The sequence below is a fragment of the Strigops habroptila genome, chromosome 4, assembly GCF_004027225.2.
Source record: "Strigops habroptila isolate Jane chromosome 4, bStrHab1.2.pri, whole genome shotgun sequence".
Lineage (NCBI taxonomy): Eukaryota > Metazoa > Chordata > Aves > Psittaciformes > Psittacidae > Strigops > Strigops habroptila.
In genome coordinates, this window is record NC_046358.1 from 6,570,435 (window position 1) to 6,819,595 (window position 249,161).

Genomic DNA, 249,161 nt, shown 5'->3' on the forward strand with positions numbered 1-249,161 from the left:
TGTTTTTCCTCCTTTCCATGGCCTTGCCAATGGTGGAAAACAGCACTGCACTCAGCCCCACGGCTGCTAATGTGAGAACAGAGCTGATATTTCTGCAGGGTGCTTGCAGGTGGATTTATCTGTGCAAGAGCACATCATTAGCACATCTTCCCAACTTGCCGGGTATTGAGGAGGTCATGCTGCAGAGCATCACTGTTATGTCATTAAATGTAATCATAGAAATGCCATGTCCTGAGCTAGTACTATTCAAAGTGAACTGGAACAACTGCCTGTGTAACATCCATGCCCAGCACCATTCTCCAGTACTTATTTCAAGCCATTTGGCACATTTTTTGGTCCAAATTCAGTTTTGTATAGGAGTAACCAATCCCATTAAGGTGGCTGACACACATGTGTAGTGCACAAATGTGTCAACAGGTCTTCAGAATTCTCTGAGAAGGCCTTGGCAAAGGATGGAAGGGGTCCCTGTACATTTGGGGCAGCTCTGAATCCCTCTCAAAGGGTCTTGAGAAGTGCTCAGATCCCTCCTGCTCCCCTGGGTCACACATCTTGGACCTAACAAAACCAGCAGCTGTGGGTTTCACACTGCATTGGGGCCACCACGCCGGTACTCCACATTCAAAATAGGGTGCAGCAAACCCAACAATTGTCATCAGCAGTGTCAGGGAACACACCACTGTTCCCCATCACACAGGCCAGCGTGTCACTGCCTGTGATCATTTCTGATTGCCCACTCGAGCTAGGGCTTGCTGCTGGTGTGCTCTTTGGGCTGGTACCCCTCGCTGTGGCTTTCTACTGGGCCACCCCATTCCTGGTCCTCTGGACATGGACGAGGAGGCCACAGCTGACCACAGCCATCAAACACAACCCTTTATAGGGGCTAACAAGGGGCATAGCACTCCAAGCACAGCCTGCACACCCATGGGAGCTGCAGAAACACCTTCATCCCTCACTGTCAGCCTGCTGCAATGAAGAGCACGGATGAATCATCAGGACAAGTGCTACTACAGCCCAAGTGCAAATCAGGGAAGATTGGACCTTTGGCAAATAATAGCTCTCTGCTCAAGTGTGCTGCTCTTCTGTATTCAACTGTGGCTTCATGTGCTAACCCTGTTGCAGGGGATGCATGGCAGAAAGGGTCACATTGCCACCCCTTAGGCTCCTGCACATGTGCCTCTGCCATCCGGCTGCAACTCGGTCCCCCCCGATGGACAGCAAAGGAGTGGCTAGTGTTCAAACTGGCCCTGAAAAATGTTATATCCCATTAATCACTATGTATCTCAGTGTCACTACATTGCTTATCTACTAGAAAACAGAACTTGGCTAGAAAAGCCTGATGCCAGGTTACCCCATGCCTGTTGTTCTCCCTGCAGCCTCTCAGCTTTCTCCCCTCATGGGTCTCTGTGAAGGGCAAATGTCAGCAAATCCCTGCTCCCACAGTCATTATCTGCAGGGAGGAAAAAAACTGTCAGCAGATTTCTGATCAGGGTGGCTTAGGTGGACTTTGCCTGGGCTCCCCTCAGCCGGACAGGGATGAAAAGGAATCCCACAGAGCTTTCTCCTTGCTGCTGAGTGCCCCGTAGAGTCATCTTGGGCCTTACACTGCAGAGGGACTCTAACTTTGCAGCCAACCTCAAAAATACTTACAAGAGTTCATCGCTGCTTTGATGAACTCCAGCTTTTTGGCAAGATTTTGTTGTTTCTCTGCAACTGAGAAATGTCAGAGTGAATGCTTACAGTGCCGTGCTGATGCAGAAGGATTCATTGCCCCAGAGTCCCTCCTGAGCAAGGTAAAACCAAGATGCAACTCTCCCTCCATGCGTCAAATGCTGACTGCTTCAGTCAAGATCCAGGGAATCCTCTAAAGCATGAATGATGCTTCACATTGCGTAGATGTCTTCCAGGCTGAACCAGCTCCCCTGGCCAAGCCTCTCCTCCTCTCCCCATAATGGGCTGCCCTCACCACAGCTCTTGGTCACCTGGAGCATCATCCCTATGGCATGGGCTGGGAAGGGAGGATAGCAGAGCAGATTGCGCTGGGTGGTGATGCCTCCCAGCCCAACAGGAAGAGGAGGATTCCCAAGCTTCCAGCTGCCAACCCCACATAACAGAGCCAGGCATTAAACAAAACAGAAACTCATAAAAGTGATTTTAGAAATAAGAAGGGCACAACAAGTTATTAAAATCTGCACTTAGCTGGGTGTGGGGCTTACTGAGTATTTTCCTGGCTTTCCGTCAGGCTATGGGATTGCCCCAGACATCAGGGCAGGGTGTATGACAAGGAGAGACAACGATCAATTTTTAATATTGCATATTTAAGCAGGCTTGGGCTCCAATCCATCATATCCCCCAGCTTCCCCGAAAATTAATCTTCAATAGCTTATCGAGAACTTCAGAAAATTAATATCCGAGCATTTCACCTTAGGGGAACAGCACTTGCTCTGGCTGAATATGCATGTGAGAGCGAAAGAGCGAGGGATGAGCTGTCTCCCTGCAAAACTGCAGGTTCAAAAGCTGGTTTTAGCAGAGCCACCCACCACCTCCACAGAGTTCCACCTCTGTGGGCACTGCAGGAAAAGCTGATGGGAAAGAGCTTCTTGGGGGCCATTTCAGAGAGACACGAGACCCTGTGGTCCCTCTTCCTTTATGGCCTCACTCCCACTGAGGAAGGGATGCAGGGTGATGGGCAAAAATACACAGCCATTCCCAGGCAATTCAGGACACTTCACCTTTCTGCTTCCTACCCAGGCCCAAAAATGATTGAATCTGCCCTTAGTTTCAGCCCAGGGAAGCATGAAGAGGAACAGGAACAGATTGTTTGCCTGTTATCTGGATCCAAGGACCTGAACATCTGCACTCTCACTCCCAAATTCAGCAGGGGAGAAAGGCTCCTGCTGTGAACCTGTGGGGCATGGCAGCATCCAAGCTCCATGGACCTGCTGGAGGAGGACAGTGGGAAGCCAACAAGGGAGTGTAGGCTGTCAGTCAGGCACAGCTCACGTCCCCAGAGGACTATACTGCTTGACTGCGTGCCTTTCAGGAACAACTTGTTCATGAGCAAATAGCTTTTACAGCCACAAAGGTCAGAATCCCCCATGGGCTGGCAGCAAGCCCTGGCAAGTCACCAGCAGACATGGCCAGCATCCCCCATCTGAGCTAATGCAGATCGCTTGCAAAGGGATAACGCATCCCTGAAGAAGGTTTTAAGCTGCAGAGTTCTCACCAGGCACCCTCAAGTAACTCTCAGTAGCATGAATGTGTATCTGCACCACCAGGGTCGACATTTCCAACCCCTGGAAATACAAATACAAACACATGTGTGTAAAAGTACCAGTGGGGAAGGGCTGGAGGGATGGATGTGTTTCCAGTTAACCACAGGGAGGAGGACCCAGCCCAGGGGGCTGTGCTCTGCTCTAGCCCCAGGATGGGTGTCCTGCCTGCTAGCAAGGATGACAGCAGTGGGGTTGGAGCACAGCACAGCACGGCTGGTTTCTGTTTGCTCTACAGGAAGGAAGCAAAGGACCACTCCTACCAGAGAAAAGCTCTGTCTGGAAACTGGCTTTTATCACTTGGCCAGAGGAAACCCAGACACACGACAAGGGCTCAGTGACTGGCATCTCCTCTCCTCCATGTATATCCAGTATTGACCCTGGGGCCACAGCTCGCAGTGTCCATGAGTCGGAGAGGTTGAGCATGGCAAGTCAACCCTCTAAGAGATTTTGTACCATAAACGCGCCTCCCTTTCCATCAGATCTCACTTTGAGTTATATAAACCCAATTCGCTCCCAGCTATCCCCTTACCACTGCTGTCAGGGTGCTTGCCCATGCACCAGCCTCCTACCAAAAGCCAGGGCACAAGAAAGAGCTGCTCTGCTCCCCCTTTCCCCACCGTGCCCATCACAGCTGCCCCTTTCCAAAGTAGAATAAGGCTTGAAAAACTGGTGTCTAGCTTGTGTTTCCAGATGGATCACCTTGCAACTGCCTGGTAAATGTGAATGGAAGCTGGATCCCCCTTCCCTGCTTGCTCCTAGCGTCTGGGCAGCTGAAAGTCTCAGCTGGAGGAGAAGAAGGAGAGGTAGGAGGAAGCCACACATGAGAAAGGGGGTATTTTAGTACCAGGTCTGTGCTGGGCAAGAATGGGTGAAGCAACAGGGGCAGATGAAAGGCTGGGCACTGGGGGAATGCCCCAAGCCATTTCTCAGAAGCTCTTACCAGCTTCCCCATTAAACAGGCTCTGTAGCAATAGGATTAAAGGGTCAGCAGGATGGGACCACATCCGAGACTGGATTATCTGGAAGAGAATTAAATGGAGATTATCTCCAGCCTAGCACGCACTGCCAGCGCCAGGTCACTGTGCTTGTTAAATCTCCCTCTCCAGCAGCCCCCTTCCCTGCTGGCAGCCCAGGTCCCCCATCATCACAAGGATTGGATTTAAAGCTCCTCCATGTCTCTCTGCTTGGCCCAATATGGGGGACCCAAGGGGCTACAAGCTCATCTGCAGCTCCCTACATCAGAGCAGGGCTGGAAGGATCTGTTATTAATAATTAAGCACCCACAGAGTGTAAGCAGAGGAGGGCTGCAGCACCCCATGGGACCTGGGGCATCCCAGGAGTGTGTGATGAAGCACACCCTGGGGGATGCCAGTGCCAAGCACGTGGCCAGTGAGCCGTGCAGTGGGGGAGTATGGGGAGAGCTGCATGGGGATGGGGTGCCCTGGGGACACAGATGCAGGGTTGGAATATGGGGAGGCTTTTCTAGGGCTGCAGGTGCATGGCCAAGCCTGGGAATGGCTGGGAGAGGGGTCTGTCACCTGGCCCCATGGGGAATGTGCCCCAGGTAGCAGAGCAAGCTGTCCAGCCAGATGCAGACTCTCCTATCCCACTGTGTTTCTTGGCTTTTTCCTCCCATTTACCAAGAGGATATTGCGTCTCCTCAAGGAGATGCATCCAGCTGCCCCACTCTCCATGGATAGACTGGCTGTGAGCTGCCTGCACCTCGCTCCAGCAGCTCCCTAAAGGAATGATTACATATCTCCATAAAGAGGGCACTTCTGATATGTTCATCTTCCTCAGAACCTCCTGACTGCACTCTACAAGCACTAATTAATTAAGCCATAGACCTGGAGCTGCAGTGGGATCCACGTCTGCCCGCTACAGCAGGGAAACCTAGATGGGGTTATAGCAGGAAGGGTTTGACTACAGGGTAAATCACGACTAAATCCCAGAACAGACTCTGGGTTCCTGCAGCTCGGTTGCAGTACGGGGGTACTCCCAAATGGGGAAATTAAAACCTTGCCTGGCAACAAGAAATTATAGAAGGTAACAAGGAAAAAAAAATAAGCCAAAATGGATTTTTGGAAAGCAGATAGCTAAAGGTGTGAAAACAAAAAAGCAACGAGAAGAAAACCTTCCCCCCCAAAAAAACCCAGAGTTGGTAGCAAATGTTACGCTGACAATAAAAATTAAGCCTCCGGGGTAATTTGGGGAATTACAGATCAGTAAATTGCACATCTGTGTGCACCAAATTGATTGGAATGATAATTAAAACCAGAACATCTCATAATACAGCCCCGTGTGCATGTCTCAGAAGAAAACCATGTCTCACTCATCTTCCACATTTCTTTGAACGTACCTGTCCAGCGGTGGATGCAGAACAATGAAGTGGTGATTTGTTTAGAGTTCCTTTGACAGAAGATTGCCCAGACAGCTGCTAAAAAAGCTTATTATCCATGGGGCAGGAGGCACTGTCTTTTGCTGCATGGGAAACTGGCAAGGAGCACCAAAACAGAGAGCTTAAGTGGGATTTTTAATGGCAAAAGATTAGCAGCAGTGAAGTTGGGACGCGTGGTAGGCTTCCTGCTGCACAAGGGTGTTATTAATGGTCTGGATGAAGGAGTGGAGGCAGGAGACAGGAGCAAACACAAACTTCTTCAGGTGATTCATGAGTACAGGAGACAGCAAAGAGCTTCAGAGAGTCCCAAAGGTGCTCCATGAATGGGTACCACAGTGCCAAATTGTATCGATGCTGATAAATGCAAAGAAATGCACTTTACAACATAAAACTTGCAGGCTTTATGTTGTACCATTCCCTGAGGAGGCTGGGGCTGTCCCAGAAACAGCCCAGGTGACTCTCCCTGTTGAAGGCACAGCAGCAGCCAGGGAAGCCTCAATGCAACTGAGATGGGTCAGGAAATGTGTGGCAAGTAGTGCAGAGAGAGGCATGAGGCCACAGGGATGGGCACAGCAGGGCTGTGAGGGGGCCACCGAGAGGAGTGGGGAGCCTGAGGAATGGGGAGGCACAAGACAGACTTACAAAATAACAAGTGGCAGAGAGGAGATGGGAAAACCCAGTTTTCCCTGTCGCCAAGCAGGAGAGCAGGAGGCTGGGAAGTAAATGCAGAGACAAGGCAGGAAAATGCCACATCACCTAATGCAAGATTAAATGATGGTGTTTTTTCTCCAGGAAATAGCTGTTTGACACCAGCTACTCCGTGAGATTCAGAGCTGGATTAGATGAATGCACAGATATCATGAAACCCAGACCATTGCTACTACTAGCAACATTTTGTGATGGGGATGGGAAACCTTGTGCTTGGGGCTGTGGCTACCACATCTCTGCCAGGCTCCCAGAGGACCATGTCATCCCATGGCTGCTCTGCCAGCCTCACTTCTTACCCTGCCCCAGTCACTGCTGGGGCCTCTGCATCAACCCAGAGGCAGGGAGACAGCTCCTACCCAGCCAGACCTTGCCAGCAAGAGCTGATATTGCTCTGCAAATGGGATGATGATCCAGGAGGGTGGCACAAGGAAAGCCCTCGGGAACAGAAACTCTCCTCCTTGGCATCCTGAACCTGCAACCTCTTGACAGTCTTTAGGCCTGTCTGTTGCCCAGAGAAGCTGTGGCTGCCCCATCCCTGGCAGTGTCCAAGGCCAGGTTGGACACAGCTTGGAGCAACCTGGTCTAGTGGAAGGTGTCCCTGCCTGTGGCAGAGGGTTGGAACTGCATGATCTTTAAGGTCCCTTCCAACCCAAACCATTCTATGGTTGTATGATTCTCAACACAGAGAAACCCATAGCAGGGGAACTGCCTCAAACCTGGCCAACATCACCCCATCCACAGTATCCTACCTCTGTCCAAGTGACAGAAAGTACCTGCCAGCACTCCTGGCAGTGCCAGCCATGCCAAGCCCCATATTCTGCACCAGGAATATCTTCCATCTGCACTGGGAAGAAACCTCCCCACGTGAGAGGGCAGGCAGCTGCTTCAGCCCTCATGCACATCAAAAAGGCTTTGTAGAACAGGACAAAACCTTCAAGAGGAGACAGAATAGGAAGCAGAAAGCCTTAAGGAAATGCTGATTCGGAGGCTCCTGGTGCTGCTCCAGCCTGTTGGCTCACTGCAGCCCTGGCACCCCAACCGTGCCAGCAGCTCCTCAGCGAGACCTGCTCTTCTCCTGGTCATTGTCTCCCTCCAAACCCCCATCTCTGTTCACAGACATGGAGTTTCTCAATGCCAGCAAACAAAGCCCGCATTAAGCAAGTGAACCCTGCAGTTGCCCTGCTGCAGGTGAAATCCAGGCTCACAGAAGGGCTTACAGTGGTGAGAAGCCATCAGCCCTGGCACCTTCCCCCTCTCCTTGGGAAAGGTTGAAAGGCTCCTGGCATTTGTCTTTGGCTCTTACCAGCCACAGAATTATTTCCCACTGCACAAGCAGTTTTGACTTCCCTCTTTCCCACAAGCCTGGTGACACTAGTCCCATGGCTCGCCTTGCCAAACACAGTATGTGACACTGTAGGAGTATATTTCCGGGTTATTACACTGGGAGTATACTCCACCAGCCTCCCAGTGCTGCTTTCACATTCATTTTTAATGAAAGGAAGAAAGAGTCCACTTGTACCCCAGGAACACGGCCCTCATACATCTGTGCCTGTATCTTTGAAAGAGGAGAAACTTCCCCTCCACTCCCTTCCCAACTTCTCTCTCCTAGATCCATCATCATTAGCAACTATAAACGTCAGAGCTGCAGCCATTAGGCTGCTATTCCTAGATAAATAATGCTTTTCATATTTAATTTACAAGTGGTTGCAGAGCCTCATTGGGGTGCACAGGGTTAATTAAGAGCTGAATTAGATGGAAATGCTTCTCCCTGAGGAAACTCAATTAAACTCTTCTGGCAAAAAAACAAGGATGGCCAGGATTTCTCCCCAAAGAGCACTTCTTCACCAGCCATCCCCAGCACTGTGTCCCCTCTGCCTGGGGAATGAGCCTCTTCTCTCACCTGATGCCATGCAGATGCGTGCCAATGCTGTCCATGGGCACAACTGACTGCCCCTGACCCCCATGGGAAAGGAAATGGGGCATGAAAGCAGTGGAGGTAGGTAACAGACAATGATGGGGACAGGACTAAGGAGCACACAGCACTTGCGTTGGACACGTACTGTAACAGCTCCTCCTTTTCAGTTTGAATATTGAGAGTCCTTGGCATGCCAGTGATGCTCATGGTTAATCCTCCTGCTGCACAAACAAGTTGCCAAATGCTCCTCGGAAAAGTGATCTCCAAAACAGGAGGTGCACCAAGACCTTGCTATGAAAGTGAAGGAAGCCCCCGGCCTCCTCCTCCTCCCAGACATCTGCTCCACAAAGCAACTCATGCTGTGAATCACAAACTACCACAGGCCCCATGTGAGCTGTACATCCTTCCTGTGGTGGTATACGGGCAGCAGCTCCTTTCCTTCCCAAGTAAAAGAGCTGTGGACAGAGGAGCATTGCTGAAGAAACAAAACAAATACAAGAAAGCCTTTAGAGGAGGAAGTGAGATCTTCTGGGATGACAGGAAAGTTTGTTTACATGGACTTTTTGCTCTGACCCCAGCCAAATGAGGAAGGCAGTGCATCAGGGAGCACATATCTGCCTTGCCAGACAGGATGAAAATGCTGAATATCAAGTGTTTGATGTCCATACACAACACCTTGTAAAGACTTGTCAATCCAAGAAAGCGTTTGGTGGTACCAAACAACAGCTCTTCAAACTCACACCCATTTAATCCCACTTTTACTCTTCTGCGTGTGTCCTTTCAACAGCCAAATCCAAGAGGCAAATGGTCTGGTGACATCCCCGTGCCACCTTACCCTGAGTGGTTTCAGCTTCAAGGAGGTGGAGGACTGGTAGCAGGAATTTCCCTTAGCAATAGATGCTTGATCCTAGGGATCTGTGTGTCACATAGCTCCTTCTCTGGCTCCATCCCTGCACGACACTGGCTGGAGCCCCACCTGAAAGTGATTCAGCTTCAACTCTCACAGCACAAGGAAGATGAGCATCATGTCATCCTTTCATCAGCCCCAGTGTTTGATGTGATTTCCTGCTGTGTTCACTTGGCACTTGAACATTCAGGCCTATCCATTTAATCTTAATTTTGCCCTTAATTTGATCATTGTGTTGTTCCACCTCTAACTGGCTTAGAGGAATCTCATAGGAAGTTTGCCCTGCAACGTGCTTGACAAGCATACCTTTGCTTGGTTGGCCTTTGTATAACATTTGCGAGGCAGAACACAGAAATCAGGTTATTCTGTTGATCGGCAGCATGGATAATGAACTTGGGGGGCACGCATGCCTCTGGTAATGGGCTCTGCTACCAAACCAGGGCTCCTATACCCCACAAAGCCTGTTTCATCCTTCCCCTGGCCATGTCTGCTGCTGAGCCAGGCAGTTCAGAGAATGCATGTATTTCTGTTCAGATATGGTTATATTCTCCAAAAGCATTTCCAAGTGAGGCTGCACAGGGAGGAAGAGAGACAGGTATTTGCTACACCTCTACCAATTCATTTTCTGCCCTTGGTCTTTCGGCTTTTCTGCTGTTCAGCTGCACGCAGCCTGGAAAGCATATCTCTGTCTGACATGCTGTAACTGGGAGGATGACAGAGGAGAACAATGAGCCTCTAGAAAGTCTTTCAGCCCCTTCCCCCAGAGGCTGCAAATCCTCATCTCCTTGAGGCCACCAAGGTGAGGTTATCCACATAAACCTGTGCAGAAGCAAGAGAAGTTGCGAGAAAGGGGGAGCAGAGCAGAAGAAATCCTGGACATCACATTCCTCATCCCAGGACTTTGCAAAGCCCACAGAGACTTCCCCCAGCTCTGCAGCAGGGAAGCCAAGTGCCTCCCAGACCAGTCCTACCTGCACCTGCCTGCTCATACTCTCTGGCTGCAGGTAAGTGGATGGGTTAACACTTACTTGGTACTTACCCAAAACAAGCCTCCTGCTGACAAAAAGCCCAAGAGCCTGGCAAGGATGGGCTCCCAGTAAGCGTGCCATGGCTAGAACTGCAGGGAGAGCCAAGGATGCCAACATGCCGTCTCCCCATCGCTTGGGAAGTTTTCATATTTAATTAAAAGTTAAGGAAAGAAAGAGTGCATGTGTAGGAGTAAACCATCACCCGGGTAGCCGATTTCCCCCATGCAGGAGACAGAAGTGAAGGAACATTTAATCCTGCTGGCTGAGCATGGCAAATGGAGATCTACAGGGACTTCTCTGTGCAAATGCCGTATGGTGACAAACAGCCTGGGTAACAGGATAAGCTTTATCTGAACAATCAGCCGCTTCAGTGCAGCCTCCCAGGGCCACTGGCACCGGCCAGCAAGGGGTCGCCTGGGGACAACTCCTCTCTGGCAAGAGAGGCAAGAAAAGGAGCTGCTGCAGCAGCCTCGAATGTTACTGGATTTGGGCAATTTAGCCCCAAACCCTCACTGAGCACCCTCTTTGCCTAGAAACTGCCCTGTTGCACATCCCCCATTGGCAAAACCCTTCTGCTCGCTGCTTTGGAGCGGGAGGGTTGGGCTTCATACACCTAACAGGGCTTTCAGCCACCAGCATTATCCCTGCCTGCGACCTGCCTGCCTTCCGAGAGCTCTTGCGAGCGCGGGGATATTAATGATGCTGCCTTTTGATATGCAAACAGAGCGCTCATTATGCCTCTCGCCCCACATCCTCTGAGCTGTTAATTAAAGAGTGTGCAGCAGGCAGAAAATTATCATCGTCGCCTGCAAAATAAACCAACAATGCTCGGATGGCTGCACCACCCCCCCCCCAAAGCACACACTGCAAGCCCTGGCAGCGACAGGATGGATGGGTGCACAGTGCCCAGTGCTTGGGCAGGTGAGTCCTAAAGCTCCCATGCAGCCACAACCTGCAGCCAGGCCATGGTTGGAACTGGTCAGGTTGAGGGCAGCTGTGTCATAGTATCATAGAATGGTTTGGGTTGGAAAGGACCTTAAGATCATCTAGTTCCAATGCCCCTGCATTGGGCGTGTGAGAAAAATGCACAGCTCCCAGGCTGCAAAGGTACCAGTGCCACCAGGCAGAGAACCTCTTTGCCTAACCTCTTCATAGATCTAGGGGAACAGGACAGATCAAACCAGGGAAGGATAGCTTTCCGCTTCCCCAGCCCCTGCCTGGATGCTCACCACTGGAAGCAGAGATGGAAACAGGTAATTTTAGTGCTGACCTTCACGGTGCCTCTGCTTCTTGGGGTAAAGGGAGACCTGGATCCACCACAGTACTTTGCAGGAAGAGGGCAGCAGTGACCAGGAACCCTGGAGAGCTGCTGCTGCAACCAATGAGCAAGGTTAATGGGGCTGATGGGGAAAACAAGCTGTGCTTTGGTCTTGATGAGCCTTTTGTGGGGAGAGGAGCAAGGTAATGGGAGCCAGGTGGGGAAGGATGCCCTGGTTGCTCACAGGAATGCGACTCCTGCACTATAGCTGCCCTGCTGAAGGAAGGGGCCCATCCCCAAACTGCTTCTCCCCCTACTCCAGGATCTTGCCTTGCAAACAACCAGCAGCTTTTGGGGGCTCTGAATCCAGCCCTTGCAGAGAGAAGCAAGTGCCTGAAGCAATCATGACAAATCAAAGGGAAGGGTGGGAGTTGGAGCCCAATATTTCCTTCTGCTCTGACTAAACGAGAAGTCAAGTTAACCTGTTAGTGAGCAGAGCCTGCCCCGACCCACTTTCCACCTTAGGGGGATTCGTGTCTAATCCAAGAGCCATAGGTGCTCCCAGGGGCTGCCTCTCACCACTTTGCTGGACCAAAACCTCAGCTCTAACTCTCCAGATGAGAATGATGCTTGAAACTCCAGGTCCCAGCACATGGCTTCCCTCCCTTATCTAATGGTGGAGGACAGCATTTTGTTCTTGGGTGGGTTTGGGCACACTCTGGGGGTCTCCTGTCCTTCCATAGATCCCCTATGGCTGAGAAGGGAGCTGCTTGAAGACATAGCACAGCCCTTTAGCTAGAAGGACGCGTTATTTTTTTCTCCTGCTATTTTTTAGGATACAGCCCGCATTTGTCTCTGCTGTTGGGAAACAGGGATTACTGCAGAAATGAGTCTCTCCCACTCACTCCTCTGACGGAGCTGGTTAGAAATGACAGGAACAGCAGGTGCCCTGTGGACAGTAATGGACTCACTGTCTGCCTTTGCACAGGACGAGCACTGACTGATTTGTAACCCTGCAGGAAAGGGAGAGCTCGCAGGCTCAGGAGCTGCCTGATGCTTTGGGGAGAGGCTGCTCCTTTGCGCTTTTTTTGCCCATCAAAATAAAAGCAACCCCCTACTCATGCTGTAAGCACTATGCACAACTAAAGGTGTGCTGCATGGGAGCAAACACCACCTCTCCCTGGCCTCCCAGGACAGGCTTTAACTGAGAAGGAGATTTGGGTCCCCACCTCTTCCCTCTTTCTCTGTCCTCTTTCCAAGCTGATGGTACACAGGGAGAGGGCTCCTCCATGGCAGAATATTGCTCTCTAGAACTGGAGATAGGGACGACGGAGCAGCTCAGTGCTGCGGAGCAGAGCCTGGCTCCCTGTGTCTCCCACATTGCCAGCGAGAAGACGCTGGGAGCAGGACCTAAGCATCCCCTTGGATATTCCTACTGCTCCCAAGTGTTGCTGTATCCAGGTGCCATCATCCTTGCAGGGAGTTTGGAGGCACAGACACGGGGTCTGTGCAGAGAGGTAACGTGTCATGCTCTCCTCCGGGATTTCCTCCTGCCTTCACCAGCGATGGTGCTGGATGGTGCTGGAGCTAACCTGGTAATGACAAATGTGGCAGTGACCCACCCAGGAGTGGAGACCATGGCAGCCTATTTCCCTGGGGCAGTGGACACAGCTCTGTGGTATTTCTTCTTCTTCCACCCCCTCCTGCCCCTCAGGACAGGGACAACATGAGACATGCAAAAGGCAACTTAACCCAAACAACTCTGCTTCTCCACCTCCTTCCACCCCACAACCATGTCTTTGCCCCACACCTCCAGCCTCCCAGGCCCTTGCTGCAATGCCGAGAGTCCATTCTGCACGGCTCCAGTGACCACGGGCTGCCCCTGCCCTTCAGCCTCCCTCCCGCTCCTCCCACAAGTGGCACCATCTGTCTCCTCATCTCCAGACTCGCCCTGCCATCCATCACCGGCTGCCTGAACACATTATCCTTCACTTCTCCACACAGCAGTCAAAGGAAGCAGCTGGGACAAAGCAGTTACTCTGCTGAATCCCAGACGTGTTTGCACCTTGGGCTCTGCAGGGCTGGAGCTTTGCTGATTCAAACTCTTCAAAGGCTGACAAGGTCTGCAGAGCTGCCTGGCACCCTGGGCACCACCTGCGACCATTGGGATGGAAGCTGGGACAGTCTGAATAGCACCATGCTGGACCAGAGGCAGCTAAATCCATCCTCGTTGCCATGTCCTGGCTGGCTGCAGTATGGGTTATAAGCTGCTGAGAGGGAGTGTGGTGCCCTGTCTTTGCCCGAGGGCAGCGGGGAGGCTGGCAGTGCCCAGCAGCCCAGCACGGGGGCACAAGCATGCAGGAGAGGATGGGGTTGGGTTTTGCCCAATGCTCGAGTGGTTTCGCCTGGAACCATAAAGTTCCTGAGGCTGAAGCCTATTCCTTACTCTGGGATTCTCTTGAGTTTCTGTTCCACTCTTGGACTGTTACCATTCCTTGCGGCAGGGGCTTTGCCTGCAGCATCCCTGCAGCCCCAGGGGCACGAGGGCTCAGCCTGTCTGCACTTTCAGTGGTGCTCCCTGCAAACCCTGCCCAGGGCAAAGCTTTATCCTGCAGCAAGACTTGCGCTGGAGCTGCCCTTCCAAGCCCCACTCACCAAGCCCTCCTTCCCTCTGCCAGATCGCCCAGAGCAGCTCTAGCCCTGCTGCTCCCCTGTATTGATGCATGTGTTCTCTTGGGGGAGAAGTGGGCAAATACGTGCTCTTCTGCCAAAAGTATGGCAAAGAAATACTTCCAACAGCCTTTGCTCTGACTGATGCAGCATAAAAATGACAGCAGGGAAATCCCAATACTTCCACCTCCGAGATTTGCACAGTAACACCTCCTGTGCCAGCGCTGTGGCAGGGATGTGCCTGTGGGGGAAGAGGTGGCATTGCTATTTCAGAGCCCCGAAGGATTTGACCCACACTGACCTGGTATCATAAACATGTTAATTAGGGGGAAAAAAGAGATTCTGGAAGGCAAAGAAGAATCACAGCTTCTTGTGGTATATTATGTACTCAGAAAAACAATCTGATAAATATATGGTTTAATGTGAGTTAGTGATAATAGATGCTGCAAATTTAAATGACTCACCGCACACTCAGTACAGGGCTATGCAAAATACAAGTTACTTTGGGTTAGTATATAGTTAGCGTAATGCACCACTTAGTTTGTCTTGAATTACTGCATTTCTGCATGCTAATATTAAATATGCACCTACATGCTGACTGTGTAGATATTCAGATGCCAATGCTGATCTAGAGCTGTAAATGGCCCTAAGCAGTGTTTTTGGAGAAGCACCCGATGACCAGAGGGCTAAGTGGTGGTCAGGCCCTGCAGACTCCTGTTTGTGGGTTCTGCTGTTTTGGAAGAACAGGGAAGGATGAACAGTTTTGGCTCTCAGAGATGCAGGGAATGCTCCATCCCTGTTCAAGGCCAGGTTGGACGGGGCTTGGAGCAACCTGGTCTAGTGGAAGGGGTCCCTGCCTGTGGCAGGGGGTTGGAACTGGACGATCTTAAGGTCCTGGGGTGACTTGACACCGTCCATCAAAACAGAAGGCTATCACCTGCTCGTCACAGTTGAATGGAGTCACGAGTGCAGCTCTGCCACTCTCATGGCACATCCCGAGGGATCGGTTCCCCCATGTTCCCTTGGAGCAGCTCCCTTCTGGGGACAGACCTCCCAGCTCCTGCTTGCTCAGTCAGCATGTCCTGGCTGTCGCTTAGCTCTGAGGTGCCAGTGAGTCACCAGCATTACATGAAGAGTGGAATCCTCTAGAGATGTCACCCAGCCCTTGGTCCTTGCTGCTGCTCGCTCTGCACCAGCCTGGGGAGAGGCTATGCCATGTGCACCCCCCGTGGCACACAGCTCCCTGGCAGCTTGATTCCCCCAGGAGTTTTATCCAGGCTGATGTGAAAGCTTTCCACTTCCTTCCCAGGGACCATTCTGCAGCCTCACACCAGGGATTACCAGGCAGCTTCCCACACACCTTCACCCCTTTCTCTCCAGCTCCATCACTCTCATCCCTCTGCCCCTGGGTATTTGCACCCTGTCTCCATCTATCCAAACCCGATGTGAGCATCTTTTAGTCTCTATTCACGTACCAGCCTGTTTTCTGGCAAACACCCCAGGCTGGATGCAGTGCTCCACGACACTGGTGGGGATCTCCATCAGCACAGATTGCCCACTGATTGCCTCAGCCATGCCAAGGACAGGCCCAACCTGAAATTGTGCTCTCAGCTTCAACTTGCAGCTGTAGGGACCCCCCATCTTTCCAACCTTGCTCCCGAACAAGAAATGAAGCATAGCCACCATGCCAACCAGGAGTTGTACCTTCCCATGTCTCACCCCTACCCTTCCGCTGGCAGTTCACAGCCCTAGGAACTGGGCCTGGTGGCACTATTTGAGGATAAAAACCCCACCGATGTTGTGGCATCCTCTACTCTTGGTGTATTGCAAGACCCGACTGGATAAATCCCTGAGCATCCCAGGCTGACCCTACTTTGTGCAGGAGGTTGGACTTCAGACCTCCTGAGGTCCCTCTTCCAGCTGAGTTTCCCTGTGAACCTAATCCCTGCTCCCCCTCTACACTTCAGGGGTGGCCCCAGACCTTTCTCAGGCTCAGGTTGGTGACAGCACCCTCTTTGAAGGTCTCCTCTCACAGCCAGAACCAGCCGCTTGTGCCAGCCTCTCTCCTCCATGTCTTAGCCTGATCACACCATGTATGCAGGGTGTCCTTCCTTTACACACGTCCCAGACTTCCCCCTTACTGCCTGTCTGGGGGACCCCCTCTCTTCCTGCCAGCACCATGTTCCAACCATGATGCCAGTGAGTTGGAGCTCTTTCAGCAGGGACAGGAGGCACACATCCTCTGCTGGAAGAGACAAATAAAGAGCAGAAAGTGCACTAAAGCCTTTCCCACTTGTTCATGGCTGATAAATTAGTTTTGCATTAAGTTTTTAATATGCCTGACCTGTCATCTCTGCTCAGAGTATGGCTGGAGCAGGCAGTGCAGGGGGAAAAGAGGAGAGCAGAGGGTGCAGCAGGGGTAGATGACATCCTGCTGGAGCAGAGGGCTCCTGTGTGTATTGTATGCAACTCCATCATAAGGCAACTCAGGCTGCCCCAGCTCAGGCAGAAAGCAGTGAACCTCCACATCTGCCAACCCCAGGGCTTCAGGGGGCTCCTGCTTCAGGGGAGGAGGAAGAGGGGACCTCTTTCCAGCGGGCACCATGCAATCCATGTGCTCTCCCACAGCACCAGCATCTCCAGCTGGGTCCGGATGGATATCATCTGTTTTTTTCCTTTCCCTTGGGAGCTACAGCCATGATCCTCCGCAGAGCAGAGCAGCTTCCCAGGTCCACCTCCTCATCTGGTAATGGTTGTGGCTACAGTTCATACCCAGTGAGTGCTGAAATCCCTGCCGAGCTCTCCTCTGCCTCCCCAAAGGCTACGGCAGGTCAGTAGAAACCCTGATTCTACAGGCATCATAGTGATTTCCAATTCCCTTCCCATCGGGTTGCAGGCAGGGTCTCCAGGTCCCAGAGTAGCATGTGGGCAGGTGAAAGCCATAGTGAAATGAGACAGCACCCAGTGCACTCCTTGGGAAATATCCCCCAAATATCCCCCCTCGGCTCCCACCAAGTTGTTGCCAGTTCTAGGGAGGAAGTGGATTGTAAATGAGGCAGAGCCAGCTCAGAGGAGGCTGTTTAAACTACAGCAGGCCCAAAGCTACTGTAGTTTACAGGCCCAAAGCTACTGTAGTTTACACTGGGGACTACATCCAGGCCTTTCATCTATCCATACACAGAGGTTTAAGGTGTCTTCTTGCTTGCAGGGGTTAGCGGGGCGAGCGTTTTCAAAGGGAAGTAAAGGGATGGCGAAAAGCAGCATCCCCAGCTGGGAGTAAAGAGCAGCTTTTGTGGAAGTCACGCAAAGAAAGAAATCAATACAGCTCTAAAACAGGCACAACAAAAGAACAAGTGGAAAAAGCAAGTGGCCCACCAAAATCAAACCAGAAGGTGCAAGCAAGGAGCTTGACAGCAGCTTGGGACAGCTGAGGAAGAACAAGGTTAGAGTCAGAGCCTGAAACACATGGGGCTGCAAAGGGGCTCAAGATGTAAGACTTCCAGTATCAAGTCCCACTGGTGTCCTGATGTGGAGTTTAAGACCCTTCTCTATGCAGAAGTCTCCCACAGCCTGCCTGGGAGCCAGTGAGACCCCGTGTGCCCCAGAGGATACCTCCTCCTCCATCTGTGACCCTGTTTTCCTTCTGTCTCCTTCACCTGACATCTAACCATGGTCCCCAGGGAAGGATCAGACCCTGAGACAGTCCTGAGACATGTTGCTGGGTGCTGCGGGGACAAGGCACAAACTTGCCATTGCCATTCACTTTTGCAGCACATGAACCTTTTCTGTGGCCACCTTGCAGAGGAGCCAGGCAGCCCCTGTGCAGAGCGCAGGAGTCCCTGCCCACAGACCCTACCTGCTCACTGCTTCATGACCAAGAGGCCCCAGAGCATCTTCTCACCTTCCTCTGCGGACACCAGCCAGTGTCCCTGCCTGCTCCTGTCCCTGTGCTGCATCATCAGCCTGGGGATCAGCTCCAGCATTATGCCTGGAGGAGAAGCAGCACTGACATGCAGGCTCAGCAGAAGAGGTATCCCATGGGGACAGGAGCTGCTCTCCTGTCCCCCTCCAGCATTGCTGACAGAGCAGCCAGCGCTGGAGGCTGAAAAGCCACAGCCAAGAGTGTGGAGAAGTCCTGAGCAGGGGCAAGGGGAGCAGGAGGAGGGCTAGGGGAGCTGGGTGACCTTGGAAGGCACCTACTGAACCTGTATCATAGAGCTAATCCGGGATTTCGGTTGTTTACATACTGACAGCAATAACCACAGGTACCCAAGCAGGAAGCCTACAGCAAACACCCCATCCAGCATGCCTTGGTGTGCTGTGGGCTCTGACCGCCTGGTGCCCACCCCCAGCTCTCACATAGCCCCCATTTCCCCATCTAGGACTCCCTACTGGCATCCCAGCCAAAGTCCTGACCTCCTCCCTAGCTCTGTTTACAGGGAAGCCCATGGATACTGAGCAACCTGTGTGCCCAGGAGCGGAGGAGGCTGCACGGCTGGGGTGGGAGATGCTCCCAGGTTTGCTGGGGGGGACCCCCACTCCTGGGGTCAGCTGCCTGCAGCCTGCTGCTGCCTGTGCCTGCAGCAGGGCCGGCCCCAGCTCCCTGAAAGGGCTCATTGTCAGTGATGGTGAAGGCAGGGACACAGGCAGCATTGAGGGCGGTGGGTGCTGCACACCCCATGGCTGGCCGCTTGCAGCCCCGACCTCCCTGGCCCCCATGACAAGGCTGGTTTGTAATGCAGCCGGGAGCTGCAGGAGGATGAGGCACCTGGCATGAGCTCCTGGGGCCTCTGCAGTTATCCTCTTACCCCGTTCCCTGCCAGCCCCACCACCCTGCCACAGCATCTCCCCCAGCTCCCCAGACCTGGCTTTCTTGTGCAACCCTCAGGGCGATGCCGCAGCTCTGCTCAGCACGGCCACCACCACCCCAATGCTCCTCACAGTGGCTGCTGGATGCTCCCCATGCTCTCTACTCCTTGGGATGGAGCTGAGCGGATCCCAGCCTGGCTGTGGCAGGACTCCAACCCTGCCTGTCCCTCAGCAGCTCCTGCAGCCACCAGTAAACATGCGGAACAGAGGAAGGAAGGATGCTGCCCCGAGGAAACTGGCCCCAAGACATCCGGCAATCGCAGCCGGTACCTGCAGCCGGGCTGGGCTGTGCCCTGCAAGGGCTGGCAGGGTGCTGGAGGCAAAGCCTCCCTGCCTCTCCCACCCCACAGCACACAAGGGGTGTGTAAAAGGAAGAATCATTTCCGTGGTGACCTGTCTGTGTGACCTGTCGGATTGTGAGTGACCTTTCCTCTCCCAGCCCTGGAGCCAGGAGGCTTCTGCCAACCACATGGGCAGTTCGGTGTGGTTGGGGGTCCGGACAGGGTGAAGCAGCAGCTCCCCACCTTTTACAGCACAGATGGGGAGCAGGCTCAGCCCCTTCCTCCCTGGGTGGTTCTGTACGCTGCAAGGAGGGGTGCATGCCTGCTGGTAGAGCAGCTCTTTCCGGTCTCGTGGATGCCAAGGTGGTTTGGGAAGGTGGCATGGGGATGGTACCCACTAGGGCTCACTGCATAGGGCATCAGTGCACAGCTGTCTGCACCATCCGAGCAGTGGTTGGAGGAGACAGGGTGCCCTTGGTGATGGACAGGGACCCATCTGTCCTTAGAGAGACAGACAGATGCTCAGGGCAGTGGGAATGGCACCGACTCACGTGCATCCTGGAGCGTGCGGGCTCCCACAGAGGCTTTGTGAACAGTTTAGGATGAAATGAGAGACTCCACTGATCCCTCCTACTTCCCCAGGGACTTAATGAGAGCTAATTCAAGGCTCTGCAGAAGCCTGACACCCACATCAAAAGGGCTGGGGAGGCAGAGCAGGCGCTGTGCGTGCCGGTGGTGTGGGTCATGCCTGGCTCTCCAGCACAAACATGGCTATGGGATGCTAGGAGCATCACCGTCCCAGGCCCTCCGCCTCAGCCCCTTTGGGTCAGGGCTGGGGATGCAGCAGGTCCCATTGCCTCCTGCCACAGGCAGGCAGACCCTTCCCATGCCAGCACCCTGCTCCTTCACATCCCTTTGGCAGCCATGCCCCTCACCATGTGCAGTCCCATGGGTTGGAGCAGAGGCACAGCTATCTCAGGACAGAACTACAGCACTCCAGCCAGACTGTTTTCTGGTGTCAAGCACTGCAAACAGCATGCAGCAGCTTCCCCATTTTCCCTGCAACTGGCTGGTTCCTCCCAGGGTTCCTCTGCTCTGAGGGATCCCTATCAGATGTGGTGGCCATGGCTATACATCAACCTCAGAGCAGCTTAAGAAAACCCCGAAGCATTGCAAGTAACAGTAAGAACAACCAGCACCACACAAGCTTTAACAGCTTGAATCCTTCTTTTTCTAAATGGGAAACAAATTGACCCAAACCCCCAGGGTATGGGGACAGACCTGCTCTAAGGTCCAGCAGAACCTAATCCTCTGTGCCCAGCTTTGTGCTTAATCCTCTGTACCACAGCTTTGGGCAGTTAGCAAGGAGGGGTTCTCATTTCCTCCTCCACACAGGATACCTGCCATCCAGGACTTGCAGAAGGCAGGTTGTTCCTCTTCTTGGCTCTTGCAAAGGCTTTTAATGAACATACTAAGACTGGTATAAATACTGGACAAACACGAGCTTATGTGTGTGCGCACTGGAGGGACAGCAGAACAAGGGGTAAAAGAAGGGTTGTATTCATAACCACAAGAATGCATTTCCAGTTAGCAAAGCTAAGCACCACCAAGCCCAGGTCTAATAAGCCCCAGCATAAGTGTTGTGCTAGCAGAAGGCACCAGATTACTATTACTTTATGTTAAACCAGAGGGAATGTAGTTGCAAAAGACAACTCTTGAACAGACAGACAAGATCAGTCCAAAAAACCAGTTCATCACTGCCCAGCAAGACAAATGGAGGAATCACAGGTAAGACCCAGTGACCAGCATCCCCTGTCCTTTGGGTAACAGAGATAGAATCATAGAATTATAGAATGGTTTGGGTTGGAAAGGACCTTAAGATCATCCAGGACCTTAAGATCATCCAGTTCCAACCCCCTGCCATGGGCCAGGACACCTCACACTAGACCATGTTGCCCAAGGCTCTGTCTAACCTGGCCTTGAACACTGCCAGGGATGGAGCATTTACCACTTCTTTGGGCAGCCTGTGCCAGTGTCTCACCACCCTCACAGTAAAGAACGTCTTCCTGAAGATCCTGAAATGCATCTTGGTGTTTGTACATGGGAGAGCATGAAACGGTGAAAACAACTTGCTTAGGGATGTTGTATAATAAAGTCACCTTCCCCTTCTACAAAAGCTTGCATCTTACACTGTGATTAAATAGTCCCCACTCTTCAGCCACTTGCAAAAGTTTTCAAGGTGCACAAGGGTGTGAACGCAGAGCACCTGACCCTGGCACAACACGAAGGTGGCACACGTGGCTGGCTCTGATGGCCTTGTCGTTCATTATGGGGTCAAAGCAACCCACGTACCTGATGCCACCACCCAGCCCTGAGAAATAGTTTCCTGAGGGTTTTTCTACCTGTCAGAGCCAGCTTGGGAGGCTGTAAGAGAGGCAGCAACACAGGGCTGGTCAGGGGAGAGGGGGATGCCCCAAGGACAAACTGCTATTTAACCACACTTCTAATCTCTGGTTTTCACAACCCCCCCTTTTCCACTCCAGTGAAACATGGAATCTCCCAGTAAATACCCACCCAACCCCCTGTAAATTCATAATACATGGATTATTTTTGTTAAAACTGCCAGAATTTGTGTTAAAGTTAGTACTGTATTTTGAACTCCCAAGAAAATGGGACTATGAAAGATAAAGGCCACATAAAAGTGTTGACTTGGATACAGTGTGATTTATGGGGCATGTTTAATACCATGAAGCCTGATGTACACTTTTAGAGAAGAAACCAAAAATACAACGATATGGGAAAGCCCAATAAGACTTTTGATACTGGCTTTAGGTCTCCATCAGCAGGTGATTTTCCTGTTGACCTCACCTCAAGGGAGGTGGAAACAGGCCTGGGAGGGATGACTGTGGCGGGGGGAAAACTGCACTGTGTCCTATTGATGTTATTTTCTGTGCTAGAAATACACAGACTGCAGGAGCTTGTAATGTTTGTCCTTTTCCTGGGAGGTTCCTCAGGAGTAAGATGGGATGCTAAGAGGGCCATCACCCCAGGCTGCTGACAAGGGTGTGGGGATCATGGAGGTATGCTCAACCACAGTAGGATCCTTAGCTGAGATGGGTCAGCATAGCTGCTCTGGTCAGTCCTGGGATGCTCTCTGTGCTTGTGGAATCTGTGTTTCCAAACAGACATTGGGCAGGCTGGAGAGACAGGCAGGAATGATTGAAAGCCCAGAACCCCCTACTTCATCATGAGAGATAAAGAAGTTTAGTCTATTTAACTTCTCAGAGAGAAGGTTAAGAGGTGCCTTGATCATGATCTATTAATACCTACACAGGAGAAATAGTTCAGATAGTAGATAGCTCTTTAATCTAATAGGCAAAGACATAATGCAATCCAGTGGCTCGAAGCCAAAACTCGACATCTCCAGACTAGAAATAAGGGCACGTTTCACCATCAGGTGCATCAAGCTCTGGAACAATTCACCAAAAACAGTGATGGCATCTCTCCTGAGATGAAGATGTGCCTGCACGCCGCCAATGGCTTAGATGCAGGAATTACTTGGTACAAAGCAGTAGCCTGTCACCCCCAGGGGCAAGGCTGAACAGACTATTGGTACATCAGAACTATCACAACAACTATTTGGCCCTTAAAATCTGGGATTTTGCAAATGGGTAGTTGATGGTGCTTATCTTTGTATAGAGGAAGCAAATCTCGTTTCCTACTACAGCAATTTAAAACTGATCTGTAGCTAGGATGCTGTAAGCATATCAAAGTAACAGCGTAACATTGGGATGCTTACTTTTGTCCTCATTCATTTCCTTTACATGAAGCATTAATAGACTTTGTGTGGCTTATTGGAAGTGAAACAGAGAGGAAGGAGCAGTGAAAGGCTGGGGTAAATAAACACGCCCTTGGCTACATGAACAGCCCTGCACACACGGAGTTTATAAGCTCCTCAAGAGAAGGGATTATAGCATGAGCTGTTTATCACTGCTTCTGAACTACAGAAGGACGTCAAGCCTAAAGTCTTTTGTTAAAGCTTCGAGGTGAAGGCCAATGAGAAAGGACATTTTCTAAAAGTCAGGTGCCCCCAAAATATCCCTTAAGATCTGATCTGTCCCTTAAGATCAAGGTATCAAAAAATCAGTCTACGAGAAATCTCGGGGATTAGCAATGATTCAGTAACCCCATCAGCTCTGTGCACCATCGGGCTCCGGCAGGCTTTAGAAACTGCTCGTGGGGAGGCTTTCACCCCACAGGCTTCAATGAGGGGCACGGGGCAGGGGAGAGGCAGCAGCAGCCCCCTCTTCTGCACTGCCCTCCACTGCAATGCCCCTGCCCTGGCCAAGCTGCTGCCAGCAAGCAAAACAGCAGCTCTTTCTCTGCAACATATCTCTCCATCCTCTCCATCCATACGTGGCCTGTGGGGCAGTGAAGTTTTTACCATCTTGGCACTTCCTAGCATCATGAGAAGTCTCATCCAGGTGGGAAAGGGACCTCCACCTCCGTTGGGAGCCAGCCGGAGCGGCACACCGGCACTGCAGCCCGGGGAGCTCTCCTCCAGCAGGAAAACCATAGCGTGCAGGTAGGTTAGCAAACACTACAGTATGACACAGGCTCTCAAAATGCCACTCTTTTGTGTGCAAAGCTCACAAATAGTATCTCCTATTAGTCTGCCTTTAAACTTTTGTGCCTTAATACATTGTTATTTATGCTAACGGTGTTTCAGGGGATGTAACGTGGCTGGATTACTGTAAGAATCATAACTTCGCATTTTGAGTGATTAGAACAGTAACCTTCATCTCACCTTAACAGCCACATTGGTATTTTATTACATATATTCCCAAACAGATTATGTTGTTAAGGTAGATTTTGGGAACCATAACTCAAGAGTAGAAAATACAAAGTCTTTGCAGAAATCTGTTGCTGGAGAGCCTGGAAATTGGGTGCTTTCAAACTGCATTTGGGCTCAGATGAAGGTTTCAAAAGGTGAGCTTTTCTGACTTCCCAAGTCAGCAGCAGCCTCTCCGCTCTCCTGCCTAGAGCCACGCAGGGAAAAACAGTGCCTTTTAAACAGAGGCAAATTTTCTTGATGAGGGTGAGGTACAGCCACAGCAGTCCTCCCCTCTGACAGGCAAACTGACCACAAACACACACCATGGGGCCTCATTAATATTTTCATACTCACGGCTCAGAGATACAGAGCTATAATATGTAAAGTTTCAACCCATCAGCATCTCTCTAGATTAACACTTAAAATACCAGGGAGCATCAGAAAATGTGATCGTGCTCAGCTGAAATCATTAGAAGCATTTATTAGTCCTTTAAAACTGCTTTTTGCATGTTTGTCCTTCAACCCTGCTTTTATTCCTCATTTATTTTTCCCATGGTTCTCTCAAATTTCTTTCCTTTGCATGAGGCAGCCTCTAGAGCCATGTTACTTTGACTGTCCTGGGTTCAACATCACCATTTACATCACCACTGAGTGCAGACATTCAATGCACATCCATTGCATCCAATAGTGTTTGGGAGACATTTGGTATTCAGTTCTTCCCGCAGTTCTCCAGGCATTTGCGCCAGTCCCATGTGCAAAGAGGCAACCCTCAGCACTTGAAGGTAAGTGTCCGAGTAGCTCCAGGATTGCCCCAAGTTGTGGGGCACCCTGGGTTTTTGCAGTACTTTGGAGGTGTCTCAGTGCCCAGACTGTTTCTGGACTGATGTGTAAGAGAGAAACAAACCCTTACTCTTTGGAAAGTATGCAGGTGCCCATCTGCTCTCGTATTCTTACTGTGAGCCCCTTGATTTCCTCCTGGCACTAGTTCCTGGCCTGGTTTATGCCCTGCCTGGCCAAACTCTTTGAAACCCTGCCATTCCTGCACTTCCAGCACCTTGGCCCCCAGTGGAGCAGAGCCCAGCCATGGCCATGGGCCAGTTGGACACCCGCTCCCAGCTCCTCCCCACGGCTCACTGGAGGTGCTGAGTAAGTACAAGCACACATCAAGAGCACATCACAAACCCTGGAGCTGCCCAAGGGCTCTACGCTGTGTGCAGGTGGCACTCAGGGCTACTGTGGAGCTAATACGTGTCCATAGGTACAAGGTCAGCTACACCATGACTGATGAATCAGCAGCTTGTGTCCATGGAAAGAGATAGCTTGAATGGGTGCATCACCTGAGAAGCGCTGGTGACAGAAATCCCAGCCATTTCCAGCAAGTACAGCTCTTCCCCAGCTCCAGGAAGAGGGTCAGGACAGACAGGAGCCCTGGTCCTTGTGCTCCACAACATGCAGGAAAATGAGCACAAGAGAGTGCAGCTTCAGGGCGTTCTCACACCAAACAGGGATACACCAATGCAATAGCACCGTATAATGAATGCTACGATGGGGAGCTGTTGCTATGGTGAGGGAAATAATATTTAAGCACCAACTGTTTATAAATATAAAATCCCCACAAAGTTTTCTAAAATAAGATGAAGGGGGCTCGGGCTGTCAAGAGATTGTAAAAGACTTGAGAAATACTGGTATTTTTGGACACACAAGATCTGGGTACTCCTAAAACAGCAAAAGCAAGTCCAAAATGCTAAGCATCAAACGTGACAATCTGCTGTTGTGCTTCCCGAGATTTAAAGTCACTCTCATAGCCCTGAACTCGCTGTCGCAGCCTGGCAGACCTTCGGGAGAGGAGGCAAGGCCAGTGTTGCCAGGAAATTATTCTTTTCCCGATCCAACTGTGGCGCAGGGACCTGGGCTCTGCTGGTTCTCATAGCCCACTCGCTGCCGAGTTGTTCCAAGGTGCTGCTGAACACGCTGGAACCATGACCCTGTAAATCCTGGAGTCAGAGGTGAAGATTTGGAAATCTTGGAGCTGGGGAGGCAGCTCTGGGGGTTGTCAGGAGCTGGGTTTTGCTCACATGGCTGTAAGACGAAAGCTGCTGTGATTCTTTATAATGCCCAGGCAGCACTAAACATACATGAAGTAAATAAGGGATATAAAAATGAATATCCATTGTAGTGTCTCCAGAATCTGTCAGCAGCTGCCGTTTCAGCAGAGGGGCAGTTAAAGAGCTAAAAGCACAGCTTAGCTGGCAAGCGCTGGGCAAAAGGGAAACGTTCAAAGTTGCCAAAAGTAAATGTCCGACTCGCTTTGAGGGGTCGAACACAAGCAGAAACTGTGAGAAACGCGACGGTCAGACCCCGGCAACCTCAACAGCCCTGCCACTCTCCCTTGTTTCCATCCCTCTGCCCCATCCCACCTTCCCAGGCGGTCAGGATGGCATCTTCCCTCCTCCCTCCGGTACCGCCGGGATGGGTTTGGTCCCCGCGCCGTGGCAGCGCAGGAGGATTCCTGCCGCTGGAGAACTATGCAGTGTTTTCTGCTTTTGATGAGCGAAGGGTGCGAACACGCGCACACCGCTACCAACCCTGGGGGGTGACTGCACCCCAGCACCGGAGCGCGGGGCCCGATCCCTCAATCCCCGGCGTGGGGACACACACCTCCCGTGGGGAGGGGGGGAAAGGAAACGGCGAGTTTCCTGCTCGGTAAAGCCCAGCGGCGGGACTGGGGCGGTGTGGTCAGCGCGGCGGCTCTGCCTGTGCCTCTGCGCGCTGCCGGGCGGCCCGGAGGAGGGCGGGGGAGCGGCTGCAGCCCCCTCCTCTGCTCTTCTCTCCCTCCCATCCTCACCCTTCCTTCCCCTCCCCTTCTCTCCCCTCCCCTCGCCGCCGGAGGGGCGTGGAGAGGCGGCCCCGCGCGGCGGCTGCCCGCACGGGCAGGGCAGGCAGGGCAGGGCAGGCTGCGCTCGGACGCGCAGGGATGAGCCCCTGCGCCGCGGCCCGCTGAGCTCCAGCGCAGCAGCCCCCGGGCCGGGCCGGTCTCCGCGTCCGCCGCCCCAGCAGCCGCGGCGGGGTCCGTCGGGGATGCGGGGGGGAGCCCGCCGCGGCGCTCCGCCAGGTAAGGGGCGCTGGGGGGGATGAGGGTGGGTGGCGCAGATCGCGGCGTGCGGGGCTCTCCCGTAGCCATTCCCGCGCCACCAACTTTGCAGCGCAGCGAGACATCCCCGCAGCGGCGGAGGGACTTTTCCCCGCTGGTCCCCAGCTCCGGCTGCGGCGGGACCCCCCGTGCGGGGTGTGCGGCTCTGCCTTCCCTACCCCGGCCCCAGGGCTGTCTTAGCGGGGGAACGAGCTGCGGCGAAACTTGGGCTGTTGTTGTGTGAGGAGCTGGCGCCTGGAACAAGTGAGTAAGTCCCCGGTGGCACCGCGGAGGCCAAATGCTCTGCCCGGTCGTGTGAGCCGCGCCATCCGGCGGAGCAAATGCCCCAGCGTTTGCTGTCAGAGCCGAGAGTGGTCTGATAAACCTGCCGGGAGGACACAGGCTGGCGAGGCGATCTCGCCATGGCATGGGGCGGCCCCACGGGAGAGCTGCGCGGTTCAAGGTTCGTGTTCCTGGCGTGACCGAAGGGGTTTGGAGGTGGTGAATGGGAGCGTTCATCCCCAAAGAGCCCGCAGCTCCTGGCAGGGAGCGCTCCGGGAGGGAGCAGCATGCACAAACAGCCTGGTGGATGGCTCAGGGGAAGGTGGAAAGCACAGACTAATTGTACCGGGTTTACCCAGGCGTTCGCATCCTCGGGAAGAGACAGATGCGGTTCAGCAGATGAGGGATAAACAGGCACAGGTGGATGTTGCGATAAGAAAACTCTGGCAGGGGTTGGCGTTACTTGATAGTGATTAATTAACTCAAAATGTGTATGCTGAGTGCCAGCAGGAGCAAACTGAAACCGCGTTGAAAGCTCTGTGATGATTTAAGCGCTGGTCAAAGCAGGTAGTAATCTGGTGGCAAAGGATCTGTCGGTCCCTCTGAGATGCAGAGGGGATGAGAGGACAGAGCTAGGGGAGCGGGGGGAATGCTACGGGTGGCTTGGAGCACTGGAGTCCCGCACCTTATCATTAGGAAAGTGCCTGGGGAGGTGATGCCCGTAGGAGCAGAGCAGGTCTGGGGGGGCACAGAGCACCTCCACTCAGTGCTCACCTGAGGAAGGTGCTGGGTGTCAGTCCTCACATGGCTTTTGGAGCTGTGACCATGGGGAAGCTGTAGTGCTGTACGGCTAAAAGGGAGGCAAGGCTGAAGGCTCGCTCTCATCCCGTCAGGATCTCATGTTGGTGGGCTTTGCTAGGGGGGATGCTTGGGGACAGAGAGCAGCCCTGCTCACGCATCTGTTGCGGTACCCAAAATCAGGTAATGCCTGTGGTGAGGAGAAAGGGGGACTGCTTGGCGCTGCTTTGCTCAGCAGTCTCCCTTTCCCTGTGGAGCAGTGGGTGCAGGGTGCCCAGGGCGGGCGGGCCACTGGCATGCTTGGTGTCTGCCTGGCTTTGCAGAGCCACCAGCATGCCTAAGCCACTGTGACTGAGTGGGATGCTCCATCAGGAGCCTGTCTTCCTCACCTCAGTGGCCACAACATGTTACTTTACGACATAAACTCTTCGCTCAGTGGGAGGACGCTGGGAAGCAGCAGGGCCTGTGCCAGTGCGTCCCTGGATGAGAGGTGTTTTGCAACCCAATTTCCGTGCTGGGGCAGAGAGGTGGGAGAGCGGGGCCACGGGAGCCAGGCTGGCTGGGCAGGGGCACCGCAGGGTGATGGCTGCAGCTCCCTCCTCCCTGACCAGCCCTTTGGCAAGCTGCTGTGCCCTGGGCAGGGCACCCAGGGGTGTTGCTTGCTGGGTGGAGGACAGAGCTGCAGGGCTGAAGTTGGTGCTGGGAACTCTGTGCGTGACGGTGCATGTATCCGGTTGGGATAAGGTATGTTCTGGGATGTGATCCACAGCGGGCATGCTGCAGTGGTGCCTTGTGCAGATGCACTTGTGTCAGGAGAGGGGTTTTGCCTTGCAACTCCTGGGGTGAGCTTTGCCTCATGCAGGGTGTGCCCATGTGCGCCTCTGCGCTGGTGTGAGTGTGCCCAAGCATGCGGGCAGGCAGCCCTGCATGGTCCCTGCACTCATACACCCATCATCCTGGCACTGAGATCCTGGTACTTCTTGGGTGTTTGCTGCTCACAATTGTGTTTTCCAGCTGGTCCCAAAGTCCTGAGTCACTCTGCCGTTTCCATGGAAACAGCCTCGCTGGCGGGAGTCGGTTTTGGGGGTAGAGGGTGCCTGTAGCTGGACCAGCATCGGGCAGAACCCAGGGAAGGGCTTGTGGGGCATAGGCACTCCTCCAGCCCATCATGCCGGCGCCAGGGCTGGAGCAGGCACCTGCACTGCACAGATCCTCAGACCTTCTTCCACTCCCTTTTCCCTTCTTTCCTGCCATGGGGAAGTGCAGAGGGATTTCGCTGGTAGTGACAAGGGAGCCCAGGATGAGCCCAGCCAAGGGCACAACTTCAGGGGAGCTGTTGAGAGAGGGGGACAGCCTGGAAGGCAGCCGAAAAGAACAGGGTTTAACTGCCCTGTGGGAGAGCCTTGGGAACAGGAGTGACAGTGTCAGCTACTGCAAAGTCCCTAAAGCTGCTGTCACCCCTGAGTTGCCCAAACACGGCCACCTCTGGGGAGCAGCAAGGGAATCTGCAAGGAAGGCTTGGGGCAGGGCAGTGGAGCCCCTGGAGATGCTATGGGAGCCCCCCCTGAGGATGGGGTGCAGTGAGGCACTGCCCTGTGTGCCACTGGCTGCTTTCGGATGGGAGAAGACATACGAGTCACTCTGATCCCTGCAGCAGCCCTGCTGAATCCGTCCTGCCCGGCAGCGCCTGAGCTCAGCCACCAGCGCAGCCTCCAGCGCCACGGCTCTAAAAGCAGGTCATTCCCATCAAACCCGGGAAGACCATCCCCACAACAGGAGCCCACGGCTCAGCATCTCCTTCCGGGCCTCTGCTGCGCTGCGGCTGGCCGGCCGCTCGCTGCTCCCTGCGCCGGTGACTCACAGATGCCATTTAGCTTAATTCATCACCTTCCATCTCCCTGGTGCTCCTGGGCTGTCTCTGGCTTCTCGCCTTCTCTTCCTCTCCAGAGCGGTGCTTGGAGTCAGGGGAGGAGGAGGAGGAGGAAGGCAGGTGATTATGCACCCGTTTGCGTGCGATGGGGGAGCCTGCACTGCCTGCACTCGTCCTCTCCCTTCCTCCAAGCTCCAGGCTGTGGGAAGTGGGGCAGGGGAGAGGAAAGGCTCAGCACCTTCCTCTTCTCACAGACAATGCTCCTGTCTCGGTGCCAGGCTCTAGCTGGCCTCCGGCAGGCTTGGGGCTGAGGGGCCGGATGCCGTGCATCCCTTGTGGACAGCCTGGTCCTGATGTGACTGCGGGCAGCCGGCAGAGATGCTCGGAGGCAGAGGAGCGCAGTCTGGCATGCTGTGACCAGAGGGGGGCTTAGGGTCGGGGAACGGGCAATAGTGACCCCAGCACAGTGCAGAAGGAGCCCATGTGCCTTCACACAGGCCCCTTATAGTGCTTCCCCCCATCCCAGCTCTCCATCCCACAGTCCCAGCTGCCTGGAGGGACCTGCTGGACTCAGCTCCCACCCTCGGGCTGTATTTGCTCATCCTCTTTGGTGGAGCTGAGCTGGAGACAGAGCAGAGGGAGATTTCAGCTGGGAACACTTTACAGCACAGAAACATCTGTGAGGCCAGCATTTCGGATGATTCGCATGGTCACAGCATCCCACGGTCTGGGGTTGAGGAGCCAAACCAGTACGTGCTTCACACAGGACTCTCCAATATAGCCCCACATGGGCATGGCCCTCACTCCAGCTGCTGCTCTGGACTGCTGGCCCTGTTATCAGTGCCTGAAGAGGAACAGGCCAGTGTAAGAACAATGTTCCTCTGGGCAGGGATGGGAGACCAAGTGGCTATCCTGCTGCATGTGTGCATAGCAGACGTCCTCCTGCAGTGTGTTGCCTGCTCCAAGCTGTGCACAGCTCCTCCTGAGCTGTGTGTTTCACACCAGCCTGGCTGTGTCCAGTAGATGAGCAAGGAGGGAGCGTGAGTTGAAGTGATGCCCCTGGAACCCCCCAAGAGCACCCATCACCACTGCCTCTCAAGCCCAGGGCTGGGCTGAGTGGGAATTGCAGCCCCTTGGGGACAGGCAGTGATGGGAGGAGGCAGGAGAGCCGGCCGGGGGTTGAAGGCAGGTTCTGGCTGGCTCTAAAGGCCACCGATGAGACATCAGGAAGCCTCCCCAAGCCCTCCCCAGCTGCAGCACAAACAGGCAGGGCACATGTGAAGGGTGAGGCTGAAGCTGGGCTGTAGCTTTGTACCTGCTCCGCTAAGGAGGTGAATCAATGCCCCGTTTCTTCTGCATTGCAAAGGGGAGCGGGTCCGGGTCGGGGGAAACTCTCTCAGCCATTGATCCAGCAGGAATTGGGACTGTGGAGGCACCGGGGCTCTGGTTACCTTTTGCTGGCAGCAGGTTTCACCACATCCTGGGACAATCCGAGTCGCATCTGCTCCAGCATCCATCAGCAGCGCAGCCAGGAGTGGAAGCTGAGGCTGTGCGTGAAGGATGCAGTGTGGCTGGCCAGCACTAGAGAGCAGGAAAGCGTTCCCGCTGCAGCTCCCACCTAGGCAGCGCACAGGAGCCACCTGGGCCAGGAGATGCCAGCAGGGATGCTCCTGTCCTGCCCTGACTTACCAGACCTGGAAAAACACTTGATTCAAGGAAAAGAATAGCCCGTGTGGACACTGGGGCCAGGTCTGCCCTCTGCAGGGGGGGTAACCCCAAACCAGGAGCAGCAATAGCCAAGCATCTGCAACCAGATGCCACATCCCTGGCAGGCAGCAGCCTGGGAGAAAGCAGCTCTTATCCAGAGCATCATCACAGGTCTAAAGCATGGCTCTTGGTATACAGACACAGTGATGGGTGGCAGGGGTTTCCTGCAGCAGTTGTGCTGGAGCCCACATGCTGGTGTCCTGCTCTAAACCCTATTCCCAGCAAGAGGGCTCTGGAGCTGGTGGCTCCTGCAGCCTCCTGCCTGCACCAAGCAGCTGGGAAACGGGTGAATAATAAAATAATAACTGAAAAATAAAGGAAGGAGGTTTTTGACTCACCTGCAGGGCTGAGCAGTTCTCCTGGCATCACTCACTGCGTGACAGGGTCTCTCCAGGGACAGGATGCTCCTCACTGAGCCATCCCTGAGCACCCCATCCAAGCATCATGCTCAGGGACAGCTTCCCCCACCCTTGCCCACATGCAGGCAGCAGCAAGGCAGGGGTTAGCACCACTGAAGTTGGCCTGTGCAACTACAGCCCTGCTCTTTCCTGCGCCCATCTCTGGTGCTAAGGTCTCCTGCTGCCGCACTGTTGCCAATTGAGGATGGAAGGATGCAGGTTCTTGTGCTTCTTCCTTTGTAGTGTTGCTTTCCCCTCTCTGGTGCTCAGAATAGGAGGGGGCCTGAATCCCAGAGCTGAGCAGGATCTGGCCAGTACCAGGAGCTCAGTGCTGGAGGCACATTGGGCTGGCAGCTAGGACACAGCTCTGTCTGCTCCTCATCCCCCGAGGCTGGCAGACTGAGCTGGCCTGGCTGGTGGACCTGCAAGCAAAGAGGTTTGCAACTCTAGGAGAGCCATCACCCCTTTCCAAAGCAGGAGGTTGTTGGCCATGGAAAGGCCATGCCTTGTCCTGCCAGCTGGACAGAAAGGATGGAGACAAGCCTCTCCAGACAGTGCTTGGCACCATCCCCTGCCACGGCTCCTGCACTGGGTGTTGAAGGCACTGGCTGAAGGGGTGACAAGTGACTCACAAGGCAGCTGGGGAGGTGGGTTTGCAGCTGGATGGAGGCACATAGACTGTGTGGCCACCAGGCTCTTAACATCTGCCTGCCTGGGCCACGGAGAGGGTGATGGCTGATGTACATGCACTGGGAGGGCATTTGTTTGTTGATATCCCCACCAGTGGGATACTTGGGTCCTCCTTGGCATTCCTTGCTCAACCCGTGACTTCTCTGTTGGGTTGCAGACACCAAAACGACCTGTGAAGAAGCTCCATGAAGGTGACCAGCCATGCAATGTTCCTGGAAGGCTGTCCTCCTACTAGCCTTGGCATCCATTGCGATCCAGTACACGGCAATCCGGACCTTCACGGCCAAGTCCTTCCACAGCTGCCCCATCCCCAGCCCCGTGAACTGCAGCCTGAGCCAGGACACCGATGCGGCCGAGCGGCTGTGTGACGAGAGCCCCACTTTCTCCTATAACCTGTCCAGGAAGACGCACGTCCTCATCCTCGCCACCACCCGCAGTGGCTCCTCCTTCGTTGGGCAGCTGTTTAACCAACACTTCGATGTCTTCTATTTATTTGAGCCCCTCTACCACGTCCAGTACACCCTGATCCCAAAGCTGACCCAGAGCAAGAGCACGACGGACAGGCGGGTCATGCTGGGGGCCAGCAGAGACCTGCTGAGGAGCCTGTATGACTGCGACCTCTACTTCTTGGAGAACTACATCAAACCCCAGCCTGTCAACCACACCACCGACCGCCTCTTCCGCAGGGGAGCCAGCAAGGCCCTGTGCTCGCCGCCCGTCTGCGAGTCCATGGGTGCCATCGATCTCCACCTCGAGGAGGGAGACTGCGTGAAGAAGTGCGGGACCTTGAACCTGACGCTGGCCACCGAGTCCTGCAGAGAGCACGGGCACGTGGCCATCAAAACCGTGCGGGTGCCCGAGGTCAGCGATCTCCGGGCGCTGGTGGAGGACCCGCGGCTGAACCTGAAGGTTATCCAACTGGTGAGGGATCCTCGCGGCATCCTGGCATCCCGGAGCGAGACCTTCCGGGACACGTACCGGCTGTGGAGGATCTGGGACGGCACCGGCAGGAAGCCGTACAACCTGGACGTGACGCAGCTCACCACGGTGTGCGAGGACTTCTGGAACTCCGTGTCCACTGGCCTCAACCGGCCACCGTGGCTCAAGGGCAAGTACATGCTGGTGCGGTACGAAGACCTGGCTAGGAACCCTATGAAAAAGACCGAGGAGATCTACGATTTCCTGGGCATCCCTATGGACAGCAACGTGGAGCGCTGGATACAGAACAACACCCGAGGAGACAGGTCCTCCTCCAAACACAAGTACGGGACCGTGCGCAACTCGGCGGCGACGGCGGAGAAGTGGCGGTTCCGGCTGTCCTACGAGATCGTGGCGTTCACGCAGCATGCCTGCCAGCACGTGCTGGCGCAGCTCGGCTACAGAACCGCCGCCTCCGAGGAGGAGCTGAAGAACCTCTCCATCAGCCTCGTGGAGGAGAGAGACTTCCTGCCCTTCTCCTAAGGCAGCCCCGGGGAGGGCCCAGTTTTGATACGGACTCTTTCTAACTGTTGCCTTATTTTGTTTTGTTTCGGTTCCCCCCTTCCCCTCTTTCTCTCTTGTCTTTTTCCTCTCCAAAATTTGCACTAAACCTTGAGCAGGAATCTCAGCAGCTGAGTCCGGGGGGAAGCGATTGCTGCTCCTCAATAATACGTTTGCAACGCAAGAGGAGTCGGGTCTCTCCAAGCAAGAGCTATAGAACTGTGGATGGGTAATAATGTTTACAAAACACACAAAATGTATAAAGCAACCTTCAAGCTTTCCAAACAGAAGGGTACCTGGGGTACTGTACTTTTGCACTGTTTACTTTTACAATGTAAGAGGTAAATATAAATATAATTTATGAATGGTGTCATCCTCTCCAGAATAACTCCCCTTGCCCCCCGATGAGCAGGTTAGACTGGAAGCTGAACGTGGAACAACCTCCTTGGTTTTGATCTCAGTGCGATAATGTCTGTTTAAGTCCTGTTACTGGGCTGGGCAGTTGGTCAGCTGCTCGTACATGGTTGTTTGGTAACACCTGTGATAGTTCTTTGTGCCAAAAAAATCACAAAAGAAAAAAAAAAAAAGGGGAAAAAACAAAGTGATTGGGTAGTTTGGTAAAAGCCCAACACATTTAATGCTTTATTTCTGTGTTTTCTGTAAATAAAAAGTGCAATAAAACTGACCCTGGGGGTGAACTTCAACTGAAAGACCTCAGTGACTAAACTGGGTAGATGCAGCAGCGGGCAAAGAGCAGCATCTCCTGCTGTGCCTGGCTCCTATTAAGGCTGGGGAGGGGAGAGGACACCAGAGTCTCCAACTCCCATCACCTCCTTGGGCATGTGCATGTCTGCATCCCAAGTGCATCAATGTGCAAGTAGTTAAGCCAAAAGTGAGACCCTGTGGTTATTTACTGACGCGGTCTGTTTGATCCCTGCCTGCTGGAACAGCCCATCAGCTCTTCCAACCCAGCTGGGACAGAGTCCTCCGAACAGCCCAGCCCTTGAGGCACAGGCCACGAGCAGATGGGCAGCCATCAGTGCCAGTCCCCAGGGGACAGAGGACAGCAATGCCCCAGCAGTTTCCTGGCTGTTTTGGTCCTGGAGACAGGCAGGGACCCCCAGAGAGATGCAGTGGTGGCTGGTCACATCTGCACACATCTGTACGCTCCCCATTTGAGCCACCCACAGCCCACCTACCTGGGCAAGTCTCCTCTCCAGAGCCCTCTTCTAAGGTTTGCTGCCCACCAGTTTCCAGCCTGAACTCTTACTTGAGAGATGGTGAGACTGGATGCTGCTGGGACACCCTGTCTGGATGAGGCAGCTCTAACTGCAGGTGACTTTCCAGCATCCTTTTCCCCCTTTAAAGACCTCTGGAGGGGCAGCTTGTTAATGGTGTTGTTCAACCTGGCTTAACATAGCAAACGTGCTCCAGCTGGGCTGCAGAAGAGGTGAGCAGGGGTGATGGATCTGAGGCCTCTCCTCAGGGCTAGCAGCTGGAGTACCTGTAATTCATCCTCACTGTCTGCAAGGTGACACAGGCAGCTCCATCCCTGTGAGGAGGAACGGGGTGACAGCATGGACGTGCTGCAGGATGGGCACTTCCCCATCTGCTTCCCCAAGCCCCTCGCTGTGTCTGAGAGAGAGGATGAGTGGGGCAGGCAGCATAGGTGACTGCAGCCAGCCTCAAGAGCTCTTACCAAGCAGCTGGCAGCAAAACACCCACCAAATAATGGCTTGATTGCCTCGTTATTAGTTACTAAATTAATCCTTTCGTCAGCACTTCACAAATGCTGAGCTGTTGGCTCCTGGCCTCCACCCAGGCAAAGGTACACCCTGCCTGGGGCTGTGCCTTCCACACACCTTCCAGTGAGCCAATGCAGAGGGTCTGGCTGCTCCCCTGCGGCTCTGGGGAGGGTTTGACATCCTTCCCCTGCAGAAAGGGCAGGCTGCGGCGGGGGAAAGGAGCTTTTCCTCACTTCTTCAGCTGCGAGAAGTGGCTTTGCAAGCCTGCATGAGGGAACAGCAGCTGTAGAGGCAGAATTGCCCATCTTCAGCTGTCATCCCACTACGTTCCAGCCCAAAAGTCCTGTCATGCACTGGTCTTTAAACCAACACAAGAAATGGAGTTTAGAAGTCTTATCCAAACTGTTCTTACCATTCCAATCCAGAAACACACCTGCAGCAAAATGGCTTTTGAATCCCGGTTGAAAGCCATGTCCTAGTTTAAGCAGGGATGAAGGTTCAGCCTTGCTTAGTGCCTCATGTAGAGCCCTCAGGGGGGAGATCTGATTTCCCAAGGAATCTCTAACATCTTCCTTCACTGCTCCTCCTCTCCTCATTTCCCCCCCCACTGGAAACAAGAGCCAGCATATACAAGGTTTTTATCCTCAAATTTTACTGTAATTAAAATACAGAGATGCAGAATATTCCCAGAAACACACTGCAAAACAAACCAAGCAAACAAATTCAGTAGGAAACCAATTACAGACGATGAAATGATAAAGAACATAAGTGTTCTCCGGAGCCCGGCACCGTGCACAGGACTGCGTGGCCGCAGTGACGGATTTAGGTTGCCAAAGGGCTCCTCGGCTCCTGGAGAAGCGGAGTTGAGCCCTGGCGTCTGTCCCAGCAGCTCTGTAGCCATCTCCACGTTCCCACTCACGCTGTTGTTTTCAGAAGGATGAGTTTGCAATGGAGACACAGAAATGACCCACCCACAGGGACAAGAGCCAACGAGGGAACCCAGAGGAAATGAAGTGGGTTAAGATTTTCCACACACACACGTAACACAAGGGGATGGAGAGGGGTGGAAGACATGTACTTCTCTCCCAGCCAAGGGAGCTGCAGGGCAGTCACCCTCTCTGCCCTCCCAGCCAACACGAGTGAGGATGTGTAATGAAGGTCTCAGTGAGAGCTTTGGAGAGCGCTATCCAGGGGCAAGACACAAAGCTAAGGGAGAGATAAAAAAGAAAGTGAAGAATAATGAGATGAGCAAAGGGAGGAGAGGCTGTGGCTGTGGGCTCTCCTCTCATCCAGGGCATGATCCTTGGGCATGGGGAATGCCTGGCTGTGGCGGGGCACAGGGCTGAAGGTAGGGCCACATCCCACCTCCACCATAGGGAAGACCCAGCCCCACCCTATGGTGATCATGACAAAAGCCTGGGGGAGATCTGGGGTGGTGAGGAGGGAGCTGATCTGGCACTTGGACCATCCATTGGGCACGCTGATCTAACCCCTAGCAAACATCATTACCATGGGAAGCAGGGCACCAGCCAGGCATGGACCAGCCCCCCAATTCAAAACCCACATTCATTCACTTCCCTTTCTGTACTCTTCCCTAGAACAAACTCCGCTGTGTTCATCCTCTGATGCAGAGCCTGTCCTAAGAAACAAATTCCCCCCACACTCCCCCTTTTCTTGCTCCCCCGCTCCTCGCCTCCTCCTGTCACCAGTCCCTCCTCATCTCACTCTCACCTGAAAACTGGTGATCTTCCTCGTACTAACTGTCTTTAGTTCCAGACAACTGGAGAGCTCCACTCCATTTACTGCAAGGATGCACAGAAGAGCTGATATAAAAAGATGGGAAACCCTCAGGACCCCTGTGGCCTTCCTTAATGCACCTTTATCCAATTTTCCATGCCTGCTCTGCACACACAGTGCCTGCAGGCAACAGCTTGGGAAGAATGTATTGCCTCCCCCAGCAAGAGCCTGTGCGAGATACTGAGAGCCAAAAGCATGAGTGTTCAAGGCCACGTTGGATGGGACTTAAGCAACATTGTGTAGTGCGAGGTGTCCCTGCCCATGGCAGGTGACTGGAACTGGATGAACTTCAGGTCCTTTCCAACCCAAACCATTCTATGATTCTAGGAGCTTCCCATCACCTGCCCAAGGTTGGCTGTTGAAGTAAAGCCCCTCAGATACTATCTTCTGTCCAAGGCCTGGGAGAAGCAGTTAAGAAGACTGTCTTCTGTCCTAATTGGTAAGGAACTATCTTTCTAAGAGGGTTGGTGACAGCACAGCTAGTTACACACAAGCAGCTTTTAGCTCTGGGGTTAGAGCTCACTTCAGGAGCAGCCTGTGATCTGGAATAAGAAATGAGATGTGCTCAGGAGGAGAAGCAAGCAGAGATGCACACAGAGCAAACCGTGCTCCTGGTCTGCAGGGCGTTTGAGACAAAGGAAGCACAGACAAGACTTCTTCTGGCCTCGCCAGCTGCCACGAGCATCCCACAAAGTGCAGGCACACATCAAGGCCTGATCTTTCTGTGAAGCTGCTGCCTTCAGAGACAAAACCGACACACGTCTGGGTCAACTTGGCCTTCACCAGAACAAAGGAGACAAAGCGAGGAAACACACACACATACCAAATGCTGTTTCCTCTTCAGAAACAAAGATGTAGGTTAAACCACGCTCACGCTATGAAGAGTAACACGCTGTAGAGATCAGCAACTTCTTTCCACTGCTAACAGCAGGGACTATCCAGCAAAGGGTATGGAGAGAGACTAACACCAGCATGACTAGTACAGGACACAGTGACTTACGTCAGGCCCAGAATGTGGATTTAATAAAGGTCAGAATGAAAACTGCTTCACAAGCCCAAAAACGTTCAGCAAAAATGGTAGTGGGAGGGCAGTGTACTTAAATATTCCCTGATGTCTGAGTCCTAAGCACAAGAGAGCAGCCAGGAAGCGCAATGACCTCCAACAGGAAATGAAAATCAAGGAAGTTGGCTTCAATATCCAGAAGATAGGGCAGAAAGTAAACAAACCGCACAGACAGGGGAAAGGGGATTCTTCACATTCCTTTGGTTTCAATAAACTACGCTCTTGGGCAACAGAGGGGAAAACATCCTCTAAAATATGATTTTTCTTTCAACCAGGACCCTACAGAAAAACTGTATGGAAGTGCCGAAGATGACTATGGAAACTCCTCTGATTGTTTCCCTTGCTGAAGAGATGCCTGTGGACTGACGCACACATGCTAACATAGGTACATATATATAATATACAGCACAAGCACTGCTTCACTCGCCTGTGCATCCAACACCTAACACCTAGGCTAATCACCTGCCAAAGCCAGGAGAGGTTTCAATGGTGGAGCGTGTGGCTTTCCTCATCCCGAGAATTACAGGGGACCTTGGAGCGAGTGAATGTGTGTGAGCATGTGTGTGTGATGCCACACGGCCCTTTGAGCATCATGGGCCAGGCTGTGGATGGCTGTGACCCCCAAAGGGATGCAGGCGTCTGGGTTTCTGCGGCACTACGAGTGTTGGTGGGGCATTTACTGCGACATGGTCATTTAGAGGAGCCAGGCTGGAGCTCCGGGAGCAGCGTGTGGAGGAGCTGCTGGTACCCTGTGCAGGCTGGATGCTGCTGGAGCACCCTCCAACGTGGTACAGTCCTCTCAAACCCAGGCCACCGCTCCCGGGGTGCTGAGTGATGGGGAGAGCAACGCTCTCATCCTCCCATCCCTCGCTGCAGCAGAACTTGGGTGGTGTTTGGGAACATGCTTGCTCATGGTTCCTAGTGATGTCTGTGGAGGGAGAGTGTGGCCTAGAGCCAGAATGTCCTGTTTCAGGTGGGATACTGTAAGGACTTCAAGGGTCAAACCCAAAGGCCCGGTTGGTCGCTCTGTGGAGCATCACTACTTATGCTGCAACATCACAGAGGCCTGGCAGATGCCACTGTCAGCTCCTTCCCCAAATGGGAACATACAGCAGCTTTCACCCTACTGCCTCTCACCAATAAAATCTATGCAGAAGTTGATGGCCTGGGACATATCATACTCCTGTGTGGCATGATCCCTGGAGCTGCTCTGCCGAGCTTGAGGGTTCCTTCTCTGAAGAGTGCAATTCAGCCAGGGAGTAAGTGATTGGGAGCAGCCTGTGGGATGGACCCTGCAAAGAAAAGAGATGCAGGGCAGGAGGGAAGTTTCCCCCTCTTCACAGTATCTCTCCTTTGTGTCAATGGGACTTTCTTCTACAGTTCTCTGCGAGGCAGATCCCCCAAAACACAGCTCCCAGAGCCAAGGGAAAGGGTGTTTCAGGGGCTGTCTTCCCAGCTGAAGCTGAATTTGACTACACAACACACACTTCGAGCCAGGCACAGTTCCTCTCCCTCCTCTATTACACCCCCCATGTCCAGGCAGGTGGAGCCTGACACCCTCTCCCACCCCTCTGTGCTTACAAGAACAAGGAGGGAGGAAGAAAACTGCAAGACAGAGACAACGGCGCCTTTAAAGCCCTCGGAGCAAAGATGGTTCCCAGTAGGTGATGGGAGTGAAAGGCATTGACAGCGGCTCTGTGAGCTCTGAGCCAGGCAGGCGGTGCTGAGCAGGCTGCAGCCGGAGTCTGCTCGGGTGCTTGACCCTCCCTGAAGCGGCTGCTTCCAACTCAAAGAGGTGCTGTGTAGGGGGACAGTATGGGCAGGTCGATCTTTCCGCAGGGAGCTGCGATGGGGATTAGTCAGCCTTGTCCTTCTTCTTTGCGGTGAAAGGGACTTTGCTGGCGACAGCTCCGACGCCGCCGGTCACCGCCGAGACGCTGCCCTTCACCAGTCCGACGCCAGCAGCGGGGACGCTGGTCACGGCTGTTTTGGTGAGCTCCAGGCTCTTGCTGCCCACCCAGGCAACTCCTCCCAGCGTGGCGCCCACGGCTCCCCGGGTGATACTGAACAGGCTGCCCGTCACTCTCCAGATCACCCCTGCCTGCTGCTGCGGATGGTCCTTGCTGGCATCTGCAGGGAGACAGGGAAAGGGGAAGTCAGTAGCGTCCGCACCAAAGACCTCCTCCCTGGCCAGGAGGGTTGTTCACCACATATGCACAATGCCTTGCAGCCCCCCATGTCTCAGTACCTGAAGGAGGAACCAAGGTGATCCCAAGCCTACAGCATGGCAGGAGAGGAGTTTGGGAAGATAGGGAGTGGGAGCAGAATTGCCCATGTGACAGAGAAGGGAAGAAGGTGGCTCAGTTATAGCCACAAAGGCGCAAGCCTCAGTGCTGCAACACAAAGCAAATCTCCCTAACAAGAGATGTAATTCCCCTCCCCTGTGTGTTTGGCCAACGCCAGTAAATCAAGGATGAATGCCAGCACAGGAGGCACGAACTGCAGACAGCAACATCTGATGTTTGCATGGCCTGCAGGTCCTCAGAAGCATCTGTTTGGAGACAGGTCTGTGCTAATGTCAGATGAGGGACTAAGGCACAGCACAGACCTATCTGTGAGAACTGTAATTGAGCTAGCAGAGATAGCACACTGCAGTAAAGATACAGTGACACAAGCGTCACCTCAGGTTGTACAAGCCCCCTGGAGATCTCAGCTACGTATTTAATAGTGTTAAGACAGTGCTTAAAGTTGCTACACCATGTCACTGCTGGTTTACCTGTGCCAACTGGATCAAGGCCAGCACGACATACCCACCAAGCTGCCATCGCACCACCCCACAACACTGCAGACACAACGTTCACAGCTCACCACTTCTTGGGGAAGGGCTGGCTCTGAGCTGCTACTCAAGGGATTCAAACCTGACAGCTCTCTCGCTGGTCTCCACACAGTCCTCTCCCTTTGCATGCAGGCAGCAAAGGAAGAGCTGCTCTTTTCATGGGGTGAGATATTTTGGATTCTCTGACTACTGATTCACTGCCAGTGCTGCACACGAAATGAGTTACTAATAATTGCAAAAACACAATAAAGAAATCCTGGCAGGGAGAAAAGCAAGAGCCAGCTGGGAATACAGGATCCCTGGAGCAGCAGCAGCATTTCTAGCCCATTACCTACTCAGAAGAGGGGCTGCACAGCGCTGATGAAGAAGGAGGGCTTTAGCCCCCTGCTAAGTGCGGACCCCATTTCCTGACACGTGGGGAAATGACAGGAATGGAAATGGCTTTATGAAAGCCTGCATAAAGCCACAGAGCAGTCACGCCTCTGCAGAGAGCCCAGGACAGGGACTGTGCCACCACCAGCCACAGCCTCAGAGCAGAGCCCTCCACCAGCGCCCCAAGGAAGAAGCCAGGCTGCACTGCACAGGTAATGGCAGGTAGCAGAGAGCTGCTGGCTGAATGCCCTTTCTGAGATCCCAACTCTTCCACTTTCAGCTTCCCTCACGCCCTTTCTAAAGCTCTCTGAGACGAAAGCCCTTTGCTTATCCAGCCCGCCAGCAGCTCCCTTCCTTGACTGTTAATAATATTCCAGGCAGCAGAAAACTACCTGGAAGCCCCCTTTTGATATCTCCACCCACTTCCATTTCCATACAGATTAGAGCCAACACTGATGTAGGCAGTGGATTTGCTTTGCCAGCAAGCAGAGACCTTGGGAGTGCTGGGAGGTTGGCCCAACCGCTCATCTAGTTGCGGGGCCTTCGCGCGCTGCACACCCTGGTTGATGGAGATGTCGGACCTAGTCAGTCTAAGCAAACATCTTCCTCTTACTGCTACTAACTCATCTCATGCCGTGTCTTCACCACATCTGTTATTCTGTGTACTTCTGCCAAGCTATCGTGTGAATCCCTTGGAGCAGAGACTATCTTCCCGTTGTCCGCGTGTCACACAACACAGTAGGGTCTCTAAGTGCTGCTGGAAAACAAGCTTTTTTCTTGCTTTTTTGTTCCTTTTTGTTAAACAAACCAACCCTAAGTCTGACAGAAAACAGCAGCAGCAGCAGGGCATGGATTTTATCCTTGGAGGCACCAGCTGCCCCGGGGTGCTGGATGCACATGGCTGGAGGGACAAGCTGACCATGCCAAACGAACCAGAGCTGCTGCCTGTGCTACAGGCGCTGGGGCAGACGGGAGGCCAGCTACTCACACCGGGGGCTCCCAGACTGCACCGTGTTACCTGTCAGAAAGGAGGATTTTCCAGGCATCTTAGGAAACAAATAAAGATGTCTTCAGAGTCAAACTGCTAACTTTCAGGCACTTAATATAGAAGTTTAAGTAAGGTAATTTGATTCAGCTCTGGGGCCCCCAACACAAGAGGGACATGGATCTGCTGGAGTGAGCCCAGAGGAGGCCATGAAGATGCTCTGAGGGCTGGAGCACCTCTGCTATGGAGACAGGCTGAGAGAGCTGGGCTTGTTCTGCCTGGAGAAGAGAAAGCTCCAGGGAGACTTTATAAGAGTCTTCTAATACCTAAAGGGGCCCTACAGGAAATCTGGAAAGGGGCTTTTTACAAAGGCATGTAGTGACAGGACAAGGCGGAATGGGTTTAAGCCGGAACAGGGTAGATTTAGATTAGGTATCAGAAAGAAAATCTTCACTATGAGGGTGCTGAGGCACTGGCACAGGGTGCCCAGAGAAGCTGCCCCATCCCTGCCAGTGTTCAAGGCCAGGCTGGACGGGGCTTCGAGCAACCTGCTCTAGTGGAAGGTGTCCCTACCCGTGGCAGGGGGTTGGAACTGGATGAGCTTTAAGGGCCCTTGCAACCCAAACCAGTCTGAGATTCTATGGTTCCTCTGACTCTGTTTCTAGTCAGGGAAGAGGGGGGCTTCTTCAGAGGAGGCTGCATACAGTAGCCTAACCTAGACTAGGCATGAGCCTGAACCAGGTGGTGTCACGGTCCTTTCATAGGTATTTTTGTCCTGGATTAGTATAAAATTCTGCGGATTTTGGAGTGTCTCAAAGTCGTTCATTTCCTCCTGACCTTCTCCCAGGCTGTACAGGGCCCTCCCTTGGGCAGGTCTCAGGACGGTGCCTGTGAGGAATCTGGTGTTCACCTGCTCTGATGACATGGAATAAGGTTACACGTGTCTCATAATCTGGGCAGCAAAACACGTTTTGAGAGGGGCCATACAGAGTGTGTGATGCAGCCTAGGCAGCTACATTTCTACCCAGTACACAACATATTGCTTCCTACTCCTCACCAATTTCACTGGTTTTTTTTCTCCTTTCCCTCAATGCTCCCGAGACCTCTTGGCTCTATTTCCAGTTCAGTTGCCAGCCTTCCAACTACTGCACACAGTTTACCCAATACAGCATTTTGTGTTCTGTTTTCAGACCGAGGGTGGGAAGAACAGAGGCATCCAGAAATCCATGCAACTGTAGAGCAGGGCTCAGTGAAAATCAGACTGGTCCTTCAAACAAACACCATCCTCCCAAGATAGCAGGTCTTGTTTTTCCACTCCCCTGTCAGGGGAAGCAGGATCCTTTGCGTCCCAGAGGACTGCAATGCAGAAGCTCTGGGCATTAAACAACTAGTGGTGTGCTCAGCTGCAGAACTGAGAGCTGTATCAAAACAGCAATAATCTTTCTGTCTCTCCTCAGGTAAACCTGCACCTGAGGCTACCCGGAACCCCTCTGTAGGAGGATTTAGGCCTCTGGAGCTGCACAGCCATCTGAACAACACTAGTGTGAAAACCTCTTCCATGATGAATGCCTGCAGGTGGATAGCCCAGGGACCGGAGAGAAGGAGGCAACTGCAGATGTGATTGAGGGGCACCTTCCTCTGCCAGCACAGAGCTAAAACATACTGGAGAAAGTGTCAGGAAAAACTAATGAAGAAAGACAAGGACAAAGGTTCTTTCTGATTAAGCCAGGCAGAGACAATGAAGCCGCAGTGCTCGCACGCTGCCTATACCTGGTCTGATCCACTCCTGTGGTCCTGAAAACTCCACAGGTAGCAGGGAGGAGGGATGGAGGAGCTGGCCCCAGGAGGGTGGGAAGCTGTTCCAGAAGCATTCCAACAGCTCCAGCTCAGAACAGAAGCTGTACCATAAAAAAACCCATACAAACTCAGGTTTGCATACAGTTCAGAGAGAGAGGAACCCCTTATGACCCCAAACCCAAGGGATGACCCCTTGTTCATCCTAACCTGGCAGCAAGCTGAAATAGGCTGTATTTGTTCTATACTCCAGATGATGTGTTGAAAGCTTTCTAGCCATCCCTGGTTAGCTTGTCTTCAGGACTGCAACAAACCCCACAGTAAGCTGTCATGTAAGATAAGCATCAGATTTACAGTGCAAATTAGTCTCTCAGACAATGGAGTGAGCTAAGCATTTTGTTGGCACAGAAGAGCCCAGATTAAGGGTGAGACGCTCAGCAGAGATGAAATACACAAAATAATCAGAGAGACAGACACACAGCCTGAGCAGGGGAACAATTCTGTACCCTGGAGCCGGCTGCAGCCCATGCTGCTCAAGAGCTCTTTGCCATCTGCCAAGCCCTTTTTCCTTTCCATCCATGACCTGGCCTTTTCAAGGGTCCTTTCAGCTTCACTTCACCCCATGTCAGTGTCCTAGTTTTGGCTGGGATAGAATCGATTTTCTTCCTAGCGGCCAGTACAGTGCTGTGATTTGGCTTTAGTCTGAGAATAATGTTGATAACACAATGATGTTTAGCTGTTGCTTAGTCGTACTTATCCTAAGTCAAAGACTTCTCAGTCTCTCACGCTCTGCCAGTGAGGAGGGGCACAGGAAGCCAGGAGGGGGCAGAGACAGGACACCTGACCCAAACTTGCCAAAGGGATATTCCATACCACAGCACATCATGCCCAGTATAGAAACTGGGGGGACTTGGCTGGGAGCCACCGATTGCTGCTTGGGTAACAATCAGGAGGGGTGAGCAATTGTATACTGCAACACTTGTTTTTTTCTTTTCTCTCCTTATTATTGCTATTATTGTTGTTATTAATATAATATTCTACTTTATTCAATTATTAAACTGTTCTTATCGCAACTGATAAGGAGATAACTGATAACTGATTTCCAATTCTCCTCCCCATCCCACCGGGAGCTAGCGGGAGTGAGCAGCTGCAGGGTACTTATTTGCTGGCTGGGGTTAAACCACAACAGCCAGCTTAGAACAGGAGGAGAAAAAGAGATTAATAAAATGCACTCCTGTACGAGTGCCAGCTCTCTGGGGGAGAGAGGAGCACCCCACACAACGGGCTCTCCTCCTCCGGCCCTCTGCAGTCCCTGCTGGCTTCTGTCCAGGGCAGGGGTCCTGCCTGCTGGGGCTCCAGACAAACCCAGGTCTTCTCATCCAATCCTGACAGCATCTCAAAGCTGCCGTGCTGACTCTTCAGGGCTTTGTACTGTATTTATATGGTGAGACAAAACAGCCTGCGCTGGTGCCCGGTTCAAATAGCACAGGCGTTATTCTTCCCCTTGGCCTCCGCTGGCACGTGATACAAGAGGCAGGGAAAACTCTACTTTAGAAAGGACTTGTACAAGTTGCTCCTTCCTACTAACTTACCGAAACAGCCCCAAGCCAGTGTCAGGGAGCAGCACTGGTTTTCCATCTTTAGGATACTTCCATCCCTGCTGGGCCCCTGGCGAGGGAGCTGGGCTGGCTCAGAGACCAGAATGTAAACAGTCAATGTCATCAGTTTGTCCCACTGCAGACGTGAGAGGAAGGGATGAGGTCACCAGTTCAAGCCTGAATTACACCTCTGGCAGCTATTAAGTGACCACTGGTGGATTTAGGCAGGTTCGCCCACCTCGAAAAATGTTTGTTCTGGAGAAACAAGCCAGGGGTGGAGGGTCAGCTACTCACACAGATCTGCTCCCAGCTTTGCCCAGCTGATGTTTAAGCACTACCGAGCAAATCGCTCTGACCTTTATTACCTCTGCACCACTGTGATTGAGAATGTGTGATCTTCTAAAAGCCTTGGTTGTTGAGTCACAAAAAAAACCGTTTATGGGAGAGAAGCTTCGAGTCCTGATGTTTCTTGGAGAAAAACCTGAAAGTTTAATTCAAGTGTACTCTTAAGGCGCTGAGGACCCCAAACGGATTATTGTTATTTCTAACCTTGTGATTTTTCCGAGCCTACCTTAATTTGAAACACATTGAGCTGGTGCTGCTGCTTCTCTTCCCCTTCTGTAAAGCAAAGCTGAAGTTAATGATCCTTATTTCCTTGTATTGCTGCACTGTCATGAAGGTTAATTAGGTACAGTTGGTGTGGTGCTTTAAACGAGGAAATTGTGTTTGTATTGTCATGACTGGTGCTGACAGATTCCTCTTGACATTCTCAGTAGAGACGCCAATGACAACTTCCAATTTATCTCTGGAGAGGTTTCCAGACAAGTCACAAAGGCAAGAGAAACACTTGCCCCCTCCCCATGCACACCAGCCTGCTATTGCGTGTATTGTGGAGCTACATGAATTTATCCTATAGCTCCGATTTTCCATTTGGGTGATACACTCCTCTTCTAGCACCAGAGACCACTGACTGCTGGGCACAAATGTCATCTGGCTGTATACCACCTAGCAGGACTCTCTTCCATGGAACGGCCAAACCCGCCTTCTTCCAAGCCTCCTGCAGCTGGAGGATCAGTGGGGTTGGAAGGGACCTCTGGAGATCATCCGGTCCAACCCCCTACCAAGGCAGGCCCACCTAGAGCAGGTTACACAGGAACATGTCCATGGTGGGGTTTGAATGTCTCCAGAGAGAGAGACTTCACAACTCTCCTGGGCAGCCTGTTCCAGCGCTCTGCCACCCTCAATGTAAAGAAGTTCTTCCTCATGTTGAGGTGAAACTTCTTGTGGTTCAGTTTATGGTCACTGCTCCTCATTCTGTGCTGGGCAGCACTGAAAAGAGTTTGGCACCATCCTCCTGGCACCTGCCTTTGAGATATTGATCTGCACTAATGAGATAACCTCTCAGTCTCCTCTTCTCCAGACTAAGCAGGCCCGGCTCCCGCAATCTCTCCTCATAAGAGAGATGCTCCAGACCCCTGATCATCCTTGTGGCCTCCGCTGGACCCTCTCCAGTTGCTCCTTGTCTTTCTTGTACTGAAGAGCCCAGAACTGGCCACAGTGCTCCAGATATGGCCTCACTAGGGATGAGTAGAGGTGGAGGATCACCTCCCTCGACCTGCTTAGCTGATCCTTGTGGGGCACAGCTGTAGCAAGCATTTATACCTGAGATGAAGGGACTGCCATTCATGTGCTTTCTGTCATTTCAGTATCAATGATCTAGGTCCTGCACTGTCACAGGCAAAGCATTACACAGAGCACTGCAAAGTGTGTGTTTGAGCACTCATGCTTCCCTCCTGCCATCAGTGCCATGCTGCAGCTGGTTGGAAACGGCTTCACAGGCTCAGCAGCTCTGCTCTCCCCAGCCCTGCTCTCCCCAGGTTCTGAATGCTACAAACCCAGACCAGCAAAAAGCCTAGAAATGCCATGTTGAGTTTAGCCCTGGAGCTTTAAGCTTTAACTCTGCAATCAGCAAGATGCACTTGTCTCCCTCTGCATCAGGATTGTTCGGGAAGCTGCTGCACACAGCAAAACAGGGCAGCTGTCTCCACAGCCCAGCTCACCCAGGGCCCTTCACTGGCACAACAAGCTTTAATTGCTCTTTGCACATGCCCCAGGAGCAATATTAACTGCTGAAGCATCTACCTTGAAGCACTGAGAGACATGGTTCAGGAGGGTAAATGAACAGTGATATGGAGTGGTTTGTTTTCCTCAGCTGAGCCTTCGGGGAGAAGCAGGCAAAGCTTTGGAAGTGTGAGGCCTAGAGTTGGTTGGGAGTTTTTCGACTCTTTTTGCTGGGAAGCATCGTGTCACCAAACCAGAATTCTTTATAAAGACATGGTGGTATTGTTGGAACTTACACTGAAAAGAGGATTCAGGGAGATCGGCCCCAGAGCAGCTAATAACTAACTGGTTAAAGCATCCGACCAGCCTTGAGTCAGACCAAGGGCACTCCCCAGCCTCACACACACCCACTAAATGGCCCAAGCAGCAGCTGAATGCCATTTTCATTCTTTCTGTTGAACTGTTCCACTTTGCAAGAAGAGATATTAATTGGAGAGGAATATAAACTTGTCCTCTCACTTCCCAAGCACTTGCAATACCAGAGCCAAGATCTGCCCTGAGATGGGGCAGTTCCTTTGCTTTGCCCTCCTGCAGAAGGCATCTGTTTTCTTGATCCAGAAATACCTCTTTTTTTCTTAGGCAGCTGAACAGCCAGAGTTTCCTTCGACCAGGATACCCTGGAACACTTTGGATTCTTAATTCCTCCTCTAAGTTTATAAGACTTCAGCTACTCTGGTGGCATAGACATAGCCTCTAATGACGCTGAAGGCCAGGACGGCCCATAGCCCAGAGCTCCTTCTGCTCTAGGACAATGCAAGTGAGCTGCAGGACAGACAGCATTGTCTACTAGAAAGGACGTGGATCAGGTAGGAGCCTGGAGACCCAGCTCTGTTCTCAGCATTACTGATGACCTGTTGTGTAGCAGCTACATCTTCTCTGCTTCCTCTCCACCTCACTGGCCTATCTCAGCCATGGCGACTGCCCAGAAGCTAGCCCCAGCTCTGTTAAGCCCAGCAAGCTGGGAAAGGCAGGAATCCACCCTTTGCAGCTGGGAAACTAATGAACGCTAACTAATTGGCCTCATGGTGCTTCTTAGAGCTCCCACCGGCATACTTAACCTCTCATCTCAGAGAGAAAGAAGTGCACACTGGGACAAAGTCCTTGAAAATCTGCCATCCTCTGACACAGATCATAAGGGATGAAGACTTGTCCTTTTTATAGGCTTGTTCAACAGCTGGTTTAAGGAGACTCTTGTTTCATTTGAAGCAAATGTCATCTCCCACCACACTGTATGGGTTGTCAGAAAGATGAGCCCACAGGACAGTCCTAGAGCAAAGCTACAAGTGGCCTTGCCTATTCAGGCAGCAAGAAATCTGGACATACCACTTCTATCTCCATCACGACATCTCTTTTTCTCAATATGGAGTATATGCAGAAGGTCAAGCTTTTGCTACTGGCCAGATAGGTCACTAAAAACCCTACAGGGTGTCTCAAGGCCACTGACAGACTGGAGAGATGACCCCAAAAGGCATTGAGAGATTTCAGTTTGCCCCAGAAAACTGCACGGTGGCTGCTTCTTCCCTGCTCTTGCCATGAAACTGCAATGGTGCATTTTGGCAAGCATGAACAGCGAGGGACAGCCATCAGCTGGGCTATCCCTTCCCTCTCACTTGTCTTAAAAGCATCACAAGTGGCCATCAGACTTAGTCTGTCTGAACTTTATGTCCCTGTCTGCCTTCAATTTCCACTCTCTGCTCTACCTATGAGCTCTTGAATCAGTCAAGAGGCTTGGCTTAAAAGCCTGGCAAGAAGGAGCCCATAAAGCTGCACCAACGGCTCCTTTTCTTATTGGAGTCTCATCACCCCAACACTGAGATTTAGGATCACAAGGACAGGAATCACCTCTTGCTGTGAATATGGGCTCTTGCTCTCACTTGGGGATCTGTGGGTGGAACTGGAATAATCCAGGACACTCTAAGATTTTCAGTGGCCTCAAGCTTTAATGGTCTGAGGAGCCTTGAGAAATGAGATTTCATTCCTTACAAACAACCCTTCCCAGCACTTATGCCCAGGCTGAATAGACCATCTTTTTAAGCCTGCTCTTTGACCCATGCTAGCTCAGCTCTTGTCAGGGCACATCACCTCCTCTGTCAATTCTGTAACAGTGGTTTTGCACATTCTTCACTGAGCTGCTTTCAGCTGCTTTTGATATACCTGGCACAAAAAGACCCCAAATGAATCAGAGGCTCTTGTTAAACAGGCTTGTTAATTCAGCTCTGATAAAGACACAGGAGAAGAAAAAAAAAATCAATATTTGTTAAGTGTAAAAGGACAAAATCCATAGAGAAATAAAGGTCATTTTCATGGTTGTATGAGGCCCCTACAAACAATGGAGAGTAAATAACATAATCTAAGCTTATGTAAGAAATGACTTTTCTTCCATGCTCTAATGCTACCCAGTGGATTTCAAACAAAGGCAGACTCAGTTAAGCCTCCTCTGTCCAGTGAGGTTAACAGTCCTTCCCACGACAACATTGCTAACTCAGGGTTTATCAGGAATTCCCTGAAGTTTGGTCCCAACAGCAGTTTGGGAAGGGGCATGGGAGTGAAAGAGAGTCACACTGAAACAGCAGGAAGGGGCTTCAAGCTGCTAGGATCAGACATCAAAAGTCTGCTCGTTCATCAACCACCATGAATACTTTGTGTACCCTGCACCTTATTATTAAAGGCTTAATCTGTCCGCCTTATGGAAACACGTGACTGTCACTCACGGAGTTTACAGCTGAGATATCTGAGAACTTGTCCAAAAAAACTCCCAGTGAAGTTGGGAATGTATCCTGCCTTGCTAATAGGGGAGGACCCAGGTTCAGGCATTTCCTCTTCCCACTCCTGGAGCAGCTGTGCAATGGACGCTGATGCTTTCCAGCAGGATGGCTGGCACCAGGGAGAAATCCAGAAATTCCCCATTTATTCTCATTATGTGCTCCCCACCTCTCTCCAGGCACAAGCAACTGAAGAAAACATATGGATCATGGCTCAAAAAACAAAGCCACAAACTGACCTAAGGTCTGAAGGAAGATTTTTCAAGTCAGAGAAATGACCCATTCACCCCAGAGGCTCTCCAGGAGCCTTTCTGTCCATTCAAATGATAACAAGGCAGTTAAGCTAAAAGCTGTATGCTACAGTAGCAGCTGAGCTTGGGATTTACTGGGGAGGTAGGAATATGCTTGCCTGCTCACGCTTCTGCATGCCAGCAACAGGCAGGATAAGCCTTTGTTATTCTGTTAGTGGTAGGTGTTCGATGGCATAGTCCCAAAAACTCGTTCCCCATCTCATCTGTCAAAAGGAGAGTGCTGCAGCCAGGAGTGGGCAGGTACATGGCCTTTGGGATGAACAGGCAGAGCATCCCCTCCTACAGTCATGCTGAACGGGGAAGAAGAGGACCCATCCATGCCTCAGACCATTAGATCTATTCCAGTGCAAAAGTCACACCCCAGCTCTATGCCCAAACCTCTCATGTGTCCCATTGCCTGTATCACTTCAAAATGAGCCATCTGGTCCTACCCATTGTGCTCCCAGTGAGCCTGCCACCTGGAAATCTCAGCCTGGAATGCATAAACTGGAGGTAGCGCTAACACTACCCAAGGGGACATCAAACCTCCTCCTGTGCGCTGCACAGACAAAGAGCTGCTGCTTAGGAACGTGAAGCCACAAGTGTGACAGTTCCCTTTGCTTCCTTCCATATTCATGTTCTTGCTCTTTCCAGGGCAGATTTCAATATGGCATAGCAGGGATCCCACACACACTTGGCTTCCCGGTGGTTACTGAAGGGCTCTGCCTGGTGCTGCAGTTAAACTGGATTTCTCCTTCGATGCTGCAGCAGGACTGCCATGGAGCCAAGTTCTACTTTGGGATATCTAGGCCGCCCTTTGAGGGTAACGCATCATATAGTTGGAGGAGTATCTGGAATAAGAAAGACTCCTGCCCACCTCCTTGGCAAAGCCACCAGCTCAGCCCTGTACACTCAGCCTCTCTTAGAAGGTCCATCTAAGCTTGCTTTCCCCCACTGCAAAGCAGTCATAAACAGGCTTCAGAGAGGAGGTCCTGTCACCTCTTCGCTTTCTCCTGAGTCAGTCTTGACTCTGGCTTGGGGTATCCCCTGTTGCTGCAGGGAGAAGACTGGCTGACTATGAAGTACCAGAACCAGAGTGCGTGCAGGCAGAGAGTCTGATTCCCTCCCTGCTCTGCTGCTAGTTTTTAGCCTGCAGTGGCACCAGGAGGGGGGACATCAAACAACCTCCCACCAGTTTCAGCAGGCCCTTCCTTAACTCAAAGACACCCCTTCAGCCTGGTGAACCCAGTTCCCAGCAGGGGTGTTACGCAGGACCGGTATCAGAAATATTCCTACTATTTCTGCTCTCATTCACTTTACCAACTGCTGAAAATCCTCCCATATGCCTGACCAGGATAGCAATGCGCTGTGAAAGGCTGAAAGCCTGGAGAACCTGAGACCCCTCTGGGATCATGGCCCTTCTCCGGTACCTACCTGTTCTGAATCAAAGCCAAGCAAAGCCAGACTCTGCTGTCAGAGCAAAGGGCTCAGTGGATAAAATTCAGCTGCACACCTACAGCAGCCTTTCAGATCTCCACGGTAAGACAACATTTACTGTCTTGATTCTGTGATGTAGCCCAGCCTGGCAATGCTATCATGCTTTTGCTACTGGGAAATGAAGGGCAATACTTCCCTTCTGCACAGATTCCCCTTAAATTTTCTTCTGCAGTTCCATACACTTGGGAAGAAGCATCAGAACAGAATCCTTGATTCCTTTAAAAATGAGGGAGTATCCAAGGATGCTTTCAAGTACCACAGTACAGAGCTGCAGGACCTGTGTATCAGGTACCTTCCCAGCTTTCACATCAGGGTGCCCAGCTCAGCTTGTGGTGCACACGCATGCACATGCTCCTCTCATTCTCGATAGGATAAAATCTTCAAAAACTCCAGATCCCAACATGCCACACTCCAGCTTGGCTAATGCAACCATTACAGAAACTCATTTGCACCTTTATTTTCCTCCCTTTGTTTCCAATCACATGCATACAGGGAATGACTGGAGTGACATGAATCTAATCAGAGGCTGATGCCACATCAGAAATCCCATCAAGCTATCTGCCAGTCCCAACAAGCTCTCCACTGAAAGAAAACGTCTTGTCATGGCCTGGAGAACCCCTGTGTCCCCAGCAGGGATTCTTAATGGGCTCAGTAGTCATAAACTGGGTTTTATTTTAGAAAGCACAAATGAAAATCCTTTCTATTTAAATACCCTCCTACCTCTTAATGGTGCTTTTCTGGACTTCTTTCCCTAGCAACAAACCAACTCTGTATTAAGAAATTCCAGGCAGAGAAATCTTAATCATCCAACAATGCTACAGCAGAGCCCAAATGGCCAAGGAGACCCTGCACACACATTTCATGCCTGCTGTGCACAAGCACACATCTGCTCAAGTGAAAGCCGTGGCAGCAGGATGCTTGCAGCCCTGTTCACCAGTCAGCCAGAATGACCTAAGGGCATCACTTCAACCCTCAGACACCTTTAACTTGGGAAATCCAGCTGACACCACCAACCCTAACCCAGGCTGCAGAGCTTCCCACTCCTAAATGCTGAGCCCTGTTTCTAAAATGGACTAAATGACACATGGCCTTCGACCTGCACCTTCCAGATTCCTGCTTAAGAAGTTTTATCAAGCCTCCTGTGGCGACATTCAAGCATCTTTCCAGCTAGGGGCCATCCTGAGCAGATAGATGCTGTCTGCTGAGTACAAAAGACCTCTCTTCCCCTACAGCAACATCTTGGCTGTCTGTACTCTAGCTGGCTGATGGCAGCACCTGGATGCCATCCAAAGGCAGTAAGTTTCTTGCAGCTGAATATGTTTAGTCTCTCTCCTAAGGCACAGTCTCCATTACACAGCTATTGTTTATGACCCCAATTATCTCCCAGAAACTGGTCCTTGCCTGCAGTTAATAACCAAGGCTAAGTGATCAACTGTTAGCACTCCAGCAAACTGGTTGTTAACTTCTCCGTAGACCAAGTTCAGAGTCTTTTACTGCTATTAGAAACTCAGATTAATGATGCATAACAGAAATGAGCTCTCCTGTGACACAGCCAGGTGAGGGGGAAAAGAATCATTCTTTTTCCCTGGAGGTATCAGCTGAGCAGGGAGGAGAGGAGCCGTCCTTTAACTCCCTTCTCAGCCTCCCTGATGTCAGGGAGATGACAAACAGTATCTTAGTTTGCAGAGTGCTTCAAACTTTTCTTGGGTCCTGGATCTTGTGGGCAGATCTATGGGCTCACTCTCCAGAAACTGCTTCCAGGGACCTCTTTGAAACTAATTCCTACCCCAGTATTTCAGACGTCCAGCAGCTAACAAGAACAGGCTAGTACTGCAAACCCGAGTAGGGAAGCAAAACAAGGCCTCGCTTTGGAAAGAAAGGCTGTATAGAACCATCATGTAGTGTGTAGAAATGAATCTGAGGTTTCAAGGGGACATCTACATCCAGTAACAGATGTATTGTCAGCCTTTCCCAGCCTACTCCTCGCAGGCTGATTTGTAAAGCAGCCCTCCAATAACTCATCAGAAAATAAGAGTTTCAATTCAGAAAAAGCTAATGCTGATTCCCTTTCACAGCTCTTTCTTGTCTTCTGAATGCTAATGGGAGACCATCAGCCTTCCACTCACAGGCTCACCAGGGCCACCAGGCATTTTAGAGGACATAATTTTCTCAAGAGATTCACTAGCACCTACTCCATCAGATATGCAGGTCTGACTTTGGGGAATTATCACCATGGTCTTTGACAGCCTCTTCATCCCAGTCCATACAGAGACACTAAGAGCAGCAGAAAACCAAACCCAGGCAGTGCAACTGTGCAGCCATGGGTCTCTGGAACAGACAGTGACATGGGAAGGGAGGATTCCTAGTTGGTTATACACAAGACTATGAGCCGGTGCCTACAAATGACTTTGAGTGCAATGAGTTCACTGAATCCTGGAGTATTATGTATCCTCCTGCCACCACAGATTTGCAGGGAGCAGGAGAAGGAGCAAGGCATTGCTTGCTGAAAGGTCTTCTGCAGCCAACCTTTCCTGCTCAGATGCTGGTCCCTCCAGCTCCCTTCCCACATCTGAGGAGCCAGCACTGGGCAGCTGACATTCAGGATCCCCCTCCTCAAAATCTGCCCTATGCTGAACAAATGACATTCTTCTGCCGCTTCATGCATCAGCTAGGAAAAGGCAGACAAGGAAGGAAACCGTCGAGAGCAAAAGATGGCACCTTTCCTCATCTGATCAGCTCATGGATGATAGAAGACCACAAATGTATGACACCATTACAGCTGGGTGAGGATGGATGCCTCTGTGCTATCAGTAGATGCTGAAGGAAGACCCAGTGTTAGTTAGAGGAAGTAATGGGTTTTCTCGTGTTGTGAAGAGGATGCAAGGATCATCCTGCACTGATGGAACAGCACTTCAGGAGTGCCTTGTAAAATTTTGCTAGTGCTTTTTCTGTCCTGCCCAGTCCATTTCCAGCCACAACCCCCTTAACCACATGAACGTGGTGATGCTTTCTAATGAAAGCGGAGCACTATTTACCGTGTGTGTGTCTACCACCAACAGAGAGGCTCTGTCAGCAGACAGCCCCACAGAGGCACCTGAAGCGCAACTGCAAGAAGCACAAACCAACGCTTCTGGTGTGAGGCCATGCCTGTAAGTCAACGGCCACCAGGCAGTGACCATGCAACAACACACAGAGCCTGTGAGCCTGCATGGTCCAGAGGGGAGCTGAGCATCTGCTGAGTCCTCAGTTGCCATCCTCCACCAGGGCTTGGCAAAAGCAACGTGGCCACCGCCCCCAGAGACTCTCAGGCAGCTTTAAAAACACTCTTTCATCCTTATGCACAGATTTACTTATTCATGTATTCTCAACAGAAGCACTAACAGCTGTAATTGGATCCATTACTGGGTTATTAGAGCTCTCAGTCACTGCCTCTGCTGGGGAAATGCAGAGGAAGAACAGACAGGGCAGAGGCACGGCCAGTGACAGGGGCTTTAAAAATGGGTTAAGTTGTTGCTGTGGCAACTAAACCAAAATTTCTGGCAGGGACTGCCATGTGTGGGGAACTGTAAACTTCTCCATTTGTGGAAAACATTGGTCATGTCTCCGAAAGGGAGGTGGAGGAAAGACAGAAAAAAGGGCTCTTTTCAGAGCCGGCTACAGCAAGAGCCAAAAATGATCTGCTTGCAAATTTATCCTTATGGCAAACGCTGATGATGGTTGGATTCTACATACCAGAGCTTCCCAGGAGCCAGTGCACTGAGACAGAGCTGTCGGGTATGGAGGAGCACTTCGAGGTATTCAGTCCAGCCTGTCTTGTTTGCCAGGAAAGCAACTGAACGGCTGCACAGACACAGACACCGCTGGAATCCACTCACTTCTGCCTTCACCTGCCTCCTCTGCCCCACAGCCTATCGGGGGTCTCCATGGAAAAAGAAGCTCATCGGGGAATTAGCTTCCATCGAGATGACAGGTTCTGGAACATCAAACTTTTCATCCATCAACAGCGGGAAATGGAAACGCAGTGGGTAGGTCTGGAAATGCTAATATTTGGCTAGAAAGACTGAACCTGGTCTCAGAAAGCACCATAAGTTTTCAAGATACTCAGTTCTCCCTGAGTGGCCAGGATAGCAGTAACCACCAGGATAAACATCACATATCCTGACAAGCTTCAGAAGGTGTCCACTACATTAACATCTCAACACAGATTGCAGACTTACAGGTTCAGCATCTTAAGTTCATGTTTAATTACAACACAGGACCTGAAAAAGCAGAATCAGCGTCGATCTACTGTTGATTGATTTAACCTTGATTTAGGCTAAACAAGCTGTGTTGTGCCACCTATTTAATTTTCTGGGAGATCCCTGAGCAGCTCTGCTGCTTAGCTAGCAAACTCCAATACCTCCTGTCCCCACTCTCCTGCTCAAGGATCATGGTTGATAAGTTTGTTGCTTGTGAAGTAATTCATTTAGTTTGGAAACTCAGACCAGCACAGATGCCTGATGCAAGCCTCTGAATTCTCTCTAGTATATATATGTTGGAGCTACCAAATGGGCACTTTGCTAAAAGATTCAAGAGTGACAGCAGATGCTGCCAGCAGAAAATTTGCCTACTGAGAGATATTGTATAGGCAAAATGATTGATGAGGATTTCAGTTTTTCTCTAGAGTCAGCAGCTTAACTATGAAGACTTTATTGCCAGTTGAACTCGCTTGGTGGGGACTGATTTCCACAGTGAAAGGAGGAGCAGAGGGAATGGGAGGACAAAAGTATGTGACTGGCGTTGGATCAGCACAGGGGAGCGGCATCCAAGCAGCCCCACTGCAATGCCAGTGGTCTCCTCTCCTCTGTCCCCTGGTGCCATGGAGGCTCACCGCTTCCTGACCCTGGCTCTCACAGCAAAAACAACTTCACTGCATTAATGACCTCAGAGAGGGTTTTTTAAGCTGACTGACAGCGACCTGGGAAAAAAAAAAACCACCCAGGAGCTATGAAATTGCACCACTGCCAAAGAGAAGCTTAATGCAGGGCAGGAAAGAGGCTCTGGCTAAATGCACAGGCGGTGTTTAAACAGACACCCAGGGTCTGCTCTGCACAGCACTAAGGAGTGTAGTGAGTCTCTGATGTCCAGGTAAGAAATGAGTACTTGCAATGCTCAGTGAAGCTTATGCTTACAATACAGCTCTAATTATCCCGTTAATCAAAGCAAAAAATCCTTCAGTTTTGCAAATCCAGCCAGCAAAAGGCTCCAAATTCACTGCTCAGTCACTTAACCCCCAACTGCCCTACATGCTAGAAAGCCAAGGAATAGGAAGTTTTGAAAGGCTTTGAAATTTTACTCCACTCCACCTCCTTACAGCCTTCTGCCTTCATTCCCAGCCTACACCACCTGGATAAGGACTTGTTAACAAGGAGGTTTAGAGAAGAAATGTAAGATATTACATGTCTGCAGCTGTTAAAATCTTAAATCTGTTGTATATGAATGTTGTTTGTGTAGACCAAAGTCTTTTGTTGGCACAAACATCACCACGATCCATACTTCTGTCATCCACTGAAGTGCATGGCATATATCAAAACCTTATGTATCTTACTGTGCTCAATGGAGTTCATGGTGCGGTTACTCCTAGTGAACAACAGCATTTTCTTCACTGCATATTACTTCTTTTTAAGTAGGTTGCTGCTTTGAGACACATATGCTCTGGTTTAAATGCTACAGTAAGGGAGACAAAAAAACAGTCTATCAAACAAGAGAAAGATAGACCACACACAGATCACTTCTCAATTTCCAGAGCCACTGATGCGGTGAAGATGTGTGTTGCTTGAGAACAGGCTTGTCACTGGCTTTGGGTGGTGAAACAGCAGCAGCAGTTAAGGTTGGCTGAGAGGTTTTCACTGTGCACACATGACAGTTTTAGTCTTGAGGTTAGAGCTGTTAACACCTGCACCTGAGCATTTCCATACTTTGAAGCAGTCGTAGGCCTGCTTCAAATCAGGACCCTATCAGAATTGATGAGGTAAATACAAGTTTTACTTTAAGTTCATAATTTTGAGGGGGCTGGCCATTACTTAGGAACTCTTTTTAGTTACAAAGAACTGAGTAGCAGACACTACTGTGAAGCACACAAGCTACACGTGTGATGTGTCTGACTCTGGAGATACCAAATATGGAGACTGCTTTTTTTCAGGCTCATCTTCCCCCATATATGAATATAAAACCACAGGAAAATGATATTCAGCCCTCCACTGTCAGGTAAGGGAGTGGAGGTGCCACAGCTTACCACAGATAAGCAAAATACCACACTATTAATTATCATATAAGAAACCAAATCCCATCTTAGAAACAATTAGGTTATTTGCCCTAGTAGTCTTATTTGGATATCTAAAATCTGACTGGTCTTTTGCTTAGAAACTCAATTTGCAGCCTAAATTTATTCATGGGCCATTTATACCCATTTCCTCTTGTTCCAATGTTGTCTTTTAGTTTAAATTGCTCTTCTCCCTCCATGGTGTTTACTCCTCTGATGTATTTATAAAGAGCATTCGTATCTCCTCTCAGTCTCTCTTTCACTAGATGAAACAAGCCACACACTTCCAGTACTCATGTATACAATAGATTCCCCATTGCCCCCACCATCCCAGAAGCCTTTCTTTCTACCTATATGCCATTCTCATGTCAGGTTCTTTTGCACATGGGTGTTAGGCAGTATGAGAATTGACAAAGCCATGTATATGACCTTCTCCCCAGAGGGACAGTTTGCCTTATATGGCCTAGGACTGCATTTGATTTTCAGTATATTGATAGGATACAGTAATTTCTTTCATTTAACTAACATGCTCTAACCCTTCTTTTCCCTCAACCCCCTAATGAGCTGCCAGCTTACACCAGACATTCTTGTTATCAGTCCCTAGGTGTGTAGTAATTTGTTTTTAGTACTGTTAAACATTGTCTCGTTTCTATGAGACACTGGTGACCAGTTTTTGCTGTATGGTAAACAAGCATTGCTATCAGTAATAGCAATATGCTCACCGTTTTGCATCATGCCTATTTGTATGTCCACACCCAAGAGAAAATCTATACTGGAATCTACAAACTGCTCAAGTCATCCCAGGCAAATAACTGTTCAGAGTAGGAAGAGGAGTGGTTCTCCCTCAGCTCCAGCCTCTCCCAGCTGAGAAAACCACCACTTCATGTGCATGTGATCTCCTCCTGATACAGGGCACAAATCATATTCTGCTACTGGCCAAGACTCCAAACCCTCTTGCAAGCATGCTGAATAGAACAGGGATGAATGGTTTTGAACTGACAGAGGGGAGACTTAGATTAGACATTAGGAAGAAGTTCTTCCCTGTGAGGGTGCTGAGGCGCTGGCACAGGGTGCCCAGAGAAGCTGTGGCTGCCCCATCCCTGGCAGTGTTCAAGGCCAGGTTGGACACAGGGGCTTGGAGCAACCTGCTCTAGTGGAAGGTGTCCCTGCCCGTGGCAGGGGGTTGGAACTGGAGGAGCTTTAAGGTCCCTTCAACCCAAACCAGGCTGTGATTCTGTGAATCCCAGCTGTGTGACTGGAGACCTCAGGAAGAAGCCAGTCACCCTGGTGATGTTTTTGCATCAGTCTGGTTGCAAGGACAAAAGAGGGGACTGTCCTGTGCAACAGTGTTTTCTGTGTACCAGCCACCCTTCCTGTTCTAACTCAGGTGGGCAGGAGAGAACCACTCGAAGAAGATCAAGCATTATTTTCTCTGTCCTCAAGGCTCTTGCAGCTTTTCATTTTGTGAACCCTTTGAGGACAAGGCTTTTCACAATCTCCTTTTTCTGTCACCTCTTGCTCGCTTTTGGGTAGTAGGAAGAGAAGCTCAACCTTCTCCAGCTACAACAGCTGAGATGTAGCCCTTGTGCTACAGCATCTGACTTTCCACCCCTAATTACCTCTCATTTCTCCACTTCCAATTTACTTGTTTTGTCGAGTCGAAACTCTCTGGGGCAATATGGCATTGTGACTGCAGCACTCACCAGAAACCACAGAATGCAGCTATAAAACACAACAATATTAGTAATACCTCTCTCAGATTGCTCACTGCCTCGCTGCCATGACAAAAGACATTTGGAAATGTTATCAATAACATTGATCATAGCCCAGATGCTTTCTAGTGCTCAGGAAAGCTGCCTGGGAGAGTCTTGCTCTAGCAGGACGCAAGTTATTCTAGATGAGTTTGGGCCAAAAGCAAATTGGTTTAATTAACGCCCTATCCATATGGGGCTGTAAGCTAAAGAGCAGAACGAAGCTCTTGCAGGAAAGGAAGAGAATGGAAAAGCCTGGTCCTGAGCTGGCTGCTTCCAAAACCTGTTTACTTAACTATTAGTGAGGGTGGCTTCTCCTTAATTTATTTACATAGAATGTTTCTGTAACCATCTGCTCTTAAGCTAAACGAAAAATTATCATCTTTCTCCTGCCGCTGCAGAGACTCCCTTAGATGTTCTTAATAACACCAAAAAATCCATCATTTTAATGCAGACAGCTTGGCTAATAAAAATGATCTGTACCATTAGTAATTATGCCACCAATACAGTGCATACAAGCAGCCTTCCCATGAAGAGGCCAAGCATAAAACACCTCTCTCAGCAGCCAGGGGCCAGAGTCAATAGCACAGCAGTGGGACTTGGCTTCTCCCTTCTCTACCAAAGAGCAGAAAAACAAAGAGGAGGCCAGTTTAATTAAGTTACCATTACTCACTCCTTTAACAAGCTTTAAGTGCTTCAGTCAAACCCGTCCAAGCCCCATTCTAAGGAGTTTTTCTGCGGACTACTAATACAAAGCCATATTCCTGAAGAGGGCTACTTTGGTTTACCAGCTTCTACAGTTCTCACAATGTCAAAACCCTTTAAGGCTCTGATGTATCCATGAAATGAGCTGATGCTGCTAGGCTCAGTTAACAGATGGGAAACCGAGGCAGAGAGCAACTAAAACTAACAGCAAAGATGATGGAAGAAAGCAGTGAAGCAAAAAAACCAACCTAATTCAAGCCATGGAACTGTTACCAAGCAATTGAAAACATCACTTTAAGTAGGGCCTACTTAAAAAAAGCTCCACCACAGACAGTTGACTAACAAATGGAAGGACAGCACTGCTGACCCTCATGTTGCCTGGTACGATTTCAGTGTGGCCAGCACTGGAATAGTAGGTGTGATGCATAGATGTTGTTTCTCATGGACTGCTGTTCCCTTCTATGAATTGCAGCAAATCACTTAAGCTCCACAACTCAATCTTTTCTCACAAAAAAGGCAGTAAAATGCTTCAAGGTTTGGGGATGAATGAAAGGAAAACAAACCAAAGCAACACAGAAGGAAATGTTGTTTTCTTTAAACAAGTGCTAAGGGAAAAGGAGTAAGATTGCACCTGAAATTATATCAATAAAATATGAAAATACCTCTTTCCTAAATAATTAAATTGATAGACAAATGTGTGCAAAGAAAAGTAATCAATGTCTCGGGGATTTCAGACACTTCTGTAGAGAGATGAGCATTGTAAGAAATGAAATACGAACAAATTGGAAGGCCAGTACATGCCATGAATTCCTGCAGCCTGGAGGTCTGGCAACTCGCATGTGCTGCATGAGGAATCAGGGGTTCTGCCTTGGCTGGGTGAAGGGTTGCTGCCGGGAGCACACTTACAGAAGCAGAACATTTAATCCCAACTTGGCCATCCTCTCTGTGGACATGAATATCGTTTGCTTCTGTTTCTCAGTCCACAAAATGGGGTGAAGGGCAGGTCTGTAGTGGGATGCTGGGGTGGATCGTGTTTGCGTATCATTTCAAAAGCTAAAGACGCACAAAGGAGGGAAAATCTTTGCTAGGCAGGAAAGAAGAGCAAACTACAACACGTGGATCGTAACAGGCAGGCATGAATTGACTCCTCCATGAAAGCATTGCAGGAAAGCACCAGAGCTGGTGCCTCACAGGATAGGTCATGCAAAACACAGCCAGCAATTTCCAGAGCTACAGCAGAGGAAGCAATCCACGAGGAGGGAGCCGTAGCTGCAGCCGTAAACCAGTTCCAGAACCACAGGGAAATACAGCAGCTTTACCAGCTGATGTTTTATACTGAGGTTAGAGGTGCATATAGATCACTGACATGGATGATATCTTAGCCATGAAGGAGATCATTAAGGATAAGCCAAGCTACTTTTAAAAACAACTCCTTGGATAGTTGGAGAGCTGATCTTGGCTTGCATCTAGGCAGGGCTGCAAGGGAAGACTGACGACTGGTGCATAGGGATCAGATACTTCAGTTGCATTTGTACCTACACAGCGGCTGTGAGCTGCAGAGCTGAAACTGGTTCAGGGAAGCTATTACATTCCCGAGCCCCATCCCTGAATCTATAAGGGTTTGCAAGTGACAGGCCACAGGCAGATGGTAGGGGAAGCAAAGCGAAAGGGAGGCCGTTGTGCTACACCAGATAGCAGTTGCTTAGCCCCCACCACATCACCATTTTCGCCTTGTATTGTTCCATGGTCTATTAATATTCATAAGAGCCTTTCTATTGTGTTTGCACTTTTCTATCACGCTCGCAGGCCTGATCCCCTCTTGCCTTAATAGGATGCAAACCTCATGAAATCAGATCTTATTAGCAAAACTCCATCAGACGCCCTCAGCAATGCAGTACCTCAGTCCCCACTCCTGCTAAAGTGGAAGGGAAGCCTTTCACGCTGTTGACATCTGTAGAGCTCTTAATCTAATACGACATTTCAATCTTAAGAGCAGAAATGAACAGGAGCAAAACACAGTGCAGGGAATGCCACTGAATGCTGCTGAGTCAAGCCCCACAGCACCACAGCCAAGAGATGCAAAAGACCTTGGGAAAAAAGTTTCTAATCCTGGCTTGCAATAAACCTGACCAAACAAAGGTGCTGGCTCATTAACACCTTCATCTCACTGATGGAAGGCTGATGACTTATCCCCAGATGAGTTCCTCCAAACTCTAAAGTTCAGATCTTTTGGCTTTCTCCCACATGACAGTGATGCTTTCCTGGTGCACAACCCTGAGAGCTTCACACAGATAAAACTGCAGGGAATGAGCAGGAAAAGGCAGTGCTGCAAAGTGGTGACCTTATCCACCACCTCTGCTCCCTGCCCCTCCTCACCTTTCAAACCACTGAACCAACCAATGAATGGATTTTCAACTCTTGGTCTTGCAGAGCCAAGAGACAAGAACAAGACTGGAGCCTGGAATGCAGCACAGTGAGGATGCTCTGCACTTCTAGAACATGTGCCTTGAGTCTTGCCTTATGTCTGCCCCATACATCATCGTTGGTGATAAAGATGCCATAGCCTGATCTTCCCAGATCCCTGATGAAGTATGTGCCTCTGGCAGGAAGAAAAATCATTGCTGGAGTTGGAAAGTGAACAGATTTTCATTTGTAAGTCAGCGAGTGAAAATAAATACAAAACATACAGTGTCACATTCCCACTCAGTCATTTTCCTAATTAATTTTGAAAGAATTTCCAGCTGCAACAGCCAACAAGGACATTGATAGCAGGCTCTTATTCACTGGATAAGAGCTACTCAAGTCTTGACCCTGCACTGCCCACATCCTTTCTGCTCAATGACCCTCATTCTGTATCAACAATAATTGGTAGCAATTTGATGGAAAATTGCTGACCTAATATTCAGGATACTTTACCAGTCAGTTTTGATAGAGAATGGTTCTGTGGTGTATCTCTCATGCTCTCATAACATGGGAGCACGAACACTTGCCAAAGATAACATCTTATTCTTGGCAGATGGTTGAGAAAATGAGACTAGGCCCATATGGATCCAAATTGCTGAGAGCAGAGTTGGGATTCAATCACAGCCTTTCTTGTCATGGGGAGGTGAAAAGCTCTCTCAAATCACTCCCATTACCAAAAGGTCCTGAGTACAAGGACCTGGGAGTATCTTATCTTTAGTTATTTCTAATTACAGGGCTTTAAAATGTCCCCCCTTTTTTTTAACCTATTGTTTGAACATAAAAGGAGAAATCTTTTGCTACTATTATCTATTCATACTTACAGCAAGGAAATTCAGCCATATCATAAGACCATTATCCCTGCCTACAAGAATTCTTCCAAGTGTATTTGATAGGATTAAGGGGAACTGGCACTGGGACCAAATGATAGCTGTGAAGTTTCAAAAGAATACTCAGACATTTAGATTTTCAAATTACTGTACAAGGTGCATGCTGTAATTTACAGCCAGTTGAAACTGTCTAAGTTAGCCAGACAAGAGTGGATTATTGTATCAACCAAGGCTTTGTACAAGGGTAGCACCCCAATTCAGCATCCCAATTTATAAGCTCAGGAGGGACAGTGAATTCTGACATGTGAGAAGGTATTAGGAACACTGTTCTCTCAGCTTAACTGCCCCTTTCTTTGAATGAAGATATTTCCGATTCATTTACAAACCTCACAAAAGGTTTCTCATTAACACCTTCATCTCACTGATGGAATATCCCCTAAATGAGGGGATAAGTCAGCAGCCAAAGTTCCCTAAAACACAGGAATAGGTTCTCCATGGGAATAGGTTCTTGGAGCAGAATTACAGGATACTGCAGCGGCTGCCAATGCAAAGTTGTGTGTGCATGATGCTGAAATCGTGATCCCAGTAGAGTATGATAAAGAATCCCCTCTGGATCCCAAATATCTTAAACAAATGCAAGCTTTCCCAAGCCTTTCGATCACTGTCACAGATACATAAAATCACCCCGTGATACCATGTGGAGGTCATTACTTGCGTAGTGCCTGGAGAAAAAAGATGCATTGTGCTTTCCCTGCAGCACTCAACTGAAACTTGAAGAAACCTCGTTCCTCAAGCTGTGCCAACATCATTTAGGTTATTGGTGCGCAAACAAGGAAGTAAACAACAACAACCACAAAAAAATCGTGTTAATTTCAAGCTCCATTAGAAATGCAGAGTTTGGCAGCAAGAAAAATCAATGTTTGTCCAGTGGAAAAAAATAAACAACCAGCACCGATAGGGACAAAAAGGCTGTTTTCAAGTTTCTAAGAGGATGTAAAAATCCTGGTACTCAAGATCCTCCGAACTGGGGGAAAATGATTTTCTTATCACAGAGACTATTTGATTTTGACACAGGGAGTACTTGGACGCGAATTATCCAGCCCCAGATACTGTCTCAGACACTGTCTGGCAATGCTTTTCGTTCTTTGTACATCTGATCATCCTCCCTGGCCTCATTTAGGGAAGCAGTGTTTTAATTTCTGAGAAATAGCAGGTCCCCATTAGACCCACAGTTTGTTCATCTTTAAGAAAAATCACAGTCATTTGCTACCATGGCTGTGTTAACTTGTTTAAATGCAGCAAACCTCTAAAGCTCTGGGCCCTCCCAAAGCACCACTGTGCATTAGGCTAACTGCAGCCTTCCTCATCTACAAATTCACCAAACTGGGGCTGCTGCCTGATGGGAATATCCAAGACTTGCACTCCCCAGCAGCCTGCTTGTATGCTGCAAGCTAAACCCAGCCCTGGCTATGCAAGCTCAGGAGGCCCCTTTCTCTTTTAATGGGCTCTGCATGACCAAAAGCCTGTCCAGAAGAACTCAGCTCCAAGGGGTTGCTTGGAGCATGGTGACTGATCCACCCCCTGCAGCTCCAATTTTGAGCAGTTATTTGCCCTTATCAAAAGCCAAGACTAAACTACTCTATTGAAAATAAAAAAGGTATCATCATTTTTGTACCCTTTGCTGGACATTATGAGTCCCCTGTTGGCACAGTCCAGCATGGACAAAGAGACAACTATGTACTATGTGAGGAAAGGAAAATACAGAAGCTACAGCTATAGAAGATCTGTGACACTAGTTGTGTTCTCTTGTCAATAGCTGGAAGTTAAACCTCCCCTGCCTTTAGGTATGCCTGAAGACAGGAGTTCAGCTAGAGATGAAATCTAGCTGTTCTGCACAGCAGTCCTAAACCAGACAGAGACCTTCCTTCCAAACAGCAAGAAATAACTCCCCTTTGTTCCCAACAGATTGTCTGTTTTCACTGTCAAGAATGAAAAATATCCCAGAGAAGATCCATTTAGCAGAGACTACACATTAAAGGACTCACACCAGAGAGGGCTAACATTGTCCTCTGGCAAGTGCTCCCTGATTTTCTATGAGAAGTATCACATCATGTGTCAGCGCTTAAACAACTGAAAGATCTCAAAGTAAAGTGGAACTTTTGGAAACCAGAGAGCCAAGATCAAAATGAAACGCACCAACACTTGGAGTTAAAGCTCGTCTCTAAGTGCTGGAGGGTTTCTCAGCTTGCATCTCGCAGTTAAGAGGAGGAATGCTGCTACTGCTGGAAAGGGCAACACCTGACAGTGAAATGCGTAAGCCAAGTCAGTATGGCTCACTTCCAGATGTGAAGTACAGCACTGGGATGTGTAAGCTTCCCCCTCCACTTACAAAGCTAACGAGTTGCTTTACAGCTTGATTTCCTGCACATTTTTAAATGAGCTATAGCAAAAGTGAGGATGCTCAGTCTCCAAAGTAGACAAATCCAACTGGGATATCAAAGAGAAAGCGTATGCTGATGCGTGCAAGGGAACTGGTGAAGTCTCAGATTGTATCAATAAGTAAATAGACAAACAGCTTTGCAAGTCTTACCACCAGATAAGAATGATGTGCACTTCAACAGCATCTATTTTGCACTAGCAATTAAAAACCAGACCAGGCAGTGCTGGTGAGGGAGGGCAAGGTCAGTAGGGCAGAGATTCAGCAGCTTTTGCTTCAGAGAACAAGCGCAGCCATGTGTCAATTCATTCACGAACTCAGACACACCAATTTAGGTTAAGTCTCTCTTTAATTTATAACTTTCTGCATTTTGACAGCCCTCTAGGACTGTTAATTCATTTGTTTCTTCCCTAGATTTCACGGTGCCTATAGAGTATGTATCAAGGGATGGAAAACCAGGGCAAATATATTACCCAGACAAAGGGGGGAGAAGACACCTTTGGTAGGAAGCCTTTTTTTTTTTTTTCCCCAATGAAAAGACTTATTTTTCTTTAACCTAAAATAACTGGATGTAAGGTTCAAAGGTGATTTTTCATTATAAAGCTCTATTTCCAGGACCTAACAATTCCTTAGAATATAACCTCTCATATTCAAATTCCACTGCCTGCAGTCTCTTCAAAGACACTCCTTTCATGGGACATTTGATCAAATTGCTTCTGACCTTTTCTAGTATGCTGAGAAGCTGTGAGGAAAGCAAGAGGGAGCAGGATGGTAGGGAAGGGATATAGAGAACAGGAAAAATTCTCATAGAAGAAGAATTCTTGTTAGCCATTCTTGAACAGCTCCACAGTCAAAAGGTTTTGAAGTCGAAATTGGCACGGAAATATTTCTGCCTGAAGGGTTTCAAAGAATAATCCCGGAAGGGTTCTTTGGGCATGGCCTGACTCCAATGGGAATTAGTTTTCATTTGACCCAATTATACATGTTTAAAAAGCACATGCTGAGTATGCCTGTGGGGTTTTCTGGTAAGCTCATTAAGGAGTTGATTCTGTCTTACGGCGAGTGCTCTACCTCAGTCCTGAAAAATGCTTCATAAAACCATGAGACTCATAAAAGTTCATGGGACACTGCATATTCCTTAAAATTAAGCAGGTGTCTATGTGCTTTGCTGGATCAGATTTGAGCTGTGGTTTTCCATGAATTCAATCTGTGGTCCCAGAATGGCTTGTTAACAGAGATTCTGATCTCTCAGGAATTTTGCAGATTTAGTATAGTTGCCTTCACCAACTTTGCAGACCCATTCGAAGTAATTCAGAGCTTCCCAACTGTTCTGGCACTGCAGAATGAAAAGCACTGGGCCAGGACATGCAGTACAACTGGTCCCAACCTATTAAATCAAATTCCTCATTCTTACTCTTCTACTTCTTCTTCTTCTTATAATTATTATTGTTACAAACCAACACTAAACTGAGATAAAGATGTGCTTCAAATCAAGTTCAAGTTAAAATTCTTCAGCACAGAAAAGAGACAACTGGAAACCACTGCTTTGCTCAACAGGAAACAGTCTAGTTTATCCAGAAGAAAACATGTCCTTTATAGTGCTTGTTAGAAGAGAAAAAAAAAAGTTACGGAAATGAATGGTTGGATTCACAAAACTGGTGGTGCATTTAGGTTTTATGCAATAGCTCAGAGGCGAGAGCATTCACCAAGGATAGAAGGAACTAGGCTTAATGGCCCTAAAGATCCACATTTTTATCTCCAAATTGCTTGCACAGTACTATATACGTCGGATGTTCTGTATTTTGGGATGTTTTCTTCTATGCAAAATAATTAACCATGCAGCGGAGCAATAAGTGGAATTAAAGCACTCTCCCTGCCAGCTCAGCATTCTCACCATCAGGCTCAGGATTTCCAACAGCACCTTCACAAGACTGTGAGAAGCACAGTCTTGGACAGAGCCTTGAGTGACATGGTTTAGTGTGAGGCGTCCCAGCCCATGGCAGGGGGGTTGGAACTAGATGATCTTAAGGTCGTTTCCAACCCTAACTATTCTATGATTCCATGATTCTAAAGGTATCAGCCTCAAAACACTCTCCAGCTTGTTGGAAAAGGAGCTTGCTTAAGGGATGGAAAGCCTTCTGACCTAAAAGGATGGATTTGCATCTGTTTCTCCTGTTTCTTCCATAAGCATTTAAGCCCGAGTCTTCGATAGGCAGGATATGATCAAGACAATTTCTTTAGATACCCTCCCCCACTTCCCTTCCCACTGCTTCCTCACTGGACATTACTAGAAAATGTAGATTTAAATGAGCAAATGGTTAAGCAATTACCTCTCATCCCTCTCCCAAATATACTTACATTATAAAAAATGTTGCTAAGCTCAAGTATGTATGAGAAGTAACTGCAGTTAAAGAACATAATTTAAGTTTTAGTATAAGCAGAATAACCTTAACAGACCACACATCAACTTTATTTCCACGGAGGAAGCGGAAAAGTTGAATCACATACAGGGTTAATACAAGATTGCAGATAATTTAGATCCCTATTTATTTACTTAGTCTCTAAATTATGGCTAAGGAGTGCTGCATTCGGCATATGTACAAATGGTCAAATCAAGTTCATCATTAGCCGCCTCAGCTCCAGGAAAGAACATGGCTAATAAGGTAGCTTGCAAAATTGTTGGTGTAAATGATGTACTGAGAACATCTCTAAGAGGTCTAATTCAGCCACAGTGTGCTAATGAAAACGGGCAAACCTAAAGCAAGAACATTAAAATCCTACAAATGTTTCTCAACTTGCATACAAATTATTGTATTTCATTACAATGTATTGTTTGAGAACTATTGTCATAGTGTTATTAAATATAATATAATATTGTAATGCAAATGCAGCAAAAAGCAGAGATGGGATTTCTTTGTGAAAACCAATGATATGCATTTTCTTATTTTTGCACACCTTTCTTTGCATCCTTAACGTTCTCCTAGAGGATCCTTTCTGTCTGACTGTATAGTCCTGCGCTCTCTATTGATCCATGGTAGGACACAGCCTATCGAGTTCAATATAAACTGCTCACACCACAAGCCTACAACTCTGAAAGCACAGCAAAAGAACTGCTGCTAGACCCCAGACTGCTGCAATACTAAGAGCTTCCAAGCCATCTGCTGAAATAGTTCCTAATGTGTTTTCCTTGCGGGGGGGGAAGCCATGGCTAAATGGATGAAACACTAATGCCCACACTCAAACCACTCCTCTGCTGGCAACAACTGTCGCTAAAGGAGAAGCTGGATGAGGAGCAAACCCATTGGGTAAATCCACTTGCTGCAAGCACCAAACAGTCCAAATCCTCTGTGGAGCAGGAAAGAGACAAATGAATATTTGATAGAAATATAATTTGAGAATATAAAAGCCCCGCTCAGCTTAGCAATGAAATACACTGGTTATTTGGAGGAATAAATCTGTTGGAGGAATAAATCTGCAGTATGCACCAATTATGGCCAGACTGTGATAAAAACTCCCAGACCAGTTCCTGAGGAACCAATATAAACCTTTAACATGAAAAAATTTACTGTACACCAGGACATTGCATTTCAGGGGTCACTGTTGTTGTAGTTTAATTGCTTGCCCTGTAAGCACTGACCAGACATTGTGTTACTCTGATGTACTATTCTGTTCCATGAGCTAAGGTCCTGCCAAGCTTAGAGTAATCTTTCAGAAGAAGCCAGCCACTAGATTTCGTCCTCAGGATGTCTTTGAAAGGAATGATGTAAGGCCAAACACAAAAACTGGGCATTAAGGAGTGGGAGCACTATGAAAAATGCACTACAACATGAAGCAACTCATGGAGGATTTTGCCCAGACTTTGGTAAAAAATGGGATGTTGTCTGGTTATTTCTTTGTAAAGGAGTAGCAGAAAGGGCAGGAAACACAAAATGCAGAAGAAAAATTAAGGTTCTTTAATGACATTTGGAAATCAGTGGACAGCAGGCAAACGGTCCTACCTCTCCCATCAGCTACATGGCCGTCAAGGTCTGCATGGTCCTACCCTTGCTCTTTAGCTGTGTGACTTCAGGGAAGCGATGGAGACCTGGTGAGCAAGAGCTAGCTAAACAAACTCATATGCTGAAGACTTGCTAATGCCATTATTATTATCCTCAGCTTTTTCCAGTGCTTAGTCTGAAGATTTTCTCTTTCTTTGCTCTACCTCCTGCTTCATTTCAGCTGCCCCCGCTCCATGACAGCTCTCCACAAAGACCAGCTCCCACAGGCACTCTGAGCAAATCCTGCCTCATCCAAAGGCAGGCAAACAGTCAGCCCTCAAGCCAGTGCAACCATGCAAATCACCACCTTGCACAGCACCACTCTTCCTCTGGACTCCTGTAAACTATCTGGAGTAGAGATCTTCATTTATTTGTCATGTCCAATACTGAAAGAGAGGAAGAGAAGATCTAAAGAGGCGACTTCCATCTAGTTTCCTGACAGTCACAGAAATAATGAGCGGTACTAAAGCTGATTCATGGCAGGAGATGCAGAGCAGGAGGCTCATACAATTACCATGTAAGCCCAGGTCTGAAGACAAGAATGCAGAACCATGTGTGGAAAGCACAGCAGGTGCCCCGAGACAAAACCTGTTCACTGGTTTGAAACCCGTCCACAGAGGTATTGCCTTGCTCTCAGATGTTACAAAGGAGAAGGGAGCAGGGAAGAAACAAAAAAGAAACCACATAAAGAAAATCCAGAAAGGGAAAAAAATTTCCCTGTGGACATCTATGATTTCCTCAGGATTTGTGCAGCTACTGTCTGGTTTGAAATGGAGGGTTTAATTCCACAATTTGACAAGTACGACACATTTTATAAGTAGGAAGAGGAAGGGAAGATAGTTTGTCATCATGGTAAGAATTGAGGCGAGTACACTGTTAACCTGTGAGCCAGACACAAAATTAACATCTCATGAGTGAATCAGATTGACAATCTGACAAACCTAACCTGAGCTACACCAAGAAATCAAGTCTTCAGAACTACCTAGTCCTTCATCTTAATCAGTGCCTGTGTCAGGCACCTCTTCTTCCCTGACGCAGTTTGTTTATGCAGTTACAGGGCTCATGCTGCTGAAGCACAGATGACATTCATTTTGAAACAAGACAAGCAAAAATCCTGCAGCATCAGCTGTCTGAACACATTTGGTTGGTATCTGTGTCAGAGATGTGCTGTGTGACATGTCAATAGTGACTTCCCAATGCTTCTGCATTAGGCCCCATAGCTGTTCTGAGAGGAAAGGTCTAAAAAAGCATACGGGACAGCAGGGAGAGGACTATCTGAATGAGACCCAGACCCATACAGACAAGCAAAGTCCTTATATTAACATCTGTCCCCAAATTAAGCCTTTCCTGAGAAGAAGAGTCATGTACTAGGCATTAGATCCACTAGAAATCAGAACCAGTTTGTGCATTAAAGGGATAAAGCAGCACCTGTGACCAGAACTTGGAGCATATCAATTCTGTGTTACCATGCTCGTGGCACCAGAGAAAAAACAACGTTATGGCTACAACTGAATCACAGTATTTTGATGATTCACTTGCAACAACCTTAGGGCACAATAAAAAATTGTGGCTTCCATGGTCTGCTGTCTCTCATAAGGGCTGAAATTTCAGCCAGCCATGACTCGAGTTGAGACGTGTCGCTAATGCATCCCTGTGCATCGCTGTCGGCATGGGGAGGGCAAGAGGAAGAAAGTAACTGCAAAGAATTATACGTTTGGGCTTTGTGAGGTGAAGAAGGTGGAGATATTCTAACACATGCATTACAGAGCTATACTATATGAGAGCACGTACAGGTCCTGGGGTCAAAACACTTTCCCAAACACCTGGAAAAAGTGTTGCTTTAAGAACTTCAGCACAGATGAGGGCTCAGAGGGGAAGAGAAAGGATTGTATAAGCAGAGAATTCAAGGTGACAAGAAGTTCAGGTGTCTCTTAACACAGCCAGCCAGGAGTTCTTCCAGCACTATAAGTGACATTATAGCACTGGGGACTAAAAATATCCTGCAGACCCACTGTTGTGATCCCTGGCCAGGCATCACATCTTTGTATTGGGCGACAGCAAGTCTCGAGCAGACCTTTGCAAAGAACTTCCAGCCCAGAACTTGATACATCTGGTTTTCCTGCTTTTTCCTCCAAGCACAAGTTGTCAGGAGTCTGGCTGCAAAAATCTGTATCTGCTTTAGAGCAGTTGTGAACACTTTCCACAGCCAGTTCTTGTTCTACATGCAAGCACTGTGCCAGCGTGGTGGGTTTCAATCCCTGCAGAGGATTGGGTCATTTGTCTTGTGACTGTGCATCTCCATAGTCACTGGCAGCAGAAGGGGGATGCAGTGAAGAGAGAGGGCTGGTTTGGGAACAGGGATGGAGAAAAGGAGCCACCATGAAAAGGGCCGTGGGAGGAAGGCAGATAGCACAGAGAAGAGAAAAACGAACTTGGAGGTTCCAGGAGTAGCAGAACTGGGCCACAACGTCCTGCAAGAGCTTCAGGACAAGACTGTCACAACAGTAGTTGTCCAACACCTTGCCTTTGCTCTTCTGGGAAGCTTTATCTTCTGTTTTCTGAGTTCACCTTTCTGTTAGCTGGAGTTTTCTTAGGTAGCTGCAACTGTGCAGTCCTTGAGCTGCCCCTGACACAGCCACCTCCTCCCATGCACATCTGTCCTCCTGTGCTTCTACAGCAGGTTCCCAACAACGTCTTCTTGAGAAGACATTCCCCAAGATCAAGCCTTCCCAAGTTGAGAACTTGTGGCACATCTGATCGTCAAACAGTCCACCAGGATGTGGAGTTTGGGGTGGGGGAGGAAGTGGCAGATGAAAGAAAAGGTTTTGGATGTGGATGCGATTTCCAATAGGAAAACAAGCAACATTCTGAGCTTAGCAATTCACTACACAATTCAAAACTCATGTTTCTTGAACATTCAAATTAAATATTACCTTTAGTGGGTAGGAGTGCTGGCAAAGCTTGAGTGCTCTGAAACTCTCCAAATGCCAATGGGGATGATAAAATCACTCTTGAATCAGAATGTGCACTCATGCAATGTGGCTCATGCCACTAAATAACTCAGGAATATAATTTTTCTCGTCCTCCCCGCTTGGTTCCTCTTAAAATGGGAGGAAAGTGGTCTCTACTGAGAAGATGGGGTTGCAGTAAATTCACACGATAAAGCAAATCCTAGGCACTTGGCCTTCGATCTTAGTGCACCTTGGTATTATTAAGCAACAACTCTTTGAAAACACATCATCCTAGGTGAAAACAAACAGCTCAGAAAGGCAAGGCATCCAGGAGTTAATTTCTGTAAGTAACAGAGAAGCAGAATCCACCTACATTTCTGACATCTTTCATTAGTAAGTTTTCTAGATGAGCAATTCATGACACTGAAGAAATGAGAGCATTAGAATGTGAAATGAAGGGTGATGGATGGAGACCATAGCAAAGAAAACGATAAATCATGATTTGAGCTATAGATCTGCAATTCTGGGCAACACGGCTTCATGTGACTCCACCGGATTGTGTTAGACCACAGCTTTCCAATTTCATCCCTCCCTATTCTTCTGCTGTGAAATTAAACCAGGGATGTAGCTATCACGAGGAAACTATGATCAAGAAAGAATTAAGAAGTCCTAAATATGCTACTGTATAAATCAATGGGGAGTGCACATCTAAAATACTATGCACAATTATGGTTTCTCCACCTTGAAAAGGACATAATAGAACTAAAGAAAATGACAATAATGTTGCAATGCTGCTGGTTCAGAGGTATAAAGCAGCTTCCAGATGAGAAAGAAATAAATAGTTTAGATCTCTGCAGCTTGGAGAAGATATGCCTGAGGATGAATATGATAAAAAGCTTTTAAACCATGAATGGCATACAGAATTTGAATAGGGGATGATTATTCCTTACTTTTTATACCACACAAACTAGGAGGCAGCCAGTAAAATGATCAAGCAGCAGGTTTAAACCAAATGAAAGTAATGATTTTTTTAGACAACACACACTTAAATAGTGGAATTAAACTGCCATGGATTTCTGTGGAGGTCAAAAGTATAAATGGCTTCAAATGCAGTTAGATAAATTCATGGAGGACAGGTCTATCAGTGGCTATCAAACATGGTGGTTCAGATAGAGTCCTTGGCTCAGGGAATGCCTAAAACTGGAAGCTACAGAGATATATTGGGGAAGAATCACCTCAAACCTCCTCTAGTAGTAGAGTGGGGACCATGCACTAACACTTAAAAGCCTCAAAACCATCTCACTCCAAAGGCGAGTCTGACCACCACTACAGGAAGATTCACCATGGAATGGCATGCCTAATATTGCAGATCACCTTGAGAGTGCCAACAAAAAGAGATTTAAGGAGAGGGTAAATTAAATTCACTGTATTACAGAACAATGGCGATTACTTGGATTACACAACTGAGATGAAAAAAGGATGCAGTATTTCTGAAGGGAGCTCTGCTGTAGACTTTCATTGCCTCTTTGAATCTTGGGAGTGTCTGTTCTGTGTGATGACTCTCGGTCTTTTGGGGAGAGAAGGAAAGTAACAAAGTGAATGAGTATCTACCTGAAGCTTAATTATGAGTTTCTGTTCCGGAGTCCATTCAGTGCTTCCTCTCACATTAAGATGTAGAGGACAAGTCCAGTAACACTTCACTATTATTATTTTTGAGATCCAAGTCGGAGATGCTTCCTAGGCACTAGGGCAGAGGGCTTGAATTCACGATACAATACAGTATATGTTCCAATCAGCACTTAAAAGTACAGTTTCACTAAACCCCTAGAATTGCTTTTCTCTCAGGGCAAGGACACCAGATGATATCAAAGACATCTGATGTTGCCTTCCCCATCCCTCACCCATTCTTTAATGCAGGTGAACACACGATCCTGCAGCCAGAGTTAAGTGACATACAGGAGGAAGGCAAAGGCTTTGTCCCCTAAATCCATCTGGGGACAAGTTCACTTTTGGTTGTCAAAGAGTTTTTAGATGAAGTGATTTCTTATGTCTTACTACATGCTTGGATTATCACAGATTGGGTTGCTTCCCTAGACAACAAAATCTTCTTTCTGATTTCACAGCATTGTCTAAGGCACATAGCATAAAACATATGCATCCTGTAACAATTTTCTGATAATCTTACGACCTCTAACAGAGTGGAAGATGCAATTAGATGCTACACAGCACATTAATATTGCTGATGACTCACTTGACAACAGTGATTATGTATAAATACTTATGTATTTATACATAGTCACCTTTTTCCTGTAATACAAGTGAAACATCCTATGCTCATCCGGAATTTTTTCTCAGCTGTTCAAAGCTTTTTGGGGTTGACTATGTTACACTTGAGCATTTCACCACTGCTATCATGGATTCAGAGAAAAGTTCACATAACATCTTATCACACTTCTGATTTTCAGCTCATCTCTGGCAGCATACAGAGACCAAACATAATATACAGGCAAGACAAAAGACAATTTAAGAACTATCCTGTGCAGAACCCATTTAAGCCCTGCTTGTCCAATGGAGGGGAAATACCATAAAAAGTCATTTGTGCAAAGCATCAGAGTAACAGCTCACTTAATTGAGCAAAGCAAGGAGACTGGGTCTTAACTACTATATTTTTACTTAAGGTACATGTGCATCATTTCCTGCTGCAGCTTGCCACCAGGATATCTTTATTTTGCTCATTTCACTTCCTACATTCAAAATGTCACCAGTCATCACTTCCCAATAGTCATGTCACACTGAGAAAGGCCAGTGACTCCCAGACGCTAATTCTTTTTCCAGCACATTAGGTATGTATAAAGTCCTTTCAGGCCCAATGTCTATGAAGACATGTTGTTCGGGTCTCCATGGCTTCCCTGAAAGGCCCCTAGGACCGTCTGTGCCACATCACAGTTCTCAGTCTCCGCAAGGCAGAGTTGTTGCCATCTAGAACCTCATCTCCTCCAGGCCAGTATCTCTTTTCTAGCCTTCAGTCTTCTGCACTCTGACTTCTTGGGGTATTTGTACATTCTTGATCTCATATTTGCATCCCAAGCTCCAGAGTGACTGGCATCCAGCATGGTCTCACCAGCGGGGCAGCAGTTCAGCAGCCAGAAGCGCGAACAGCCAGTGTCAGGAACAGTCTGAATATTAATGTGGCTCAGAGTTTGTCTGGTGCTTTTGTCCTTCTTTACCCTAAACTTGGATGAACAACAATTAGGATGACAACCTAAGATCTTTGTTCTCTCACCCACTATTTTCCTTACTGCATTCTAACTGAATAGGTTCTCCCTCTGCTTGGACTGCAAACTACTGGGACAGAAACGACACCTCTTCTAGCTCTTCATCACTCGTCATCAGGGACTATAGGGATAGGACAAGGGGTCATGGGTTCAAACTAAAACAGGGGAAGTTCAGGTTAGATATAAGGAAGAAATTCTTTACTGTGAGGGTGCTGAGGCACTGGCACAGGGTGCCCAGAGAAGCTGTGGCTGCCCCATCCCTGGCAGTGTTCAAGGCCAGGCTGGACACAGGGGCTTGGAGCAACCTGCTTTAGTGGAAGGTGTCCCTGCCCGTGGCAGGGGGTTGGAACTGGATGAGCTTTAAGGTCCCTTCCAACCCAAACCATTCTGTGATTCTATGAGTCTATATTCTGGGAAAAATCTAATACATTATGCCACAACAATAGGTTTCAGTGAAAATTCTGCATGGGTGAGAGCTACAGAAATAAGTAGAACTTCACAATATTTGGTGACAAGAGCTGTGGCATCTTTCAGAAAGCTCTGGTTTGGAACAGTTACTGGCAAAGCAAAGAGACAGCCCTCACACAGTGTGAACCCACAGACTCGCATCTGCCTTGGCTCACAAGCTTTTTGCAGTCCTCATGAAAACGTCAAAACAGGTCAGGTGTTTTCATGCTGAGCTCTCTTGCCAGGGAATTGATACTGTGGGAGAATGCTGGGTGTTAGACAGCTAGAGAAAAGACTCGAGAGAGACTGTGCAGAACTGTGAAAGGGGACACCAGGAGAGCAAACACAAATCTGAAGTAAAGGATCAGCTCCCTTCCTTCCTGAGCTGCTCAGCTTTGTGTTTTGCCAGTCAAGAAGTCAAGGTGCACTCTGAAAAGCAAACAGCTAGTGCTTACAAAAACCTGTTACATTTCCAACATGTTCATTTGCAAGCATCTCCCATGGGAACAATTTGTGCTACTTAAATTTTTCTTTTAAACGTAATGAAAATAAAACTGTTACACATTAAACCAAAAGAAGATGCCATGTTTTCTTGTTATTTCCTTCACTCTTGTCCCTGGAGTACAAGCCTCACCATAAACAATCCTTTTTTCTTCCAGGTGTACCACAAACACAAATATCCTCAGACAAAACCATTTTCAGCTCCTTTTCAGGAGTGAATGTTCTTTACACCCTGTAGTGCATTATCTCTAAAACGTCTTCCAAAGATCAAATCCATCCCATGGTTCCTATAAAAGGTCACGTTTTGCAACGTAGCCTACAGAACAATGACATTTCAAGGATTAAAGAAAAGGTTAAAATATTCCTATAAATCTATTCTTGGGACTTTTAAGTATTTTCTACGCAGAGGGAAATGTCATTTTTCTTCAGGAGCAACTGAGGGCTCTGTGATGGGTAATGGCTCTGTTAGGTTTTATATAGTGAAAGAGAGATGCACTTCACTCCCCAAGTCATGCAAATGAAACCTAATTCAATTTTAAACCTCGTTTATTTATTGAGATTTAATCTAAAAACTCCCACATCAAAGCAAACAGAAAACCAACAAATACTATTGGGCTTTAATAAAAAGAAATTGTGGCAAGCCAGAATGAAACTTGGAGGAGCAGCTTCTGCAGAACGCTATAAATTATGGTCTTGTAGAGCACCCCAGCCCGTGAAATCCTTTACTCAGTCAGGCTGACGCCGAGTGAATGCTGAGGGTTTAATTCAGTCGCTTAATGCTCCGTAAATCTGAGCTGGTGTGGAATTTTGAGATCTGGAGCTTGATGGTTAGAATTACAGCAGTGGGGTGGAGAAGCTTTTGTGGTGAGAAGGCAGCCGGTACCCTCTGTGGGCTCCCAGGAGGCCATTTCCAGGTTCTAAATGAAATGAGCTTATGGCTCCCACTCACTTCTTAATTAGCACTAAATTACATTCACACAGACCGCAGATACTGTACGCAAGGGAAAGAAGGCGGCAGCCTAGAAAAGACTGGGGGAGAGTGGGAAGCAACATTTTCTGTTCCCCCTTTTTCAAGTGGCATGGCTGTCTCCCCCCTGCAGACCTGCGCAGGTCCCTCTGGCTCACTGCGCATTTCTAACTGAACAGGCTCTTTATTTCAAATGATGGGTAAAGGGAGACTGGATGGCTCAAGAAAACAGGAGGAAGATACAAAACTCCACAGCTTTAGCTGGAATTGGCTTTATTCAGGCCAGTTCCTAGTTAGGCAAGAATCTCCACAATGAAAATCTGAATACTGCGGATGCTAATTGGGTGCCTCGCTCTTGGCAGTCTCACCGGAGACACATGGAGGACAGAACGATCATCTCAGGCTTTGATTCCTGCACAAGGATAAAACCCACTGGCCGGAAAAGCACTCTGTGGATTTTAGAACGGTTTGTTTGATGAACAATGCGCTTGTTCACAGTTACAAAGCAGAACACTTACAAAGCAGAACTGTTTAACTTTACAAAGCTGGCATGAAAGTCTTTAGGAGCAAGGTATTGAGGCCACGAACCTGATAATGGCCAGAACAGAAGCTTACCTCATACCTGACTGATGGGAATTCTTCAGAAGGGAAAAGAATGTTCCTCCAGTTTCCTTTAGGAGTCTGAAATCCCCATCTTTCATATTTGTGGCTACAGCTTAGGTAGCTGGCCTCTGTCCCTCCTGCTCCTTCTTGTAAACGTCAGTGTTGGGCTGGCATCGGTGTCAATAGTGGCTTTGTGGAGCATCCTAGCAGAGTCAGGCTAAAAACAGGACACCAGGAACTAAGTTTTACAACATTTGGATCACCCACAGCACTGGCAGAGTTACTTGGAGGCATCCAGCACACAAGCCACAAGTACTGCTGCTCAGCCCAAACACAACCTCCACCTCATTCTGCAGATGCTTTTGTGTTACACAGACTGGTTTTGTGAACTCCATATGCTGCATAAGGTGGGACTCAGAATAGCAGAGACCTCTGTGACCATGTCCTCATCTTAGCAAACCCCATTTTCAAATCCAGTTTCTGGTTACATCAGAGATTTCACTGCATCCTCATTCTAGATGGAGAATCCTCATCCCAGGCATCTGAGCCCATCATCATGCTCCTCTGCATGGCCATACAGTTTTCTTCATTTATAGAATTTATTTACTGTTTGTTTGCTGGTTTCTTTTCTATCTCTAGATCTTTCTTGTTTATTAATCACCAGTCACTGAATCATGCCACAAGCCTTGAGATTGAACTGCTGAAAGGTTTATTTTTGTCCTGCTTTTTTCTCGTGCTCATAATTCCCCATTTACCATACAAATTGTGTGAATTCTGGAGATCTTCAGTGTTCACCAGGCTTCCTATTTGTGCCTTTTCCAAATTTTGAAGCATCCCAATTCTGCTCTGTGTTCTCCTTACACCAATAGTTTACATCCACTTTAGAACCTAGACAGAACCCCCTCAATGCTTAAAACTCTTGGCCCCATCCCAGATCATATTCAACAAACAGGATTTAACTGAGCTGTGACTGCGAGCCAAATGATTTTTAGCCTTAAAGGCTTCTTTGATACACAGAAAGAGAGCTATAAAATAGATTATAAGCTTGTGCAAAAGAAATCACTGGACCTATAAGGACCTGTTACTTCAAAGCTCACTTGTCTTTTGTGCTGCCTAGTGCTTACAAGACATGAGAATGTGAACAAAAGACTCCAACCTTCAGCACAGCCTTAATAAAAACTTCCAGCTATGATGAAGACAAAAAAAGAAAGAAAAAATAAAAGGTAAAGTTAAACATAACTGTGTTGTTTCCAAATTGCCTTCATTACTTTGCTAGATGACTTTGCTCTGTAACACACCAATACATTCTGTCCCACTTTCTTAAAATAAACAACTGGTCTATGGCTTGTCAGCAAAGCTCCATTCTCAATCACCCAGGGAGACGAGGCAAAGCACCTCTTACAGTGTCCCTGTTGCTATAAGAAGGGTTTGGGGGCACTTCAAGCTGAGAATTTCTTCTGCTTTGCCTAAGAGTGATTTGCTGCCTAAGATGTGACAGATTTGTGTTGACGACTGGACTGAAGAGTTTAAGGAAATCCTAAAGCGGGAAAGAAGATATGTATTGACAAGTCTTTGCTGTGGATCTGAAATTCTCTTCATTCCAGACCAGAGCAACCATTATAACAATGAAAACTGAAGATGATAACCCAGTTCTTATTAACAGGAGAGATAACCAGGAGAGTGGAGGGTGTAGGGGCAGATCACCTTGCACAGCTTAATTCAGAATACCCCATCTCTCTCACAGAAAGAGCGATGCTAGTTTGCTGCTTTCATCAGGACTTGTGGAATTTACTTTTCATATTGAAGGCTGTATCTTCACCTTCTGCAGAGGCACGCTGAGCAGATAAAAAAGCATCAACTAGGATTTCAGCAAAGAAAAAACTACCAGGGATGCAATGAAGAAAAAAAAAAAATCAATCTTTCCTTCCCACTAATGAATAAGCCGTAATCCTACCTGTACATAATGTAAAACATCTTTGAACCTTACAGTGCTGCCAGGATTAAAGGAGATTAATTTTTAAGAAATGGGAAAGATATTAAGATTCTTCAACATGTATAAGGCATCGGCAGCAGCTGAGCCCTGTAGTTGGAGCTGAGAAGCAATTTGCATTACGTGTGTGAGGAAGAAGGCGGTTGCTCACCTAGGCTGCCTCATGAGCTTTATAATCAACAGCCATATAAAAGATGCACTGATGAGGGCATAAGAAATTGCAGGGGAATTCAGCAGACAGGCTGCCCTGTCCCCTTCTTTTTGAAAAACCCAAGAATAAATCAAAGAAAGGATGAAGAGGGAACAAGCACAGAGAGCTGTCAGCACACTGCAGTGTTGGGCTGTTCGGTTTCCACACCAGGGAATCAGGGATCGGTTTCATGAGCTGACCTGACCAAGGAAAATGTCAGTGAAGGACAGGGACACGTAGAAGGGTTGCTAGCTGCAGAGTTAGTAGTAGCAAAGGTCTCAGAACTGGTCTGAATAAATCAGCACAATTAGACCCTAATTACAGCCTTTATGTGCTACCACAATATAAATATTTAATAAGAAGCATGGTGGCTAGAAGACCATTATAAATCTGTAGTTAAGCAGTATTAGCGGACGCACAGCTTCTGGAGGAGACAAGCTGTTCCAGTGAGTTACACAGGAACACAAGAGCCTAAATATAGAACAAAGACACCTGGAAAATGGAAAATGCTCTAGCTTTGGAGGTAGCTATTCCAGCTAAGAGGCAGGGGAACCCAGACAACGTGAAGAACAAGCCTTGGGACCATCTTTGTCTTGCTCAGACTCCAAAGAGACATGGGAGGCCCAGGCCTGTGCGGATGTTCCTCAGAAAAGAGACCGAGGTGGAACCTGGAAACCCTGCAAATACTTTTCATTCAAAGATTTGCAGGCAAGATGTACACTCATGACAAGTCTTTTCAGTTCAAATGCCAAATACAGCCCTTATAAGAGCCAGCATAGGAAATACTGGGCTTTAAAAGATTTTTAACAGCCTTCACAGAGTAAAGTAGATTTCAGCTAAAAGTGGCTAACGAAATTCTTTAAAATTACGAGACATGAGATAAAAGACACAGGAGAACGTTGGAAACCAGAAGTTAAATTACAGAACTTCCTCAAAGCAGAGGGCATCAGAGGAAATTGTTCTCTGCAGAGCAAGAGATAAAAAGCAGATGGAGGCTAAAATGGAGGCTTAAAAAAGCCTTTTTAAGTTCCATTCAGTATGCTTCCAGCAAGGTGCATCTTTCTCATGTTTTTACTCTATGTTTATATATAAATAACATTCCTTAATAAGAAAAGGCCCACTAGAAAACATGATCTTACAAGACTCATTTATTAGAAAAGGAGTTTATAAGAAATTCTGGGCTTTTGGAAGTGTAAATAGCATGGCAAAAGACTAGCACCAACAGCCAGATGAGGGTGACCAGGTTTCCCACATAGCAGATAATGTTCCGGTGTGACAAGAGGAGAGTCAAGACAGAAGGCATCTTGCGTGATGGAACAGCAGCAACTGAACTAAGCACCGAGCACAGAAGACAGCCTGAGCTGTTGAACACAAGCACAGTGCTGTCTGCCTTCAGGGTGTGCAGGCAAGGGAGCATCGGGGGACACAGAACGCTGGTAGGGTGCACAGATGGTGCGCACAGAATGTCTGGTAAAGGGGTTACAAATATACAGGGAAATGTGAATGAAGGCACCCTTTGCTGTGACTTACAATCCCAGGGAAGTGGCTGTAAGGTGGTGTGTTCTTGGCTGCAATATAGCACCTGCTTTTGCAGGACCAGTACATCAGCACTGGGGAGGATGGTGCCTACAGGGAGGTGGGAGAGGAGATAGCTCACGTTCCCACCAGGATGCCCACTAGGTCTGGAAATTAAAGACGAATTGTCATAAAGCTTTAAGAAGAAATAAAGGTCTATTTATTTTCTCATTTACTTCTTCCTTCACTCCAAATTTTTTTGCTCTCTTCAATGTGGCAAAGTCTACAAGACACCATGTCCTGGTCCTTTCTGCAAGGCGTCTCTCATAGGGGAAGACAAGCAGGATCCGTTTGTCACAGGAGGACAGAGAAACCAGGAAGGTTAAGAAATGCATTACTGAAAACCAAGCAATACTGTTGCTATAATAACACTGATAATATCATAGAATAGTTTAGGTTGAAGGGACCCTAAAGATCATTTAGTTCCAACCCCCCTGCCATGGGCCAGGTCATGCCTTCCACTATACCAGCTTACTCCAAGCCCCGTCCAACCTGGCCTTGAACACTGCCAGGGATGGGGCAGCCACAGCTTCTCTGGGCACCCTGTGCCAGTGTCCCACCACCTCCACAGAGAAGAATTTTTTCCTAATTTCTAACATCTAATCTTCCCTCTGCCAGTTTAAAGCCATTCCCCCTTGTCCTGTCCTTACATGCTCTTGTCAAAACTCCCTCTCCAGATTTCTTGTAGCCCCTTTAGGCACTGGAACCTGCTCTAAGATCTCCTCAGAGCCTTCTCTTCTCCAGGCTGAACCAGCCCAGCTCTCCCAGCCTGTCTCCAGAGCAGAGCTGCTCCTGCCCTTGGAGCATCTTTGTGGCCTTCTCTGGCCTCACTCGAGCAGCTCCACGTCCCTCTTGTGTTGAGGGCCCCAGAGCTGGACACAGGACTGCAGGTGGGGTCTCACAAGAGCAGAGGTGAAGAGTCACCTTCCTTGACCTGCTGGCCACAGAGATATTATCTGTGACTCCACAAGCACAGAGCTCTTTACAGTTACATTACAGTGCTATGGGGACACCAGGATGTGCCGTAGGACCCTACCCAAGTTGTGTGACCTGCCTCTATAGCTCAAGTTACACTCAAGATATAAAGCAGAGACCTTATTAAAACCAGGTACTAAAGATGAATGGAACTTTTCTGAAGAATTCTTATACAACAAAAGGAGAATTTTTCACTGGGTAAACTTGTCCCGAAGCTAAACCATGGATGCCTGACACATGAGGGGAAGTTAAGGGTCAATAGCAACTTAATGGAATCAGTGGCCCCATTAATCTTCCCATAATGAACTCCAGCTCAAACAAACCCTTCTTCCCAAAATACTTGAGGACATTTTATATTGGCAACAAATTTACCTTATTGAACCTAAAATCATATAAAAGTGATTTAGACATACCAAACTCAAGACATTCCCTAAAATGCAGAAGGTATTTTGAAACAGCACTACAGCAGAAGGTAGATTGGTACCATAAATGAGTGCACTAACCTTCAACCCCCGGAAAGCTGAGCAAGGTCACCAGAGGAATAAATTCTGGTGTTGCCCACATAGCCTTTAGTGGCTATTTTCCACTGCAGAAGTTACACGGTATGGCAACACGCTGCAAATGGCATCATCTGCTCCGAAATAGCACACAGCTGGGACAGATGGGGATAGCACAAGCAAAGCTATTCTGAGTTCGAGAAAAGGATGGATGAACAGAAATAGAAGATGATTCCAACAATTCCAAATAGAAGAAGATTTCCAACAATGGAGGACTAAGATGCACCGGCAAATTTTGGGACATGACATGCCCATTTCCTGCTCTGACTTCCTTTTCTGGTCCTTAGTTACAATTCCAGTTTTTTTCTGATCTCTTTTACAGAAAAGTCTGTGCAAGCAGTAATGAAACCAGGCTTAGCTGTTAGTATTACCAAATTGAGATGGTGCTTTCATCAAGTCCAGAGAGCTAAAAAGACTGGCTAGCACAAATTACCAGCTGCATCCCTGCCTCTCCTGATTTGAGTGATTTCTCTAGTAAGACATGGAATGAGATGTCTGAACAGCAATCTCGGAAGTACGTTCAGCCCGCTCATCACGCACAGACTGGGGCCAGATTTTCCAAATGCTTTATTTCCCATGGAGGCACTAAAGGGAAATAGCCAGATTCTCAGTGAGAGCTGGATTTTGCCCTCACAAGTCTTGAAAAAAAACCTAGTGAAAAACACTGACTTCAGGCCAAATGTGATCCTTCTGGAAGTCACGTTCCCATTACCAAGAGGTGAATGTTGTCCAGGATGACAAAACATCTTGAGCACAATTAAGAGCAACAAGGATATATACTCCATCTCAGAAAGACTCATTTCCATCAAGACCTAGGGCTTCCTATGTCTTGGTAAGAAAAGGAAGCATGAATTATAGCCAGATTGTTGCTTAGGGACCGCTTTAAACTAAACCTATGTTCTCCAGAAATCAAGCACTGAGGGAATTAAACAATAAACCCAAGCAGTATTTTCTCACTTATTACCAATTTATTCCCTTGTGCTGCAGGTGGGGAAAGAAAAGGAAGGAAGAGAAAGAAAGTAAGAAAACCTGGAAAGCAAATATTCCATGGCTCACATGCACTCCTCACATTTGGATCATGGACAATACCAGCAGTGCAGCACGATGGCCACAACTGTGGTCAAGTGGGATTAAGAACAAAAGGAGAACATGAAGATCACAAGGGAATTGGGATTGTGTGAGAAAAGTCCCTTTGCACCACTCCATCTCCTACCATAGCACATTCCTCCAGTGGGAACCCACCACATTTTATAGCAGAAGAGCCAATTTATTTCATTGCATGTGTGTTCACACATACTCTGCTGTCAGGACTTGAAAATGTTTTCCCCAGAGTGCACTTGGATTCCACACACATCCTGACCCAGGCAATGGAAAGCAATGCAACCCCTCCACCAAAAATGACACCAACTGTGGTACTGTTGTGTTGGATTCCTGGAAAATAACAGATTTTAAACTATCTACAACATAGCACATTGCTCATTAGCTTGGGCTAACAGCTAGAGTTCATCTGGCAGCTGGGTTTGTCTTGATGTTCTCAATTCTGTGTATTTTACACCATGAATTTACTACTATTACTGAATCGGGAACTCGGGTGCTAAATGTAAAACTAAACCCAATGTTCTTCCAAAAAGCAGTTCAGAGGACATTTTTGAAGGAGGATGCTACAGAAAGGGCTAGGATTATACACAGGCTGGTGTCCCATAGAGGACTATATGCTAACTCAAACGAGATTTTAACAAGTTTTTACTGAGAATTTCCATTTTCCATTTAAACACATTGTGAAACTGTGTGCTTTGCCAGTGAAATTGCTTAAAATGGCATGAAATTGAATGCCCCTCCAAACAAATGCCACCTGACAAGACTGATAAAGCAAATGCTGATATTGAGACTAGACAAGATTAAATTCTACTATTCAGAGTGTAAGAGTTTGTAATTAGGGCAGCAACGGTCTTTGTTGGAAATGGAAAATGGTTTTATACCGAATGCACTGGAAAGATTATCAAATTCTATATCTACTTCATAGCTTCGAATAAAGATTTTATCATCTGCTCGGGAACTCTCTTTAATAAACACTTTATCTGATAAAATAAACCTATTAATATTGAGTAACTCCCTACTCATTTGCAGATGCCATACAATAGCAAACCCAAGACGCTGAAAAGGATAGAACTATTCAATGAAAGCTTCTACTCAAATACCACCATTTGTTGCTAAGAAATTGTATTAAAGACATTGGACACCAGAGGAGCTTTCTAACTGGTTTTCAAAGCTGCTGCTTGTGCATTTATTTGCTGTGTTTACTGCACACAGCACACAAACAAATGAGACTATATTGCTATTTGCTTTGTGATTTGCATCTCACAGTGGCAACAGGACAGGCTATACAAAGCATTTCCTGAATAACAATTATTTACTCTCAGACAATTAAATCACGTTGGTTTAGGTCATATTTATATACATGGTGGGAAGCGATATACTGTCATTGTTCAAGAACTTTGATTCGTACATGGTTGTTTTCTGCTTAACAATAAAATAGAAATCTCTTTAACTAATACCTGTTCAAGTAATTAACTTATTAGAAAGAGAAAATAAGTCAATGCACCAAGGTTATGCATCTAAAAGAACTCGACTGTGTTTTTTTCACTTAAATTTCAAAGTCGATGTCAATGTTGTTTCGTATCTACAAAGACAATTATTTCATGCACTGTCAGGTTACTTGCAAATCATCACAAATACACCAGGGCCTACCGGGATACCGATTTCAAAGTGCATTGATATTCCACAGTCTTTTCTCTCTGTAGTAACTAGATGGATTGGATTCCCTAGCCTAGCTTTCAGTTATTAAACTTTTCCTTCTTCCAGATGAAGAGAATGAATGCACAATGTAGACACCTTATGTGATCCTTGGCTTTTCAAGGTTTTGATCTCTAGAAATGCAGACTGCCTCTAAACTGTGTTGCTCATTTTCATACGGACTGACTTTTGCCGTCTCACAGCTCTCAATGATGAAGGATGCTCCCATGCACGAGCACACTATAGTAATGAGTATGGTCTTAAGCAATTTTTTATGCACCTTTACTGTTCTCTTTTCATACTGTGTTGCTTCAGGCCACTGTCAGGTAAGTGAAGATAAGCATTCCCAGGTTTATGTCAACCTTCATGCCAGTACAAACGATACTGCTTAAAATTCTGACTTTCCAAGTTGCGCACTGAGTTGCAGCAAGAAATTGCTGTTTAGCTCCTTCTGACTCTAGTGAAAATAATTAGCCATGGTAAGAACCCTCAGGGTTCTCAGGAGATGTCCTCTGGAACTTGGACTTCTAGAAACTAAAGTTGCTTCACAACTTCATTTCAAGAACAATATACATCTTATAATGGTTAAACACACCTCTGTGTTGTTCCATACTTTTGTTGTTCCATACTGTGTTGTTCCATACCATGTTGTTCCATACTGTGTTGTTCCATACTGTTTCATACAAAGCGATACAGGCTCTTTTTGTTCAGAGTGAAGATTTTATACATCCCTATCACACAGAATTCTGATACTTGATCCTTTGCTTAAATTGAATCCCTGTTAGATCACCCTAAACAATTATCCCTCTTCCTGTTACTTTCAAGCTCTAAATACAGTTACAGCATGTTTTGTAAGTGCTTTGTAGTCAAGTTACACCTATTTAGGTTTTCAGTATCTATTCCCCTAAGTCACTCCCACACTCTCTTTAGTCATCACTGCTGCTTCTCTGCAGAGGGCTTTCACTATGAACCTGTGAAGAGATACAGATACCAAAGACATTTTGTGTTGTCTTATTATGTGTATTATTGACCTCACTTATTGGGACCCAATACTGAAAAAGACCCATCAAGATTATTCACAAGACATGTGACAGGACTGCTATGGATAGCTCCGATATAGAAGAATAAACATCTGATGCTGGTGAGCAGAATGGAGTGCACTGACAGAAAAGCTCTGAAATAAGGGATTCCAGGAAAGCCATAAGCCTGAATGAGCATCATGGTTTTGGTAAAGAGTTATGACTCTGGCCATGTTTCTATTCTCGAGGCAACAGTATGCACCTGCTGTCTTCAAAAAGCAATGTACTTGTTGCATAAGCAATCACAGTATTTGCTCCCTGCTCTCTTAGTGATCATCCTTACAGATAAGCTTTCCATCTCAAATACCACAGTGAGGCCACTGTCACAGGCAAGAGCTTGACACACGCTCACAAAACCTGCTGCAAAAGCCATGTCACACCTTCCCAAACCAACAGTGCACCGCATGCTTCTTCCCTCTGATGCCCACTTGTTACATTCACAAAGGTACCTCGTGGACCCAATGACATTAAAAGGATAACTTCGGCTTATGGTATCCACAGAGCCTACTGAGCAACCTTTAGAGATGTGAGGAAAAGAGAGCTCTCCCCAGAGCCCTGCAAACAATCCCACATGCCAACAGCTGCTTCTTGCCACAAGCGGATGGAGTGAGAGCATGCACATCACAACGAACCGCAGGGCAAAATCCTCCTATCCGATGAGCCTTTCCCATGCAAACATTCCCCCTTCCAGAAAGCCAGAAAAATCATGCAGACAGTTCACACCGAGCCTATGTTCAGTCTAAAGAGAGCCCTTCCTCTCGTGCTGCTTCCTTTTAACAGGTGGACAACCCGAAAATTCAACAGTAGGAAACACTTTACCTTTAACAAGCTCCAGCTACTCTAACCAGATTGTCAATAAACAGAGCATATTGCACAGATGGACTAATAACGCAACCCTAATTCAATTGCCTACAACCATCTTCTGTGCATACTCTATTAAAAGCAGCCACTCGGCTTGCAGCAGCTTAGAAACGAGGACAGGGTCCCCTTCTGAAGGAGAGAAGGGAAGAGCACTGACTTTGGTTAGCTCTCTCTGCAGCACACTTACATGTTGACTTCAACTTTACTCCCGTATGTGGTGGCTTCCAGCTACCACAGTGGTGCAATCAGCTTCCTCTTATCCTTGGTTAACCTTTCAGCCAAGGGCCTTTTAAGTGATTCACCTACCTGAACAGGAAGTTCAATAGCCTCAGCCAACGTCCTGCATCAGTATTTGTATCTGAAGAGAATAATTCAGCAGCAAACACTCAAGCCCTGTTAACCTACGTTCTTCTCCTTGCCCTGTTGTCCAAGCAGCCCACACAGAATGAGAGCTCTCAAAGGAGTGGGTGTCCTGGAATTATAGTCAGGTCATGGTATGATTCGTTGGTCTTAACTTCTGCATTGATTTCCATATGCTTTCTTTCAACACTAACTAGGCAGCAGTATGAGCAAGGTTTGGGTATGGGAAGGAGGGATAGGAACCAAACTCCGCTAATATTATATTCAAACTTTGCTCTACCTCTTTTAAAGTCAGCCTGCCAGAAGCCATGGGCTGATGCATAGCAAGGGATTATCTTTTGCAAGCAGTACCTTTGAAGTGCACAAGATTCAAATCAGTTGAAATAGGGGACCTGAGGCCCATCAACAGCCATGCTGCTTGGGGCCAGGAAAGTCCAAAGAGCTGGCTCATACTTCCATCTGTGCTCCAGACCGAGCGGATGTAAAACAAGCCACACAGAACCTGGCTCACTTTCCAAGTGCCATTCCCCTGTCTGCCCTGGTTTCAAGGTCAGAGCTACACGGTATCTGACACAAAGCACTAGGACCACAGCACAGTGAGAACTGGTTGGAAAAAGAATTTTAGAAGAGCTTTTCATATCATTTTCTGTTCATGTTTTCTGCCTCTCTCTGAGAGCACTCCAAAGTCTGTGAGAGCACCCCAGAGTCTATGAGAGCACACAGAGTCTCCACGCTCCTTCACGGAGGAATGTATTTTTGGAGAACTATGACAATTCCTACTTTTCGCTTAATCTCCTTTCACTAACATGTCAAGTGGGCAGCCCAGTCTGCCCCCTTTCAGTGTCCTTTCCTCCTCTCTGTGCTCCTGAATGGTATTAGTATGCCTGAGAGAACCCATAGCTGCCGAGAACCCCTTTGAAGTTAATGTGACCGGATGGCCAGTTGCAGCCAGCTGTGATCAATTCACTCCCTGATCATAGCCAAGAGCTCTCTCTAGCTTAGTGGGATTAGCTACCTCTTTGCTACTTTCCCTACCTCATTTTTAATATATAATTTATTTTAGCATTACCCTGAGGCAAAACTTACTGGATGTTGCCATGGATGTCATCCAGGGTAAGGGCTTGACCGCAGCTGTCTTCTCCTGCAACATCTCAACAAGCTGTTGGACAGAACTACTTGAGAACTTGCAGCAGTGTTTGCACTTCCAAGTGCTCTTTTACAACAGTCACCCACAGGAGAAAAGGCCAGCGGATGAGTAACTAAGCAAGAAGAGATTCTGATGTTAACACAGCCATGTCCATGCGCTTCTTAGGCAGTATGTTCAGAGAAAGAGGCTGTGCATTTATAACCAGCTCTTTTGAGAAAGCAGCTGCAATAGCAATGGAAAACTCAATTTAGTCAAAGAACACATTGTGATGAATAATAAAAAATTAGTTGAATCCAGTGCCTGTGATAGTGATGAGCTCAATAAGCCCAGCCAGAACCAAGCATAACGTAAACAGAGAGGATGCCATAAGTCCTGCCAGGCCTTTTCAAAGTCCTGCCAGGCCTGAATACTTAAATATCCTGTTTTAAAGGATTAGGGATCTCTAGATACCACCCCATTGCTGACCTGCCTTGAACTCCTGCTCCCCTGTTTAGCATAGAAAATAGGGAAAAGTATAATTTCAAAATGGGTACTGTGGAAGGAGAAAGCATTTAGCATGTTCTAGGCAGAGTTTTCCCAACTCATTTGACCTATCACCCATGTAAAATCTGAGATCCAATGCAATAATTCATTGCAATACTTCTGGACCTCAAACTGGTTAAAAATGAATGTGTGACAGAGAGGAATTTAGCTGACTGATCTTGCATGCAGATAACGAGCTAAGGGAAAAAATATTGTTGTAAAAGAGAAAAAATGTCTATCAAAGTCCAAGTATGCTGATTATCATGAATTTAACGGCAACTCACTTCCTGACAAATTGCATGTTAAGCAGTGAGAGAGACAGCTGAATATCTTAATACCAGATCTCCCTTGGGGGGGGGGGGGGGAATAAAAGAAAAAGAAGAAGAAAGATTGTTTTCTTCATCAAAATATAAAAGTCTCATTGGAAAAGTAGCTCCTGTCAACACAAGCTTGTAGGAAATAAGGCAGAGTAGCTGTTCATCTCCAGAATGGGTGGTGATGTTCCTAACAGAGACCTGCAGCCAGGTCCATCCTCCTATAGTATCCTCATTAAAGCATTGTCATTCATGCAAGGGTGCCAGAATGGTCAAAGAGACACCACAGATAACATGACAAGCTAGCTAGGCCAGCTGACAAGTACTCCACTGAGTCAAGCGTAAGCAAAAAGTGAAAGCCTGAACACTAATAAAGGGATTAAAGAGAGTGGACTTCACCCTGCTCCGTGATGTGTGTTGACAATGGAGGCTACTCTGACTTAGCCAAGTGCCAGAGAACATGCCAAGACCAGCTTTCCTTTTCATATTTATTTCTATTGCTGCCCAAAGTGCTAAATAAAGGGCATTTGGTTCTGTCCAGACAGTCCTGGACGGGCTCTTCGAAAAGCGTGACTGATCAGGCTTCTGCACTCACAGCTACAGATCACCTTGGAGCTCTGCAAAAAGAGCAAGCAGCCGGATGGAAATCCCATTACTCAAGGAATTACTCTGTCATCATAATAGTATTCCTGAATACAGTAACAGTCAGCTAGGTCTGCAAAGCTTTTCAAACTAGAGTCAGTTTACTTTTTAAACAGAGATTAACTTAGAAAGAAAGGAATGAAGAAGAAAAATCACCCTCATCTACTAAATTATCATTAGGTCATTGTGAAGTTTCAAGATTCGTAAACATATGGTATTACAGACTGACAAGGTACTGTGGTTTGGGCAGCTATTCAGTACCTATCAAGTTCTGCTTTGTGGGTGGTGGTTATCAGTGGGAAAAGCAAAGTAAAGTAACACAAAACCGGTAATCCTCTTTCACTGGAAAGTGAAATCAATCATATCACCTCACACTGTGTAAGACTATACATACAAGAAGCTATTCCATTTTGGTGCACACAGATGAGCTTCATCATGAACCAGAGCCCTCCGTTTGAATTTAACGTTGTTCCCTGGATACTTGCCTTCACTTGCCTGTACCTTTACAAGAAGCATCAGACATCATCTAGAAATCTAACAAACAACTCTCATCCCTGTTACTGCTGCAATCAAAATAAGATTTGCTGGAAGAAACAGTAACCTTCTAACAACCAGCAATAAGTTTCTGTTCAGTTAAGCAGTTTTAAACCAGTTCTTAACTGCTCACTTCCATATGTAAGCATGAGACCATGCTGGGCTTCAGATATTTAGTCAACTAAATGGAGTTTTCAGTCTTGAGATCAAAGAGAGGGGTTGAACAAGAAGGCCATGGATGTGGGGGATTAGAAAGCGCTAACTTTCTAATATCCCAGCTGTCCTGGGATATAAGGCACCAGAGTAAAGGAAAACAGCAACTAAGATAGATGCAATAAGATGAGCACATCTGAAGTATCAGTCACAAACATCCCCAGCTGGCTCCCAGAATTAAACAGAGGATTTAATTGGCACTATAGAAGCAACTGCACTAATTCTTATTTTCAAGGACAGTGATAAACCTTCCATTTCCCCAATAGCAAGGATATTAAATGGAATATCTCACTGTCTTTAAATGGGAGCCCGGGCTGTGACTGCAGAATAACTGTACCTGCTAAGGAAACAGGAAAAACTCCTGGTTTGTAACTGCTCACTCCTTCCTCCAAGCTCAGGCACGCTCCATTTTCTTGCTGCTTATCAATTACACATAATCCACTCCTCCTCTTCTAATCCTGCCCTGCTATGCTGGCTGACAGCAATCCTTTTTGCAGGAGGTCAGTGTTGGAGCTGAGCTGGGATCACCCTGCGGAGTGCCAGCAGTTTGCACTGCAGCTGAACTGCTGGGACATGTATGGTGGGATGGTACAAAATAGGGCTGGTTTTCTTTTCCTACGGCTGCAGCAGACTGCATTCAGCTCTAGGGCTCGCAACACAAGAGGGACGTGAAGCTGTTGGAGTGAACTCAGAGGAGGCCACAAAGATGCTCTGAGGGCTGGAGCACCTCTCCTATGGAAAGAGGGTGAGAGAGCTGGGCTTGTTCAGCCTGGAGAAGAGAAGGCTCCGGGGAGATTTTAGAGCAGCTTCCAATGTCTAAAGGGGCTACAGGGTGCTGAGGCGCTGGCACAGGGTGCCCAGAGCAGCTGTGGCTGCCCCATCCCTGGCAGTGTTCAAGGCCAGGTTGGACACAGGGGCTTGGAGCAACCTGCTCTAGTGGAAGGTGTCCCTGCCCGTGGCGGGGCTGGGATTGGATAAGCTTTAAGGTCCCTTCCAACACAAACCATTCCATGATTCTATGATACTTTCTGTGATTTATGCTAACAGTACGGGAGTAACTAAGAACCTACTATTAAAAAAAACCCCAACCAACAAACAAACCAACACAATTGAAACGGCCTTCTAAAGACATTCAAATGAGAAAATCTGAACAGTATTGAATAAAGTTGGTATTTGAAAAAAGCACAATTTCTAAACTCTAAATTTCTCTGATGTATGAGGGAACAGACATAGCACCATTAGACAAACATTTAAGAAAGGAAGCAAAGATGAAAGAGTCTAGCTGAAGCTGCAGAGAGATGCACACTGCCAGAGACCATCAGAGCTGCACGCACTGAAATCCAACCAGGGGACCAGGATTTGACTGCTCAGCTTTTTGGAAAAGAGGCTTGAATGTCTGAGAGGACCTCAGGATCCAACCAGATTTAGGATGGTGGTTCAGATGAAGAGGCATGAGGAATCCCAGATAGTAACACTGGAGTCCTGCCAATATCCTTAAATATGAAGCCATGGTTACACATCCCTCTCCAGTACCAAAGCTCCTCATGGTAGAAGAGTGCTGGAAAGCTACGACTGTACCTACTACATTCATGTGCTTTGCAACATCAACGTGGCACCAATGCTATTTCAGTCCCTTCCATCACAGCCCAGCCTTAATGTATTTAAACATGGAAGGACACAAGTTTTATAACAATTACTGAAAATATAAACAAGGTAGAGAGGAAAAGGAAATGGAAACAGAAAAAGAAAAAGGAAATGGAAAAGAAGAGAAAGAGTAAAAGCAAGAGAAAGAGGAAAAGGAAAAGAGAAAAAGGAAAAAAAGAAGAAAAGAAAAAGAAAGAAAGAGAAAAGAAAAAGGAAAAAGGAAAAAAGAAAAAGAAAAAGAAAAAGAAAGAAAGAGAAAAGGAAAAAGAAAAAGAAAAAGAAAAAGAAAAAGAAAAAGAAAAGAAAAAGAAAAAGAAAAAGAAAAAGAAAAAGAAAAAGAAAAAGAAAAAGAAAAAGAAAAAGAAAAAGAAAAAGAAAAAGAAAAAGAAAAAGAAAAAGAAAAAGAAGGTCATGAAGGAGAATGATCAGATTTCAAGATTTTGTATTTCTTAACAAGTTCTTCATCAGCACAGCTCTTGCTCAGGGCGGCAGGATGATGCCACACATGAGGGGACACACGAATCTCATTTCAGATCACAGGTGAAGACAACTCCCCACTCTAAATCTTGTTAATTTGCAAAGTTGCCAGAAACACCAATATTTCAAGAGACCACAGTTTCCCCTGCAGCTCCCAGCATTACCCTCCGACAGCTAAAGAGCCCGCTGGTGCTTCCAGGAGCCCTCACACTGAATGCCAACATCAGGCTGCTCCCACAGCCCCTCCTCCTCGTCGACTGGTTCTGAAGGAGTCTCTGCCTTGGAAATCAGACTCTGGAAGGAAAGAGCTGGCTTTAAACATTGCACGCAGTGCTAATGCAGGAACAGACAGCCGTGTGTGCCTGCCTTCCCAGGAAAGGCTTTAGTGGGGGCAGGACAGTCTTGCGGCCAGTGGAGATTTGCCAGAGTATGAAACACAGATCTGTGTGTTCTTATCTACAGAGGAGGGTGATGTGTTGCTTGGTGATATTGTGCTGGAGTGGATCACAGACGCAGTCAAGTGGCAGACTGGAGGCTGAGGTAAACAAGACGATATGTGCTCTTTCAGTAAATAAAGCTCCCAGAGCCCATGAGAAGGTAAACTGTGCTCTAGCCAGGGAAACAGATGGCTTCTCTCCACCCAAATATTCTTTTCTTCATCCTCAGTGTGATCTCTGCATCTCCACAGACCACGCACATGTCAGAATGAACCTTCTGCCTTTTTAGTATCCAAGAAGGATGGTTTTGCTTTCATCTTTCAGCAGAAATTCCAAAGGGACACAGGCAAAAGGGAGGTGTGGGAAGAGACAACATTTTGACAGTCTGCAATAATAAAAAAGTGACAGAAGCCACAGAGAGAGGAGCAAAGAGCCTCCCTGCTTCCCATGCACAATGATAGATAAAAGGGACTGGATGACGGATCAGGCAGGAGGCAGGCTGCATGCAGAACAGACAGTGCACAGCCTTGTTCCACTGGGACCACCAGGTTCTGATGAGTATGCATGCAGCGGCTCCACCAGTCCCGTGTCTCTCCTGAGTTCTTAGCTAGCACAGATGAGAACAGTTGCACTTTTTCTGATGTTACTGTAAAAGGTAGTAATCTAGCTTTAAATTACCTATGCTATGACTATTACTCCATTTTGGTCATTGGGCTGATGCTGTGGAGAAAGCAATCCCACTGCCACCCTCACAAAGTGAGTCATTGATTAAGGATCTTCCACTCTCCAGACTGCAAGTGGACAAGTGATTTTGCTGCAGGGCAATATTCAGCACAGTGACGCACTAACTTCCTCAGCTAGAAGAGAGAAAGTAGCAGTTGGAACTTAGAAATGGAGCAAGACCTCCAAGGACTTTGGGGTGGCAGAGGAAAACCCTAGTGTCTGTCAGCTGAGATCCACTGCCCCATTTGTTTCACAGCTGCCCAGTAACTTCTGTGAAATAGCACAGACGATATGAAATAGCAGTTGAGACACCAGTCCAGTTCTCAGGACATGGCATCCACATCTCATTACTCTCTATCTTATGTGGTCATTCAATGGTCTCTTATCTGTAGCTGGCATTCCAGCAGAAAGGCCAAGGATGAAACTGGCCTACTCTTCCTCCCACTTGAGGAAACCCTTCACTACACAGGAAAGGAAGAAGAGAATGGGACTGGTACAAGTACATGTACCTGCTGCGCCACTACTTTTTTGGCAGGTCAGTTCCTTTTCTCTCAAAACTTGTGCCACTTTGGAAAGAGGAGATGGAAAAAAGCTTTTAGGACTGCCAAAGGATCATGTGAGGGTTACTTATCCCAGTGGGGATTGCTCATTTATTATTAACCCAGTTAACTGGCTGCTCTTTGGGAGCATCTTTCAACTGCCCCAACTCATCCTTCCTCCCAAATGTGCTGTCCCTTGAGCCTTTCCCCTTTTCCTGTCTCCCTCTCTATTTCCGTGAGCAACATCACTATTCTCCTCTCTAATACTTCTGACCTTAAACTTTGCTAACTTTTCTCCTCCTTTTTTTTCACTTCACATTCATACTGTTACCAGCCCTTTTCTTCCTCCTGATGGAAACAGTATCCTGGCCAGAGCCCTCTGTCACAATAAATGCTGTTTTCTGAAGCCCCGTGGGAAAGATGGGATCATTACATGCTAGGACACGTGCTTAGTCCATCATTATGCAAGTCAGTGCTGGAGCCATTTTGTTTCAATTTGCTTCTCTTCAGGGCCCAAGGATCTGCTCACTCATTATACTAAATGAGGTGGTTTCCCAGCTTGAAAGTGCATTTTTAAAAATCTAACTCTGCTTAATGATTCTTTTTGTTAATTTTAAATAGATTTTTAGAATCATTCTTTCTCCTGGTAAAGGACCCACAGCAGTGGAAACTTTGTGTGGAGCTTCTGCTCCATGTCATGCATTCTTAATGACTTGAATATTTATATGGAGGAACTTCTCTCTCCATAGGTGAGATATATTTCATGCTTCTGATTAACAGATAACTTCACCCAGCAGAGGAGCTATGCAAACTTTTCCTTACAGGGAGTACAGAGACATGTAGAGCACCAGAATGCCTGAAATTCAAACTCATACACACAGCTTTGCAACAGGTATCACAGGGGACAGGTCTATTGCTCAGGATATGGCTGTGAGGGAAATATAACCTCACAGATCACTTCTTAAAGGTCTGGCTGTGAGTCTCTTCAGTCTGCTGGTGTGTACTGATGGGGCATAGGTGTCCAGGGAGAGTCTGGCTGCCAACACAGGCCAAACGCCTCCCTCACGCTTGGCTCCTTCCAGAAGGAGGTCACACAGATGTGCAAGCCCATGTCTTTCCTTAGAGTGCTTTCAGCCATGCCAGGGGTCGTTCTGCACTGGTGGGGGGCTGTTTCAATAGACCCTCCTGCTGTTCAGCCATCCCTCACAAAGGCCATGGGTAGATGTGTTGGCACAACCACAACTCAGCACACAAGAGCCCAAATAGCCTCAAAGCAGCTGCTTCCTCAGACCTGCTTTTTAGGCTGAAGCTAAGTTAAGATGAAAGCTAATGAAGTGCAGGAGCAACGGAGCTTCCTTCATGTTACTCTCCTCGGAAAAGCTTGTGCTGTACTCTCCATTCTAGAGGGACAAGCCACAGACTGCAGGACACTAATGGCTGTGATGCTAATTGCTGCACATACAGAAGATACTCTCCTCTTTGCAAACAGGGTACAATGTCCTTAAGAGTTTAGACATATAAAATATGGATTCTGAATTGGCAAAAGATGCAGGAAGACAACCAACATATTGAGGTGTTTCTGTCACAATTATTTTTTTTCCCTCTGCTTTCTTGTTGCATTCATTTGATGGGTTTCATCTTACAATGCAGACAAGCTCTTTGGACCCCAAACTGCATGCAAAGCACACACCACAACAGGCTCCAGAACGTCTTGGAGCCTGTTATACCCGATAAAAGCAATAAAATCACAAGAATTGGACAAATCTGGAATAGTAGCACACCCAGTCAGTAACTAGCATACATCCAGAACAAAAAGACCTCACAACCAAGATATTCCTCTTTTCCAGTACAGTCAAACGTGTAGGCTTCCTAGGGGGATGAAAAGTTGGGAACTCCATGGGAATTGATATATGACAAATGCTGAAGAGCCCAGGAAATGTTGAAATCAAAGTGAAGTAGTGAGTACAAGAGAGGACTACTGAGTGACATTCAAATTGCATGCTGGAGACACAGTATTCAATGAATATGCAATACTGCTTAAATAGTAGATTCCGCAAATGTTTGTCACCACCGAATAACCGTACGTTCAAATGAAACAGCAAAAAATATCTGTACCCCTTCAGATTTCAGCGGGAGGTTTGTAGGGTGATAATTCTCTCTTGGCGAGCTAGTTTAATCCTTGGACTAACAAGGGTTCAGCTCACTTCTCAAGGTCTGTCTGCTTTTACACATGAAACTGGAGTAATAGTTCAAACTGTTTACTCCTTTCAAAGGGGACTGCATTTTAAAAAGGGCTGAAGTACAGGAGTGCACTAAGGAGCACTGTGACAAGTCACCTTGTTGGAATTGCACGGCTGACAATATTCCTGGGCACTTGTTCTCCATTTCCGAGCAGAACCTACAACTTGTACCCCAAAACCATGCTATTCAAGGATGGATTTCCTACTGAGTGCTCTGATAGCAATGCTAGGCACAGGAGCTAAGCTGCAATAGTTGGTTAATTTTATTAAGCTTGGGTACTGAAAAGCCCTGAAGACTTCTAAAGTGGACTTTAATATTTTTCTTTAACAATTTGCATCCCTTACTGTCTCTCTTAATGTGTTTGTGCCTGTTTAATCTTCTGTAAAGTCTTATCTCCATCCTTCTGATGTATACAAAGTACATTTGAGGAGGGCAGCAAACAGAAATGGGAATTCTTGGTAAACAAAATTCGACATATCCCTTGAAGGAAACATGTTTATTGCCCACGCTGTGCTCTGAGAGCAGCACGCTCTATTGTGCAAGCGGGGGTTCACGGTGCAGACACCCAGCCAGATTACAGCAAAAGCCCCACATTAAAGTCTGCCTCAGGCAACCATTTATTATTGCATGGTACACCTCTGACAAATACTGATGCAAAAGATGTTATCGGTTTTGCCACACGTTTGGCTTTTCAAAGTCAATTCCATTGTCTAAGCAAAACTGGGCACGTGTCTGGCTGTTGTCATGTGAATTTTCACTTCGTAGAGTAAAGGGAAAGAAAATCATTTTGTTACTTTGATGAAGACGCCTTGCACGTTTTGACAAACTCAAGTCCCTCCAGGGTGCTTACTGGCCATGAAGCTCTTTCATATCTCATTCCTTATCAGAGAGAGACAGGAAAATACTTCCTCATTTCTCTTGTGTATGAGCAAATTAGTGAAAACCACAGAGACTCAGTTTCATTAAAAGTGATGGAGTGAGACTGGCTGCAGCCGCTGCACAGTGGGGACTGGGCTGAGCTGACTCAGTGCAGTCTGCCCAGCAAAGGCAGGAAAAAAAATTAGCTGGAAACTTCTCTATTGAAGCACTAACTGCTTACTGAAGCCAAATTCCAAGACAGCTTGCTGCTGTAAAACCCTAACTCCGAGCCCTCAACTCAAAAGACAGCTGAATGTCTCATGTTCCTCAGCTCCATCACTGCCCAGATTTTAGCTGTCCATATGCTAGACCTGCGTTTCCCTGCTAGTTTCAAACCAATGCTATTACCATCACCAACTGTTATAGTTTCTACTAAGTGGCAGCCAATGAGTAATATTTCTGAATCTGAAAGAATCTTTCCTCATAAGTTTGCCAGGAGAAGAAAAAGCCCCCAAAACCCTGGGGATTAATTTAAAGCCCAGCTGTCTCATGTTATAAAGCAAGGAAACTCTTGAGATGCAAGTGAAAGGGACAAGCCATTTGAACACCAGCTAAGCCAAACCTCTATCATTCCACTGAAAACTTGCCTGAAAACTGCTTTTCCTGAGGTTTTCATTGTTGCTATGCAGCCTTGTGACCAACAGCATCACAAGAAACAAGAGTGAAGATGCTGATGGCAGATGACATTCCTGCCTGTGTGCTGCCTGGGCTTGCCTGAACAGAGTGGCAGGAGGTTTTGTGTAGATTATGGTCCAACTGATGGTTTTCACTGGTGATGCTCACAAGAGCAGGACAATGCAGGAGGCTGGCATGAGATAAAACCTATGTTACAGTTATCTACGAATGCCTTGAAATCCGATGGGGAAGAATCAAAGTGAACTGTGGGTTACAGCAGCAGCCTTAAAGTTCAGAAGTTTGGCAGCAAGGGCAGAGGAATAATTGGGATCACTCTACACATGATGTCTTCATACCAGCAGACAGCATGATGCATACCAACCTCCTCACAATGTTCAGTGCTGAAGTCAGGCTCTAAGCTTTCTGCTGGCATTAACTGATTACTTGCCAGTACGTTCAAGAGAAGCCTAGCAATGGCAATGGAGGGACTGCTCTGGTCTGTGACTTAAGCATACCCTGATTTCTACCTGTCTATGTTATGTTTGACTCAATCTACTGCTCCAAGTCCCTTCATTTTACACCTTTTTCTTCCTATCTCCTGCTAACCTCAAAGATGGCAAAAGAAGCACCTTTAATCAAAATCAACCCATTGGCAGTTTGTTTATTTATTAAAGCGTAAGTCTTGATTCTTGTGATGAGCTAAAAAAAGAAATCCACGTGGCTCAGCTTATAAAATTCCCTACTAGGTGGCATAATCCTGTTTGGATGACTGAACACAACTGACTTCTAGCTCTACTTAGCTTAAGTTTCCAGAAAATCTGTGCTCCTACTGAGTGTGATAATACACTGCACATGCTCCTTTCCCAGTGTTTTCTCTCTGAGAAAGCTCTCATCCTTTTGTATTCTTTGCTGAGTATTATCACCTGGTAAAGCTCACATCTAACAGACTCAGGAGTCATGGGTTTTTCACAGATTACTGGCTTAGTGAAAATATGAGATTTTGGGACATCCAGCATACAATTTACGCATCTAGGTCCTGTTACAGGGTATCCAGACACCTGGGTCACATGTATTATTCTGCTGGGCTCACATCTGAGGGAAGGAGGAAATAACATGTATGCAGAGCTGTGTGCAAATTCAATCCTTAGAAGAACACAAGGAACGGAAACGCAGTTGGGGAGAACAATGCAAGCACACAGTGATCACTTTGTCTTTTAACACTGAGCAAATCAGCCAGCCAGCCTCTGAGGCGGAAAGGGAAGAAAATAATACCTGAGGTGTCCTGCTGGACATTGCAAGAGAGAAGCCAGTATATTTTTCCATCTATGAGGGAATTATGAGCATTTTCCGCACTGAAAACTGTAGTAGGCTCCTGGTGAAAATAATTCAAAACACCCCTTCTCCAAGATGACTGATAAGACAACAGTATAGTGCAGTTGACATGCAAGTGGGTTGGGATAGGATGGGGATGGGAGAGAAGAACAGCTGCTCTCTGACAAGATGCCCGATGTAGGCTGCCAACAAAACAAACACCAACTGCAGATAAGTCATCTCAAACTACCAGATACTCAAAGCCACAAAGGCTGAAAAAGCTTATTTGCAGGTGGGAAGACAGAATAGTACATGATGTAGAAAGTATGATGCTTCCCACAATGTGTCCATGAATATACCTTTGATCCGACTTGCAGAGACATTAAGTGTCCTACTATGAAATACATTACTTTAAGCTGCGCAACCCCAAACCCAGCTTTATTTCACACTCCATTGCCAGTGTTCTTCAGTGCAGAAAGTTAGTCCATGTGAGCTATTCTTACCCAGGAAATATATAGGCTGCGCTTACATTTCATGTTTGGGAAGAAATACTAATACTATGCTGAAACACAACCCTTCACCATTAGCAAAAGTAGTTTTGTGGAATAGTGTTGTCATAAAACAGCTGCTATGTTCCTCTTGAGAGGCAGCTATACTTCAGCAGAGGGAAACTTGGCTCCAACATAGTCAGCAAAGACTGTGGCCTTGCTCCAAAGCGTGCTGGTGTCCTTCTGAGGCAGGTCTAGGGTAACATGGAGCTGTTATGGTGATTCAATCAAGGTCCCCAAGGGAAAAACATGGATTTCTGGAGGAAGTATGAGTAATGCCCTCCTCTCGGAGCTTGCTGACAGATAGAAATGGGTGTGCAGAGCTGGGGCCACAGGTTTCCCCTTGCCCAAGCAGCTCACCTCAGCACTACAGAAAGATACCAGTAGTTCTTGACACGGAGCAATGGGTCTGACTGACCCTGTTACCCTGCAAACCAAAATGAAGAATAGAGAGATAGGAAAGAGGGGGAAATGAGAGCAAGATTTGAAATGTTCAGGCAGTTCTTTGCATGAAAGAGTTAGTAAAAGATGAGGTTTCCCCCTTTTTGATCCTGTAGGGAAAAAAAAAAAGGGGGCAACAAACCCCAAACCTGTTTTTAAGCAGTTGGGTTCAGTGACTGTTCCCCACCTCCACCAAAATCCAGCAGGAATATGCTGATGGCATAGGGCTCTGAGTCTTCCAATACCTAAAGGGGGCCTACAAGAAATCTAGAGAGGGGCTTTTGGTAAGGGCCTGTAGAGACAGGACAAGGGGGAATGGCTTTAACTTGACAGAGGGGAGATTGAGACTGGACATTAGGAAGAAATTCTTCACTATGAGGGTGTTGAGCCACTGGCACAGGGTGCCCAGAGAAGCTGTGGCTGCCCCATCCCCGGCAGTGTTCAAGGCCAGGTTGGACACAGGGGCTTGGAGCAACCTGCTCTAGTGGAAGGTGTCCCTGCCCGTGGCAGGGGGTGGGAACTGGATGAGCTTTAAGGTCCCTTCCAAGCTAAACCAGCCTGTGCTTGGAAAGCTACTATTTAAACACCTAACAAGGATTCAGCTTTTCATTTCCCTGCTGTAGCATGCTTGTGTTAGATGCATGTGTAGTGTAATTCTGCTTCACAAGTAAGGTCTGTACCAGAAACTTCTGCTTTTTTTACTTATTTGAAGTAAATAAAGCCTCTGAGAAAGCCTTCATAACACCACACAGACCAAATGTTTCATCTTTCTTTGTTATTGCAGAACATTTAACAGAGAAGCATAGTGTGTGAAGGAGAAATCTTGTGTTTGCCAATTCATACAATTGACCCATTGAATCTTGTCTGTTTCTAACCCTCCAGCACTTAGGTTATATACACTGCACACAAACAAAAGATGCTCCTAAATCCAGCATAGAAATATATATATACACACACACCATGACCAATTTACTCAAGATGTACTTCAGAGGGATCCTCACAGGCATGGGCAAAGTAGCTTTTTGAATTCTCTGGTCTAGAATGAAAACCAGGATGAAAACAAGAAATACATAATCCAGCCTTCACCCAAACTCAGTGACTTCATGTTAAACTTTTACAAAGAAAAAAGCGAAACAACAAGTAGAGAGACATCTGAGGACAAAAGAACTGAATCTATGTGTAATCTGTCCCTGGTTAGTCACCTTCTTTCTGAAGGGGAAAAATACACCCCAGTTAAAACTCCTTTGAGCACACAACTGTAACCATGGCGCTACTACCACAAGACATCTGGTTTCAGCAAGCTCCCCAGCTGCTGGCTTGTTCTGCATCATCTGGGATGCAGGGAGTTTCCCCTCATTGGATCACATGCTGGCAGGGTCAGGGTTAAACCAAAAGATTTTACTGATTCCAGCTATTTGTTTTCACCAGAGCTTCAACACCTTCACTCTAAGAACTGAAAATACAAATTTGGATCTGGAGGAGCAAAAGCACAGAGCATCTGCAATGCAGACTCAGGCACACTTTGGATGGGGGTAGATAGCCACAAAGGGATGCAAAGTCTCTGATTTGACAAACCAAGTCATTTCACTGGGAGCAGTGAAGGCACAACAAAATGGTCACTGTATGACCAAGACTATACAAGATTGCTTTATTCCTGTTTGTGTTGAGATAGTCACTTGTTTAAAACAACTACCTCAGATATTTCAAAAGCCCACTGACCTCACCTAGCCACGTGGAGGCTGGCTGTGGAAAACCCTTTCACAACTCTCCTGACAGTCCTCCAAACACACAGCATGCTGGAATGAAAAAAGGGTATGCTAATCCTTCCTTCCCCCTTTGCTGCACCTGATTCTGCTCCACATTATTTCATATCAATACCTTCTCAATCTCAGTCGCTCCTCCTCTGCAAGAACCTTTGTGCTGATGCACAAAGCATGACGAATGCCAAGCCAGAAGTGCAGCAGTAAAGCCACTCACTTCCCATCAGCAGGAGCCAGACAATATCAGCTACTGTCTACCTGTTTGTACACTGGCTTCCTTGCAGTGCCCTGTTTACAATCCTTCCTCAAGTGCCAGTGAGCCAAAGAAAACGTCTTTAATGCAGTTCTGCTGCAACATTAGCCCTTTGCCTGTGGCTGACACAATTCTTAAGACCACAGTGACTTTTCTGTTACGGCTGAGATGAAGAATGTTGTTGTCATCAGAGCTCAAAGACTCACAAACTCACCCTGAGAGTCCTTCACATGAGCCTCACCCAATGTCTTGGGACCATAAACAAAGTAGAAGTTGTAAGAACTTAAGTTGGTTATTTCTGTTTAAGCTCATACAGACATTTTCCAATCAAAATATCTAAAACCAACATGTACTTGTCTAGTGAGGCCTTACCTAATGTTTTTCCCAGTAAAACTAAGGGGTCTCTAGACATTTTCAGCATAAGAGTTATTTTATATTTGACCTGAATTAAGTAAGTATTAAAATGTGCCTTCATAGATGAATAAAATGGAAGACAGTTGAGGGATGAAAAATTGACCATGTGCAAGAGCTAGGGAGAAGACGGATGGGGACAACTAATTTGGGCAATACAGTCAGCACATTGAGATAGATAATCCTTCCCATTGTTACGCAGGAATGTCCCTGGCTATGCTAGGAACAGTGATGCAGAAATGTGCACAGATGTATTTACTCTCCACGGCTGGGAGAGGATGACAATGGGTTGAGAATAAAGCCATACGAAACCCAGAAAGCTCAGATGATTTTTTGAGAGAAACAGAGCAGGGCAGGAACAGTCATGGCCAGTGGTTATGATCAATGTCTGCAACTGGATGCAGAACAAGGGCAGGAACTGAACTAGAAAGCGAGGTTAGAACAAGAACGTAAGCTGAGGGACAGAAGATTTAGAACAATAGCCAGAAACTCAGCTGAGAAGCCACTGTAAGTTCAGCCTCCATTAAACACGGAAACCAATCAGCCAACATTCCCATCCATAGCAATCACTGTTCAACTAAAAAGGCTGGCTTATCTTGTAATTGCTTCAAGTCTCAGCTGAGGGACAACCAGTTTTAAGGTCAGTGACCACCATCATTGTCCAAAAGGCAAAAATAATTGACTTATTGTGAGAAGAATGAAGGGGAGGGGTTTTGATGGGCATATTGCATTTGGTTTTACAAGACACTTGTTGCAGTTGTTTGATCCTGTTTATTTTTCTGTTAGGTGATGAGTACAGATGCCAATCTTCCAATCCTCTAGAGTGGGTGCAGCTAGGAAAGAAGAACATGTTTCTTGATTTTCCAGTGCACTCTACATGGGCAATTAATGGGTAGCTCCGAGTTTAGAAAATTTAACAGGGGAGAATGTAACTGATTTGTTTTAAGAGGGAGGCGGAGGGGGTGGCAACAGATCTGGAACATACATGCGGTCTTGAGGCAATCATGAAGACTCAGCTGTCAACAGGCACGAATTCAGGGGGCTGCATGCAGAAAACGGGTGCACCCACAAGGTTTGAGGGCACATGACTGGAGGCGGCAGACTCGGCAGCTGTGCAAATATCTTCCGTAGCTACAACAAAAATCCTCATCGTTGGAGTGAGACACATTCTGCTGGTGCAGTAGCTCTGTGAAAACCCAATTACACTGGCTCCTGGTCTGATCCATATTAGGTATGCCTCAGTGACGGACCAGCTTGGCAATAACTCTATCTGCAAGAACTCTCATCAGAAGAGTGAACCCCCAGCAGCAAAAACAATCAAAAAGCAGGCAGGAGCAAAGCTAATCCATTTAAGTGAGACTAAACCAGTCTTTATTATTAATAATAATAAAAAATAGGCTTAACTAGTGATGCTAGAAATTATCTGTGTCGGTCAAGCAAAGCACAGACCATGCAGCTGCGGAGTGTAACCAGATCTGTAGGGAAGGAGGGAGGAGAAAAACAGAGGATGGGCACTGAGGAGACTTGGAAAAAGGCAATATACTATCAGCTCTCTGAGTCTCTCGCAGCTTTTCATTGGCTTCACCCCATCAACTCAGAAATCAAAGAGCTTCAAGCCTCAGACATTTGCGTCTGCTCCATCTTCATCACAGCCAGACACAGCCCTGCGATTAAAAGAATGGAGAAATAAGGAGCTTACAGATTCACTTTCCCCAGTTGATACTGTGACTCACTGCACAGAGGTATCGATCCACAGGGCTGGCCTCTGCCGATAACTACATGCCACAGGGGTTAATTTAACTCCCCACCACCTGGCACTGCCTCAGACACTTTGCAGACAGCAGTTATAAATTACACAGCCCTCCAAAGGTAGAAAGCAGGAGAGCGTTTTTTCAGCACATTTCCTTTGTTACCCATCCTTCTGCAACCAGATCTACTTTGCTGCTTCCAAGTCTCATTTGTTTTCTTCCTGAAATTATATTGCAGCCATCTACTCAAGCACAAACAGCCCATAGGACACTGTAAATTAGAGTCACAGAAAGGAAAAGGGGGGGAAAAGAGCACCCTTCCAAAGCAGGCAGTGGTTTTATATAATATAGTGGTGTGCAGACATACATGCACATGCATACACAGACCATGGGGAGCAATTTCTGCACGGAAGTTGTAAGTAAAATACACAACTAATGTTCATTTTGCAGAGATGCTGGTGATTTCAGAAATAGTGGTACCTTGAAAGAGTGTAACAGTTATAACTGGAAGGATATGCACACAGTTTGTTATAGAGGTAAGTCCTCCACCTCAATATGGCAATGGTGGATAGTAACAGGGCAATTTGGGAAAAAAAGGTGGAAGACTCCTCATTTGAAAACTTCTTTTGTCCATTCCTAATCTGTACCTGGTTTACCAATAACAAACCCCTCAAGGTGTAATAAACAGAGATGAAATTCAGTACTGTTCCATCATAGAATGGTTTGGGTTGGAAGAGACCTTAAGCTCATCCAGTTCCAACCCTCTGCCACGGGCAGGGACACCTTCCTCTAGAGCAGGTTGCTCCAAGCCCCTGTGTCCAACCTGGCCTTGAACACTGCCGGGGATGGGGCAGCCACAGCTTCTCTGGGCAACCTGTGCCAGTGTCTCAGCACCCTCATAGTGAGGAATGTTTGTCTTGTATCTAATCTAATCTAACCTAATCTAATCTCCCTAATGTAAATTTGTGATTGTATCAAATAGATGTCTGAGGTTTACATTTCATCACCATGGTATCTCTCCACAGAATTTCTAGTGAATATAATCGTATGGGAGAATTGAATTGAAAATCCAACTACCCATTAAACTTTACGCTCTTCAAACATTAACTACCAGATTTACGATCCTGATCCTTCCTAAAATCCCATCTCTTCCATTCAGCCTATGTATAATCTATCACACAAATCCCACTGATACCCCAGGATGTTTCTGAATCTAGGAAAACATTTTCTCCATTATATCAACTGTTACCACCACCCTTCAGTTGTGGCAAGGTATAAGCTGTTGACAGATGGACAAGAAAGCTTTCCTCTTGGAGGAAAGTGGGGGGGTTTCCAAATGTTAAGTAATTTCCAGGGAAACAGAACTCGTGTCTGGTTGATTTTTTGGTTTGTTTTGGTTTTTGTGTTTTGCCTTTACTGGCAGTGATCACCAAATCCTTAACCTACTCATTGTGCCCTCAGGCATTTCTGCAGTTTAGGACATCCTCTTCTAACCATTACCTTGGCAGCCAGGTAAAAGCAACAGCTTAAAACCTGAGAATTAAAACAGAAATTGCCAGGTTCCAGTACTTTGAATGAGTATTTTTGGCTGTAAAAGTGTTTGGGTTAGAAGCATTAGAAGCTGAAATTCTGTTTTGTGCATGGCTGAAACTGTTAGCACTGCCTGCAGCCCTGCCATAGAGGCTTAGCTCACGGTATGGAAATTCCCAGGTTACTGAATCAGCAAGAGATCATCTCGCCTTCTCTTCTACCTCCGACACTGGTCAATACCAGGAAGCTTAAACAAAGGCGTAAACCCTCACTGAAGCAGACTATTACAGAACAATCTGCGCACAGAACAAATTCTCCCTTTCCCCTTACTCATTTAATTTCAAGTGCCATGCAGGTTTCTTAAGGAGATTAAATTCTTTGTTTACCATCACCGATGCTTGTTTCATGAGCACAGGTAACTAACCATGCCTGCCTGAAAGGCAGAACAGGACTTCTACCTGATAAAGAGTGACTACTGCACTCCAGACTCTGCTGAGCTAACATGGCTTGTCTCACTTAGGGTAATATCTGCAATTAAGGGAAGCTTAGGCAACTTAAGCCAAATTAAGTACAGATGTAACTTTAAGGTGAGTTAACTAAGGAACTACTGTACAGATGTTTTCAGTCAGAAGTAAAAGGGGTTTGAGCAAGCTAATGAGAAATCAGAGTAAATTATTTCTCAAGGAGAGTGATGACAGGGTTTAGTGAGCTCTAACATAGCTGAAATTCAGCTCTTTCATTAACTTGGTTTCACTTAACTGATTATTTCTGTGTAGATGGACCTGTCAAATCTGTACGTGACAGTCCTGACTGAACCTCTACGAGTCACCCAGGCCCTCGTGATTCTCGTGGACGTGGCACATGAACACAGGGAGGAAAAAACTAATTCATCTTTGCATCTAATTTTGTCAGATCTTACACAGACACTTGCTTGTTCAGGGCTGAGTATGCGTTAGCAGCAGACAGAAAGAGAAGATAAATACCTCAGCTCAAGATTTTGGCAGTCTTCTGCATATAAGCATGTGTAAGATGCAGTGTAACAGCCCTTTCATTTAATCTCATTCTTTTCCGTGATGCTTTTAGAAACCAAAGTAGGACATTTGTGCATTCCACGATTATAATTTTATTGACAGAAAAAGATATAATAGTTACATCTAATGTATCCCTAAGGGTTGATAATTGGATGTAGATTGTATTCTGGGATGGGTGATCTGACATAAATGCATCTAAATCTCTGAAACAGACTGGAATGTGATGGGCCGGAAGGTAGAGGCGGGAGAATGATGCATCAGGTATGAATATAATATGCACTTTCATTTCATCATTTCCAGCAAAATATAATGGTTACATTCATCCGCTGTCCCACTACACTCTCCACGCAAAAGTATATGGCAAACAAACAGAAAGAGGGAACAACGACTGCAAAAAGTAGGAGGAGTGTTGGGGCTTGGTAATTTCTACCTGTAGGCAAAAAATATCAGCTTATGAACCCCATCTCATTCACAGCCACCACTTTCTGAGCCTTGACTACACAACATGATCCATCCCTCTAGCTTTGAAGCATTTCATTAGGGAACAGCGGCAACTGGAAGTATCATGGGTCAGACATGCTGCTGCTTTTCCTGGTCAGTGGAAAGCTGCCTCGTGTGTACATGCATAAGGGAAAGGGCAACACATCTACCACCCGATGGTTTGATTCATGGACTAAGGCTAAAGGGCTTTTTGCATGAACACACTGAACTCCTGGGAACCAAGAACTTTCCTTTTCTAATTGACTGCAGGATGAAGTTAGGATGTGTAACACTGGGAGTGACAGGAGCACTATGAGATGTAAAGGGATGGCAAAGTATCACTGGGGACTCAAGGAAAGAACCAGCCCCTTGGAATGGGAAGCATTACCCTCTCAGCTGAACAAGAACAGTTTGATTTCATTTCTCAGAACATTGGTACTCTGCAGAGATGACAGCTAAACTAGCTTTAACCAGTTATCCTGCATATTAAAAGCTGTGCAGCTGCATTTAACACCAAGGTCCTGGGGAAATTTGCCCATGCACTGTGCAGAAACAGCATATGCTCAGCTGCCAGAATACTGAAAGAAAGCCTACAGAAGTCAACAGACATCCAGATGGCAACACATGTCATGTCTACAGGTGAGTGGCAATGGTTTATTCATCCCATGCCACTCCAGGATTTTCTACATTCTCCTGTTCCCTCTCTGAATGAAACCAAGAGGCTTTGCAGACTTTGCTCCAAGAGAGAACAAGCAAGAAAGCCCCAATCCAAGAGCTACCAAGTCATCGGCCAGCATAGGAAAAATGAACTTCAAGCCCTGGTCTTAACTCAGGGAGAGGAACCAAAGTCTGATCTCTTACATCTCAGATGACAGTACTGAACATGGAAGGGAACTTCTTGAAAATCACTTGAAATTCCTTCCTGGAAACAGGATACTCTTCCCATGAAAGCTTCCATAGTGCAAACCATTCTCTTTTGACAAACTGTCGTTTCTTAAGGATTTTGTTTTCTCCAACTGCCTTCAAGTAGCTTCAGGTATAAGATTTCTGAAATGCCTTGCTGCAGTTCGGGTCTCACTGTCAGTGCCACACTCCTCAGGGAATCCTGCCCACCAAACTGAGAAGCAGCCTACAGCAAGCATAAGAAACATCAGGTGTGAGAACAAGTGCAAAGTTTTGATCTAGCAAATGAAACTGGAAGTTAACCTGGTTTTCAATTCAAGGGATTGAAGAGAGATGCATGTTTCTTCTGTTTCAGCAGAACATCTATCACCACATTTGCCCCAACTCTCCCAAAGCAATCTATTACAGCACAGTTAAGTGCTTGTGCTTCGCTGTCCAAAATGTTCCTTATTTATAGCATTAATTCTGACAGATTTAACAGTGATTCCTAGTGCACAGATTTGTTTTTCTTTACAGTTTATTACTCAGTGTTTTTCAGCCTTTTGCAATGTACAGACCCCTGAAGGCATTTTCCAGGGAGGTGCAGAATCATATAAGCCAGCGTAAGTCCACAATTGATTTTTCTTAGTTGCTTTTAACAGACTTCTCCTGCCCTCCAAAGTAGCACATGGGTCCCCACGGGCCTGCCAATCACAGCTTTGAGGTTGCTGCTCTGTCACAACAAGCAGTTCAAGAGATGATTATGGAGAACACAACACTAGGATGATGCTGGTGTAGGAAGCTACCGAGCTCAGGGAAACCTGTGAGAGACCAGCAGAGAAGGCAGGCAGAAACCGAGCCAAGCCATAAATCTTCTTAAACACTGTAGTTCTGGAATTGTAGTTCTGGAAATAGGTGTAGCTTACAAATTAATAAATATCAAGGAATGTGACAATTAGAGCACATCCTGTTCTGCAGATGGAGAATTCTCAGAGCAGTAATGATGCGTCAAGCTAGCCTGGTTTTGCCCTATGAAAGCTTAAGCTAAAAAAGCTTCAGTGAAACAAAGAAAAACAGGAGCTAGGTCTGAATGAAGCATCACCTCTGCTCTGGAGAAACAGAACAACGTGCACACGTAATAACAGCATTAGAAAGCTGCTGCCACCTATAGTTAACCACCGGCTTCATTCACCCAGCTCCCAGTTAGAAGAGGGAGGCAGCTGCCTCATTGGCTCATAGAGCATGTGAAGGTGAGCCAAAGCATTTTCCCGGTTAATGCATACCCACTTCTGATTATCAAAGCAGCTTGTCAACATGCCTAAAAATCATGTCATAGGGAGAGAGCAGAGGTTAATCTGTAACCGGTGCATGACAACCCATGAAGACCCCAGTTGCTGTCTCTGCCAGTAGCCCACACAAAGCCCGTCACAGCTCCATTGGGAAAGGCTGGCTGAGGGGTAATAAAATAGACTCTCCTGTCTAAAAAATCGCTGTAATCAACTCTGACTAAGGAAAAAGCAACTCTAGGGCTGCTAAGGCATTCAAGAGCAACAAGAACACATCAAGATGAGGAAAGAGTGAGAGCAGGCAGCACACAAAGTGTGCCTGAAGTCTCAGCTGGGAGTCGCAATCAATGCACCTCCAAAGACTTTGTAATAAAAAATAAAAGCAACCAAAGAGCCCAATCACTTTAATTGGCTCTTAAGGGCTGCCAGTGTCATAAAAAGGAAATCTAGGTGAAGTACAGAAATGACCCCACTTTAAAACACTGTATTGTATTGGAGGGGGGTACACAGACGTTTCAGGGGAAGCACAACTGGAAGAGAACCACTCAGGCGAGAAGTGCTGACTCTGCTTCAAAGCAGCTCCTGGCAGAATGTCTACTCAGTCCCAACTCCTCTGGCATTTTATTGTGAGACACTGAAGAAGACAAGGCAATTCTTGACTATCACACATACAGTAAAAGATTATTTTAAAAGAAGAAAAGCTGAAGAAGAGGGAAGGCGAGAGGAGCTCAGGAGAGGCCAGCACTGCTGAAGAATCAGCTGCTTGCTCACCTTTTGCTCTTCTTTCCTTAGGCCTCTCTGGACAGACCATTTGCTGCAGGTCCTGGGTATCCAGCACGTAAGCTACAGACAAAAGCATAAGGGTGAGGAGCTACATTTGAAGAGGAACAAGCAAGGAAGGGTGCCCAAAACCTTCAGCCACACCAAGCTGGTGTTTCTTCACTGTGAGGGTGCTGAGGCGCTGGCACAGGGTGCCCAGAGAAGCTGTGGCTGCCCCATCCCTGGCAGTGTTCAAGGCCAGGTTGGACACAGGGGCTTGGAGCAACCTGCTCTAGTGGAAGGTGTCCCTGCCCATGGCAGGGGGTTGGAACTGGATGAGCTTAAGGTCTCTTCCAACCCAAACCATTCTATGACTCCCAGCTCCCACCTGAACCCAGTGATTTCCAGTGCTAATGGAAGAAAGATCTGGTGATCTTCTGCATGCACTATTTGCCTACTCGATTGTTACTGCTCATTCAAGCTTTGTCTTTTATATATTACCCCATATTTCACCTGTCAAAATAAGGGAGGAATCCCATTAGCTTCTAGATGCAGTTGAAGCAATAAAGGCATGGGAGACTGAATTTCTGGGCAGTGAAAGGCCACCTTGGGTACTATGACAATGCATTCACTACCTGATAGTGTAGATTAAGGAGGAACCTGGCTCTTTTGGCTCTTTGGCATGCAGCTCCCATTTGTGCAGCTCCCATTAGCATTAATGCAAGTTGCATACGAGCACTAAGAGTCTGCCAAACAAGTGACAAAAAGCAGCCTTTCATTCAGCAGACATGAGCAAAACAGGGGCACAAGACACTCTGCGATCTATTGCAAGCACCTGACAACTATTTAAGCATTGAGTCAAATCCAGGAGTTTTATATAACAAAATGACATATAAAACATTCACTGGGAAAGCTACGGAACACAGTACACGCTCTACAGCTTTGCAGTGTGTTTCTGCATGGAGAGGGTAGTTCCAAAGAGATGATAAATATGCACGATAATATACATAAATAATAAAAAAACCCCAACAAACTACGGCTCTTCTTTTTTCTGAGAGAGAGATTGCCTGGGGCATAAGTTCTCAGAAGCCTGAACAGATTTAAGCTAAGCCAAGTTCTCATGCAACTAATAAAAATGTTCAACATTCTCCCCCAAACATAATATTCAATGTTGTGGCCTGTACATTGCCACTCCTCTACTAGGAGGTTTGAGCACCCGTACCACAACCTGACATCAGTGGAAAGCTGTAGAGGCTGTCAGCCAGATAAGCAATGTTGAGCACTATCATCTAGAACCCCAAAACAAGCAGCAGCGAAAACAGCATTTTGACCCCTGTGTGCCTTGCAGGTGCCTAGGCTATGCTTAATGTATGTCTTCCAACACATGAAGTCTTCCAGTACCTAAAGAGGGCCTACAAGCAACCTGGAGAAGGACTTTTTAAAAGTGCATGTAGGTATAGAACAAGGGGGAATGGCTTTAAATTGAAAGAGGGAAGATTTAGATATACATTAGGAAGAAGCTCTTCCCTGTGAGGGTGGTGAGACACTGGCACAGGGTGCCCAGAGAAGCTGTGGCTGCCCCATCCCTGGCAGTGTTCAAGGCCAGGCTGGACACAGGGGCTTGGAGCAACCTGCTCTAGTGGAAGGTGTCCCTGCCCGTGGCAGGGGTTGGAACTGGATGAGCTTTAAGGTCCCTTCAACCCAAACCAGTCTGTGATTTTATGATTCTATGTTTTCCACCCCTGTCCTTAGCCTGGGGCTGGGAGAGAATGTTGCCAATTAAAGAAGGAAAATCGCAGTGGTTCTATGCTGTAAAAAGAGCCATTACCACTAACTACTGCAGTTTTATGCTGCACAGAAAAATATTTCCTCAAATTATAATAATAGTATTAATATGGTGTTGTGTAAGCTTATTGAAAACAATACATTCTACAAAGCCCCAGAGAGCTTGTTAAATATTTACCAAAGAAGACTATTTAGTATTTAATAAGACACTAAAGATTAATGGAAATAAAAAGTAACAGGCATTTTTCTAATGCTTCCAAACATTCATTCCAATCAGACAATGCCTTTCTGTCTGAGATATCAGGAATGCTGGTCAGTACTGGCACATCCAAGCTGTTCAAAACTGTTGCAAGGCAAAGGCTGTTAATTTTTTTCAGCAATTCATGGTTATTTTAACAGTGGTTAAAGCTAATTGAAACAAGTTCTTAATAAACAGTAATAGATTTACCTTCCCACCCTCAGGGGCTGTTGGGAGGATTAGTTGGTATTTGCTCACAGCTTTCAAGTCGGAAATGCTGTATGAACACAATTATAACATTCTTACAGAACCATTCTTTAGCAGCTTACTCTTGTCTGTAATTAGATGCAGGGATCAGATTATATTTTATATTACACTGCCATTTTCCTCTACCAAAATACAGCAAGGGGCTCCAGAGGGCACCTATGGCCCCTTTAATGACTTTACTGTTTTTCAGTTAATGACCATCAAATAGACTAATCGTATCCAAAAAGAAAATGAAGTAACCTGCAGGTATAGCCACAGCATAAGGCACAATGCTTCCCCTCTTCCACTGACTGGGCTTTGAGAAATCAGCTAATGATAATGCTTTAATAATGAAACAGATGCTCAGCATCGCTTGGCTGCTTTATGCACAAACAGCCCCAGAGAAAACCTCCCACCCCCGTTCACTCCAAAAGCAGGCACAAGTGAACTTGGTGGCACATTGCAGAGCAACCTGCCCTTTTACTTCTCACCTCCTGGAAATGACAGGCTGCATTTCACAAGTTCTTGCCATACATTTTCTCTACATGGTCCTCCCTCAAATGGAATTAGGAGGCTCATTTCTGATGGAGACTGGCAATCACCTATCACTACTGTAATAGTAGGAAGGAAACAAACAGAAAAACAGACACTCGGACTGGTCCTCACTATGTGCTGCAGAATATAGTGCCAGAAATCATATTCCACTGCCTGTCCTATGTCCTTGACTGAAACAATCTAAGCAGGAGAGGAAAGGTTCATGAGAAAGCAGCAAAATTACACGAGTTTTGTGCCTTTGGAGAAGATGGGCTCAGTGCTGATTGCTCATGCAGGATGAAGCCAGTATAGCTGCTCTTGTATTAGCTGCTTGGGGTCATATGCTTCCACCTGCAAAATTGCTGCCCACGGATATAGCACAACACAGAATCTCTCACCACGGAGAGACCAGTGAGAGCTTGAAATGGCATCCCATCACTAGCCTGTACACAGATAAAGTGTCCTCCACAGCCTACATTGCTCAGCGTCCAGCTCTATTTGGCCACAGAGGCTCTAACCAACATTCACAAAATATACGAGGGGAAGATAAAAAGGACACATCTCTCCTTTCTTCTTTTTTTCTTTCTTCCCCTCTCCTCCCTCCCAGGCTCTGAAATACACAGGCTCCCTGCATCACAAGATAAGAAGGCCAATCTGTGATATGCAAAAATGAGAAGCTGCTTCATATTCTGTTGTATATAAATCCCTGAAGATCATGTGGGTGGGATTCAAATAAAACCTCTCAGCTTGTGTCATCTTCAACAAAATCCAACCGCCAATGCTTTAACACAACAGCAAGAAACTTAAACATTTCTGAGGCAGCTCAAATAATAGCCTTGCAGGCTGAATGTGATAGATCTTCTATTCCAATTCCACACCTCTCCTCTCTCGGTCACACTAGGAATGCAAGAGGGAGGCTGCAGGGTTTTTGTTTCCAGCCATCAATAAATAAGTGAAGTCTGCTTCAATTCCTCTAAAACAATCACCTAGAAAAGATTAAAAATAGTAACCGCTCGATGCTACTGTGACGGGTGCAGGAGAGGAACCGAACATGGCTCAGATAAACTATTTCTCTTTCTGATGAAGGGACTCAATGTCACCAACATCTGCAAGCACAGTGGTCCAGGGCAGAGCCAGGTTTTAGATGAGCCTACAGAGGAGTCCATACCTGCCCTGTTTCTATACTTTTAAGATAACAGACTCTTGGGAAAGCCGGAACTGCTAATTTCCACATTTCCTGCTAATCCACCAACTAAGATTAGAAGAACGTTCTGCACCATCACTGTCACAACCCAATGCATGGTTCAGAAATGTGTCACTCTTGTGGACATTTTTAGTCCCAGGCCAAATGGCCTGGTCACAATTTACATTCACTTTCCCTAATGCAGAGCTCTAATCAGGGTTTTTCTAGCCTTAAATCAGTGTCAGCCCATTACTAAGGCAGCATAGAGCAGTCAGGAAGTTAATGGATTTAAAGGGCGGAGGTATCGATGGTGGTGAAGCAGAACTATTTATCCTGTAAATACTGTAACAGCTAAGACAGCTCACCTCATTACAATTTGTTTCAAACACTAATGTAGGGCAGGGCTGGCAGGTTCTGTTACTGGAAGAGATGGGGGGCAGAACTGCTGCAGGGGCCTGGTGCTGTAGGTACGGCTTTTGGGGGTGAGCTACAGCAGGGAATCTGTACTTGCACCTTCTGTCCCTGCTAACCAGATCTGCCCTGAATAACACACATAAATATGTCTCCATGTCTGTGCTGCCTGGCTTTCTGCGTGCACTATCACATACTCTGATAGACAACTGACTTTGGAGTGCTGCATGGGCTGAACTGTAGGATTCCCATCCTAGGACAGCACACAGCTTGCTAGTGAGCCTCTGTTCGCTTGGGAAGCACCACATGGAAACCTGTAGAATAAATCACAAGTCACCGCAGCAGTTTTCAGTGCACTCTGCCCCGGATGAGATCACAGGAAGCTGGGACACTTGCTCACCCTCCTGCCCTTGCCCAACCTCAGCAAATGACCTTGAGAAAAAAAGAGGAAAGATGGATTTTTCAGCCAACTAGTAGCACATCCAATAAATATCGAACTGTTCTGTACAGATAAGAGCCTGTGAACATCCTAAAGCCTCTAGCTTAGTGATTCCCAGTCTCCAAACAACTCAGTTCTGTAGAACCTCTCAACTGAATTATCTGAGGAAAAACTGGGAGATAATCCCAATGATTTCCACCTAAAACCCTGCTAGGCCCTGTGAGCATTAGCAGACTGGAGTGAGAATGAATGTGAGGGAGGGAGGAAGACAGTAAATACTCTGCACTTTATCTTCCTTAAAAAAGTAGAGAATTTATAGTTTGGTTTTTAGTTTAGTTTTGGGGTTAAGAGTTGTTTATTCTGCTTTGTTATCAACCCAAGTAGGATGCAAACCTATCTCCTGCCTGCACAGAAAGATGTCTGCAGGCAAGCAGCAGACCTGCTGTTTCTCATTCCCTGCAAAGGATGATGCAAGTCAGCATTCTCTATTAGATGCTCTTTCAGCCACAGTCCCTGCAGCTATAATTCTATGTTTTTGACTACAGAAACACTTTGTCTTTACATAGAACTGTTTAATAATTACCTAGTGATCAACACTTGCAAGTTTAGGCAAATGCCTCGCTTCTCAGGAAGAAAGGGACTCTAATTATGAGCACCTTGTATGCGGCATCGAGACCTGGTCTCCAAGGCCTGCCTGGTCTCTTGTCCATCAGTGCCCCTGAAGCCACTGGAGCAGCAACTGAGACTGTGAGACACGTGTGCCAGGTTCAGACCTAAATGAGAGGCATGTGGGACCATACTGTGCTGCTTGGATCAGTTTAAAGCACTTCAAGACAGAGCTGTGGGAATGTCCAAAACCCACTGACAACAGCTCTTGTTTTATTGCTAGCATACATGAAGCTGTACTAGAAAGAACTTCATACAAAAACACAGGGGTGCTCTGAAGCTGCTATGAGAGGAACCAAGACTTTAGTTCTCAGATGTTAAAAACAAGAAGAAGCCCTTTCCCTTCCCTGCTCCTGGCTGTTAACTTTCATTTGTTTGGATGCCAGCAACACTGCACTTCATAAAAATTAACACTTTTTTTTTTTTCTTTAAACACTTACAAGCTTATTTTCCTTTCGACTGTACCAGCTGTTTATCTCCTGACTTGATGATTCTCTTCGGAAATGTGAGTTGACATCTGGGTATGAGCGGATGCTGTAAATTGCCAGCATTTCTGTCTACTTATGCAAGCAAAGATTAGTTCTTCCAACTACAGTAGCATGTCTCCAAAGAATGCTAACATTATGATACATAACAACCCTCTTCTTTCGCTGCTATTACCCCTTTCTCTTCATTCAAGTACCTTTTTCTTTCGCTGAAGGCAAAGCAATGCATGAAGGCACTAGGCAATACGAATAAATGTCATTTAAAGAGAAAGCCTCCCACAAAATTCACATTATCCCTTACAATAGGAAGTAAGGAGTAGGTGAGCAGGAAGTACAGCTGCTGGAACATGTCAGAGGACACAAAGTGAAGTGAACCCATGGGCTCTGCCTAACTGCGCTTGAGCACAGCAGCCAAGGGAACCTGCTGTCTGGCTCCAATCCTTTCCTGGGACAAGTCAAATAGGAAGGGGAGAGGCAACTGCACAAAGCACCAAATACTTCAACATGCCCTGGCTTGTTCATTTGACCTGTCAGAGGAAAAGATTCCATACTTGTTTCCCTGCGTCCTTAACTTTAGTAATTTCTTCCATAGCTCTTATCATTTTGCCTATCTCCCGCCTGCGTAACACCAGGAGTTGTACACATAATGCCTATCCCCATGACCCATGCATTCCCACAGAGCTCTGTGGAATAAGGGACTTCCCTGTGCTGTGCCCTACCCCAGCCAATGCTCCTTCACCTTCCACACAGGAAATTCCATTGTTTGTCTTAAAGGATGATACATTCAGACACTGGCAAGACAGAATCATAGAAGCAAAGGCCTCAAGTTAAACTGTTCCTCCTTAAACCAACTGGCTGTAAGCAGGATGGGAAATGAACAGATGCACCTGAGTTATATCACACACCATTCATCCTATTTCAAGCTTTAAAGGTGAAAGCCAACACCTTAAATCACATAAGGAATGCAAGGCAGGCATGGGATGGAAGTGTCACATGCTCCCTTGAGAGACATGTATCTCAGACAAGGAACAACACAGTCAAAAGCAGTTTCACGCATAATCTTGCGGACAGAAAATCAACACTGTTTGAGGTTTGTCCCATAGCTCTTGGGTTTGGGAGTTTCAGTGGGTGACACAGTGGTCTCCCAAACACAAAACAGTAACTGTTTTTCACAAACTGAGAGGGGGTTTTTTGTGCACTAAATGAAAATGGTCAAAACTTTTGTGAAGCTTCCATGCCCAAAGCAGGGAAAACCCTGGCACGCTCCACATATGGAAAAACTTTTTGCTTTGTGTGTTTTAACTCAATAATAATCCTGAAAAAATACCCCAAAGCACTATGACGAGCAGAAAAGAAATCACAAAGCAACATGGAATAAACAGGGTGACTGCAGTTTTTCTTGAAGTTATTTATCTACTATTGGATATGGAGAATAGTGAAGAATAAAAATGAAGGAAAGGGGAAGGAGGAAAGCAAGTTGGGTTTCTGCCCAGAGGAGGAGGATGCTATTTGGTCGAACAAGATCAGCTCCACATAAATGCTGACAGACAGTGGGGAAATAATGTGCTGGTATGAAGGGGGAGAAAATAGCATATATAAGTTTTATAGGTATTTGTGTAGGAACAATTCCCTAGCCTCTGCTTAAAGGCAATCTACCATTGTGGTGCCAATGCCAGGGAGGAAGGTACCTGATGCAACCAGGCCTTCTACCCACAGTGAGTATTCACTGCCATTTTGCTACCTTTAGAATGGCAATAGCTCTAGCTGATCCCTCCTCTACAGAAAGGAACTGCTCCAAATGCTCACAGCTTGGGCCATCGCCTTTTGGAGTCTCCTTGCAGTCTTGTTCTTCACTTCAGGGGGCGAGCCAAGTTCTACACAGACATCTGGAGACACTATGGGAAGCAAAAATCCCAACCACCTACGACTAAATGTATGCAGGTTCCTTTACAACAGAATGGAATAAAATAGTTTTGACGCAAGGAAAAGGAAAGCTCTGCTATTAAATTACATCAACACTGCTTTTGATTGTGCTGGGACTCCCGTATCAACAGACCAGCCTGCTTGCTCACTTATCCCCTCCTGCTTCACACTGCTCCCCCACTCACTCTCGTTTCCAAAACAGCCTCATTTAGCTTTTTCAACCTTAAAGGAAAATGTTTCTGAAAATAAAACAGTTCTGACATTATTCCAAGATCTTAAGCCCTTGCTTTCCCCAACAGCCTGAGCCACTGCTCCATCCAAAGGAGAGTATTCAAACATGCTCAGAAGTCTCGGCAGATTTGTTTGCATGATGTGTGGTTTGGAGATGCGCTGATTTACTTGTGAGGCACAAGCTCTTCCTGGAGACTCTTTCACATACTATGCTTACCCATTGCAAGCCTGATGGTCATACTGAAGTTTTTCCATTTTGTTTTTGCACTACCTGAATATGAATGAATATGCATGTATGAATATGGCTCCAAACAGAGCATTAAGTAAGGAAGCAGCATAAATGTTTCCAGGAACACATACGGAGCGGGAAAGATCAAGAATTCTAGTGCTTTCCATTGCTTGTTCAGTGTCCTTCTCACCTTGCTTGTAGTTACACTTTCTGATAGCAGCAGTTTTCAGTAGAAGTAGTGTGACATAGGGCTTGATGCAACACAGAGCTGGGATTTGCTAATGCATTGAACCACTTGGAGAAATGAGTAGCAGAAATCCTTTTTTGAGCACAGGCAGCTCTGGCTCGTTCCTCACAGCAAAATGAAGGACAGTGAAGGAGACTGGATGAAAAGGAAGAAGATTTTAAGGAAACAAACAGCAATACCAAAGTGACAAAAAAGTCACCCAAGTTGTCTGCTCATTCCAACTGAAGAAAGATGGGAGAGCATTCCTGCTCCAAGAACTTTCCCAAGAGTCATAAAGTTGTCAGAAAAAAGAACAAGAGTCTACATACATGGTCCAGCAACAACTGATTGCTAGATGGACAGGATGTGCATCTCCCTGAATAAAATAAACACATCCAGAACAGGTATTGCCCATCTTTTGGTCATCACTTGGCAAGCAAAAGTCATGCCAAATCTTTAGGTAAAGTTGGATGTGGCAAGTGTTAAATTGGTGATTCCAGAATTCATTAAATGGCAAATCCCAGCAATTTGGAATATTGTACCCGTACAGATGCTGCTCACATAGGAGGCAAAAGATGTACTGTACACTAGGAGATGGGTGGCTCAACTTCCCTTTTGTTTCAGCCTTTCACATGACTTGAGTGCTTGCTATTCTCAGGAGAGAACAACTCCTCATCCCCCCACCAAACACGTACATAAACCAGATGAAAACTCCTTGCTGAATACACGAGTTGCAATCTTCTCTAACTTTTCACTCCAGGTGAGGGTGCCTTTTCTGTGCCTGCATAGCCCCCACTACAAAGGGTATCGATCCGAATTAGGCCTGAACTGTGGCTATTCGCTGACAAACTTGTCAGAGGCCTGTCAGAAATAAGCTTCAGGAGAGTGAACTGCCTGTTCACCCTGAGGAGCTCTGCAGGACGCTGCCCTGTGTGACAGAAGTGACACTCTTAGCCTGACGCACTGGCTGACCTTGGAGAAGCTTCCACAGCACCATGAGTCTGCAGACAAGGCTTCTGCCACAGCCAGCCCCTAGAGCAAGCTCATCTAGAACAGCACTTGGGTCCCACATTGGGTTCCATTGCCTCAACCAAACACCTAGAGCCTGCTCCTCTGCCAAAACACACCCCCAATTCCCTGCAGGATTGTGAAGTACGTGGTATGTCATGGTACTAAAATTAAAACGTATAAGCATCAGCGCACCCTGCCTAGAGAGTATTTGGGTTGAGAAGCAACAAAGAAGTTCTCTATTACTAATAAGAAAAATAATTAAAACCCTTGACAAGGCCTGACAGCTCCCCAACGTAGGGCAAAGCGCTGCAGGAACAACTGTCCCCATGGGAACTGGCAAGTACAGAGCACGGGAAAACGAGAACTGTTTGAATTAACAGGGAACATTTGCTCTAAATAAAAGCTATTTTGAGGAATTAAAGCAAACAAATGTCAGCTCCATGCAGCGGCGTGTTGGGATGTGATGTGCTGTAATGTGTTGTGACACTTCATAAATTAAAGCTTTTTCTTCTCCCCTGGGGGAAGAGAATTCAAGTGCAGTCAAACACTTGAACTTGGAAGGTCTGCAGGCTTGACACTTACCAGCCTGTGACTCCACTGATCCCCTGAGCCAAGACACCTCCGTGCCTGCCCTTATGGGCTGCTCTGTCCTCCGGGACGCTGCCATGCATGGAACTTGGAGCTCACACAGACAGCGCTGCCATCGCCTCACCTCAGCTGCCAAGCTCCAGGTAACACTCATCAGTCCACAAGGTGAAATCAACTGATGTCACAGCCAAAAGTCTCAGCTCGGATTATACTTATTTTATATCCTACTTATCCAGCCAAGTACATAGTACTAATTCGAGCTGTTTACTGTGTACAAAGCCACCAGCCTCACAAGACTAACTGTGGTATGAAGGCCAAAACCACCCACTTAAAACACAATCCTGCTTTCGCTGGCATGATTCACAGATGAGAGTGTGGGCTCAAGTAGAATCAAAGAATAGTTTGGGTTGGCAGGGACCTAAAAAGGTCATCTAAGTCCAAACCCCCTGCAAAGAGCAGGGACATCTTCAACTGGATCAGGTTGCCCAAAACCACATCCAGCTTTGCCTTGAATGTCTCCAGGGATGGTACATCCACCACCCCTCTTGGCAACCTGTTTTACCACCCTCATGTCCAGCCTGAATATCCCCTCTTATAGTTTCAAACCATCACCCCTCAACCTGTAACAACAGGGCCTGCTAAAAAGTCTTTCTCCACCTTTCTTATAGGCCCCTTTTAAGAACTGAAAGGCTGCAATAAGTTCTCCCTGGAGTCTCCTCTTCTCCAGGCTGAACAACCCCTACTCTCTCAGCCTTTCAACATAGAAGAGGTGCCCCTCATGCTGCTGGCACCCCTGCAGCCATAGTGTAGCATCGATTGGTGCCAAAGTCATGCAGGAACAAGCTAAGCGCAACCAACACAGCAATGACCTCTTACATCTCCTCCTTCTCCTCATAAATTCCAGCCTGCGCACCGCAATGCATATGAAATCCCAGCATAAGTCCTGACACGAGGACAGCCATGTCACTGAAGGAGTGTGCCTAAGCTCATCAGCCCCATGTCTCACCCACACTATGACACTGTAGCCCAACCACTTCCAGTTTTGGAGCAAACCCACCCACAGCTACCTTGCAAGTTTGCATATGATGAGGTGCTCTTTGAAATACTCATGAGAGCCTTACGCTATGGACCACCTCTATACAAAGCAAAAGCCCAGATCTGCAGAGCTCCAGAACATCATCTCTACTTCAGTAGTTAGGCCACTGGGACGAAGAGCAAAGCTTTCTGCTGAAAGCTACCAGAGGTCTGTCTTACGCTAGTGAAGTGTTTTGCTAGCTTCAGACCCAGTACTCTGGGTCAACTAAACAACAATACTCTGTCTAAGCCTGCCAGCAGCAAGACTATCCTTCTTAGCTGGAACTTTGCAACTACCCATGCAGACAGGTTCATCCAAGAAAAATAGCTGCTTAAACCTCAAGCCTTTGATCTATTGTCTAAACTCTAGAGTAATATGGGACATTTTGCTCCCACTTGTAAGCTCAGACCACTACAAGGCTCAGACAGATGCACTCTCAGAGTCCTCAAGGGAACATTGCAAAGTTTTAATGGTGGTGGCAGCTGCTCTTTATAAGCTGAAGGCAACAACACTTCATTTTTTAAATGGAGGCAGATTCTGATTTATAAATATGAAAATTGAATGTATGCAAAAGCACAACCCTGCTTCTCTTTGCGCATACACAATTCACACAACTGAACTGATCAGTCACCAAACTGAGTTGAAAGTCATTATGCTGAAGAAAGACCTTGCTTGCCTAACCTCAATCCAGAATGAATCTAAACCTCTACTTTCCAACCCTCTGAATATGAATAGGGACAGCATGAATACGCTGACAGGTCTTTTATTATAGCTAGCGGGTGTAGCAATAATTAAAACCCAAATCTTGTATGTATGCGGCTATGACATTTTCCTGAATAAGTACTCTGACTTTGTCTTTTTGCAAGATTAAGTTGTCAAAATGATATTTTTTAAGTCAGTCAGAGAGCACAACACCTGGGACTGCCAAGGGAAAGAAGCTTAACAAAACCTGCAAAAGGGATGGAAGACTAGAGAAGTTCTCCAACCTTCCCTCTACTAGTCTGTGCACGTAACTGTGTGAAAAACACACAGTGCAATGTTGCAGCCAAGATGTCATACACAGAGATGGGGAATATCCAATTCATAGTTACTTCAGCAACAACTCACTTCTACAAAGCCAGCATCCATGCTTACCGGAGATATCAGCCAGGGATCAGCTTAGCACGGGCATTTCAGCCAGGCTGCTGTAGGAGCCCTAGTACTTGTAGGTTTAGCACTTCAATTAGCAGGTGAAATATAACCCTCCACCTACTTCATCTTAACTAATTTCTCAGTTGATCTTTTGAGCTCTGCAAAGTGCACATTTCTCACTGAGCACCACAGGTAGCACAAGTAAGCGCGTGAAGGCAAAGGGATATGAATTATTAAAAAGCCTGAACAACTGAGGTGAACAGAGGAAAAACAGAGGGGAGAAAAGCTCTTTTTTAACTAAGGAATGACAACATGGTTATTTTAAAGTATACAGAAAGGTCTTTTCAAGGTTGAAACAAATGGTGAAAAAGAAAGCCTACAGAGTGAGGCGTGTGGGAGACTTCAGATACAGAGTAAGACCTCAAGGGCACACGGAGATCACAAAAAGATCTTAGCATTGGGATGGGACTCATCTCCTGTGTCCAGACGAAGACGCTTTTCCCATGAGCTTCACAACTTTGCTGCTGTCTGGTCACAAAAAGGAGACTGCAAAAATAAGGCTGAAGTCCTACTATTTCCATTCCAAGTGTGAACATTAAGCATGAGCCACACAGACTCGTGTCTCAGACAGTGCTTTAAAGTCACAGTTACGCAAACCTAATTTTAAATGAACTCAGCCCCATCATGCTTGGGAGCTATTTTTGCATGTGTCACCCTAGAAGACTTCACAGCTCTGTCTATAAACTGCTTTCAACTTATTTCTACCTGATAATAACTTTTTTTTTTTTTTTGGCATAGTATCTTACTCATCAATTTACAAATGGTAGTACCCTAATGCCTAGTCGTAGTGCTGTAGGTCTAGGCTGCATCTCAGGACCACTCCTTGGTCATTATTAGCATGTTCATCAGGTCGTTCTGCTCTGGCCTAGTAGGTCACAAAGTAAGGATCTGCCACGTTACTAGAGATAGCATCACCTACATCTCACTTTCAAACCACCACCTCATATCTGCCCCTGGATGCATTACTTTTTAAGATAATCGCTGTTTATCCCATGTTAACGTCACCTCCCCCTGTTGTTAGCCTCCTGAGGCTTTCCAGGCAGCTGCTTAATGCCTTCCTTCTCCAGGGATTTATATTTTCCCATATGGTGCTGAGCTGCAAGTTGAACTGCTGTGTAGTACCTCACATGCTTGGCAGAAGAAAGAAACGTGATGGAAACTGAATTATGGGCTCTCAGTCTTTAGGATGTATAATAGTTTTTCCTCATTTTCAGAATACTATTTTTTCCTCCTCCTCTTTTTTAACATTTGTCCTGCTCATTCTTCTTAGAAGCAAGGAGCAGCATAAAAATACTGTTGCCCGAGACCAGAGAGGAGGGAAGACAACCTATATTAGGTCAAGCAAATTGCAGCAGTGGGCAGCCCGGCTGGGGTCCTCATCACGGAAGAGCAGCTGTGTGCTGCAGACAGCTTACCTGGGATTGCAGAGTGCCCCTGCTAGGCTCCTATCAAGGCACAGAGGACAAAAAAGTCTCTCTAATAAGCTGCATTTTCCTGAATTGTTGAGGAGATAGAAAATCATTCCTGCAACACTTCTGGAAAACTTGAAGAGGTTATTGCTATGGAAACTGCTCCAGCAAGGCAGGGGCAGAAAAGGGGAGCAGCACGGAACAGAGATTCTTAACACCTGAAATTAAACCTCCGGCAATGCGATCTGTTTTGGATAACACCAACAATTTGCCCTTGGTTTTATATCAACAAAACCACAGGTAAGGAAGAATGAAATGAAAACCTGAGGCTGCCTGGGAGAATGCTGGCTGGAGAACCATACTGAAATAAAGCGCTGCACACCAGTATATATGGCAGTAGAGAAAATCTGGTACAGAATAGGACTAGGTGGGTTTTCCTCCAACTAAACTGATGTCAAATTTATGGTGAGCTTGTCTAAAATAAGCAGGAAAACAACAGAGTTTCTTTTCAGCGGCCTTTGAGGGTAAAATAAAGCCAGGCTGGAGGAAGCCTTTAGCAGAAGAATGGAACTGAGGAGCTCTGACTGTACCACACCAGTGGCTGTGCCACAGAAAGAAAAACCCCTACTGAAAGAGGGACCGAAAAACAAATAGTTCAGCAAACAAAGAAAAATCAGTTAAAAAATCAGATGACAAACGGAAAGCTCTTTGAAAGAGACTTTACCCAACAAATAAAATGTGAGCCCACATCAGTGGCTCTGCGCCAGTTTTAATATTAGATATGAAATCGCTTCCTTTGAGCACACACCCATGTGTGAACACTTACGTAGCTTTCTCCATTCAAAGAGCATGGCCCCAAGTGTAAAGCATTTTGTCAGATGTTCAAATAGCATTAGCAGGGGTTTGGTATGTGTTTAAGTGTTCTGCTAAATGGAGGCTTGTGCCTGTGCAAACACATCCACAGCAAACTTGAGGTTTAACATGAAAAGATTGAGTCTTTTCTGGTGCAACTATGTCATTTTGGTGAGCTAAAGGGTTTTAGATGAACTAATGGATGATAGATTACCAAGAACTGGAAGGGGAGTGGTGAACTATAACACTAAAAAGTCTTCTGAGCTCTTCGTATCTTCTGATAAATAGAAGCCAGGATGCTGGGATAGAATTTAACAATGTCCCTTTAAACTTGGCTTGTTTCCTCCTTGGCTGCACGAACATCTGTAATCCCCAAATTCCTGTCGCTATTCCCACCAGCTGGTGAAACTGAAACGGATCCAGCAGAGGAAGCCTGATCCCCGCCAGCACAATGAAAAATAGCACACCGTTGGGCACGACACAGCTCCACCCCAACCTAAAACAGTGCAGTGCACTTGCAGATTTAAACAAATAGGAGCCATTTCAGAGACACAACTGCGAGGCAGTGCTGACACCAATTGTTTGCCTTCCCTGGCCAGAGAAATGCTGCAAAGATGAAAGTAAAGGTCTCCCTCGGAAGGCACAGGTGATGAAAACTACTCTGGGCTGCTCAGAGTTAACCTCGTTTCATCCGAGTGTCTAAGCTTCTGCTGGAGGGGAATTTTACAAATAAACTTGCAGGCTTTGCAGATCAATTTTCCACTTGGTTTTATCACTCTTTTCTCTCAAACATTCCCATTGCCTCTCGGTTTCTTTTTCAGACACATTTTAAAGTTTTAGTGCCATTTTTGAAACAATACAGGCCCCTCCATTCTCCTTTTTTCCCAGTACTTAAAACCACATATGGAGCTTTGGTGACATTTGTATTTCCATCAAGAGTATTTACGAATAAACAACTATGAAAAACCTTACCCTAGAGCTCCAGCACTGCAGAGCAGCACAGACCCTCACTGTCTGAATACTCCGCAAGCATTTAAATGATATTACATTAGAGCAGTGGCTGTAGCTGTGTAAATAATTGTGCATTGTCCCTGCTCATTGATTTATTTTCATACGTGCACACGTAACACGTCTGAAAAACCACTTACAAAAACTTAAACCCCAGACAGAGATAATCTAATAAACTCCGAAGCGAATCAATAGACTACTTAACAGCAGAGAGATAAACTGCATTTAATAAGAGTTAGAAGGGATGAAGAGAAGGCTCTGCAAGGCTCAGCCAGCAATACCACAAGCACAGAGGGCAAGAGCAAGAGAAATGGAGCCTGGATTGGATGGAGAGGGAGCACAGGGAGCAGAGCACTCGTACAAAAGCCTCTCCGGTTTTCAAAATGCTGGTTCCAAAGCAATAGGAGCCAGGAGATTTCTTGACAGACATAAAATGTAAAAGAACCCAGTGAATATTTAGGACAGGATGACCTTCAAAGGAGGTTGTTAAACTTAAGTTTCTGCTAATGCAGGGGCTCTCGTACAGCTGTGTAGCAGTCACATAAAAACTGGGTCTCATCTAGCTGTGACCCAGAGGTTCCCTTGTGAGAAAGCAGTAAACATTTTTATTCCAAAGTTGTTTCTAGGGACTGGTGGCATTTAAAGATATTGAACCTGAGGCACAAAAATTAAGCCATATGCCAAAGTTTACAAAGAACCAGTAGCAGAGCTGGAAAGGGGATTAATCCTGTGCTCCACTCACTAGCCATGTTTTCTGGTTGCACTGCGCCCCACGATCTTTAAGATAAAGAACTGACTGCAGGAGATGACATGTTCTTGCATTCAATGCAGGCAGCACACTAAAAGAGAAGTAATGTATGGCAGGTTCACCTCTTCAATACCTGTAAGACAATCTCTTCATAGTGTGTCTTTGACTTCCAATTTATAAAGCTTCAGCAACAATTCACAACTACCCTCCTCTTAGCTGTGTCAGCAAAAAGACCAAAATTGGAACAGACATGGGATCACACAGTTTGACTCCCTCTTCCCAAGTCAAGTTTGACGTACCTCAAGCAAATGTGGAGAGGTCTGGAGAACGCCAAAAAATTATCTACTTGGTAGATAATTAGCGGGACATCTATGCACATCTAGCATAAAGACAACACTCTATTTAGTATTTAAAGAATTCTAGTATATTACGTTTACTTATTACCCAAACCCTTGCACAGCACTGCCGTTCTGATTCCACGTTACAGCTGCCTCTCCCTGATGGATTTTGCTGACGGCAAGGGCCTCAGAGAAACTTTAAAATGTTTAGAGAACAACTGAGTGAATTTATCTCTGAAACTATTTCCTTCTCATTCAGATGATAGAGATGAGACGCCACCTCATCTACCCTGTCCCTCTCCTGTAGCAAAACCCTCCAGAACTTGTGCTCCAATTCTCCATTCAGCTGCACAGACAGTCTATAAGAAGAAATACAGATCATAGATCTTATCAAGACCCTGTGGTTTGAGTCTCAGACCTTTTGGTTACACCCAGTGCCAGGCTCATTCTCACTCTCAGTCTCACATGTATTAGGTTTCTCCAGCCAAAACAACTCCACTTGGACAGGATAAATTTTCAGGGCTAATACCCACACTCAAGGCCCATTATCTATGGTTGCAGTACCAGGGCAGTCTAGCCCTACAGTGAAGGTATGCAAAACACACACAGAATGTTTAACCAAGCTTTCTGTAAACTCTTAGCTACAGCACAACATATTTTAAGAATAAACTTTGTGAATGCAACACCCCACAGTGTAGCTCATCCTCTTCTTTCAAACCTTAGCAGAAGGAAGAAGGGGAGATGTCTTACCTGCATTAAGGAAAATGAGTCTCTCCACTGCCTCATCAGCCTACTGCAGGAGTTCCTATAATCTCAGACTAGTGAAAGTTCAGTGAAATCAAGTATCTTCTTGTGTCTTAAAACCTTCTGGGGATTTCCTGGGACTGCAAAGGAAGCATCACGTGCACCAAGCACATTAAAATGCTAGATCAACTCTCTTTAGTAAAGCTGTTTTCTGACGTTCTAGTCACCCTCAACACAGCAAAGCAAAAGTATTAAAATACCTCCAGTACCCAGGGAAGATCCTGTCTGACTACACAGATACATTGCTCAATGCTGCATTTCTACTGAATCATGAAATTGTGGTTCTCTCCTTTACCTTTTATCTCTCCCTTTCAAGTAACCTTTTCCATTTTCTTATCCTCTTTCCAGGGATTATTCTAGTCTGCTCATCAAAGAAGCTGATGAATGTCATCACCATTGACACAATCATGCTATTAAAACTGGATGCACCTCATAGCAACATGACGATGAGCTGGCAAGGAGAACCAACTACCACGCCAGGCAGCGTAGTCTCTCTGGTCTCACACAAAGCTTTCTCCTCTATCTTCAAGTCACGTTTCCTACTGCAATTGTAGCTGGATAATGAGCAGATGCACAGACACATCCATGGATGAGCCACAGCCATCATGCTGGCTCTCACCTACTGCATAGGCTATATCTAAGCACAAAAAAAAAGGGAGAGAAGGAGGAAACAAAGTTTTAGGTTAGATCCTCCAGTTTTATATCAATGAAAACCAATTTGAAGTAACTTTTATTTCATGCATAGAGAAAAAAAACACAAAGAAAGCAGCATGGATATGCAACCATGCTTTTCCCAGCTGTCTCAACAGGCAATCTGGAGTCCCAGCTACTTCTTTTCTCACTGGGTCACATCTAAAGCATGCTGCCAAAAAATGCAAGAAAAGATTCATCTGTCCTAGGCATAACCAGATTAAAATCTCTAAAACCAGTACTATCATCAGATCCTTTTCTTAACAGAGCATTAAAACCAAGATGAACAGTATCACTTTATTGCTGGAAAGGTCTACAGCTTCCCTTCCCCTGTTTCCATTCTCCTCTCCTTTCTTTTGGGGAAGAGCACAGCTGGTGAGAGAACAGAGCAGTGTTTGTTATTAGATTTACAGCCCTACTGCTTTTCAATACTTTAAAACTGAAGTTAATGTCACGTATACTGAACTGAAACTGAACAGCAGGATTGCTTCAAAGCAATGTAGGACCAAGCATCTTGTCTCAGGGAGCTGGTTGCACATACTGGTCTTGAGAAAGTACACACATGTCTTGAGAAAGTAAAGCAAAGAGGTTATCCTACCTGTTGTATGGATTGAAAAAGGAAAAAGAAAAAAGCAGGCCCAGAGACACAGCCTTTTGGCACAGTAAAGAACATTTTAGTGCAGTGATTCAGTTTGAAGAGCAACTCAGTTTTACGCAGGTAATTACAGCATCCGAGAGCTAAGATAAGCCTATCGCACACTGAATCTCTTCTGTATCCCAACACACCCAGATAGGAGAAGAAAAAAAGTAAATCAGAGACAGGAGGGACATTGTGTAGCATGTCCAGTCAGCAAATCCACAGAAAGGAGATTAAACTGCTCAGTTAATACAAAGCAATGTAAGGAGCTGTGCTGACATGCTACAAAGCAGACTCCTTCAGCCTGGTGATGATGATTGTACCAGTTGAGCATAAAGACCCTTTCTGAAAGCTAGCATGTAGTCTGGCTGCAAGGAATAGTCACAGAGTATTTAATAAGGTGCTCAACAGGTCTGCCTAAGCCATGGAAAACCAAGCAACATGCATCCTTATGGCTCCAGTCAGCACAGCCTAATGAGAAGCACACTTGAAAGAAAAGCAAAGGAACTGGTAAGCAAAGAAGAGGAGAAGCAGAGGATGCCCAGTTGATAGAAGAAATGCATATGAGATGTTACATAGAAAAGAATTAGGGAGGGGGATTGAAAATGACTGGCAAGTAATGACAAAAAAAAAAGCCCAGAGACAAGCTAATCACTTGCCACTCTCCTGAATTCAGCCAAAGCAGAGAAAGGAAAAGGAAAGATAAGGCAATAAAGTATATTTCTCTTTTACCAGCTGCTAAGAGTTTTAAAGGTACAATCTAGAAAACAAGAGAATTAATTGAACTCAAATTATTTTTGTCTGTGCACTGAAACTAAAGATTACCTCAACTCCAAATGCTTAAAAAAAACACAGGTTCATTAGTTCCATGGGTTTTCTCCACAGGACTATCTTTATTCCAACTGAATTCTTTCAATAAAATTAATTACATTGGTAATTTGATTAATTATATATTTTGCTAAAGCAACCATATAAGAAAAGCCTGGATCCAGACTGGTTGCCCTCTTGCTGGTTATGTTATTTCCCTTGAAAATGGGGAAGGTTTTCAAAGCCATTCACAGTGAAGAAGAGCAAGGGCAGGTCAGGACAGTCCCGGAGTCGGCCAGGGCCACTTCTCCATGGATATTGCTTCAGGTTCCCCTGGTAGCACTGAAATTCCAGTCCAGTTTATTTCCTCACCTCAAACATGAGGAGCTGTTGTGAAGGAATTGATGGTCATCTGTGGCTGCTACCTATTTCTGTTATAATTTTCAGTGACCATGTTCATAAGCGTATTCACAGCTCACACTGGATGAAGTTAATCTGGCTTTCTAAGGCTTTCAGTTCAAAAGCACTGAAAGAGCAAATGCTCCATGCTATATTGGTGGGCAGCATTAGCGGGCATCTAGATTTGCTGGGGAAAAAAGGTAGAGAACAATGAAATGACACACTTATTTCTCCTTAAAAAACTTATTTATTGGCCTTGAAGGTCACTGCCAGTCTATAAGAAGGATCTGTTTTCTAGCTAACATAGACTAAGATGAAACAGTGAAATACAGGAGAGAAGCTTTTCTGTAGAGTGAGTTGTTGTATCAATTAGCTTAGTTGATAGCAAATACAAAACCATTTGATCACACATCATTCAAGGAGACTTTTACTTAATAAAAATGCAAAGTATGTTTTTGGAAGGATTTACAGCTCCTTTCTGTTCACTCATCAGCTATTTACTGGCCTTCACAAAGCAGAAAGCTCTCCGATGTCCCAAGAGGGCACAACACACTTGAAAGAAGGCAAGACGGTCACTGCTTGTTTCCAGCTCTATGTTCCTTATCACCTACTTCCAGCTGCAGTCCAGCATCTTTACAAGTAAAGCAGAAGTTGTTCTCTCTCTATCATCTTATGTACATTTTATCCTCTTGAACATAATCATTATCCTCATAACAAGCAATTGCCAGGACATGGTTCCTCAGGTCCTGCCAGACTGGTTACCTGACAGCTGACTGGTGAATCTGGAGACTTTCCCTGAGCAAACAGCTTGATATTCTTCATCCCCTGACTGAATTACAACTGTGTCATGCCCATGGATGACATGATTCAGAGCAGAACTAAGGAGCCTGAAACAAGCTCAGTTTATAATCTCTTGGTGTTGAAGCAGGTGCACACACACACAGAAAGCAAACGTGCACAGGGCAATTTCAACGGTCAGACATGCACTTCATCCATCCGGGGTATTAGCAAGCAGAAAACTAGTTCCTTGGATTTGGGTAAGTTTTCTTATCCAGCACACACTGCATTGAGTCTATACTGGATTGCAAAACTCAGGTTTCAGGAACTGACTGATGCTTCCTTTCTGAAAATTCCCAAAGCCTCTGGCTGCGGTATCACTGATGGGTAAAGCTGCCATAAGCTGACACTGCTGCTGAAAGCAGTCCTACCCTCCCCTACTCAGCCTCTCCTTATCACCCTTGGGCTGCCACAGCCAAAACACCCATGTCAGCTCCCCAGTCCGATCTACCATAGAATCATACATTGGTTTGCGTTGGAAGGGACCTTAAAGCTCATCCAGTTCCAACCCCTTGCCACAGGCAGGGACACCTTCCACTAGAGCAGGTTGCTCCAAGCCCCTGTGTCCAACCTGGCCTTGAACACTGCCAGGGATGAAGCATTTACCACTTCTTTGGGCAACCTGTTCCAGTGCCTCAGCACCCTCACAGTAAAGAACTTCTTCCTTATATCTAACCTGAACTTCCCCTGTTTAAGTTTAAACCCATTGCCCCTTGTCCTATTGCTACAGACCCTGATGAAGAGTCCCTCTCTGGCATCCCTGTAGGCCCCCTTCAGATACTGGAAGGCTGCTCTGAGGTCTCCATGAAGCTTCTCTTCTCCAGGCTGAATAGCACCATAAAGCTGACAGAAGAGATGAGCAAGGGAACGAATGGTTGGGGGCAGAACTGAAATCTGTCAGAGGCAAAGCTGACTGGAGACATTATCTTAGAGTCAAATCACATCTAAAATACTCAGTGAAGTTTAGGAATCGCTTTATCACAGAAAACAAAAGTTATTTGGGCTCCTTTTGAAAGCAGTTCCATCAACAAATCTTTCCTCGTATTGAGAGCTGTTCCAAAAACCTACACACATCCACAACTGTACACATACAATTACATACCTACGTGGTAGACCTAACCAGGATGGATCTAGTACCGCCCACAGCTAAGCTTCATCTCCTGAAAACAGGGAATTTACTTCTCAGTTGTCAGTGTATCTGACATAGAAGCCGAGAACAGACGGCAGTATAGCTGTCCTTAGTAAGAAAACACTGTAAACACAGTTTGCCTTCTGTATGATGTGTTTACTGAAAACAAACAAAGCCCCAAACAAAATGCAAAAGCCCCAAACCCAGCAATGACAACAAATAAAACCTGCTCCATTTCATATAAACTGTATCATCTCCTGCCTTTGTGACAACGATCTGCAGCATCTAGTGACAGAACAGCGACCTTATGTAAATTGAGACGAGATTAGATGCAGTAATATGAATTTACTTTCAACTAAAGGCATTTTCAGGAATTGGCTCCTTTTCCACATTATAATCTATGCTTTTGAGAACAATTATATTTCATCACAACATGGAAGCCCAAGAATTTCAGAACAAAACAAACAGCATCACAAAATTTATGTAGAGCACAGCTAGCCTTGGCCTGAGAAACTGTTATGACTGTAACTTCCAGACACAAGAAATAATCACCATAAAGCTTATGAAGCCTCAGGCAAAGAAGAACTTTTTCATGGAAGACAAACAGACATCATTTGGAAATGGTCACTGCCCTGAAAACTAAACTCACACTAAGAAACACAACACCTCGTGACTTACTTCACAAAGACAGCATTTCCAAGTGACTCCAGCTGCTGCCCCCGGATAGCGCGAGCAGGTTAATGCTGTGGGCAAGGCTGGTGACTGAAAAGAGAGGCAAGGCTGGAGCTGAACTGCAGCCTGCAATGTAGAACCACAGACCTTCAGGTTTGAGAGACCTTCTGAGAGTAAATGTTCAGTGCCTCAAAATACAATTAATCAGAGTAAAAGCCAGCTACATACATAAATGAGATGAATGATCTTCAATCTGCAGAGCCCAAACAGTATTCCCAAGAACCCCACATGGCACCACAGGCTCTTCACCCATCAACCACTTCCTAAAAAGTCCATCTACTTCAGCAGTTCTTTTGTGGAAAGCGCTGTTTTGCTCCATCAAAAGTACCCCACCTCCTGCAGTTTCCTGCTGGAAGCTGTTTGCTTGCCCCCCTTCCCCTTGGTTCCCATGGCACTCCCCCTGCACTGCCCCATGAAAAGGGCTGTTGAACAGCTGCTGAATGGCAAAAGATAAATGGCTTGAACAGCTCTTCCATTTTCCGAGATGCTAAATGACAAGGAAAACACAAAGCGCTGAGGAAAGTGGATTTACATGTCCCTATGAGCCGAGACCCTGGAATATGGGCCAGGTCACACAGACAAGGGAAGTTAAGGCCATTCACAAATATAACTGACACATGAAAAAATGATGAGTTTTACCAGCAACTGTTTTCAGCAGTGACTCTCCCTGCACCTGCAAGAGTGGTACATCATACATTACAGAATACTAAATAAATGCAGTTGCGTTAAAGGTTGTGAGGATTTCTTCAGCCCCCTTATGCCTGCCAGTACGTGACCCTGCTATAGCTGCACCAGCAGGGGAATCTCCCTTTTCTATCATTGTCTTTTTTAAACAAGTTTGGCTGCTCATATAAAGGCAGAATACACAACCTTTGATGGGAATGCATAAGTATTCCTAGTATTGAATTAAATCAGTTATTTGATTGCTGCCCCGATGGTGGCATGTCCAGAATACATGTGTTTATTTGGTTCTCCTGACTTCAGGAGGCATGGTGATGGGTAGCAGGGAACTGAACCACCACTGCTGAAGGTACGGCATCAGCTGGAGCAGCACAGTGACTGTAGCAGGTATTATCTTCCCTGTGCCCTTAAAAGTTCAGAGAATTATCTATTGCTGAGGAGTTACCTTTGCCTTTTGGTATTGTGCATTAACAAAAAATAGACAACAAAAAAATGCATTTACGAAATAGCTCCAACAATAGTAACCTATACAGATCCTGTAAAAAAAATGACTGAGTTTTAGTCCTGTGGTCCGCATACAGAAAATGCATCCTTAATACAGACAACATGAAGCAGAAAATCATTCAAACTACTTCAAGAATTTTTTATTATCATGACAAAGAGATTACACACTCATGAATGTCTGTGTGGAAGAGTAAGAATATCTGTTGAAAGACAGACAGGCATCAGGAAACGCCAGTGGCTTCTAAGAAAGGGGTGATGTAACATCTGTGAGTGTTCATTCACATTTGACATGGACTTGGTCAATAGGGCAGCACACCATTAAATAATATAATAAAGAGAGCTGGCCAGCTCAGCATATTAGCAATGGGAATTTTCACTTCTAGTTTACCAATCTGAATACAATTTAAACTGGAATCCAGCCAAACATTCACAAGTTTATGTGGAGTCAGGGCTTTCGACACACTTCGTAGACAGAAGTGCTGAATTATCGCCAAAGCTGGCCAACCTGGTTGTATTTTCAGGATTGAAAAGGTCATTATTACCTTTCTGTTTCACCTATATTTCAAGGGATCAAGACAGGTGGTTTAGAAAGGGAATTTTCCCTCATTTTTGCCAAACCTTTATCTCTTCTGGGAATAATCAACCTTAGTGAGTTTTAAACTCCAAATCTCTCACAAGCTCCAAACATACTAAATCCCTTTATAAATCCACCTTGACCATTTAATCTACTAACAGACCTGCCACAGCCACAGAGAAAACTGCTTCTGGGATCTGTGCAGCTTATTAGCGTGAAAGCTGCAGGGGAAGGAGGGACGAATGCAAGAGCCTCTCACAAAATGTTCCTCTTTCCATTTAGCTGGAAAGCGAAAACACCATGAGCACCTTTCAGAAAGTAAGAAATAATCCTTGTTAAGAAGAGTCCTTAATGAAAAGTGGCTCCTTTTACGGATTTCTTTCTTCTCCTCAGTGTATTGGCAAGTGTTTAGTAGTGCTGGGTATTTATTTTCTTTATTTTCATTTCTTTCTTCAGCTCTGACGTTCAGCACTTACGAGATATATGTTGAGGCTCCACACTGCAAATAGAGCCCTTTGTTAAGCAGTATTTTATGGGCCTTGTTTCCAGAGACAGACAATGCTTTGACCTCTTGAATCATGGTTCCTTTAGTAAGACGGATTTTCCCACCTATCAAGGACAACCTGATAATACTGGCGAGAACCCGGGAATCAAGCACTGAAAACCATACTGGTATTTATGAGTGAGCAAAATAAGGGAAAGATTAAAGAACACTTTGAACTTTGAAATTAACAATGAGCTTGCCATTTAAGCCTGACAGACCTCAGGGTTGTGCTCAGTGATAAATACAACAGTGATGAAAAACTCCCTCCTGTGCCATTCTACATGCTGGTTGCTCTCAGTTCATTTTCATACGCCTCCTTCAAAAAACCAGAACAACAAAGGATGATTTGAAAGCCACCACAGGTCTTGCAAATTCATTACGTTTATAATCTAAGGCAACTTAATCTTCTGCCCATAACATGCCAATGTTTTGGATTTTGTCACAAAGCTTGCAATATTAGCATTATGTATAAAGCTTAAGCTCCCAGAGTTGCGTGATGAGATGAGAATATCATCTGGAGTATAAATAACAAAAGCAGCTTGAGTGTGTGATCATTAGGAACAAAACCATATATGATATGAGTTCTTATTTTATAATATATATAGGATTTGCAATTGTATTATCTCATTATTATGACAAACTCAGAATCTGGGTGCAAAGGCTATGATTAGATTTCATTCCCATCTACATCTGGGAATGAAATTGGAGTCTGACATTGCTGAATCTCATTTCTTTTCATGGAAAGACTCTGTCCTGCCCACAGACCACAAGTGAAGGTCTTCAATGTGCAACTGCAAATCTTTTAGGTGCATATATATATTTTAACTACCATTACAAAACTGACATCTTTTGCCTCAAGCTTTCACTCTTACTTCAGTAGCAAGAAGCATGCAACATCAGCCAATTCAAATGCAAAATTTATTCTTCTGTCATAAGTCTATCACAGACTGTGCAATACAGACACTGGGTATTATGACACAGGATAAGATTATAAATGTATTATTTAATTTCTCTATACTCTAATATTCTGAGTTCTTATATTCTGTTTTACAAGTGTAGGGCAACATGTCACGGCACAAGAAAAAACTAGATTAAGATATGTCATGATTTAGAGAATCTGCCAATGTACACATAAAGAATCAGCCACATTACTGAAGATCATCTTGGTACATGGGTGAGACTAAAACCTCAACTTTTGAATGTACAACTTTCTTGTGCCCTGCTTCAGATGGAACTTCTCCTGTCCGGATTCCTCCTACGATCATCCCATACTAGGAGATCTGTTTAGCTGTATAGACCAGTTGTTCTGGATGATATCGTAGCTCTCCATCTAACGTGTATATCTGCAAATAGAAGATTATTGAAATTTAAAAACCTTCTGTTGGTCATTGACAAATGTAAGGACACCCCCAGACTCCCTCCTTGATTCAGAAGAGAAACTATAGTGGAAGATAATCCTGGCCACCCGCACTGAAATGCTTGCTAAAGGAGGCAATACAGCTGAAACATCTGAAAGTCTAGGTAATGACTGTTACTTGCAGGACCAAGCAGCTGAAGTGTCACATCTCAGTTCGCTGATAAATGGTAGATCTGCACCTCAAACACTGCATAAATGCAAAGAGCAAGCAGGTACCTGAACTGCAGAAGATTAAAATTATATGGGTAGAATAAAAAGGTTCTCAAAAGAGAAAAATATTTTCCAAGTTACAAAGGAATCAAATCACAGTTTGAAAATTCTGGAAGTAAAGGGAAAAATAATTAATTAAAAATAACTATCCCATGGATCTGAATGTGTCAAAATACGAGCAAAGAGAAACTGCTGTATTTTTAGGAAATACAGAATTGTATGTAAAGTTTATCACAAACCGTGTTGTGAGTTTCGTGGTAGGGGAGTGGTGTTTCTCAATGAAGGGACGAGAATTATTTGGGGAACTACCAACTGTACAACTGTTACTTTACTGTTAGATCACACCAGAATCTACATAAAGGAAGTAACGGAAAGGTCAGAGCTCTTTTAGTGATCATTTTACAGCTGGACAGTAGCAGAGCGCACTCTGTGACACAGGGTTTATGTGTTAGGTCACAAGCATAGTGCTTTGCAAGATGGACAGTGCCAGCAAAGCCATCACATAGGCAGACCAGGGAGACAGACATCTTCTTGTCCCTGTATTTTCATTTAATGGCAAAATGCTTCGTTTCCAACGTTCAGCCACAGAGCGAAGCAAGACAGTAGAATAAATTACCAGGCAACCACTTTAAGCATCTCTCAGACATCAGCGAATATGAATGTCTCAGTGGAGCACAAACAATTTTAGGTTCCCTGTCTCCTTCCCAAATCTAAGTTCCTTCAGAGAACTATGTGCTCTCTATTGGATACAGATGTTAAATGTCAATGATCAGCAGCTTCTTAATAGGAAACAGGATTGTATTGGAAGAAATTTGCAGACCTTTGCCACCTGCAAGGCAGTAAATAAATACTGGTGGTTTGGTTGGTTCTTTTCTTTAGAATCCTTCAGAATAATACAGAGATTAGACCACTACTGACCCAGCCACAGGCCTCTCCCAAAACACACAGAAGCCTCAAATACTTTTCAGAATCCAAGCAATAATTGTACGCTTTATTTTTAAAAGATAACTGAAAAATTTAGTCATTAAATTGCTCCTCCTGCTCATTTGGCATCAGTTTTCTCTGCTGCGCAGAGGCTTCTCCCCTTGTGGCCCTGCCGTGTGCAACATCTTTTTAAAGTATGTTCTCCATTAGGCTAACCAGAAAACATTTCCCTCTGTTGTTTACCTCTGTCTTCTTAACCTCTCACCTTCTGCATTTCATTATTCTGACTAAATAAAACAGAACTGTATTTTTAAGATGTGTTTGTAAGGGAAGAAAAAAGACCTGTGCACTCCTTTGGTATAGATGAAAGTTCTTTGCTCTTCGGGTCACCAACTAGCAGAGATCCATCCACATGGGTTAAAACAGACACTTAAAGAAAACCCTCTCTTTGTTGAAACAGCAGCAGAATGAAACACAGAGCCTTTATTTCAGCTCCTCTGTGGAGCTCCTCCATTAACTCTCCTTTTCCTCTGCTTCTTTGAATTCCTAGATCAAGCTATCAGGTTCATTCTGCTAACCAAAAGAGGAGATTTACCACAGCTTCCAAGCAATTGTGTGTTTCCACAATTCCAAGCTATGAATCAACCACGGCCTTTACAGAAACTTACAGAAAGGCATGTTCAGAAGATGTCTGTAAGGGAGAGATGCAGAAGGCTGCAAATGAAGCACTGCAAGATGGTAATCTAAGTCATCCAGGAGCTTCAAGACAGCAGAGGGTCAGATGGGCAGGATCTCATGGGAGGACAAAACCTGCCCAATTCTGAGCAGGCACTGGGACCCAGCTACCAGCACCACAGTGCTCACAGATCCACCGCCCCAGTGCTGGGAAAGGTGTGCTGGGGGTGTTAATAAATGGCTTTCTGTGGCCAGTTTGCAGATGGTAAACCCATGGCTCTACCATTGATTCATTTTTTACAATATATGACAAGGCACAGGATGGGTGCATTTCCAGCATGTGCTGGTTGTTGTCTCTGCCAGCATTTTATGATCTCTCCAACCCTGTCTTCTGGCCATCTCTGACTCTTCCCTTTCCTCTGTATTTCTTCCCCTCTTTACTCGAAAGTCTGTCAAGAGCTGAAAAGGTCGGAGCACCCTCATTACCACTCCGGACACAAACTTGTCTTTTATGTCACCACCTAGACGATATAATCTTTATTTCAACACCTCTGAATACTCTCATTAGCTTGTTTCCTCTCAGGTCTTGCTTTTCCACTGTAGCTAAATGTCATTAAAAGGCAGCATTACCAGGTTAGACAATCTTTCCCAGCCACCCCTCCAGTCATCTTTGATGCAGCACACTGGGTTTCTCTGAAATCCGCTAGAAACACACAGGCACTTAGAAGACACACATCCTTCTGGTGTATTCCTTTAAAGAAGTCTCAAACCAGCCACCAGCCTTTCTCTCCCATGCAAATCCCCACTCTGAATGACAATTAGGCTTCCCCTGCTATCTGCATGAAGAGCAAGGACATGGGTACCACTAAGGTTATCAGTTACACTTCAAAAATTCTTTATTTTAATCCAATTTGCCACCCTCCACTCCCACTGACTGTAGTTAATGTATGAGCAGCCATGTTACCTAATCTGATCATTAGATTAGACTAAAATGCTGGGACTTCAAGATCTGTGGGAAGAGCTGCCTTTATATCTCTTTCTTTCCAGGATAACATGCACAGTAAATACCAGGTTGTCACATGAACCCTCCGTTCCTGAGATAACTGGTCTTACCGAGGTAAGTGGCCCCTTTAGATTCATCTTCGCCAGCTGACTGAACCATCACACAACACTTGAGTTGAAGAGAACAAAACTAGATGTGTCCTTAGCAGTATCACACATCCTTTTCTAACCCCACACAGGACATGCCTGCTGGTACACCTCTACTAGGCAGACTGCCTCAGTAGAAGTGCTCTGCAAGTGAAGTTGAACTATTCTATTGTGTAAAACCCCAATGACTTGACCCTTCCACATGCTCATATTCTAATCTGAAATCCCACTACTACTGGAAATCAGTTTAGTGCCCAAATTGTGAGATGTAAACCCAACTGTTGGAGCTCTGCTAACAGAAGAGCCGCAAGCTCCCACCTGCACATCTGCATACATTTACTGATGCAAAAGGGTAATACAGAGGTTTCTGGTCAGCTCAACTTATCTCTCACTGCAAGTGAGCCTACTGGATGATGACAACGTGTCAGCTAAAACCTGCCACCTTCCACCTCCCCTACACTCACTGTTAAAAACAGGAATGAAAAACCACATGAGGAAATTATAGCTTTAATTTTGAAATAGGTTGGATTTTAGGTTGTGTTTGTCACTGGTGGTTTTCCTTCACCGCCAATATTAAACATAATCTGAACTGTTTTCAGATGTTCCCTTCTTCACAAACAAAATGAGCTGATCATCAGGGCTTATTCTTCATTGAAGGGGCTGAGAAGTTTTAGCTGCTATGGCACACATCAGTTAGAAATAGCTGTCAAACAGCTGGCTGTTCTCCTGTCATGTCACACTACTCCAAAAGGGCACTGTGTCACCATTCCTTGCAAACCTATCCCAACTCCAGCATTATTTCCGTGTCACTAAACTGAGAAATCCATGAGACAATCCCTAAAGGTAAGTATCTCACCAGGATGCAATGTCTCTTAAAGACTGCATCCTGGTGAGCACAGCTCCCAGAACAGGAGTCCTGACTGCCCAGCTGCCGCTCCTCCACCTTGGGTGAAAGCAGAAGACATTTAAGTAATTGCATGGTACAGCTCAGCTCTGTGTGTGGCCACAGAATGTTTTGGGTTGGAAAGGATCAAGGATCACCTAGTCTACCCCTCCTGCCATTGGCAGGGACATCTTTCGCTAGACGAGGGTGCTCAAAGCCCTGTGCAACTTGACCTTGAAAACTTCCAGGGATGGAGTATCTGCAACTTCTCTGAGCAACCTGTGCCAGTGTCTCACCAGCCTCACAGAAAAGAATTTGTTCCTTTTATCTAACCTAAATCTAACCTCTTTCAGTTTAAAACCACCACCCCTTGTCTTGACATCACAGGCCTTGGTAAAACGTCTCTCTTTCTTATGAGCCCCCTTTAATATACTGAAAGGCCACATGAAGGCCTCCCCTGAGCCTTCTCTTCTCCAGGCTGAACAATCCCAACCCTCTCAGCCTTTCCTCACAGGGGAGGTGCTCCAGACCTCTGAACATTTTCATGACCGTCCTCTGGAGCTGCTCCAGAAGGTCCCCATCTATCTTGTGCTGATGACCCCAGAGAACACAGTTCTCCAGGTGGGCTCTCCATAGAGCAGAGGTGAAGAATCACCACTCATTTTACGCAGCCCAGGCCATGATTGGCTTTCTGGACTGCAAGCACATGTTGCCAGCTCATAGTTAAATGTTTCATCTACCAGTATCCCCAAGTGCTTGTCCACAGGGCTGCTCTCAATCCATTCATCACCCATAATCTCATTTTACTATCCAATACTTGCATTGAAGCCAGGAACTTCAAAATACTTAAGGTTTTGAACCGAACAAATACAACATAGCATAGTGTGATGAATGCCTTGAATAGGTGGCAAACAAATTATACTGGTCATCTCAAAGAGAATAGAAATAAGATTTTTATACCATCCCCCATGCTGCTCTGTTTTAGGCTGTTTTAAAGAGTTTCGAGGTATTTTATCGGTCCTATTTTCTATATGGCCTATAAAACCAGGTCACCTTAATACTCTAAGTCCAACTGTGCAAGGGGAAATTGTAACTGCTATATATTAAAACCTGTAACATCCCTAAAATAGTCCTTAAACATATAAAAATGGTCTTTTCTTTACATTCCAGATATGTTGCCACTTTGCAGGATTAGAAGCAAATGTGTATATTCTGGCAACATTATTTTTCCAATAAAAATGCCTTTTTGTAGCCCTTGTAATTCTGGAAATGACTCATGCAGACAAGGTTATCATCTTAAAAAGAAGTGTGCAACTTGTGCTTATGGTCTGTAGCCCCAACCCTACACATCTGTAACCACTTGCGTAAATACTTGTGCCTCTGAAGAATCACATTCACTTCATTATTACTCTCTACACATCAACCTTTCTGCATGTCATGAATTTGATGCCAAGATCAGAGTCACAAGGGGGAAAAAAAAAAATCTATAAAGATTCTAAACCATAACAATAGTGAGAGGAACAGAAAATAGACAAGATTAAAGGAGTGGAAAAGGTACTATCCAAGGGATTTAAGGCTCACACAAAAACGCACACGTGTCTGAGAGGCACTATGTGACAAGGCACTTAGATCATAGTATGCACAAGCACATTCACATAAAGAAAAAGAAACAAGGCTGTGTATGCAGCACTAATGCTGTTATTGCCTGAATTTCGAGCATTAAAATATGTGGAGAACAGCATTCTCAGACTTTTTTTCACATTGCATGTTCAGACCATAGAAACAAGCGGTAGAAAGAAAACTCCCTATATAACACCGAGGCCCAGAAGGCCCTTCTCTACTGAACTATAAAGACTACAAATCAAAGGTATTTGTCTTGCATGTTTTTTCAGAGTTGGACACCTTTTCTTGCAAAGGTCACACAATAAATCAGGTAAAAGGTCTTTAAGAAGTCATTCGCTAAGCACCAAGCCAGTCTTTATTGGGCAATGCAAAATCACTTCTTGTTGTGGAAGAGCTTCCATGAGAAGTGTCAGCTTGTTACTTGTATAATCCTACTGATAACTACATAGCTCTGAAATACCACACACACTGTCTTCAGACACCTTATTCACCCCTTGAGATTTCTCACAAATATTTACCTTTGGCAGAGAGGAAGCCCAATAATTTAATGCTGAGGCTGACAATGTAAGCAAAATTAAGTGACCAAAAGCAGGTTATTGAACTGAGAACACGTAGGGAATTGTAGATCTTAAAGGAACTAACACCACATATGTATGTCAGATACACACAGGTAAAGATCCGTATAACAGGTAGGCAAAAACGTGTGCATTCCACCTTTTCACAGGTAGGAATCTACTTCAGTTCCAACTGGCTGAAGTTTCCTCTGTGCCATGCCTTAGGGATCTTCATTCTGGTAACATTCAGATGCTGTTCAATAGAAGGGAGCCTGCTACACATAACACAAATATTAAACGTATACACACAAGTACTAAAACAATATACCCAGCTGCGCATTTAAACATAAGACATGAAAAAATGAACCTATTCTCAATTCATTACGCACTTCCTTTCTATTCTTTTGAGAACAGAGCTTCAGCTTCACAGAGGGAGCCTGACATACGAAATTGGAGTGTGGGTTGGAAGCAAGAGGATGACTTCAATATGATGGAAAAGTACTCATTTTGTTTTCTTGTGAAGTCTGAAATGAGACAGGCTAATTATATGTGGGGAATGTGTCCTATCCTCAAAGACAATTAGTATTAAGGGGTTTATCAAAAAGAACATGTCATAGATTTTCCAACACTTACATTGACATTGCACATGTAAAAACCACTGTTTCAATCTGAAGCAACACTGGAAAGCAAGTAACTGTCCAAAAGTAATTGTCCATTGACAAATCACTTCAAGAGCCCATAAACATGAGAGGATATCACAAACCAGCCTTGTCCTACTTGTACCAAGCCCCTTGAAAATCCCTGGCTACATATTAATCTGTTAAAGTAGGGACTCACTGTAAGTTTCAGGACATCTTAACAACTGCCAAAGCTACATGCCAACAGCTGAACACCAAGCTATACACTCAGACACATTAGGTGATCCATTCCTCATAAACACAGAATAGACTCCACTAAAACCAATATGAGAAACAGATGTCTCATGGTCCTGAAAACATCAGGTTAGATATCAGTGGAGCAACAGTAACTTAAAACCAACTATCAGTGGAGGAATAAGGCTACTGTGTTTTCTGTGGAAGATAATCAAAATGGTACAGAGAAATCAGCATAGTTTTATGTGCAAAATGCATGCTATAATTTAAAAACAGCATTCCTGCTGCATGGAATGACTACTGCCCATAAAAACCCCATTTTTCTGAATAGCAGCATACTACTCCTCTGATGCCTAACAAAGAGAAAACCAGACAAGCTGCAAGAAGGACCAATTGTAATGGATACTGAAGGGATGTTAATAAAACTGTTTCAGTCTTTATATTTACTGTGTCAGTGCTTTAATTCCACCTGCTTTGAAAGACTCTTCTATCATTTGTCTTGCATACAATTATCCCTCAGAAGGTGGATGCATTCCCTCTACCTTTCCTTACTCTTTTGGCTAGCAGTTTATATGGGTCTGTCAATGGCCAAACAAAATGAGTTGCTACAAATGGCAGACGTACTCAGAGCGACAAAAAAACCCCTCAGTAATTCAAGTTTCAGAGGTGTATAAGGACAAGATTTCTCTAACAAGTTCAGGATTGCACAAATTACCTAAGTGGATTTTTAAGGGAAAATAAGAGTCAGATACTCAAATACTATCAAAAGTCAATGCAGGTGGGCATCATCTTTAGTGTCTCCTGCAAATTTAAGCCTTGAGGGAACAGCAAACTGTTTTGCCTTGATGCACTGGATATCACCACGAGCTGATATATTGCTTCTCATTCAGTTCCATGCTAGGCATCTCAAGTTATTTTGCAGGGCAAGAAGATCATTAGGAACAAGCACTGTTGTTAACTAACATCAGCAAATCTCTGCAGGAATGGCAGGGCTATTGTGCAAAAAATGGAGGTGAAGCCCTTTTTTAAACAACTTGGTATTTACATATCTTCATTAATAGTAAAACGCATTAATAAGCAAGAGCTGATGCAGCAGGAAACCTCTCAGCGGCTCTCAGGGGATCAATTAAGATAGACTTATTTGAAACAAACCTATTTAGAAGGACACATGCAATGTAATCCAGGGCAAGGGAAATACCTTGCTTAAAGAAATGGCTGTTTCTCAAACCAAGTTCTGATGAGCTTTCGACATTTGTTTTAGAAGTAAATTATAATCCTAAGAGAAATGGAAGGCCCGAACTGCAGATTTTCCACCTGTTGCTTAGTGCCACATATAATGAAGGAATACATTAACCTGAGAAGGTGACCTTGCATGATTCAGCAAAATATAAAGTTTCACATAGAAAAGTGGTGACAATCATTTTGTTGCCCAGTGATGGTTTGCACAAAATTTGCCTCCCACAAGGTCCACGTTTACCTCAGAGCAGAGACTGTCTTCGCTGAACACAAGCGTTACTGGATAAATGCTAGATGCTCCCAGCAATAACGCCTGGAAACTGGGCTGAATCAGGACACACCAACCGTTAATGGCTTAGCCTAAATACTCATCTTGGAAAGGTTTACTTGAGGAGCATTCCTAAAGATCCTAAATAAGATGTGTTCTCCTGCCAACAAGTGCTGTACAAACAGTCTAATTAGGAGATGTTCGCTGTTGCCAGAGGCAGGCTGCTTCACAGCTGAGCATTTCTGCCAAATCACTGTAAAGGAGATGTGTCCCCATCTTTGTTAAGATGCCTACTGCTCTTTCTCTTGTTGAAATGCTAGACGTTCTTCTCCACAGACCCCTCTAGGTAGTATTTGAGTTAATCTTCTAATTAATCCACTTGGCAATATCATTAATCAAAGGCAGATTCTGCCTTGCTTATTACAAGACCCCTTACATTTCCACTCCCTTCACTAGATTTAATTAACACTGTAGTTGGTTGCAGCTCCTTCCTCTTCTATCCTACAAAGACTGATGTTACTCTTGCTGTGAACAGCTATAACAACTCTGCTTCAACCAACTAGGACACATTCACTCATGTTTCACAAGGCAGCAGCTAAAGAAGTGAGAGCTTTCAAGTTAGATCTCACAGAAGTTAGTGTGGAAGCCAAGTTAGAAGAAGAACGAAGAAAGAGCTGCTCTCTGGTGGCACATAGCTGTCCTGCTTGAAATTTACAATCAGTTTGCCATAATGCCTCCTCTTTATAGCATCATTATCACAGAATAACTTAAAGTCAGCCTCACCAGTTGCATTAAGAGTTTCTTGCAAGTTTATAAAAAGAACATGGTAGCAAGAAACGTCAATTAAAACCTCGTTAAATCAGATGTACTGAGCCCATAGTGCTACAAGAGACAGCCAGTCCCAGTCCCAAACTGCACGAGAAGCAGGCGGCACATGAAGCCTCCACACTTTTTTCAGCACCTTTCAGGGCTGAGCAAGGAGAGATCCCAAAGGACTCCAAAGAGAGCTTCTTTTGTGGTTGAAAGATGATCTCTAGGATGCAAGGAGAACAGAGGAGGATCATTAAAAGATAGCAAATTGTCTTGAGGACATAAAAAAGCAGTAGACATCTCAGTTACTGGACACTGCAAAATCATACGAATTTGTTTGGTTAGGTTCATCATCACAAGAAGGTCAAGATCTGAAACCTCTTTCTGAGCTCAGATAGTGTACTAAGAGCTACACACATCCTTCAGATTATTGTAAATGTCAGAGAAAAATATTCACCAATACTATGCTAATTTGCACAAAATTAACTGACATAAATATAACCAAGGCAGGATTGGGAATGAGAGTTGAACAGTTCAGGCTAAGCTCCTTTCACTGTGCCTGGATAAAGCAGGGATCCGAAGAAAGCAAGACAGGGGTAGCAAATTGTTTGTAGTAACATTTAACCTCAAGTGGAGTTTATTCTTAGAGCAGAAAAGCAAAAGGAGATGGAGAAAGGGCTTATGCTGAGAGCGCTGACAGTCCATTAACTACAGCATTTCTGCTGCGCAAATGATCAAACTCAGGTTTAACAGCAGTACCATCTTCTTCCTTTACAAGGAAGGAACAGAAGGGGCTTGATTCAGCCTATAAATTCTGAGCTTTTAATCTCACTGAGAAGAAACAACTCATTAACGGAGATCTAAGATCTGAAAGAATTAGTAGTATTACTGACTTACCATATCACCCAAACATAACCTCCGGGTTCCCTAATTGCTCTCGTGTTTCTCTTCACACCACTTGTGCAAGAGAATCAGGGATATTAAGACCACTTTCACACACTTGATGAAAAGAGCACAAACTACATCAGCTGAAAGCCTTTAAAAGTCCTATAGGCTTATGGCAAAAATAAAAAAGAGAGGTCATTATGCTCTGGTATTCTTCTCAGCTGCCCTCAGTGGGTATCAGTCATCATTACAGCACTCTGAATCATAATGGACTCCAACAGTTTAATAATGATTGCTACACCCTTCCTAATGAGGTTGGTGCTGCCCTCTGATGTGAATATTCATAAAATTGGGCTGGTAATGGGTTCTGTGTTGATTAGCAGGCTCTGGTTCTGTATCAACTTTGAGAGACATCTTTTGATGCACCCAAAAAAAAAAAAAAAAATCAAATTAAATCCTTGTTTCAAGTACAGTAAATGAATTTGACTTTAGGTGATCAAGAGGGGAAAAACTTCTAATTAGAGACGCAAGCAATCATCTTGTTCAGTGTTCTTTCAAAGAAGGGCTATAGGGACACAGAATCCTAATAAACCTTCCCTCAATCACCTTTTAGATAAATGTTAAGGATTAAAATTAAATGTAATTAAAGTTTGTTGATCTGATGTGGTTTCCACTGATAGTCCTTCGTTTTTTTTTGCCTTTGCCCTGTTATCCTCTGCTTCTTCCCAAGTCTCTCTCTTGCTACCAGTGTCATCTCATCCAGCAGGGAAGGCAGGAAGACAAGCTGCTGCTTGGGATATCAGACCCCAGCTGTAATTAAATCAATGGATTGGCACTTGTTCACGCCACAGTGCCCTCACACTGCATTCGGCAGTCGCTGCTGCATCTGCTTTTGAACCCGGGTGTTTCTCAGCTTCCATCACTGCAGAATCAGAAGTACCTCCACCAAGTAATTAAAATACCAACACTTCAGCTTCCTTTTTCTGAAGGGAGAGGTGAGCACTTAGTGCTCTCTTCACAATCGTGGGCAATTTCACCTCATTACTAGAAAAGTAAATGGAATCAACCTCTAAATATTAGGATTTTAGCTTCTGTCCACTAAGTGAATAAAAAGATTTCCATTTCTTTCTATGTCCAGAATGAGGCCATTAGACCCGCAGGGATGTCCTTGAAGCCAGCCGACCCACAGAGCTGGAATTCATGGGATTACCCTTACAAGTAAGAAGTTTCCTGCCTAATAAAACAAAAATTGCAGCTATCCTGCTGTTAATCTAGCCAGGCGGAAAGAGGCTGATTTGAGCTAAGCTTCCACTCACTTTTGGAAAGAAAAGAAACCAAACATTTATGACTCTCTGTTCACACAAGATGCTTGCTGCGCAACAGGAAAAAGAGGGAAAAACCCCAGACTATTTGTTCATCAGTAATGACTGGACTAGGTTTGGGCTTTAACAAGAATGAATAATAATAATGATGATGAAGCTTTTGCACTCAAATGTCAGTTATAGCAGAAAGGAGCCTGCAAAAAGGAAGGGAATTCTAGTCAAATGATGGAGTGAGAGGAGAAACAAAAGGAAGAATTGGAAGAGACTCTAGGGATAAGCAGGTCTCTCAATCACAGCATAAAGCCTGATGCAGATGCACAGTTCTTGTAAACCTCTAATAAGGTGTTAATTTGAGCTACCTATCCCATTGCAAATAGAGCTTCATATACTGCTGATGCGTATGATGGAGATAAGACTGCCAAAACCACAGAACAAACAACATCTAAAAAGCAGTTTTTTCCCTGCCCTCCTCGATTCATAATCAGCCAGAATTAACTAGGGCAAAACATGCCTTCCTTTCCCTGCCTGGATGCTCAAAACATGATGAAATGATGAATTCGTTACCAACTTCGGCCCTCTCTGCCCTCCCAGCCTGACTTTCCTTCATTAGTGCATGCTTCGGAAAGACAGCAAATGCTGTTTACGGGAGTGCTGTTTGCTCCTCCTGGCCAGGGATGTTTTAAAACCCCCAGCACGTAGGTGCTCAATTGCAAGAGCACTCGGTATCTCGGCGAGCAGCTGCTGTGTCACTGCCAGCCTCTCCTGCAGCAGACCTGTCACCGGCATCCGCAGCTCAATGCCAAGCCCAGGGACCACCGGGGGCCAGCAGGCAGATGGCTTATCTCAAAGTCTCATTATCAGTGGTGACTGAAAAGCCTGCAGCCAGGAGCAGCATGGGGCAGGGCTTCCCTGGGTTACTGCTATGGGGAAATGGTGGCAAAACGGAACCACAGAATTGTAGATTGGTTTGGGTTAGAAGGGACATTAAAGCTCGTCCAGTTCCAACCACCCTGCCATGGGCAGGGACACCTTCCATTAGACCAAGCTGCTCAAAGCCCCGTCCAACCTGGCTTAAACACTTCCAGAATGGGGTAAGGAATAGGATGGGATAAGGATGGATGACTCAGATTTTCCTGCCAGGCTCCTACTGAACCACCACAAGGTGTTGGGGAAAGCAGGGCTGAGTTCTGGTCTGGGTTCTGCTGACGTCTGGCTTGTGAACATCACCCTGGGAAACATGAAATGTCTTTAACGAAAACAGAAATGAAGTGAAAATCCTCCTAGCATTCTCTTCAGGTTTCACAGCAAATGGTGCAGCAAGAATTAACAATACTTCCATGTCTTTTGTCTGCAGTAAACACTGCATGCTGCACTGAGCTGCACAGACCACACTCAATCTGAGCTGACAGCTCAGGACAGTTTCCAACCATACCTCTTTTTTTTCCTGAGCTAGCAATGGCAAAAACAATCCCAGATAAGTGAGGTAGCAACTCAATTTTAAGCACACCTTTGGTTTGTTCCCCTTCAGAAAAGAACAGCAACAAGAATAGTCATATTAGAATAAAAAAAATCAGCGAAGCAGTTCTGGGTTTTGTCTTTAAATCTAGGCAAATCACAGCTAAATCTGAGCTTAAATTAAGAGAGTAGTAAAACTGACCCAAGGCAAATATAGCCGAGCATGTGAACGCCGCTCTGTCCTTGCCAACCAACCACTTCAATGTCTTTGGGCTGCTGCTCTGCACTGGTCCTTGTTTGTAACACCATCTGCTCTCCAGTAGCAGCAGGTACTCAATGTTGTTCTAGATGCCACTGATCTCACAGCTCCTTCTCTGTCTGCAGAAACTCTGGGTTTCATCACCTAGCAAAGTACGCAGTGTGGATCAGGTTAAGACTCAACAAACTCATCTTACTTTTGAAAAGAACAATCTCTCCCTTTCCTACCAGATGATGTTACCAAGTTACATACGTTACCAAGTACGCTGTCTCCCAAATAGTGGTGAAAAACATCAGTTTTCCTTTAGTTGTGTCAGTTACTCTATACCAATAGCTGCATTATTCATATTTCGTTATTATGACAAAAAGGAATTCTCCAATGACAGAACAAAAGTCTCGTTGTGGCAACTTCTACAAAGGGATGGAAAGTCCCCAGAGCAAGGAGAACTACATCATTGTGAATGGCCTTAGTGAGACACAAACTATTTAAGTGAAAAAATGAGGAAAGGACGTATCGGAAAGTCTAGCAAAATATTCTTCAACTTTGCAAATTAACTGTAGTACTAATCAAGAAGATTAAAAGGGCCATGTGTTGTTACATGACAACCACATGGCTGTGGGCATCCCAAGGCTTCTTTACAGAGGAGAGCATTCGTATCAACATCATGAATTAACATTTGTATGTGTTGCCTTCTACAGCCTTGAAGCAACCAACATTTGTTCAGTAACTCGGTATGTCACCAATTCTGTGCACCTCTCACTAACCTGCCTTTTTGCACCCATGTGTGCAAAACAGCCCGTGACAGGCTCTTGCATATCCCATTCCTCACAGGCAGACACAGGAGATTGCTTACCCCATCCTAACCAAGGTTAGGGAGATTAATGCAACTAGAGGCAGCAGGGAAAGACAGACAAATCTCCTCTAGCTGAGTATCTGCTCACTACAATTCTGTAAAATGCTTTACTCTGAATAAAAAGAGACCATAAAACATTTGCATGACTTGACAAATAAACTGCTTATTCCATTGTACAGTTTATTCTGAGCGTGCCCCACAGCAACTTGAAGCAACCTGGGGATGATGTGTATCAGCAGGCTGGCAGTGCTCTTCAAAAGGCTACCTACCAGCCCCGAGTAGTGGAAATGCCACAGACACATCTGGATGTAGCACAGACCTGCTTAAGCCATCTGAAGGTACATCTTCAAGCTAGCTAGTTTGAGTGGAGGACATCTAGAGCAGCTGGAGTTCAAAGCAGGCTTGTCTATGTCGTTACTTGCTGCATGTTCTATACACTGCTGTTGCTTTTATGACCACAATACAAATGTGCTGGTACATGCCCTTGGAGGTGTTCCCATGCTCGGGTATATTCAGTACTTCAGTTGTTTCTCTTGAGTACGACGAATAGAGCAAACGTGGGGTGAGGATCTAACCTTATGTAGTCAAGGCATTAAGTAACACTGCATAACATATGCAGCTCTAGAATTCAATTTTACATTGAAGGAGACAGTAAAGAAAAGGAAGAATAATTTAAACACTGTCAGTAGAATAGTCCTAATTCCCATACTGCCAGTACCTCTAAGCACCTGTATGCGTTCAGAGTTCAACACTATCCTTTTAATAATTCCATCATCTCCCACAATTGCACTGAACACCACAGCTATCTACGTATTCTATATTAAAATACAAACTTATGCTGTTATGCACAGGCATGATGAGATACAATACTCTGCCTGAAATGGACAATGGCTGTGATTCAGCATGACTATTTCCCCCAGCAACCACTACCAGATGTTCCACAGGCACATTCTGAAAAAGCACAGACAGGAATTAACTGGCCTAAAGGAAACATCAGTTATGTCCTAAAGCAAGAACCTTGGATTTATTTTAAGTGAGAATGACTGAAAACTGAATCAGACAAAAACCCCACCTTGGCCAGTATCTGCCTCTCTTGGTAACAACAACTGGCACAAATGAAGGGAAGGACAAGGCAAGTTTGTAATGAATGATACTTCCTCTGTATGCTCTCCTAGTTTCCAGCTATTTACAGATAAGGCTAACTCAGCTACACCTGGTAACCTTGTGTTTAATAGCTCCTAATGGATTTTTCTTCCTCAAATTCTTCTCCTTGCTTTTTAAACCCATGTAAACTTTTGCATCAAAACAACCTGTGGCACTAAGATCCCAGTTTACAGATGCTGTGAAAAGAAATGCTACCTTTCATTTGTTTTGAGCCTACCAGCTAATAACTTAATTAGTAATTTCCAGTTCTTGTCTGAGGAGAAATAGTTAACAACTATTCCCTTTTTTGATACCCATGATTTAAGAAACCTGTATCCCAGATTTCTTCCATGTGGTTTCTTTTCCACAGTGCAGAGACTCAGTCCACAGCCATTCCTCACTACAGAAATTGTTGTAAACCTTGAATTATATTTGCCATCTTTCTTGGCATCTTTTCTTGTCTATCTTCTTTATTCCTGAGGTGGAGGGAGTGGTGATAGGAAGGACAAAGGAATACAAACGACAAAAAAAATTGGAGATGTGGATGTTCCATGAATTTATTCAGTGCTATAATGATGTTTTCAGCTTTATTCTTTGTTCCTCTCCTAACAGTCACTAACATTCCTAACACGAAGTTTGGTTTTTGAAGCCTATTTAGTGGTAATTTTGAATGCTATTTATATTCATAAAAAACAGAAAGCCTTGTCTAAAGTCTTATTACAATGCCCTGAGTCTCAGCAAACTTCTTTCTGCCTAGTTCTTCCTAAGGTCAATTTTGATGGCCATTAAGTTCCACCAGGATTTTCTTCATTTCACCAGCGAGTCTAACCTATTACCTTCCATTCAAAGGTAATACCTAAAAGCAATTTGTTAGTGTTTATCCTTCTTCTATCTCAAAAAATCTTGTCCTAAAGTTCCTTGGAGGATGAGGGAGAACCTGCATCAATTCTTTCCAACGCCCGAGAGTCATTCTAGGTATGACACCCTGGGTATCAATTCTGGTCATTAGTCATTTGATAGAAGAAAGCACACACTTCCACAAATTACACAACCTACTGGTGGCGTTGGGAGATAGAAAGGAATGGACGTCTCTGCTCCAAAGCCATCTACATTGGTTAGGCTGTGTACCAAGTCCTGTTATGAACTACCTAGCGTTGCACTGACAGGACACCTTACGCTCACCCTGCTAAAACCACAGCACTTTCTACAGCTTGTCTTCATAGGAAGTCCTAAGCAGCTGAGCTAGAGAGCTCAGCTCGTGTTCAGTAATCACTATTCTCACTGTCAGCAGCAGACACTGGTTTACAGCTCTTCAGTTCATCTGACACTTCCTCATAGTGGTCCCAGCTATTCACCCACCACCACAGAGCTCCAATGGAAGCAATATTGTGAAGTGTTTAATCCCCTATAATTTATCCACCCCAATACTTTCAGGTTGAGACTGTGCACCAACTTAACACCTGCCATTAAGCATTCCTTGCCCTTTCACTGAAGTACTTCACCTACTTCTACTGCTGGAAATAATAAGCATTTCTCATGTTGCTCTGACAACACAACAGTAAAGAACCATATCCTGAACTCCCACCTTACTGATACTTCAATTTCTACCTACGAAAACCTCAGATATTTGGAGGTCTATCCCATGTAAGTCTTAATCTTTTTTCTAGTCTTCTTTATAGATCTCTAGGCTTGCAGAGACAGACCTGAAATCTTGTGAAGGCAGACTCTTGTCACAAGATTAGCATTAACACTGCTGCAAAAAGCCAGCTTATTAAATTCAGGTACACAAGACTCTGTTGCAAACACACTTATGCATGATTCCAGAATCTCTTGATCTAAAAGTACAGCTAAAAGTCTTGACAGAGAAACCTGGAGGAAAGACAAACATTCATCCCTTCTTCTCTCATCCTACTAGTCTCTGCAGACTTAAAGCAGCATCTCATGCACCCAAATACTCTGGGAGTAACAGTGTACAACACGCTACATCTGAACATGCACTGGTGATTAAAATTGTCTAATAAAAGCTTTTCAGGGCATATTCTTGAATGTCTCACACTTGGCCTGCTGTCTAAAGTAGCTGACAGATGAAATTAATATTGCAGTATATAGTTCCAAGTCAGTAAAGCAGAATATCCACATTCTACTTGCTTACATGAATATAAATTGATATAATCAATAAATTAATACAAGTTAAAACATATTTTTGCAGCAGCATGAGGCATGGATGTCTACTGCCTGTCTTTTATCACAACGAGAAATTAAGATTAAAATCCATTAGTAAAGTGAGAATATTATGTGTACATTTTTACTGCTAATAGAGGTATTTCTCCCAGCCTGCTCCTTCACTTCCTCTCACTTTTGGCTCCTCCTGCTAGTAGCCAGTAATTTCAGAAGAGTCAGCAACTTTAATCACTGATGGGCTGTTAGTCAGTCAATATAAATCTGTTACTCTCTTCTTCCAGTGACAGAAAATGGTCTCTCTCTAGGAGAGATTGACCTGCAGAGAAGAGAGTGTGAAATACATGACAAAGATAACCATACACATTAGAAATAGACAATTACAGGGCAAAATACCCTCATATTTAAAATTTATCTAGAGAGAGATGCTGTGACTTAGTTTGAATATTGGCTGAACAGTAAAATTCCCTGTTATTAACAATTTCTAAGGATTTCAAGCAGGTATGGAAGACAATCATGTATTTAGACTATTCTCTCTACATCCGCATCTTTCTTTGCATCCATCATACAATGGAAACTTGTGCTAACTAAAACTTCTGCCTGTCATAGCAAGCTGGATGCCTTGCTCAGTAACAATTACTGTGCACCCAACAATGATAAAGCAGTCTCTTGTTTTGTCACTATTCAAAGCTATAGCCCAGAGATGTTCTATAGCTTTAGGTGAGTATCCCAGTTTTCAGATATGTGGGAATGAAACCTGGATTTCATGCAAGCCAGTATGTTTGGGAACACTTTAAAGCCACGTGGTGAACTGGAACCCAGTCATTACTGCCAGGGCAGGAGCAGCAGGGACAAGGGCACAAACATTAGCTCCTTCACTGAAGTCTCGGAAACAAGAGAATTGCCCGAATACTCACATAGTGTGTCAGTAATTGCCCATGTTTGCAAGGCGACAAGCACGTGTTTTTGGAGAGCAAGGAAAGGCTACAGTGCTGCCCTGCCTGCTGTGCCAGTGCCTTGGAATCTGTGTACTGGAACTCTGTACAGGTGAGGTCCTGAGGAGAAAGAGCTGGGAGGGGGGAGTCTGGGTCCAGAGTCTTTCAGGCAGGGATTAGACTATTAAATTACTTTTAATTAAGGAGCTACTCCGTGCAACTGGATTTGGATGAAAACGTGCAGAGACTGGACTGAGATGAGCCCTGAGGAGAAGGACTCAGGGGTGTTGGTTGATGAGAGGCTTAACATGACCAACAATGTGTACTTGCAGCTCAGAAAGCCAACTGTGGCCTGAGCTGCATCAAAACGAGTGTGACCAGCAGGTCGAGGGAGGTGATTCTCCCCCTGTATTCTGCTCTGGTGAGACCCCATGTGGAGTAATGCATCCAGCTCTGGGGCACCCAGCATTTCTTTTTAGCATGGACTGAAAAATGTCAGTAAAGAAAACGATAAACATGCCTTTCTTCTTCTGTTTCTAGTTTTGAATAAAGCCATGGATCCTTTCTGCAGTTCTTTACTGCAGATTTTCAAAGTTGTTATGAGGGCTTTGTTGTCGTTTTTTTAATTGATGCTACCCAGCTGTGAAGGGAAGAAAAGAGAACAATCAAATCACAGCTACGGGTAGGCAGTGCTCATAAACCAAGCTGGTCCTCAACTTGGTGAGCAAGAAAATACAGTAGGGTCCTCTTCCTCACCTCACCTGGTTTATTAAACCCCAGGGACAATGGACTTCAATCAGTCAGGGGTACACAGGGGCAGGAGGGGACCCTGGAGTACAAAGCAGATTAGGTTTTGGTTGTGCCAGGACAGGTTATTGTGAAAGGGTGGATTAGGAGGGCAACCCTGCACTGCAGGATGATTCACAAGCTCATTGTTCCAATTCCCCAGGGATGAACAAACTTTTCTCTGATGAAATCAAAATGTGCAGCAAATTTACATGACTGATGAACAGGTAACACAAGAATATTCTACTCATCTCTCTTCTAGATAGGCAACTACAGTCCATAAACCAAGATAACTCATCTATTCTTTATATATATCTTATGCTACAGCATTTCTGAAGGTTTCCATTTTTTAAGCATGTAACATGAAGTATGACTATTAAAAACATATTTCAGTCAATGAGTCCCTCAAAAATTATTCTAATAATTGCTGCTGAACTTTAACGCTGTGATTCATCACCTTCGTTCCAAAGATTTTCTTGGACTGACTAGGATTCCCAACCATCCCACTGACAATGCATAAAAGGTTTTCTGTAACTGCTTCCTCCAACTGCACTTCAGCCAATGATGAAGATACTTCCAATATTTCACCAGTCTTAAACAGATGATGAAATCCAGGACACACTCCTCAAAACACAAATGCTTACTTTACCAGCACCTCTAGTGCTATGATTTCCCTGTTGTGAGGAGCTATATTTTAACATCGTCTTAAAGGAAAGTAAAATCTGCAGCAAAACTCAGAGAAGATTTGTGATACAAGCAATGGCAGCCCAGAGGAGCTCCTGGCATTAGTTTATCCAAAGGTAGCTTGCTGTCTAGGCATTTGCCACTACTCTCTGACTATAGTGAACTCAATGAACAGAAGATGACAAGGACAGCAAAAATATGTTCGCATTTTAAAAATGTAAAAAAGTAAATCTAAACACCTTATAAAAACAGTTGCCCAATGAAACATGATTTAAAAAGGTAAGTACCTTTGGATATTTCAGCAGGTCTACAATCTCCAAGTTAAGCAAGGTGAAGCACAGCAATCACAGAATCATGTAATGGTTTGTCTTGGAAAGGACGGTAAGATCGTCTAGTTCCAAGCCCCTGCCATGGGCAGGGACACCTCACACTAGACCATGTCGCCCAAGGCTCTGTCCAACCTGGCCTTGAACACTGCCAGGGATGGAGCATTTACCACTTCTCTGGGCAACCTGTGCCAGTGCCTCACCACCCTCATGATAAAGAACTTCTTCCTTATATCTAACCTGAACTTCCCCTGTTTGTACCCATTACTCCTTGTCCTATTGTTACAGTCCCTGATGAAGAGTCCCTCTCCGGCATCCTTATAGGCCCCCTTCAGACACTGGAAGCTGCTCTGAGGTCTCCACGCAGCTTCTCTTCTCCAGGCTGAACAGCCCCAACTTTCTCAGCCTGTCTTCATAATCATCTAACCTTTGTGCTTTCCAAGGCCCTGCTTAAGGAAAGTTCCCAGTGGAGAACTACACAAGTCCCATGATACACATCCACCTTAAAAGACTGACCACCATAAAACGAACCAAGTTCTTCCTCTCTTGAGATACAATTGAGGAAAAGCAAGAATACTACAGCTCATAGAAGTGAATTTTAGTGGCAAGTGAATACAATATACCAAGGAAGAACGAGGTGAGACAATATGAGGTTCCTGGCAGTGGGAAAAGGAGCCTGAAAAGGCAGTAGTGCAATTCCACTGGGAAAATGAAATGGAAACGGCATGTTAAGGGAAGAAAGATGAGAAGAACAGGTAAAATGGGAAAGAGTGTAAAGCAGAACAGAGGCTCTATTTAGGTGAAACAGAACTGTGTAGGTGATTTTTTTTTACATGGCAGGACATGAGATACCAGCTAGGTAGATCACTAGTGTTTTTCTAACAGAGGGTCTTAGGTTTCTAACATCACTCATTGCTTTTTCATTAACGTGGCCTTTCCTTTATTGCTTCGCTGCACTGCAGCCAAGTAGTTCTGTGCCTATGAAGGCTATGCCTCTGACCTGAACACCGGAGGGGTAAGAAGTTTGTTCACAGAGCTTTCTGTAATTATTAATTCACTGTCCAATGGCTGCCTGTTCCCCATTACATCTATTTTTAACAGCTATCGAATCCTCGAGAATACAGCAGCTCTTTGGATGCTTTCTATATAGGAAGAACACATCAGACTTCAGTGCAGTGCATAGATACTTGACCAACATAATGACCTCTTAGCAAAATCTTATCGCTCAATATGTTTTTATATTTGCTTTACACAATGTACTACGGTTAACTAATACGTTTATCAGAATTCATAGAATCACAGAATAGAATACCAGGTTAGAAGAGACCTCAAGGATCATCTGGGCCCACTTTTCTTGGCAAAACACGACCTAGCATAGATAGCCCAGCACCCTGTCCAGCTGAGCTGAAAGTGTCCAACATGGGGGAATCCATCACTTCCCTGAGGAGATGATTCCAATGGCTGATTGTTCTCATTGTGAAAAATTTTCTCTTCTGTCTAGTCAGAATCTCCCCCAAAAGTAACTTGTACCCTTTACCCCTCCTCTTTTCCATGTCACTTTGTGTAAAAAGAGAGTCACCATCTTCTTTATAGCCACCTTTTAAATACTGGAACACGGTGATAAGGTCTCCCTTGAGCTTTCTTTTCTCCAAGCTGAACAGACCCAGTTCTCTCAGTCTTTCTTCATACGGCTTCCGAGCCCTTTGATCATCCTTGTGGCCCTTTTCTGGACCCTCTCCAGCCTGTCCACATCTTGTTGTATAGGGGGGAACAAAACTGAACACAGTATTCCAGGTGTGGCCTGAAAAGCACTGAGTATAGTGGGACAATGACATCTTTATTTCTGGTGGTGATGCCCTTGTTGATGTAATCCAGCATCCTGCTGCTTTTCTTTGCCACAGCAGCACCCTGTTCTCTCCTATTGAGCTTGTTGTCCACCAGGACCCCCAGCTTCCTTTCCACAGAGCTGCTCCTCAGCTGGGCAGACCCCAGCCTGTGCTGCACTATTGGATTGTGTTTACTCAGACTTCTTGTATGAGAATTGTACAAGAGTAAAAGACACTACAAACCACCTGCCCATATCAACATAGAATCATAGAATGGTTTGGGTTGGAAAGGACCTTAAGATCATCTAGTTCCAAGCCCCTGCCATGGGCAGGGATGCCTCACACTAGATCATGTCACCCAAGGCTCTGTCCAACCTGGCCTTGAACACTGCCAGGGACGGAGCATTTATCATTTCTTTGGGCAGCCTGTTCCAGTGCCTCACCACCCTCACAGTACAGAACTTCTAACATCTTTTCGTCTCAAGCAAGCGACGAGTCGTTAGTCTAGACCTTTCATCTATAAGTAAACAACTGTATGACCTGAACTTCAAATTAAAGCCAAATGTTTGGCCTTGTATACAGCAACATTTCTTCAAAAAGATTACCAGGCATCAATATTGTATGTTATGCAATCACATCACTGTGTATCTGTACCTTTCATCATTTAGTTTTCTAAAGAAATACTAGTTTTGAAAGTCCTAATACGGTCTATAAACAGATCTCTGGTCTGCTGTACTGGATAATCTTCCTTGATTGCCATTTTGGAATATCTCTGAGCTGTGCATCCATCCAATTGCTTTTGCAGGTTCATTTTCAAGTCAGTTTTGCACACACACAAAAAGGCTAATTTAAATGAAGTGTTAGTTTCTATGTGTTAGCACATTCAGATGTTAAATGGTACGCTTTATAAGATGACTGAAAACCCACTCCAATAACAGTGCAGAAAGGGCATAAGGGTTTGACATTTCTTCTTAATCTCTTACATAGAGATTGAAATGAAAAGGAATAAATATTAAAAAGCCTACAAAACTAATGAGCAGCTAATGCTTGGAGGTAACATATAACAGCAGAGAATTCAAAATCTTGTACCTACCAGATCTAGAAGCTTTTCATATATATAAATGCAATATACACATGCGTATATTGTCTACAGATGCTACATCATAAAACATGAATTGAGGCATTACAAGTAAATTTTTAAATTAGAAAATCTCTTCTTTCAGGGGAAAAAGCAAGCCATTAAATGAACACACTTGTAGTCGGCTTTATTGCTAAAATCAGACAAGGCTTTTGCTTCAGGGAACTAATGAATAAGAACTTCCTTGAAGTAAAACAGTGAATGCAGACACAAGATAAACTGGGCAGACTAAACCTCAGAAATAAATTAAAGTGCTGACCTTACCTAAATTCCTTTGTGGCGTGATGGAAGATCTTTTTTCTTCCTGACTATGTCAAGGTACCTCTGTTTCATTAAAATAAATTGGACTTTTCTTGTTTATATTTAAATCAGACATCGACACCAGGATCATCTTGTTTTGTAATACTGTCTACACATAACCTCTATGTCCCAGAGCAAATACTGTCCTCTTACAAGAATCTCTTGATGAGATTTGCAAGTTTCTCCACTTGTTTGCTATCTCTGGCTCCTCGAGAATTCCTTTTTCCCTTCTTTCTCTTTTAACCAAGAAGAAACCCAAGAAACTCAGATACAGGAACCTTCCTCTTTCCTTTTCCATTCATGTTTTCCCTTCTGATAACTCTCTCTGCATCCTCTGCTATCCCTTCTTCTAAGCCATCCAGGTAACAATAGCTTCAAGCTACCCACACACCTTGTTTCTAGCCTTCACTACACACAACTTCATTGCTGCCTACAAAGACATTTTGCCATTCCCTTGCTTGCCCTCAGCTGCTTTCGCTTAGCTTCTACTTCTTCAACTCCACCTTTGCCTGATGACATTTATGGGACATCCATTTACTGAAGATACATTAAAACTTTGCTACAGCCAGCTCCTGGAGCCTAAGGCTATATCCCTGGCTATTGGCTACATCAGTCAAAATGCTCCTAAAACACCTAAGTTAAGGGATAACTGAATAGGTCTGTAGTTTTCTTCAGTTATGATAGAATTTACAGGAGCATAGGGGGATGAAAGAGAAAAGCAAGGCAATACCAGATTATTATGGGCCAGGGAAGGCCTCAAGAAGCTTGAGAGGTGATAGCTACCGTCCTAGGGACAACAGAGGATGTACTTACAGGTAGCCACACTGCATTGATCAGCATTGTATTTCATTCAGGAGATCTCTGCAAAAAATTCTAGTTTTGTGGATACTCTCTGGGCCATATGAGCATATACTGTCTGAGCAGATTAAAAACATCTGAAAGCAACTGGGTAAATGTGAATTCAAACAAAATCATAAATGAGATATTAAAAGTAACAGGGGTTTTTTTTGTCTTAAACTGAGAAATATTAAAAATGCTTGACCTAATTGTGGATGGATATATTATATTGTAAGAAAAATCATCTAATTAATTTTAATTTCACTAAGACTACCTATTTATTGTTTCTTCTAGTCCCATGCTATAATGGTAATTTCCTGTAAATTGCATAGAGGAGATATCAACTCCCTATTCAGCGAGGATAACTCTTGAGAAGAGATGCATTAGAAAAGGCACTCGTTTTATAGGAGGCAGACAAGTGGAGCTTGCTTCTCTGTGAATAGCATTATTTAAAACTGAAGTTCTTAAAGTATGGCTATTCCTACATGGCAAAGGAAACTGGATAGATTGTAGCTGAGCTCTTAATGATTCCTTTTCTTTCATTAGCTGTGGGTAGGAAGAGTAAGTAAAGGACTGCAAACATATTCATGATTGTCATTAGCAAAAATGGCACTGTGCAAATCAATTTCCATGGATCCTGCTAGGATGGGCTTTCTAATTAGTCCATCATTAGACAGCGAACTTCTCAGCACTTCTCAGACATCAAATAGTCCATCACCCCAACACATCGCCCAAGCTAACAAGGAGAATTTTAATGAAAGCAAGTCAAATGGGCTGCTACCACAGAAAGCACACAATAGGCTTTGCTATTAACCATTCCCTACTCTCATTTCTATTCTGTATTTTAGTTTCTGTTCTTATAAACCTTTTGGTTTTCACCAATGTTTTTTTAACCTCCTGTTACTAAAGAATAGAGCAGGTGCAACATGGAGGGCGGGGAAAAAAAGCACAGATAAAACCCAAATAAGGTACAAGCTGAGACTGCTACTGGGTATTTCAGAGCTTTCCATCTTATGATGCTGAAGTGAAATGCCAGCTTGCTGCTTGTGGTTTTAAGTGGAAGCAATCCCTGAAAAGCATTTGGCTGACTGGCTCAGCAGTGTGGTTTAGATGAGCTTCCAGCATGGTCATCCTGCTTTACACAGGGCAGATGCTCCATTCCAAATGGTGAGGTTTGGGCTTGAAAAACCTATCAGCAGGCACAAAAAGGGAAACTCCCTTTAGACTCAAAGTGACTTGACAAACACACACACAAAGGAATGAATAAAAGAATGTTTGACAAAGATGAAAAATCCCTTTGCAAAATGAGTTGTCATTTCAGTATTTGAGTGGCAACATCAGTAGTTCCATTTTTTTAATTGAGAGGAAAATATTTAAAAGAATAAATTCTACATGGACATATCCCTAATTTAAAATAGCTGCTCCTGCCTGAAGGAAAATCTGCTGCCCTACTGTTCAGGCACAAGTCTGCTCATACCAATTTTCTGTTTCTCTGTATTTCACCTCCTTTTCTTCTTTATTACCAAGGACATTTACATGAAACAGCATTTTTGCTTTTAAGAGTTCATCTGTTCCTGCTGCTTATCCCCTCACCTGAAGTCATAATCCTTCGTTTGTGATGACATAATAATTTCCACTGCACCCAATTGTGATGCCACAAACAGAGGATTATGGCTTTAGGTGGGAAATAAACAGCGGGAACAGATGAACACTTAAGAAACAAAGATCCTGTTTTCATGCAAATGTCTTTTGTCATCAAGAACAAGGTTAGAGAAATGCAGAAAATATACGATAAGAGCAAGCAAGCAGAATGGGCACTAAAGAGAAACCCTCTGCATTTTCCAGGAGGCATTCAGCTGCTCTTTCAAATTAACTTCCTACATAACTAGGAATTTCAAATGCTCCTGAAACGTAGGTAACTTTGTATCTGATTGAATTGCCAACATAATGTGATCTGAATTATTGACGTCTTCTCACCAGCAGGGCTGGTGCACTTTGCCATGGGGATTCATGAGTGGGAAAAAATCATCAGAAATAGGATCAAGGGAGGTTTCTGATGTCAAAGACTCAGCTTTTTTCTGCCCCTTCTTCAAACCCAAAAAATCCCCTTTCAGAACTATCACTACCTGAATAAATATTCGGGTGATGCGAACAGCGGGAGCAGAAGTAGCAATCTGAGTTTTAATTTAGTTTGGATCAATTTTGTGGCTTTTGCACTTATAATTAGAGTCCTGCAACGAATGGCGAAGCTCCCTCTAAATTTAGTCTGAATGCAGCCTATAAGATGTTTACTGAAAGGACACACCTAACAAAGCAGTGCAAATAGTTTTGCTGTGGTTAATGAATGGATATGAAAAAAATATATCTGTGAAGGAGAAAAACATGTGAAATTATCTTTCCTCCTGGAATAAAACCAACTCCCAAACAAAACAATCCAAGAAAAACTATCAAAATTTTCACTATGGACTTTCTGATTTGAAAATCATGTGTTCTAGAACTAAATATTCACAATGCAGGCTCAAAAATGTTTTCTGTGTCAAATGAAACAGTTTAGGTTAATTTTATTTGTTTCAGCTCAGTCACTGAATTTAATATGTGGCCAGTCTTAGTGCCTACATTAAGGAGTTTAGTGAACTTAATGAGGTTTACATTGTGAGAGTTCTAGGGATACTTTATTTCATAGCACCATAGAACGGCTTATGTTGGAAGGGACCTTAAAGCTCATCCAGTTCCAACCCCCTGCCACGGGCAGGGACACCTTCCACTAGAGCAGGTTGCTCCAAGCCCCTGTGTCCAACCTGGCCTTGAACACTGCCAGGGATGGGGCAGCCACAGCTTCTCTGGGCAACCTGTGCCAGCGCCTCAGCACCCTCACAGGGAAGAAGTTTGGCCCAAACCAACTCTGCCAGCTCGGTGCAAAACTGAAGCACTCATAACACCACCGCCCTGGTGATCAGAACTGCTCTCGTGCTCCATGAGGAGGAGAACCCTTCTTCTCTCCTCAGTAAAAGTTCCAGAAATGGGAGGGAAGGTAGTGGGGGGAATGGAGACAACACATGACACACGGTCTGTGCATTTGTGTGTATGTATTCATTTATTTCACCGTAGTAGGGCTTACTGTGAATTGATTTCCCAGTTGGGGCTTTTGACCACACAAACCATTTTAGGCTCTCATGCGCAAACTGGTATGCCCATGTAAAGCCTGGAACACAGCCTGACACCAAAGCCAGGAGTGCAAGCAGAGACAGGGTTCTCAGTGCGCTGGTAACTCATGTTAAAAGGTCATCTGATATCCTGAAACAGATTTAACAGACTGAAGCAGCTAACACTATTTCCCGTTTGTTCTTTAGTTCTTACTTTTCAAAGACACAGAGACCTTGACTCAGATCCATCCAGCCTTGTTTTAAGCAGTTGCTGAAAGCCCTGAATGAAAGGCTCCATTTCTCTCATCTTGCCATGTAAATAAGATCTCTAGAAGATGATTCACTTCAAGTTCTGAATCACCCTCATGAAGTGCCTCACTGACTGCGGAAGGAACAGTGATGTACATTTGTGTGAGAGCAATGTCTACAGGTACATACCACTCTGCTCTCCAGGCAATCTAATTCCACCCCACAAAACTTCCTGCCCGTTCAGCTGTACAACAGGTGATCTGTGATCTTTCAGTGCCAGCAGCAAACTTTTCAGCCTGACACTCCCAGTGTTCAGACAAGCATCCAGTGCAGTCTCCGAGAAGCATGAAAAAAGAAGATTGTCCTGCTATTATATTGTCAGATTTCCTATCACCTTAATGTCTAATTTCAGATACTATTTTAAATTAATTTTAGACAAACTATACCTTAATCTTCTGTTCCTTATTGCATAACATAGATTGTTCTGGTTTTAAGGTAGTATTTTACTGACTTAACTGAAATTTGGAAAGAAAAGGACCTGAGAAAGAAAGGGGGGGAGGAGAGGAAGTAAAAACAATTGTATTAAAGCATATCTTCTTGGAAATGTGTTTTTCTATGTGGTTTTAAACTGATAGAGAGTAAATTTAGATTAGACATTAGGCAGAAGTTCTTCCCTGTGAGGGTGCTGAGGCGCTGGCACAGGGTGCCCAGAGAAGCTGTGGCTGCTCCATCCCTGGCAGTGTTCAAGGCCAGGTTGGACACAGGGGCTTGGAGCAACCTGCTCTAGTGGAAGGTGTCCCTGCCCGTGGCAGGGGGTTGGGACTGGGTGAGCTTTAAGGTCCCTTCCAACACAAACCATTTCGGGATTCTACGATTCTATACAGCTGTTCCTTTAAGCCAGCAAAAGTACTGGCTGAAGCATAGAAATCAAGTCTTTAAAAACTGGTCTTTAATAATTAAGTTACATAAATTGAACATAATTAAGTTATACCAGCCGGGCATGTGCTGTGTGTATTTGAATGATGAAGTCGGCAGTAAAAAGCAATACAGAATAGACGTTAAGGTAATTTCTATACAATTTTCCACTTACATTAAATGTGCCAAGATATTCAGATTGTAAAAGGGTCTTAAGTAAGTGCAAGAAGTTAGTTTATATTTAAAATTCATTTAATAGATAAATTAAAAAGTGAAAAATGAAAAATTAAAGCATCTCTTCTCTATTGTCACTTTGATAAAATGGAAAGGAAAAGGGACATGAAACAATTTCACTCTCAAATTTGCTTGCAGTTTTTGATGTGACCTCAAGCCACAATTCTCAACTCATCACAGAGGAAAATTACCCATTCTTGACAGTCTGTAAAAGTTGGTATGCTTCATAAGAGTATTTTTGCTGCTAGATCTTGTACAGAATTGTAGAGAGAAATTTGGAACTAGAAGGATAATTTATACTCGTTTACATACTTGAAAAGACATAAACTGTTTACAAAATGCCTCATCCACAAAAGCAGATATGCAGGAAGAAGAAAAAACAAAACCCAAAAACCACAGAGCTACCAGAAATCTTGGAAAGTCATCTAGTCTATCCAGTGTCCACAGAGGAATCAAGGTTTATGCTTTTCCTGAGAAAAACCCAAGAGCAGATGAGAAATACATCCAACGACCAAGACTCCATATCCCAGCCTACTCCATGACTTGTTCTTCCTGTTAGGTATTTTTCCAACCTGAATCTCCCTTACTAGAGCAGATAGAGCTCTTCACCACTTCTTCTAGCCACTCTGTATACAGAGTTCAGGTTCCTTTTCTTCCTTCAGTGGCCTTTTAAATATGTAAAGATTATTTTGAAGATCCCACCTTCTAAGATCCCCTCACCCCTCTCTTTACACTAACCAGTCCAGATCCTTCAAACACCAAGTTATCCAAGGCTGATCATCCTTACTGTTCTCTCCATTTCTTCCACCACTTCACCTCCCCCCTGGAGCATGCCCAGAACCAACCACCACACTCCAGTTGAGGTTTTAGGGATTATTTCATAAGTCTTCTCGTATACACGCTCTGCCATTCTTTTCTGCAAGTGCAACACTTAAGTGCAACACAGACTAAATGCTAACATTAGATCTTTTTCACTCAAAACTCAGTAGCCAGTTATTTTCTACTCTGTGTCCATGCATTTAATGCACTTTATTATTCTGAAGTCTAGGAAACTGCACTTTTCCTTACATGGTGTCATTCCACCTTCCTCCCAAACCACTTCTCCAACCTGCCCAAATGATAATTTTCACTATGTCCTTCAACATATTTGCAATCCCTCCCAATTTCATATCATTTGCAAATTTAGTAATTATAATCCAGGTGAGAGCATGAAGAGCACTAATGGAAGCGCTGAGTACTACTGGTCCAGAACTAACCCTGCAGATTGCAACTCAGAGAGTGAATCAATGGGTACAGCGAGCAGACTGCTTTTGCACTCTTCCTACTGGACACTCAGCTCTTTTCCGGATATAAATACTACAACAAGAATCTTCTACTTTATTTCCCCAAACAGATCTATAACAGACACTCAAAGTGCTCCCAAAATAATATGCAGATACTATTAAACATGTTATTGAAATTTATATTGGCAAAGGGAGCAATCTATGAGCTGCTCACCAGAGGACCTCTGTCTCAAGCTTTATTAGAGAATGTATGCTTATATACGAGCAGATGTATCCTCACACACAAGGCAATTAAAATGAACTATTATCAAATGCAAGTGTTGAAAATTGACAAGCACCAAAAGAATCCAGCGCTTTAGTCTTTCCATAACCTTTCAAAAACCAGGGATTACGAATAGAAATGCACTATGTTCTTTGTAAATTAACTTTTCTATTCCTTGACAAACATGAGGACAGGCTTGGCTTTGGTTTTTCTACACCTCAAGTGAATCCAGGCATTTGATTATGCCCACAGAAATGAAGTATTTTGACAACCTTCATCAAGGAGATGTCAAACAAATATTATATATGCATCCATCATTACTCCAGCTCTTGTTTTGATGTTATCTGACTTTAGAGGAATTGCAAAAACGGCGTCACTTCAGAAGCAGCAGCTAAAGTGTATCAACTAATGATAGGGCTTTACTGAGACAATTCCCTGGTAAAATCTGCTGAAGCAGATGTTTGGTGACCACCTACAGCAGAACCAAATACAGAACTTGGGATACCAACTGCTGGCAAAGTTAAGACTTTAGATCACACAGTTACTAAGGAAAAATGTCATTTTACTTGTCCTGGAACTCTAAAACCATTTCTTTACTTTTTTTCTCTTTTTAAAACCCAGGAATGCATCTAGCGCATGAGAATTACTAATCCCACGTATTCTTCAGTGTAGTGACAGGCAGGGAAAGACAAGACATCTGCTAAAATACAATGGCAATAAAAATGTTAGATGGACACCCGCCTCCCTTAGAAACCCAATATAGTATTGCCGTAATTTGCTCTCAATAACTGACCATCAATTAATCTTTCCACAAGAAAGGTTTATGGCCGTAAGCATCTATTGATTTTAAAGTTAAGAATAACACTGGAGAACAGCCACATGCAGAACACCTTCCAAAAGCGTATCACAAGGAAGACCTTTTGCTTCCCATCTTAATCTCTGAAAATTTATGTACTGAGAAAAGCCAAAAGAAAGTCTTTGCTAAATTCAAAACAGTGCAAGCGTTGCGGTAACTGCAGCAAAAACCGGCCCCACTGATGCACTGAGAGCTCTTCACCTTAAAGAGGATTTCACACATTCTAAGTTTCTTGAATCAAAGAGGAAATCAATGTTTACCACCCAGAGCAACATATGGAATTAGTTCCTATCCAACCCCTGAAAAGTCATTTATTTTCTATCCCTGAAAGAGCTTTATATCTCAGAAAGTTAAAATACATTGAGTAAGGTTTCCAAATAATCTTTAATCCTCCATCTCAAAGCCTTCTGTCTACCTCCACAAGCTACGTTTGGGTGAATAATAACTTTTCTAAAGGAAAATTGTATATTGTAAAAGCTTGTTTTCAACCAACTAATAAAACTGGAACCATTAAGGAAAGGGGCCTTTGCTTTCAAGGGCCAATACATTGGAAATTATTTCCCCCTGTAACACCCAATAGAAATTAAGTATTTTGTCATTTCTAATCAAAATATTTAATCTGGTAAAAGTCACATGCTACATTTCCTGTCAATAAGAATCGAAAAATCGGGAAGAGATTCAATATAGCTACCACAAATATAACAGGGAAGCTTCCATGTTAATAAAGCTGACACTGCAAAATCCCTTTGCATTTACATCTCTACCCCACGTTATGTTGCTGTTGTCATTTATGAACATGAGATGCATCACAAATTTACAAGAAGTCCACAGAGCACTCCAGCTGGATGTAGATACAGGTGACAGAGGAGACCACAAACATATATTGACCTTTCTGTCAGAGGGCAGGGTCAGGAGGAGGAAGAGGGATTATACCTTTCCATTTTAACCGCATTCATAAAAGCAGAGATTAGAAAACAAACTGCTTTGGTATTCTCCCAATGAATAAAACATTCCAATTCTAGAAGAGTCTTTCCAGCACCACCATTAAACACTCTGGGGGGAAGCAGACATCAGGTTCTCATATGCTCAGGAATCACTGAAAGCTGTTCTCCCCCCATTATCAACACATCCCTGCTCCTCTATCTGGTTACCCATGGTACACATGAAATACACGTATGAAGGACTATGTTTTAGGACTGTCTAAATTTGAAGTTGATTCATTTCAAGCAAAACATTACAGATACTAACGCACCATATGACAAACCACACACGAGCTTCCAGACAGGTTCAAGTCAAACTCACCTGATGCCCTGCGAGATCACCCCCATCTCACCAGCCACACATGAGCGTAACCAAGGCAAGCGACATACGAGCTGACAGCGTGAGAGCTACGGCTGCACCAAGAGCTCAAAGCTTCAGTTCTTGAGTGTAATTTTAATGTGAAAAATCTTGACACAATTACTTACATTTAAGATCTCTTCTGCAGAATGTTCTCAATTTTTTAGCCTACTTCTTAAAATTCACACAGAAATCTCACAGCTTGACAAGCTTTAACTTCTTCATCTCATGAGTGGAGAGTTCTGGATGGAGAAAGAAAAAATTCTCCAAAATACTCCTCATGTCTACTTCAATGGACTAGACTAAGGTTCCTGTGAAAACTACTGATTTCAATTTAGCATGATCAGGTTTATTTGAAGAAATACAGAGATTTATGTTTTAATTTCCAAATCATCTTTAGAGGGAACAAAATAGGATGGCAATCTTATTGGGGAATGCTGCATTATTGAAACTATAAATCCCTCCAAAATGAAAATAAGTGATATTTTTTTTCCAGTGCTGAAAAAGGTAAAAATGGTTTCCCCAAAGTTCAGTAGACAATTTAATACCTTATTCAACTAAAGTAAGTGGTTTCATTTTAACGCCTTATTTAATTAAAGCATTTTGTTGCTTCTCTGAGGAATAAGGGGCACTCTAAAGACATACCAGTTTGGAAAGCCCATGCTCAACTCTTATTCAGCAGAGCCAAATTCATGTCTTACAACCAACATGTGCCCAAGGTACCTCACCTTTAACTGGATTTAAATGCTGTCTTCTGAAGCATCCAACTAGCAGGTCTGCTTTCCTAAATCATCACTGAAGTGACCCAACAATTAAAAGGTGCTCATATACCACATAAGAAGATGAAATTACAATTTAAGCAATGCTGGTAAATTAAGAATTAAATTGCCTTCAAATGAATGAGGTTTAAGGGCATTTTTCTGCTCAGGGTTTTGTTTGTTTTGGTAACTACAGGAAGAAAAGCTTTGCTACTACTGAGTTCATTCAGGGCAACATTGTCAGAGCCCAGCATGTACGTGTTGCTGCGCCTAATTGGAAAAACAATCAATCAACTGCTGCTCTTGCTCAGATTTACAGCAGAATTATTCAGTCTGATCTCCAACAGAAAATAAAAGTACATTCTGACTGCCCCTCCTCCAACCCCCAGTTCTTTAAAGTATTCTTTCTGACTTCCCTTCCTCCAGCTGCACATGAAGATAACTCCTTTCTCTTTTTTTTGTTTTCATATATATATGTATATATAAAAAAGACTTACTCTATATATATATACACATTCACACAGTCTATCATTTGTTATTTAGTTCTCTGACACACTTAGGCTTTATGATTATCTTCATTTAAATTCTACAGCCTGGAAAGAGCACGTGTAGTAGCAAGACATCCAACCCTTTGTTTCTGTGGTTCCTGAGAAGCCGACCTGGGGGAGCAGACAGGACACAGCACAGCCCAGCTCCCATCCGTACCCTGAGAAACCCCATTGCACAGAAGGGCATCAGCATGCAGGTCACAGCTTTCTGGAAGTCATGGCAAATGCCTTCCTCCCAAAGTGAAAAGAACAACATGTTTCCATGTTAGGTCTCTTTCTTGGAAGAGATTTATAGTACACACACTCTTTTTCAATGCAGAAAGCAGACATTCATTTGAAAATTGAATGCTTTAAGCAAATGTTTCAGTATGTGCCAAGGTTAAACTCATCTCTGTTGTGTGACCACTTCAACATGATTTGCAAGCTCGCCTGTGCCTCCAGTGATAAGCTCCAAACACATCCTCACCTTCCTTCCAGCTCCGCTTCAGTGTTTACACTCCCCCTGCCTCGCCTGCTGCTTTAGACCTGCACGGCAAACCTTGGCTCAGCACCCTTTCCTTTCCCTTTACAATGTGTTCCTTTTCTTCCTGCTGGTTGTGATGGCCTTCCTTCCTCAGATTCTCCTCTGAAAGCAGCCTGCTCCTTTGTTTTCTTCTAACCTCCCTATCCTTCCGGCAGCTGAATGAGAAAACAAAGAAATGGAAGCAATAATGTATCATAATTTAGCAATGGTGCAGCTGGTGTATAGGCTCGAGAGCCTCTATCTGTCACACTTCTGAGGCAAAGATGAAGAGAATATCTTTTCTTGTCACTTTCTCACCCAGCAGGAGAAAAATACTAATACAGAAAAGGTTCAAAGGCAAGGAGAAAACAAAGACCAATTTCAAAAGGCAGCAAATATCTGCAATTCTGTTCCCAGCACTGACAGGAGGGATTCTGCAGCATGACGAAGAAACAAACACACATCTGCTAACTTTGAGAAGCTATGAAGCAGATCTGTTTCCATTTCTTCTCCATATGATTTGGGTGCTCAGTAGGCACCTGTGTGTGCTTCAGGACAGATTTGCAAATGAACAGCGTTTTGACCTTGGTAGCACCTATGCAGACCCAAGCAAAAACTACTCCGCTTTTACTTCAGTGTGTGAGGACATATTTTGCTGTCATCACAATCCTCCCACTCCAGACTTTGATTCTCGCCTCACAGAGACCATACATGGATTGCTCAGCCAAGGAGATGGGAGGGTAAGACACCAGCCTGTTTTCAGGATGGATACGCAGTACAAAAGCAGCAAAAAGACATGAGCAAATCAGTTAGGAAAGCTTAAAAAGGCTGCAGAGAGAAACAGACCAACCAGCTGGAATAGCTCAGGCACAGTGAGGACAGAGGACTCTAGTCTAACCTTGCTGATCCTCTCAAACCCAGGGCTCAGGAAGCATCACTGCCAAACACTTCCCAAATCTCCTCTCTTGGTTTTGAAAGCAAACCTGTTGTAAGGTAAAATTCTGCTTAATGTTCTGGCCTTCACTTTTCCTCCTAACAGGCAGCAGGGCATTGGTTTGAGCACATGTGTAGAGCAATGGTGCAGAAGGCAAACAAGGCTCCAAGATGCCTGGGGAAATGGTCCTTATAGACTGGCCTCCCTGCAGAGAAAGAGCTTGGGAAAGTGGTCCAGGAGAGCTGCTGGCTTCTTCTTCCCAGCTCTTAAATAAATGCGTTAATGTATTGCAGCCCATCATTTCTGAATATTGTTCCAGGCACCTGTAAAGCCTCATTTGAAATATTTTACCACCTCTCTGGTAATTTATATGCAAAGAAGAGGAGATTAAACAGGGAAAGTTGCAAAGAAAGGTTACAAGAATGATTAGAGTAATGGAGTCTCTTTAAAAAAGAGAGAGAAATGACAAGAATTTACAATTACTCCTTTCAAATATGGGAAGGGTAGACAGATGGGAGAAGTTGGCAGGCACAACTATTTCAGTCAAAGGACAATGCTTCAGGTGGGAACCAAGTACTTACAAAATGGTTGCATCCCAGTTCAGACTGGAAGTTAAGATGAACAAAGAATCTAGAATGAAGCTCTAGAAGGGTTTTCCCATATTTAGGAGGTGGAGAGGGAGCAAGAAACACTTGTGGTGTTGGAAGACATCCTGAAAAGCTGATGAGGAAACAGCGTGACTGGCTCTCTGACAAGGCCTTTAAAGAAGACAGGATCAGATTGTTTTTCAGTGGTTTTACTTTCTACAAATACCAAATTCAGATACGCATGAGTCATTTGGAGAATTCAGGACAGAAATCTCCCTCTTCCCAGTCCATTCTCTCTCTCCTTCAAAGCCTTTAGAGAGTGGTCAGTTGGGCAGAAAGTGGGGTAGGATGTGTTGCTGTTCTTAGTGCAACTACATGGACATGAGCAGCTCAAGTGATGGGACCTGCTCGTGTTTGATGTTAAATCATTCACTAAAATTTGGAGTGTGAGGAAACACTGTGCCACCACTTCGGAGCCCAGTCAGAACACTATGAGTTTTCCTGCTTTTGATTTTGCATCCTCTATGATGAAGCATACAGTCTAATCCCTAGGTTAATCTATTAGTATTATCTAATAAATACTAGGCAAATGCATAAGACTAAGACTTTAGTGATACTCTCAAACGCTCTTGTTCTGCTTTATGGCACATTACAGTTGCAACATTTGATCCTTTATTACAGATTATCGATTCATACTACATTGTTAAGGTGCACACTATCACCTATAAAACATGGAGTTCATATTCGGTGAGTACTTCTAAGCTTAACACAGTTGTTGCTGTTATGGAGCAGCACACTCAATGACCCAACAGTCCCTCCTATCCTATTCCTATACTCATAAGAACATACAATAACAGTGATAATGCTGTGCAACTTGAGAGTCCCTTGCTAACAGTTACTGAAGTGAACTCTCCATTTTTACGGCATGTGCTACGTAGAGGTGTTAAAGCAAAGCAATTTAAGTGCTACTATACATTTAATCAGATAAAAACAAGCGAACATTACCACTCCAGATGCATCACTAGAGTTCAAAGGCTTTTCATTATCCAGCATATTTCACTTATTTTTACCTGATAGTTTTAGAAGTGCCTTTAAAATCACATCCTCCTCTACTACAGATGTTCAAAAGCAATCCTTCAGGTTTCTTTTAAAGGCTGCACAGCACTAAAACACACATGGATGCAATCAGCCTGGTGATGGGCATGACTCCCGGAAAGCAACGCTCCCAGGGCGCTCACCAGTTTTATTTCAAGTTCACACATGCAGCATCTGGCTGTTTAGTGGGATCTTCCAGCCACATCGGTGTACACTGCAGGGAGGGCTGTTACTTCTGTTAGCAGATGGCAGCTGACCATTTCCCTGTGTTGTCCAAATGGGAATGGAATATCCACAACAATGACTGAAATTGGAACAATTTTACAGGAAGCATTGGAGAATTTAGTTAAGAAACAGCTACAGAAGTGACATTTAATTTCCTATTCGCTTTTCTTCCCAGCTTTCACTTAAACACCACTTCCAACCAGCTTTTTATGTCTTACACAATAGGGATGGCCTAGCTTTAACAGGCCATGGGTCATTACGCTGCACAGCACACCTCTGAAGATGACTTCTGGATCATTCCTCGTCTCTCTTCTTCCAACACTGCTTTACAGGAGCATTACCTGAGAGGGTCTTACACTCCTACCCTGGGAATCGAAATATGTGGTTTGTCTGGGAGTCCCCAGGACCACTCTGTTCTGCAGGCAGCTAGAAGACATCTCCATCCTTCCACAGGAACACCACGCAAAGTCTTTGCCTGAGATCAGTAACTCAGGAGAAGGCTGGGTTCCTATACCAAAAAAAGCAGTACTCACATAAGCAAAGCATGCAAACACCTTTGCAGGATAGAAGCTGGTGTTTCTTTTTAAAGGCCTTAGAGAAACCTGACCTGTTTAAATGGTCAAAGCTAATTCTTTGCCAGCAAAAGGAAAGTGCATGCTGCAAAGTTGTAATTAATAATGTACAGCACTTTCCATGTTTGTTGCAACTTACTAACATTTACTGATGCACAGGAAACTCTGCAAGGTCTTGTGTTTAAATGTTTTTAAACTGAAACGTAGAACAGCAGAGATGAGGAACAGACTTGGACATAACTTGTCCAAAACCTAAGGAGAGGGGTTTTGAGAACAAGTCCCCAAACCTCACCCTGGTGCTCGAATCACAACCATCTCACTGAAGACATGAGCATTTCTATGCTCTGCTCATGCTCTGGCAACAAATCCACTGTCTCTACAATCTGCACAAAGAAAAGGAACAAAGGGTCAGTACCAGCCACTTGCATGGCAATGCTTGGTTAGCATGAAAACGTTTAGAAATCCAAAACTAAACAAACCTTCCCACAGACTAACAAAATATGCCTAAATTTCATCAATCTACTCAAGGTATAAATGATACCCCTGAGCCCTCACCAGGTGAAAATCAATTTAGCTAGTGCACTGGAGGCAGGCAAGAGGCAGGAATCAGTGCTGCAGGCTTACAGGCTCCCTAAACTGTTCCATTACTACAATTGCTGGCTCAGTATGCACTGCTCTAAAAAACCCTCTCCCCAACGTCATGAGAATTCAGAGAAAAGGAAGCAAAATGAGAAGAGGAAGCCATGAATAACAAAAACCACACAGAAAAAGACACATGAAGACAAAAAAATATTTACAGATTTGAAGGTAAAAAGATATTAGATGCCAAGATAATAGCCTGCCAATACGTTCAAAGTGGCTTTGGAGAGGCAGTAAAATACACTATTCAAGATGTTAGCAAGGACATAACTCTGGAGAAAATAGAGTTTTGCTACTATGAAAAACTGCCAGAGTTAGAAGTATGTGAACATGACATGCTCTTCAAGGCAAGAGGGCAAGCACCTACTCCTGGATAAATATGCAGAAATAAAATAGGTAAGCCTTCATCAATATTCAGTAGAGACAATTTCACACACCATAAGGACTAAGGAGAGAATAGATGAACAGCCATGTCTTCACTACCTCTTACGTGTGGCACAAAGTTAGTCTGGAAAGTCTAACCAAGAGCTGAAATAGGACCATCTATGGAATTATTCCAGCAGTGATCCAAAAGAAGTCTCCCTGCAGCAGTACAAGGTCATTCTGGAAGACAAATGCAGGGACTGGGAGAATGAAGACCTCAGGCCCACTGCAGAAGAGGACTGGACACAGTACTCCAGGTGAGGCCTCACCAGGGCTGAGCAGAGAGGAAGGATCACCTTCCTCGACCTGCTGGCAATGTCATTCCAAATGCAGCCCAGGATGCCACTGGCCTTCTTGGCCACAAGGGCACATTCCTGGCTCACGGACAACTTGTTCACCAGGACCCCCAGATCCTTCTCCACAGAGCTGCCTTCCAGCAGGTCAGCCCCTGGCCTGTACTGGTGCATGGAGTTATTCCTTCCCAGGTACAGGACTCTACACGTGCCCTGAACTACAAAAGGTTTCTCCCTGCCCATCTCTGCAGCCTGTCTACAGCCTTCTGAATGACAGCAGAGCACTCTGGTGCATCAGCCACTCCTCCCAGTTTTGGATTGTCAATACACTTGCTGAGGACGCACTCTATGCCTTCATCCAAGTCACTGATGAGTAAGTTTAATAATCCTGGACCCAGCATTGACCCTTGGGAGACACCACCAGTTACAGATCTCCAGCTAGAGTGCATGCCACTGACCACAACACTCTGAGCCCTGCCATCCAGTCAGTTCTCAATCCACCCCACCATTTACTCATCCAGCGCACACTTCCTGAGCTTGACCTATGAGGATGTCATGGAGGACACTGTTGAAAGCCTTGCTGCAGTCCAGGTAGACAACATCCACTGTTCTCCTCATCTATCCAGCCAGTTGTCCCATCCTAGAAGGCAACCAGGTTGGTTAAGCATGATTTCCCTTTGGTGTATCCATGCTGACTACTTCTGACCACCTTATCTTCCATGTGCTTAGAGATGGCCTCCAGGATAAGCTGTTTCATTACCTTTCCAGGGACTGAGGTGAGGCTGACTGACCTGCAGTTCTCAGAGTCCTCCTTCTTGCCCTTTTTGAACATTAGGGTGACATTTGCTTTCTTCCAGCCCTCAGGCACATCCCCTGATTGCTATGACCTTTCAAAAGATGACTGAGAGTGGCCCAGCAATGATGTCTGTCAGCTCCCTCAGCACTCATGGGTGCATCCAGCCAGGGCCCATGGACTTGTGAATGTCAAGTTTGTTTGATCATCACTAACCCAATCCTCCTCAACCAAGGAAAAGACTTCCTTTCTCCAGACCTTCTCCCCGGTCTCTTGGGTCAGAGATTCTTGAGGGCTGGCCTTGACACTGAAGACTGAGGCAAAGAAGGTATTCAGTATCTCCGCCTTCTCTGCATCCTCTGTTGCCAGGGTCCCTGCTCCGTTCAGTAGCAGATCCACATTTCCCCTTGTTTTCCAATTTTTATTGATGTATTTGAAGAAGTCCTTCCTGTTGTCCTTGACATCCTTCAGACAGATACAATTTCAAATGGGCCTTGCCTCTCCTCCTTGCATTTCTGCGTACTCCGACAACAATTCTGGATTCAGACCTTGCTCCCCACGTTTCCCAAGAGACACTGAGCAAACCACATGCTATCAATTAAAACAGCATTCAGTGTCCCAGATACTCAATCTAATTATGAACCTTGGGTTTTGATTGAGCTTTTATTTTATCCTACCGTCAAGAGGCTTTCATACCCTCCCCTTTCATACTCATTCACGCCCCACATTCCCCCTTCAAAGAGTCTGGGCATTGCTCTGGAAATTATCTACCATTAACTTTGGTATATTTCTGGATGAAAACAGAACCTACAGAAGCGACTGTCTGTAGCTAGAGTCTGTTCCTTGGTGGCACTGCCTTTTTTCTAGAGAGGATTACACATGCTATGGAGGAAGCATAAGAAAATTGAAAAGAAGAAAACAGTTTCTCAGGGATCCACCTTAGCTTTATGCTGGCAAAGGTGCATTTCACAGAGGATACCCAGAGGCTGCATGCTCTGCTGAAGTCAGTGCTGTAAACAACCACCTTCAGCTAGCACAGCTTTGCGATGGGGGAGGCATCCTTAAAACACTGTGGTTACTTAGGGCAAAAGGGCTCCTAGTACATTTCCTAACATTATATACTGGTCATGATCAGTTGACCTGAAGCTCTCTTATCAGCAGCATTTGCAGTGTAGATGGGGCTGTTCCAACTCAATACTTGTCATGCTGTTCTTGCCAATCTGGCTGGTTTTCCCTAAGACCTTGTTTTCTCCGTTCAAGCAAAACCCCAGCTAGAAATCAAAAGCCTGGCAAGTAAACTCCCCCATCCTGTGCTTCAGCACACAGCAGCTGCAGATTTAGAAGCTAATTCTCTTGTTAAGAGCATGCAAGGTTGGCTCCCTGCATTCAGGACTTGGCCTTATGGATCACCCCATAAAGGCAACTACAGAACTCCCAGCTGACTTCAAATTCCTTTCTGGCTCCTACTGAATGGGAATGAGGACTGTCCAGGTCCCATTTTTTTATGCAGCCCTCATTTACTCTTAGACAGAGCACTTTGATGCTCAAGCTTCTCCTATGCTTTCCCTACACCCACGTTTTTCAGTCTCATGAATTTTTAAAGTTAGAATTCTCTCCCTGCCTGCACCACTTGAGAACCCATTTGATTTTTAGTATTTTTTTAATAGTTTGAAGAAACTCTATTGGGAGCTAGTGACAAAGAGGGGTTAAACACAGGCAAAAAATGAGTGATCTTTTTGTTTGCAGACAGAGCACAGAATATCAATTTCATTTGGCAGAAAAGATACTCCAGCACATCAGAATATACAATTTAACTCCAAGAATTTTATGCAAGATGGAAAGGCAAAAGCTTTTCCACTACTTCCAAGAAAAGAATTACTTAACCTGAGGATAACTAAATGAAACGTTTCAGACTTCCATATTATGATCGCTACTTATTATGTGCTACCAAAAATATCAGTGCAGTAACTCCCCTTGTAGAAAAGGAACAAACCCAAGGACAACCCCAGGCTACACAGGAGCTACCTTGTTACAGGTCAACGGAAACAGGAAAGGAAACCCTGCAAAAGGGGTTTATTATTACCTCCATACAGTCTGTCACAGAACATCCATTTTATGAAGAAATATCTGCATATGTTCTCCTGCAACCTCAGTCAGGCCTCTGCTTGCTATAGGCTCAGAGACAGCCATAGCTGTGTCATTGAGGCAGAGACTTTATTGTACAGAAGGACACCCATCCAAGGAAAAAGTAATTTCCACACAGGTTACCCAAGGAGATGTTGAAAACTTCTGCAATTTGGTTATGCGGTTGTTTTGTCTTGTGACCTACTAGAACTAAAAGGTTTTGGAGGCAGGTAGAATTCGAATATGAAGGTGAGAATGATTCATGCAGAAACCTTTGGTCTGTTACCAATTAATTATCAAGGGCTGTCAACACAAGAGCAACTTTGCATCAAGATACAATCAAAGACCAACCATGACTCACTAACTTCTGAAGATTATCAGCGAGCAGGAGGCAAAACATGTGACAACCGCATTATGTTTGTGAACCCCGATTTCCCCACTCTAAGGAACCCAAACACCACGGTTTTGTTTACAAACTTTTGAAAGAGTCCATTTTGCACATCTCGGCAGGAAAGAAGATCACAGCCTCCAACTCTGCCTGCCTCAGCTGCCTAGAATAAAGCTCTTCACAGCTGCAGCACTAGGTTAGGTCAAGGCATTGAAGCCAGGAGCAGGAAGAGGTCTGCTCATATCCCACCTTTCTCTCATCACGAGAAAGCTACCCAGCTACCTGCTGTAACACTGAACCCAAAGCACAACTGAATCAAGGGTTCTGTTCTACTTCAGTTTGTTGAGATGAAAATACTTTGTTCCACTGCTGCAATGCATGGGCACACTTGTCAAGCGCTGGTTTCACAGTAATGTTACAGAGTTGCCTGTGAAAAGAAATTATTTCTGACCTTACCAGAAGATTTGCACTATATGCAATACTTAACTGGTAGTTAGTCCCAGAAAGAATGAATAAAAAGCAAATGCACTAAGGCAGATGTTCTGTGAGAAAATACAGCAGGATGTGAACATGTTACTAAGCAGTATCGTAATACAGATGAGCAGAGGAATCACAGAATGGTTTGGTTTGGAAGGGACCTTAAAGCTCATCCAGTTCCAAACCCCTGCCACGGGCAGGGACACCTTCCACTAGGGCAGGTTGCTCCAAGCCGCGACTAACCTGACCTTGAACACTGCCAGGGATGGGGCAGCCACAGCTTCTCTGGGCACCCTGTGCCAGCGCCTCAGCACCCTCACAGGGAAGTGGATAAAGCCACAGAAAGTGGTTAAAGGTTGTCTTAACCGAAGCATTTTTTAGAACATGAATGCATCACTTCATATTCTTTTAATGTAGATTAGGTATATGCAGCATTTATAACCAATATCAGGGGATCACGATAATATCCATCTTAGAGCATTAAAATATTGGCTGGCACAGGTAGAGTGCATGGCAATTTTTTTCTTTGAATTATGTAGGAAAAGGAAAGAATCAGAAAAGAGGAGAAAGGTGAGAAGGTGGCACAACTTCTACACAAACAAACCTCTCCACTCTTTGAACAGAGATTTTAGTACAAAAATACTTAGAAAGTGAATATTTAACTAACTGGAGGGTAAAACTGTGAGCAAAAAGCAGCACTGTGTTCACAAGGACTAGGTGTCAAAAAGCCTTTACCTTCTTTTGGTAAAATTACTGCACTAAGTGAATGAAAGTGATCCAAAACATGCCGTTTTCAACTGCCGCGGGTCAAATGCACGCAATGCTCTCAATTAGCAACATCTGAAGCGCATCTTTTTGTCCCTTATCCTTAGTAGATATTTCATTCTCACTTGCCTACCTTGTGTCAGGACACATCTTTTCAGCAATAATAGCAGAGATCAACACTGAAAAGCACGTAAGAACATGGGTGCTGCACTCAACCAGCTGGCATTTAGACTTACAAATAATTCTCCCCAGAGGAGCCTATCTAATTTCTGTCCTATGGAAAACTGCTCTCTTTCACATAGAAGCAATACTCTCAGAGGCAACACACAGCTGTTTCAATAGCATTTAATTTACCTGTGAGATGAAGAGTATGAAAAAGCTGAATCAGAGACAGTGCCAGGACTGCAAAACATGATGGATGTAAAATAAATTCAAAGCCGTGCACTGGAAGTTTTTCTTCTGGTGAGATGGATTATTAGGAATACAATGGGGCTGTCAGCAATTTATTCATCTAGTATATGCCCTTTTTATAACTTTCTCTTCTCTGTGCTTGGCTCTTCCCTGTGTCTTTAGAGCGTGCCCTTTCAAGGGAGTCATGAGAGCTGACAAAGGTGACTTGCCATCTCCAAACAAACACAGCAAGAAGAGTCTATCCTTCTCACTTCTTCTCTTGAGTCATCTATAGAAAGCCTTTACACCTAGTATGTGATAGGATATTTTTATACAGCATATTTTAGCTCTCATGAAAGCAAGCTCATGCACTAGAAGTCAAGCAGAGAGAAGGCAGATGCTGGTAAAACCTTCACACAGAGCTCTGAAAGCTAACCTCAGCTCTGACCTGCAGCCCAGCCAGCCACTGCAGTTCTGACCCCATGGGTTAAATTTATCCCCATGCCAGTTTCTCTTATTCTTGGACTAGGAAAAGTTGTTGAAGGCCAATTCTAGTCCACTCCTCCACCACTTCTTTGACATTGTACATCACACCTAATTTGCAAGCTCCCCAGTCCTGTTATGCCTCTCCTGAGACTCATTTCAGCAGACTGATGTAGTGCTGAGCTATGTACTACCTAGCAACACAGAGTATGTTGTGAACCAAAAGCAATTAAGATCTCATCTAGAATCACCAATCTTATTTCAGTTTCAAAGAAAAAAAAAAAGGCATTTCATATTGGATGCTGCACTTCCAACACATTACTAAGAAAATGGCTACAAGAAAGTGAACACTGGAGGGTGGGGTAGAATCACAGAATGGTTTTGGTTGGAAGGGACCTTAAAGCTCATCCAGTTCCAACCCCCTGCCACGGGCAGGGACACCTTCCACTAGAGCAGGTTGCTCCAAGCCCCTGTGTCCAACCTGGCCTTGAACACTGCCAGGGATGGGGCAGCCACAGCTTCTCTGGGCACCCTGTGCCAGTGTCTCACCATCCTCAGGGGAAGAATTTCATCCTAATGTCTAATCTAAATCCTAAATTCATAGTTTGGGTTTTGCATTTCTGCTGTTACTAGAGAAACACAGTTTCAGCATAACTGCAAAGAAACACCATAGGTGTGAACTTTCCGGACCCACACCATCCTTCCTGCCACCAAACTCATGGCCAACTGCACTGACCTTGCAGCTCAGTGTGAAATCTGTTGCCCTTTTTCTTTAGATGCAACGGATCCTGCAGGGTTTGAGTAAAGGATCCTTTTTGTATCACTAGCCCATTTTCAGCCCCAAACTAGCTGAAGTAAGAGTTAAATACAATGAGCTATTCCAGCAGCTCTTCTGCAGGATCACATGTCAGACAATGAAGACTGTATCACTTCCATGGAACACCAATCTACCTGGCCTCATGCTAGCACATATTTCAACTACTTAAAAATTTATTATTATTTATTATTAAAAGTTCTCAGACATAGGAATGTTGTGAAATCACTATCTACTCTCAGTGTGTCACTATTCACAATTGTTACCCTTTAAGCTTGGATGTAGCCACTGATAGTTTATGGGTATTTTAGAAGTATCATGAATAGTCATTAATGCAGAGACCCTTCTCTTCTGACAGTCATTAGAAATTCAAATTCCAACAATTGCCAAGCTCTCTGCAGTCTCATCTTAAGGGAAAGCTGAGGGAGAACTGCCTGTCCCCAAAGAGTTATCCAGACAGCTCACCTTTAAAAGGTTGTGACACAAAAGTGACAGAGCTAGAATATTTTCTAATATGAAAACACAAGCTTGAAATCACAAAATACACTCAGCGTTCGGCACAGTCATTACCAAGGAAGAGGAAAACAATAGGATTTTGATTGCTGAATAAATCTGCTAGTCATGGAATTAAAAACGAGGAAGCATATGCAAACAAAATATACAATGCTTTACTTTTTAGCACCTATGCCAGGGATTGCATTTGTCAAAAAGGGCCAGTCCTGAGGAAGGCTGTGACTCATCTCTTTACGGTCTCAAGGATCCAAACTGCTGACATGCTCTACTGCCCGTTTAGACTAGGAGTTAAGAGGTTTCTAACTGCAAGAGGAGATACTTACTCCAAGGACCGATAATTTAACTAGCCTCAGGAGGCCCTGCCATCATTTTATATAGAAGGTTATATGGCCCTGCCTGATACAATCAAGGTACAGGCTTGCACATTATTACGCAGAATGAAGACATAGGAAGAAAACTCATCCATATGTAGTTTTAGGAAGAGGTAGAAGAAACCAGGCTTCTTCTGAAGGCTGTTCACACATTTCAGATTGTAAAAATACTAAGTCATTGATCAATCTTATGATGTTGCAATGGCAATATTACTGAGGAGTTAAAACAAATTGTCTGTATCAAGCATTAGAACTAGTGAAGTGAAAGTTCATAGTTACAGTAGGCCAGCGCCACTGCTTTCAACATTCTCTTTCCTGTTGCTTCCCTAAAGCAGGGGGTGAATTAATCTCAAAGGCGAGAGCCTAGATTTTCACCTTTTCAAGTTTAATAATAGTAATAATAACCACCACCACAACAACAAGAATAATAATCTCACTTGAGCTCTGGATACTCACCAGTACTCTACTCCTGGGTGCTTGCTCAGAATCCTGAAGTCCCACCAAAGCCACCTACACGCTCTGTCTGACAGTGCTTGTCAGCACTTAACAGCTAGAAGGTTCCATGGCTGAACCTTTACCATTGGTTATTAAAAATACTAGACAGTGCCTAAGTTGTAATATTTAAACTTCAGAAGAGAAAGCTAAAACTGTTTTTCATAAGCTTGGACTCTGAAAAAGCTTTCTGGAGCCCTCAGAGTATGGGCTCTTTACAAAGCAGTCCATTACCTACTTTTGACAGCTGAAGAGGCAATTTATGCAACTGAGGTGCAGAAACGAGACAACAAAGTTGATTCTGACGCAAGAAGAAATTAAAATGTAGAGACTCAAAGTCCTGATTGATACAGTGAATTGAAAACAGCAGCCAGATTAACTAACTGCACCAGAAAGTCTGCTTAAACAACACTTCAAGTCATTTTAATGAACATTTCAAGGCACCGCCACCACCAGTGAGCAGCAGGAGCCTCGCGAGTGATATGGAATCCATTAAAACTCCATTTATATCCAACCTGTAGAGTGACAATATAATCACATTCCTGCTTTGTACTGATGCTCATTACAGAGACAGCATTACGGGACCAAAGATCAGGTTGTCACTGGACACCTGCATACAGTTGGAATCTTAGAAAAGATTAAAAAGATTTGTTCCCCTCAAAACCATTGCTTTTATTTAATCACTCCTTCTGCAAGAGCCCAGATAAGACTTAATTTTGATAGAAATGTACTGTGGCTGTTGGGTAAGGTTGATTTTCAGATAAGACACAACTTGAAAGAGTTTAGAATCTGAGTAGACATATATCTAAGCATCAGAGATCCTGTGCGATACAGACTAACAGAACAGGGAAAAGATGCACCCTAGAAAAGTAGACAGCACAAAAGCAGGTAGGAACTTCAATCTATAACAAAAGACTGAAGCCTCACAAATGCAGATTGTGGCTTTTTAGCAAAGGAAGACATCATCAAATCTACTTCTGCTGTTATCAAGATCATCACAAGATAATTCTTAGTGAGACCATTTAGTTTAAAAGCGGTATCAATCTGAAACCAACATTCTATGAGGTTGGTTTCACTCCCCAAACCACTTCTATGAACATTGCCTGTTTATAGCACGTAATTGCAGCTGTACGACATCCCTGTGAAATCAACACAAGGAGATGAAGAGTCTTCTAGTTGATAGCCCAGAACAGTTACATCAGGCTCTTGCTTTATTGTCTCCCTCGGGAAAACCTTCCTCTTTCTTTCCACCGATTGTACAGAGTCACGCGAAATAAGGTAGCACAAGGACAAGAAAACTAATCTGTTACTTGAGATGATAAAGTTGTATCTTAAAATCTCTTCAACACTGGTAGCATTCAGGAGAGACATGCACCCATGAAGCAACACACATAAATTAGACATGGCCGCATCCTGAGGAGTTAGGCACAACTAGGTCAAAAGAAGCCTTTGTTCTCCCATCTTGGATTAATTTGTTCATTTTTACCTGCATGACAAGCGCTGAGAGCACATGGACTTTCCTTGGCAGGGATGACAACCCTATGTTTTGGAACCTGCCATGACAAGTCCCCAAAGAACAGAATGGCACATGGGAGCATCTAGCAGCTGTGAAAAGTCAGTGTGTACTTGGCTGTCTTCTCAGGGTTCAGCGATTCGCTGGTTACAGACAAGCTGTGACTTTCAGAATTAAAGTTTATCACTGCATCTGGTATTTCTCCTATGGGAGGAGTTTGGAAGACCTCTTGAGTGAAAGGTCTTTCATATCTGACTGCAAACACACTACCCCTTTTTGCAGTTTGGCTGCCAGAAGCAGTAACTTGAATCAGACTGGTGAACCAATGCTTGATATTGTACTTGCTGGCTACTTACTTTGGGAGCTAATTTAAAAATCAATGAGCAATTCTCTGCATAAAAGTCAAAATGAGTATCATCAACTGACTGATTATAATGCGTTTTCCTTCTGACTACTCACAGCTCTCCCAACAGTACAGGATCTCTTTAAAATGGTCTTTCAGTTCAGCTACCCAAAAAAAGCCCCCAAAGAAATTCCAGTGTTCGCATGAGCACAGACTGTGGATAAGCAAAGGAGGATGCACTTCATGGTAGGATGCTGCATCAGAAGTAGAATCATGAATGTTTATTAATGCTCTTTTCAGTATCATTAAGGCAAACAAGAATAATGTAAGCAAGGAACAAACTACAGTTTATATAAAAAAGTAAATACAACCATGAATTTCTATTGTTGCTCTCTAACAATGCAGCAAAGCAGATCTCTACAGTACAAAAGCCAGTGCCACCTATTGCGCCAGATACTGCTACCACCCTCTGCTCTTCAAGACAACTGCAGCAAGTGTTGCTATAGGTACTCACATGCACAAGGTCTCATAAAACAGAACTATATAAAGAGTTTTTAACAGATCCTTGTTGGGTGGCTGCAGCCTTGCCCCTGCAGAGAGCTGGGGCACAGGAAGCCAATCTGCTCCAGCTCAGCTCACAGGAGGTTCTACGTCAAGGGAATTCTTAAAAAGGGTGCAAATTAACATTTATGTGTGCTCACCACTGAATCATACATGTGCCCCAATACGTGCCAGAGACTCAGAGATCCAGCAAGGCTGCTCAGCAAAAGCATCTTGACTTTGAGAAACAGCACTTAAGGTTTCTGTAGAAGTAAAAAGCAGGGGAAAAAAGGCTTGTGTTCAGTCTACTTGTGTTCAGTCTACAGCACAACAAATACAGTAGGTTTGGGTGCAGGATGTGTTCTGTGGGACCTATCACCTGAAGCTCCCCAGTACTTCACGGGCAAGCCACAGCAATGGAATATGGTGTCACTTGTGTACTGCCTTTGCTTGCAGGTAAGCACTTCTGCAAACAGGTATGAAATGGAATGCTGCATCCAGGATATAGATTTTTCTTTAATGTGACCTTCTACAGCTTCCAGCGACAACAATCTGGTTGCCACATGAATGCAGATAATTCTACAAGAGGAACAGCTGCGATTAGGGACAAGAAAATATTGCAAGCTTCCCTTTGAAAGCTGTCCTTAGTTTGCTTGTACATGGAGAAAGAAAAATTGAAATGCAGCACATGAAGTCAAAATCCTACAGGTTACTTTTCCCAGTGCATTTTGAACTTCTAACAGTTGCTGTTGAACAGCTTGTTTCCTTTTTCCCTGTCTTCACTCTTCCCAGTCTTCAATAATACCATCTCTGACTAGACAGTCTCCTTTACTTCAGATCTCCTTCAGCTTTTGGTAATCTCCCTATTTAAGTCATAGAAACAAGCCTGAGATGTAGGAGGCCATTATTCAAGTGCTAAAGTCACTGCAATCATCTGGCCCTACACAGACATGGAAAATCACCCTTGGATCCTTTAGTCAATATACATAAATTGTGCCCTGAGGTAAGTAGGTCTCAAGAGCAGATGCATCCTGCATGCTGCTCAAGCATCAGAAGCCACAGGATCTCAGGTTAATGGAATCTCTATTTCACACATGCTGTGTCTTTATCGCTTTCCTCCTTCATCTTCCTATTAGCATGCAATAGCAAACAGAGACCAACTGGAATTCATAAAGTCAGTCAATCTTCAAATTCTTGATTCATTTGTGTAGACTTCACAGGTTTCAACTGCTGTCTCTGCAGGGAACTAAAGACCTGCACTCAATTCTATATTATTAAACACAAATATATAAATGCTGCCATTTGGTCTTAAAGTGATGACAGCATAGAAACTCAGTTATTTGTGCTGCTGCACAGCAAAGAGTTGTTTAACAGGTAGACACACAAAAGAAGCTGAGTTGAAGACTCTGCAGAAGTCTAAATCCACCATTTCCTCCTTTTATCCATTTAAACACTTTGGGAAAAATGGTTTGTTTCATGCTGTAATAGATCTCCTTCTCCCAGCTGAGAGATTTCAGATTAGACAAGCAAGATGATTGCCTCAAGCATCTGCCAAGGCTTCTGTATACCCAAGCCTCCCACAGTTTTCCAAATATCCATGCCAAACAGCTGACTTCACAGTTGCTAGGTTTTGACTAGGTCGTTAGACTAGGAAATTGCTAGACAGACATAGAGTGACCAATTGCTTACAGGAAGACATTTTTGGAAGAGCATTTGAACAAGGAAAAGGCCAACAACTGTCCGGAGGCAAGTGAATAGGAACAACAGCCTGAAGAAATCACTGAGGCTAACACTTGTCATGAGGGCATATGCACTGAGAAGATACAGGCAACTCACATTACATCCAAAGATGAAATCGAAATAATGGGTTTCTGTTTTCGTATCTGCCAGAACTAAAACAGAAGACTATGGAGAAAGGGGAAAAGGGCAGAGACTAAAGCACAAACCTTACCCCTCAGATTTATGCAGATCACAAGTTTCCTTCTTTAGTTAAATTATTACTAAACATATTCCAACGATCTTGCTGCACCCTACAAGTACAGGAGTGTTGACAGCAAAGGCTTTTATTTCCCTGGAACTGGCATAATTATGTCAAGTTTAAACAAAAGAGTGCATCCTCAATGTGATACGTTCCTTAGCATCAATGCAAGGTACTAGTTATCTTTTATTTTGCCCGACTGAAGTATATACACGTGTATGCAACCCATTTAAAGCAGTTTTTAAAGCAGATGGTGGGGAGCAATACACTACATTTCCTACTTACAGTGCTACATAATTAGGTCACTTGTTACAGAATCTTAACATGATTTATTATTTAAGGCTACTTTTAGAAACACAAAATAGAAGTTTGTAGAAATACAAAAACTAAAACAATTCATCAGCTGTTTTAAGGATTCTCATTCTCAAAGCAGGCTGGAATCTGCGACTCTAGATTCTTGTACTCCTAGCTGTGTGATCATGACCTTCTGTACACCACTTTGCTCTTTGCTTCTGTTTTCATATGTATAAAATTGATCTACTTATCCTGAGCATCAAGCCACTGATTTGACGGAAGTGCTGCAAGTATTAATATAATGTTTAGAAAGTGTTTAAACACTTGCAGTTGGAAAGTGCTGAAGGCAGACAGAGGATTACATTACACTCTCTGCAGCTAACCTGCTTTTAAGGGAATATTAGGGTGGGGATTGCTTCTAGGCAAAGAACTCATACATTTAGTTTCAGCCTGAAAGCACTTCAAACATCTGAACTAGAGGATAAGCCACTCACAGGGGAGATCTATAATGGAAAATCCGAGCTGAAAGTACTATATAGCAGTCCTGCTGGTTGATATTACCATTTTCAGACAAAGTCTTCTGTGAAGACAGCGAAGAGGAGATGCAGTAAGTTACACTCAAGATATACCTGTAACTATACAAGGCTCAGCTTGCTCATAAAAGCAAGACATGGGAAGAACAGCTTAGCTTGCAAGATCATTACTAAAGTTTAGAGGAAAAAGTACAACGCCCACAGTAAAGTCCTAAGAGAAAAAGTACTTTCACCATAGGCAGAGTCACTTGAGAGCTTTAAACACTCGGCATTAATTTGCTGCTTAATAAAGAGCTCTCTTTCATTGGCCAGAAGAGCTACTCCTGTGTCCTTGCAGGAACAGAAAAAACATTAAAGAGCCCATTCCACGAGAACGATCTCCAAAACAAAACCCATTTGCAACCGTAAATCAGAGCTCCTGTTTATTCTGAGTAACAGTGGGAAAGTGCAGTTAATAGCTACGATAAACCTGAGAATACAAATCCCCCCACAACTGCACGGTGCTGCTTTCAAAGCGCTGATTTACCCCACCATCCCAAGCCTTCTGCTCCAAACTTCCACTGCGATAGAAAGGCTGCTCTCAGCAGAGGGCAGAGGGCTGCACTCAGCATCCAACACGGCTCTGAGCATGTACTGGAAGCACTGCACAGGCAGCATGACATTGCACTGGGAAATAACCAAGGCCATTAACAACAGCGCATCACAACCCTTATTTAGTCAGAGCTAGGGAGCTTGCTGCTTCATGCAAGAACAGACCGCATGCTCCTATGAGGCTGCATCACAATTTTAAGGTTCTAAATGCTGCTGCGGCCATGAGAGCAAGTTATCAGAGCAGGGGATAGAGTATTAGGGGTTCCCTGCCCTCCTTGCTCTCTTGCCATGTAGTTTTGGACAACTCGGTAAGTTTCTTTTTAATTCAGCCTCCCCACCCATGAAGTAGGTTTTCCTTTCTCAAAAGGCATGGAAATCAATACTCAGTGAAGACTTGCAGTGATGCTTTAGCAAAGCACATACAGAAATGGCCATATCCTCCTTCTTCTAAAGACTCTACAGGGTAACTTGTCACTAACACAGGTCCATCTTTATGTCCATCTTTACACTGTGAACGCTTCCTTCATATCAGTCTTAAGATCTCCACGCAGTCTGGTAAGTTTGAAGAGGATGCCAAAGGAAGGGATATTAGAAGAAGCAGCCAGCCAACTTGCTCCTCTCTCCTCTTTGCTTCTGTCAGTAGAAACCTTGCTGTTCTAAACACCTTTAGCCAAAATAAGGCAGCTTCTCTGCCTCTGTGCAACTCATTATCTACTACAGATTTCTACAGCTATATTAATTCTAGATAAATGTCCAAATGTTACTTTAGAAAGATTGATAAAAGAAAAACCCAATATAATCCTGTAGTGACAATGACATAATCCATGGAGGTGACTGACATGCCAGAAATTAATTCTGATTTGAAAGAGAGATGAAAGATGGGCTTTGAAGGGCATGCCCTTACTTAGGCAGCATGTACTTGAAGAGATGAAGTTACCTGACACAAGGAAGAATCACAATAATTCTATCTAAGGAAAGGATATTACAAGTTTCTCTCAGTTACAGAAGTTCATCCTCCATGTGAGTAATAGCAAGTTATCAGTCTTACTTGTAAAAGAAATACACAGCCATCTTTCACTGCGGAGGAAAGGGTATTATGAAGGAGAAAGGAAACAGAACAGTATAGCTACAGAAGAAAACAGGCTGCTAATCCTGATAAACAATGCAATGCTTTAAGAGAATTCAACACAATTATGCTGGTTGCCCATATCCCTGTTTTGCCAGAACAGGCACACACCTCGCCCTTCTGCTGGCACAACCTTACACACTTCCCACTGGTTCTGCTCTGTCATTCTGGATTGAGTGATCACTCCTACTGTGAGCAATGCATGTAAGATTGCCCTAGAGCCCAGCTACTCAGGAAACAAATTTCTACAATGCATGGTCTGAAGAACTGGAAACAAGTGTCAACTCACTCAACTTGCTGTATTGGACAAGTTGTGATTTAGTTTAAGATTGTGAACTAAGATCAAGAAGTAAGGTTACAAAAAGAGGAGAGAGAACTAATACACAAGACTTCTTTCAACTTCAGCTTCTACTTTCTAGAGTATTTTAAGAAAGTCTTTCAAGGCCTTTATTTGTTTTGCTCTAGTGGTAGAAGTCATTCAATGCACAAATACATAATCAGACTGTATGACAACTGGAAACGAAAGCAAAATTGAAAAGCCAGCCTGTCTTTCAGCAAGGACTCTCCCATTTTATTTCTGATATTGGGAACACATACACATACAACGTGAACATAAAAACACATTCATTTCAAGGAGGAAAAAAATCCATCTGTATATTCATCGAATTTTATGACACAAATGAGTGCATTCATTCCACTTTGCAGTGATGGGGTACCCACTGTAACACACTCCCATCTTTTCACTGGAAAGCCATGATTTAAATGATTGTGCTACTTAGACCTCAAGGACCAGCAGCTGAAAGGAGGCAGAACATTAGCACAACACTGAAGAAACGTGCACTCCCATCTTCAGCTTTTTCCATCAATCTAACACTCTATGTAAAGTAGTAAGAGTGAATTTATTAAAGACATAAAAGTAGGTTCATGGGATAATGACACTGCTTTAGTGCTACAAGTCAATAATGAAGACAACAATTAGCAAGCAGATCAGACTTCCAGACAGCACTAATTAATAGGAGAGAGGTTGGAGAGAAAGAAAACCTAGACACCAAATACAAAAGCAAAAACATCTGAGACTGCACCAGCTCTGAAATGCTAATTCAGTCCTGGCTTACTCCAACAAGGTCTATCCAGCAGAAACACCAAGACAAAGGAGGTGTGGCAAAAGAGGAATTTCACACAGAGTTCTCCCCAGCTCCATTCCTGTTTGTACAGGGTATTGACAAACAGGCAAGCTCTCAACAGGGAGGAAGCAATCTCTCTGCTAGCTGGCAGGCACATTTTTATTTCACCTTTTCTTCCTGAAGAAACACTCAAAAAGCCTCTAAAAGTCGTCCAAAATAGACAGCCATGCTTCCTATCTAAAGGAACACAGAAAACATTTACAGATATGATACAACACAAAAAGCAATAAAGACTTAGAGAGAAAGATGACGGAGAGCAGCAGCAACAATACTAAGCGAGTTTTCAGCTGGGGTTAATATACGCAGTGCCAGAGTACTTTTTTCCCCTCCTTAAGCGATAAACGGAATGAATAAACATCAGCCCCAAAATTAAGTGGCTATGTTCTGGTAGCCATCCTGAAAGAGAATTATGAATAGCTCAGCTTCCCCACTTCTCTATTCATATGACTCCCCAAATCTCCCATATCTGTCATAACAGATGCATTGCAATATCTGAACACAGCACATTGTGTGACAGGAAATGGTACAGATCAAATCACTTTGAACAAATCTGTGACTTCAAGGTTTTCTATGAGACAAGGCCTGGCCCCACCGAAAATACTCATCTATTCCTGCACATTAGAAAGCCTTGCACGGCACCTGCACACTGCTTCATCTACCCCTCTTTCTCCCTCCCTAATACTTTACTGTGCACAGAAGTGAGTCAGTATAATATTGCAGCCTATGGCTATGATAAACATCTTTGGACTATTTTCGTTCTTTGATGCTATGAAGTATCATGAATGTATTTGATATCTGCACCAAAGCTGTAAATGAACTTAAGGGGGGAGGAAAAGGCCTATTTTCTTTGCCTGATGCTGAAACCAGCAACAATCATCTGCCAGCACAAAGCACAAGAACAACGATCATATCTGGCACCATTTTCCAGCCAGAATGTTGACAGGTGGATGAACAAATCAGTCCCGACAATCTCATGCTGCAGCATTAACAAATGCCACAAGGGTCTAATGTTTCATGACCCAAGCATCAACCAAGGGATGGAGAGTGTGGGTCTTTTCCACCTTTAACCCTCTTTTATTAAAGTTACAGAACCAAACAGTGGCCTTGGACCAGCAAACTAATTCTGTGAGGTTGCTACTTGCATTAAATCTGCATATCCCCTTAACATGGGGGCTGTCTGCTTTACAAAGCATATACTCAGCCACAGAAAGAAACAGTATCACAGGCTGAGGTGGCGAGCAAAGTATGTTGGTTGTGCTTCATTAGTATATAACCAGATTTAAGAACTCCTTTCCCAAAATTAAGATACAGTGAGAAGAATCATACCACTGCATCCCTGGTGTGACTCTGTTTAAGTCAAGTTTGACCCCATCCCGTGCTACCAGAATATGTTCTAGTTTTCTCACATACGTTACTTACAGCGTGGTCAGTAGTATGGTTCTCCAGAGACACAGAAAGAAGTAGAAAAATAACGTAACTCCTAAATTCTCCACTCACAGCTGTATAGCTGCCTACAAGTGAATGGCTTAACATCATAGACATACTGTTTCTGTATATAAAGCATTTGAGGAAGTCCCAAAGACTTCAATATGAGCATGAAAGAGTTCAGATACTAATTGGCTGAATAATGAAAACAAAATAGGTAATTTTCTAAAATTATATGCTGCCTATGGTATCTACCAACACAGCCTAGAGGGGAAAAAAGAGAGAAGGGTTGTTGAACTCCAAGGTATGTATGTCTGCAGACACACATACACTTTCACTAGCATTACAAACGATTCCTGGAATGAAGGCCCAACACACTCATACTTCTTCCTGTGGTGAAAGCAACAATAAAAGCTGCTAACCCTTTGGAGGCTTTCCATCTAGAAGTTCACTGCCTATAGTACAGCATGGTCTGCCTTTGTGCACGGTAGATCCACGGTGTATCTATATCATCAGCATTAAAGGTAACCAAGATTTGTGAAGAAAGATGCTGTTCTGGCTTCGTATTTCTCAAAATAGGACTGAGACTAGAGAAGGAAAAAGATTAAAATGTCAGCCTGCAGAGTGGGGAGCACAGTACCTGCACTGCTGAATCAGCATGAGCTAGGATAAAGTACTCTCTATCAGAGCAAAGATTTCAGCTTGGCTGCCTCGTAGTGCAGAAAAACAGTCAAAGCCCCTGCTCTCAAAGCGGGGCAAGATTTCATTATCCATAGGCTTCTGAGGAAAAGCAATAGAATACAGTGAAAAGAGCCACTACTTCAGCCTGTATAAAGTCAAAGTACAATATAACAAAGTCTGCCAGTGTTAGATTCAACTTAGGAAAACTTCAAAATTACAGAAACTGCCAAATGACAGACATCCATTCCGCTTTCTTAGCGGAAAACAGGAGCATCAGAGCTCTCACACTGCCTTATTACAAGCATCTTTTCTTTGCACTGGTTGATTTTAAATGCAGAATCAGCAGGCCGTATTTATTTTCATGTTATTTGAAGTTTAAAAGTACAGCTGTCACAGTAGCAGAGCCCTACATAACAGCTGGACAAGTTACACCTTTATAGTGAAGAATTTCTTCCTAATATCTAATCTAAATCTCCTCTCTGTCACTTTAAAGCCATTCCCTTTTGTCCTGTCACTACAGGCTCTTGTAAAAAGTCCCTCTCCAGATTTATTATAGGCCCCCTTTAGTTATTGGAAGACTGTTTTAAGGTCTCCCCTGAGCCCCAAGCACAGAGTGCCCAGACAAGCTGTGGCTGCCCCATCCCTGGCAGTGTTCAAGGCCAGGCTGGACACAGGGGCTTGGAGCAACCTGCTCTAGTGGAAGGTGTCCCTGCCCGTGGCAGGGGGGTTGGAACTGGATGAGCTTTAAGGTCCCTTTCAACCCAAACCATTCTATGGGTTATCAGATCGACCTACAAATACACAAGTGTCAGCTTACTGGGGCCGCGCTGTCAATGCATAAATAGAAGACTTAACACTAAAGAACATCATCTGAAAACAGGTTTCAATCTAGGTTTCAAATGTGTTACAAAACAGTGCAGAAAAGCAAGGGGTTTGATATACCACATTCCTTCATCTATGCATCTTTGAGAGCATCATTCTGAGAACATATTGGAGTGCCAACATCCTCCTGTCTTCAAGCTTCTAAAACTGACCCTTGCACCCCATGAACCAAAGCCACACTACAAATGAGGTGACTTATGAAAGCAATGCTGTACCCTCAAAAAAAGTCACCAAGAAATTCTATGTGGGCATGTTACCACCTTTAGAGGTCACAACCTTCATTACAGAGCCAAGCCAGTGTGTGTGTGCCTGTACCTTAATTCACACTCCAGCTCAAACGCACCTTTATCAGCAGTTTGAGATAGCCAAGTGGCCTGGTCTGAAGCAGCTAAGCAAAGGATGCACTTCCCCTTATTATCTACTACAGGGACAGTTGCTTACAGCAAAACAGATGGCTGTATATGGTAACACCTTAAGCTGTTGTTCCTAAATGCATCAGATCCTAACCTTTACTTAAAGTCTAAGCATATTGCCTAAAATAGACATTTTAACAGCTGCCTATTTAGATTTTAAAGGGAGTTGCTCTATTAGTACCAGTGGGAAGGCTAATGGGAAGGAAGGAAATGAAAGTTATATATTTAAACTGCACTTTATGCACTCTAAACAGAGTAACTCAAGTTGATCTTGAGAAGAACATCACTAAAACATGCCCTGTATCAGTTATCCTCCAATACATCTGAGCCACGGTGAAGTTTCACCTTTAAATTAAGAAGAGGTGCCTTTTCCCATGTCCAAAGTCCATATTAATGCTCTAGCAATGCTTGACCTGTTGCAATAGCATATTGTTTTACTATTCTGAAATTAAAGTGGTATGTTAATATCAAACTGACCTTGTGAGATGAATCCTCCTGTTATGTGGAGTGATCAAAGGAGCTATCGAACAAGTTCTCGGCAGGAAATTTCATTTAGCCAACAATACAAGTGGGGGCAATATCTATCAACTTGGAACCATGTGGATTCACTTTTGGAACCTGGCATCACCATTCACAGAGTTAATCATACAAAAGAATCATTGTTCTGAATTGATGTTGTGTGAGAGAAGGAAAAGGTTTTCCTTCTCCTTCTTGCCAGCCACATATATTACAGTTTTTTACGCAATGAAATGGATCATTTCCTTTTGCCTGTGCAGTGAGCATTACCCTTCATTTTTGTGTACATTCAGGATAATTTGCTTATAATACCTTGTTTTTCTTCAGCCTAACAAAGCATTTATTTCCACCACTCTGCATGTACATTTTTTTAATAGATGTATTTGTAGTTAGAAGTGCATACAGTGTTCTTGTACAAGTTCTACGCATTCACTCAGGACCACTAAAGCAGAAAGGCAGCCCTCCGTAGAGAAGAGATTTATGCACAAATCACATTTCTTTCCTGCTGCTTCTCAACACCATCTTTCAGAACAACCACATCCATAAAACTCAAGAAGGGATACCCACCATAGTGAGAGATTTCACACGTTAGTTACAGTTTTCCTGCCAGTGCCCAGCTTCAGCAGAGACTGCCTTTCTATTTAAAGAGACATGAATGCATTTTTTCCTGTCATGACCCAAAATTCCAGTTTTTTGGAACTAGTTACTACACTCTAAGCATTAAGCACCTGCCAGACAGTACTAGAAATCAGCTACAAGGCAACAACACTCACTACCTTTGCTGTAGCTAATGTTTCATTTATCTTTGACATTTTATTCATTAGGGAGTTTCTGCTTCAGTTTTTCCTATTCTACTGATCTTTGTAGATTTTGGCAAACAGGGACTTGAACTGTCTGCACAGGATAAATTAGGAACCTGATGACCAGCTACTGACAATCAGTCTTGAACCTCAGTAGACACAGTCATTGGAGTGAAGCAGGCAAATGATAAACATGGATAAACAGAGGAGCTCTTCATGATCTTTTCCCATACAAAGCAAGGGGCAAAGAGCACCAGCAGATTCAAACCATACAAAGATATGGTGTTTTACAAGAGCGTGCTGTTGAAAGCACCACTGTTTAAACATCCCCTAGCCACCAATTTGTCCAAGCTCATTCTGACAAACTCAGAATCAAAATAGAAGTGCAGATGTTCTGCATATTCATTTCCAGCAAGATGACTCTAGTTGTCTAAAACAGCCAGAGGAACTCTGTGGCAATCTCCAGGTACTAAATACTTAGAAGTTGGGAAGGTTCCAGTGTCGCTTCTAAATACCACCAGTATTCTAAGAGTGAGCAAAAAGAGCTATGATGGTGGGCAGTGACAAGTACATGTCTTCCCCCTTTGCTACGATACAGGGATTGGGTATTTTTTTCCTTCTAAAAGTCCTTGGGAAGCTAAGGAGAAATGACAGCCTTTGGCTCTGTGCTCTTGGGTTTGCTACTCTTCATGCAGCGGAAGGAAAGGTGTTGAGTGATGAAGGGCTTCAGGAAAAAAAACCCTGTTCCATATCAAGGGAAAGCAGATGAGCCCCATGCCAGAAAAGCCAGATTGTAAGAGACAGAGCTGCACTCTGGGACCACTTGCAAACAAAGCTGGTAGCGATTGTGATTCACACTAGCACATATGCTTGTTTTGGTGTTGAAATCTCAGTCAAGGACTCCATAATCCTAAAGAAGGAACTCTAAAAGAAGGAGTAAGACAAACAGTAAGAGATACCCTTTTCAGGTGTAAAAAGCTAAATATTGCATTTGTTAAAGGGATACCACAGACCTCATCTACCTGAATGGTGAGATCCAACTTCCATATCCCCGCTGTTTGTTTCAAAGATGAAACCCTTACACACTTCTGGAAAAAAGCTCAAGAGATTTCCGAGCTATGGGATGAAATTCTTCTCTAAGTATGTTCTGTCAGATCTCTCATTGCAAAATAAATTAAGATTTCTTGATTAAAAAATAATACTAGGAAATTCTCTATAACCTATGCTAAAACAACAGGTCAATGTGATTAAAAACAACCACAAGAAAACAACTTTCTCCAGCTGCTTCTGTTCTTGTATTTCTCACAATGTGTAATGTAACAAGGTGAATTAAGGACAAAGTAGCAGTTCCTCTGTTTCACTCATGGGAAACATACCTTCAAAACATCATTTTAAATGCAGTTTGCAAATATATATTATTTAATACAGCAGCAACACACTGCACCTTACAACAGTGCCGCCCTTATTAATGAACATTGCAGTGCCTTAAGAAAAATGGGAAGAGAAGTGCTTTCAGCAGAATCATTACACATTAAAAATTAAGGAATCAAAAAGGAAGCACAACTCAGCACCCTTGTGATAAACATATTTCTCATTTAAACAGATCCAAAACAGCATTCTACCATTTAAACTGGTAACAGATTGCTACAGTGTGCGAACAGCATCACTTGTCAGTATTTAGTCACCTTCACTTTTGCACTCATGACATTCAAAAAAGAGAGGGGAAAAAAAGGGGTGAGCACAGCAATTTATAGATCAGACACAACCGATTTAACCCAAATGGCTTCTGAACAAAGGTGGCATTAGAAAATCCAAAATTTCAAGTCACTTATTAAAGCAAGCTTCTTCCTTGCCTTTGCTAACAAACTGCTGTCATCTCTTTACTTCTCTCCAGCTGGACTGCAGACCTCATGAGGAGCCATAACAAATTAGTTCATGGCTGTGTAAGCTGCTGCTTCATTACACAGCATAATGATAATTCAGGGGAGAAACTCCAACCCCGCTCTCTTTACATCCCTTCTAACTCCCTATAGGAAGCACTGTCTTCTGGTGATTTTGTTAATGGGCAGCAAGTTTATCCAATGTTCAGTCTTTTAGCAGAACTTTTTAATTGCTTTTAATTTTTAAAATTGATTGAAAGAAAGATTGATGGCTAAAAGGATAAAACAACAAAGTCAGAGAAAAAAAGTCTGCCTTGTTCTAAAGGCAACATACAAAATTAGAAACACTGCCTCAAAAAGAGCCCAGTACATCTGTGTGCACCCAGCCAGGACACAGCTCTAATGACGGTGAGCAGGGCTCCTGATTCCTCACTGGCAGATGAGTAGCCTAGATACTGAAAAAAACACACTGATTTTGTTGCAGTTAAGACTGTATATCCAGCCTATGCCTTACCTATTTCTCTGGTCTTCAAGAATATCTCTGAGGCTTGTGTAAGTATATGCTACTGTCTTCTAGCACCAGTTGGTATCATTACCTGCTAGGCTGTAATTAAGTTCTGGTCCAAAATTGCATTTGAAGGAGGATAGATTTCAAACCACTGTCCCCTAAAATGCAATAAGGTGCAGGAGCCACCATCAAGCTATCAGTAGTCAGTGGGCTACTGATGCCTAAAGCTCTGCACCATTTAAGAAACACCAGTCTGTAATGGCAAACAGCCTTGAGCAGGAGAGGCCAGCTAACGGGCATATGTACTTTAGCCTTGATTCAAAAATCCTCAATAACACACACCATCGCCCCAAGGAGTACTGCAAACATATATAGCACAGGGCGCAACATCCAGAACAGAGATTTCAACTCTTCAGTGGAGGAACATCAACAGTTTCACAGTCAAAATGAGATCCAGCCATCTTCTACAGCTTCATCCTTGGTCCCTAAGTAATACTGTGAGTTCTCAGCTGCTGTGGCAGAGAGCCAATTCCCAAGTTTTCCATTTCAGTATCTCCATAGGGAAAAGAACTGTTTGAGAACTAGTATTTATATCAGCTTCCTTATTTTTAAAGGAGCACAGCCATCACTCTGCAAGCCTTTTGAGACTATAGCCATGCTGTCTGACAGTATCTGCATTAGACCTCCTAAGTGGCTTTGGCCTCAGTCTCTTTGTCAATTGGAGGAAGAAAGGGACCAGCAGGCAACACCAACACCTTGAGGCTTCCCTGAAAAGCTGCTACTGACCCAACATTTTCTAATATATCTTTTTACTTTCACATGCAGACAATTGTGTTTACAGTTCTCAGAGCCACATATGGGAAAACAATTTCAGTCATCCATATAAGCAACAGGATTTGCAAAACACTGCACGTGACTTAAGTAAGACAAAGATCCCAAACCTCTCACAGATGTTTGACTGATCATGCCAGACATTACATTTTGATTTCTGAAGCTGACCTAAAACTGCTTATTTCCAATCTTCCATATTCAACTGCTGTGGATGCCTCTTAGCTTTCATTGCTTTGAGAAATACATCAAGGTGGCCAACTTTAGTGTGATTTTCAGACCCCGTGATGTTGCAACAAGAAGCAGCTTTAGAACAGGCACTGGTTTGGCCACTTAACATTCACATAGTTATTCCACCAACCATATCTTTCTGCATTGCTTCTGCCAGGAATGACAACAGGGAAAAGAGAGGAAGGAGGAAGCCATCTGACAGAAGTTTTTGTCTAGTGTTTTTGAAAAGTCCTGAATTCATAAATTAGATTTATTTTATTAAAGCATTAAGTGACAATGCACTTAAAACCTCTCCAGATCTTTACTAGTACAATACTGTATTTTCCCTGAGATAGATGGAAATTGTGGAATCACTTTTGGTGCAATGAATTTAAACATCACAGCTTCTGATAATTTTAATTTTTACACTAGAGCAACCACATCTATTTTTCAACCAAGAAGTGGACAAATGAGCACAGCCACCTTACCTTAGGAATTTCTGTGGCTAAACCTGAAGCACGGGACCTTAAACTACTTTGGTAAAAGCAGCAGACATGACAGAAACCAGTACTTCAGGAAAACTGAAGGAAAACATCTTGTTTTCTTTGGTAAAACAATGTTCAGAGCCCCTCTGAATTCTCTGACATTTATTCATGCATAAAGACTTCATTCTTTCCCAGTAATTGGTCTTTGAGATGCAAGGAAAAGTCCACGAAGTCAGAGAAAAAGTGCGAGGACAACAGTAAATGAAGCAAATGAGTCATTATCTTCTGCCATCACTCAAGCACATGAATTTGAATGCTGACACAAACCTAGACATTAAATGCACTGGTGACACTGACTCACGGGGTGCAGAACTTAACCATCAGTGCAGTCATCATACTCTCTATGCTTCAAGCGCACTCTGTAATAATGAGATTCTTCATGCTCTAGACAAATTCAGCAGTGGAAGGCCTGAGGCTTCACATCAATTCAGCCTGTGTCAATGGCTTAAAGAAAGAAGGAAAAAAAAGCAGACCTACCAAGCTTCAAATCCTTTCAGTGAGAACCTCAAAAAGCTTGAAGTTTATCATACCTTTTACCCTTCCAAACCCACTAAGAAAGCAGAACCAAATAAAGCAAAGGGGAGTGTTAAGAACAGATCCTTCTCCTCTGGAAAAAACAATACTAAAACTCCCAAACATATAAAAGACAGACAAGACAACCACCTCTTCCTTAATATTATGTCATCCCAAAATGAAACATAGGAAAGATTCAGTCCCAAAACAGGTCAAGACAAGAAATAAAAATGAGGCTGTGGGAAACCAACACGGGTATATTGACGCATGTATGGAATGCATGTACAATAATCTTTCAGAAACATACTTCAGCCTGATGGAATAGCTAAAGGGAAAGCAATGTTTTTGTAAGATGGAAAAGAGGAAACGGAGGGTAAAATCCTGATGCTTTTCAAGTCAGCAGAATTTTTGAAATCAACTTCAAATGGATTGACTATTTAACCTGAAGAGAAGCTAAAATGAATGTTTAAACTCATCAGCATAATAAATATTGTAACTGTTTCTTTAGAAAACTGTGTAACGAATTCTGGCTCACTGAAGATTGCTGCCATCTCCTCCACCACAACTCATTAAAGATCGAAGTGTCTGTAATTGAACCATAAATCTCCTTTGTTCTTAGAGGAATTGACTGAATAAAACAGAACAGTAGATACTTACAGTGATATATTTAGTGGTAGCAAAACAAAATATTATGTCAAAGTAAAATTATAATGAACTTTCATTAAAAGCCACATCAGGAAAAAAGTGGAAAGAAAATACAAAGAACATGAAGAGGAACAGCTCTAAGACTTGCAGTCCTTGGGTCCTAGCCACAAGTTCTTAAGGATAACATTGATAAAATTAATAATCAATGAATTAATAACCTTTGGGAAAGAGGGATTATAGTCTCTACTTGGAAAGTACCCAAGACATTCTGAAGACTGCTTTAATCTAAATTAACACAAACTTCCTAAGAAACTCTCTCAAGATCACTTTCTGAGTCACTGAGGTTACCTAGTGAACCAGAACTACGAGAAGACAGAAAGATGACTGAGAAACAATACACAGGAGTAATGGTGGGGGTAGGCCCTGGGAGACTGTCTCTAACTAAACATCTTTAAGAAATTAAGTTCCTGGTAAATCTTTAAAAATAATAATAATGTAAAATTTTTTGTCTCTTCCTACACTTGGAATCAAGCACCCGACCTTTGGCCTTGCAAAAATAAGTGTAGGTTACTCTTTGCCTTCTGAATTTGTCCTACAACAAGGAGGTTTCAAAGCAATGGCAAGCATGTGGCACGGCATGCTCCACGTAAGAGTTCACCTTCATTGGCATCCAAGTCTCCTTCCACCCCACACTGATGAGTAGTTGCAGTGTTCAATGCCAGGCTGCACGGAGTCTTGGGTGACATCATTTAGTTTGAGGTGTCCCTGCCCATGGCAGGGGGTTGGAACTAGATGATCTTAAGGTCCTTTCCAACCCTTACTATTCTATGACTCACCTACTCTTACCAATGTGCATCGGTTTCAGGAGCAGCAGAAGACAAACCTTTCCAAGACAAACGCAATCCATCGTGCTTTGCTCAAAAGGATGCAAGCGGAATACAGCGGGACACAAGTGCACAAAAGGATAGGGACTGTGGAAAACACTAATTCTTTTGAGGATCTGCAAATTAAAAACCTTTGCATACAATCAACTTCCTAGCACCAAGCCACTGCGGGAGACCAAGAAACACCAACTGAAATCAAGCACCATAGCATTGTTAATTTTTGCTCTTTGCTTGAACAAACAGTATGCACAATGAGAAAACCTTTGATGCGACTGATTATAATGAAGTCCTACTGACATAGCTTAGCTGGGCCCGGTAGATCTGCTCTCAAACAGCTCCATTCTCAGATTAAATGCAAAAGGTTGTTGTGCCAATTGCTTCTTTGCCCTGAAGCACCTCTTCTGAAGATATAAAAGGACCTCATTGCTCATTGTGGTTGAGGACTGTTGGGAAAGTTCATAAAGAGATGGGGCTGTGGCACTGCCAGAATGCTGATGTCCTCCAGCTCTGTATTCCCACTTCCACAATGACGGAAACTACAAATGGAACTGTCACATTTAGTGGGACATGGAACTTGGAGGACTAGCTAGTGGCAGCTAGCAGAGCTAGAGGAAGCTGCTAGAAGGGTATATGCAATGTATCATCGATCAAAGGCTGACTGTTTTACATAAGATACATGAGCAAGTATGAGCAAGAAGTTAGTGCTGAACAAAGGCAATCTTTATGTACCAAAACAGAAACCCCAGCCTCACGTTTTACACACGAAGTTCATCTCTCCAGAAGAATTAGCTCTTTGCTTTGGTTTCAAACATTCTCACCTTTGACTTGTGAGAGAAAGATTTCACTTCTTGTATCCAACTCCAGCAAGACACATACAGTGAAACAAATTAAAAGTACAACTCAAGTGAGCCGGTACATGTCAATGGCCCCAAACTTTACTGCAGCATCTGTGACAGGTAAAATATTGATTCCTCCCACCAGCACAGATGGGCACAAAGCCCTACCACAGATATTCCCTATTATTTCTGTAAAGACTATCTTCGCTCTCCTTATACTGAGAGGGTTGTAGCCTCTCTGTGGAGAGGCCTTTATGGCCTGTGTAAAATTAAAACAGGGAGCCTAATGGGTCTTGTTAAAGATTAAACAGGCACACGGATACCTAGTTCAAATTGAACTTAACACCTCAGGTTGCTCATGTCAATTTTCTGAAACATGGTGAAAAAAGGCAATTGTCAATTAATGAGACCATCGACTTAGGGGTTGGTGGAAATCAATAACATGAAACAATATGAAGCTATACAATCTTAATCATAATTCTACAATGAAAAAGCTTTTAGGCAGATACACAGAGTAATTGGCTGTTCTCTTGTGACCCATCCTGTAAGCTATACAATAGTCCAATTAAAATATAATATCAGTAGCAACACAGTTGTTTGTTTTGTGGTTTTTTTACATGCGCTAGGTTTCATTTGTTAAATCAAAAGCTGCTGACACCGAAAGCGCAGGTCCAGAACAGTAAAGCATGGATCAAATCCAAGGGTCAAATTCAAGTCAGGTAACAGAGTCACGCATCTTAGGCTTCCAATTTACTACTTGTCTAATTATATGTACAAACTTGACCACAGAAGTCACATCTCTTGGGTTCCAGAGAAACAACATTACTCAAGTAGAAATTCCTTTTTCCAACATCTGTTGTAAAATCCTCTCAGGACAATTTTACATCTTTCATAGGAGAAACGAGACAGGTTTGAGATTAAACCTGCTTATTGCCACCAAACCCACATCATCTTCCAAAACCAAGACGACATACCAAGAGTTCTTGAAGAGGCTCAGAATGTCTGGATGGGTATAGCCCTAGAGAGCGTGTGCTCAGGAAAACTTCTCCAGATACTTTCCCCACCTCATGATTTACAGTAAAATGAAAGGACTGTATTAAAACAGTCCTGTTAGTTACAAGTGCAACAGAAGTTCGTAAATAGAAGCTAAAGGCCTGCTGCTGAGACTATGCCCAGATGCATTAGAAGAAAGATCCTTATTTCCTTACTTAGACCTACCCTTTTGAGTTCATTATTGGCTAATGCATTCTTAGACCAGTTTTGCTTACTAGAAAAATTTATAATACAAGATAAGATACAAAATTTATGACATATTTGCACTGCATACTTGCTACTAAATAATAGAGCAAATTATAGGGGTTTTGGTTGGTTTTTAAATGATAAACTATCACACTGCTCTCTCTAGGACTGGGCAGGTTGCCCATGCTAGAAGCTGCCAGCGTTAGAAATATGATATTTCACATCATAATCTACCCAAACATGCTCTGTCTTAATCCTAACAGCTTGATGGGAGCCAATGAAACATTTAAAACAAGAAAAAAACCCAACCAAACCCAAATTCTTTCTTTAACAAGTCAAAAATTAAAATAGATGATTCTTTTTTAGCCAATGTCAGTTTGAAAATGTCAGGCCCAGTACTGTAAGGAGGTGGTCATTCAGACCCAGAAAGGTATTGGAAGAATGAATGTCAGAATGGAAATAAAGCTGCCTGTCCAGTGACACAGACACACGCACAGGAAAAACTGCAGCAGTGACTCAGCCCATTACGTCCCAGTTAAAAATTCTGACTGCTCAGCTGCAAGAAGGAAGCTGTCACTTCACTGACACAGCTCTTCCACAATCCTCTAAAACATACAGGTGTTACACGGTAAAATGGATGGTGGGGAGGTTGGAAGCTAACACTACATAGACAATCAGTTGTCACAATGCTGAGTTTTTAGCCAGTGTGACAGAAGTGACACACAAATATTCAGGCTATCGATGACAGCAGATTAAGTGCTTTTGCTTCAAGAGGAAAAAAATATATATATAAATCTTTTTAGTTGCCTTTGGGAGCTGGATCCCCCATGCACACTTAGGCAGTGTCATGTCGGTGTTTAGAGTTTTTTTGGTAGAACCCCATAAACAGGATTTTCCTTTTCTCTTTTAATAAGAAACACCACCAGGTTATTACTTTCAGGCATCTAGATGCCCTGATCTCTGATGCAGCAATGCCAAAGCAATACTGTAAGGTTAGCAGAAGGAGGCAAACCACAGAAAAAGAAACGCTGTGCTTAGTAAGGATTAGAATTCCCAAGTAGATTTCAAAAGATTATTTAAGCCTTTCGAGAGGGAAAAGCACGGAAGAGGTGTCAGCACACCATTAACAATGCACTGATTATCCACCACCAGCTAGAAATACTACAGCACTTGGCATCGTGTTAATATCAGAATCACTCATTTGATTACAAATAGATCTTCACCCTCCAAACTGAAGCGAATCTTAAGCTTTGGGAGCGTCACAGCATGTTGGACACTGTCACACAAGTCATTACAGTTTTAATGCACAAGCTAAGCAGCAGCATTGCTGCATCACAGACAGACACTGGAAAGCTGTGTTGAACAGCAGCGTGAAACTGTTTAATTGAGGACTTGTGTTTAAGAATTACTGAACTTATTAAATCTAATGTCAGGCTTGAAATTAAATACCCAAATGTATTAACATTAAAAAAAAAAAAGGGGGGGAAAAAAACCACCACTACTTCAGTGTCTCATAATACATCTCAGCTTTATCATGAATTCCATATAGACAGAAATAAGGAGAAGGCAAAGGGATGGAGGAGAGCAATCAATGCAAACCAGATCAACAGTTCTGGTCCAGAGACTTTAAGCTGGTGGAAATGATTCAGAGTGCCACAGTTGTTTTAATGCATGAAGCGTATCAGTCATCACTTTACAGAGAAAAAAGGAAAGAGTAGTAGAACTGGTATTATAGGGAAACTATTGAAAAGCAACAGCCCTTCAGGAAAGGACATTTCTGTAATTACTATCCCTTTTGTCCCTTTTAAAGCCATTCTTCTGGGGTTTTACACAATTAAAAAAGCTTCACTGCTACTGGAACATTTACCAGCTCTACAGCTTCCTTATTTGTTAAAAAGTGTACAACCTACAACCTAATGTAACATTTACAGGACTTGTTAAAGGTCAGTAGCAAACAGTCATAAAAGCAAAGAGGCAGTGGTAGATTACCTTTTGAAAATGAAAGAATTATTGAAAATAAAGAGTGGGGGAGTCAGGATTCCAGTAGCAGCAAGTGGTGGAAAGAAATTAAACCATCCTACGCTGCCAAGCACCCTTGCTCTTATCTGGCAAACACCAAAGCTTTTATCATGCAGCTATCAAACACTGTTGTTTATCATGGAATAGGCACATGCAAAATTCAATGGTAGAATTTTCATACTCTGTAATGGTATATTTATACAAGTAAAGGGGAGCTGTCTTATTTAAATTACCAAGAGTAAAAATCACACAGGACCTCCATTTATTTTTATATGAATTCCAGTATATTTAATGTCACTCCTGTATTCATTTCCTAGTATGCCGAAGTGTTCTGGTTTTAATAACAGTACAGCAGAGGCTGACAGCCAGTCTCAGAGGGAAGAGCCAGTCTCAGAGACGTATTTGAGACTTACAGGGTCCTGTGAAATTAATGCGAAAACAGTTTTGATTTGGTGAGATAAATATAGCAATAAGATGGGTCTTTTTCAAGGAGATTACTAGTTACATTTCAAATGTGTCATTAGAGAAAAATCTCTAGACATGAGGAAGGCAACACACAGGTCTTTTTTCCAGTTGAGGACTTGTTCAGTTTGCCCATACCGGCTTATGTTAAGTTAGGATCATTGAGGTCTCTGCAACCAAGCGGGCCAGAGTACTATAAAGTGACCATTTGCCACCCTGGAAAAAGAGGAAAGGAAAAAAAATATCAACTTATTCATTTCAGCTTCTTAAACCACCATCAACATGCCTCATCTTTGTCAACCTTCCACACAAAGCAGGCAAACACCACAGCTTATGTGTGATGGGTCTACACCTGCCCGTTTTAAAGACTCCTGAATGAAGCATCTGAGATACCAGGCACATCCCTGAGCCAGCAACAGAACTCCACATGTATCACTGAAGCAAAGACTCGCTGTCCAGCTACACAAGCCTATTAAAAACCCCTCAGCTCCTGAAGCTTTCTGCCCCCCCCCCCCCCCCCCCCCGCAGTATCCCCCTCTGTTTGAATGACACAGAATCATAAAGTAGTTAGGACTGAAAAGGACCTTAAGATCATCTAGTTCCAACTGCCCCTGCCATGGGCAGGGACACCTCACACTAAACCATGTCACCCAAGGCTCTGTCCAACCTGGCCTTGAACACTGCCAGGGATGAAGCATTTACCACTTCTTTGGGCAACCTGTGCCAGTGTCTCACCACCCTCACAGTAAAGAACTTTTTCCTTATATCTAACCTGAACTTCCCCTGTTTTAGTTTGAACACATTACTCCTTGTCCTACCACTACAGTCCCTACATCCCAGCTGGGCTCCTGAATCTCGTAGAGCAAATAGGTATCATGAACTACACCGTTTCCTGTTTGATTTGGCCTGCAGTGTACTGATAGTTAATATCAATTAAAATCTCCAGTAGACCAAGATCTAGAAAGACACACAGTAGTGGACTTCAAGGTTTTACTAAATAAAGGTGGGGAAAAAACAACACAAAGATGCAGAGTCAGCCTCAGCTGAGCCAGCAGCTCTCTGGAAAACCCACATGAATGTTAATCCAGCAAAAGAAACTATGTTTTAGAGATGCTTTCCATTCACTGGGAATTGATTCTATAGAATTTCAGAAGGATCCTCTAAAGAACACTACAGCATCTAATAGCAGCTACCCACCTTTACATGGGCTTCACCCACCAGCAGAAAGAAATGCTGGATCAGCAAGACTGCCCTGGCAGAAATGGTTTGTGTGACAGTTTAAGCCACTTGTGTGCACAGTTCAGTCGATAAGGTTAGAACAAAAAAGTATGTTGCTCTACTGATGCCAGCATCCTCTTCCTTGTTCTTCTCACCCCTCCTTTACTTATGGATGCTCTGCCATCACTGTGATATCTGGCATGTAATTTGGTTATTTCCTGAATACATTTTTGGTCAGTAACAAGAAATTGCAGAATAGAAGCACTATCACCATCTGTCCTGACAGGCAACCTGCCTATGTGCTCCAACAGACAGCACAACTCATGATTGGTGACCCTGCAATAGTCTGCCAATGTGGTGACTGTTTAGTGACCAGTGCCAGTGAGTAAACCCCATGGGTTTATAAACAGTCTCATTACAATTTTTCACAACAGATACTCTCATCTTACCAACCATCAGAATTCTAGGCGTTAGTTGGTTTGTCTTCTAAATCTCTAATGTTCACAAGATTTCACTGTGTTTGCATATTCTGAAACACAGTAAGTTGACAATGTTAATGTTACATTCTTTAGCATCAGTTCAACCATCTTATTCTTCCTTCCTGTATTTCCCCACTCTTGCTCCAAAGCCATCCATGAGGAAAAAGTAGTTAGGGTTCTGTCTGCAGTGTTTTCTGTCTGCAGTATTTTGAAACAAAAGCTGAATGTAACTGCCTCTTCTAAAGGGCTGGTCATTACTACTTCCAAATATACCCATGGGGCAAGACAGTTATAAAGAACAAATACAGCATATAAGGATCATGACACTTGAAGAAGCTACAGATCTAAGGAACATATCTGCAAGCAAAAGATCCACGAAATTGCGTTACAGGAGAAAGCAGGAGTGGGACTGAGGGGGGTGAGGAATGTTCTTCACTGCTTTCCCCTCCACCCCTTGCATTCTTTTAAGCAAAGCCACAGTTACTCCTCTCCCTTGTGATCTGAGAAGGTTTCAGACAGTAAAGGAAATTCATGACTCGTTTCATACAATTCAGTAACCTTCCCCCCATCCCACTGCTACACATACATCATGCACACGTTAGAGTGCAAGACTGAAAAGGAAAATATTTCTTCAGGTAACTCTGTGGCTGATGGCACTCTGCTCCTGTCAGTGTGGCAAATGGAGTCTACCACAGCGTACTCATCTGTATTGAGAGAGAAATTACTCCTGCCCATCAGTCACAGAATGGATGAGGTACAAAATCCATTCTCATGATGAATAAATCAGAGTTAAAAAAAGGTCAGGATGTCTTCAGTGTCTGCTGGGGACAAACTTCATTTAAAGTTATTACATTCTTGTCAAAATCTTGACCAGAGTCAGTTTACCACCTTCTCCCCCTTCCTGTATTTCCTCCCTCCTTTTCCTAAAGCCACTCAGCTTTGCACATATTTACTGCTTGACTTTTTAACATCACATTGCTTTTTCTAGCACAGCAGGGAAGATGGCTTTAAGTTCAAACAGCATCCATTCCGAACTTAGCACTGGAAATGGAAAAACACATGGGGTGAGGCACACCTCTCAAACGCACCCTTGAAAGAGTGTGAAACTTCTAGCTGTCCAACAAGATAAGGATTCCTATATCTGAAGGGCTGGATATCTGAAAGGAAAAATCCGACTACAATGTTTACAAACAAAAGCTAAATCTGCAATTAAAAGTTGCTGCGTGATTAAAAGACTATCCTTCAACTATTTATCAGTTGTAGCGGTCCAAATATATTCTAGATAGTCCAAGTAGAGTTGAAGATTGTTTTCCTGTCAACTCTTTAATCACAGATCCATTTTCCAATGTGGCAGAAAAAACTAATTGCACTCCAGTGACCATCGAGAACAACAGTTTGTTCAGGGCCAACTGAGGGCAGGGGATAGTTGGCTTCTCGGAACTAAAAGCTTTCTCGTGATCTCAGATCAAACCTGTAACTACTAATGGACTCCAACCAGCTCCTTCTGAGCAGCTGTCAGAAAATTCTTTTTCCAAGCTGTCCTCACAGGACCCTCCACAGGTCCTCACAGGACCCTTCTTAGCTCCATCTGAAGTCCTCAATCTTCTTGGGCTACAGGAAGAAAAGTCAGGTGGAAAAACACTGTTCTTATACTCTGAAAGCACTTTTCAGTCAGAAGCTACTATAAATTGACACGTTATTTAAAAGAACTGCTGGTACATAATGGAGACTTCAACTGTTTGGAAACACTCTTATTTGTTCCATACTTTAAGTATCTTTACAGATTTCTCTTTCTGGCTGCAATTCATGACAGTAGCAGGAAATTGTGTGTGTGTCCCCTCCCAGCAGTTCACTTGATGCTGCTGTTTTCCCTCTACTCTAGTCACAGTCTATGGTCTGCAAGGATAGAATTTCTTCCTGAGGGAAAGAAAATGAAAATCCAAACAAAAGGACTAAAATTTCGACTTAGGAATTAGCAGCTACATTTAAAGATTTTTCTTTTCTTTGTCTTCAAGGCAAGTGCAGAGAGAAAGCAGATATTGGTGTTCAAGAAGAAGATGACAGCTTTATACAAGGCCTGCTTACCCCTTCCCCAGAATACTTCCTAACAGATCCAGAGAGTCAATAATCAATTAAGGAACTACTCTGCTTCAGGAATAAATCAGCAGGCAAACTGGGAGGAAAGCATTCAGCTGTGGAGCTGACAAAACAAGAACATCCCTGCCACAGCCACAGGAGCTGTGCAGAAGCAATGACAGCTCGCCCTGTCACAAGGCTGAGGAGCACCCATCTTTCCTGCACCTCTCCCAGGGGTTCTCCCTTCCCAGAGGAGCTAACAGGGACCCTCTGAGGCCACCCAACTCCAGGATATGCCACAAGATGTAGTTCAGCAGTTCCAGACAAAAGGATCTCTGTGTTTTTACAAGCATTGCACATTTGTGTGGAAACAGGTCAGAGGGCACATTTTCCTGTAAGTGGAATTGCAAGTGCCCACTGAATCAGCAGAAGGTTTCTTGTTATGCTGTGAAGCACACTTCAGGTCTGGAAATAAAGCTTAAGCACTACCAAGACTGTCAAGGCTATTGTGCAGGCTACAGTTCTCACTCCTTTGGACATTTGTCTGGGTAACACTTCCTTTAAAGACATCCTGCTGCTGACTGGGAAATGTTGTAATTGTTTCCACACCAAGATTGCAACAAGAGAACTTAAAATAATGAGAATGAGAAGGGAACGATAGGGAAAAGCAGCTTTGCTACCTCTTCCAAGTTTTATTTGTGAGATTAATTAGTTAATTATAAAATATGAAAGTCCAGACACATTCTCGATGCCCTGGAATTTAAAAACTCGGGGAAACAGCAAATGTAAACTTGTGACATAATAAAAAAGGGCCGGTGTCTGTCACTATGGAGGGAGGTCTCGGCAGCCCTCTGCTGGGATGTCAGCCACAGCACCGTGCTGGTCACAGCTCCCAAGAGGCAAGAGAGTGGAAAATCCCCACGGCTGGAGAGCACTTTGATTCCGGACGGCAGGAACACCTCGCTGCCGAGGTGCTGATAACTGAGCTGATAACCGCCGAGGAATAGCGGCTCACACCACAGCCATCACCACGGGGCAGCCCGCTTGAACAATGCAACTCTTAAGCTGCCTTTTGCCATTCCCAGATTTTGCTCAGGAGCGTTTTAACCGCACAAAAACCTCCGGAGAAAATGTTGAAAAATAAGCAGTGGTGAATACAACAGCACTGAACTCAAAAGCTGGTAATGGCAGAGCAGTAGAAAACTCAGTGTGGCCTACCCCAGCCAGCCGGGTCCCTCATGGCCGGCTGCTCGGGCTTCTCCCAGCAGAGCACTTGGCAGTTGGCTTCTCAATTTAGTTTTAAGTGTTTGTTTTTAATCACACATGTCAGCATGCTGGGTGGTTAACTTACAATGTGTCACCCACAACAAGAACAAGCCTCCCAGTTAATCAAATACCAACAAAACGTCTCATGTCATATTAATGATACTTGGACCGGAGCCAGGAGGAAGAAGTTTGAAAGCCAAGATCCCTCCGCTTTCCTCACTATCTTCATTACAGTGCTCCACTGAAGTTGCTAGAAACAGGGACATCAAAAGATGACCTCCTGTATGCTATCACAAAAGAGGGTTTTAATGATGCTTCTGGCTGCACCTCTCTTCCTCACTAAAACAACGAGGAATCCAGGAGAGCCCCACAGCACACACTGGACCCAAAGCCTGTCCTTCAGTTCCATACAAGCTCACATGCATGCTACAGGCTCTATTCAACTGGACAACCCATCCTTCAATCTATGGTCCATGGGGATGATGTGAATGTTAACTCACCCTGGTTAGGTGCACGCTTTCTCCAGAAGGAGGCACTTTGGGTGCTCTGCTGCTTTTGTGCTAGGACCCAAACATACATGGCCATGCAGTGGGGCAAAACTGGTAACGTGCAACCAGGGCTGGATGTAGGAATGTCTCTTTCAGCAGCTGTGTGGGCACACGTTAAGCTTAAACCAATCACCAAATTGTATTTCAATTACAGCTGGGTTCAGCTAATCACGATTTTTTCCAACATCTGTAGAGGAGATTTTTAGGCAATGGTAGATGTGTTTTCTCCTTTTTCAACGTAAAGGTTCAAGATCCATCGACTGGAAGAACTTACCCACTTCCACGATTAAATAAGTCAAATATTTTGAGCAAAAAACAGCCTTCAAGATGCTAGGAACAAAATACTGCAATAACAGTAACAATAACATTCTCGAGCTATAAAAACACTAAAGCAAACTTGCAGCCTCATTTTGCATTTCCCAGAGCAAGCCCTAACTTTAATATAGTGTAATAATATCGTATTAAATCTTGCAGGTTTGTTCTTGGCTTTTGGAGGGATGAGTGAGAGGTACTGGGCAGGCAATTCATTCAACCACACTTTTTGGTACTGAACATGTACAAACGGCTCGCTTAACCAAAGAGGATGACTTCTCATAATCAGCTAGAAATATTCCAATTTTTTATTCAAGGAACTTTCTAGGGGAAAACAAACTAATAAAAAATAAACTACAGAACACCCCCACCCCCACCACACACAAATCTCTAGAGAAGTCAAGGTGGGGGGAAGGAAACAGCAATTTTGAATTTCTGCAAAGGGCAGAACCATTATTATTAGACCTTAGACCTTTGCATTAAAATTTAAGTCCAGAAAGTAAAAGAGTAGAAGGCAACACCACTACCAGATTCTTTCTTAGAGTCTTAAATGGATGAACAGGTTTTGGTGAATGGCTCGCACAGCTGCATCACAAACTGCTCGTTCCTGCCTACCTCTTGAACACCTCTCACTTATTCCAAAGATCAGGTCTCAGGTGCTAGAAAATAAATACTTGTTATACTGCAAGACTATAAATCTGTTCTTTCTACTCTAAGAAGATTCCAAGACATTCTTGTAACAATCCCAGAACCCTCTCACAATTCACAGAAACGTTATGGACAAATTTTTAGCATTACTTGCAAACTGGATTTAGTATTTTAAATGAATAATATTTGTTATTTCCTTTATTATATTATCTGGAAAAAAAAAATGTTTATTTTTTGTGATAGAAGACCCAATACTACAAAGCCACCTACATTTTTTTGCAGCAGGTATATCCTACCAAATATTACATACTTGTGGCAAAACTGAAGAGAGTAGTATGTTAGTGGTACAGAGAGGGCATTAACAAAAAATACAGGAGAAAACCTAAAATTTAGCCTAAGCTAAAGTCTTTCTCACCATACAAGTGTCAGCTGGATAGAAAAAGGGCAGATCCCCCATAATATGCCAAAGAAGTATGTTACAGTGGCGTAAGAATCCTTCACATTGATAAGGAATGTGCATTTGCCTTCACTGTGATCAGAAAATAAGAAACAGAGAATTCCACACACATACTAGCGCAAGACTGTTCTCTATAAAAATTACCCTAGGATTCTACCCAATTTCAAAGTAGATGAAGATTTTCTTCTAGAATACTATCCCTGAGGGCAAGAAAATTGACACAAAACCCCTCACTTTTACAGCTCATCCTGAAGTTCATAAACAGCTTTGAAAAGAAACCTACTCTTCAGAGTGAGATTGGTTTTGTGATCCAAAATGATCAGTCCAGGAGAGGCCAGACTGGTGCAATCATGCAATCATACTGGTAATCAAAGTAGCGGCTCAGATTGTTCACAAACAGCTGAAATCAAGACAGGCAGCCAGGTTGAGACTACAGATGTTTATGAAATGTTAACTGGGCTTTCACTCACTTCTGAGGCAGAATTAACAGCCTCATGTACCGACCTTATGATTTAATTGCCTGCTATAATGCTATAATACTCTAATAGTTTAGCACTTCAAGATCTCATCATTGTTAACACACTGATATACTGATTCAATTTCACTCCTGACCTGGATTTACTGCATTGATCATTCTTATTTAGTACTTTAGAGTGTAGCTAGAAATAAGTGAGACTTGCTCGCCTCTTATTTTAGTCCATTAGAATATACATTCTTTTACACTCATCATTTCATACGTCTCTAATTAGTATGAAAACAGTGATGAATGTCTGCCACTACAGCCAGGTAGTAAGATAAGCTGCTTCCACTCACCAAACAGAACTCTGTCACTCCTGCAGTTCAAAAGCCTACTGCTAGAATAAAACACATGCACTAGGAATTGACAAAGATGTATCTTCTGACAGAGGCTTCCCACCGGCCCTTCACCCTGAAATGTCTTTACATTTGGATGATGCACATTACTTAGAATTACTGTGCCAAGGCAAATGGTAAAACTATCGTTGCCCCATCCTCATCCTATGTGCAAACACCCTCAGAGAAAACCAGATGGTTATTGACTCACATCACAACCTTACTGTATTAACAAGATCCACTGATAAGAGGTTTCCCATACTTAAGTTACACAAACCTCTATTCTGAAATCTGCCAGGCACTTGGAGGCTATTTATGCTGCCATTAACAGCATATGCTGTGCACACATACAACATAGTGACAGATTGATTTGCAGGGCATGGAGTAGGCTAGAGAAAAGGGATGCTGAGCTGTCAAAGTAACATCTCATTAAATCATACCAAAATAGTGAAGAGGAAAGAATAGGGCAGAGGGAGAAGTGGAATAAAAACAATTTAAATAGCTTTCATGCTGTTTCTAGGAGACCATGTAACATAGCTGCTGAACGGAAGATGCCCATTGTCAGTAGCAAGCACAAGCAGCAGTAATACAGAAGGGCTGGGGGGTGAAGGAGGAAAATAGGGGTACACACAGACACTGGCTGAGCACTGTTCCCATTTCAGATTGCTGATTTCCCCCAGAGAACAAAATCAAATAAAGCACGAGGAAGCCAATACAGCCACTGGAGAATTTCAACAAAGAAGAATCTCGGCTTGTAGTAAAACGATGATGATAAATTAAACAGAAACACAACATTAGAACTTCAATAGTTGTGAAAGGGTTTTAGAGCTCTGCCAGAAATACTAAGGTAGACTTTGCGCACAAGAGTGAGCTGACAATCCAGGTCATTTTATTCAAAACAAGAATTATTTTGGCCAACAGAAGAGTATGGCTGCATGGAATCTGTGCCTTAAAGAAAGACAGACGATACTGAAATGTTCCTTTTTAGCCTCAGGCCATTTACAGAAGTAGCTCAGGAAATGTTTTTACAGATGAGAGGACATGCCAGGCACATAAAGTCCCAGCTCCAAAGAACAGACAGCCTCATTGCTAATTTCTTTCTCTGCTTTTTAAGAAATCTGCCTTGCTGTTTGAAGTTATCTGACAAGTCCAGTCACCTTTTTGAGGACCCAAAAAATGCCTGACAAGTTATGTATTGAGCAAAGTTTTGTATTATTTATGCCATATGATCACATTTTCTGTTTCAGTTTTCAAGTATCTTTTACCTCTAAAAGCCTAAAAAGTTACGATTTGCTTTTCACCATCCTTATTTATAAATGAGAACAGTCATTTCTGTTTCATACACAAAGAATACTATGGTTCAAGGAAGGCCAAACTGCTTGACTAGAATGAGTCAACAGTGGAGTGAGCAATAGATTATAGCTGTCCCAGTTCCCAGCCTTTTGCTTCAGTTACAAGACCACAGAACTGCAGAGGTGAATCCAGGCTGAGAATGTTGCCAGCTGGACAGTAGACAAAAAAAGCAGATCATTTAAAGAGCTCCTCTGTAGAAGGATTTGACTGTTGGATCTCATGAAGTAGCACACTGAAGCAGTGTCCTGGTTTCAGCTGGGATAGAGTTAATTTTCTTCCTAGTAGCTGGTGCAGTGCTTTGTTTTGGCTTTAGTATGAGAATAATGCTGATAACAGAACCATGTTTAGTTGTTGCTAAGTGGTATTTACTCTAAGTCAAGGACTTTTCAGTTTCCCATGCTCTGCCAGTGAGGAGGGACACAAAAAGCCAGGAGGGAGCACAGCCAGGACCCAAACTAGCCAAAGGGATATTCCATACCATAGAACATCAAACTGGGGAGAGTTGGCTGGGAGCCACCAATCACTGCTTGGGGATGGGCTGGGCATCAGTCAGCCGGTGGTGAGTGATTGTACTGTGCATCACTTAGGTTTCTGGGGGTTTATTCCTCTCTCCTTCCCTAACCCTCCCCCTCCCCCTCTTATTATTATATTTTACTTTATTTCAATTATCTCACCCACAGGTTTTACACTTTTCCAGTTCTCCTCCCCAGGGAGGTAGGGAGCGGGTGGTTGCATGGTCCTTAGTTGCCAGCTAGGGATAAACCACAACAGAGAGTGATTTGACTTGGGAAAGCAGAAGGCTTAGCAGATACCATAGTTTTGCCCTGCCAGCTCCACAGAACTTCAAGATACTAGTGTGGTAGACTACATAAACACATACTTATGTATGTATGTAGTAGATAACATTAAGTGCCACAGGCAACTTTATTAAAGTTACTTTATACCAGAAAAAGCAACAGTTTTTAAGTACAGAGCTGAACACTGAAAGGAAATGGAATTGCTATTAACTGCACCATTTTCCAAGGTGATTTCTTCGCAGTTATTTGGGTATAGGCAGTTTGGAGACAAACAAACTAAACATTACTTGCAACAAGAAGATGCAAACTACAACACAGCTCAAGTCTGCAGCATTCAAATGGCGGTATAGCAGTTACCGCAGCAAACATTTTGCCCAACAATAAAAACACTGTCTCTGATGGAAACTGTTCTCTGTAAAGAATATTTAAGCAAAGTACTCGGAAAAGTGCCACTCATTCATCGGAACTGGATCTGTTTATAGGAATACACCTTCTCAAAGTTAGACACCTATATTATGGACTTGAACTGAATGCCTCATCTCAGATGAGATGCCTAAAGAAGCATGTTCTTCTGGCATCTGCTGGCTTCAATGAACTGCTGTGTTCTTGTAAGAGAATACCACAGCATGAAGCCAAAAGTCCGATTAATTTCAGAAGTTTCAAATGCATGGTAGTACCTCAATTGAAATACAACTGTACTAGTTAGATCTGTAAGGTATTTGTATCCAAAGTCAATCCTGAATGAGTAATTCACAAAACTCCAAGATACTTTGGATCAGAGATTCCCAAACTGTCAATAAGGAGTCCTAAAGCTTCCTACAGAAGCATTCAATACTCTTTTATCTTGTAGAAGATATAAACTAGCAGAAAAGGCTATATGCCTCCATGGAGGCAGATTATAAGGCTAACACAAGATACTACGTTCTAAACTGGTGCAAATCATCTGATTTACGGTAAGTATCCATGTGTGCTCTTTACCCACAGCAAGTGTAAAACAATTTGAATTAAGAACACCATAGTTATTTAGAAAGTAAATTTCCCAAGATTTGTTATATACTGTAGAGCTGCTAAGACCCATTGCTTTTAATAAAGCTTTACTCCACAAGGCCCAATCTGCAGCAAAGGAGGAACGTCTCTGCAGAAGAGATAGCAGAAGGTTCAGACACAAGACTCTTGGGCTTATTGCCAAATGGATCACAGGAGGTTGGCTGATGAAATCTTAACGTTTAATACTTAAAAGACTATGGAAATAAGAACTGGTTTGTAAACTCCCAACTGCTGTTAACCAACGATACAGCATTTCAACCAGACCATACCACCTTACACGAAGCTTTTGTACACTAAGTACCAGTTAGCAACATAGGGCCAAAAGAAGCTACAGCCAGACCCCAGTATCTACCAAGGATGCATTCTCAAAATATATAATACTTAACAGTAAAGTTACTTTTCTGGTAAGAATTTGTGTAATAAATAGAGGATACATGCAGGAACTTCAGAAGGAGAATTTAAATACAGAGTTAGTGGCTATGAGGTAGAGCATCACAGAATGGTTGAGGTTGGGAGGGACTTCTGAAGATCATTTGGTCCAACCACCCTGCTTACGCAGGATCATTTGGAACCGGCTACCCGGGACCATGTTCGGATTATACACAAGGAAGTTTTTTACTATTAGGGGAGTGAAACACTGGCACAGGATGCCCAGGGAGGTGGCAGATGCCCCATCCCTGGAAACGTTCAAGGCCAGGTTGGATGGGGCTCTGAGCAACCTCATTTAGTTAAAGATGTCCCTGGTCATTGCAGGGTGTTTGGAACTAGATGACTCTTAAAGTTCCCTCACAACCCAAACTATTCTAAGATTCTACAATTCTATGTCCAGGCGGCTCTTAAACACCTCCAAGATGGGAGACTCCTCAACCTCTCTGGGCAACTCATTCCAGTGCTTCATCCTCACAGTGAAAAATTACCCACTTATGTTTAGTTGTGTTTCAGTTTGTGCTCATTGCTGCCTCTCCTGTCACTGGGCACAACTGAAAACAGCCTGGCCCCATCTTCTTTACACCCTCCCCTCAGGTATTTGTACATATTGATCAAGATCTCCCAGTCCTTCTCTTCTCCAGCCTGGACAGTCCCAGGTCTCTCAGCCTTTCCTCATAAGAAGAGATGTACCAGTTCTTTAATCATCATCAATGCCTTTTGCTGGGCTCTTTGCAGCATGTCCATGTCTCTCTCATACTGTAGAGCCCAGAACTGGACACAGTACACCAGCTGTGGCCTCACCACTGCTGAATAAAGGGGAAGGACCTGCTGGTAAAAAGAAGGAGAAGCAGGAGCATGGTCAGGGTCACCAATTCATCAAACAGAAGAGAAAAGTTGTCCAGCAAAGAAGATGCTGGTATTCCATGATGGATCATGTTACGGAAGATTTAATCACCACCAGATTTCATTGCTATCACTTTCCTTGAACAATTGAATGGAATAGAACAGAAAAACAAGGTGATAGTAACAATTAACAGTGCATTGTATTAAATGATCAGCAACTCTGAACTGGTGGATAAAGAAGCAATAGATACAACAAGGTGCTGCTGTACTGGGGTAAACTAAAACTAGTTCTCCCACTGCAATCAGACTGCCATTTAACAGCAAACATTTGAGATCACAGAATCCACCTGGAAGTAGCTCAGTGCTTGACCATGTGGCAGCACAGATCAGCTATGCTGAACCTCTTGCAAAGAGGAAAGTGTTTTACACCATTTAAAACAGACTGGCTCCTCTCCAGAGCTCGCTGCCCCGCAGTGGTTGGTGACATACACAGCCCTCTCTGCGGAGTGTAAGCACAGCAGCCTGAGCAGCACACCACACGCTGATTACTACTGCTCCCCCACGCTTGCCTTTTAATGGGGGGGGGGGGGAAGTATGTTAATAAGATGGGAGAGAAAGGAAACATGAATGGGAATAAAAGAATAAAAGTGTGAATTGGGCAAAGGGATCGTGAACAGGTAAAACAGCATTAGGGACAGGCAGCCTTCCCGGGGCTCCCCTGTACTGGGTTACGGACGGCAGAGGTTTAACACCAGCGGCCACCGCCGCCTGCCGCAGGGGTGTGCAGGGGCGCCCATCGGCGGGCCTGCAGCGCCCCCCCGCGGCCGCAGCGCGCACCCCGCCAACGCTCCCTGGCGCTGACCGCCCGCTCCGACGCACCGCGGACCCCCGCAGCCAAACCCACCAGGACCCGCTTCTTCCACTCCATTGCAGGACGGGGCACAGTATCGGAGGCCCTGCGCCTGCCACAGCGTTCACATATATGCCTGCAAACCCGTCAGTTCTTTACGTCGTGTTTACTTTATCTGGAAGGTTGGGCTTGGTATCACGAGCGGCTGGGGGGTGGAGGGATCAAGAGTACACCAGAGGAGAGATTTGGGGGTGTTGCTTGACAAGAAGCTCAACAGGACCCGACAGCGTGCGCTTGCAGCCCTGAAAGCAAACCGTATGCTGGGATTCATCAAAAAAAAGCATGACCAGCAGGTCAAGGGAGGGGATTCTCCCCCTCTACTCTGCTCTGGTGAGACCCCCCTGCTGCAGACCTGCGTCCAGCTCGGGGGCCCCCCAACACAAGAGAGACATGGAGCTATTGGAATGAGTCCAGAGGAGGCCACAAAGATGCTCTGAGAGCTGGAGCACCTCTGCTATGGAGCCAGGCTGAGAGAGCTGGGCTTGTTCAGCCTGGAGAGAAGGCTCCAGGGAGACCTTATTGTGGCCTTTCAATACTTGAAGATGGTGCATAAGATGGAGACATACTTTTCAACAGGGCCTGTAGCAATAGGACAAGGGGTGTGGTTTTAAACTAAAAGAGGATACATTTAGAGAGAGAGAAGGAAAAAATTTTTTACAACACTGGCACAGGGTGCCCAGGGAAGCTGTGGCTGCCCCATCCCTGGCAGTGTTCAAGGCCAGGTTGGACACAGGGGCTTGGAGCAACCTGCTCTAGTGGAAGGTGTCCCTGCCTGTGGCAGGGGGTTGGAACTAGATGACTTCTAAGGTCCCTTCCAACCCAAACCATTCTCTGATTCTATGACCATACCATCGGTAATGATGCATCTTCCTTACAGAATAAAAAGCCATGTTTGATATCTAATACCACCTACAGGATCTGTTACCAGCTGCACTTTTTACTCATTTACTCCGTTGACTTACTTAAACAGAAGAGTTAAATTTGACAGCAGATCAAATAAATGAACTCAGATTACACACAGGAACTAGCTTCTGTTGGACAGTTTCTTGGTTGTCTTTCAGGGGTTTCCTGGTTCATCTTCTTTTTAAACCACGTCACATTAAGGAAGATTTTCCCCCAGACCTTTGTGTTTGCAGGTCTATTAACATCCAAGGAAAGATGGGACCCTTGAGCCCAAACAACCTGTCAGAGCCCACTACAGGAACTCCACTGGACAGCACACTGCATCAACACACTACAGCAGCTGTATTTTACCCTAAAGTTTCCTTAACGTTATAATAAAACTTTGGGAGGCTGGGGGAGTCTTCTCTAATCTCCCCCATTTTTCCCACACCACAAAACTCGCCTCAAATACTGACAGGTTGCCACACGACACCCAAAACCAACATCCGCTGTTCTCCACCGCTTGTTACTCACACATAAGCCTACTCAATTTAGTTATGTACATGATGGACTTGTGAAAGTGTCCCTTTATTTGTAGAAGGCCACATTGCAATGCTGTTCAGAAACAAGACAATCCCTGAAGCTTCACCTTTTCTTTTACTGCAATATTTATATAGCACAGTGCTTCCAATTCCCTCCTGAAAGGAGGGGAATAAATATGCAATGCAAGCTAGAAAAAGAAGCCACTGTGATGCAATCTGGTGAAATAATAGATTGTGCTAGAAAGACACAGACTCTGGAGAGCTTTCCATCCCTTATGCACTCATTACCAGAAGGCAAACAGACATAGCCTCTCGTTCATAGATCCCAGGAAACAGGAGTGCAGTAGTCATGACAACACGTTTTATTTATTGCAAAGCACTTGATTTAACTGTGAAAGTGCTATCAGAAGAAACCAGAAATCAGTAGAAGAGCAAGAAGACAACAGTACCGAATGGCAGAACTTCAGAGATCTCTCTTCATGGAGTATTTGTAATCACTCCAACAACTACATGCTCTCCTGGCTGGTCTGTGCTGGTAGACAGCAGCTTCTAAGGAAGATTCCTGTTACTCAGTTCCACTAATACATAAGGCCACCTAGAAGTTCAACATAATCCTGATGGCTCTCTTTCAGGAGCAATTTTTCCACCTCTTCTCCCAAGCAGTCTCTAGTTTCAGTTGTGCTCCCAACACTCCTCCTATTTTGCTACTCTTGACATCACTTGTACATTTGAACAGCACACACTGAGCTCAGTCTTTAAGAGACCTCACAGTACCTCCTGTACCACTGCTCAATGAAACCAGCCCAACTGTTACAGTTCTTTTTCCTCATGCCAGCAAAGTGGGCATAGCCAGAGCACACACTTGTTCCAGACCACCCAGCAAGCCACAGAAATGGAATATTAATACTCCTATTTTCCATCAGCATCCAAAGCAGCAGGGTTGCAGGCAGAAACAAACATTTTCAATCACAAAAAACTTAGTTTGCAAAAATACTCAGCCACATTAAAATAAAATCTTCTGATTACACAATTCAAACCCATCGTTCAAAATCCAAGACGATTCCTGATAAATTCATGAGACAAGATGATCTCCTGTGTTTTACATTCCAGGATATGGTCTCTAGGCTCATATAATCATCAGCTCAGGCTAGTGACCAGAATTCTTACTTCAACAATGCACTGTCATTACATGCTGACTTGGTATTACTTACAAAGGAAAGGGGGCAACAAAAGGTAAATTAAAGAATCAAGATTATATCCTCTGTGTATATATATATAAAAATCACATCTTCCACATTTACTTCCTCTGGCCTTATAGGAGTTGCAAAAATAGACCTGCCTTTCACTTACCTCTATATACTGTAATTGCCAACACAGAGTATATGAAATGGCACAACACAAAATTGCAACTTAATGAGAAAACTATAATGCTCAACAAGAGGGGATGGAGCAGCAAATTCCTAAAACCATCTACTTAGTTCATATTCCCTTAAGAACAGCTGACAGTATAACTGCTGCATCAGCATCTTACTCTCTTAAAGAGAAAATATAAAGCACACTTAGGTTTCCCAGAGACATGTCATGGTATTTTAACAGTAAGTTGCCAATAAGAAACTCAGCACTCTCTGGGTTGTTTAAGCCATCCATGATGATTATGAGTGATTGTGTTTTAAAAGTCACTGAACTGGAGACAAAGCTTAAAATGCATCACCACTTGCAGCAATGTTAGCAGCTTCTATTCAAAAGGAAGCAATGCCTGTTCTGTTGCACATATACAATGTCTGCAACATTTACAGAGTGGGAAAATTCCGTTCCCTGTCTAAATCCAGGGCATGTCATTGCAAACAAGGTTTTTAATTAAAATTGCCATTTTTGAGCCTCCTGCTGACTGACAGTGCCTCGCTACCTCCTCTTCAGATGGCTAAACCGGTTTCCAAGAGAGAGAGCGGAAAGAAACAAAATCACTAGAACACCTAACTTTGACGAGTCTCTGCTGGGGACAATTTCAATAGCAGGATGCTGCAGAGCGAGGTAAGGAGAGAATAGATGACTACTTAGGAAGTCTTCCCTAATGAAGGCTCAAAACATCACAAACAAGACAATAGAGGAAGCATTTTATTCCTAAGCCCCCAGACAGGATGATCAAGCAGGACAATTTTAATCAGAAACCATATTGTTAAAGAGAATGCAGAACAATGTCCCCACCTCAGTGGGTGCAGCTTTCTGTGAATACAAAAGTAGGCCTAAGGGCTGGTTAGATCTCTGGCTGGGAGGTTGGCTCAGCTGCCAGCACTGACAAAGCTTTATCCCTCTCATAAAATAGGCAGATGTAGGCTCTCAAGACAGACAGACAAATAAGACTTCCTTGGCCAGAAGATTTCTCCCAATTTAATGTAAAGAGTTTATATTGACTGCTAGTACTGTACCTTCAGGAGGCTCTTCCCGCAGATGAGGAGGCAATTCTTCACTACTTGTCTCAGTTTCATCTTCCACCATCTGTGTTTCTAAGCTAGGTCCCTGCAGAACAGAACAGAACAGCAAGAGGAGGTAAAATGGAGAAAGTTCAGAAAGGAACCACAGAAATAATTACAGGATTAGATAATATGCCAGACAATAAGGACACAAGGAGCTCACTTTAGCTGATGAGAAAGCAAGCTGCTGGGAGGTTTGTTTGCAGTTGAAATACTTAGGAATGGGGGAAGAAAAAAACCAAAGGAATCTTCAAGCTAGAAAGCAAAGTTACAAGGGCCTGAGTAGATTAAAAACCAGTAACTGAATGGGGAAGCATAACTTCTAAATTACTATTTCTAACACACACAATCATTACAATAATAAATTCAAATCCCCCTTTACCAAGAGCAGCAACAGACTTGCCATCACTTGGAATTTTCCAGGAAAAACAATGCCATCTTTGTCTTACCAAGACTAGATTCAGGAAATCATGTTTTAAGATTATTTATAACTAAATTATAGTTAAAGTTGTTGGTGTTAACAGAATGAGGCATCAGTTATACTTGGGTTTTTTCATTCTTAAGGATCCCTGACAGACAAATTGAGGGATGGGATGCACATGACAGTATAAGTTATTGGCTTGCAGACAAGCAGCCATGCAGTGTCCAGCAATTCTATAATAACCCTCTTGAGCTGCAGCCATGGCACAAGTAATGCACACAGATGTTGCTTTTGCTTTGATGCTCCCTCTAGAAGCATTTAGGATGCAGGAAGATGTTCCAACAGTTCAGAAACATCAGTAGATTATGAACTGTGTAATAGTCTTTCAATTATTTAGGGTTTGTATAGCCTTTTTAATTGAGATTGTGGTTCCATTCCTCACTAGAGCCATTCATGAAGCGCAGATTTAAACAGGCCTTATTACAGGAATAGTGAGGTTATGGCACAGAGCCTAGGAACATACAACTGAGAAAAACCTTTTGGCTCTCCAGAGATGGTCCCTGCTCTCACAAGCAAGTACATCATACAATTCCTTTCAGCAATCGATGAGTTTCTGACTATGAGCACTACTAAGATTTAGTGGCAATTTTTATGTTGTATTTTAAAACAAGATCTGAATTGCCCAAGGAACATATTATCTTGTGTTCTGGCCATACTGTATGACTACTGACCTTACAGTGCAGTTTAGCTCAAGTCTTATGGGCTGCTGTGACCCGGTAAATTAGTATTTGTTTGCTGCTTTACACTGTGTTTCATGGAAGGCTATGGATTTATGGGTAGAGGACTGCCAGTACTGAACTAAAGCACTGACAAATCCCCTACAAGCATTTCAGACTATCCTTCATGCTCTTCCATGGGATACAATGCCTTTGAGGATTATTCTGACCAGAACTTCAGTGATATGCTCACATTTGCACTACATTTAAAAGACTGTATATTTTACAAGTGTTGTGATAAATCCATGCATGACAAAGAAGATTCCTACCCAGTGAGGATCACTATTTTCCACAAGATCCTGAGTTACACATATGACACTGACACCAGGAGCTGCATTTGTCACCACATTTGTATAAACAAATTATTTCAACGTGGTCATAAAAGCAGCCTATACTATCTCGGTCTCAGCAGAGTATTAAGTACACAAAAGCCCCACATCATTCAGGGCAATCCCAGCACCAGACAACTCGTATCAAGCCATTCTGCACTTAAGTCAACAGTGACATGAGACTGCCACTGCAAACACCCAACAGGTAAGTCAACACTGCAACAGCATAGCTTTCTAAAAAGTCCTTGCAGACCAACTCGAAACAACCCAAAACCAACCCTACCCGGCACCATCAGGACCACTTTGAGGCCTTTTAGACTCTACTTTTGTATTTAGCATTACATTAATTATGGTATATAATTTTAAACCAAAATAGAATCTGTCAACTGACTGTTCACTGAGCTAATTCATTAGGCTAACGAATAGCAAAAAATAAAACCCCCAAACAAAGGCTAACGGGGGGGGGGGGGGAGGGGGAGGGGAATCAAAGACAAATAAAGAATCCATCCTGTGAAAAATTATTAGTGGAACTGAAAGAGGTTGGGGCAAATAACTTCAAGTTTCCTTCAGTTTATGACTCCTAGTAGAAAGACACTTCATTGCTGTTCGCAACCAAGGAGAAGCATGTATCTTACCATCTTTTCGTTCTACTCAATCCCTAAATACACAGTATTCTTATATATATATATATACACATATTTCCCACACAAGCAAACCCAAAAGAAAACCCACCAAATGAATATACTCCTCCCCATTATACTGAATTTTATTAGTAATCATTTCCCCCTTGCAGAACAGAATCTGGAGGAATGTCAAGCCCACAGTCATGACTTCAGCAGCAGCTCAGTGTTGAAGTTCTGTGACTACCCTTTAGAAATTATTCTAAAGCCTGCAGCTTTAGCTACTACTTTCCCTGTGCATTTTCAAGTGAAAACAGTATTTATTTCCTGACCTAAATCTCTGTATTTTGATTCTTGCTCCTGAACACTTTACTCCAGTTTTCCCTTTCTGACATTTATCTTCACATTCATTTCCATTCTGGACTTGTGCCTAGAATCTCACTTCTTTCACTGTTCAAAACTGTCTTATTCCTCAAAGTCTCTCCTTAAAGAGCCCACAAGGTCAGACCTAGTTCATTCTATGCAAAATCTTCAACTGCCAGCCTAAATCACACATTCTCTGTCCTGCCTAACACTGAGGTTCAGACCTGGTATTCTAGGCAGGCACAATTCCAATAAGGCAATTTAGCAAAGGAAAATTAGTGGCAGCACAGGCTTCACCCCTCCACATCTCTGATTTCACTTGAAAGCTTTTCCAGCACAGGTCCAACACCTTTTTTATATAGTACCAAATATATCTCAACTGATAACTACAAAGGATAGATGCACCCCTAAAGAATTACAAGACTGCGTGGGTCTTGGGGAAGAAACAAGTAATCCTCGAGTATAGGGCAGTTTGTTAGGTGCTTTGGGAAGCGACAATGGTATTTTTAAGCTATCTTCATGAAAACACTGCCTATTTCTGCATTATGTTTAAAGAATATTTATTGCATGCCCACAAGACTAAAAGCCGCAGTTTCCTGTACATTTACATACTTTGCCCCTTCCTAAAACCACAAAAACCCCAACTCTTCTCATTCCAGGTTCACTTCCTCTAATGGTTGAGAAATGATACATCTTCCTGCCCGTAGCAGGGGGTTGGAACTAGGTCTTTTCCAACCCAAACCATTCCATGGTTCTATGATCTTATGATGCCAAATGACTTGTCAGATCCAGCAACAATGAAGCTGACCTTCATCAGGCTTTCCTACAATGACATCATTAATAACTGTTAATTTGGGATCTCTCCTCTATCCAGTCACTGTTATGAAGTTCCTCAGAACTTATCTTTGATATTTCATGTTTAATCAAATTAAATTATTCCATCTTCTCTATTTGAAAGCGGTTTGTGGTTTTTCTTGGCTTCTACACAATTACATAAAGCCTCAATTTCTACAGAAAACCAGCGGGTTGGGGTTTGGTGGGGTTTTTTTGGTTGGTTGGTTGAGGGAGTTTGGTGGGTTGTCTTTGAGAGGGTTGTTGGGGGTTTTTGATGATGTTTTGAGGGGGGTTTTGTTGTTGCTTTCATTGGTTTTTTAAGTCATAAGAAGATTTTAAACAAGCAGAGACTGGGTAGATAGTTCAACACAATTACTCCCTTTTCCAGGGAGCTGAGGGTTTACAGGTACTTAACTCCAGCTGAAGCACAGAACAACCCAACCACCTCCTTACACACTACTGCCCAGCCAACCACGCTCAAACAGTAGGAACAACTTTTAAACTACCACTGTACCTTTGGTAGGCAGGTTGCAGCTGCAGCTTTTACTTAAGCAATGGATTTTCGGTGTATTAGGGAATTCAGACTTTCATTTTACATTTTCTAACTGTAATAGTGTGCCACTGAATCTGCCATCACTACTGATTGCACACCCACACGTTACAGGTTTCCAAAGCCAGCTGGAGTTTTCCTGCAGAGGGAAAAATATTGATCTGCAATCATAAACATTTTTTTCCCCATGTCCTGTAGGTTTAAGGAAGGCTCTTGATGGATGCTTTGCTTTTAATTTTGCAAAACAAGCTTTGCTCGTAATGAGAGCTTCTATGCCAGGTTTCAGCCCAAAGGGAATTGGAGTTGCAGTTATAAATCCCCTAGAACACTAAAGGAAAGTACAGAAATAGAAATGCTGAGCATGACAGCAGTGTAAAATTACAGCCCTTTGTTCAAAGAACACTTTAAGAAAGAACTAGAAAAGTTGGTAAGATTACTTGCTCTTCTCTGCATTTGGACAAACACACCAGGGAGGCTACAATTTTACCACCACCTAATTTTGTCTTGACAACAATACTGGAGGAGAGAGGCAAAGTGAGCAAGTTTTAATGTTGCAAATTCCAAATCGAGTTCTATTGTTCTCAGCAGAAGAGTCAAAATCCTGTTTCTACAGCAAGAAAACAACTTTGTACTATGAGTAATCCTACTTAGGGTTTACTTGGCATAAATAACTTTTCAGCAACACTAATGACACCACAATCAATATTCTCCATTCAGCAAGCCAGTAAACAGTCTGGTTTACACTTTTTCCATTTACGTTTTATATGGAGCATATAACAGCACTTCTATAGCAAAAAGCCAGTACAGTCTGCTTAGTGGTAGTTCAGACAGTTCTGGATTTTGAACTAATCATTGTATTGAATTTAGTCTTGATCGACCATTTATTTTCCATCTGAATTTTACTTACTACATCAATGTTAGCACAGAAAGACTGCTTTTCAAACAACAAACCAACCACACTTCATTTGCTCATGTACTGACCTGGCTCAAAGGGAACACTCCTCACTCCTATCAGGTTAACCAGTGTAATTATCAAAAGGATGCCATGCAGCAGTGCAAAGGCTGGAAAGTCACCCTGAAAGAGGCTGCATAAGTTGCTGTCTAGTTTAAACTACTATCTCCACAAGGAAAGGTATGCCTTGTCCAGAACACTGTTTATATTCAAAACCTGACTGTGCTGAATTGCATTTGTTTGGAAAGAAGGAAGTTACATGAAGGTGAAGTGTCATTGCACAGAGTAACTCAAACATTAGTAAATGCTTATTTTGGGGCCAAGACAATACATAGTAAAAGCAGCCACTACAGAAACACCTAGTAGACTCTGTTCCAGAGAGAAGTATGACACAGAATGATGCAGGACCAAAGCATGACCCTGATCACAGCAAACCAATCTGAAAGCTACTAAATAATTACCAATAACAACATCTCAGAAATATCTATTAAATCATATTGGTAACTGAGCATTCACTGATTCGGGCAATTGCAGTGGGAAGGATATGTTCTTCAATCCAGAACTTATTTCTGTTTCCTTATTTCATTATGAATTGCAAAATAAATTGTCTGCAAGACATCAAACACTTCTGAATTAGCTGGGAGATCAGAATATGATGTATTTATCATACCAATTTTAAACTGGTTTTGTTGATGGCTAGGTAGCTAAGTATTTCCTTCCTTACAAATGAGTTCTGCACTGAGATCAGAGCTCTTCGATTAGTGTTGCTTGTTGTTCTATGCATTTATTGTTGTAATGTTTTGAAGGAGAAACTTTTCAGATAAAATATTTACTCTACAGAATGAAAACTACATCTTCTGGTACTATCAAGCTCTACAATTTTATACCTTAGCCTGTATGCCTTAAACTTGACAGCCAGAAGGCCTGCCAGCAAGAACACCCCTTTTATTTCAGGCTTCATGGAGATCTCATTTGCTTCCAAATTAAGTGTGAGAAAGATCACAACTGGCCCTATACAAGATTCTAACCAGAGTTACTTCACTCAGCAACTAAACAACCATCAGATGGAGAAAACACTTGTCCATTATAAATGCAAGCAATACAACTTAACAGTAAAAAGTAATTCTGGCAGCAATCACTTTTGGTAATGGCTGTCTCTTACTTTTGAGAACCTGCAAGGTGATGATTTTCATCATCCCTCCCTCAAAGATGATTTTCTTCTTAGATTGAAAGGAAGTCCAAGAATTGCACTAGACCTCAGGCAGTTCTGCAGAAGCATTAAGATTGTAAGATTTGCTAACACAAGCACAAGCAACTTCGGTGACTTCCAACAGGTTCAACCAGCAGCAACATTTATGTTGACGAAACTGCTTAAGAGCTCTACCACTGCCCTCACCAATGTAAACATGTACCTTGCCCAGAACTTTAAAGGCACATAACCTCTTCCCATCCCTCTGAAATTCAGCTGCAACACTGGGAAAAGAAAACCACCAGAAAGTTTGTAAGATACTTCATCACTGAAGAAAACCAGATGTGACCAATCATAGGCAGATAATCAAGCCAGAATTATCTACAGATTATACAGTCCATGCTCCGTTTTACTCCATGTTTTACATTCACCCTCCTTCTGCTTCCTATAACAATTTTACTATATACTCCATAGAAACAATGCCTTTTGTCTCTTCTTTTTTAAGTTGTTCCTTTCCCAAGGACTTTTCATTTCAACTGTCAAGTGCCCTGCTAAACAGGATCAGAGACACGTAAAAAAGTTACGTATACATCAAGTTTTGACAGGACAACCCATGACATCCTTCAGGAACAGACCTGTCTGTAAACGCAAGCAAGAGAAGTATTCACTTAGGCTTTCCATAACTTTAGATGCTTCATCTTCATGCTTTTATCTGATCTCTAGGATTTATCTGCCAACATCAAGTATCACAGGCAGTCAGAAAAACAGAACTAGAAGCAGTAAGTTCATGTTCGGTCTCTTAAATATAGCTGTAAGTTTCTCAAAGGAAAATGTCACATTTATGAGACTTGTCTTAGCTCAAAATATGTAACTTAAATGTGACTACATGCCAAAGCACCACAAGCTCTCTTTCTACTTTGGAGAATCACTTCAGTTCAATAAAAAAACTTCAGTGAAATCACATCTTGATCTTGCTCTCCCAAACAAGAGCTTCAATATCACCTGACTCTCAATGCCTTTCATTCCTTTGATTTTGGATTTAAGTGAGAGCAGTGACAGGAGCAGTGTTGGGAACAGTCACTGTGGCAGCAACCATATTAGGTAGCCATCAGGGACTATCCTAATGCCCCAATTCACTCACCAGTTGAAGATAAGGCATGAAGAGGTTCTGTTAGCAAGGCCACATTCTTCAGTGCTCCCCAAGCCCAGAGAAAGCCAGTGTTCACTCACAAGAGAAATATACTAGAAATAAACTGTATTGTAGGACAGTAATTGGTGGCTGACACTGTGATGGACATGAGAGGAGTTGGTCATCTCCCCACAACTCTCCACTTTCCCTAATGAATGAAACTGTCCTCCCCACCTGACAGACCTGTTACCCAGGCTCCTAATGCAGCCTGAAAAGGTGTATTTCCTTGCCATCAAGAGGATCTGCCCTTGAAGGAAAGCAAATGCTCTTGGTGTATTCAAAACATATAATTTATTCCTACACATCAGGATGGTCCACTTTCAAGCTGACTGCCTCTCATTCCTGTCCTACAGTGCAGGAAACAAGGGCTTTAACCAGTTTTACATTTTGCATAGGCCAAAAGGGCCCAGAGATACCATCTTTCAGCACTGCCATTGCTTGAAAGACTTGGGAACGGAAGCAAAGCACATGTAAAGACTACCTCAAAGCCAATCTAGTTTCAACCCCTCAAGCTTTAAAGCATGACTTTGCCATGCTGCTTTATTTCACTCCACCTTTTTAACAGGATATTTACATTATTTGATCGACTTAAAAATAAAGACACATCAAGCTTCGGTTTCCTCAGCAACAATCAGACATTAGTGAAGGATCCTGAAATGATCACTTCCACAGCAGAACTCCCCTGATGTTACCACTTCTCTTCACCTGCTTCTTACCTCCATAAATAGGCAGGCCATCATATGCGCAGCAGCATTAACTTGTTTTACTTTGACAGCCCTGCTTTCTCAGCAACCTGCTAACCAGCATCAATGAGAAAGGCTCTAAACCCATACTGCTAAAATACACAGTCAAATGTATTTCCGAAGACTTAACAACAATTAGGGGATGAATAGGCAAGATGACTTTTCAAAAAGCTTGGCTCTTATGTATTCCCTGCAGTGATCAACAGCTTAAACTTGGATTTGTTTTCAACTCACAGTGAACTATTTGTGAGCAGGTCCATAAAAAGGATTCCCATCTCCCACACCACACGGACACCCCTTGTTCCCCCTCACTTCTCCTTTCCTCCCCCTTTTAAGGGGTAAAACACGACACACTTTTGATGCATGCCACTTGTTAATTAAAAATGTGATTATTCCCCCACCCCAGCTTAAGACTTTAAATCATGAAACTGCAATGATCTTACATAAAGGAAGCTGAGGCAACTGCTACAGCAAAAGGTAGCACATTTGGGAAGAAACATACACTGAAAGAAAACACCCTGTCAGAGGGAAAGCTGTGAAACCTTTCATACGGAAAAGCTCTACGAGGTGTTTATACCTGATGATTGGTGAAAAAGGAAAAAAAAAGAATACTCTCCTTCCCACACAAACACACACAGTTTCCTTGCAATCAGAACATAACTCCACTCACATCTTGCTGTGTTTTGAACAAGCCCATCTAAAACAGCCACAAGCTTTCCCCACTCCAGTGGGGCAAAAGAGGAATTCAGTGGAAGTAATGGGCTTAGCAAGAAAAATCAGCTGTTTACTCTGCATGTAATAAAACAGAAGCTGCAGGAAGTCTTTTCAGCTTTGGCCTCAAGCTGTATGTACTGTTCAGCCAGCACTCTGAGGTTTTTGTTTTGCAGTATAAGTCAACAACTCACCCAGAGCCATAGCACTGTTTACCAACAGCTGTCTTATACATATTTTTTGTTATCCCACACTATTCGAACTAACAAGCATTCAGAAAGAAAAATAAAATTACTCTTTACTGTCAGGCTTTGAACAAATGCAAAACAAAACAATAACACTGCATAGAAGGAAACATTCTTTTTATATACATTTATTTAATGTAGTCAGAAACTGTCCCTTTTCTTCCATGTCAGCTGTGCAGACACTGATAGTTGAGAGCCCCTTGTGCATAGAGGCAATCACCCACCTGAATAACCAACACGCATGTACTGTTGACAACCCAAAACCTGCACAGGCTGGGGAACTCCTAACACATACTTCCTTGACTCAAGGAAGGCCTGAGCCAAATTTCTCCATCAGGACAGGTACAGACCATAGCTACATACAGTTTCTGCCTCAAAGAGCTTATAATCTAGCTGATCAATAATTTTGCTGCTGGACAAATTCAGGAGACAGGGGATGCCTGGGGTGCCTTGTGTTTCAAACTGATTAACGTGAGGGACCTGTTTCAGAAGTCATGCACCTGCAAATTAAAGAGATAGGACAGAAAACAATGGGAAGAAAACCAATACCACAGCACTGCTGACTGCTAACCAATGCAAATGAAGAGACAACCTCTCAATTAAGAGCCAGTATATTATCACTACTGTTATAGCCCAGTCAGCCTTAGCATCCACCTCTCCCACAGCACCGAAGCTGCCTGCTGGCACAGGTCAACCCCCTTCTATCCTAATAGTTTTCCACATCAAACTAAGGAGAAAGGCTATGGTCTCCACACTCTTGGAAGGGCCTGTGAGAGAAGCAGCACAGGTGAGCACCAGAGCTACTACTCCCAGTAGCATACCACTACTCCCGGTAGCACCAAACCCCGCGGCTGCTGGGGCAGTGGAACTGCCTACACGAATACAGCCATGAGGGAAGAAGCCCGGAGAAAATAGGGCAATTTCCCTGCAGAGACACAAGCCCAAAGGGGGAGCGGGCCGGGCAGCCTCCTCCGGCTCCCCTCACAGCGCCGCAGGCAACAACCGGGCTGTAATGGAGAGAGGGGGTAAATACTCCCCAGGCGACGGCTCCAAGAAGCGGCACCACATCCCCCGCGAAGTTAGAAGCTTCTGGAAGTTGTACTTCATTACGAGAGCTAACAGCGACCACCTCCCGCCAATGCTTGCCGAGAGCCCGGCCCCTACCCCTGCTTCCCCCCCAACAAGCTACCGGGAGCCGCCGCGGCCCAGCCGAACCCCGCCCGGCGGGACCCCCAGCCGCCAGCATCACCTTCATGCCGCGCCTCCCGGAGCACCGCCCGGTGGGGATGGATGGAGGGCGGGCGGCCGCCGGCTGCGTCCCCGTGTCCCCCGGCGCTGAGGCTCCGGCTCCTCCTGCCCGGTGTAAACACACAGCGGCGGGAGCAGGGGGTGGGCCGAGGGGGGGCAGCGCCATGGCAACCCCGGCCGGAAGAGGAAGCGCGGGGGTCAGGGGCCGCCATCTTGTCAGGGGTCGCTGTGGTGCATCGCAGCGGAGGGGTCTCAGTGCTCTGAGGGGCATGCTTTAGTGACAGACGCTTCCTCACGTTTCAGGTTAAAGCGCTTTACAAGTTGTAACGCATTAACCACCTCACGTTTCCTTTATATACCTTATGGGAGTGCAGCAAAGGGAGATAATTGCCCCACCATAGCCAGGCAAGGAGGTGGTGTTTGGCCAAGATGAGGAGTCTGTTCTCTGGGCTCTGTCTTTGCTGTCGTTTCATTGATTCTAGTCAAGAGCTGAGTTCTTGGGAGGAATTGGGGCTTTCTAGCCCTTTCCTCATACTATCCTCAGCTAACATACTAGATCTCCAGCCTGCAGGACACGGGTGCACCCACTGCTGATGCTTCACATCAGGGTCTGCTGCTTGGTGGCAAAGATACAGACTGGTTTGGGTTGGAAAGGACCTTAAAACTCATCCAGTTCCAGCCCCCTGCCACAGGCAGGGACACCTTCCACTAGAGCAGGTTGCTCCAAGCCCCTGTGTCCAACCTGGCCTTGAACACTGCCAGGGATGGGGCAGCCACAGCTGCTCTGGGCACCCTGTGCCAGTGTGGAAAAAGTCTTTGGCATGTGTTCTCTCGCGCGTGTTGCTTTAAGGCTATCATCAGGCACAATCACACATGCAGGTAGGAGGGAATTCTTGCTAGTGAATGGTTTGATGCAATGAGCGAAGCCAGACAAAACAAAACAAAAAGAAGGGCAGTTTGAAGTAATGATACCTGGAGTTGGGAGATAAAACAACATTAAGCAAATGGTGGTGATGAGGGTTCAATTTTCTCCGATTTAGTAGCATTCCACAGGTGAAGATTGAGTTAATATGTTACATTGAGAACATAACTACAACTTGGCAAATGTTTAAATCCAAAAGAGGAAAGATTGCTTTTATTCCCTTTTCTTACCCCTTGACTGAGAAACTTAGCAATGACTTCTCTAAAGAATATGCCCTTGGCAGCCGTGTAGGTCTCCTAAATCACTCCTCACTACAGTAGACCCTATTTAATCAGAAACTATAAAAGGAAAAATGTGCCAGCTTAAAGGCTAGAAATGCCTTCACTTGGTGCACAGTGCGGGAAAAGCAGTTCATTTTTTTGCTGTTTCATACTGTCTTTTCCAATCTACAGAACCACCTTGGAGAGTAGAGGTAGAGTGGTACCCTAAGGCTAGTTTTCCTTTTTCAGTTAAATAGGAAATTCTAGTGTAGTGGGTTCGCCCTGGCTGGGTGCAGGGTGCCCACCAAAGCTGCTCTATCACTCCCCTCCTCAGCTGGATGGGGAGAGAAAATACGGTGAAAGGCTTGTGGGTCGAGATAAGGACAGGAAGAGATCACTCACTAATTACCATCACAGGCAAAACAGACCCAACTTGGGGAAATGAGTTTAATTTATCAGTCAAATCAGAGTAGGATAATGAGAAATCTAACGCTTAAAAACACCTTTCCCACACACACACTCCCTTCTTCTTGGGCTTAGCTTCACTCCCGAATTCTCTTCTCCTCCTCTCCAGTGGTGCAGGGGGATGGGGAATGGGGCTGTGGTCAGTTCATCACATGTTGTCTCTGCTGCTCCTTCCTCCTTAGGAGAGGAGTCCTCACACTCTTCCCCTGCTCCAGTGTGGGGTCCCTCCCACAGGAGACAGTCCTCCATGAACTCTCCAATGTGAGTCCTTCCCATGGGCGGCAGTTCTTCATGAACTGCTCCAGCATGGGTCCCTTCCATGGGTGCAGCCCTTCAGGCACAGACTGCTCCAGCATGGGTCCCTTCCATGGGTGCAGCCCTTCAGGCACAGACTGCTCCAGCGTGGGTCCCTTCCATGGGTGCAGCCCTTCAGGCACAGACTGCTCCAGCATGGGTCCCTTCCATGGGTGCAGCCCTTCAGGCACAGACTGCTCCAGCGTGGGTCCCTTCCATGGGTGCAGCCCTTCAGGCACAGACTGCTCCAGCGTGGGTCCCTTCCATGGGTGCAGCCCTTCGGGCACAGACTGCTCCAGCGTGGGTCCCTTCCATGGGTGCAGCCCTTCGGGCACAGACTGCTCCAGCATGGGTTCCCCATGGGATCACAAGTCCTGCACCAAACCTCCTCCAGCACGGGCTCCTCTCTCCAGGGGCCACAGGTCCTGCCAGGAGCCTGCTCCAGCGTGGGCTGCCCCTGGGGTCACAGCCTCCTTTGGGCATCCCCCTGCTCCAGCATGGGGTCCTCCATGGGCTGTGGGTGGGTATCTGCTCCATCATGGACCAACATGGGCTGCACCACAGGCTGCAGAGGAATCTCTGTTCTGGAGCCTGGAGCACCTCCTCCCCTCCCTCACTGACCTTGGTGTCTGCAGAGCTGTTTCTCTCACATACTCTCATTTCTCTTCTGGCTGCAGTTTTCATCGCATTCCCCCCCCAGCTTCTGAACTATGTTATCCCAGAGGTACTACCACCATTGCTGATGGTCTCTGCCCTGGCCAGCAGTAGGTCTGTCTTGGAGCCAGTCTTGTAGATGGAAAGGAAGAGATTTTGATGTTTCTGAATAATCTATTACACTCCTTATGTTTGAAGCAGATTTGGTAAGCATAAACTACACACATTAATGCAAGCACCACAAGATTTGAGAGCATTTGAAATCTAAAAATAAGAAAATATTTTTCTGCCAATGTCTTTTCAGCATTTATATATGCTATAATCGATATATATGAATGCTATAGAACAGATCTGTTTAATAAAATACTTTATAATAAGGGTAATGTTGTGCATTAAAACATACTCATGACTGAACACTGACACTGCATCATTTGGTAATGATAGAGAGGTTTGAGACTATACAGCCTGATGTTCTTGGTATATATGCATTTCTTAAGCCTTACTGAGAACAGAATGAAAAGTTGGCAAGGAGAACACAGATTTAACTAGCTGTTTTCACCATCTGAGCTGAAAGACAAAATATAAAGACCAGACACTGAGAAATGTTCATTAACATAGTCAACTTATTTCCACCTTACAGATAACTGTTGAGAATAAATTACTTTAACTCTCAAAGCTATTCTGTTCATGGATATTGCACACAGCTCAAGAGAGGGGACATTTTTGGTCTAGGGTTCATTGTTCCTCCAGGTTTTTGGCTTATAGTCACATCTCATGTATGCATGAAGAGAAAGTGTCATAGCATCACCATGAAGTAGCAAGAAAGTTTCAGAGGTATCTGCAGAACAGCGAGGGAGACTGTGTCACTGGCAAACCTTCACAACTAGGTAGACCTAATTCTCCTATTCTGTGTTCTTCAGGTCACTGTAAGCTTCCTCATTGATGGGAGAGCAAAATAAAGGCATTGACAGATTTGTAACCAACTTTTACTATTGGTGATTCTAATACTACATTCTCCTTTCTTACCGTAAATGTTAAGAATAAGCTGGAAAACTACATGTTATTGACCTTTGCTTTCATAATGTTTTTTATTCCCCTTCCCCCCCCCCCCCCATTCGGTGGTGTTACATTACTAACACGCTTGGGCATGTTAAATATAAAATATTCTTACAGGGGAGCCTTAAGCAAGACTATAAAGATGTGATTTATACAATACTGAAAATGGCAGTAATAGAAAAATATATCAGCCCTCATACTAAGCTGAAATCATCTAGCTCTCAAGTAGATATATGAAAAGAACTCTACATGTGGCTGGTTTGGATTACAAATGGTACTTTGGCTTCAGGCTAGGGTTTTTTTCCCCCTCTTATTAGGAAAATTCTTATATAAAATCCATTTCAAATCACTTTAAGAAAGATCCTTCTGCACAGGGATACAGGACTTACCCATTACCTTCTGGACCTGTACTATCATCAGCCTGCCCACTTCTCTGAATGCAAATGGTTTTTTGCTCAATCACGTAAAATCCTGAAGTCTAAATATCAGCTTGGCTTATTGTGTCATTATTTCTGGTTCTTTCTTGTGTTTCTTTGAGGTTCTTTGAAAGAGCGTTGTTAAATGAGGCTAGCTGCTTCATGCCTGTTACAGAGCCTTTCACAAACTTACAGGGCAAAATAAATATAGCAAACCTGATGTGAAGAGACACTGAACTATGACCATGGTCGGCTTGATCTCAGAGCACTAAGAAAGAATGAGTTCCTATTACACTGTGGCAGGCAGTATTTCATGATGCTTATATTAAATGGCCAAAGCACTTCCACCAACAGATATTGGCATTTTTCTAGAGATTTTTGTACAGAATGGGTTGTATAAGAAAGGGCATATTGTTGGCAACAAAGGATCCTTGGAGCCTAATTTTTCACCTGCCATGCATCTTACACCACGCACACCCCTGCACATAGTGTGCACACTAGGTAGAACTTGCTACCACCTGGAAGGATGGCATAAATGAGAAAGTAAGAATAGCCATTATAGAAGCATAACTATATTAGTTGTGCCTCCTGCTCATTAGATAGTAGTTATAGGAGTATTCAGGGAAGAAAATCCTTTCATCACTGTCATACAAAATGCCCCACTAATTTCCATAGAGCTAGTCTGTTGCTTCAGTTTGACAGCAATGACCAGGTAGCCCAGCTGTTTCATTCTCAAACTGGTCAAGAACTTGATTTTGTCTGATGTTCACGTTTTCACTCTTTAATAAAAATGCGTTCTTTGCGAATGAAGGTACCAATTGTAGTTTATTTTTTTTAATTTAATAAAGGCAGTCACTTTGTTCCTATAGTATATGATTAGCTTTGCATTACTGAGAAACATAAGATAGCAGGATTTGAAAGCATTTTATACCAAATAAACTGTGAAAGCACCTATGTTTGTGTTTCCCAAAAATTAAAACTCAGATGAGATTAATTGGAAAATCCAGCCTTAAAAGCAACAGGAAGCTCCATTTCATAAAAAGCCACGTATTTGGCAATGAAAGCAGGTTTTGATAATTTTAATGAGGGGAAGAAAGTGAAAATAAGCGAGTTTGAACTTTTGGGTTCACTTAAAGCTGCTGTATTTCATATGCCTTTAGTTATGGAGCACAAAGGCAATTTATTTTTTTACGTAGCCTTCGAAGTCTTGCAACAGAAAACCGTCTCTGCCAAAATGCCAGGATACATAACTGGATTCACATATGGGCTTCCCAGACCTCAGAAGTGTTCAGATTCATCTTTACTTTGAACTCGTGCCAAAGACTCTCAACTGTACACACAGCACAGCTCTGCTAGTAGGTTCTGCTGACATTTGGAATCACCAGCAATTTGTTCTCAGGATGTCAGAACAAGGCTGTAGATAATACTTCACCCCTATCATGAACCATAGAATTCATATGGGGGTGTCTCTTGACATTTTTAAGTTTGAGGGTTTTTCCTACCTACGCAGGCAGTACATTTTTCTGCAGGAAGGAGGCATTGACATGATAATGCTTGCAAAGTTAGTGTTTTCTTTATTAATGCTTCTGGCTAAAGTCTTCTAATGAATTTATCATCCATTTTATGATCTCCCCTCCCTAAAGTTTCTTCTCAGCAGGGATGAGAAGCCAGCTAGCACCCTGCAAGCTCAGGATCTGTGGTCCAGAAAGAATATTAGTAGCACTGAACTGTGATAGTTTTATTCCAGCATAAATTGTACCTTACAGTGTTAAGGCTTGATTACATATTGGCCTGGTTAACCTTCTGAGTTTCTGAGCTGCTTTTGGAGCAGGTGGAATTTTCACTTCCCCTATTCTTCCTGTGAAACACTCTCCTTTCTCCCATCTTGCCACCACTGCACATACGTATATCCCTTTGAATTAAATTGTCCTACAGTTGCAGATAGGAAAAGGTGAGTAATCTGTCTTACGAGACAGAAGAGAAGCAAAAACTGTCTATTTTTTGTTAAAAAAGAGATGGTAGGCATAGTAAAGTAGAACAAGGCCCTTCAATCTAGCCAGTGGTAGGTTAAACATAGGTAAGATGCGATGTATCCAGTATTTTAGATTATTCATACCATCCCACACAGCTACCAGGAACCTTTGGAGACCTCCTGATAAAGAAGGCTTTCTCCTAGTTTATCTCCTGGCCATACACTGCATGTGGAAAGGCAATTTTCTGCTTCAGTCTCTGTCCTTCTCTACAAATACTGTGCCTGATGTTCACTCCAGGAGTTCATAATGGCTGCTTTCACATGTAGCATTTGGACTCTGGAACCATCCCTGTGGCATAGCTTGAGCTGGCACTAGTACCCAACACACGTTCCTAACATACCCACTTTGCTAGCAGTTAAGAAGCCAAGGATAACACATTCTGCAGGCTCTGTAAGGGTTCCTCCCCTCAAATGCTGAGTCTCAGGCCCCTGCTTTGCTCGTTGCCTCTGTGTAGGGATGCCTGTGCACAGCTAAACAGCTAACTGCTGATAACTGGAAGCTTATAAATTATTAACTGGAGTATCATTCCCTCTACTTGCTGTTAGTAGTGGGAACCAGAGGGAAATAACATCATGAGGCACTGCAGCAGGCAGACTTGGGATGTTAGCTGTGGCTTCCACTTACTGTTGGTGGAGCTTTGCTGCTTCTGTAACCAGCCCTGTAGCTCCTTCTGCATCAAGGGCCTGCATCCTGAGATTCCAAGGATTCTTGTCTTACAGCCCATTTCTGCTAGGCTGAATTGCATCCCAAGAAAGAGCACTACCTGCAGAGGTGTCTATGACTATATTTAAGACGCTTGCCAGCATTTGCAAATGTGCATCTTGATTAAGCACAGCCACATGGCTTTATGAAAATTGTGTTGCAAAAGCAGACTGATGTCCTAAAGCACCTGCTACAAAAGAGGAGATTTCCTTTGGTGTTAGCAGTGCTCTCAGTGGATTCTTCTCTCAGGTCATTAGGCTTGGTGGGGCCATCACACAGGGTGACATCTTGACTTGTATCTGGTTTTAGACTGCACAACAGGAAAGGACTGCATAAGTATTTCTCCTAACAGGTGGGTTCCCATTACTCTTTGATCAATAAGTTAGTTGTGTAAAAATTAGTACTCCTAGAGAGGAGAGATTAACAGCAGTGACTTGTTTCTCTGTTGGGCACTGTGTGAACTCTTCTAATCTCTACAGGTACACTTGGGGCTGTGAACTAATTCCAGATCTGCTTGCCCACTTCAGTTTTAGCCACATGCCCCTGTCCTGACCATGCCCTCTTAGAGCCTCACCAAGTCATTTTTCCAACCTAACCACTGATCTACAAAGCATCCACTGCCCTGCATTAGACCCATATTAAGGTTGTGGAATAGTGGCAATGCTGTTGAACTGCCTAGTGAAACAGGCAGGGACAACTACCTGTCAGTCTACAGCAACAAGAGAAATGTCAGCGTCACGGTGTTGATACCGTAACTGGCAGAGACACTTCTCACACAGTCATAATCTGTGTAACTTTAAATACGACCTACATTCAACAGCTTCTGCTTAAAGCAGGTTGCCTCTGAGAACAGCTGACAATACACCATCATATTGATGGCCAAGTTCAATACCTAGGCAAAAAAAGCCTGGTATAACCCATACAACATCCACCGAAGCAGGTCTGTGTTCAAGCTGCCTATTATGTCAGGCTAGGGCAGATACCAGCACCTGGAATGGTGTCTAGTTCCAGAGGGTCTTGAACACTTCAAACCAACTGTTTGTAATCACAGAATTCCTAGTACTGAACAAAGATTTGAGTTCCCTTGTTGGTGTAATATGCAATCCACATGTAGCTTTTGCAGTCAACACAGCACCATAGGTGACCAATTCCCTTTTTATAGATTAGGTTTAGAGCCAGCTCCAGTCTTTGGTTCATAAATGACCTCTAGAGGACCTTCCTTCATTCTTTAGGTGCTGGTCTCACTTTAGTAAGAACAGAGACTCCTAGATAATGGCTTGGAGCAAAAGCTGGATCAAAGGGGGTATAATTCACCATGAATTAAACCAGGCACTGGGGATGCTGTGTGAATAGGAATGATGGGGGCATGCATATAAAAAAAGCAGCTGGCAGTACATCAATCAAAGGATGTGCTGCCTTATATTTATAAATATTTAATTGAAGTTGCACACAAGGAGGGCGACAACAATGCTTCAGAGCTGAAGATATAATACATAACCACTGATTTGACCGGAATCCAGTTCTACCTCAGACCCAACTCGCAGCAGTGGATTAAGAGGGGTGGGGGAAGGAAATTCCTACCTTATCCTCGCCACAAAATCACACAAGTATTTTGCACAGCCTGTTTGAATTCATGTTACAGATCTTACACAATCTTAAAAATCCCTTGCAGAGCAAATATTTAATGTTTGTATGCTTATATGTTTGCAAGAGACAGTGCCCATATGCAAAACTGTGCTTCTGCATTTATGCATACACTTCTGCTTTTATGCATGCATATGGGGATTAGCATGTAGAATTAGTTCTTTTTCTAATCCTGGTGAAATGTGGTAGGACCATTACTGCCAAGAAAGGGAACTTTCATCTCCTTTATACCCTTCATATTACTCTTCACTAATGGGCTGTGCCTCAATAATTATAGCTCTGGAAGGAAAAAAGTTGACCTGGGCTTACCTATTGTAGAGCTACCATGGAGACAGGATATTAGCATTGCCGTGGAGATGAAAGCACAGGCAAGTTACATGGATTCTAGTAACCGTTGAAAAATATATGAACTATTTAAAAAGCAAAATGTTTAAGGTATGAGGTCTCAGTTCTTCACTCCATCCAAGGAAAGTACTAAGTATGCACAGCAGAGCTGCAAAAGATGCTGTGGCAATCCCACAGCTGGCAGACAGCCTTCCCAAAGCACAGGTTCAGCTACAGACTCTTATTCTGCCACCTTGTTTTTCTCTTCCTCCTTTCCTTGCTTTCATTTTACTGTTCATGAGGTATCCAATTCTTCTGCTGATGGAGACAGCCACGTACCCTTATGTAGCTGTTTTCAGCCCTTTTTCAGCCTCCAGGAAAAAGACAGTAACCAACTGAAATACTCCTCCTACCTCCTCAGGCATTGGGATCTAAAATGCCTGACTTTAATATCAATCAGCACTAAGGTACCACAGTAGATTCTCAGACTTGCCTGTTCAATGATTTTTCCCTCCTACTTCATCTATTCCACTGACAGAAAGAGCCTAGAAATCAGCTGCTGTTTGTAAACATCAGAGAGGCAAGGCAGAGGAAGCCTGGGCATGGATAACACACTGGAGAGAGCTGTGCCTCCCCAAGAATCCCACCAAGCTATTAGGAAATGAGACAGCAGTAGGTGCACAGGTTGAATCCAGCACGACTCCAGAGTGCAGCTGGAGATTATTTCCTGTACCAGCACAGGTGACAGGGCTGCATTCATGGCACAGCCCCAGCATGGAAACTGCTCTCAAACAGCTCACCACCAACATGCCATTGAAAAGCCAGTTTGGAGGTTTCTGAGATAATGCAACTTGAATCTTTAAATCACTGCTATCATCAAATCCCAGCAATGCAGAAACCATACTCAAACTGCTACATGTCTAACTCCTGAGAGTGTCCAGGATTAAAGTTATAATGTGTATATCTCCTGGACATGCTGTCAGCACATCAGGTTTCAAAAGCAAGCATAAACTGGAAATACCTGTGCAAAAGCATTTTTCAGATAGTCAAGATAAATAGAAGAAACTGTACTGATTTCTAGATGTATTGCTTTTTCTCCTGTGAATTATAACTAGCTGATACTCACAGCTAGATGTTTGAAGTACTTTTGGCTGGAACCTCCACATTTCAGGTGAGATACAAAGTTAGAGCATCAAATACTTATTCTCATGAAAGCTCTTCTAATATGTGATGTCAGGTCTTAAGCTGTTGAAAACATACATATCCCAAAACTGAGGGAGGACAATGTGGCCATACTCGTTCCTAAATTTCTCTTCTTTGCTTTTGCAAAGAACATTATAATTTCCCACAGGGGCAAGTGAAGTGCCTCCATGTTGCCCCGTTCCTCCAGCACACCTGGAAACACACATCCGTCTTGCAGAACATAAATCTCTTTGCTCTTTGACCATTTATGCCTTTTCTGGGCACTTCAGCTCCATTTCAGCAACATCATTTTTCTGTAGGAGGTAGAAGATAGGAGCACATACAGACCACCCCAAAAAAAGGCCTCACAAGCTGATTTTTTCTAATTGAAAATCCAAAAATTTAACTTGAGACAACCTAGATGCTTTTTTCAACACTGTCCTTCACAGCTTAGTACCCTCAACCTTTCTCACTGCAGAAGAGAAAACCTTAGCGCTGTAGCATTGGAGAGCAGTATCCCCTCAGGTAAAACAGTGCTCTAAAAGTCAGCAATGGTGGCCAGAAAATAGCTATTTTAGTAATAATGATGGGCTATTCACCTACCCCAAGCTGAGCTTCCTGTTGCAATCCATCTTCATTATAAATCCTTTTGGATTTATTGGATATTAGCAATGTCTCCTTGGACTGCAGCTTCTCCCATGAACCTTCAGTAAACCACTATTATTACCTATATGATTCAAAAAAATCTGCTTGTAGAACAGCATTCTAACAATAGCACATATCTGTTAGGAAAAGGAGGTGAATTTTAAGTTAAAAAAAGCTAACCCAAGACATTAATACCTGGACCAGCAGAAGCTGGACTAAATGGCCTTAGAGGCTCCTTGTAGT

At 44.5% G+C, this 249,161-nt stretch overlaps 2 protein-coding genes across 5 annotated transcripts; one reads left to right on the top strand and one right to left on the bottom strand.

The window, feature by feature from the left end:
• Window positions 1-26,677: 26,677 nt before the first annotated feature.
• On the top strand, window positions 26,678-35,258 carry CHST1 (carbohydrate sulfotransferase 1). 3 transcript variants are annotated; one of them, XM_030484564.1, is made up of 2 exons: window positions 26,678-26,843; window positions 33,233-35,258. In XM_030484564.1, the coding sequence occupies exon 2, from the start codon at window positions 33,277-33,279 to the stop codon at window positions 34,534-34,536; it is 1,260 nt and encodes a 419-aa protein (XP_030340424.1). In that variant the 5' UTR covers window positions 26,678-26,843; window positions 33,233-33,276; the 3' UTR covers window positions 34,537-35,258. The 3 variants fall into 3 exon arrangements, with proteins under 3 accessions (XP_030340424.1, XP_030340422.1, XP_030340423.1); XM_030484562.1 differs by lacking the exon at window positions 26,678-26,843 and adding an exon at window positions 26,897-27,252; XM_030484563.1 differs by lacking the exon at window positions 26,678-26,843 and adding an exon at window positions 27,279-27,534.
• Window positions 35,259-36,934: 1,676 nt separating this feature from the next.
• On the bottom strand, window positions 36,935-238,489 carry LOC115607225 (transmembrane protein 263-like). 2 transcript variants are annotated; one of them, XM_030484239.2, is made up of 3 exons: window positions 238,323-238,489; window positions 228,107-228,197; window positions 36,935-41,289 (listed from the first exon to the last, which is right to left on the bottom strand). In XM_030484239.2, the coding sequence occupies exons 1-3, from the start codon at window positions 238,485-238,487 to the stop codon at window positions 41,015-41,017; spliced, it is 531 nt and encodes a 176-aa protein (XP_030340099.2). In that variant the 5' UTR covers window positions 238,488-238,489; the 3' UTR covers window positions 36,935-41,014. The 2 variants fall into 2 exon arrangements, with proteins under 2 accessions (XP_030340099.2, XP_030340100.1); XM_030484240.1 differs by lacking the exons at window positions 228,107-228,197; window positions 238,323-238,489 and adding an exon at window positions 41,936-41,984.
• Window positions 238,490-249,161: the final 10,672 nt, after the last annotated feature.

Excerpts from the sequence above, each read along its gene's own strand:
- LOC115607225 (XM_030484239.2), bottom strand. The coding sequence starts at position 238,487 with ATGGCGCTGCCCCCCCTCGGCCCACCCCCTGCTCCCGCCGCTGTGTGT. Across the intron at positions 228,198-238,322 it reads CCGGGAGGCGCGGCATGAAG|GGACCTAGCTTAGAAACACA; the intron begins GTGATGCTGGCG and ends TCTGTTCTGCAG. Across the intron at positions 41,290-228,106 it reads GCGGGAAGAGCCTCCTGAAG|ATGCCAGCAAGGACCATCCG; the intron begins GTACAGTACTAG and ends GTCTCCCTGCAG.
- CHST1 (XM_030484564.1), top strand. The coding sequence starts at position 33,277 with ATGCAATGTTCCTGGAAGGCTGTCCTCCTACTAGCCTTGGCATCCATT.